This window comes from Hypanus sabinus, chromosome 4 (assembly GCF_030144855.1).
Source record: "Hypanus sabinus isolate sHypSab1 chromosome 4, sHypSab1.hap1, whole genome shotgun sequence".
NCBI lineage: Eukaryota > Metazoa > Chordata > Chondrichthyes > Myliobatiformes > Dasyatidae > Hypanus > Hypanus sabinus.
Window position 1 is genome coordinate 134241908 of NC_082709.1, and position 288358 is coordinate 134530265.

Genomic DNA, 288358 nt, shown 5'->3' on the forward strand with positions numbered 1-288358 from the left:
AATAGCATCATATTTCCCCCATCACAATTAAATGTTTTCTCAAATTGTTGGCTCCTATCCATCTCCAGCACCATGGTAAAGGAGATAGAGTAGTCATCACTACCTGCAAAATGCTCTCCCACCGAGAGTTCTGACACCTGACCAGATTCATTTCCCAAAGCCAGATCAAGTATAGCCTCTCCTTGGCTTATTTACATATTGCATCAGGAAACCTTCCTGAACACACCTAACAAGCTCTACCCCATCCAAACCCCTTGCTCTAAGGAGATGCCAGTCAATATTAGGAAAATTAAAATCTCCCATCACAACAACCTTATTATTATTGCACTGTTCTAGAATCTGCCTCCCTATCTGCTCCTCGATGTCTCTGTTACTATTGGGGGTGTCTATAAAAACACCCAGTTGAGCTGTTGCCCCTTTCCTGTTTCTGACTTCCACCCAGACTGACTCAGTAGACCATCCCTCCATGACTTCCTCCTTTTATGTAGCCATGACACTATCTCTGATCAGCAATGCCACACACCCCCACCTCTTTTGCCTCCCTCCTTGTCCTTTTGGCCTGCCACGCTCAGCAACCATTCCTGCTCCTGAGACATCCAAGTCTCTGAAATGGTCACAATGTCATAGTTCCACGTATTGATCCAAGCTCTGTTCATCCGCCTTGTTTATGATGCTTCTTGCATTAAAATAGACACACCTCAAACAATCAGGCTGAGTGCATCTTTGCTCTATCCTTCCTCACAAACTCCCTACAAGCTGTCTCTACTTGTGTGCCAACCACCCATCCTCTGCCACTTCACTTTGTTTGCCTAGACCCTCGCACCTGGGAGGCAACACACAATCCTGGCGTCTCTTTTGCTGCCACTGAATCTCCTATCTGTCTCCCTAACTATCAAGTCCTCTATGACTATTGTTCTGCCTCACTTCACCCTACCCCATCTGAGGCTCAGAGCTATTGGTCTGCCTGCTGCCCTGCCTAGATAGGTCACTCCCCTCGGCAGTATCCAAAGGGGTATACCTATTGCTGAGGGGAATGGCTATGGGGGGGGGGGGGGCCCTTTACTGACTTCCTTCTCCCTTTATCTCCCTTGGTTTTCACCTATCTACTCCCTGAATTTTGCACTCTGGGTATAACCACCTATTTAAAATCTATCAATTGCTCCGCCTCCCAGATGATCCTAAGTTCATCCAGCTTCAGCTCCAGCTCCTTAATGTGGTCTTTCATGAGCTAGAGTTGGCTGCACTTCCCGCAGGTGCAGTCATCAGGGAGACTATCAGGTTCCATGAATTCCCACATCCTACAGGAGGAGCATTTCACTGCCATGTCTGCCATCCTGCCTGCACTGTACATTGGGCGACCAAGACCAAATCCTCTAACCTGTTTCTTTGGCCTCAGCCTCTTCTTGTTGAAGTCTCTTGAGTCAAAGCCTGATTCTACTACTCTCGCCGCTGGCCTACTCCCAACAATGGCCGCCCCACTTGCCCCTTCTCTACTTTTACTTACTTCGCAGCCCTCTGCTTCCGCCACTGATTGGGCCTTCAGAAAGTCTGAATGCCCGCTAGGCTCTCCTTTTATACAAGCTTCGCCAACCTGAGAGTAACCTCTTCGAAGTGTTCGGCTCCCGCCGCCTATTGGACCTCAGGTATCCACATTTTTACCTCTCCATGCCTTTCTGCTTTTCACAGGGGTCACTCGCTCCACGATTCCCTAGTCTATTCATCCCTCCATACCCATTCTCCCTCCTTGACTTCTGGCACATTTCCCTGAAATTGCAGGAGGTACAGCACTTGTTACATCTCCTCTCCTCTCTTGGCACCATTGACGGACCTAAGCAGCCCTTCCATTGGATTCATGTGTGCCTCCTCCAGCATCATCTAATGAATCGCAGGGCAGCCTTGGTGGTCTATCCTTACTTCTATTTCAAAGGTTCAAAGGTCCAATTTTATGTCAGAGAAATGTATACAATATACACCCTGAAATGCTTTTTCTTCGCAAACATCCACGAAAATAGAGAAGCGCCCCAAAGAACGAACAACAGATAAACGTAAGAACAGAAAAGTCCCCTCCCCCATCTCTGCTCCCTCCTGCGCGTAAGCAATGATCACCCCTCCCCCCACCAGCAACAAAATAGCATCAGTACCCACCACCAAACACTCTAGCATGAGCAAGGCAATAGCAAAGACACAGACATGCAGTTAGCTCAAAGACTCTCTCTCCCTAATAAGGGAGAAGTAGGTGTCTCCATTCTCCCAGTGAGCGGAAAAACACAACAAACAACTCATTGGTTTAAGATGTTAAAAGTCGGTTATGTTGCATTTTCCGAGCTCTGTTCCCAAAGATCCCAAAGATTCTGGGTCTTTGGCACACAACAGTAGATTTTCCAACTCCCTTGATGAAACATGGGTTTCCTGCCGTCACACTGACCCTCGATCCACCCGTCTCCAGAGCCCCAAGATCTTAGGCTTCCAAATCCGAGCCGGGCTCTCAGGCTGAACCCTTGGAGTGCCGAACAACGGCCAGTCCTGAAACCTCGAGAACAGGTCTCATTCTGATATTGGGAAATGAACCTGGTCAGGTGTCAGATTTCTCAGTGGGAGAGCATTTTGGAGATAGTGATCGTAATTCTATCTCCTTTACAATAGCATTGGAAAGGGATAGAAATAGACTAGTTAGAAAAGTGTTTAATTTGAGTAAAGGGAATTATGAGGCTATCAGGTAGAAAATTGGAAGATTAAATTGGGAACAGATTGTTCTCAGGGAAAAGTATGGAAAAAATGTGGCAAATGTTCAGGGGATATTTGTGTGGAGTTCTGAACAGGTACGTTCCAATGAGACAGGGAAGTTATGTTAGGGTAGAAAAGCTTACAAAAGGTTCAGAGAGCTAGGTAATGTTCAAGATCTAGAAGATTATAAAGCTAACAGGAAAGAGCTTAAGACGGAAATCAGGAGAGCCAGAAGGGGCCATGAGAAGGCCTTGGCAGGCAGGATTAAGGAAACCCCTAAGGCATTCTACAAGTATGTGAAGAGCAAGAGGATAAGACGTGAAAGAATAGGACCTAGCAAGTGTGACAGTGGCAAAGTGTGTATGGAACCAGAGGAAATAGCAGAGGTGCTTAATGAATACTTTACATCAATATTCACTATGGAAAAGGATCTTGGTGATTGTAGTGATGACTTGCAGCAGACTGAAAAGCTTGAGCATGTAGATATTAAGAAAGAGGATGTGCTGGAGCTTTTGGAAAGTATCAAGTTGGATATGTCGCCGGGACCTGATGAGATGTAACCTAGGCTACTGTGTGAGGTGAGGGAGGAGATTGCTGAGCCTCTGGCAATGATCGTTGCATCATCAATGGGGATGGGAGAAGTTCCAGAGGATTGGAGGGTTGCGAATGTTCCCTTATTTAAGAAAGGGAGTAAAGATAGCCCAGGAAATTATAGATCAGTGAGTCTTACTTCAGTGGTTGGTGAGTTGATGGAAAATATCCTAAGATGCAGGATTTATGTACATTTAGAGAGGCATAATATAATTAGGAATAGTCAGCTTGGCTTTGTCAAAGGCAGTTTGTGCCTTATGAGCCTGATTGAATCTGTTGAGGATGTGACTAAACAATTTGATGAAGGTAGAGCAGTAGATGTAGTGTACTTGGATTTCAGCAAGGCAATTGATAAGGTACCCCTTGCAAGGCTTATTGAGAAAGTAAGGAGACATGGGATCCAAGGGGACATTGCTCTGTGGATCCAGAACTGACTTGCCCACAGAAGGCAAAGAGTGGTTGTAGACGGGTCATATTCTGCAAGGAGGTCAGTGACCAATGGTGTACCTCAGGGATCTGTTCTGGGACCCTTATTCCTCGTGATTGTTACACTTTGGATAAGAAGGTGGAGAGATGGGTTCGTAAATATGCTGTTGACACAAAGGTTGCAGGTGTTGTGGATAGTGTGGAGGGCTGTCAGAGGTTACAGTGGGACATTGATAGGATGTAAAACTGGGCTGAGAGGTGGCAGCTGGAGTTCAACCCAGATAAGTGTGAGGTGGTTCATTTTGTAGGTCAAATACAATGGCAGAATATAGTATTAATGGTTAGACTCTTGACAGTGTGGAGGATCAGAGGGATCTAGGGGTTTGAGTCCATAGGATGCTCAAAGCTGTTGCGCAGGTTGACTCTGTGGTTAAGAAAGCATACGGTGCATTGGCCTTCATCAACCGAGGGATTGAGTTTAAGAGTTGAGAGGTATATAGGACCCTGGTCAGACCCCACTTGGAGTACTGTGCTCAGTTCTGGTTGCCTCACTACAGGAAGGATGTGGAAACCATAGAAAGAGTGCAGAGGAGATTTACAAGGATGTTGCCTGGATTGGGGAGCATGCCTTATGAGAATAGGTTGAGTGAACTCAGTCTTTTCTCCTTGGAACGACAGAGGATGAGAGATGACCTGATAAAGGTGTACAAGATGTTGAGAGGCATTGATCGTGTGGATAGTCAGAGGCTTTTTCCCAGGGATAAAATGGCTAGCATGAAAGGGCACAGTTTTAAGGTGCTTGGAAGTAAGTACGGAGGAGATATCAGGGGTGAATTTTTTTACACAGACAGTGGTGAGTGCATGGAATGGGCTGCCGGCGACAGTGATGGAGGCGGATACAATAGGGTCTTATAAGAGACTCCTGGACAAGTACGTGGAGCTTAGAAAAATAGAGGGCTGTGGGTAACCCTAGGTAATTTTTAAGGTAAGGACATGTTTGGCACAGGTTTGTGGGCCGAAGGGTCTGTATTGTGCTGTAGGTTTTCTATGTTTCTATATGTTTCCCAAAAAGAACAAAAGTTAGTGTGTAATTCCAGGTCAGGGTCTTCAAAAGAACCTTTAAAGGAAACATTAAAAATATGAAAGATAGAAATAGAGCTGTTTCCGAAGATGCAAGCAAAGGAGTTGCAGTTTAGTGCCATTTTGACTTTGCTCCGCCTCTTTTTTGTTGTGTTCTTGTGTGTGCATAAAATTTTAGTTCACTGCAAGTTGTATCACAAACCTGAGAAAGTCTGCAGATGCTTGCGTTCCAAAGCAATGCACACAATATGTTGGAAGAACTCAGCAGGTCAGGCAGCGTCTATAAATAGTTGACATTTCGGGCCGAGACCAGGACTGAGAAGGAAGGGAGAAGATGTCAGAATAAAAAGGAAGGGGAGGTGAAAGAGGCTAGCTGAAAGGTGAAGCTAGATGGAGGGAAAGGTTAAGGGCTTGAGAAGAAAGAATCTGATAGGGGAGGAGAGTGGATCATTGGAGAAAGGGAAAGAGGAGTATCAAGACATCAGCAATTTCCTCTTTCTTTAAAGAATGAGGCTTCCCTCCTTCTACTATTGATGCTATCTCACCCACATAGCAATAGGCATGTGAGAAGAAGTGAAAGTTCAGAGGGGGAATCGACGGGTGCAGGGTTGAGTTTGGTTACTAGAAGGAGAAATTGATATTTATGCCATCAGGTTGGAGATTACCCAGATGGAATATAAGGTGTTGCTCCCCCACCCTGAGGGTGGTCTCATCTCGGCGCAAGAGGAAGTCATGGATCAAACTGTCGGAATGGGAATGGGAATTAAAATGTCTGGCTCCGGGGAAGTTCTGCTTGTGGTGGATTGTGCAGAGGTGCTTGATGAAATCATGCCCCCATTTCCAGCGGGTTTCACCAATGCAGAGGAGGCTGCATTGCAAGCACCGGACACCATAGACGACCCCAGCAGGTTCACAAGAGAGGTGTTGTCTCACCTGGAAGGACTGTTTGGGGCCTTTAACAGAAGTAAGGGAGGAGGAACGAGGGGTGATTGATAAGTTTGTGGCATAAGGTAGAAGGAGTCAATTTTAGAAAACCTAGTACATTTATTTTTCAACACCTCCTACATTTACACACTTAGTCACAGTCATGGAGTATACGGATCTTGGACCTCCAGAGAGTGTCCACAGATGGGTGATTGATAAGTTCGTGGCCTAAGGTAGACGGTGATGAGTTATACAGCTCTTGTTGCATGCACATGCAGTTCAACTCTTTGAGTGATTATGCAGAAAGTTTGGAGTTAATAACTCATTGGGGTGATTGATATGCTTGTGGCCTGATGAAGGGTTTCGGCCCGAAATGTCGTCACCACTCCTGATGAAGGGTTTCGGCCCGAAACGTCGTCACTACCTCCTCCCATAGATGCTGCTGAGTTCCGCCAGCATTTTGTGTTTTTATTAAAGAAAACTCAGTTTTTTTTTTGCAATATTTATCAATGAACTTTTTAACAAATGGAAAAATATCAATGTGCAAAGCAGTTTCATTGCCAGGGTTGTTTCTCAGCTCAAAGCTAAATATACTGTGTATGCAGATCTGCATCACTCTGATATCCCGATAGGAGACAACGCCTGTTTGGATTTCCTAGAGGGCGCTGTTTCGGAGGGGAGGGCGTTTGTTGCTAGGTGACGGCCAGCGGCTGTCAATCAAAGGCAATCAAAGGTTGCTCGAGAGTCTGCTGTGCAAACTCAGCGGAGTCACTGGAAATGGTTGCGGCATCGCGAAATTAACTCTGAGGAACCCGAGGCGAACACAGCCACACGAGCAATTTGCCTTTTAGTCCAACTACTTTGATACTTTGCCAGGGCTGAGCCTCAGTTCTCCGGTTCAGTTACTTGCCTGCAATCGCACTGTTCTGAGATGGTGCTGAAACGGGCTGGCTGGAACCTGTGGATTGCCTGTCTCTTTGTAGTTTGTTTCCAAGGTAGGACTCATTATTTAAAAAGTGAAAGCAAGTATCAGCTCGGGCTGCTGGTTTGAGAGAACTGACAAGCAAAGTTGTTAAAACATTGCAAGTGAAATCTTAATTTCAGGCTCTTGTTATTTTTTGATCATTTGTGCGTTTGTAGTGAAAGGTCGGAGACTTTTATTTCTTATTTATGAGTTTGTGAATATGTTGTTAACAGCGGGACCGATAGCCATCCACATTTATTGCTCACCATCGCAAGAGTGAAGTGTAAATTCTGTCCGGAGCGACATCAATCAATAATACTTGGAGGATTAGGAAAAGATTTGGCTCGGATTAATCGAAAATCCAATGTAAACTAATTCAGTAATAAATACGAGACGCGGCGCTCACAATTTGCAAGATTGTTTAGATGTGACCGGAAGCAAACGACGTTACTAATGATCCTTGGGTTATTTTTTAAAAGAAATTCACTGGAAAAAATAGGTTGTTGATATGAACTGTTGGTTAGAGTAATTTTCAAATGTTTCACCGTTTGTTTTGACATTTCCTATTCGTTTAATTATGTTTCATTACAGTAGTTGATAAACGTGCGTGGAGAGAGAATAAGCGCACTTTTAAAAATGTGGATAATAGACTAATAGTAAAAACGTAAATTAAACAGTTGATGAAGAAACCGTTTTGTTGTATTTTACATAAGTAGTGGGTAGGATCTATATTAATTTACGGTTTCTGATATGTGTTATTAAAGTTTTATTCAACCAGTTTGGATGTTCTTTCAGTTCTTATGTGAGTCTGTCAAAGTATCTTGTAGGCTATTGTCATTTTCCGTTGGCAGGGTAACAACGTGTTCAAATTTTATGGTTGTGACATTGGGACCAAGTGGTGCATTTTGGCATAATTTAGATTGTCGTTGTGTAAGTTTCCCCGTCCCCCCAAGTAAAGATAACTGCATGTCTGTAGAGCAAAGCAGAGTTTGGAATAAAATGGACCGGTTTGGAGAGCGAGAAGTCACGTGTACTAAACGTGTGATTGAGTGCAGACAGCATGTTGCACTCACTTTGGAAGTGGAACGCCTCTATATTAATCTTGCCATCATGTGACTGAAAGTGAACTTCTGTCAGCAGTGGTCACCGAGTTCGAATTGAACAGGCTTAATCGGATAGGGGGTGTGTGGAGGTTAAAATAAAATAGCGTGTAGAAATACACGGAGCATTTGTCATTAGGTGCAAAAAGATCAAGTGGAAGAAAATACTGACTTGAAGAAAAGATGTGCGAAATGGGGAAAGGGAGTGATTTATCCCTAAAGGACGGGATGAAAACTATGGCGTGAAATATGCTTAGCTCAGCATATGCAGTGTTGGAGAGAGTTAGTGTGTTTACTTGCTCTGGTTTTCAGGTCCTCTCCATTAGGTGCCAGACCAAGATGGCATTCTGAACTAAACTTGTGCAGCGGTGTGGTGAGGTTCCTCAACAAGTTGGTTTATTTTTGGTCGTTACAGTGTTCATTGGGATGAGAGAGTTCGAGAAGCTTCACTGACCCAGTGAGCCTCCAGTAATTAATATAATGTGCTTTGAATTGGTTACATGCAAATTTTAACAGTTTCACAATAAAGTATCGATACAGGTTTTCTTATGCATTGTATTCATTAATTTATACAAGATTTGCGTGGCAGTGGGCTCCCTTCTCTCCCCCCGCCCCGCCCCGCCCCGCCCCAATAAATAACAACTGCTTCAGCCATATGTACTGAAAGAAAGATTTTTGGGTCTGTTTTTCTGTCCTAATCATGTGTTCACATCCTGTGACCTAAGCTTTTCTGTTCACAGTTCTAAATTCTAGCTCTCATCTGTGCCTCTTTGCTCTAATTAACTCTGCTTTGCAGTTTTAGTACTCTAATTACTGCACTATCTCTTTGAATACCATCTTTAAACTGCCTTCGCTAGGTTGGCCTGGCTTCCCATAATCCTTTTCCCCCTTTCCAATATGGAGGGACCCTGGTTGATCATATTACGAACTTGTCCACTGTCTTATAATTTCTGGAGATTCTTTCTTCACTCAGTGCAGATTAAATAGAGAATAATAAAAGATTAAACATACACTGGATGTACCTTTCGATATTCTAGCAAATATATTTTTGGATTAAGGTAAAAATAAATTTGAGGCGAACATAAGACAGCTAAAAGAAAGATGTAAACAAGGTTGAAAGTGTAGAGAAAATTTACAAGGATGTTGATAGGTCTGGAGAACCTTAGTTATAAGGAAAGCTTTAGGTTAGGACTGTATTCTTTAGAACATAGAAGATTTGATAGAGGTATACAAAATTAGGTGTGCTATAGATGGGATAAATGCAAGGAGGCTTTTTCCACTGAGGTTGGATGGGATTCCAACCAGAGGTCATGGTTTAAGGGTGAAAGGTGAAAAATTTAGGGGGACAATGAGGATGGATACCTACCACTGGAGGTCAGATGATACTGGATCTAACCTCCTCCCATCTGCTCCATCACTGGACAGCAGCAGTTTCATGAAGTGCAGAAATGTGGGTGTGGGTACACTTTGTACCTGGCCCTTCAGTTGTACACTGGTCATGATAGGTCTAGCATGGTCCCAATCATTTGAATGGTTCATTGGGCTTCGCCTTAAAAAGCCAGAAGAAACCGGAAATGCTTGGCATGCCAGGTGGCATCTATGAAGTAAAACCAGAATCAACATGTTAGGTCTTGGACTCTGATCTGAAATGTTTATTCTCTTTCTATTTCCACAGATATTGCCTTACCTGCTGGATTTATCCAGCATTTTCTGTTTCATTTCAGATCTCAAAAAAAAATCATTCACTTTAAAGATGAGAGTGTTGTGTCCCTTTTTCTTGCATAATTTTCTAATGCTTTTAATTTGCATAAGTTGAATATTTTAAGTTATTTTTGAGTTGTCCTTGATGTGTGGACCTCTACTTCTCATGGCCTCTCGTGCCTAGTACAGCAGCCATACCTGTTGACTGGGAGGATGCTGGTGGCTACTCAGCCAGGTGAGCTGTTGTCTCCATCAGCTTCCTGTGAAAGATAAGTTTGAGGCGTGGGTTTGGTTCAGAGCAATCTAGACTGTTGTACCCAGAAGCCAACTAGTGAGCAGACTATTTCAGTTAGCTTTGTGGAAAGAGTCAGAATATGCCAGTTGACAAATCTGTGAGGTTCAGAAAAAATAGTGAAACTTAATCACATCATTCTCAAGCTTGTTGTGAAGTCAGAACTCAAATTTAAATAAACTCCATTATGGAAATGAATTGACTGATATAAATTGGGAAACTCAATTAAGAGGTGATGGTGGGTGAGCAGTACCAAACATAATGTATACTTGTTGAGAATTATTTATTATCTTGAGGAATGAGAACTGGAATAGTTGTACAATCATAGCTAAAGAGTAAAGTTCAAACTTGTGTTAGACTAAACCAGGGTTTCAGTTTTAACACGGCAATCACTCACTGGACCTTAATTTGCTATAGCAGGGCACCCATCAGTGTCTATTATCAGTGAACTTTCTTACAAATGTGATTTTTTTAAAAAGTATTTTGAACTTCCAACAAGTTGCATACAGTATGGGATTAAGGAATGGTACCTTTGTCCTGAAAAACCAGTGAGCAGCTGTGAAGTTCTGTACACAAACAGGCTGAGGGATTATGGAATTAAAAGTATAAGAACTGGGTGTAATTACAGGTTTATGAATTCAACATCACATCAGACTCACAAAGAGAGAGGAAATAGGATTTGGGGAGCGCGAAAAGAGATGAAAAGTAAAAAGTAGAACAAAACTAATTATTAAAATCTGCTGCAATAACTGAAGCTGCCTCAGCATCCAAAATGGTTTAGAGTAGTAATTCGCTTAAGTTTCTGTAAGAATTATACCTTTATTTGAAATAAGTTTCCACAACAAATTTAATTAGTGCTTACCTGACAAACACTGTAATTTCATTGTTTTGCAATCAATGTCAATGATGAGAAGGATAGTGAAGAATAATTTCTTTGCTTTTGATTTTGTGACAAATATAAACTGGACAGCAATATTTGAGTTTGTATGTTTCATTGTGCATTTTCTTGATGAATGTAGCATTTATACAAAAGTACCACTGATTGTCATTATTTGACAGCAAATTATCATGGTGGTTCTGCGAAATAAGGGCACAAGTTTTGACATGATTGCCAAAAGGATTTAAGATTTGGAATGCACCATACTTTAGGTAGTGGAAACAGATGTGGTGTTAGTTTTCAAAAGGGAGTTGATGAAACAAAACCAATGATCATTGGAAAGAGTAGAGGAATGGAATGAATTTAATAGTTTTGAGAGGACCAGTTCAGACTAGAATGGCCAAATGGCCTTCAGAATATTTTAAGTTATGAAAATAGTAAACTTGAGGAATGGGAGAATTTTAGAAGTGGAAAAAATGATGGGGAAAAAATAGAAGCAGGCCACTTGGCTCCTTGTTGATGCTTTGCCATTCAAACAATCACAGCTGATTATTTCCACTGGCACCATTTTCTTGCACTTGAGTCGTATTCTTTGATATAATTAATTTCAAAAAAATCTCTTTTTCTGTCTCGAATACATTTAGTGACTGAGTCACCACACCTCCCTTGACTGCCAGTTCCAAATTTGCTGTCCTCTAGGTGAAGAAATTTCTCGTCATATTGACTCTGAATGGTGGATCCCTTATTTTAGATCCCTTGGATCTAGTCACTCAAGCCCGAGGAATCATTGATTCTGCATCCACCCTGTAAAACCCAGCAATCGTATATGCTTCAAGTGAGATCATAGTCTTCATGCTCTTCAAAATAGAGGTTCAGTCTGCTTAAATCGATCCTTGTATGATTAAATATGCCATTCAAGGAATCAGTCTTGTAAATCTTCACTTTACTTCTTTTGTAACTGTATCCTTCTTTGGGTAATGACCAAACTTGTACACAATACTTGAGATGTAGTTTCATGAGTACTTTGTGTAATTGGAACAAGACTACCTTCAGAAAGCCAATGTATGTTTGCCTTTCTGAAGAGAGATTCGAAATTCATATTTATTTTCACGTGTACATTGAAATGTATTGAATGTGTTGTTTGCATTAACATCCAATGCACCCAAGGGTCTGCTGGGAGAGCCAGCAAGTATTACCACACATTCAGGCACCAGCATAGCATGCCCACAATGTTCAGTAGAACAACACAGAACACAAAACACAACAAGCAACAAAACAAGAGGAGTGCAAGTCCTGTTCCTCCGTCCCACTCACCTACACATGCATACACACAGTCCTTCAATTGCAGGACGGGCTGCCTTCGATCTCCAGCAGACTTTGACTCAGGCTCACAGGCGGTGGGCTTTGACTTTCCCAGTGGGCTTGAAGAGATTCATAGACTCGGGGTTGGGGGTGGGGGGTTGGTCTCTGGCCATCAGGGCTTGACTTCTGGACTTCCAGTTGACCTTTGGGCCTCAGTCCTTGGCACCGACCTCAGAACCTGCTGATCATCAAACACTAGGCCTCGAACTCCAGACTTGCTGACGGCAGGACCTTGAATACATGGCCTCGTACTCCATTCTCACTGATTCATTCACCTCGGGGTCATTGGACTTTGTTCCTTCTGCCTGTATGGAACTCTGATTCAGAACTCACTGATCCTGGTGGGGGTGGGGGGGGGGGGATGTGGAGCACCAGTACTCATCCACACTGGTCTACTGGTTTGATATCTGACCACGAATGTCATGAGTCTGTGTCGATGGCTTTCATATGTGGAGGAGGGCTTAGACTCTGGCCTGACCTCTAAGCCTCACAACCCTGCCCCTAACACCCTCATTGTCCCCAAAATCATCTCTCAAACCTAAAAACAACACAAAAAACACTAGATTGGTGCCATGACTTCACCAGAGTCCACAGCTCAGTAACATCATGAAAGCTGTTTTGAAAATTATTAATGCAAGATTCTGCATATGCTAGATATCCAGAGTAACACACACAGAGTTCTAGAGGAACTCAGTAGGTCAGGCAGCATCTATGGGAAGGAATAGAGTTGATGAGACCCTTCATCAATCCAGGTTGAAAATTATTAAACAAGTGTAAACCAACAGGAAACAACCATATGTTAAAACTTCTACAACTAAGTAAGCAGGAGATTAGATCATGTCTTGCTAAATACTATTAGGAATTATTAGAGCTTGAAATGCTACATGTACGGAGCTTTGTGCTTAGTCCCCTGCTGCTTGAGCTGTACATCATAGTCTAGACTTAAGTGACAGAATCATAACTTAGAAATCTGAGCACAGTGTATTTGACAGAGCAAAGGTAAGTTCTGTGCTTTGTATGGTACAAAAGTGGCAGGTGGAATTCAAGCCAGATACAGGGCCTTGAAAAAGTATTCAGCCCCCAATCATTTGCTCATGTAAATGAGTATTACAACTGGAATTTTGATCAATTTAATTGAGAGATTTTATTTGTGAATTAAATGCTCCTTTTTTCATTGTAGAGCCCCAAAACAGGTGAAAATTGTAAAGCATGAAAATCCTAAAAATAAAAAAAAACTGAAATGTCAGCAGTTCAAAATTATTCAGCCCCTTTGCTCAATAGTTAATTGAACCACATCGCACAGTTAGTGTATCCTGTAGTCTTTTTGGATACGTTTCTATTAGCTTTGCACAACGTGATGGAGCAATTGCTCAAGCTGTGCCAGGTTAGTTATGGAGTGGTAGTGAACAGCAGTCTAGAGGTCTTGGCGAAGATGTTTGATCGGATTAAGGTCGGGTCTCTGACTGGGCCTCTCAAGGATATCAATTTTCTTCATTTGAAGCCACTCCATGGTTGCTCTGGCAGTGTGCTTTGGGCCATTGTTTTACTAAAAACCAAACTTCCTGCAAATTTAAGCTTTCTGGCAGGGTTCTATCCAGGATCTCTCTGTATTTAGCAGCATTCATCTTCACATCAATCCTGACCAGATTTCCAGTTCCTGCTGCTGAAAACATCCCGATAGCATGATGCTGCCTCCATCATACTTTACAGTAAGGGTGGTGTTACCTGATGGATGTTCAGTATTAGATTTGCACTTCACGTTGAGGCCAAAATGTTCCACTTTAATCTCATCCGACCACAAGACCTTTTTCCACATCTTTACAGTGTCTTCTAACTGATGCCTTGCAAAGTTTTACGGGCAAGGATATGCTTTTTTTTAGACAGGGCTTCATCCTTACTACTGTTCCATAAATATCCTTTTTGCATAAGGTCTTTGAGATTGTGGTGCTGTGAACTTCATCTCCATTTGCAGGCACTCACTCGGAGTCATTGTTGGCGTCACAGTAGCCCTTCTTACAAATGCCATTCTTCTCTGGACACTACGTTTGGAGGGGCAGTCTGACCTAGGCAGTGTAGCTTTGGTTTCAACATTTTTTCGCTTTTTCACAATGGGCTGCACTGAGCTCCAAGGTATGTTCAGTACCTTTGAGATGGTCTTGTTTCATTCCCCAGATTTGTGCTTCCATATTATCATTTCCCTAACTTGTCTTGAATACTCTTTTGTCTTCATTTTGGTTTGGTCTGTTGAAAATCTACCATACTGTTGGGCCTTACAGAGAGGAGGTTATTTATTCTTATGAATTCATTGAAAGCAGGTGATCCTTCAATTTTCTACATCAACATATTGGGTGAGTTGGTGAGGCAATGTATTGCTACTGAGGAAAGTGTTAGCCTATTAATTACAAAGGGGATGAATACTTTGTCAGCCTCAGTTTTGGTTTTTAATTTTTAATAAATTGGCAGGTTTTGGAATTTTCCTTTTGATTTGACATGATGCACAATGTTTTGTAGATTATGTCAAAAATCCTACTTTGATAATTAAGATTTGGAAAATGAGACAGTAAAATGTAAAAATAGTTGTGGAGACTGAATACTTTTTCAAGGAACCATAAATGGAAATAATTCATTTGGTTCAAACAAACAAGGTAAGGGAGTGCAAAGTAAATTGAGGGAAACAAAGAAATGTAGAGGAATAGAGGCTTTGCAGGCTGCATATCCATATCCCTGATGATGAAAGACACAATACTCGTGTAGCAGGCCCAGTTTAATTTCTAGTGATTCTGTAGAATGCTGGGGTTGTGGTGATACTAATGACATTGAATATCAAGAGTTAATGGTTAGATTCTCTTGTACTGGGAAAGGGTCTCACCTGACATTTCAGTCATGTGAATATTACTTCAACTTATAAGATCACAATTCAATGATCTTTTTTAGGTCTTGCTGAATATTGGGCAATATTATGATAGTTGGGCCTTGGACACTGCCTTGAGTAACTCGTGCGGTTCAGTTCTGGGTCTGGGATGATACAGATTTGACAACTACAACTTGTGTCATTTCATGTGAGCAATATCTCCAGTGACTGGAGTTTTTCTCTTTGATTGCTATTGACTTCAGTTTTATCAGGGTGCTGGGTGCCACCATTCAGTAAAACCACCTTCAAGTCAAGGTCAGTCCCTCTTGCCTCATCTCTGGAAATTGAACTAAGGCTGAAAATGAGGTAGAAGACAGATCATCTTCACAAGAGCCTGAGTGTGTGGGTTATTGATAAGGAAGTGCTGATGACAGCTTTCATTACACTGGTGATAATTGACTGCAGTCTGATTGGGTGGCGATTAGCCAAATTGGATTTGTCTTGCTTTTTGTGAATAAGATATACCTGTGCAATTTTTATATTGTCTGGTTGATGCCAGTGTTGTATGTGGTTTGTTAGTGAGAGAACCCTACTAGATCTGGAGTGTGCAATGCCTGATTGGTCTAGTGCAGTGTTCACAGCTGCTTCCTGATACTCTGTGAATTGGTTAGATAGCAGCTTCTATACTGGTGGGAATCTCGGGAGGAAGCTGACTAAGTCTGAACATGGTTGATGATACTTTAGTGTTGTCTTTCATTACTGTTAGGGGACCCTTGATCTCGGTGATTTTTTTTATAAATGACTTGGATGAGGAAGTGGAAGGGTGGAGATGGTAGTGTTGTGGATACTGTAGAAGGTCATCGTAGGTTACAATGGGACGTTGATAGAATGCTGAGTTGGGCTGATGAGTGCCAGATGGAGCCCAGTCACACGGAAAGTGTGACATGATACACTTTGGCAGGTCAAAAGAAAGCAGAATAAAGGGCAAATAGCTGGTTTCTAAGCAGTGGGGAGGAACAGAGGGATGTTGGGGTCTGCATCCATACATTCTTAAAGTTGCAGAACAAGCTCTTGGGGTGGTTAAGAAGGCATGTGGTGTGTTGATCTTTATTAATCGGGATTTGAGTACAAGAGCCTTGAGGTAACATTGCAGTTCTACACAACTCTTTTTAAGACCACGCTTGGAGTGTTGTATTCAGTTCTGATTGGAAGGGTGTGGAATCTTTAGAGGGGGTGATAGGAGGTTTACCAGGATTGGAGAGCATGTCTCATGAGAAAGGGAAGTACATGTCAATGGTAAGTAATTTTACTCTTTGAGAGTGGTAGGTGACAGGGGTAGCTGATATTGTACATTAGGGACACTTAAGTGAATCTTGAGTAAACACATTGAAGGAAGAAAAATGGAGTGCTGTGTGGGAGGGAGGATTCACTTTTGAATTGAAAAGATGGGTACAGCATTGTGGTGTGAAGGGCCTGTACTATGCTGTAATGCTCAGTGTCCTATGTACTTGTGTGCTGGACTTTGACATTGTTGAAGATTGGCATGCCCTTGAAGCCTCCTCCTATTATTAGCTCTCTAATTGTCCAATACCATTCACGGTAGGGGTTTGATTGCACTTGTGAGAGCCCTTAGCTCTAATTACTGCATAAACACAAGAAAGTCTGCAGATGCTGGAAATCCAAAGTAAGACACACAAAATGCTGGAGGAACTCAGCAAGTTGGGCAGTATCTATGGAAGTGAATAAGCAGTTGATATTTCAGGCTGAGACCCTACTTCAGGATTGAAGAGGAGGGAGAAGACGCTAGAATAAAAAGGTGGAGAGAGGGGAAGGAGACTAGCTAGATGGTGATGGATGAAGCCAGGTGGTTTGGAAAGATAAAGGGCTGGTGAAGAGGAGAGTGGACCAGAGGAGAAAGGGAAGGAGGAGACTCCCCATTTTAAGGTGACAGGTAGGTGAGAAGAGGTAAGAGGCCAGAGTAGAGAATAGAAGAAGAGGGAAGGGAGAGGGTTTTTAACTGGAAGGAGAAATAGATACTCCTTCAGGTTGGAGGCTACTCAGATGGAATATAAGGTGTTGTTCCTCAACCTAGTGGGTGGCCTCATCTTAGCGCAAGAGGAGGCCATGGACAAGCGTGTGGGAATGGGAATCAGATTTAAGATGTTTGGCTACCAGGAAGTTCTGCTTTTGGTGGATGGAGCAGATCAAAGCGGTTCTTCCAGTTTATGGCAGGTCTTGCTAATGTAGAGGAAGCTGTGTTTGAAGCACGGGATACAATAGATGCCCCTAGCAGATTCGCTGGTGAAGTGTTGCCTCAGCTGGAAAGGACTGTTTGGAGCCATGAGTGGAGGTGAGGGAGGAAGTGAATGGGCAGAAGTAGCAGCTAGATCAGGTGCAGGTGTAAGTACTGGGAAGGACGAATGGACAAGGGGATTGTGGAGGGAGTGATCCCTGTGAAAAGTCAGGTGTTTATCTATTACATGCTGCTTTTGTTCAAGAATCACGTAGGCCAGAATTGTAGCTTCACTATGCTGGGACCTCATCATGTTTTGTTATGCTGGGTGCCACTGGCAGGTATTTCTGCTAACACTATTGAATGAGGGTTGATCCCTGGATTTCACAGTAATAATTTCGAAATGTTTGTGTGTATGCATGCATATACAGTAGAGATACATATAGATACATGAAAAGTTTTTAACAAGGTTAAGTATTCAAGAGAATTATGCAGAAATTCTTCTCAGAGCATGTAGCATTAAAATCTTGGTCATGGTTATGACTGAAAATGTAAATTTTATAGAAATATACAATACACACACACGCGATGGATTCTGGTTAATTGGGATACATCGAGACCAGCACATTTTTGCCCAATTAAATGGCTGCCCCAGTTATTTGAATTTTCATGGAAATAGTTAAAAAGATATTAAAAAAAAGACTACCATTTAATTGAGTAACAAATTATGTATTTAAATAAAATACGGAACAAATTAGAACACTATCAGTACTACTGTGAAACCATAAAACTGTATTAGTTCCTTATTGTTATTGATAAAGGAATTCATCTTGTGCATGCTGCTGTGTTCTTTTGATAGACAAATGAACAAAATCAGTGCAGACACCTTGTACAGATAATGGACTGCTTTCATACAGTGCTTTCCACCATTGCATCCTCCAAACCTTTATTTTCATTGTAACATTCAAGATGATTGTCGATACCTTTTTTAAATTTTTAGTAGTTTGTAACTTGAAGTAGTGAAACTGTTTCATTTTCACACCTCGCTGTTTCTGACATCTCCAAGCTTGAAAAGGTAGTGAGCAAAACAGTTCTGAATTGCCTTGCTGCTTATTTCTCAGAATCAGAATCAGGTTTATTATCACTGGCATGTGATGTGAAATCTGTAAACTATCCATCAGTGACAGAAATTACTGCTTTTTGAACATAAAGATACAACTGAACAAACAGTTTGCTCTTGTGATGGATATTCCCTTCCTAGACTCGTTTTTTTTTTGGAAATCTGGCTTTCTAAACACAGCAGCTGCCACTTGTAAGATGAAACAGCTGTAAGTAAACTTCCAACTAACAGTTTGTTTAACTTTTCATTGTAAATGCAAGTCAGTCTTCAGTTCTTAAAATGTAAATAGCAAGCAGTAATCAGTTTCAAGTTAAAAACACAGCTTTGCAAATATGCTGTGTCTTTAGAAAGTAACGGCACCTGCTTTGTCTTCTGCTGCATCTCTGAGCAGTAGTAATGTGTTATTTAATTTGGCTTGTTTCAAACAAGCAAGCAAGCTAAGTTGCTTAGTTCAAGGAAGCTTGCAGACCAGCAAGATAACAATATTTAGTATATCAAATAAGAGATCTGTTAATGTTGTGAGTTTTATGTACTCGAGGATTCACATTATTCGGTGTAAACTTTAGGCTGAGGTCTGTCTCTCCAAAGTGCTTTGAGCCCATTTCAGTTACAAGACATTGGAGCAGAATAAGGGCACGTAGGTCCTCAAGTCTGCTCTGCCATTCCATTCTGGCTAATTTACTGTCCGTCTCAACCCCTGCCTTCTCCCAGTAACCTTTAGTGCCCTAACTAATCAAGAACCTATCAATTTCCACTTTAACTATTCTTAGTGACTTGGCCTCTACTGCTGTCCATGGCATTGAAATCCACAGATTCACCACTACTTGGCTAAAGAAATTTCTCCTCATCTCTGTCCCAAATGGACATCCCTCTATTCTAAGGCTGTATAGGAAACATAATCTCCACATCCACTTTAGCTAGGGCTTTCAATATTTGATAGGTTCCAATGAGGTTCCCTCCTCCTCCCCCCCCCCCCCACCCCCCATTCTTCTAAACTCCAGTGAGGACAGCCCCAGAGCCATCAAATGCTCCTCATACGTTACCCCTTTTGTTCTCAGAATAATTCTTGTGAACCTCTGGACACTTTTCATTGCCTGCACATCCTTCCTTAGATATGGAGCCAAAAACTGCTCACAATACTCCAATGCCTAATAAAGCCTCAGCATCAGATCCTTGCTCTTATATTCTAGTCTTCATGAAATGAATGCTAATGTTGCATTTGCCTTCCTCACCATCAACTCAACCTGCAAGTGAACCTTTCGGGAATCCTGCACAGGGACTCAAAGTCCCTTTGTGCCTCAGATTTTCTTTTGGAAATTTTCTCTCCATTCAGAAAATAGTCTGTGCTTTTTATTTTTATCTACTAAGGTGCATGACCATACACTTCCCTACATTATATTCCACCTATCACTTGGTTGGCCATTCTCCTTATCTCTCAGTCATTCTGCAGATTCCCTGCTTCTTCAATACCTGCTATTTCACCTAACTTCATATCATCTGTAAACTGGTCCACAAATTCATCAATTCCATCAGCCATATCATTCATACGTAATGTGAAAGGAAATGGTGCCAACTCTACACCCTGTGGAACACCACTAGTTGCTGTTAGCCAACCAGACCAGGCCCCTTTTTATTGCCTCTCTTTGGCTTCTGACAGTCAGTCAATCTTCTATTCCAGCTAGTTTCTTTCCTCCATGGGTTGTTGTTAAGCAGCCTTCTGTGTAGTACCATATCAAAGGCTTTCTGAAAATCTAAATAAACAATGTCTGCTAGCTCTACTTTGTCTATCCTACCAGGTATTTCCTCAAAGAATTCCGATAAATTTGACAGAAGAGATTTTCCCTCAAGGAAACCATGCTGACTTTGCCTATTTTATCACGTGCTTCCAAGTATCCTGAAACCTCAATCTTTCAACATTTTTCCAACCACTGAAGTCAGGCTAACTGACCTAAAATTCCCTTCATTCTGCTTTCTTCCCTCTTTAAGGGATGGAGTGATATTTGCAACTTTCCAGTCCTCCGGAACCATGAAAGATCATTACTAATGCCTCCACAATCTCTTCAACAACCTCTTTCAGAAACCTGGAGTGTAGTCCATTCAGGTGACTTACCTACCTTCAGACCTTTCAGCTTCCCAAGCACTGTCTCCTTAGTAATAGCAACCACACTCACTTCTGCCCTCTGACACTCTCGAGTGTCTGGCATACTGCTAGTTTCCTTCCTCTGCCACTTATTGTTAGCTTTTAGTGGTCCAATATCACTTTTGCCTCTCTTTTACTTTTTATATATATGAAAATACTTTTGGTATCCTGTTTTATATTATTGGCGAGCTTACTTGTGTATTTCATCTTTTCTCTGTTGTTTTTTTAGTTGCCTTCTGTTGGTTTTTAAAAGCTTCCCAATCCTCTACCTTTCCACTGATTTTAGCTCTCTTTTCCTTTTCTGCTGTCTTTGGCTTTTCCTTTTAGCCATGGTTGCCTTATCCTCCCTATTGAATACTTCTTCAACTTTTGGCTGTATCTATCCCATGTCTTCCAAATTGCCCCAGAAACTCCAACCATTCTAACTTCCAATGTAATTTATACCCCACAGCACTGTATTTATTTGTATACCTACTGCCCAATCCTTGGCCCTAACACTCTAGTTCCTATCCCCTTGCCAAATTAGTTTAATTCTTCCCCGAAAACTCTAGCAAACCTGCCTACAAGGATATTGGTCCCCTTTGGGGTCAGGTGTAATCTATCCATTTTGTACATTTTGTCCAGAAGAGATCCCAACGGTACAGAAATCTGAAACCCTACCCCCCTGCATCAGTCCTCAGCCACTCCTTCATCTATCATCCTATTTCTGCCCTGACCAGCACTCAGAGTAATCCAGAGATTGTTATCTTGGAAGTCCTGCTCTTCAACCTCTTCCCTAACTCCCTTTTATCTTGGTGCATGACCTCTTTCCCTCCTTTCTACCCGTATCACTGGTGCCAATGTGCCCCACAACCTTTGACCGCTCATTTTCCCTCTTAAGAATCTTCTGTAGCCAGTCTGAGATGTCCTTGACCCTGGCACCTGGGAGGCAATGCACTATCCTGGCTTCTCTTTCGTGGCCACAGAATTTGTCGCCTAATTATTGAGTCTTGTATTACTACTGCTCTGTCTGACTTTACCCTTCCCTGCTGAGTCTCAGAGCTGCCACAGTGCCACTGGCCTGACTGCTCTGTCTTGATAGGCCATCTGCCCCAGCAGTATCCAATCAGTTATCTTGTTGCTGAGGGAATCCTGCACTAACTGCTTACTCCTCTTACTTCTCCTGGTGTTCACCCATGTACTTCCTGAAGCCTGCACTCTGGGTGACCACCTCAGTGAAAGTCTCATCTATAGGTTTACAGCCTGAGTACATCCAGCTCCAGCTCCGGTTACTTGACCTTGTTGGTTAGGAGCTGAAACCGGGTGCACTCCCTGCAGATATAGTCATCGGAGAGACAGTTATGTACCCTGCAATCCCACATCTTACAGGAGGAGCAATTAACTACCAACCTGCCTACACTTGTTATACTTCGAACTTCTCTAGCTTGCACCTGTTCTCGCCTAAGTCTGTTGAGCCAAAGCCTGACCGGTCCAACACTGCCCACACTGCTTACACCATGCTTTTTATTGGGCCCTGTCGAGTGCCTAAGAGACAATTATGATTGTAGCCCACTGAGAAGTTCCAAAAGGCCCAAGCGCTTTTTAAACCTTGCACGGTCTCCCCAGCAATGGAGCTGTTGTGATGATTGCAGCCTGCTGAAGAAGGTGTCAGGAAATGTAAGCGTGTGAAGTCAGTCAAATGGTGGAGAAAAGTGTTTAAATGTGGAGAGCAGTTCTAGGAATGTGCTAAGGAACATCAAGAAGTATGGAAGGAATACGGGGTGAACTAGAATCCATTCCTCCAGCTTCAGCTTCTGTGATGGATCATTTGTTTATCCGCAACTCCTTTGCGTGCCTTTTTTGTTGATAGACATTGTACCTGTGTTTTGGAAATCCTTTGTGTCTTAGAAATCCTTCATGTTTAAGAACTGCTTTGTGTTTTAGAAATTGTTTGAAGTTTGGAACTGTTTAAAATAGAAATCCTCTTTGAGCTTTCAGTGTGTTTTAAGAGTAGTCATGGCTATTTATATCTGATAGGGCTTAAGTTTTTCGTTTGAGTTTACAACTTTCCGATCAGCAATCCCAATACTATCACACTCTTAATCATGGTGTAGTGTCTGAAGGCCACAGAAGTGCTCATGACTGATGCTAGTTAGGAACTGTTTGGCCGTCTCCTGTCCTAACTAAGTGTCCCAAATAAATAAAGGGAATCCTGGCTATTTTCTTGATTAGATTTTGTGTGTGCGCGCACATGAAGATGCGGATGCACACAGACGCGTACACCATCCACGCCAGGACCACCAGACTCATAAACAGTTACTTCCCAATCCATCAGGCTGATGAACACCTCCACCTATTAATACAGTCACTGTACTCCCACCACCACTACTTCATCATTGCAGGTACTCCTGTACCTAGTATCACTTTACGTACGTGCAATCAGTCTATGTATATCAGCTAATCTTATGTATTTATCTCTATTGTATTATGCTCGTTGTCTTTTTTGTGCTGCATTGGATCCAGCCTAACACTCATTTCGTTCCCCTGTACACTTGTGTATTGACAAATGATAATGAACAATCTTGAACCTTGAGATGAAGTGGCTAGGTGCACAGCAAGACGAGCTGATGTCTTGGCTCCAGGTTCCAGGTACAATCCTGACATTGGGTGCTGTCTGTGTGGAGTCTGCATCTTCTCCTTGTGCTCACGTGGGTTTCTGCTGTTTGCTGTGGTTTCCACCTGCATCTCAGAGTCATGCTTGTAGTTTACTTAGCAGCTACAAATTACTTCCATGAGGTAAGTGGCGAAAGAATCATCGAAGCGAAGTTGATGAAGAAATTAAGTGCACGGCAATGAACAGGACTGATGGGAACTGACGTGGACCCAATGGGTGGAATAGCTACACACAAGACTATAACTAACAAAGAATTTGGCACTGTCCAGGTACAATCCTGCTGGAATTATAGGTGCTGAAGACCAAATGTGCAAAAAAAGCCAGGTGGGATTGAGGGATTGTCTTGTATGTTTGAAGTGATGGGAAGATCATCATATAACTTGTCAATTAGACATAGGAGAATGAAAAGCTCTCTCACAAGCCTATGATATTATATTTCTGGCTGGATACTTCCTGTACCTTTTCATGAGTCACAACATCCTACAGCCAGGAGGTGGCCAGGTACATTGAAGATTCGTTTGTGAATCAAGTATCTTTAAGGATAAAATGCCTGATGCAGTTTGACATGGAAACATGTATTGTTAAATGTTAACAACTCATGTAAAATTTTCGTAAGTAGTTTATTTTTAAATGGCCAGAAACTGGTTACCCCAGTCCAAAACTTTGCAGAATTCCAATTGCAAAATATGTTCATTGCAAATTTTCATGGTGATGAGGTGTCCTGATTATGTTGAAGGAGGCCATTGTTCCTGCTGAATTCATGCTGACTCCCTGATATGCATGCTTTTCCCAGTTCTCCTGCAACTTATTTTCCCTCAACTTCCTTCTTAGAATCCCCAATTGACACCAGTATTTAACTTTTCTTAAGTAATAATGTTTAATGGATTTAATTTTGATGCAAAGCCTTTTTTTTTATAAAACTGACCATTTTCTAAAGTATTGCACTGGCTCTTCATAGTAGACAATCAGTTTGTCCCAATTTCCATCTGGATAAGATACAGTACAGGACAGAATATTTGCTGATTATTTTTGTACAGTTAATTACGTTTTGGATTTGACCCAAGGAGTTTAACATTTGCAATGTTTGAGAATATCATAATGTTTTGTTAACACTTGTGTTCTATCAGTTTGAAATTGTCTTCAGTTAAAATCTTTGAGTTAAAGATATTTTAATATGTGCAGTTTTTATTTCCAATCACTGAAAAGGACTGACTTTCAAGAATGAAAATAATTTTCTTTTTGTGCAAGTATGACTCCCATCACTGGACACCTTAATCTATTTCTCATTGACTTCTGATTCACTTGGGTTTGTTGCTGCCGCAACCTATCGAATGTAGCTAGTCTTGGTTCATTCACTCTTTACTGTTTAATTCTATTGTCCTATTTGACTCTAAACTGCCAAAACAGAAGTTGTTTTTGTTGCCATGTTTATTCAACAAATGTGATTTTAAAAAAATTTGGAGAATTTATGTTTGTAAACTGAGTTTGATCATGCACATATGCCAGTGAAGGAAAGCAAAAGTGCTGGTGTGCTTTCTTAACCATGGTGTCTATGTGGTTGGACTGGGATGTCACTCGTAGGGACCTCAAGCTCTCAATCCTCTCAACCCTGAGGTTATTTATGTAAGCAAGCTTCTGTGTGTCACACAACCATATTCCTTCCTGTAGTCAATAACTAGCTCTTTTGTTGACATTGAGGGAAAGGTTGTAGTCATGCACTACACTCAGTGTCCACTTTATTTGGCACAGAGTGGAACCCAGTGTGGTCCTCTGCTACTGTAGCCCCTCCGTTTCAAGGTTTGACATATTGTGGAATCAGAGATGCTCTTCTGAACACTGCCTGGTTATTTGAATTACTGTTGCCTTCCTGTCAGCTTGAACCATTCTGGATATTCTCCTCTGACCTCACTCATTAGCAAGGTTTATTTTTCCTTACAGAACTGCCACTCACTGGTTTTTTTTGCACCATTCTTTGTATACCTGCACTCTAGAGACTGTTGTGTGTGAAAGTATTAGGAGATCGCTTTCTAGGGTACTCAGACCACCCCATCTGGCACCAACAATTGTTTCATGGTCAACATCAATTAGATTGCATTTTTTTTTTACCATTCTGATCTTTAGTCTGACTAACAACTGAACCTCTTGACCATGTCAGCTGGTGTGTAGGTATTTCTAATAGAGTATGTTACTAGGCTCCCTATCTTCTTCCTATACTCCAACTCATTATCTAAGATTTGGTCCTCTACAATGGTGTCATCTGTAAACTTGATGTTAGAGCAGAATTTGGCCATACAATTGTAAGCTTCTAGGGAGTAGAATAGGGGGCCGAGGATGCAGCCATATGGAGCGTCAGTGCCGAGGACAATCATTGTGGAAGTGTTGCTGTCTATCCTTGTCAGTTGCTTTTGGTCAGGAAGTTAAGGATTCACATGCAAAGAGAAACGCTGAGTCTAGGTTGAGGAGTTATGGAGTTAATTTTTCTTGCCAAATGTCAAGAATTATAATATTGAAGGCAGAAGTGTAGGCATGAAGCAATACTGTCCTGATGCTCCAGAGATGCGTGTAGGCTCAGAGAGCTGGTGTCCACCATTGACTTGTTTCAGTGGTAGGTGAGTTGCGGTGGTTGTGTGGAAGGCTGGAGTCAATGTATTCCATGATCGGCTTCTTGATGTATGAATGATGCTTCTTGATGATGCTGAATGACATGTAGTCGGCCAAATGTTAATTGAATGATGACCTTGCATATCAACCATATAGCTAAGGACTGAACAGTTTCATGAGTAGCACAGTTGGTGAAAATTTCATAACGCAAAATCCAATTCATTTCTAAAATATTTTCATGTGCAGAACAAAATTTGGATGCTCTTTATCATTCCGTTTCCAGAATGATAAGTGCACATAGTTAAGCTGATGTAAACTCTATTTCTTGGCTGTTTTCAAAGGAACAGAAAAACAGTTTATTCTTAACTGCCTGTCTGATATTTATATCCCTGTATTTACTTTTCAGCTTTTAGCATTAAGGTTGTCACGCAAGTGACATTGGGCACCACACTGGGGGCTGGGGAGCAGGTTTGAGCTATGAATACTTGATGTGGCAAAAGTTGATGCAAGCGGAGTTTGTTTTTATTGAGCTTTTATCAGCCAGCAGACATCATCATCCACTACAAATGGACTGCTTTCCCTTGTCATCCTTTGGGAAATAGAAGTTTGGGCTTTTTGGACCTTCATAGCATGAACAGTTTCTGAATTTCCAAATTCAAGGTTTTCCACCCCTATTTTTTTTCATGCTTAAGTATGCTTGGTTTCCTAGACTGCTGACATAGTTGGTCATTGTGGCTTATGTATTACAATCACTGAAAAAAGAATGAAACCATTATTTATATCTAACCACTGTTAAATTTGGGTGCAGCATTGTTTAAATTAGTATAGTTTTCACATGCTTAGAAATGACCGTTGATGGAGTTCCATTCTTTGCCTAAATTAGAGATTTAAAAAATGTATGGGGTCTTGTTGGGGGTGTATAAAATGCTAAGGACAAAGCTGGCCAAAATAGCCTGATTTATTGTGCTGACTTGTAGCACAGAATTTCAGCAGACAGAAAATAGGCTGTTCTTCACAGAACAACAGCAATCTCTTGTACAGTGTCTCTCAAATTGTTAAGGTTTTTAAAAAAACAAAACATTTATTGCTTGCTTTTAAACAGTGTAATGTCCGTGATTTATTGAATGTAAGGAATATTCAGGAGGTCACTGTCTGAAACGGCTCGAATTTGGCTGTTTGTCTCAATCCTAGAACAAATCATTTTAAAAAGCAAGATAATATGTTGAATGTTCAGTTGCAACTAGGATCTGAGTTGGACTAAACTATAACAGTGCATTGTTAAGTATGAATAGAAAATTTAAAATATCTCATCCATTTTAATGCTTTGCCTTCTGTCCAGCCTTTGTCTTACTAAATATGCATATTTGTTTGCTTTTGGCAAGAATGTAATTTAAAAGTCAAACACACTCAGTGGGATGGATGATGTAGGAGCCACAATGAGTGGAGTATGTGAACTATCTTGAACACATTTCAAATGAGTCTTGCACATTGTTTTACAAGCTTTCTGTCAGCTATTGACATGCACTGTAAACTAGTCAGGAGCTTTTCAATAAATGTACAATTATTGCTGGAAGTCTGCCATTTTGTGGGTGCCACAGGATGAAGTCAGCAACATCAGTAGTTTTTCAGTTTACTAATGAAATGTTTGTAAAAGCAGTTATCTTATTTCCCCTTGAGCCAATAGAAACTGGTAGGATAGACATCCTAAGGTTTGATTGAGTGCGGGCTTTCCTTAATTCAGTGGCTCCACAAATTATAGACACAATGTTGTGTATTTAGTATTTCAGTAATTTTCATTTTCATTTTACAGTTTCATTGTACCATTTTGCCATTATAATATGCAGAGAATGTTTTGGTATCCATCTATTCTGTTCCCACTGAACTGCTGAAATTCACCATTCTAAGTGTTTGACACTATGATTGCCAAAAAGAGTTTCAGGATAGGATAGTATTTGAGCAAATGGTTGAGAGTAGCCTTCTTACCCCATCCTTGACATATTTAGTTGTTTGTTTTTTTTTCTCTCTCTCTCTGCCCATCACTCTGCCTGTTCTCCATCTCCCTCTGGTGCTCCCCTCCCCCTTTCTTTCTCTGGAGGCCTCCCGTCCCATAATCCTTCCCCTTCTCCAGCCCTGTATCACTTTCGCCAATCACCTTTCCAGCTCTTAGCTTCATCCCACCCCCTCCGGTCTTCTCCTAACATTTTGCATTTCCCCCTCCCTCCACTACTTTCAAATCTCTTAGTATCTTTCCTTTCAGTTAGTCCTAATGAAGGGTCTTGGCCCGAAACGTTGACAGTGCTTCTCCCTATAGATGCTGCCTGGCCTGCTGCGTTCCACCAGCACTTCGTGTGTGTTTGAATTTCCAGCATCTGCAGCCTCATGTTGACTGATAGTAGAATGAGTTTGAGGAATTGGAGTTGACACATTTGAAAGGCAATTATGCTGCTTTGGTGAAAGTTTCTTGTTGCTTTAAGACCAGAACACCTATTTATATATCCACTTCCACCGTCTGCTTTTCAAAATAACCTGAGGTGCAAATGGCTGAAAAATTCACGTCAGGATAAAAACAGAACTTGTATCTCTTGTTTGATAAGGATTTGGACATTTAGAAACAAAATTATATGTTGTGAGGGATCAGACCCCTGCTAGATCTGTGAGCAGTTGCAGGGTGATTAGTTTCCACTCGGAACCCACTAGAGCGGCAAAGAGGTGTATTTTCTATCCAGTGTTCCGCCTCAGTGATGCGAGTATTATTGTGCTAATGGCTTAATACTTCGGATAAACAGCTTTCGTGGTTCAGGACAGGGTTGCAGTCTCTTTGGTCATACTGGAAATTTTCTACATCAGTGAAAACACAGAATAAGTTTGCAGGAGTGTTGCTGCATTGTTTTTTTTTAAAAATTTGTGGAACACTGAAGATCCATGATTTCTATCCACAAAGATTTTGGAGCTGTTGAACTCAGCATTATTGCCTCCTTCATTTTTGCTGTGGGAGTGTTGTTTTTTCAGGTGTGTAACGATTGACATTACCTATAAGCATAGAACAGTTTCTTCTGCAAAATGAACACAGCAGTAAACTGCTGAGCCTGTTTGCTAAGCAACTGCAGCCACGGTTGGGGTTGCTCATTGTAGAAACAACTTCTTATGAGTGATCATTATGAAATAAATGCTGACGTTTGCATTTGACTGCCTAATGAATGTTTGTCTACAGGCTGTTATCCCGACCAGTTCATGTTCACATTTCATCTCCACATGAACAGTCATCTAAATCCGTCTTGTCCATTCTGGAGTTTGCTTTTCCATTATTTATTCCCCTCCTCTTCAGCCACCTGCCTACTCTGTTGTCAAATAGTGACATGGTCTCTAATGTAGTCACTAACTATAGACATCCATTTTGGAGCCTCATAAATGTTGGCAAAACAGAACATTCGCTGCTCTCTCTCTTTCAAGGAAGATTCAACCTTGCATACTATTTGAGATTAAAATTGGCTCACAACACAGTTGCATTTTGAAAATGTGGTAACAGATTTCTCTTCATTAACTGTTACAAAATCATAAGTATAATCTGAAAATGCCTGCAAATACTGCTTTTTTTGTAAAAAAAAGACGTGTTGTCTCTCATCTTTCATGCACATTATATTTGTGTTTAAAGCTGCTGATTGTTTTCCCACTCCTGATTAAATTAGATGAAACTTTCCTTTTTTCACTTCCTTCTACCCTTGTCCTTTCCCAGGCCCAGATGGTTGAGCTGCACTAGCTCATCCAGTAATGTAGTGGTTGGCACAGTGCTTTACAGTCTCGCTGCTGCCTGAAAGGACTTTGTACGTTCTCCCCATGACCACGTGGGATTCATCTGGGTGCTCCAGTTGCCTCCCACAGTACAAAGGCGTGTTGGTTAATTGTAAATTGTCTCATGAATAGGCTAGGATTAAATGGAGGGGAGGGGCTTTTTGAGCAGTGCAGTTTGAAGGGCAGGAAGGGCCTATTCTGCACTGTACCTCAATAAATAGATCTGTCTCTGAACTCGTCCGTATGTCTGAGGAGTTGTATACTACTCTCTTACACTGCATCTCCTCAGTTCCACATTCTCCCTGGTCAGACCCCACTTGAAGTACTCCGCTCAGTTCTGGTCACCTCACCACAGGAAGGATGTGGAAGCCATAGAAAGGACGCAGAGGAGGTTTATAAGGATGTTGCCTGGAATGGGGAGCATGCTTTATGAGAATAGGTTGAATCAACTCGGCCTTTTCTCCTTGGAGCGACAGAGGATGAGAGGTGACCTGATAGTGGTATATAAGATGATAAGAGGTATTGATCATGTGGATAGTCAGAGGCTTTTTCCCAGGGCTGGAATGGTTGCCACAAGAGGACACAGGTTTAGGTGCTGGGGAGTAGGTACAGAAGAGATGTCAGGGTTAAGTTTTTTACTCAGAGAGTGAGTGCGAGGAACTGGCTGCCGACAATGGTGGTGGAGGCAGATACGATAGCGTCTTTTAAGAGACTTTTGGATGGGTACATGGAGCTTAGAAAAATAGATGGCTATAGGTAAGCCTAGTAATTTCTAAGGTAGGGACATGTTCCGCACAACTTTGTGGGCCGTAGGGCCTGTATTATGCTGTAGGGTTTCTATGTTTCTGTGCTAATTTCATATTCCCATGTATCGTACCCTACTGTGGAGGTAAACCAGAGCTTTTCACCTGCAGACAAACTTTATATATTTTTTTAAATTTTGAGATGCAGCACCATAACTGGCCTTTCTGCCTTAACGAAGTGCAGTTACACCCATGTGATCAACTAACCTGCTAATCTGTATGTCTTTGGAACGTGGGACAAATCCAGAGAACTTGGAGGAAATCATGGGGAGAACCTACAAATTCCTTACAGATAGTGGTGGTGTTGAACCAGGTTGCTGGGACTGCAATAGTGTTACAAATCTTTCTCCTCTAAACCCTGTCCCCAGGGCCATGTTATTTAGTTTTTGATGCCGATGCCCGAATGAACCATGATCTTTAGCTCTTTGCTCCCTCTCCCCTACTCAACATTTCTTACAGTACCTGTCTGGCTCTCTTCCCATTTGAATCCTCTGCCAGTGTAGCTTCATTGAGGACTGCTCCTTTCCTTAGCCAAGTGTTGTTGCCAAGGATTTGGCACTGACTGTGCTCTCTAGTGTGACTGTCACCTTTCTTGAGTACTAAATGGAGTAGCAGAGTGTGTGGTGCACTCTGCACTTCCTGACTGACCATCTTCTGAGATATTCATGTTTACGCTCAACCTTTTGGATGTAGTAGTGAAGATGCTGTTCAAGCTCTGAACTATAGAGCTAACGTTGCTTCCTGCACCAGTAGTATGGTCCAGGGCGTGCAAAAAAAATCCCTGATGCTCCCACTTGTTGGAGGTTTTGAATTTAATAGGGCTGTTATGCTGTTTGGTGATGTTTTTTCAGCCCAATAACTTAAAATTATCAGTGTTTTTGGGTTTCCACTATTTTACCACTGGACCTTTTGAATTTTATCATAGTTAATTGGCTAAAGCATTTATATATTTAAGTATTTTTAATCTGATTCATGTAATAGTTAACTTATTGATGAAGTTTATTTAAAGTAAATGCAATTATTTCAACAAACACAACATCTGGGATGGAAGATAAGATTTTTGTTATTATTAATCACTGGTGGCATATGGAACCCTGTGCACAACATCTTAGTTTACAGATCTATTTTTTAACCATTAAGGTATTCTGACAGCTGAGCTAAGGCTGTTTTATTTTCTGTCTTGATGTGAAACACTATTCCCAATTTGGGGAAACCGGCTAGTTTATATTTGGAATACACTGAGGAGAGTTGGATATTCCTATTAGAGAGATGCTTTTGAAATATTTAGTTTCCTTCCAGGATATTAAGTGTGTGATTGATCTCATTCCCTATCAGGATGGAGTATGCATGGTATGGGATATTTTGGTCATGTATTCCTATCCCAATGCATTGTACTATCTCCATTTTGAAAGATTCCATAATGTGGATTATGGAATCTAGGGACCTAGGGATTTCCTTGGTTAATGTAACTGAATTCATTAGCAATGAGATTTAATTTGCAGTATTTGTCAAAGCATGCTTTTCACTTTACCCCTTATGGTCAGTGGCATGTTGCTTCACTGGGGGCAGGTGCTGGTTGTAAAATATGCCGGAGTTCTATCCTTGGCACATTTTATTTTCTCTGTGGTGAAAAGTGACAGGCATATGGAGGATGTGCAGAAATGTCTCAAGTCAGGTGGTACAATGAGTTTCACATTCTTCTGCTGATCTTTGTTGCTGATACTAATTCTGTCCATAGAAAACGACTACACACAGCTCACCCTGCCGTAGTTGGAGGCTGCACATTTATAATTCAGTGCTTCAGGAGCACAGCTTCTGAGGTGTGAGTGCATATAATGATTGGGTGTTGGGGGTAGAGTGGTGGTCATTGACACTGACACCTCAGACGAGATTTTGTGTTGTAAATTGAGGAGGTGCCTCCAATTCCTCAGTTTGTGGGTTTTTTTTTGTTGTCCACACAAGTTTCACAGTCAAACTTAAGAAACACCAGAGTTCAGCCGCATTCAATTGTACTTCTGCCCATTTTGTTTTTTAAAGAGAAGTGAACCTATTAAAGCTTGAGTGGTACTGAAGATTATGGAGTGACGTCTAGCCGCTGTCTTGTGTAACATGTTGGCAGTCTATATGCTGATTGATCTGAGCCACAGACGTGGAGTCTATGAATAATTTTAATGGAGATTATTTATTTGTGACTTGTAGCATGCCACTGTTCTGATACTGCCCAATTAAATAAATATTTTAAGCTTTGGGGTAACTCCATATTTTCAAAATGTAACCACATTTGAAGGAAATCTTTCTTCCTTATAAACACTAATTTACTTTCTTATTGTTAAGGCTGAATGGTACTCGAACAGGACCATCCAGGCTTAACTAGATGCTTTTTGTTCAGCCAGAAGATTGTGATTCTGTAGAATTCATTTCACAGGCAGCTGTGGAGGTCAAGTAATTTGGTATGTTTAAAGTCGACGTTGATAAAGAATTAGGGGTGTCAAAAGTGATGGGGGAAAGGCAAGTAAATGGCTTTGAGAGGGAAACTACACTCAGTGGCCACTTTATTAGGTACACCTACTTGTTAATGCAAATATCTAATCAGCCAATCATGTAGCAGCAACTCAATGCATAAAAGTATATAGACATTGTGAAGAGGTTTAGTTGACTAAGTAGCAGAATGGGGAAGAAATATTATCTAAGTGACTAACTGTGGAATGATTGCTGGTGCCAAACGGAGTGGTTTGAATATCTGTTGTTGCCAGTATAATCTTCTATGCTATGGGTTACTGGGGCAATGGCAGCACAATGTCACCCGTGTGTAGGCGGGTGAAGCCAACAGGCTGAATAAACTAATTAGAAGGGCTGGCTCTGTTATAGGAGTCAAACTGGACATGCCAGAGGCTGTGGCAGAACAAAGGACCCTCCGGAAAATCCTGGGCAATATTTCTCACCCTCTGCATGCCACCTTGGTTGAACGGAGGAGCACTTTTAGTAATAGACTAAGACAGTTGTGCCGCTCCAAAGAGCGTTATATGAGGTCATTCTTACCCTCGGCCATTGGGCTCTATAATGAGTCAACCTGTAGCTGGGGAAGTGATGACCCCTCTTTACCTGGGCTTTGTTTCAGCTCTGTTTAGCTCTATCTACCACACTTCACTATTGCGGACACTGTGCAATTCTACCACTACTTTTTATCTGGATGATATTGCTGTATAATATTACAGTAATTCTTGCACTACCATCTTATCAGTGTGAACGTGAAAATCTCGTAAATATTGTAATCTTGGACTTGTAAATCTTATACATCTTATTTTTAAGGTAAATTATTACTGTTTTTATACTTCTAACATTTGTATATCTGTGCACTTGCAATGCTACTGTGACACTGTAATTTCCTTTGGGATCAATGAAGTTTCTATCTACCTATCAGAGAAACTGATGATTTCCTGGGATTTTCATGCACAACGGTCTCTGGAGTTTACAGAGAATGGTGCAAAAATCAAAAATAAACATCCAGTGAGAGGTTGGAGGAGAATGGCCAACCCGGCTGAAGCTGACGAAGGTGACAATAACTCACAAATCCACACATTACAACAGTGGTTTGTAGAAGGGCATCTCCAATGCACAACAAGTCAAATCTTGAAGTGGACGGGCAAAAGACCACATCAGATTCTGTTTTACAGGGGGTGACGCTCCTGCGGCAGCTTTACAGGGGGTGATGCTTCTGTTACCGCTTTATAGGGTGGGGGTGACTGACACTCCTGTGGCTGCTTTACAGGGTTGGGGGGGGGGACTCCTGTGGCTAATTCAGACGTGATTGGATGGCGGAGCAGACTCAATGGGCCAAATGGCCTGATTCTACTCCTGGACAAAATGACCAGCAGTGAAGTCTTTGTGCATGTGTTTGAGAATTTATTGAGTACAAAATTCTATACTTAACTACAAGCAATAGTTGATATTCATCTGACAGCTCATAATTTTCAGAGCCTCTCATACACAGGTGGTGCTATCTTCAATCTATTCTCCTCTTTCTTAACGTTGTCTGCTTGAGTGAATATTTTTTCCGTGTGCTTTCTCTGGGAATTGAGGAATAAAATCAAAGCCCTCTCAAATCAGTGTCACAAATGGCCTTTAATAGAATCCATTTGATTTCATTGGGCTTAGTGAATACAAATGCAACTACCTCTAAAGTCTTCTGGTGACTTTTCAGCTTTGCCTAGGTCAGCAATATATGACGGTTCAATTGTGATTATTTACACCTGCTCCTACCCAATTACTCCTGCTTATTCTGATCTAAAGAACAATCACTTGTGTCCTGTTGATGCCACCAATCAATAGCTATACAGTTTCGATCCAGTTCACTTTTGTTCACAGGTTTTCCAAGCAATAAATGCAATTGATTGCATGCCCAGTTACTGAGTAGAAGAAACAATTTAACAAAGAATCGCTTTTCCTCCTCTTAGTTCTGTAGCATCTCCTTATAGTTCCAAATGAAAGATACAGAACACAATTCATAGGAATGCCAGCACTTGAACGATTTGCTTATGATTTTAAAAAAATCTTGGCAATAAATTATGTTTTCACAAATAAAAGATGGAGGAGTTGATTCTACAATAGCATTATCACTATAACCTTTACTAACTTACCGTGGTGTCAAGTAAGAATACTTTCACCAGAAGAAATGCAGCAATAAAAAAAGGTAACTCACTGCCATGGGAGCAGTTAGGATGGGTGATTGAAGTGCAGAAGTGGTAGCATAACCCACATCTGAAGCACTAATTAAAAAATACCTTCTGAGTTGGTAAATTTTTTTTACTATTGCAGTGCATTTATCACGAAGTGGTACCATGAAGATTGCCTCTTGATATCTGAATGTGTATGCTGGCTGGGAATATGGCACATTGAGCACGACAAATATGTACTTTTATCTCTGTGAATATTTGAAATTATAACCAATGTGCAATGCAGCATTTATTAGGAGATACTTTTGCTTTTGGTATTTGAGGAGTTGACAAATGCACACTAATGCTTTTCTCCATTGTGAATATGAGCCGAACCTTAAGATGTGAAACCCAGTCAGCCAGAGGTTGAGGTATACAGACTTATGCTTTTTACAGGTAATTTTGTTACAATTTTGTATGTGTTAGAATGGGAAGCACTTTTTTCAGTCTTGTGATCTTTTTAACTCTTTCAACAACACCGAATCTCTGGGTAGTCTATGGTGACAGATATGTACGGTACATTATTAATACATTTACTTTGAACCAAAAAGTAGGCATTTTTGGTCTTGGCCAAAAAAGGTAATTTAGAATTGGCTGATTGCAACTGTATTACCTTTTTCTGATCCAGCTTTTCAGTAGTCCACCAGAACTGTTGTTTCATCACTGTACAAACCAGCAATGAAATGCTGTTCACTTCAGGTCAGATTCCTGAAGGAGATTATAATGCCGTTTGCCTGAATCATTCTCTTCTGATTATAAAAAAAGGCTAATGATTATTTGGGAAAAGTAGCATTTTCAGAATGTTAATTCAAATACAGGTTTCCCTCACTATCTGAAAGTACAGTGTTCCTATGAAACCTTTTGTAAGCCGAAATGGCGTAAAGCAAAGAAGCAGTTACCATTAATTTTTAAGGGAAAAATTTTTGAGTGTTCCCAGACCCAAAAAATAACCTACCAAATCATACCAAATAACACATAAAATCTAAAAAAACACAAACATATAGTAAAAGCAGGAATGGTCTGATAAATACACAACCTACATAAAGTAGAAATATTTTATATACAATGTAGTTTCCCTTGTCAAACTTGGGAAGACAGCGAGCCAAAATCTATTTGGAGAAAAAAATTGGCACGTACACGCACACAATTGCCCGCCCAAGGCTTCATGGTCATGGTAGTCTTTCTTGGGGTAAACACACGTATAAAGCGGGTGACTTTTTTTCGTAAAAGCGAAAATCCTCTTTTGTTAGCGAAAACAGGTACTAACGTAGGTCTTTTGTAACAGCGAGCTGTCGTAAAGCGAACTTTCAAAAAACGGGGGCCTCCTGTACAGGGTTAAAAATAGCAAAGTCAGTGTGGTAAAATTCCAATGGGCCACACTGAACCAAATGGTGTAGTTCCGACGGGCCACACTGAACCAAACGGTGTAGTTCCGACGGGCCACACTGAACCAAACGGTGTAGTTCCGACGGGCCACACACTGAACCAAACAGTGTAGTTCCGACCTGCCACACTGAACCACGCGGTGTAGTTCCGACGGGCCACACTGAACCAAACGGTGTAGTTCCGACCGGCCACACACTGAACCAAACGGTGTAGTTCCGACCGGCCACACACTGAACCAAACGGTGTAGTTCCGAAGGGTCACACACTGAACCAAACGGTGTAGTTCCGACGGGCCACACTGAACCAAACGGTGTAGTTCCGACGGGCCACACTGAACCAAACGGTGTAGTTCCGACGGGCCACACTGAACCAAACGGTGTAGTTCCGACGGGCCACACACTGATCCAAACGGTGTAGTTCCGACCGGCCACACACTGAACCAAACGGTGTAGTTCCGACGGGCCACACTGATCCAAACGGTGTAGTTCCGACCGGCCACACACTGAACCAAACGGTGTAGTTCCGACGGGCCACACACTGAACCAAACGGTGTAGTTCCGACGGGCCACACTGAACCAAACGGTGTAGTTCCGACGGGCCACACTGAACCAAACGGTGTAGTTCCGACGGGCCACACACTGAACCAAACGGTGTAGTTCCGACGGGCCACACACTGAACCAAACGGTGTAGTTCCGACGGGCCACACTGAACCAAACGGTGTAGTTCCGACGGGCCACACTGAACCAAACGGTGTAGTTCCGACGGGCCACACTGAACCAAACGGTGTAGTTCCGACGGGCCACACTGAACCAAACGGTGTAGTTCCGACGGGCCACAATGAACCAAACGGTGTAGTTCCGACGGGCCACACTGAACCAAACGGTGTAGTTCCGACGGGCCACACTGAACCAAACGGTGTAGTTCCGACCGGCCACACACTGATCCAAACGGTGTAGTTCCGACCGGCCACACACTGAACCAAACGGTGTAGTTCCGACGGGCCACACACTGATCCAAACGGTGTAGTTCCGACGGGCCACACTGAACCAAACGGTGTAGTTCCGACGGGCCACACTGAACCAAACGGTTTAGTTCCGACGGGCCACACTGAACCAAACGGTGTAGTTCCGACGGGCCACACTGAACCAAACGGTGTAGTTCCGACGGGCCACACTGAACCAAACGGTGTAGTTCCGACGGGCCACACTGAACCAAACGGTGTAGTTCCGACGGGCCACACACAGAACCAAACGGTGTAGTTCCGACGGGCCACACACTGAACCAAACGGTGTAGTTCCGACCGGCCACACACTGAACCAAACGGTGTAGTTCCGACGGGCCACACACAGAACCAAACGGTGTAGTTCCGACGGGCCACACTGAACCAAACGGTGTAGTTCCGACGGGCCACACTGAACCAAACGGTGTAGTTCCGACCGGCCACACTGAACCAAACGGTGTAGTTCCGACGGGTCACACACTGAACCAAACGGTGTAGTTCCGACCGGCCACACACTGAACCAAACGGTGTAGTTCCGACGGGCCACACTGAACCAAACGGTGTAGTTCCGACGGGCCACACTGAACCAAACGGTGTAGTTCCGACGGGCCACACTGAACCAAACGGTGTAGTTCCGACGGGCCACACTGAACCAAACGGTGTAGTTCCGACGGGCCACACTGAACCAAACGGTGTAGTTCCGACGGGCCACACAGAACCAAACGGTGTAGTTCCGACGGGCCACACTGAACCAAATGGTGTAGTTCTGACGGGCCACACTGAACCAAACGGTGTAGTTCCGACGGGCCACACACTGAACCAAACGGTGTAGTTCCGACCGGCCACACTGAACCAAACGGTGTAGTTCCGACCGGCCACACACTGAACCAAACGGTGTAGTTCCGACCGGCCACACTGAACCAAACGGTGTAGTTCCGACCGGCCACACACTGAACCAAACGGTGTAGTTCCGACGGGCCACACTGAACCAAACGGTGTAGTTCCGACGGGCCACACTGAACCAAACGGTGTAGTTCCGACGGGCCACACTGAACCAAACGGTGTAGTTCCGACGGGCCACACACTGAACCAAACGGTGTAGTTCCGACGGGCCACACTGAACCAAACGGTGTAGTTCCGACGGGCCACACACTGATCCAAACGGTGTAGTTCCGACGGGCCACACTGAACCAAACGGTGTAGTTCCGACGGGCCACACTGAACCAAACGGTGTAGTTCCGACCGGCCACACTGAACCAAACGGTGTAGTTCCGACGGGCCACACACTGAACCAAACGGTGTAGTTCTGACGGGCCACACACGAACCAAACGGTGTAGTTCCGACGGGCCACACTGAACCAAACGGTGTAGTTCCGACCGGCCACACACAGAACCAAACGGTGTAGTTCCGACGGGCCACACTGAACCAAACGGTGTAGTTCCGACGGGCCACACACTGAACCAAACGGTGTAGTTCCGACCTGCCACACTGAACCACGCGGTGTAGTTCCGACGGGCCACACACTGAACCAAACGGAGTAGTTCCGACGGGCCACACTGAACCAAACGGTGTAGTTCCGACGGGCCACACTGAACCAAACGGTGTAGTTCCGACGGGCCACACTGATCCAAACGGTGTAGTTCCGACGGGCCACACTGAACCAAACGGTGTAGTTCCGACGGGCCACACACTGAACCAAACGGTGTAGTTCCGACCGGCCACACACTGAACCAAACGGTTTAGTTCCGACGGGCCACACTGAACCAAACGGTGTAGTTCCGACGGGCCACACTGAACCAAACGGTGTAGTTCCGACGGGCCACACTGATCCAAACGGTGTAGTTCCGACGGGCCACACTGATCCAAACGGTGTAGTTCCGACGGGCCACACACTGATCCAAACGGTGTAGTTCCGACGGGCCACACACTGATCCAAACGGTGTAGTTCCGACGGGCCACACACTGAACCAAACGGTGTAGTTCCGACGGGCCACACACTGATCCAAACGGTGTAGTTCCGACGGGCCACACTGAACCAAACGGTGTAGTTCCGACGGGCCACACTGAACCAAACGGTGTAGTTCCGACGGGTCACACACTGAACCAAACGGTGTAGTTCCGACGGGCCACACACTGATCCAAATGGTGTAGTTCCGACGGGCCACACACTGATCCAAACGGTGTAGTTCCGACCGGCCACACTGAACCACGCGGTGTAGTTCCGACGGGCCACACTGAACCACGCGGTGTAGTTCCGATGGGCCACACACTGATCCAAACGGTGTAGTTCCGACGGGCCACACTGAACCAAACGGTGTAGTTCCGACGGGTCACACACTGAACCAAACGGTGTAGTTCCGACGGGCCACACACTGATCCAAACGGTGTAGTTCCGACCGGCCACTCACTGAACCAAACGGTTTAGTTCCGACGGGCCACACTGATCCAAACGGTGTAGTTCCGACGGGCCACACTGAACCAAACGGTGTAGTTCCGACGGGCCACACTGATCCAAACGGTGTAGTTCCGACGGGCCACACAGAACCAAACGGTGTAGTTCCGACGGGCCACACTGAACCAAACGGTGTAGTTCCGACGGGTCACACAGAACCAAACGGTGTAGTTCCGACCGGCCACACACTGAACCAAACGGTGTAGTTCCGACGGGTCACACACTGAACCAAACGGTGTAGTTCCGACGGGCCACACTGAACCAAACGGTGTAGTTCCGACGGGCCACACTGAACCAAACGGTGTAGTTCCGACGGGCCACACACTGATCCAAACGGTGTAGTTCCGACGGGCCACACTGAACCAAACGGTGTAGTTCCGACGGGCCACACACTGATCCAAACGGTGTAGTTCCGACCGGCCACACTGAACCAAACGGTGTAGTTCCGACGGGCCACACTGAACCAAACGGTGTAGTTCCGACGGGCCACACACTGAACCAAACGGTGTAGTTCCGACGGGTCACACACTGAACCAAACGGTGTAGTTCCGACGGGTCACACACTGAACCAAACGGTGTAGTTCCGACGGGCCACACACTGAACCAAACGGTGTAGTTCCGACGGGCCACACTGAACCAAACGGTGTAGTTCCGACGGGCCACACTGAACCAAACGGTGTAGTTCCGACGGGCCACACACTGATCCAAACGGTGTAGTTCCGACGGGCCACACTGAACCAAACGGTGTAGTTCCGACGGGCCACACACTGAACCAAACGGTGTAGTTCCGACCGGCCACACACTGAACCAAACGGTTTAGTTCCGACGGGCCACACTGAACCAAACGGTGTAGTTCCGACCGGCCACACTGAACCAAACGGTGTAGTTCCGACGGGTCACACACTGAACCAAACGGTGTAGTTCCGACCGGCCACACACTGAACCAAACGGTGTAGTTCCGACGGGCCACACACTGAACCAAACGGTGTAGTTCCGACGGGCCACACAGAACCAAACGGTGTAGTTCCGACGGGCCACACTGAACCAAACGGTGTAGTTCCGACGGGCCACACTGAACCAAACGGTTTAGTTCCGACGGGCCACACTGAACCAAACGGTGTAGTTCCGACGGGCCACACTGAACCAAACGGTGTAGTTCCGACGGGCCACACACTGATCCAAACGGTGTAGTTCCGACGGGTCACACTGAACCAAACGGTGTAGTTCCGACGGGCCACACACTGATCCAAACGGTGTAGTTCCGACGGGCCACACTGATCCAAACGGTGTAGTTCCGACGGGCCACACTGAACCAAACGGTGTAGTTCCGACCGGCCACACTGAACCAAACGGTGTAGTTCCGACGGGCCACACTGAACCAAACGGTGTAGTTCCGACGGGCCACACTGAACCAAACGGTGTAGTTCCGACGGGCCACACACAGAACCAAACGGTGTAGTTCCGACGGGCCACACTGAACCAAACGGTGTAGTTCCGACGGGTCACACTGAACCAAACGGTGTAGTTCCGACGGGCCACACTGAACCAAACGGTGTAGTTCCGACGGGCCACACTGATCCAAACGGTGTAGTTCCGACGGGCCACACTGAACCAAACGGTGTAGTTCCGACGGGCCACACACTGAACCAAACGGTGTAGTTCCGACGGGCCACACACAGAACCAAACGGTGTAGTTCCGACGGGCCACACACTGAACCAAACGGTTTAGTTCCGACGGGCCACACACTGAACCAAAAGGTGTAGTTCCGACGGGCCACACTGAACCAAACGGTGTAGTTCCGACGGGCCACACTGAACCAAACGGTGTAGTTCCGACGGGCCACACACTGATCCAAACGGTGTAGTTCTACCGGCCACACACTGAACCAAACGGTTTAGTTCCGACGGGCCACACTGAACCAAACGGTGTAGTTCCGACGGGCCACACTGAACCAAACGGTGTAGTTCCGACGGGCCACACTGAACCAAACGGTGTAGTTCCGACGGGCCACACTGAACCAAACGGTGTAGTTCCGACGGGCCACACACTGATCCAAACGGTGTAGTTCCGACCGGCCACACACTGAACCAAACGGTGTAGTTCCGACGGGTCACACACTGAACCAAACGGTGTAGTTCCGACGGGCCACACTGAACCAAACGGTGTAGTTCCGACGGGTCACACACTGAACCAAACGGTGTAGTTCCGACGGGCCACACACTGAACCAAACGGTGTAGTTCCGACGGGCCACACACAGAACCAAACGGTGTAGTTCCGACGGGTCACACTGAACCACGCAGTGTAGTTCCGACGGGCCACACACTGAACCAAACGGTGTAGTTCTGTCAGGCCACACACGAACCAAACGGTGTAGTTCCGACGGGCCACACTGAACTGCGCCATGCGGTTCCGACGGGTCACACTGAACCAAACGGTGTAGTTCCGACGGGCCACACCGAACCTAACGGTGTAGTTCCGACGGGCCACACACCGAACCAAACGGTGTAATTCCGACGGGTCACACACTGAACCAAACGGTGTAGTTCCGACGGGCCACACACCGAACCAAACGGTGTAGTTCCGACGGGCCACACACCGAACCTAACGGTGTAGTTCCGACGGGCCACACTGAACCAAACGGTGTAGTTCCGACGGGTCACACACTGAACCAAACGGTGTAGTTCCGACGGGCCACACTGAACCAAACGGTGTAGTTCCGACTGGCCACACACTGAACCAAACGGTGTAGTTCCGACGGGCCACACTGAACCAAACGGTGTAGTTCCGACGGGCCACACACTGAACCAAACGGTGTAGTTCCGACGGGTCACACTGAACTGCGCCGCGCGGTTCCGACGGGTCACACACTGAACCAAACGGTGTAGTTCCGACGGGTCACACTGAACTGCGCCGCACGGTTCCGACGGGTCACACTGAACCAAACGGTGTAGTTCCGATGGGTCACACTGAACTGCGCCGCACGGTTCTGATGGGTCACACTGAACCAAACGGTGTAGTTCCGACCGGCCACACACTGAACCAAACGGTGTAGTTCCGACGGGTCACACAGAACCAAACGGTGTAGTTCCGACCGGCCACACACTGAACCAAACGGTGTAGTTCCGACGGGTCACACACTGAACCAAACGGTGTAGTTCCGACGGGCCACACTGAACCACGCGGTGTAGTTCCGACGGGCCACACACTGAACCAAACGGTGTAGTTCCGACGGGCCACACAGAACCAAACGGTGTAGTTCCGACGGGTCACACACTGAACCAAACGGTGTAGTTCCGACCGGCCACACACTGAACCAAACGGTGTAGTTCCGACGGGCCACACACTGAACCAAACGGTGTAGTTCCGACGGGCCACACAGAACCAAACGGTGTAGTTCCGACGGGCCACACTGAACCAAACGGTTTAGTTCCGACGGGCCACACTGAACCAAACGGTGTAGTTCCGACGGGCCACACTGAACCAAACGGTGTAGTTCCGACGGGCCACACACTGATCCAAACGGTGTAGTTCCGACGGGTCACACTGAACCAAACGGTGTAGTTCCGACGGGCCACACACTGATCCAAACGGTGTAGTTCCGACGGGCCACACTGATCCAAACGGTGTAGTTCCGACGGGCCACACTGAACCAAACGGTGTAGTTCCGACCGGCCACACTGAACCAAACGGTGTAGTTCCGACGGGCCACACTGAACCAAACGGTGTAGTTCCGACGGGCCCCACTGAACCAAACGGTGTAGTTCCGACGGGCCACACACAGAACCAAACGGTGTAGTTCCGACGGGCCACACTGAACCAAACGGTGTAGTTCCGACGGGTCACACTGAACCAAACGGTGTAGTTCCGACGGGCCACACTGAACCAAACGGTGTAGTTCCGACGGGCCACACTGATCCAAACGGTGTAGTTCCGACGGGCCACACTGAACCAAACGGTGTAGTTCCGACGGGCCACACACTGAACCAAACGGTGTAGTTCCGACGGGCCACACACAGAACCAAACGGTGTAGTTCCGACGGGCCACACACTGAACCAAACGGTTTAGTTCCGACGGGCCACACACTGAACCAAAAGGTGTAGTTCCGACGGGCCACACTGAACCAAACGGTGTAGTTCCGACGGGCCACACTGAACCAAACGGTGTAGTTCCGACGGGCCACACTGAACCAAACGGTGTAGTTCCGACGGGCCACACTGAACCAAACGGTGTAGTTCCGACGGGCCACACTGAACCAAACGGTGTAGTTCCGACGGGCCACACTGAACCAAACGGTGTAGTTCCGACGGGCCACACACTGATCCAAACGGTGTAGTTCCGACCGGCCACACACTGAACCAAACGGTGTAGTTCCGACGGGTCACACACTGAACCAAACGGTGTAGTTCCGACGGGCCACACTGAACCAAACGGTGTAGTTCCGACGGGTCACACACTGAACCAAACGGTGTAGTTCCGACGGGCCACACACTGAACCAAACGGTGTAGTTCCGACGGGCCACACACAGAACCAAACGGTGTAGTTCCGACGGGTCACACTGAACCACGCAGTGTAGTTCCGAAGGGCCACACACTGAACCAAACGGTGTAGTTCTGTCAGGCCACACACGAACCAAACGGTGTAGTTCCGACGGGCCACACTGAACTGCGCCATGCGGTTCCGACGGGTCACACTGAACCAAACGGTGTAGTTCCGACGGGCCACACCGAACCTAACGGTGTAGTTCCGACGGGCCACACACCGAACCAAACGGTGTAATTCCGACGGGTCACACACTGAACCAAACGGTGTAGTTCCGACGGGCCACACACTGAACCAAACGGTGTAGTTCCGACGGGCCACACACCGAACCTAACGGTGTAGTTCCGACGGGCCACACTGAACCAAACGGTGTAGTTCCGACGGGTCACACACTGAACCAAACGGTGTAGTTCCGACGGGCCACACTGAACCAAACGGTGTAGTTCCGACTGGCCACACACTGAACCAAACGGTGTAGTTCCGACGGGCCACACTGAACCAAACGGTGTAGTTCCGACGGGCCACACACTGAACCAAATGGTGTAGTTCCGACGGGTCACACTGAACTGCGCCGCGCGGTTCCGACGGGTCACACACTGAACCAAACGGTGTAGTTCCGACGGGTCACACTGAACTGCGCCGCACGGTTCCGACGGGTCACACTGAACCAAACGGTGTAGTTCCGATGGGTCACACTCAACTGCGCCGCACGGTTCTGATGGGTCACACTGAACCATGCGGTGTAGTTCCGACGGGTCACACAGAACCAAACGGTGTAGTTCCGACCGGCCACACACTGAACCAAATGGTGTAGTTCCGACGGGTCACACAGAACCAAACGGTGTAGTTCCGACGGGCCACACTGAACCAAACGGTGTAGTTCCGACGGGCCACACTGAACCAAACGGTGTAGTTCCGACGGGTCACACAGAACCAAACGGTGTAGTTCCGACCGGCCACACACTGAACCAAACGGTGTAGTTCCGACGGGTCACACACTGAACCAAACGGTGTAGTTCCGACGGGCCACACTGAACCACGCGGTGTAGTTCCGACGGGCCACACACTGAACCAAACGGTGTAGTTCCGACGGACCACACTGAACCAAACGGTGTAGTTCCGACGGGTCACACACTGAACCAAACAGTGTAGTTCCGACGGGCCACACTGAACCACGCGGTGTAGTTCCGACGGACCACACACTGAACCAAACGGTGTAGTTCCGACGGGTCACACACTGAACCAAACAGTGTAGTTCCGACGGGCCACACTGAACCACGCGGTGTAGTTCCGACGGGCCACACACTGTACCAAACGGTGTAGTTCCGACGGGCCACACTGATCCAAACGGTGTAGTTCCGACGGGCCACACACTGTACCAAACGGTGTAGTTCCGACGGGCCACACTGAACCAAACGGTGTAGTTCCGACGGGCCACACACTGAACCAAACGGTGTAGTTCCGACGGGCCACACACTGAACCAAACGGTGTAGTTCCGACGGGTCACACACTGAACCAAATGGTGTAGTTCCGACAGGCCACACTGAACCACGCGGTGTAGTTTCGATGGGCCACACACTGAACCAAACGGTGTAGTTCCGACGGGTCACACTGAACTGCGCCGCGTGGTTCCAACGGGTCACACACTGAACCAAACGGTGTAGTACCGACAGGTCACACTGAACTGCGCCGCGCGGTTCCGATGGGTCACACTGAACCAAACAGTGTAGTTCCGACGGGTCACACTGAACTGTGCCGCGCGGTTCCGATGGGTCACACTGAACCAAACGGTGTAGTTCCGATGGGTCACACTGAACTGCGCCGCTCCGTTCCGACGGGTCACACTGAACCAAACGGTGTAGTTCCGACGGGTCACACTGAACCATGCTGGAACAGCTGTGTGGTATTTTGGACAGATGGATGCTTCCACTTGATTTGCCCATCTCTCTATATAATGGAAAGGAGTAAAAAAGCATGAATGCCCGAGGGAACTGTAGAGATGGAAAAAAGCTAAAAATACCTTTTTTTTATAGAAAAGTAGTTGATTATAATCCCTCTTCAGTTTCTGAGGCTAACACCATGTGTCCTGTATGACTTGTAGAGAGGGTTTGGGTTTTTAAACTTGATCTGAAAAACTCAAATGTCATATTTCTGTGGTCACTCTTAGATTTTTAAATCATTGTCCAAGTATCCATGGCCCGAGAAGCCATTCAGACTGAAGTAAACCCCATCAGTTGTGGAAGTTTTGAGAGTCTGGGACATGCTGATGGATTTGCTGATCACTCTCACTCTGGCTATCCATCCCATAGGGTGATGATGGTTCCTTTCAGTTTTACTGGGGGTTTGATATGTGTGTTCTGGAATGGCCGTACAGGCCGATCCCTGACAGGCACTGCTTGCCACATACTTGGCAGGTGCGGCCTGGAAGGGCAGCAAGGGCAGAAGCTCTGTTGTGGTGCTTCCTGTGCCCTTCCTCTGTTGCCTCTATGAGCTTGTTCACAGTAGCATCCACACCTTTTCTGATGGCGTCCCTCAGACTGGGAGTGATCTTGAGCCAGATCCTCCCATGTTGACTGGGCAATGTCAGCTTTCTTGAGGCTCCTGTGCAGAACATCTTTTTACCTTAGTCGCTGGCCTCCTCGTTGACAGTTGACAGTTCAAGATATCCTCGGGCAGACTCCCGTCAGGCATTCTGACAACATGTCAAGCCCAGCGCAGTTGGACTGACAGCTCCAAGGTTGAAGCTGCTGGCATTCCGGCTCAAGTGAGGACCTCGGTATTGGAGACCTTGTCTCGCCTGGTGATCTTCATAGAGAACATAGGTGATGCTGCTGCAGTTGGTCAAGCTGGCGTAAGTGACTCAGATATGGGCACCACGTCTCACATCCATATAGCAAGGCTGATATGACAACGGCCCTGTATACCTTGCACTTGGTGGTCAACCTGATGTTCTGTGACCAAACTCGATCTTTCAGCTGACCAAAGGCAAAGCAGGCTTTTCTGGTTCTTGACTCAATCTCCACATCCAGAGAAGCTGAGGATGTTATTTTGCTGTCCAGGTGCAAAACTTGTTGACAGCATTGAGATGAGTGTCATCGATGAGGACAGTTGGTTCTTCGTAGCTTGAGCCAGGAGCCAGTTGGTATAAAACTTCCATCTTTTTCAGGCTGATTGTCAGTCCGAAGCTTTTGGTTGTACTGGCAAAGTGACAGGTGATCTCCTGTAAGTCTTTGAGAGAGTGGGCAACCAGTGCACAATCATCAGCAAACTGTAGCTCATGTGCCACAATGTCCCTGACTTTAGTTTTTGTTCTCTATACTGGAATTGTCTCTCTGATCTATGCTGTACAGATCGGGCATGGGATCCAAGACCCCACTGACATAATCAACCTTAGCAAGATCCGCAAATTAGAGGAGCGCTGCATACGCAGGGCCCTTAGTGTTGTCCCATCTGTCCCACCGTCTCTTTCACCCCTGCTATCAGGTAGAAGGTACTGTAGAGTTAGGACAAGGACTATTAGGATGGGAAACAGCTTCTTACCTCAGGCCGTGCGACTACTGAACCTCCTTCACCACCCAGTTCTGATCATGTGTGAGGCACTGCTCGGGTTATACTATTTTTAATTTGTGTTGTAAATGCACCTGATGTTAAATGTCAATCTCCTGGAATTCTTGTGGTAATATTACTTGGTGTTGTGCACCTTGGTCAGAGGAACATGGTATACATATACAGGCAGTCCCCAAGTTATGAACATCCGGCTTACAGTCAACTCGTACTTACGAATGGAGGGAGAACGCTGTCCATCATTTAAAGTCAGATCATGACGCCGTCCGCCATTTTAAGTCATTGCCATTAACACTGTGAGTGTGTAACTTTGTATTTGGCTTAAGTATTTCTTAGCAAGATTCACCCTGACACCCCCCCCCTTTTCCCATCAGCACCCCCTCCACTTGTCCCATTTACTCGTCTCAGTGCAGGTGGACTTTAGACTTTAGGACCTGGAGCAGCACAAGATCCACCGCATGCGGCTGCTGTATTTTTTTTTATTAAGTGCCAGATCAGAAATGCTGATCAAGTCAACTAGTTCCTAAAGAGAACTCTGATAGGCCAATCAGACGGTTTACTGTTGCTCAGCGATAGAACATAAAATCTGCCGTTTTCTGTTCCATTGGTGGAAAGCGATCATGGTTGAAAATAAAGTGGAAATAATAAAGCGATTGGAAAGGGGTGAAACGCCATCAGTCATTGGAAAAGCTTTAGGCGACAGTCGGTCAACGATCAGAACAACTTTAATGGATACAAGTAAAGGATAAAGTGAGGATAAAGCATGTGAAAGGCCCTGCCCCGATGAAAACTACAATTATTACTAAGCAACACTGGTTTAATTATTGAAATACATACATTTCTTAAGTGTTTTATATGCATAGAAAGGTAAAATATATACTATGTACTGAGACAAACATTTGACTAACTGACACTAAACAATACCGGATGTCCCTGTTCCGACTTGAGTACAAATCCGATTTAAAGATGGACTCAGGAATGGAACTCGTTCGTAACCCAGGGACTGCCTGTACATATACTGTATATGACTGAATGACAATAAACAACCTAGAGATACAAGAGAAGCAAGATAATTTACTTTTGATGAAAACTGCTGATCATCCCTGTGGTGTTTTTGTATGCTTTTAACTTTTTTATTATTTACAGTACTTCAGTTTTGTTTTTTGGATGACAGATGTTCAAAAACTGTTTACCTTTAGCTTTGCTTTCTGCCAAAGGCTTTGAGCAACAGGGCTTCTACATTCCGTCACCCTGTTTTGAATTTGCTGGATGACTTTAGTATTGGAGCCTGTGAGTTTGACTCAGTAAATCCAGACTAGTAATGTGCGGTTGTGTAGTGACAGTGGACAGTGTGCCTACTTCAGCACAGTCTGGTCTAATATGAATGGAAGATCGATAATGGACAAAGGTTTGGTTCGAATGGTGGGAGACAACATGAAGTGATCATTGACCACGGAAAGTCAGTGTCAAGGGAATATGTAATTTTTCACACCATTATAATTTACAACACTCTTCAACTATGCTAGATGAAAAGGACTTAAAGGCTAATGTCATTTTCCATCTCTTGATCTTTGTACGAACAGGCAAATTAAACGGTACATTTTGAAGGTGATGCAGATTTCAATTATTTTACAGGCAGTGTGTTTCTGAGGGGTGGGGGAGAATTCTGTACCTTAAGTCTTTACTCTCTAATTATTGTATTTTCTAGGAAGGGAATTGTGTTCTTCCTGTCTTCTCTATCTGGGTGCTTCATAATTTTACATACCTGGATTGTCTCCCATTCATCCTTATTTGTGCAAAAAAAAAAGTTGTCTATTTTTATTTTAAACTTACCCATCCCAAGGAACATCTTGGTAAATCTCTAACCTTCTGTAATCCTTCTCATTTGGGAACCCAAATGGGCATGAGTAATGAGGTCTAACTTGTGCCTGAAGCACTGCTGAGTGATGTTTTTGTTTTCTTTAAGTTTTCAATATTTTTGTTTGGATTTCATTAGATGTGGCAGAACGTATACATTATAGCAGCAACAAAACCTGGAAAGGTTTTCCGTGTTTAATTGAAGAGTACACATAATCTTTCAGAATTATGCTTCACAAGCTGATAGACTGCTTAAATGGATAAATATCAATGTTGATTCCTATATGGGTAAACCTGCATCATTTTTGCTTTGTTTTCTACTCATTTTCTACTCATTGTGAATTTGTATCTGGTTAAAAATGAAAGTTTTCTGGTTAAGAATGTGAACTCCTCACTTAACAGGAAATGGGGCAGTTAAGGGGTGTTGGAAATGTATTTTAATTGGAAAGTGATGAAGTTGTAGTGTATTAACACCTGATAAATTTTAACACATTCTGTACTGAAATCTGCTACTGGATTCTGGGCTATGAACTTGTGTTGCCATATATGGTCACCTTGGTTATGGGTATCAGAAGACTGATGAAATTGCCATTTTGGTTTGTTTTATTATCAAATTTAAAATGTACAGATTTCAATCAAACTTAAATCTGTATGTCACGTTTTATGGTAGAACAGGAACTATGGGTTGCCAGAGACTGCAGAAGTGCAGGATGATGGAGTGATACTGTCCTGTTTGCTGGTTGTCGGGATAATAAGGAAATTAGCATAGCCTCAATTTAAATCTAATAAAGCATTAGCCTCCAGTGGAAAACTGCCACTGATTTTATGTTCATTAACATATTGTCAGATCTCTGCGTATATCTGCAAGTCAGAAAGGAAAGGGGTTTGTTTTACAAGCTGGAAGAATTGGTAACCAGAGTACCCACTGAATTTACAACTAGGCATCACTGAAATACAGTGGATTCTGGTTAATTGGGCATCGGTTCACTGGGGCAGTCGCCTATTTGGGACAACTCTTAATGAACAAAAGCTAATTGGGAAAATAGTTGGGATTCCCCTTGTTTGTCTGGAACACTATGCTGCTCAATTGAGACAGGAGACTGTTGCTGAACAGTTTCTAACTAGCGTCAGATGCGTGTACGTGTGTAGCTGGTAGACACTACACTGTGCTTGGGGAGAACAGTTTTTAAATAGCATCAGTTGAGTGTGCTTGTGTTCAAAAAGCAGATTTTTTTTTGGTTGCTGATAGCTGGTGAGATTCAGAACTCCAGTTCGACACTGGCATTAATGCAGTTATTCTTTGATTCATTTAGTCTTCAAACATAGCTCTTGGTTTTAAAATGATTGTATATAACATGATGTACAGTATATACAGTTGATTTATGATATAGCAATCAAATGATATAACAATGACATTCAATACTTTATCTGCTGTTGGAGGATTGAAATGGTGGTGTTGCAGTCAGTTTATAGACAGTCACCAGGGATAAGAATAAGTAAGCAAAGGAAAATCTGTTGGCTAACTCTGATCATTTTTATATTTTATGCTTTTTGATGCTAGATTTATGAACTTTTGAATTGCATCTAGGATTCGTATTTTTTATTGCCAAACCTTGTGTTTCTGAATAAGTATTTCCAGTTTGAAAGCTTTATTCTCTGATTAGTCCAACCTTGTGACAGTTTCTAGGAATGCTTGTTATCTGCTGCTTGTGATAAACACTGGATGATTTGTTGTCTGAACTGAATGGCTGTATCTGGTTGGAGGTCAGAATCTTTCAGCAAAATTCCTTCTAATCTTCTGAAGACTTATTCTTCAAATAAATTGCCTTTCTTTGCTGCTTCCGCAGACCAGCAAATAGCAAAAAAGAAAATCATTTGCAGAGATTAAAGTTGCACTGATTATAGGTGCCAATTTTCTTTAAGCTAATTGTTCCATTGGAGATTTGATGATTGCCTTGCCTCCTGTCTCTTTGAGCTTTCATTTGTTACTTTGGGGTTGATATGGAAATAGAAAATAAAACTGGTCTGGTTCTGTGATGCATCAAAAGACCTTATTAGCTTGTTAATGAGGGCTCCTCCAAAATATGGAGCCCGATTTGCATGTTTTAGATATTTTAGGAAACTTCAATGTGACCAATAAATGACAACTCTGTATTTCCACAGTGGGCAAGGTTGAGCAGTTCTTCAGCTGGCAGTTTAACGGGTTAGCTTGTTCCTGACTTCTGTGTCTGCACATTGCAATGCAGAAGCTGCAAAGCTCTAGGCGTCAGGTGCTGGTGCATTTTGCTGGACTGAAGTCTGGCGATGAGGCATTTTGCCAGATGAACTGGATGATCTGCTCAGGGAACCCCCCACTGTGTCCACCACATCCTTCTCCTGCAGTGCCTGCAGGACCTTGCGTGCTGACCACTGCCTGATGGCCCTGTGGTCAAAGGCGTTGACCTGAAACAATTTCTCTACGAAGGACAGGTATAGCGGCAACGACCAACCTCACCAACAGGCACCAAGACCTCGCCTGGATGGCAGTGAGACGGGCCCTCCCAGTCCGATCCCTCCTGTACGCCCGGAACGTCGTCTCCACACTCCTCTGCCCACGGGAGGACTGCAGTGAGGGGGAGTCGGTGACCCACCTCTTTGCACACTGTGAGTTCGCCGAGAAGGTGTGGAGGAGGATGGAAGGGACAGTGTCGAGGTTCATCCCCAGCAGCTGCGTAACAGAGGACTCTCTCATCTATGGGCTGTTCCCAGGGACACACACCGAGACCAACATCTGGTGCTGCTGGCAGATCATCAACTCGGTCAAAGACACTCTGGTCAGCCCGAAACTTGATGGTCTACCAGCACATGGAGATGTCCGTGGAGGTATGCAGCCGACTAGCACATTCTCGGCTCCAGGAGTATGTGCTGAGGGACGCACTCAAACTCGGTGCAGCCACCGCAAGGGCCCGGTGGGGAAGGACCACAGTCTAGGGTTCTTCTCCCGTGGGAGTTGAGGGGTGGGGGGGGGCAGGGTGTATACCCCTAAACAAGTGTACGTAAATATGGAATAACAGAGTGCCCCGTTGGTGGCGAAAAATGTGAAAATGTAAAGACTGTAATAGAAACAGTTGTAAAGGATTGAAGGTCATTGAATGGTTTATTGTATATAATTTTATTTTTGTATAAAGTATATTTTGTTTAATAATTTTTTTTTTGCTGGACTGAGTACAGAGGTCTATGTAATGCATATACTTCCTAAGTTGATGGAACTGAATGTATTTCAGATATGGCTCCTCAGTTCCATGTCAGGATTTTAAAGAAAAAGATTAGCTTTATTTGTCACATGTGTTTTGAAACATACCTGTACAGTGAAATGTGTCGCTTGCTACAGGGGCCAACACAGTCTGGGGTTGTGCTGGGGGCATCCTGCAAGTGTCACTGTGCCTCTGGCACCAACACAGTGTATCCACTACTTGCTACCTGTATGTCTTTGGAATTTGGGTGAAAACTGGAACTTGTGGAGGAAACCAGAATTCGATGATTTATTTTGTCATTTGTATGGGATCACTGATCTTGCTTGGAGATCTGAATGATGTTAACTGTTTTAATCCCTTTTTATACTATTTACTTTTTAATTATAAGCATTTAAGGGCAATTTTACTATATCCAGTTTTCATATTTTTGGATCTTTTTTAATTATTTCATTTCTTCTGAAATGTTTTTAACATTTTTGATTGTGTCCAAAGCCATCAGTGTTTGGTATGTGTATGGGGGGTGGGCAGGGGCATTGGCTCAGTATCCACTGTCCTGGCTGCCTCCTGGAATTTGTATGGCAGCAAGATTCAGATCTCAGTACGGATCAACAAGGCCATTAGAGGTTAGTGTGGCCAGAAGAATCTCATTAGAAATGAGTGCAATTGCAGGCCATAGTGCGCATTTTTTACCTAATCAAAAAAAAAAATCTCTTTATGTACTGGAGATCTGTGCAGTAATAAATTTGAAACAGTGGTGATTGAAGCTCCCCAGCAGACAAATGTGGATAAAGGAAACATTTTGATGCACTTATGCATAAGACATCCATAGCTTGTCACCATCTGGGCTCATACACAAAGTTACTGGGATGAAACTTGTATGTTGTTGCTGAATTCAGCAATGAAGGAAAAGGAAAGAAGCAACACACACGTGTTGGAAGAACTCTGCAGGTCAGGCAGCATCTCTGAAAAGCTTGTAACCATTTTCCATACAATAATGCACAAATTTCAGAATTCTCTGTATAATTTATTTTCTTAGTGATTTTTTTTTTTTGTTTTTAAAGTAATCAGATTTTGGAAAATGAAGCCAGTGGCAAAGATGTTGGTTGTGGGTTTCAAAAGGAAATAAATGGTTTTGGTTTTTAGTCAACTGGAGAAATTGTATGTCTTTTTAACCTGGATCTTGGAGAATCTGCCTAACACCATGGCGGGGGGAATAACAAGAGAATCTTTATAGAATAACAAGAAAGATCTTTATTCTACAATTCATGTTACTTCCTTTTGTTATTTTTCTGTTAAGACCCACAGGAGATCCAAATGGGAAATGGAAGGTGTATGTTTTTAGAGGAATAGAAACAGATTTGTCTGAGAAATGACCATCATACTTCCTTTTTGGCAAATCACGTACTGTAATGCTGATGGAAAAATTATTGAATGCAGAGATAATGAACCTTGCACTTGGAATGCTTCACATAATCTACAACAGCGTAATTTGTAGTTGGCAGAGGAGTTGACATCAAACAGTTAGGAAGCATTTTGAATGATCATCTATGAAGTTGTGTCTCCTGAGGAAATGTACTATGGAGTAGGATTCCTGTTAAGCTTCTGTTGGCACCCTTAGTTTCCAGATGCAGCATTTCTCATGGGGTATTATTGTCAGTCCTTACCAAAGCTTTATAGTGAGGGAATGAACACTCAAGGTTGGAGATCTGTACAGATGACTGGATTGCATGGCTTCTGAATAGAAAAGAAAAGTCTTCTGAATCCTATGCTTGCTGTTTTCACTTGCAGATGAAATGGCATTCAGTGTTACATTTAACCTTTGAGTCGCTGAACTGCAATTAGAAATATTTATGAGACCATAAGACAATAGCAGCAGAATTCGGCCATTCGACCTATTGACTGTGCTCTGCCATTTGATCATGGCTGATTTATTTTGTATTTCAACTTAATTCTCCTGCCTTCTCTCCATAGATGCCCTTATTAATCAAGAACCTATCAAACTCTGCTTGTTATATATCCAATGACTTGGCTTCTACAGGTTCACCACCCCATCTCTGGCTAAAGAAATTCTTCCAGTTCCTTCTCATCTCTGTTCCAAAGGCTGTTCTTCTATTCTGAGGCTGTGCATGCTGTGCATGCTGGTCTTAGACTGTCCCACTGTTGGAAATATTCTGTCTATATCCACTCTATACAGGCCTTTCAATATTTGGTATGTTTCAATGAGAATTCCCTGCCATCTGTCCCCAGTTCTTCTTATCTCCAGTGAGTATAGGCCCAGAACCATCAAACACTCCTCATATGTTAACCCTTTCCCTGGTTAATTCTTGTAAATCTCCTCTATACTCTCTTCAATGATGGCACATTCTCTCTTAGCTATGGGGCCCAAGGTAGCTATTCACTTGCTATTGGGTGACCACTTGGTTTGGAATTCACACTTGTGCTCAGGAAGCCTGCCATTACTTACAACGAAAAATCATCATTAGAAAACGCATCAGTAAGCAGGCAGTGACTGTGGAACCAACAGTAGTCTGCACTTTCAAGAGAAGAGGAATGTAAAATGTTGGACCCTGAAAAAGGTTTTCTTTGCATATGGGTTTCAACAAATGTTGGTGCTTCATTTACAGACTCTGCAGGCTTAATGATTGTTTTTATTACTTCGATGCTTTCTGTTCCCTCAGCTGAATATTTGTATATAGTTTCCATCAGAGTGGGTTACCTACATCTAACTTTTATGCATTTGATATGGGTGCTTATTTCTCTGCAACATGTCATATTATCTATCACAAATAGCAGCAGGAGGGTGAGCACTATAAAGGCTATTGAATGCTGGTAATGTTTTTTTTTGAAGGTGGTTCAAGGACATTGAATATCATTTTTCAATTAGACCTACAGTATATTAATACCCAGGTAGATTTTCTATTAGAGAGGTATTACCATAGCATAAATCCTGTACATAACCTTTCTGAGTTCACGTTTTTACAGCTTATGTTCATCCCCAGGAATATGTTCTGATTTAAGGAAAATGAAAATTCTTCATATCCCATCACTTACCAGAGCCACAAGATTGATAGAGGTCAAATATCTAAGGATGTTTTTTAGTAATTTTTTTTTGTTCCTAACGCAGAATACATAATATTTGAACTTCAGAAAAGTAGGGTTGTTAATGTTATGGATCCGCAGAAGAAACTGAGTTAAGAGGGATGAGCCAGCACTGCTGATTATTCTGTAATGCCAAGCACGGTGGTGAGTAGCACCGTACTCTGTCTGGTAGCTCCAGTGCTGAGATTTTCCCAGCAGTTGTGGATGGGCTAAAGTTGGTATTCTTTTCTTTGTTGACCCATTTATCAATTATATCCCATTATTTCCTCTCACAAAACTGGGTACATTCTACATCTGCTGTTACAGAAGTAAAATTGAAAGCAAGTAACAATGCCCTGTTGGATCTGACTGTTTAATTGTAATTTTCTTTGGAGTTTAACAATCTGAACATAAACATAGAAATCTACAGCACATTCCAGGCCTTTTGGCCCAGAATGTTGTGCCGACCATATAACCTACTTTAGAAACTGCCTAGAATTGCCCTACTGCATAGCCTTCTATTTTTCTAAGCTCCGTGTACCTACCTAAGAGTCTCTTAAAAGACCCTATTGTATTTCCCTCTATCACCGTCACTGGCAGTGCATTTTACTCACCCACCACTCTGTGTGGAAAAACTTGCTTCTCACATCCTGCTTGTACCTACTTCCAAGCAGCTTTAAAATTATGCCCCCTCATATTAGCCATTTTGGCCCTTGGGAAAAAGCTTTTGGCTATCCACATGATTAATGCCTCATCATCTTATACACCTCTATCAGGTCAACTCTCATCCTTCGTAGCTCCAAGGAAAAAAGGCCAATTTCATTCAACCTATTCTTACAAGGCATGCCCTCCAATCCAGGCAACATCCTTGTAAAACTCCTCTGCACTCTGTCTATAGTATCCACATCCTGTAGTGAGGTGACCAGAACTGAATACAATACTCCAAGTTCTAACTAAGGTCTTGTTTAGCTGTAACATTACCTCACAGCTCTTGAACTCAATCCCATGGTTGATGAAGGCCAACACACCATAAGGCTTCTGAACAACACTGTCAACTTGTGCATCAGCTTTGAGTGTCCTATGGACACGGACCCCAAGATCTCTCAGATCCTTCACACCGCCAAGAGTCTTACTATTAATATTAATTTCTGTCTTCAAATTTAATCAACCTGAATGAACCATTTCACACTTATGTGCCACTTCTCAGTTAAGTTCTGCATCCTGTCGATGTCCCGCTGTAACCTCTGACAACTCTCCAGACTATCCACAACACCCCCAACTTCTGTGTCAAACCTACTAACCCTCCCTATGACTACTTCCTCTGCTTGTATTTTAAGCAGCTCTTTATGCATAACAGTGTCACAGTTTATTTTCTGTAGCCCTTCCCCAGTGCAGGCTTTTGTTGCTGTGCAATTTGAGATATGACATTGGGTTAAGTGCTGCATGCTTGGAAGGAACAGATGACTATGGTTTCCAATTTCTTCTACTCTAGGGAGTTTGCTCATCTCCTGTCTGAGGTGCTGACATGCGAGGAATCCCTTTTTACCTGTATTCATTTCTGAAGATTGGATGGAAAACTAAAGTTTTTGGAATACTGACTTTTAGAAGTCCGTGCTGTTATCATAATCAACCAGTTTCACAGTCTTGTCTTGGTGAAGTCCACGTGCTCAGCGTAAGACCTTGTGTCGTCTTTGGTCTTCCTCTAGGCATGAGGAATTAGTGTTCTGTGCCTTGGAATGGCAAATTAGGTCATCCTGCATTTTAGGAACCTTTTTCAGTCATAGAATGGTCCAGTGCTTTGCTGCAGTAGTCTTAAGTGGGGATATTTGATGATTCTCCTGAAAGATGCACACAAAGAGTCACCTCTTAATGGCGCCACCTTACTGCTTACCTTGGTCTTTGTTTACATCCTTCACATTTTTATAACATAAGTCATGGCATTTTAAAAAATCTCTATTATCCAAAATCCTTTACAAAATGTGATGTTAAAATATCTGCAGCTCCACTTGGGATACTTGATACATGGGTGCTTTTAACTTTGGCTGTATTCTGTTTGAATCTATCTTCCTAGTATTCAACTCTGTGCCCTGCTGAACATTCAGTAGCAGGTCCAGTCTGGATCAGTTATGTGATCAAAGCTGATGTGACAAATGGTTGGGCAGTTGTTAGTAATTGACACAAAATGCTGGGAGATGCACTGTCGACGTTTCAGGCCGAGACCCTCTGTCCTTCTTTTGTACTTCTTCCTATAGATGCTGCCTGGCCTGCTGCGTTCCACCAGCATTTTGTGTGTGTTGCTTGAATTTCCAGCATCTGCAGATTTCCTTGTGTTTGTGTTAGTAATTGAGTCAGTTTTGCTTTTGTTTGGAGCCCGTTGTAGAAAGGAGTTTTTTTTCTAAGTAGGACAGTGCATTCCAGAAACTATTTGGTATTTACAGAAGGTTTGTAGTATGGAAGTAGGCCACTTAGTGCACTGGTTCTGTGCTGATCCTATATGACCAATGCAGAGAGTCTTCCTCCTGCACCCTCTTCCTTTTACACTCCAATTTTCCCCTTGAAAATCACTAACTTGCATTTTTTATATGCAAGTAAACAGTGAATTCTATTATTTTTCTTAACAAATTATTGACATCTCCAGGAGAATTATTCATCTAATTGAAAGCTGCATTTTTTCAGGTCAAGTGTGGTGAATGACACTAAATCAATGCCTTAAAATGTCGCAGGACAGTGCTTAAGTAGCATTTTAATGGAAGTATCTGGTTGACCAGTGCTTAGTTGATAGGTTACTCATGAAGTTTGTGAGAAACTACTCCTAGTTTCTTTCACTATTATGGCCTCATTCAAACCAAAGATTTTTATCCCCAGAATGTAGGAGAAGCAAGTTTGTTGGCTTGGTGATTTCCTGACACAGTTACCAGTCACTCTCTTCATTGCATGATAATATCTCGTCTCATTCCTGATACAGTTAGTTCTGTGCATGTTAACAAAGAAATCAGGGGCAACATTATTCTGCTGGAGTGCTTTCTGTGACACTCATTCATAGCTTGAAATTTTACTTGAATAAGCCCTTGCATTATTTTTAACGGTGGTATTCAGAAAACAATGCAATGCGCAAGCACGAAATGAATTACAATGATACACAGTATTTACTTTTAAAGTGATTTAGATGTGTGCCAATATACAGTAAAGTTCTTCTCATCTAAATACTGTATCCTCTTCATGAGCTCTTACTGTGTGTTCTGCTGAATATGCAGATTATCCTTGCTGCTGTTATTATGTTGCCACATGAAGAGTTGCAATTAATTCTGCTTTAATTCACAGAAAATCTTCATTAATTCATTTAATTTTCAGAAATAGATGGAAGAAATGTGGATTTTTAAAAATTGCATTTTGTTATACGCATTCGTGTTTGCTTCACGTCCCTTTTAACACGGATTTAAGCTGAGTTTATCTCTTGGCAGGCCATTTAAGAGATCCCCTAATATTTTCTGTGGAATAGTTGATCACACTTCAGTATCTATTTCATTCCTGTGGATCCACAAAAATCATTTGCTGATCCATGCTTTTTATGAACAGAAAGCCTTTTGCACTATTCTGCACTTGGGGGAAAAATACTTCACTATTTGTCAATCTATCTTTGGGTGAAAAAAAACTTGGATGAAAATCTTGAATTGCTTCCTAAATGCATAGCTCCGTGTTTGAAACTCCATAATTAGAGCTCAGCCATAAATTGGCTATTGTCAGCATTGCTTGAGATGCCCTCTGTGACTGTACCCATGGTGTATAATCCTTTCTCAGGTGCATTTAAAATGGCTGACCATTTGTTCTGCCCAGTGTTCTTGTCTATCTGATTTCCACATACCTACAGTCAGAATCTTCTGCAGTAGCTTCTCAGGCTGAGAATGGCTTCTGAGATCCTCTCCAGTTTACCTGCTCCTTCCCCTTTTGAATTTTTAACTACACAGCTGCCCCTTTGCTGATAGAGTAAAATGCCAGTAGAAACAACCTGTTCTCCCTTACCAGAAACACTCTCGTTCACACCATTGATTCTCTATTTTAGATTACTTGTCTGGATTATTTCCCATTTCTTTCAATGAGACACTAGGGAGGTTGATACTACTCTTTTTGGCCTGGGACACAAATCTTCGTGAAACTAATTTCAGTAACTCGTGTGGCCACTGTTGCAAGGTAAAGTACAAACTGAACCAGTGACACCAACAACACTCTTTATTCCTGGTTTTGGTTTCCATCTCTGTGTCTGCCACATCACACTGACTTGCATCCTTTCATGTCTGTGGTATTCCTTGTACTCTTAAACAATTGATTCAGCTTCTTTGCTTCTAAGATCTCTGTCAACACATTTCTTACAGTTTGACCATTGTAGTGGCCCCTTAACAACTTTGCAAGTTATATCCTACAGTTTAAATTGATCTGAAACTTTCAGAAGAGGCTGCAAAGGACTGGAGACTCAGCCAGTTCCATCAGTAGCACAACCAGCAAATTTATGGATGACACCTGGGTTGAGATGCAGTGGGCAGCGAGGAAGGCTATCAAAGTTTGCAGCAGGATCTGAACCATTTGGAAAAATGAGCTGAAAAATGGCAGATGGAAATTAATGCGGATAAGTGTAAGGTGTTGCACTTTGGGAGTACAAATCAGAGTAGTACTTGCACAATGAGTGGTCGGGCCGTGATGTGTATGATAGGACAGGGATCTAGGAATAGATTCCTTGAAAGTGACATCACAGGTAGATAGAGTCGTAAGGGCGGCTTTTGGCACATTGGCCTTAATAAATCAAAGTACTGTGTACAGGAGTTGGGATGTTTTGTTGAAGTTGTATAAAACATTGCTGAAGCTTAATTTGGAGAATGGTGTGCAATTTTGGTCACCTACCTAACAGGAAAGAAGCAAATAAGATTGAAAGAGTGCAGAGAAAATTTACAAAGATGTTGCCAGGAATTGAGGACCTAAATTTGAGGGAGATCTTGAATAGGTTAGGAGTTTATCCTCTAGAGTGTAGGAGAATGCAGGGAGATTTAATAGAGGTATGAGGCATAGAGATATGGTAAATGCAAGCAGGCTTGTTCCACTGAGGTTGGGTGAGACTACAAGTAGATGTCATGGGTTAAGGATGAAAGGTGAAATGTTTAAGATGAATATGAGGGGGATCTTCACTCAGGGTGCTGAGAGTGTGGTGTGATCTGCCAGCAGAAGTGGTGGATGCAGGTTTGATTTCAATGTCTGTGAGAAATTTGGATAGGTACTGTACATGGATGGTGGGGGTATGGATGGCTATGGTCCTGTTGTAGGTCAATGGGACTAGGCAAATTAACAGGCATGGACTAGATGGGCTGAAGGGGATACTTCTGTGTTCTATGACTCTAACCATCCCCTCGATTGAAGGCACCTTCAAAAGGTGGCGCCTCAAGAATATAGCATCCATCACCACTCATGACATGCCCTCTTCTCATGACTACCGCTGGGGAGGAGATGCAGATGAAGATCCACTCTGTCATCAGATTTCTGAACACTATGAATGGAATTTCATTACTCCCTTCATTTGGGTTATTTATTTTTGTAATTTATAATAATTGTATGTTTTTGTATTGTAGTGCTGCTGTAAAACAACTATTTTTTGTGATAATGAACCTGAGTCTAATCTATAAGGAGAAGCACTATCGACGTTTCGGGCCGAGACCCTTCGTCAGGACTCACCAGCATTTTGTGTGTGTTGTTTGAATTTCCAGCATCTGCAGATTTCTTCGTGTTTGCTGAGTCTAATCTATTCATTGCCGGGCATACTTATTGTTACTACATATATTCTTGTAGTTATGACAAGAAATGGATTACTACTCCAGTAACTAAACTTTCCATTAGGTCATTGTGCTTTTAATGTGTAATAAAAAAATCATATTGGTTATGTATATTGTTCTACAGCATAGTGGCGTGAGAAGTAGAGTGGTTTCCCTGTAGTACAGAGGACTCGGTCTCGATCTCGGGTGTTATCTGTATGGAGTTTGTGTATTCTCCTTGTGAGCACATGGGTTTTCTGCGGGTGCTTCAGTGTCCTCTCCCATTCCCAAGATGTGTGGGTTGATTGGTGAAATAGCTACTGCAGACTGTCCTACTATGTAGGTTAGTTGTAACATCTGGGGGAGGTTGATGGAATTGTTAGGAGTATTAAAAAAAATGGGATTAATATAGGATTTGTGTAAATGGGTGGTTGTTGGTCAGCATGTGAGTAGTGAGCCAAATGGCCAATTTCTGTTCTGTATCTCTCTAACTTTGGAAAGAAAACAATTGCATGTTACTTCATGTAATCAAAGTTCCTCAGATATGTTCATTTTAAGGACAATGAACGTTGGACTATCTGGAAAGTACTTCGACTCCAAGTACACCAATTTAATATAGAAAATGTCCCATTATATACTATATATTTGTATCTGGGAAAGTATTTTGACACACAGTTGAGGCAATTTATATAGGAATTTCATCCCCCTTTAATTTGATGTCCTTATCCTGTTTTCTTATGAGTATGTGTCTGTAGCCTTCACTGTGAAGCTTGCATTAGTTATCACCTGTGGACCGGGGAGCCAACATACCGGACCACTGTTACACCACCATCAAGAATGCTTATCATATTGAGCCACCGCACGCCCACACATTGCCAAGTCCGATCACCTGGTTGTACTCGTACAGGCAAATGCAGAGGACTGCAGCATCGGTGGTGAGGACCATGAAGGTATGGTCAAGGGAAGTGGAGAAGTGCTTACAGGTCTGCTTTGAGTCGGTGGACTGGACAATATTCAGGGATTCATCTTCATATCTGAATGAATATGCAGCAGATGTCACTGACTTTATCAAGACCTGTGCAGATGAGTATGTGCATTTGAGAACACAGACAGACATACCCAAATTGTAAGCTGTGGATGAACCAGGAGATTTGCAATCTGCTGAGGGCTAGATCTGTTACGTTCAAGACCAGTGATGCAGATCTGTACAAGAAGTCCAGGTATGACTGAAGGAAGGCTATTTTAAGAGCATAAAAAGACTGCATGGGATGCAAACCATCTATGACAGGGTTTGCAGGCCATTACATCCTATAAGGTGAAACCTAACAGAAATGGCTGTGATGCTTCAATCCCAAATGAGCTCAATGCCTTTTTATGCATACTTTGAAAGGGAGAATAAAACCGCAGCTGTGTGAATCCCTGTAGCATCTGGTGATGCTATGATCTCGGTCTCAGAAGCCAACATCAGAATATCTTTCAAGAGAGTGAACCCCCTCAAGGTGTCAGGTCCTGATGGTGTCCCTGGTAGGGTGCTGAAAGCCTGTGCCAGCCGACTGGGCATCTTCAATCTCGCTGCTGCAGGCAGAGGTTCTCACTTGCTTCAAAAGGGCATCATTTATACATGTCCAAGAAGAACAGGGTGAGCTGCTTCAGTGACAGTCCATTGCACTCTACTGTGATGAAATGCTTCGAGTGGTTGCTCATGGCCAGAATTAGCTCCTATCTCTGCAAGGACCTGGACCTCCTGCAATCTGCCAACTCTATAACACTGGACAACAAGGATTTTGCTTCCTGAATACTTTTGGTGTACCTTACGTATTTGGGCTGCTGATCCCTATCACACACCTTTTTTTTTGGAAATTACTTATATTTGTTATTTAATTCACAATTTAAGTCAATTAATATATTACCCACAATGTAAGGTGAAAATTTTTCTATCTTGTCCAGGCATGCCTGGGCAAGATGCATGCTGCATGGCAGGACAGATTTTAGAAAGGCTTTAAAATCACCATTCTGTGCATTTACATGTATGTATATTGTGCAATTAAATGCATTATATTCAATGAAAGTTAACTTCTTGTTTCTCCAACTTCCTACGTGCTATAAGTAGTCTGAAACTATATTAGTGTTCAGCTTCAAGACGTCTATAATGACCACAGAAATCTTCTAAGGAAGCAATACTTCAAAAAAAAAAATTTGATGTCAAGTCGAAAAGGCCTATAGCAGGTGTAATTTCATTGGCTCTCCACCAGGCCTTGGCCCATCTGTACAACAGTAGTACCTATGTCAGGCTATTGTTTATTGATTACAGCTGAACACCATCATACCCTCAGTATTAATCAATAAGATTCAAAACCTGGGCCTCTGCGCCTCTCTTTGCAGCTGGATCCTTGACTTCCTTATTGGGAGACCTCAGTCAGTGCAGATTGGAATTAACATCTCCTTGCTGACAACCAGCACCGCGCCCCTCGAGGATGTGTGCTTGGCCTGTTGCTCTGTTCTCCCTTCACCCATAATTGTGTGGCCAGGTGCAGCTCAAGCACCTGCAAATTAGCCGACGACATAACTGTTGTTGGCAGAATCTCAGATGGTGATGCGGAGACATAGAAGAGTGAGATAGATCAGCTAGTTGAGTGGTGTTGCAGTAACAGCCTGCATTCAATGTCAGTCAGACCAAGGAATTGATTGTGGATTTCATGAAGCGTAAGTGGAGGGAACACACACTGGTCCTCATTGAGAGGTTAACATTAGAAAGGATCAGCATTTTCAAGTTCCTGGGTGTCAACATTTCTGAAGTTCACGTTCAGGTTTAATTGTCATTCAACCATGCATGATTACCCATGGATACAGTCAAATGAAGCAGCTTTCCTGTGGGCCCTAGATGCAAAACACAGTACCAACAGTCATACACAGCATAAGGCATACATAGCAAATTATGATAGCAGTAAACATACCGTCACACAGAAATCGCCCAAGTCCCTGAGTCCACAAATGTTTTCAAGAGCAAGCTTGCAGGAGTCTGCAGATGAATGCAGTCCAGCTCAGTGAAGATCTATCCAGACCCTAACATATCAATGCAATTAGAGCATAGGCACGTCGGCACTATATTTCATTCGGACCTTGAGGAGATTTGAGATGGCACCAAAGTCTCTGGCAAATTTCTACAGGTGTACCATGAGGAGCACTCAAACTGGTTGCATCACTGTCTGGTGTGGAGGGTCCACTGCAAAGGATCAAAAAAGATGCAAAAGTTGCAAACTTGGCCAGCTCCATCGTGGGCTCTAGCCTCCTCAGCATTGAAGATCCCTTCAAAAGGTGATGCTTCAAAAAAGGCAGCATCCAGCATTAAGAACTGTTCTCATCCAGGACATGCCCTCTACTGATTGCTTCCATGAGGGAGGAGTACAGGAGCAGGAAGACACATTCTCAAACTTTGATGGCAGAGAGCTGTTCCTAAGACTACTGAACAGAAAATGAACTAATCCATGAATACTATCTCACTATTTAATTTTTAACATGTATTTCTTATTGTAATTTAGTTTATTTATGCACTGTACTGCTGCCACAAAACTACAAATTTCATGACATAGGTCAGTGATATTAAACCTGATTCTGAATTCTGTCTGCTTTCGAAGCCACCTCGTTGTTATCTGGACTGTAGTAACTGAGCCCTTGCCACATGATTCTAATACAACAGCTGTTTTTGTGCATGAAAAATAAAATGCATCTCTGTATGTTTGCATTCTGACATGGATGCTAATGCAAAACATGGTGAGATACTGTGTTTGACATGTCAGGTGCGCTTTTTGAAGCTTAGAGAAATGTATGCCAAAATGGTTAAGTTTCACTTGAAGTTACTCTAATAAGTTATGGTTTAAGATGCTGTTACAGATTCATGTCCTGACCCCTTGATGAGGGCGAACATCTCTGGCAATGGTTCGCATAGGTTAACCTCCGCCCCCCCCACTCCCTGCCATTCCCACCTCCCTCTTCTCCCCACCCCCCCAACCCTCCCATCTAGTTCCAACCATCATCCTGATGAAGGGTCTCGTCCCGAAATGTTAGATGTTTGTTTCCCTCCATGTATGCTGCCTGATCTGCTGGGTTCCTTCAACATTTTGTGTGACTTGTCCATCTCTCACTTCTCAAATAGTTCCCATTCTCATCACCTTATTTGAATCCAGTTTTGTTAATGCTTTCTGTTCCTGCTTATCTCCCTCTAGCCTATCTTCATACTCACCTCCCCCACCTTGCTCCATCTGTAGTTTTTTTTCTCCTTTTCTTTCTCTTCCTCTGTCTCCATCTATCATTCACCTGCCAAAGTTTTAAAAACTTCTCCCCTGCTCCCCTCCCCTACCCAGTACTACCCATTTGTCATTTGACACCCCTCCTCACTTCACCAATCGATTTGGAGTCTTTCTTTGCCACTCCCCTTCTCTCTATGTTGGCAATTTTGCCTCTCCATTCTCTGCCCTGATGCACTTTCTTTCCTTCCACCAATGCTGCTCAACCATCTGAGTTTTTACAATAGATTGTGTTGTTCTAAAGAGCAGTCTTGTACCAGTCAGAGATTGGGAGGATTTATCTTCGAATTTGCCTGTCTTGTTGCAAGGAAGCTCATTTAATTATCATATTTTTCAATAAGGATGTGTCAAGAATCTTGACTATTAACTTTCATACAGTACTTCAGGAGTCACTGGAGTGCCCATGAAGACCTCAAAGACAAACAAATGGTTTTTAGCTATTTAATGCTCTCTATTACATGAAAAATGTATGATAAGCCTGGTCTCTCTATTACTGGATTATTGAGACTTCAAAGGATTGGTGAACGGCTAATGTTCCACTATGTATAATTATATCCAAAACAGGGTTATCCTATTCTAGACTAGTTATTTATCTCACAAGGTGGAAAAGTTATCAATGATTCCAGTTTAATGTAGGCAGAGTTATAGTGAGGTCTACATCAGGTCTCTTTTCATTTTGGTGAAACCATATTTTGATATTAAAAACCTTATTTAACAATTGTCTATTCAAAATGATGTCACAAAATCAAATGGACTTTTAAAGATCAATGAAAAGGTACTAATTAAAATATGCAGAATATCTTTAAATATTGAATAATAATGTGACAAAGCAACATAAAGTGCCATTTCTTGATTCAGGTTCATTTATCATGTGTGCATTGAAAAATTCAGAGTTCATTATCTGTGTTAACAACCAACACAATACTGTATGTGTAGGTGCTAGGGACAGCCCACAAATGTCAGCACACAATTCTGGCGCAAACTTAGCATGTCCACAATGCTTGGCAGAACAATGTGATGCAACAAAACAAGTCACTTTCATTCTCCCATCCATAGGTCTCCAGGCTTTGGTCATCAAGCTTTGATTTCTTAAATTACAGTTGACATTCGAGCTCAATTGACATATTGACCTGGACTACCTGATGACAGGACCTTGAACTGTTGGTGATTAACCTCGTGCCTCCTGTTAGCATGAACATCTCAACCTGGGACCCACAGCCTGACATCTGCAGGGCCTATGAGCATGAAGTGGAGGCCTCGACTCTGGAAGCTTTGTCACCCGTCCATGTTGCAGGCCTTGGAGCATGGAGCAGAGGCCTAGACTCCAGCCTGATTTTTAACTCCCCCATATCTATGTCTCTAAGCTCCGCTCTGACCTCTAACTCCTCTCTCTTTCCCCAAAACCATCCTCAAGTACTAAAACAAAAATGGAGTCTCAGCTACCACCTCACCAGAGACTGCAGCTTGGTGCCATCTTGGATATTAGTACTACTTAGCTGTTAATTGTCAGTCTTAGTTCTATGTCTTCCTCACTTCAGCATCACAAGTCTTTTTTTGAAATGTGAACAGCCATTTTAGATGGCTTCGTAATGGTGATTGTGTATCATTGAATAAATGCACCCACTAAATCTTGAGGAGCATCTGATACACACACACACACACACACACACACACACACACACGTGCACATCAAGCAACCAGATGTAAACCAAGTGTAGACTAGGTGACTATTATGTGGAACATATGCATTCTGTCTGTAGTGGTCATCTTGACCTCTGGTTGCATGCTTTTCAACTCCCCTTCCCATTCCCACACTGGCCTGTCAGTTCTCTGTCTTCTCCTCTGCCAGGGTGTGACCAGGCACAAACTAGAAGAACAGCACCTTGTATTCCACTGGGGTAGTCTACAGCTCAATGATATAAAGATCAAATGTTCCAATTTCATGGGACTTGCACTACAAATGTTCTTTTCTCTCTGTTCTTGCTTCCAGCTGCCCATCATCTCATTGTTTAAAATCTGGTTCCACATCTCATTCCTTTGGAGGTTCCAGCATTTTCAACCTCTTGTGTCTCCACTGAACACCTTCCAGCTCCTTGTCTCTATCTTCACCCTTCCCTCCTCTATCTGCCTCCATGTACAGCTCTACCCGTCACCCACCAGCCGCATTTTCCTATCTTCACTCTTTCCCTCCCCCATCTGCCCATCACCTCTTGGGCCCAGGACAACGAGCTAGCGATTTACCACAAACAAGGGAAATTCTACAGATGCTGGAAATCTGAAGCAGCTTACACAAAATGCTGAAGGAACTCAGTGGGCCAAGCAGCATCTGTGGAAAATATGAACAGTCGACATTTTGGGATGGGACCCTTCATCAGGACTGGAATGGATGGGGGAAGGAGTCAGATTAAGAAGGTTGGGGGAGGGGAGGAAGAAGTACAAAGTGGCAGGTGATAGGTGAAACTGGGGGAGGGGGTAAAGTAAAGAACTGCAGAGTTGATTGTAGTGAGGGAGGAGGTTTAGGGTCAGGTATGGCACTTGGAGAGTGGTGGTGGAGGGGAACTAGTTGGGTCTGTTGTCCAGAAAGAAGTGGAGAGCTTTAAGGCCCTTCTGATTGAGGATGGAAATGTAGAGGGACTGGACATCCATAGTGAAAATGTTTCTTTCTGGCCAGACCCAACCAGTTCCCCTCCACCACCACTCTCCTCGGTTTGGTGGAACTGGTTCTCACCCTCAACAATATGTCCCTTGCTCCTCCCACTTCCTTCAAATCAAAGGGTAGCCAAAGGCACTTGCATAGTTCCCAGTTACTTCTGCCATTTTGTCAGCTACGTGGAACAATCCATGTTCGGAGCCTACTCCAGTATCACTCCCCAACTCTTCCAATGCTACATCGAGGATTGTATTGGTGTTGCTTCCTGCACGCATGCTGAGCTCATCAGTTTCATTAGCTCTGCCCCCAACTTCCACACTGCCCTCAAATTTACTTGGTCCACAGATGACACCTGTTCCCCTATCTCGATCTCCATTTCTGGAGACAGTCTATCTACTGATATTTTTTATAAACCTACTGACTCTTGTAGCTATGTGGTCTAAACCTCTTCCCACCCTGGATATCACTTGTAAAAATCCCATTCCCTCTCTGTTCCTTGTAAAAATGCCATTCCCTTCTCTCTGTTCCTTGTAAAAATGCCACTCCCTTCTCTCGGTTCCTTGTAAAAATGCCACTCCCTTCTCTCGGTTCCTTGTAAAAATGCCACTCCCTTCTCTCGGTTCCTTGTAAAAATGCCACTCCCTTCTCTCGGTTCCTTGTAAAAATGCCACTCCCTTCTCTCGGTTCCTTGTAAAAATGCCACTCCCTTCTCTCGGTTCCTTGTAAAAATGCCACTCCCTTCTCTCGGTTCCTTGTAAAAATGCCACTCCCTTCTCTCGGTTCCTTGTAAAAATGCCACTCCCTTCTCTCGGTTCCTCTATCCCTGCAGCATCTGCTCTCAGGATGAAGCTCTTCATTCCAGAACAGCTGACATGACCTCCTCCTTCAAGGAAAAGGGCTTCTCTTCATCCACTCTCAAAGTTGCCCTCACCTGCATCTCTTCCATTTTGCATATACTTGCCCTCCCGTCACTCCAGTGGGGTTGGGGTTCCTCTTGTCCTCACTTACCAACCTCTCTGTCTAACAATTCTCAGTAACCTCTGCCATCTCCAATGGGATCCCATCACCAAATACAACTTTCCCTCCTCCTTCCCCACTTTCCATTTTCTGCAAGGGTCACTCCCTGCTTGACTCCCTTGTCCACTTGTCCCTCCCTACTGATCTCCATCTAGCTACTTATCCTTGCAAGCTGAACAAGTGTCATACCTGCCCCTGCAGCTCCTTCCTCACTACCATTCAGGGCTCATTCCAGGTGAGGCAACACTTCACCTGAGAATCTTTTGGGGTCAGCTGTTTTATCCGGTGCTCACGGTGTGGCCTTTTGTATGTTGGTGAGACCCGATATAGATTGGAAGACCACTTCATCAAACACCTTTGCTCTGTCTGCTGCAAAAAAAAGGGATTTCCTGGTGGCCTCCCATTTCAATTCTACTTCCTTCCCATTCCCATTCTGACATGTCAGTCCATGGCCTCCTCTCTACTGCTACGAGACCACACTCAGGTTGGAGGAGAAACACCTTGTATTCTGTCTGGGTAGCCTCCAACCTGATGGCATGAACATCAATTTTTCAAACTTCCAGTGATTGCCCCCCCCCACCCCCACCATTCCCCATTCCTGTTTCCCTCTCACACCTTACCTGACCATCACCTCCCTCTGGCGCTCGTCCAGATTCCCTTTCTTTCATGGGCTCTTGTCCTCTCCTATCAAATTACCCCTTCTCCATCCCTTTGTCTTCTAACAATCAATTTCCCATCTCTTTACCTCACCCTCCCCCCCCCCAGTTTCACTTATCACCTACTACCATGCACTTCTTCCTCCCTCCCCACCCCCAATCTGACTTCTCCTCTTTCTTTCCAGTCCTAATGAAGGGTCTCAGCCTGAAACGCCTACTGTTTACTCTTTTCTATCGATGCTGCCTGTCCTGCTGAGTTCCTTCAGCATTTTGTGTGTGTTGCCTCCTAGAGATGCTGACACTCGGGAACCTGAAGCAGCTCATCCTTCCCAACGCTGAACTCTCAATGAGGGCTGGTGTGTGTTCGCCCAAATTCCCCTTCCTGAAGTCCGCAGTCAGTTTCTTGGTCTTGCTGATGCTGGCTCTGGCTGTCAGCCCAGATGTTGGGTCTTGACAGTCATTGAACGCCCCTTTCTCTCCATCGATGCTGCTTAATCTGCTGAGTTGCTCCAGTAATTTGTTTTTTGTTCTGCAGCCTGGTTTCCAGAAGCTCTGACTGGTTACCCATATCTTGGATTCTATCCATTTAATATCATTTATCAAAAGCACTTCTTGATCTGAAAATTTAAGAAATTATTTGCCTGTCGCTATGTAATTTTTCTGTAAATAATTGTAGATAAAGTTTGAAAACATTTTTTACATTGAAGCAGAGCGTTTGTACTTTGAAAGGTGTACAGTGCTCTTTAGAATCCAATGCAATTTTCTAATCCTTCATTGTAGAAATTTGGTGATCTGTGCAGTCCGTGGAATTCGAATTGACATAGTTTTAAAAAGAAGAAACTTCCTACTAGATGCCAGAAGAAAGCATGATGCATCAAAACTGTGGATTTTTAAGCCAGTTGCTGTACAGATAAATTATTCTTTTTAAATAATTTAATCATGCATGAAAATGATAGAACAACCTTGTCAGAGTTGTATTCCAAGGTCGTAGCTCTTTGCTCAAGATGCAGTTCATCTAGTGAGTTTATATAAACTGCAGTTTGGTTAGTATGGCTCTGCATAACAAACTATATTTTGCATTCCAACATATTTAGTTGGTGGAAGTTATAAATGGCAATACATTTTTAAAAAAAAAAGTCGCAATGTTCCATGGGAAGCTAATGAGTGTGTTTGCATTTCCACGATCATGAAGTACTTCTGATATTTCAGTATTGTGTTGCGCACATAATCATCTCACACTCAGTCAGTTTTGAAGTGATTTCCTGAAGTCACCAGTAGGTGAGGAATTATTTGATGTATCAGGTCTCATGTGAATCTAGCAGAAATGCTCACTGGAGCAAGTGTGGACCATTCAGTCTGACATAATGTCATTTTAGAGTTGTAGAATCACTGAGCACTACAGCACTGAAACAGACCCTTTGGCCCATCTAGTCTTTACTGGACCATTTAAACTGCCTAATCCCATTGAGCAGCACTTGGACCATAGCCCTCCATACCCCTCCCATCCATGTGCCTATCTAAACTTCTTAAAATGTTGAAATCAAAATAGCATCCACCATTTTTGCTGGCAGCTCATTACACACTCTCACCACCCTCCTGAGTGAAGAAGTTTCCCTCCATGTTCCCTTAAACTTTTTGCTTTTCATCCTTAATCCATGACTTCTAGTTGCAGTCTCACTCAACCTCAGTGGAAAAAGCCTCCTTGCATTTACCTTATCTGTACTGCTCATAACTTTTAATACCTCTATCAAATCTCCCCTCAATCTTCCACATTCTAGGGAATAAAGTTCTAAACTATTCAGTAACTCAGGTCCTCCAACCCCAGCAGCATACTTGTAATTTTTTTCTGAACTCTTTCAATCTTATTTATATCATTCCTGTTGATAGGTGACCAAAACTGCACACAATAGTATAAACCAGGCCTCACCAATGTCCTATACAACTTCAACATAACATTCCAACTCCTGTATTCAATATCTTAATTGATGAAGGCAAATGTGCCGAAGTTTTCTTTACAACTCTATCTACCTGTGATGTCACTTTCAATAAATTACAGACCTGTTTTTCCAGATCTTTGTTCTACCACACTCCTCAGTGCCCTACCGCTCACTGTGTAAGACCTACTCTGTTTGATCCTCCCAAAATTGAACACCCTTGAATTGTCTGCATTAAATTCCAACTGCCATTTTTCAGCCTATTTTTTCCTGCTGGTCCAGATCACACTGCAAGCTTTGATGGTCTTCCTTACTGTCTACTACACCCCCACCCCACCTTAGTGTCATCCACAAATTTGCTGATCCAGTTAACCACATTTTCTTCCAAATTGTTGGAAAAGATGACAAGCAACAATGGACCTAGTACCAATCCCTGCGGCACTTCACTAGTCACAGGCCTCCAGTCACAGAGGCAACCCTCTACAACCAGTATCTAGATTCTCCTGCAAAGCCATAATCTAATCCAATTTACTACTTCACCCTGAATTCCAAGCGACTAAACCACCTTGACCAATCTCCTACGCAGGGCCTTTTCAAAGGCCTTTCTGAAGTCCATGTAGACAACGTTCACTGCCTTGTCTTCATCAAGTTTCCTGGTAACTTCCTTGAAAAACTCTAAGATGCTCAAAAACCTACCATGGTAAAAGTCATACTGACTATCTCTAATTAGTCCCTGTCTATCCAAATACTCATATATCTGGTTCCTTGGCTTATCTTCCAATAACTTTCCCTCCACTGATGTCAGGCTCACCAGCCTGTAATGTCTTGGCTTATTCGCAGAGCCTTTCTTTAACAGTGGAGCAACATCAGCTATCCTTCAATCCTCCGGTACCTCACCTATTACTAATGATGATTTAAGTGTCTCTGCTTGGGCCCCTGCAATTTAAATCCCATGGTCTTTTGGGTGTGGTCTCTAATATAGCCATAGTAACATGGTTATATCTTTCTTATTCTTCAGTTTCACCCATAAAATCTCACTAGACAAGTTCCCCAGTCTGTCTTGACTGAGCACTGCTGTGACATTTTCTCTGACTCTGACTCTGACACCACCCTTCCTGCTTTAATCCCTCTCACTTCTAAAACAATGGAAACCTGGAATACTGACATGCCAGTTCTGCCCTTCCTGCAACGAAGTCTTCTTGTAATGTGAACAAAGTCACTGGAGAGTCACTGAAGCTAGTGGATACGGAAGTATTTTATTCAACCAAGAACGAGCAGTGGGCATCCTTTTGAGACACTTAGACGAAAAGGCCTTTTTGACTCAATATTACATGATATATGCTTAAAAACGTCAAAGGTAATATCAGGACAATTCTATAGTTATATTGTACCTACAGGGCTTCTTTGAATTGCATATAGTTTTCACACCCCTCCTCTTTCGCACCCACACTCTAGACGCCCAATATTAATGATAATCGGCATTGTCTGGTTTTCAATTAACGTGCATCCATAGCCCCAGGAAAATTATTGTTCAGGGCTGCATTTTAAATTTAACCTAAAATCCATGTTCACGTCTGAAGCATGGCTGCTGTTGAACTTAATTATTTATTATATACCCTAACTGCAGAATACACCCTAACAGTCCCTCCTCTTGGTCTCCCTGGACAAAAATAAATTTGTTATAGGAAAGGCCAAGCCTTGTGGAGGATCTAATCAAATAGGGCAGCAAAAATACCCTGTACTTCAGAACCCCTTCCAAAATTACCCATCATGTGCATCTCCATCGATGCTATCATCCCTTATGACTACCTGCAAGACTCTAAGTAGAGATTGTTTAAGAAATTTGACCAAGTCTTTAAAATGCATTTGTACGCCTGTTGCCTCCTTCCCTGCTGGCCGATTGCCGTTTAATCACATTCTTTATCTTCATCCCTTCACGTATCAGGCTCACAGGCAACAGTTCACACTCCATGTCATGACAGAAGATTGTCAGAGTCTTAATGAGTAGTTTCTCAGACCCTCTCATCGATGTACAGGAGGGTTTGGGGTGGCCTCTATTTGAATGACTGCAAGAACTCTTCCCGGTGGCCAGCCCCTTTCAGATTACCCAGTCGATTGTTGGCCCAAGCACTGAAAGGACCCAGCTGTGTGTAATTTCTTTGTCGGTCTGTAACACATCGAAGATGTGGAATCTGATGTTTCTGCTGCATAATTTTTGTTTTCTAAATGGAATTAAAATAGTTACTGTTAGAGGAATAGACAGTCGATGTTCAGTGACATAGAGGAGGAAAATAATCACAGTTGCTTAATCCTGCAGCACATCTGTTCGGTGTTTCTCATATGGGTGAGCGCAGAGTGTGCTATGCCTATATATAGCAAATGGGTCAGTGTTTAATACCGCAACTTTTTCTGACTGAGCTGCATTGAGACTAGAGCAGCCTGAACACTTTGAGAGCATGACATAATGCAGTGCAGAAATGTATAATGTCATACTCTTTGCCCCAACTCAACCTTGCTGTCCAATGTGTCTTCCTGAGCTAGTCCCATTTTGCCTGCATTTGGTCAAATCCCTCCAAAACTTTCAAATCCAGGTACTTGACCAAATATCTTTGGGAAGTTGAGGAGACTTGCACTTCAGAATTTCTTTAAAATTTCCCCTCTCACCTTAAATCTATGCCCTTTAGCTTTAGATTTAACTGCCCTTGGGAGAAGTCTCTGATAATCTGTCTTATCTTTGCCCCTTTTTTTTCATAAGCCACTTTGCAGTCACCACTTATCCTTGTTTGCTCTGGGGTAAATGGGCGCAGCTTAGCTCTAGACTCCTTGTAACTTAACCATCCAGTTCTGGCAGCATCCTTGTGATTTTTTTTATGCACCCTCTTTAGCTTAATCACATTTTTCCTATAATACCAATAACCATTTTTTTCAACTGTATTACTGATAAATTGTCTGCAATGGATGGAATTCCTTAGTAATTTAGTAATTTTAAGTAATACCAAACTATGGTTACTTGACCCCGGTTATAAAGCAATAGGGCTAATAAATACCTGCAAGTTTACTTTGAGACCTAGTTGTGACACTTAATTCAGTTACTACCAATTTTAAATCTGTGCATTTCCTCTTTTTGGTTGTCATGTTTTCTGAGTGTGTAGACTTACTGTCAGCTCTGAGGTCCAAGTTTTGATACTGCCCTGGCAGTCAAGGGTGAAAGTGGCTGGCCCTACTGTCAAAAGAAAGGAAATCAATGAAGTGAGTGATGAATCCTAGAATAGATGACACTCTCTGTTTCGACAGGTACCCTTCTGAATAATAAATTCCTGTTGTCTTAAAATTAATTGCATGAATGTGGTGTAACAAAATCTATATTCATTCTGCACATTCACTGTTAAAGTAGTTGGCAAACTAAGTTTTACTGCATTGATGATGTGTGGTGGGCAGCTCGTGTTTAAGGAAAGGTTGAGTGGTCTGGGCTTGTAGGCTGTGGATTGTTGGAGTGTGTCAGGGGACCTGATGGAAGCGCATAAGATCCTGAAGGAGTCTGATAGAGTGAATGTTGAAAGGAAGTTTCTGCTTGGGAGAACCTGGAACCAGGAGACGGAAAATAAACACAAGAGAGTCTGCAGATGCTGGAAATCTAAAGCAACACACAACAAATACTGGAAGGACCCAGCAAGTCAGGTAGGATCTGTGGAGTGGAATAAGCTGTCGATACTTCAGGCTGAGACTCTCCTTCAGGATTGGAAAGGAAGGGGGCACTAGCCACACTAAGTAGGTGAGGGGTGGGCTAAACGAGGGTTGGGTGAGCATTCTGTCTGGGGAGCTTCCAACTGGATGACATGAACGTCGATTTCTGTAACTTCCAGTAGTCACACCCCCTCCTTCCCTCCCTCCCTTCTCTCTTTTTACATTCTCCATTCTGGTAACCCTCTCTCCCTTTCTCCTCACCTGCTCATTACCTCCCTCTGGTTCCCTCCTTCCCTTCCTTCCATGATCCACTGTCCTCAAAAGCAGAATCGGGTTTAGTGTCACTGGTATGTGCCGTGAAATCTGTTGTCCTGCGGCAGCAGTGCTCTGCAATACATAACAATAACAAACTATAAATCCCAGTAAGAAATGTCTGTGTGTACATGTTAAATTAAGTGATGCAAAAAGAAAGCAAAAAAAATAGATCTTTAAAAAATGTGAGTAGTGTGCATGGGTTCACTGTCCATTCAGAAATATGATGATGGAGGGGAAGAACTGTTCCTGAGAGATTGAATGTGTGTCTTTATGCTCCTGTACCACCTCCTTGATGGTAGGAATGTGAAGAGGGCATGTCCTGGGTAATGGGGGTCCTTAATAATGGACACCACCTTTTTGAGGCATTGCCTTTTGAAGATGTCCTTGATGCTGGGGAGTCTACTGCCCATGATGGAGCTGACTGAGTTTACAACTTTCTGCAGCATTTTCAGATCCGGTGCAGTGGCCCCCTCGATATCAGATGGTGATGCTACTGGTTAGAATGTTCTCCGTGTTAAATCTGTGGCAATTTTCATGAGTCTTTGGTGATATACCAAATCTCCTCAGACTCGTAATGAAATACAGCCATTGTCGCACCTTCTTTGTAATTACCTGAATATGTAGGGCCCAGGGTAGATCTTCAGAGATGTTAACACCCAAGAACTTGAAACTGTTCCCCCTTTCCACTGCTGACTCCCCTGTGACTGGCGTGTGTTCCTTTGACTTCCCCTTCCCGAAGTCTCCTGTTGAATTCCTCCTCCTTCTCCCACATATCCCCTCTTAGCTTCTTACTACATCCCCCTTACCTAGTTTCATCTAACACTTGCCAGCTTGTACTACTTTCTTTCCCCGCACCTTATTCTGGCTTCTGCCTCCTTCTTTTCCAGTCCTGAAGGATCTCAGCCCAAAATGTCAACCATTGATTCCCTTCATTGATGCTGCCAGACCTACTGAGTTTTTCCAGCAGTTTGTGTGTGTGGCTTGAGTGAAAGTGGAGGTTCACTCATTTAAGATAGAGGTGAAGCTTTTCCTGGTATCTTTCTGAGTCTTTTGAATCTTTGCATCTCTTCTTAAGGTGGCAGTAGAAGCAGCATCTTTGAATAATATTTTAAGGGGGGTGGATAAATACTTAACAAGGGATGTAAGAATGGGAATGTTTTGTTATTGAATGGCAGAGCAGGCTGAATGACTTTCTAATTCACATGCGCGCGTATGTGTGTGTATGTTCACGTGTGCTTTAAACTAATCTTGCTTCTGGCCTTGTTTAGTTTGGCTCATTTAGATTTGGTTTAACCCCTAGCCCTTCAAATTTGTTCGGCAACCTGGAGGTAAAATTCAATAGCTGAAGAGGTTGAAGAACAACTGGCACATGCAGCCGTCTGTTTTGACCAGCAGCTCATGGCTAATCCCAATCAGTCACAATTCCAGGAACCTGAGGATATAAACCCTGAGATGTCCTCAGTTGTGTCATGATTATTAAAAGCAAACAACTTCTGTTATGGAAGTTCAGGAAGTGTTAGAGGTGGCGCTGAGTGATGCAGACAGATCAGATTCTCCATTGCTGTGCGTTGTTTAGTTTTTGATATAATGGCACGGACTTTACTTCATAAATCATCTTTAACAAAACGGTCATGATTCAAGGCCTTCATCAGAGTAAAGTTAAATCAATAAACTGGAACTGACTGAACTTTTGATAATCTCTTCTAACACATTCTCCTGGCTCAAGGAGGTTGACTGTGTGTCAAAGGAGTCAAGTGTGAGGGATTTCACAGCAAAGTGGTGCACTTGAATTTGAGTTGTTCAAGAGGCAAGCATCAAAGGAGTAAGCTGCCATTCTCTTAATGGGTTGTTGTATGGTTGGTGAAATTTACAAAGAAGGGGAGGGGCTGATGCACCATCAATAACTCTTGGAGACATGAGGCGAGATATAGGCTTTTATTGGCTGGAAGAAAGAACAAGCAGCAATTGACCCCCACACTGTATCCTGGAGACTGAGGCCGGGGCGGTGTCCCTAATCGCCTTTATACTGGGATCCATGGGAGGAGCCATGGTCAGTGGGAGGAGCCACAGGAGCAGTCAGTGGGGGGGGGGGGGGGTGTCCAGACAGGTATATGTAGTTCACCACAGGGGCAGACCAAAAGAATGGGCATTTTAAAAATCTGAGGTGCAGCACTAATCAGAAATTGCTTTGAGTGAAAAGTCAGGTCTAAGTCAGGAATTGGTGGCAGAGTTTAAATGACCTCTGAGCTGAATGACGGTGTGAAAAGGTGTCTGGGGAAAAAAGAAATCACGTGTGTAAGTCACCCAGGAAGCAGATAAGCGGTATAAATGTAAGGAAACAGAATTATCAAGATGGTTAAGGAACATGAAGAAGAATGAACTAGAAGGTGAACTAGAATCTGTTCCTCAGCCTTCAATTTCTGCGACGGACTATTTGTTCATCTGCAACTCATTGGTATGTTATTTTAGCTTCTAGGAACTGTACCTGTGTTCTGGAAATCCTTTGTGTTTTAGAGATCATTTGTAATTTGGAAATCTTTTATAAGATTCAAACCCTCTGAGTTTTAAATGTATTTTACGAGTTTTCTCTGGATTTAAATGTTTACCACTCAAAATAAATTGTTTTAAACTATTTTGTTAGCTAGAAGTATCTCCTCCTCAGTAGGGAGGGGGGACTCATTGCTCAAATAATGGGTATTGCCAGCAAACTTGCTGTGGAGGATAAACGGGGGGTGATCTTATCTTTGAGGAGTATGTGACTACAGTATAACATCCCTTCAGTGAGGGTACCTGTAGCTATCTATTTTGGGTAAGGCTTAAGATCTTCTTTTGAGTTTGGAACTTTGCGGTCACAATGCTGCAACGTGAGCTTGATCCATTGTTCACAAGAGATAGTAAAAGCTAAAGAATGTAAATGGAAGAGATGGGAGATATAAAGCCCATGTTTTATGATCCCTCAATCTCACTTTCTGATTACCTCATCCCATTTTGGGTTCAACCTTTTGTTCCTTATCCTTTCACCATTTCGTATGCTTCCTGTGGATTTACTTAAGTTTTTGATTATGCATACATAACGATTTTTTTTGGCAGGCAAAAAAATGACATCTTCAAACTTGTATTATCTCTTGTGAAGAATAAATCTGCTTTCCCAGGCAGAGATATTTAAACATTTCTTGTGAATAACCTGGAACTTAAAGATTCTTATGCTTAAAAGCAAACCTGGCCTGTCTCTTAAAATGCATTCTTTTGTCTTTTAGCTGGTTGGTGGCTGGCATTTATTTCAGTGGAACTGAATATCGAACCTTATAAAGCATTAGCCAGACCACAATTAGAGTATTTTAAATAATTCTGGGTCCTATATCTCAGGAAGGAAGTCCTGGCTTGGTATTTTTTGTCAGGAGACCTGTCTGGTGATTGAGTGAGAATATCTGGTTCTTACTAAAGTTTACTACGAAGTCTTACTAAGTACTGTATTTAGTCACAGGCCTTCCAGGGAGAAAGGTCACAGTTCAAGGCCAGGCAGTTAGATATCTTGAGGTTGTTGCAAGATTTGACCTAAAGATATTGAGAAGAACAATATGTGGACCAAGATTCTGAAATTTTATGAATCTGTTTTGATAAACTCAATGGTGATATACTGAAGGCTGTAAATTAAATGGGGTCAAATTTGTTTGCATGTTTTGGGCAGAAACAAGTTATGTACAGTAAGTCCCCGGGTTAAGAACGTCTGACTTATGGACAACTCGTACTTAATGGACAACTCGTACTGCCATAAGGCCTATTACACTAAAAATTTTAGTTGGAAACATCGTGCAGCTTCAGCGGTTCGTCGGCTCGAGGAAGGAGAACGCTGTCTGCCATTTTAAGTTGGATCACATTGCTGTTAATACTGTGTTGAGTGTGTACTTTAGTATTTGGCTTAAATTCTTCTCTTATTTACCTTTGTAACCATGCCTCCAAAGCATAAATCTGATGCAAGTGCTGGTGATGCATCAAAGAAAACGAGAACAATTATGATTGAAAATAAAGTGGAAGTAATAAAGCGATCGGAAAGAGGTGAAATGCCATCGGTCATTGGAAAAGTGTTAGGCTACAGTTGGTCAACGATCGGAACAATTTTAAAGGAGAAAGTGAGAATAATGGAGCATGTGAAAGGCCCTTCTCCGATGAAAGCTACAATTATTACTAAGCACCGCAGTTGTTTAATTATTGAAATCGACTGGCTATTGATAATTTGGTCAGTGTAATATGCCTAATAGCCTTTAGTGCAGGAAAAGGTTCTAAGTCTTTTCAATGATTTAAAAGCTGCACGTGCAGCAAGTGAAGGTGATTGTGATGAAGAATTTGTTGCGAGTAGGGATTGGTTCAGTCGTTCCAACGTGAGGGCAAATTTACATGATATTTAAGTGCAAGGTGAAGCAGCAAGTGCCGGTGTAAGTGCTGCGAGTGATTTTCCTGAAATGTTGGAAAAAAATTATTGAGGGAGGTAATTTGCCAGACCAAATATTTAATGTAGACGAGACTGGCTTATTTTGGAAACATTGCGCAGGTTCGGCGGTCATTGAGCTCGAGGAAGGAGAACGCCACCCCCCTCCCCCTCTCTCTTCAGTACAGTACTGTATCTAGTTCCTTTTATTATTACTGTATTATGTACTGTATTATTACGTTTAAGATGTTTTAGTGTATTTGGAAGAGTTTAATTGTTTTATGTGCATAGAAAGGTAAACTATATGCTACAGTATATACTGAGACAAACATTTGACTAACTGACACTAAATAAGAACCATATGTGCCTGTTCTGACTTACCGACAAATCCAACTTAAAGACAGATTTAGGAACAGATCTCGTTTGTAACCCGGGGACTGCCTGTACTGTGGTATGTAATATATGGCTTGACATGTGGTGTCTTGTATAACTAATCCTGCGATCAAAATCACCAGGTGCAGTATGTCCTTGCTGTCTCCTTTCACCTTAGAACATAGTATAGTACAGCACATTACAGGCCCTTTGGCCCACAATGTTGTATCGATCCTCAAACCCTGCCTCCATTATGATACCCCACCTTAAATTCCTCCATATACCTGTCTAGTAGTCTCTTAAACTTCACTAGTGTATCTGCCTCCAGCACTGACTCAGGCAGTGCATTCTATGCACCAACCACTCTCTGAGTGAAAAACCTTCCTCTGAATTTCCCTCCCCTTACCTTAAAGCCATGTCCTCTTGTATTGAGCAGTGGTTCCCTGGGGAAGAGGTGCTGGCTGTCCACTCTGTCTGTTCCTCTTAATATCTTGTACACCTCTATCATGTCTCCTCTCATCCTCCTTCTCTCCAAAGAATAAAGCCCTAGCTCCCTTAATCTCTGATCATAATCCATACTCTCTAAACCAGGCAGCATCCTGGTAAATCTCCTCTGTACCCTTTCCAATTCTTCCACATCCTTCCTATAGTGAGGTGACCAGAACTAGAGTTTTATAGAGCTGCATAATTATATCGTGTCTCTTAAACTCTATCCTTCGACTTATGAAAGCTAACACCCCATAAACTTTCTTAATTACCCTATCTACCTGTGAGGCAACTTTCAGGGATCTGTGGACATGTACCCCCAGATCCCTCTGCTCCTCCACACTACCAAGTATCCTGCCATTTACTTTGTACTCTGCCTTGGAGTTTGTCTTTCCAAAGTGTACCACCTCACACTTCTCTGGGTTGAACTCCATCTGCCACTTCTCAGCCCACTTCTGCATCCTATCAATGTCTCTCTGCAATCTTCGACAATCCTCTACACTAACTACAACACCACCAACCTTTGTGTCGTCTGCAAACTTGCCAACCCATCCTTCTACCCCCACATCCAGGTCGTTAATAAAAATCACAGAAAGTAGAGGTCCCAAAACAGATCCTTGTGGGACACCACTAGTCACAACCTTCCAATCTGAATGTACTCCCTCCATCACGACCCTCTGCCTTCTGCAGGCAATCCAATTCTGAATCCACCTGGCCAAACTTCTCTGGATCTCATGCCTTCTGACTTTCTGAGTAAGCATACTGTGTGGAACCTTGTCAAATGCCTTACTAAAATCCATGTAGATCACATCAACTGCACTACCCTAATCTATATGCCTGGTCACCTCCTCAAAGAACTCTATCAGGCTTGTTAGGCACGATCTGCCGTTCACAAAGCTGTGCTGACTGTCTCTGTTCAGACCATGATTCTCTAAATGCCCATAGATCCTATCTCTAAGAATCTTTTCGAACAGCTTTCCCACCACAGACGTAAGGCTCCCTGGTCTATAATTATTCGGACTATCCCTACTATTTTTTTTGAACAAGGGGACAGCATTCGCCTCCCTCCAATCCTCCGGTACCATTCCCGTGGACATCGAGGACATAAAGATCCTAGCCAGAGGTTCAGCAATCTCTTCCCTTGCCTCATGGAGCAGCCTGGGTAATATTCCATCAGGCTCCGGGGACTTATCCATCCTAATGTATTTTAACATCTCCAACACCTCCTCTCCCTTAATATCAACATGCTCCAGAACATCAACCTCACTCATATTATCCTCACCGTCGTCAAGTTCCCTCTCATTGGTGAATACCGAAGAGAAGTATTCATGAGGACCTCGCTCACTTCCACAGCCTCCAGGCACATCTTCCCACTTTTATCTCTAATCGGTCCTATCTTCACCCCTGTCAACCTTTTGTTCTTCACATAATTGAAGAATGCCTTGGGGTTTTCCTTTGCCCTACTCACCAAGGCCTTCTCATGCCCCCTCCTTGCTCTTCTCAGCCCCTTCTTAAGCTCCTTTCTTGCTACCCTATATGCCTCAATAGACCCATCTGATCCTTGTTTCCTAAACCTCATGTTTGCTGCCTTCTTCCACCTGACTAGATTTTCCACTTCACTTGTCGCCTATGGTTCCTTCACCCTACCATTCTTTATCTCCCTCACCGGGACAAATTTATCCCTAACATCCTGCAAAAGATCCTTAAACATCGACCACATGTCCATAGTACATTTCCCTGCAAAAACATCATCCCAATTCACACCCGCAAGTTGTAGCCTTATAGCCTCATAATTTGCCCTTCCCCAATTAAAAATTTTCAGTCCTCTCTGATTCTGTCCTTTTCCATGATAATGCTAAAGGACAGGGAGCGGTGATCACTGTCCCCCAGATGCTCACCCACTGACAGATCTGTGAACTGACCCAGTTTGTTACCTAATACTAGATCTAGTATGGCATACCCCCTAGTTGGCCTGTCAACATACTGTGACAGGAATCCATCCTGGACACACTTAACAAACTTTGCCCTATTTAAACCCTTGGAACTAATCAAGTGCCAATCAATATTAGGGAAGTTAAAGTCACCCATGATAACAACCCTGTTATTTTTGCATCTTTCCAAAATCTGCCTCCCGATCTGCTCCTTGGTATCTCTGCTGCTACCAGGGGGCCTATAGAATACTCCCAGTTGAGTAACTGCTCCCTTACTGTTCCTGACTTCCAGCCATACTCAAAAGAGGATCCTGGTACATTACTCACCCTTTCTGCAGCTGTATTAGTATCCCTGACCAGTAATGCCACCCCTCCTCCCTTTTTTCCCCCTCTCTATCCCTTTTAAAGCACTGAAATCTAGGAATATTGGGAATCCATTCCTGCCCTGGTGCCAGCCAAGTCTCTGTAATGGCCACTACATCATAATTTTATGAATGTATCCAAGCTCTCAGTTCATCACCTTTGTTCCTGATGCTTCTTGCATTGAAGTACACACACTTTAGCCCTTCTACCTTACTACCTTTACACTCTTTATTCTGCCTCTCTTTCCTCAAAGCCTCTCTGTATGTTAGATCTGGCTTTACTCCATGCACTTCATTCACTGCTCTATCGCTCTGGGTCCCATCCCCAACTCCTCAGCCACACATTCAACTGCCATCTCCTCCAATTCTTACCATCACTATCACATAGCACTGGCAGCAATTCTGAGAACGCCACCCTTGAGGTCCTGTTCTTCAGACTTCTGCCTAGTTCGCGAAACTCACACTTCAGGACCTCATCCCTCTTCCTGCCTATGTCGTTGGTACCAACATGTATCACGACTTCTGGTTGCTTTCCCTCTCGTACCAGGATGTCATGCACCCGGTCAGAGACATCCTGGACCCTGGCAACCAGGAGGCAACAAACCATGCGGGTTTCCTTCTCACGTCCACAAAATCTCCTGTCTGCTCCCCTGACTATAGAGTCTCCAATGACGACAGCTCTCCTCTTCTCCGTCCCATCCTTCTGCACCACAGGGTCAGACTCAGTGCCAGAGGCCCTGCCACTGTGGCTCACACCTGGTCGGTCATCCTCACCAACAGCATCCAGGACAGTAAACTTGTTATTCAGGGGAATGGCTACGGGGGTGCTCGGCACTACCTGTCTTCTCTCCTCTCCTTCGCTTCCCCCCTCGGACCCTCACCCAACGAACTGCTTCCTGCAGCCTAGGTGTGACTACCTCCCTGTAGCTCTCATCTATGACTGGCTCATTCTCCCTTATGAGTCGAAGGTCATCCATCTGCTGCTCCAGATTCCTCACACGGTCTTCCAGATCGCCCAGCTGCAAACACTTGTAGCAGATGTGACTCTGCGGGAGAGGAGAGCTCCCCCAAGACTGCCACATCTCTCAGGAGAGGTACATCACCGTCTCAGGAGGCATTGTAAAAACTAACTTGGAACAAGCTCGTCCTCTGCCTCTTCTTGTCGAAGCCTCTCGAGTCAAAGCCTCAAATCTCCACTCCTTCACTGGCCCACTCACTCACTGGCCGCTTCTTCTTTACCTTCTTTAGTAGTTCCCAAGCACTGCTCTTGCTAATTGTTTGTGCCATTTAAAAAATAGCATTGGCATAGGTTTAGTGCCAGGCATTTTTCAGGAAGTCTTGAGTCAGGATGATTATTTCAATTAAGTGGAATCCAAATTAATCCAAAATTCAAATGAACCTATTTCAAACTATTTACACATCCCAATTAAATTTCTTTTATTGAAATTTCAATTAGGGCTAATGATGTTAAAATTAATTCCTGAAGTTGAGGGTGATGTTAGTTAATCAACTGTAATGGAATGTGTTCAATAGAACTGTATTTGTTATGTTTAAGCTTATAGATACCCCATTTAAAGTTGTGTGTACAGAAGCACCACAAAGCTCTGTGTTTAGCCCCTGATTTACTAACCTTATACCAATGATTATGTGGCAAAGTAGAGCTCCAATATTATATTTAAGTTTGCTGACAATACTAGTGTTGGCAGAATCAAAGGTAGTGACGAATTAGCGTGTAGGAGGGATATTGAAAATCTGGTTCAGTGATGCCACAACAATCTCTCAGTCAATGCCACCAAAACCTAAGAGTTTATTATCAACTACAGGAGGAATTACAGATGGAGGTCCATGAGCCAGTCCTTATTAGGGGATCAGAGGTGATGAAGAGGTGAACATCAGTAACTTTAAGTTTCTTGGCATTACATATCAGAGGACCTGTCCTGGGACCAGCACGTAAGCACAAGTAAGGCACAACAGCACTACTATTTTCTTACACGTTTGCACCATGTCATCAACAACTTTGACAAACCTCTATAGGTGCACAGTGGAGAGTATCCTAACTGGTTTTATCACGGCCTGGTATGGAAACACTAATGCCCAGGAATGGAATAGACAGCGGAAGGTGGGGTGATATAGCCCAGTACATCTCAGGCTGAGTAGATCCCAGCACTGAGTGCATTCATGTGGAGCGCTGCCAGAAAAAGCAGCATCCACTATCAAAGACGTCCACTATCCAGGCTGTGCTCTCTTCTTGCGACTACCATTTGGCAGGGGGTACAAAAGCCTTGGGTTCCACACCATCAGGTTCAGGAACATTTATTACCCCACAACCATCAGGTTTCTGAACTGGCGCGGATAACTGAATTCATCACAACTCTCAGCTGATTATGTGACCTACAGACTCGCTTTCAAGGACTCCTTACAAACTCATTCTCAGTTTTTATTATTTACAGTTTCTCTTTCACACACTGCTTGTTTGTCAGTCTTTGTTTATGTCTGGCCTTTCATAGATTCTATTTTTTTACTTTATTTTTCCTGTAAATGCCTGGAAGAAAATGCATCTCTAGGTAGTATATAGTAACATTTTTTATAATTTGATAGTAAAGTTACTTTGAGCTGTTGAACTTTAATTGAGTTGACCTCTAGTGCCTCCAATTAGATGAGAGCTGCGTCTCTAGTTTGGGGCTTACAGTCATATTGCTGGTAAACTCAGAATCAGAGTCAGATTTATTATGACTGTGTTATTTGACATGAATTTCATTGTTTTGTGGTAGCAGTACCGTGCAAAGATATAGAATTGCAATAAATTTTGTATTAAAAAAAGGAATAATGAGTTCATGTTTGTGGACTGTTCTGAAATATGATAGTGGAGGTGAGTTGAAGATGCTGTTTCTAAATCTGTTGATTTTGGGGAACTCCTTTTTGAAGAATTAGCTTGTTCTCCCTGATGTACTGACCAAAGCCTGTTCCTCAATGATCATCACTTCAAGCAGTTTATCTGTTCACTCGGGATCTGCAGTATCACTTTGCACAAATTGTTAGCTAAACTTTCTGTAGTACACTATTTCAAAAATATTTTATTAATTGTAAAACCCTCAAGGGTATCCTGGGGTTAGGAAAGATGTAAAATACATTTAAATGCAAACCCCTTCACTGCTATCTCTAGATGCATTTCCCTCTCAAAGGTTAACAGTGAGGTGAGTTCAACATCACTGGATGTTTAAAATCTGAAAAGGTTTGGAGCTTACACCACATTGTTCTGAATATACTGATGATTTATGCTTATAGGAAGAAGGCATTTTATAGGTAAATTGCTTGTTTAAAAAGCAACACTACTTTTATTTTGCTCTCGAGGCCTTTGCAGCATCACAAAACTGGTATTCTACAGACAAAAGTTATCTTATGCAATTGAGAAAGCTCTGGGGCCCAGAGATATAGTGAATAGTTTTATATTTATAGTGAATAGTAGTTTTTCTGGTTTAAGATGGTGCTGGTGAAGCACAATGACGACTTGTTGGAAGCAAACACAACTATTAGCTACTTTTTCTTGAAAACAATCATAGCAATCAATAGCCTATGACTTCCCTTTCAAAGTTGTGCGTTTGAACCAACTGTGCGACCTGGCTTTTTTGTGGTTTGAACTGAAGTCTCAAAGATGCAGGGTGGTTGCAGTGCGGCATGGACAGGCTGAATCGAGGCAGTGGGCCCCCGGCCCAACAGTGGGGAATGAGCCAGTGTTTAGAAGCTGGAATGGAGTTGGAGACAATTCAAAGCAGCTGAATGGAGGCAAAGCAGAGTCAAGGTGGTGGGGCCTGAAAGTGATGAGCAAGTGGGTCTCTGACCGATTTAGGCATGGGGCCGAATTGGAAGGGTCAGGTATGGGCCAAATTGAGGCAGCTGGTTCCAAGCCTGAGAGTGCATCGAAGTGGCAGGGCCTGGGTCTGAGAAGTGGAGCGACCTATTCTCGATTTAATCATCGGGACAGATCGAAAAGGTCAGGGTGGCGAGGGGTGGGCTGGTGTTCAGCTTCTGCTCTGCAAGGTTTACTCAGAGCTGAGTCTGTGGCCTGCAAATGGCCATTGAACTGAGGCTGGATGGGCTGTAAATGGCTTCCTGGCTGTGGGCTCTCTTCGGTGAACTTTAGTTCTGAATGTTATTTGCTTACTTTTATTGTTTGCACAATTTGTTTTTTTTTTCTGCACATTGGGTATTTGATAGTCTTTTTTTTAAAAAAATGGATTCTATTGGGTTTCTTTCTTTTGTGGCAGCCTGTGAGGAGACAAACCTTAAGGTTGTATATAGTATACACTGATAATAAATGTACTTTGAATAAATTCACACAGCACAGAAGAAAGGAGTTACTGTGTACACTTGGAAAGCAATTGTATACTGTTATAATTTAATATTTGTTACAAGTGCATTAATTTATGAAAACTGAAGAATTGAACTGAACACATACAGAGGTAATGATCATAAATTAGATCAGCATGGAACAATTTTGGGACTGTGTGCACATACTTTCTCCGAGCTGTGTGATTTAACTGGTGCTGTAAATCAATTTCTACAGGTATTTCCTTTGAATGCAAATTATCGTTCTAGTGTGGATCGATGTCAGTTGTGAAGTGGTGAAACAGCCATTGAGCTAAGTTGGTCCACAGTCAATTAATAATTGTCTTGAAAAACTGATACCAGCCATAAGGTGAAGCCTTGATTTTGCTTGTAAATAAATGTTTACTACTTTGGTACTGGACACAGTGTTAATTAATCACCCTCTATTCTTGGAAGCCTGATTTGCATCTGAATGCCTGCTTTGTACCTTGGCCTTCCTACAGTTGTTGCTCAAACACAACAGCCTAGTGTTCTTCAGAGTGTTCAATGCCAGTAATGCCCCTCAGATTGTTATGTCTAATGGCTTCATGCTATCTGAAAGGGAGATATTAAAGGTCACATTTTGCCCTAATTTTTCTCAAGAGTTGGCAGGAATAAAAATTAGTTTTCTTTATTTTGCATTAGCCACACTGCCACAAGCTCCAAGATACCATGCAAATAGATGGTATTGTTGCATCTTTTCCTATGCGAGGTAGTACCTGCATTCACTACCGTTTGAAGGATGCGCTTTGCATTTTAGGCAGTTCCTCACTATGGAGGAAGGTATGCTTCTATTCTAGCTTTCAGTTGTTCGCTGAGGCCACTGAGGGAATCATTGATGGGTCAGGCGGGCAGGTAGTTTGTGGGGAAATGAGCTCCTGTCACCACTTATGTAGGGCTTATGGATAGATGCATCTGATGCACAGACTGGGCCATTCTTGACTTGATTCCAAATACTCCCACGCGCTCTGAGCAATCACAGGTGGTGATGCGGCTTTCTTCAGGGAGGCTTTGAGGATTTGAAACCCCTGAGATGCAGCGTCAATAGGAAAGGGCAGCGAAAGTGGGTTGTGGAAAATATGGTAGTGAGGAGGAAAAGGAAAGGGAAATTCATTGAGGCAAGATGAAGAATCCGATGCAATGTGATGACGTGGGCTTGGGAGGAGGTAGAACAATTTATAAGCAAAAAGTGCCACCATCCATTAGTGGTACATGAAAGTGAAGCCATTGAAGAGAAGGACTTTGTTATAGCCAAGGCACCAAAGGTGTCTTGACTGTTTTTCCTTCGTCTACCTTGTAGTTTTATTCCCTAGAAGACAGAGCTAGTCAAGGAGCCAATGAGAGGGCTGGCGTCTGTTGCTTCATTTTCCTTGCGCCCTCTGGCAGTTTTTCCTCCATTTAACTTTTCTTTTTGGAGTCCTGATTACCCCTGTGGGCGGATGTTATGTAGGTTGGAATTGTACTTCGAGGCGCTGAATTGCTTTTGTTATAATGTTGGCAGGATCGGCAGAAAAACCATTAGACACTGTCAAAAGGGGAGGTTAGTGAGAGTGGGTAATGGAATGTGAAGTACTGGACAGGAAAATGAGCTTAAGGTTATTGCGGAGGTAGAGATGAAACACAGCTCTTGTGCAGTGGGTGGGAGAGAAGTTTAAGTGAGGAGGTGGAAACAATTCATAGACTGGGTTCTCTGTGCAACCAGACATGTAAGGAGGGTGGATTGAAGTGCAGTCTTTAGAAAGATGAAATTGGTCATTGCCAAGGAATATGGACTCTTGGTGTGATGGAAGGTTAGGGGAGAGGCAGATCACTAGAGCACAGCTTTCTCTCATGTGCACTGATTACCAGAAGTCATGGGAAAGGCAGGCATTTGGTGAAATTCACCATTGTCTTCAATGCGCCAACACGGTCTTTGGCCAGTTGCAGTATTATGTGCCCTATTTTATGCTTCTGAGACCTGCCACAGCCATCTCAAATCACTGGAAAAATCACCCTGCGAGTTCACAGATTGGGGTTTGGCTACTGAGGGGCATGAGCATTAGTAGGAGAGCAGAGTCTGAGGACGGATAAGAGGCTGAAATAGAAGAGCCCACGCATTTTGAGTGAGTGCGAATCTGATAATGCAAATGACAATTTTAACTAGCAGCTAAGCAAATGGGTAAATGGAATTTTTACTGATGAGAGCATGGGCAGCAGAAATTTAGATGTCATCTAAATTGTGTTGACAACCTCGGGGAGACTGCCAAGGATGCATTGGAAAATTTGAATCTTGTGTTAACTAAGGCATCAGATAAAGGGCATCAGCAGATTGTGCACTGAAAGAAGTTAAAGTTATAGGGATGGATGGGACCTTACTGGTGGCATGGATGTGGCAGGCATTTGCTGATGAATTGAGTAAGACATTGCAACAAGTGGATCATGGGAGTGTGGATCGATCAACATGCTAAAAATCATTGCTGCCAATCTGAAGGGGGGTGGTGCTCGATAACCAGGACTGCTTTAGTGACACCCAGTGGCCAGCACCTGCAATTACATGCAGACTGAACATCTTTTGTGTAAACGTAGTCTATTTTGTTTGAATCTTACATTCTAGCTGGAACTTGTGGAAGAGAAACCTAACCAAGTTTCCAATACTTTGAAGCTGAATATTTTGACAATGCTTTTATCTAAAAATACATAGTGCATTTGGAGCGAGGGAAACCTAAATTTCACGATCTTGAAACCCTGTAGAAAATTTTCTTTCTGAACTGAGCAAGTGCTGATAATATTTTTGTTCAACTCAGCTTCTGGATTATATTGGTTATTTTCAGTTTTCGGGGAGAGATTGAGGCTCCAAAGCAGTGTTGTAGAAGGAAAGTCTGTTGAAGTTCTTCAATAAATATTTGAATTGAATTGAGATACAGCAATTTAGTCCAGCATTCCAAGCTTATGCAGTGAGAGCTCCTTTTTCCCAGGAATTATTCAGTTTCAGTCCTTTTCCCTGTAGTTGAATGCAGCCTCTTTAAGATCCCTGCCATCTCTGCGGATATATCTGAAGAAAGCATGCCTTGCTCAAAAACTTATATAGATGTAACGCGGAGAGCATTCTGACAGGCTGCATCACTGTCTGGTATGGGGTGGGGGGGGGGGGCGCGTCTGGAGAGCTACTGCTCAAGACCGAAAGAAGCTGTAGAGGGTTGTAAATCTAGTCAACTCCATCTTGGGTACCAGCCTACAAAGTACCCAGGATATCTTCAGGCAGCGGTGTCTCAGAAAGGCAGCGTTCATTATTAAGGACCTCCAGCACCCAGGGCATGCCCTTTTCTCACTGTTACCATCAGGTAGGAGGTACAGAAGTCTGAAGGCACACACTCAGTGATTCAGGGATAGCTTCTTCCCCTCTGCCATCCGATTCCTAAATGGACATTGAACGCTTGGACACTACCTCAACTTTTTTTTTAGTATACATTATTTCTGTTTTTTGCACATTTTTAAATGTATTCAATATATGTGTGCTGTAATTGATTATTGTTATTATTTTTTCACTTCTATATTATGTATTTCATCGAACTACTGCTGCTAAGTTAACAAATTTCATGTCACATGCCGGAGATAATAAATCTAATTCTGATTGTAAGTGGTGATATATTCTATCCAAATATTTAGGTGAAACTTGCCGTGTGAGAAAGTTGTGGAATAACTATTGCAGTTTGGAATGTGGATTGGAACATGTGTTCTAATGTTTATAACTGAAGTTCACTCGACTTCACTTGTTCCATCATTGAAATGTTCCCACAACCACTGGACTCACTTTCAAGGACTTTTCATCTCATGCTCTTGATGTTTATTGCTAATTTATTTATTATTATCATTATTATTTCTTTCTTTTTGTATTTGTACAGTTTGGTGTCTTCTGCATTCTGGTTGAATGCCCGAGTTGATTTTGTTGTGGTTATTATTCTATAGATTTATAGAGTAGGCCCACAAGAAAATGAATCTCAGGGTTGTATATGGTGACATATATGTACTTTGATAATAAATTTACTTTAAACTTTGAGTTCTAAACAGATCTCTGTTTAAGCTCTAGATTTTTAACTTGAGCTTTTTTTCCAAACAATTATTTATTGAAGGATATGTCCCACTATTCAGGACATTTACAAAGACAGGTGTGTAAAAAGGGCCTGAAGAATCATTGGGGACCTGAGTCATACCAACCACAAACTTTTCTAGCTGTTACCATCGGGGAAACGGTACAGCAGCATAAAAGCCAGGACCAACAGACTTTGGGGCAGTTTCTTCCACCAGGCCATCACACCACCTAATTCATGCTGATACAATTATATTGCTATGCTATATTGACTGTCCTGTTGTACATACTGTTTATTACAAATTACTATGAATTGCACATTGCACATTTAGATGGAGACATAACATAAGGATATTTACTCCTCGTGTATATGAAGGATGTAAGTAATAAAGTCAATTGAATTAATTCAATTCAATCTATCGTTCTTCATTCAACATTGTATATTGAGACTTGACAATGTGATACTAGCTTGGGAAAGTATAGTTTGACTTGTGAGTAAGGTAGTCCAGCTCTATCATTGACTATTTGATACCTGGATTTTATGGAGAAGATGGGTGGGGTCGTTTGTGTGAGTGCAATTGTACAAGGAGTGACAGAGCATGGCATGGTGTGAGGGAAAAGCATTGTCATGGAAGTGCTCATTCTGCTTGTGTGGTGGCTGTGGTAACCAGGTTTAATTTTAACACTGATTAATCTGTATATATGTGAGTCATCATTAGCTACTTTGCATGATGTTTTTAATGAAGATGTGGGCTCTGGGCCAACTCTGTCCATACATGCTGAAGTTATCATGTTCTATCAAACTGATATCAGACTTGACACACGGTGCAGATCTCGGTTTATGAACCAAAAAACAAACCTTGAAGAACTGTGACTGTCAGGAAGAAGCTTTGCTGTGCATTGCATACTGGGAGCCATTGGCTAGTGCTTATGAATGCAGCCATCCTTGTTGATGAAATTGCTTGTGATCACATCCTAGGCAGTCACATCAGATCCCAGATAATTTTAGCTATCAGCTTTCTTTGTTTCTCATATCTTCTCCAAATGTTTTAACACCAGAAGCCTTCGCTGTAATTCCATTTAGCTATTCAATTTGTGAGGGCTGTTAAGCTCTAGCAAAACTTAACTTGATCAGACAAGATTGTTGCACATGATTTTTCTTCCTGGAACGGTGTTACAACAGAGGAGTGCCCTGTGACTCTTATTTTTAATTTATTTGTAAATTTGCTGCTATTATGCACATTATTTAGAACAAAGTCACTATTATGTTGGTAGATGGGGAAAAAAAGAAGAAAAAGCTTTTGTTCACAAGTGGTGGGCAGAAATAAAAGAAAATGGTTGAGCCAGAGAAGCAAATTGAAATGAGGGAGGTAAGAAGAGGGAATTAAAAATCAAAGAAAAGAACTAACATTTTGAATGCAAGAACAATTTAGCAAAAAATAATTTGCCTTTGAACCTTTTGTACTTAAATTCATATTTAAATTTGTATTTAATTATTTCAGGTATCTTCATGTAATTTTTTAAAAAAACCTAATTATTTCACTTCATTGCATTACTGAGAACATTGCCTATAAATAACATTAGGCTACCATGATTAAGAAAATAAGAGTGTCTTATCAAATCAGATGCCTATGTCACAGATTTTCCAAAGTTCATATCATGAAGTCTCAGAGCACTTTGCAAACTCATTAAGTACCTTGTATTCATTGATGCTGGAAGAACTCAGCATGTCAGACAGCATCTATGGAGCTGAATAAACAGTCAATGTTTTGAGTGAAACCCTTCATCACGAAACATGGTATCCTGTTTACATCTAGCAGATTAGGGAGATGTTTTTGTGGTATCGGAGGCAAGTAATTTCGTTGTATTTTGCAGATGGTAGTCATTGTAGGCACTGTATGCTGGTGGTGCATAGTGTCATTACGCAATGTCATTAGTGGTGGATGGGGTTGAGGTTCTTTTGTCCTGGATGGTGCCAAACTCTTTAACCTTTTAAAGCTATTTTGATATAGGCAAGAGGGGAGTATTCCATTGCACTTGTGACTTGTACTATGTAAGTGCTAGAAAAGTTTCTGGGTGTAAGGTGGCATATCATTTAATATGGAATTACCTGCTTCTTTCCTGCTTTTGCCACCACATTATCCCTCCTTCTCTCCCTTTGCTTCAAGCAGTACAGCACAACAACCCCTGATTTAATTCTAGCTTAATCCTGGGGCACTTTACAATGACCTATCAATCAGTATGTCTTTGGACTGTGGGAGGAAAATGGATCACCCAGAGGAAACCATAGGAGGAACGTACAGACTCCTTACAGACAGCAGTGGGAATTGAATCCGGGTCACTGGTACTGTAAAGCATTGTGCTACCACTATGCTACTGGGCTGCCCCATATAATGCCGTGCTGTATTATGTATATGGATGGAGTAGCTGAATTTCTGTTCAGTGTTGAGCATTGTCAGTGAAGTATACTGTGGTGATAATGCCACTGAATACTTTAGGAACATGATTCCACGTGTTGGAGATGCAATTTACCTGCTGTTTCTGTGGCACAAATGCTATTTACCACTTAAATTCCTGCGAGCCGGCATGAGTGGGTTTATTTGTTGAGGAATTGAAAAAAGAATTTAACATTTCAGTCATTAGTGAACATCTCCAATTCTGGACCTGACTTTGTGATAGAAGTTATTGATGAGGCAGCTTAAGATGTTTGGGCCTAGGACACTGTCCTGTGTATCTCATGTGGTGACATCCTTGGGCTGGGATGATTGATCTCCAACATCCACAGTCATCTTCAAACCACAGGCTCAAACCATTGAAGTATTAGTCCCATGATGCCTGTTCACATCTGCTTCAGCAAAGATCCTTCATGCCATATTTGATTAAATGTTACCTTGATATCAAGAGCAGCAACTCTAGTGTTATCAATGGCATCTGGCTCTTATTTTCAACGTGTCCTTTAGTATGTCTGTGATGACGTCTGGAACAAACTGGTCCAGGCAAAAAGTAAACTGTAGATTGTTGTAAGTGCCCTTTGATAGTAGTCCTGGTGATGTCGTAGATCATCTTGCAGATGGTTATGAGTAGACTGAGCAATATTTAGCTGAATTGCATTTGTCTTGCTGTTTGTGAATGGGGCACACCAGAGCAATTTTCCACATCACTAAGGAGATCCCAATGTTGTGATTATACTGGAGCAGCTGAGCTGAAGGTACAGGACTGAAGTCTTAAGTGTCATGACTGCGATGTGTCCCGTTGTGTACCCATTTCTGTATCCACTGCTTGTAGCTATTTCTTTAAGTTGTGTGGTGTGATTCCAATTGTTTGAAGACTATCTAGCATGCTGGTGAGAATCTTGGGAGGAAGCTGAGATAGACCATCTAGTTGGCACTTCCTCCAGAAGGTGGTGATCAAATCTTCAGCTTTATCACCCACATGCTGAGGCCCATCATTATTGAGGATCAACATGTCCTCAAAGTCACCTCTTTTTCCTCTTGTACTCTTCCTCACTATTTATGACTGGATGAAGTAGGATTGAAGACCTTTTGATTTGATCTCTTGGTTGTGAGACCACTTAACTCTGTTGTATGCTGTTTGACCAGCACTTGGTGTTGCAGCTCCATCAGTTTTGGGATTTAATTTTGAAGAAGGTGGAAATGCTCTTGACAGGTGTTTCTGTACTCCTGATTGATCCAGGGTTGAGCCATTGCTTGACAGTAATGGTCAGAGTAATAGATATACCAGGCCTTGTGGTTGTGTCCATGTATGGTTGTTTTTTGAGTTATAGCATTTGTTGCCCATTCCCTTTAGCATGCTTGAAGTGCTATACAACACAATGTTCACAGTATGAAGACTATTCTTTGTCTTCACAAGGTCTCTGAGACGGTCAGTTCTGTTAATGCTGCTGTTGAAGATGTACCACTCAGTTGATTGGTGAGGATGAGATCATTTAAGTTTCTCCTTTAACTGGTTCACCTCTTGGTTATTGTAGTCTTAGTTTGGCATCTGCATCCTTCATCAGATAAACCAATCTTTAATATGTTGACCTGGGGACACACGTTACCTGGGAGACCAAGTAATACCATTGCTTTTTGTATTCCTCCATGTTCACTTGAGACAACAGTTGGGTCCCTGGTTTAGCAACTCATCCAAAGGAGAATGCCTCACAGGGTGCAACGCTTCTTGGATTCAACCTAATTTATTGAACTCAAGTCTTCAAGGTGGGATCAAATTCAGAATCTGCCTCAATACCAAATCCACTACAAATGAGCCATAACTCGTATATATGCAGAGATCTAGTGGTTGCTGCCTGGTTTGACTGTCCCTGATAAACTTTACTAGGTTGGGACTGTAATGAAATTGTCGGCCCAGTTATGTATTTATTGTGATACAATGTAGAATAGGCCCTCCCGACTTGTTGAGCCATGCCACCTAGCAGCCCCCGCTTTAACCCTAGCCTAATCACGGGACAGTTTACAATGCCCAATTAATCTGCCAACCAGTGCGACTTTGGACCATGGAAGGAAACCGGAGTGCCCGGAGGGAACCTATGTGGTCATGGGGAGATCGTACAAGCTCATTGCAGACGGTGGTGGGTATTGAGCCCATGCCCTTGGTACTGTAAAGTGTGGTGCTGACCACTATGCATGCGTGCTGCCCATAAAGGGAATAAATTTGAGGGTTAGCCGTTGACACAGATTGCTGAATAAAGATATGAGGGGAAAAAAAGCAGGACAGATCAGAGTCAGAATCGGGTTTAATATCGCTGACATATTTTGAGAAATCTGTTAACTTTGTGGCAGCAGCACAATGAATACACAATTTCATGATAACAGAGAGAAAGAAAGCTGTGAATTTTATATATAATAATATCTATAATTGTATATGATGCAAAAATAGGAATTAAGAATTGTAATGAGGTAGTGTTCATGGATTCAATGTCATTCAGAAATTGGATTCAGAAAGCAGAGGGGAAGAAGATGTTCCTGAATCGTTGACTGTGTGCCTTCAGGCTTCTGTACCTCCTTCCTGATGATAACAGTAAGAAGAGGGTTTGTACTGGGTGGTGGAGGTCCTTAATGATGGATGCTGCCTTTCTGTAGGTGACCTGGATACTCCAGAGGCTAGTGACCATGAGGGAGCTGACTGATTTTACAACTTTCTGCAGCTATTTCGTCCCTGTACAGCAGCTCCCTCCTCCAACCGAGGTGGTGATGCAGCCCGTTAAAATGCTCTCCACAGAACCTCTGTAGAGATTTGAGTCTTTGGTGATGTACCAAATCTTCTTGAAGTTCTAATGAAATAGAGCTGCTGTCTTTCTGCCTTTATAGCTGCATCAATATTTTGCGTCCAGGTTAGGTCCTTGGAGATATTGACACTCAGGAACTTGAATTTGTTCATTCTCTCCACTTCTGGTTCCTCTATGAGGATTGATGTGTGTTTCCTCATTTAACCATTTCTGAAGTCCACAGTCAGTTCTTTAGTCTTATTGACAGTAAGTGCAAAGTTGTTGCTGCAACACCACTTAACTAGCTGATATATTTCACTCCTGTACACCCTCTCGTCACCAAAGGTTGTATCGTCAGCAAATTTATATATGGATGTGCCGTAGTAATTGCCTAACCCTAATTCCATTCTCCTCACCAATCAGTGTGTTGCATTTTTTTTACATTGCATCAGTAAGTTTATAAGAGCTCTGGCTGCCTGCTTCTGACTGGGATCACCCCGGCGATGCTAATAGACTAGTTTGCCATGTTTCAGTTGTGCACAAAGTTCCATAGTTAGGAAAGCAATCTCAGTGGAACCACACTTTAATTTTTGAGCTGTGAATAATTTATAATGATGGAATGACTAATGGCTGAATGTTTCTTTCTTGGTTTTCTGCAGCCTATTCACTGCCAGTTTCTTCTTTTGGAAGCTGAGGGAGGTGGTTGGGGCCTGCTGGCAGGCTTTGAGGTTTTCTTGCGAGTTGTTGTTCGTCACTGTTTAGCCTTGCTGTATGTAACAGTACTCCATATTTCAAACCAAATAGTGTGACTGCCTGTGCCAAACCTCCCTGTCTTTGCAACTTAGTTTTGGAATGATGATAAGTTATTTTGAATAAATGTGCAAGCATTCGTCCAAAAAGAGCTAAGTAGTATGTTATAAATGGAAGCAAAGTGACTATATTTGTTTGAAATTAAACGTAAAACTGATGCGTGAATGTGAGACACAAAATTAGTATTATTTTAATGTAGGGTTCAGAATGATGTTTTAATTATTTGTTTTATTTAAAATAGCTTTATTTTTCTGGGATTAATTTTCTGATCAAAGGAACATAAGAAATTAGAAGTTGGGGGTAGGCCACCAGTCCCTCAAGTGTGCCCTGACAAACAAATTCCATCTGTAACTTCATTTATGACTCCGCTGTTGTTGGTTGGAGGAGGTGTACAGGAGTGAGATAAGTCAGCTGTTCGGTTGGTGCTACAACAGCAACATCACACTCAACGCCAGCATGTCCAAGGGACCGGACTTCAGGAAGGGGAGGTCAGGAGGACACATACCAGTCGTCATTGAGCAGTGGAAACGGTGAACAGCTTCAAGTTTTTGTGCATTAACATCTTGGAGGATCTTCCTTGGGTTCAACACATATATGCAATCACTGCAAACCTTGACAGTGGCAAACAGAGATGCAGAGCAGTCTCTTTAGCAAGGGGGTGGTGAATTTGTGGAATTTGTTACCACAGGCAGCTGTGGAGGCCAGGTCGTTGGGTGTATTTAAGGTAGAGTTTGATAGGTTTGTGATTAGACATGGATCAAAGTTTACAGGAGAGAAGGCTGGAGAGTGGGGCTGAGGAGGGGGAGAAAAGGATCAGCCATGATTGAATGGTGGAGCAGACTCAATGGGCCAAATGGCCTAATTCTGCTCCTATGTTTTATGGTCTCTGATTCATTAGGAGTTTTGAGGAAACTTGCTAAGAATGTCACCAAAGGCTTGTAAATTTCTGTTGATGCATGATGAAGAGCATTCTGACTGTTTGCCTGGTATGGAGGATCCAGTGCACAGGATCACAAAAGGCTACAGAGGTGACAGCTCCATCACGGACACAACCCTTCCCACCATCAAAGACATCTTCACGAGGCAGTAGCTGAAGAATGTGAATCCATCACTAAGAGCCTTCATCATCCATTACAACCATCAGGAGGAAGATTCAAGAGCCTGAAGACCTATGAATCCATGAATATTTCCTAATTTTTTTTTGCGCTACTTACTTCCTTTGTAATATATCTGCTTCTTGCAAAGTTCTGCTGCTATAAAAGGACCAATTTCACAATATGTGTCAGTGATAATAAACCTGATTCTGAAACTGTTCATGGCTGATGAACACTGGCCTCAATTCCTCATGTAGACCTGTTCCCCATAACTTTCAGTTCCTTACTAGACAAGATCTACAGGTGCTGGAAGTCCGAGCAACACACACAAAAATGCTGGAGGAACTCAGCAGGCCATTCAGCATCTATGGAAAAAAGTCCAGTCGAAGTTTTGGGCTGAAACTTTTTGGCTTGTTCTTTCTTTCAAAAATTTACCCAACTCCACCTTAAGCCTTCACAGTCCTCTAGGGTAGAGAGCTCTGGAGATTCATCACCTTCTGCAAAGGTAAATCTTTAGCACTGCCATTTTAAATGCTCCTTGTAGCTCCGTCCGCTCTTTTGAGATTCTCCCAACAGTGAAAACGTTTTCATCTATCCTTTTGTAGATCTTGCATGTCTCAATAAGATCACCCTCATTTTTCTTTGTGGTAATGAGAATGCTATAAGAATATGTGTATAATATAGAATTCCTATAGCATTCTCATTATCATTTATATATTACCATATATTATATATAATATCAAATTTATGAATTTATTTTTATTACATAATTTTACCAATGTAAATTTGGTATTTTGAAGTGTGATCATAAGCTATCTGGGAAAGGCAAGTTATTTTTAATAATATATCTTGATGGGTTGATACAAAGTTTATTTATTAACCTAAAAAAGCAGTAGAGCTAACTTTGTGTGTAGATATAATGTTTAGATGAGACTTTAGTAAACAAAATATGCTATATTTCATGTGGAGTAGAGGTGTGAAGTGTAAGTGAGTAGAGTTGGAGAGAGGTGAGGGTGGGGAGGGAAGAGGCAACACATATGACACAGTCAGTTTTTTTAATAGGTATCAAAGTACAGGTACATATGTACTGTATATGTCACAATATGTAACCCTGAGATTCATTTTCTTGTGGACATTTGCAGTAAAAACAAGAAACACTATAGAATAATTGAAAGACTGCACCCAATAGAATGGACATAACCAATGTGCAAAAGACAACAAACTGTGTAAACACAAAAAGAGAAATAAGTAGTGAAGATAATAATAAATAAACAATAAATATTATGATGAAGAGTCCTTGAAAGGGAATCCATAGGTTGTGGAATCAGTTCATTTGAGGGGTTGAGTGAAGTTATCCCTCCAGGTTCAAGAGCCTGATAGTTGAAGGGTTAGAAGGAGGAGGCTGGGTCATTTGCTAAAAATTAAGATGTTGGGTGAAAGTATGTGAAGACTCTCGCTAAAGAAATAGGCATGGAGATGAAGGCAGCAGATAAGATAATTGTCACAGTAAGCATGGTTCATTATAGTAGGGACAAAACAGAATGATGCTGAGAGTTGAGAGTCAGAAGTGATGGTGAATTCACAGAAGAAAATGCAGTTGAAGGGAGAAAGATGGATAGTCAGTGGCAAGTGATAGAAATTCAAGTCTGGAGGCGTTTGTACTGAAGGGTAAATATAATTGTAAGTAGAATTGAGATGCTTGGGTTAAAGAAACAGATTGTTAATTTGCGCAGAAGAAAATTGGCCACGAAGCTGTGGTGAACTAGGTGTGACTGTCTGAACAAATTACTTAAATAAAGTACTGTTCATTGTCAGTGTTACATTATTTAAAATATCTCCTAAAATTTGTTCTTTTTACTTAAACTCGTTATACAGTTGAAATTGTGCACCAGTGTAAAGTATAAAAATGTGGTTTGTGTGTAAATCGACCATCACCTCCAGGAGCCAAGACTTGTGACTTTATTTAGCCTCAGGCTTATTGAATAGCTAGGTCTACAGATCAGATTTTGTTCCTCATCTATTCTGACATGGCTAATCTCTATCTGGGTGCATATTGCACTTTTGTGATTGGAGATTGGAGTGAGGGATAAAATGTTAGTCAATTAAGTGAATGATCAAAGGTTGAGTGGAAAGGAAGAAAAATATTCGGGGATGGTGCCTTTTAGCCAGCTTTGATGTTACTGTACTCAGTGACACTAAAATATTACAGGAATTCTTCTTGACTTGTGGAATCACGGTTGTTAATTAAGGAATAGCGACATAGTTACCATAATTGTAATTGATTGTTAAAACAGTAATTATGAGGGAATATATTCAAAAATGATCTGTATTGACTTTATTTATTTACCTGAGCATATGGTGTAGGCAGGAAAAATAGAAACTATCAGTGGATCTCCTTTTGTTGATGGCCTCCTTTCTTATTTTGCAGCATAAAACGTCGGATGTTGACCCAGTTATATTTACCATGCAAAGATGTAAAACTTCACAGTTCTGATTTCCATGCTCTCTGCATGCTACACCCTGGAGGCTCAAATAACTATATTCATTTTCCTTCAGTATTTTTTTCATATATTCCACTTCAGAGGTTGTCTGTTAACCTGCTTATAATTAGATTAAGTGCAAGAGTTGAAGCCTTTTGCATAAATTGTTCCAAGTTACAGTTGGCTGCAAAAAGCCAAGAGGAGGGAGAAAAGGCATTTTTATATTTTAAAATCGTAATTTCTAACTAAAACAGAAGTCTAGTTTAAAGATGTTAGGATGGAAGCAGAAAGACTAAAAAGAATTTAAAAAAAAACTATTTCAGATTCAGAGTCATTTATTTATCATATGTACATCGACACGTACAGCGAAATGCTTTGATTGCATTTAACAGATGTGCTGAGGGCAGTTTGCTAGTGTTGCCACCTATTACCACGCCAATATAGCATACCCTCAGAACTCCGCAGAACACAACAAGCAACAAAGCAGCAACAGCAAAACAAACCCCTCCCCTCCTTCCCAGCTGTCCATACACCCATATTGTGTGAACTCGCGGACAACACATCTTTAACTTACGATGTGTAGACTCTGGGTTATGGCCATTGGGCTTTGACTTGAGACCATGAGATATAGGAGCAGAATTAGGCTATTTGACTCATTGAACCATTTGATTTCCGGACTACTGATCGACTTTTGGGCTTTTGGTACTTGGTACCAACTCCAGGACAAACTGATGATAGAACCCCAAACCCCAGTTCTTGCCGACTAGAGAGACTTGAGCATCACTGGTCCTTGTCACTTCTGATTCCAGGACCCACCTACTTGGGAAGACTAACTGACTTGGTGGGCCACGAGTCCATGATCTAAAAGTGTGGAGTTATGAAAGCGTGAGTTTATTCTTTATGAATATGCAGTACTGTGGAAGCTGGCCATTAGTATTTACATTTTTAAATTGTAGCATTTTAACTGGTGTTTGTTTTATGAGGATTGGATTAAAATTACAGCATTTTTTCCTGATATTTTGCTGGATGTCCCTGAGTACTAAGATTTAACCTGCTGAATACTATGATGTTGTCAGACAACATTGCAATCAATTTTTATTTTTATTTTTCAAGATACAGTGTGAAGCCAGCCCTTCCGGCTCAATGAGCTATACCTCCTGGCATAATCACAGGACAATTTACAATGACCAGTTAACCTTTGGACTGTGGGAGGAAACCAGAGCACCCGGAGGAAAACCACTGTTGAAATCAGTGCCTTGGATCTGTGGCTTTAGCCTGCAGCTTCTCGTGAATCTAACTACTAATGATTGAAATGATGGCTTCAAGCCCTTTGTATTGATGCTTGTCAGAACACCTTTGGTATAACAGTCTAGTGATGAGTGTACAAAATACAGTCTTGTTTCCAGTTGGAACTTAATGAAGGTGGTGTTGAATTTTTTATTGGAATTCATAGCATCTATTAATGACTGCTCTGATCAATTGTACAGTAATTATTAGCTAACATTTTAAAGCTCTTAATTAGAAAAGCCTTGAAGATATCATTGGTTTTTTTAAACATTGTTTTGACTGTCAAGGTGACATTTTAGGGTGAATTTTTGCTCTCTATGATGAACATTATTAGAACCTTACTTCTAAGTATGAATGTAGTTGCTGCTGGCAACAATTATTTATTGCTATATCTACAATTGCTTTTAAGAAAATTGTAAAGAGAAATTGTTACTGTTTTGGCTGCCATTCATCCCCTACAATGATAATTGATTTGGAATTTTATTATGTAGATCTAGCATTGATGAAGTGAATGGCATTATGTTTCCAAGTCAGTGGTATGTGAGTTGAAGGGAAATCTGCAGGTGGTGACTTTCGTATGAGTTAGCCTTGCAAGTGTCATTACCAATATTTATGCAGTCAACTCTTAATGCAAACAGTTATAATCACTTTTTCCTGCTCTGTCCTTTTAACCTTTCTTTTCCCCGCTGCATGTCCCTTCTTTCTTGGGGAATCCCTTGGGGTTGTGGTGACTTATTTCTCACTCCAGCTCTGATCTGTTGTCCAGACTTAATATTTACATGGAAGCAGACAAACGCAGATCCACACACACTCCCACAGACACCCTGTAGGCATGCACTCTAGAATTGCATACATGTGCACAGAGATTCTCTGCCCACACATTCATGCACATGCACAGATACTTATTATATTTTGAGTCGAAAATTATTACCTTTTACTGTAATGCTTCAAGTGAATTGTACATCTATGAAATAAAGTCATGGAAAATTCCAGAAATCCTGGAGAAACAAGGATCTAGTGCAAACGAGGTAGTAATAGGTGCTGATATTATTGAGGGACTAAAATCAACTAGAGAAGTTCATTTGCTGAACACTGAAATCCCAATGTCCCAGAGTGATTATGGGTGTAATTAATGCTCTGATTCAATTATTCTCTACTGATTCTGCTGATTGGAGGAGAGCGAGTGTGATCCTCACTACTTGAAATAATGGAGAGAGATGCAAGGAACTACTTAGCTTGGTGTTGGTAGTTAAAATTCAGCAATCTTTAATAAAGAAATTAATATCAAGACATGGTGAATAACTTCCTCCTCAGCCCCATCCTATTGACATTAAAAGGAAATACATTAGCATGGTGAGAGAAAGAAAGCCACGTTTCGGGCAGACCAAGATGATAATCTTTCAGCAGGAGTCCCAGGAATAATGGTACAGAGCACAACACGTTTTCATGAATGTAGCTGCATTGCTGATCTGGTGAGTTGAGTAACTGCTTGCAAGAGTTTTACATTTGGTTATGTCATGGTCATTAAGAAAAAGATAATTCTGAATCATTACATTAGTATCTACACAAGGTCCGTTATTACTGCTGAAATGAATTGCTGTGTAATTGGATAACAGCTTGACCTGTAATTTTGAGAGCCTTCACATTAGAAGAAGCAGTTCTTGATTTTAGTGGCTTGATAACTGTGGCTAAATTGGGCACAAAACAAATAAGTGTTAACCCTGCCAATAAGACTGGATGGTTCTCACTAATGCCCTCTGCTTGTAACATTGTGATATATGGTAAATAACATGCATGACCATATCCAGTACATATTGCAGATTCCATTGTAATAGCAATGCTGTCATATATTTTTGAGGACATACTTTATTATGTTTTGTTGGATGTTTTTGTGGAGATCCATGGTAAATGAGAATGTTGAGTGAAGTGACTTTGTTACCTGCATATACAGCACACTATGCTGTTTATTGCACAGTGACCATGATGGGAAATATTTTATTCATTTAGAATTAAAATAGTTCCAATTTGATCTGACTGTTGATCCCTCTACATTTGGTTTTAGTCCAGTTGCTGGAGACTTCACAGATTTGGCAGCCATCTGCAGATGAGTTTTAGTGTTGTGAAGCCCTAAGTTAACAAGTAGAAAATGCTGAAGATACTCAGTGGAACAAGCAGCATCTCTGGAGAGAGAAGCAGAGTTGATACTTCAGTTACATTGATTCTAAATCAATTGATTCTCTCAATATGGAAAAATCTACACTTGGTGGCCACTTTATTGGGTGCACCTCCTGCACCTTGTTAATGCAGATACTGCATCAGCCGATCATGTGGCAGCAAGTCGGAGCATAAAAGCATGCAGACATGGTCAAGAGGTTCAGCTGTTGTTCTGACCAAACATCACAATGGGGAAGAAATGTGATCTAAGTAACTTGATCGTGGAATGAATGTTACAACAGTGGTGAGCATCTCTGAACTAACAGCAATAGTCCCTGAAATTGGTGGGCTACAGCAGCAGAAGTCCATAAACGTACACTCATAGAGACTTTTTATTAGGTACAGAAGGGCCTAATAAAGTGGCCACTGAGTGTATTGATCTTTATCCTGAATATATGCAGTGACTGAGCACCCAGATCCTTTTTGAAATGTGGAGCAATTTATTCTCTCCTGGATGGTTGACTCCTTATTTTGTGACTGCAATATTTGGTTTTTGATACTGCAACCAAGAGAAATATTAACTCCATATCTGCCTTATACATTTCAGGGATATCACTTTGTGTTCTGAACTTTATGATCCATGTCTAGTCTGTTAAATCTTATCTTGCAACCTCTAGAACTGGTGACCCTTTACTGAATTACCCCCTATCAGAAATACATTCTCTTTTAGATAGGCAGACCAGACCTGTACAGTACATTCCAGGACTCTAAATAACTGGTGAACAAGTATCTACTTTCATACTCAAACCCTTTTGTAGTAAAGGACAATGGTTACCTTCCTAATAGCTTGCAAAATCCACACATTAATTTCTGGTGTTATACATACGAAGATCCTTTTACATGGATTTATCATGTCTTTCATGTAGTTATTGTAATATCAGACACAGGACTAGATCAAGTTTACCTATTTCACCCACACTAAAGGTCTAAATTTGGCTTGAGCCATTGTAGGATCGTGCTGTTAATAGATGTATTAGTGTACAGAACACAAATGAAGCAATGAAGTAAATCATACATTTTGAATTCACCCTTGCTTTTTCATAAAACTACCTCCCATGAAGGTTCATTTTCCGATAGTTAATGGTGAAATATTGTATGAACACTTCACTATTTATTCCACTAAAAGTCATTCTGTTAATAGAAGTAATAGCCCATAGGAATTATTCAGTTGAAAAATGTAAGTCGTGCCATTAAGTGGCCACATCCAATGTTTAAATGATAAGCTATGTCTTGGTTGTGTGTTGGAAATAAAACTACGTCACTGTTAGATTTTCTTAATTAAGCTATAAATCCTGCAGTGGTCTTGCATTTACAACACTACTTGTGGTCAAATGATCAACTTGTTGAGAGAAGTGGCTTGTGATTTTGTAAGGATGTTGAGCCTATAAGGAAATTCTGAAGTGAGTGCATTAAACTTTTGAGTTATTCCTGTTCACACTGTCCCTGGCTATCTGGGCAAAATATGAGTGACACTGAGAGTTTGGCAATCAAAGATGTGATAGCTCTTGAAGTTTATCTCTATGGCCCTTGTGATGCTCTCAAAGAAGATTGGGATGCTTCGAGTTGATGTGTACTGCTGTAGCTCTCTTGGCATACTTAGAAGTGGTTATTCTCTTTCTAGCTCAATCCACGTCTTGGTGCACTTCAATTAGGTCTTGTGGTGCTGTTCTTTGAGCCTTCGTACATCAGCTGTATTAACCCTATAGTATGGCAGTGGCCCAGTGGTTAAGTTCCCATACTAGATATTTGGTTAAAATCCCATTGCAGCAACTGTGGACTTTAAATCCAGTTCCTGATTTGTAACTTTGATTTGAAAAAAAAAAATCTGAATAAGGTTTGTTATTACTGACATTTTGTGAAATGTGTTGTTTAGCGACAGCAGTACAGTGCAAAACATAACAATTAAAGTTACCAAAATAAATAATGCCAAAGAGGATTAACAAGGTGTTCATGACCATTCAGAAATCTGACGATGGAGGGGTAGAAACTGTTCCTAAAATGTTGAGAGTCGGTTTTCAGGCTCCTGTGCTTCCTCCCTGATGGCAGTATTGCAACGAGAGCATGTTCTGGATAATGGAGGCACTGCCTTTTAGAGATATTCTCAATGTCCTGGAGGGCTGTACCCATGATAGAGCTGGCTGGGTCTACAACTCTGATCCTGTGCATTGGAAGCTCCATACCAGGCTATGAAGCAATCAGTCAGAGTGCTCTTCACTGTACATCTGCAGTCTTTGGTGACATACAGGCTTATGAAAACTGTTGGATTGTCAATAAAAACACATCTTGATTCATCAATATCCTTCAGGGCTTTCATATGACTTCAGATCTACTCCATGTATAAATGCTCTCTGAAGTAGCCTAACAAGCCTCTTGAAATGAGGAACGTAGATTATTATCGACCAGGCACTGAATTCAGATTATGTGAAGCTGATAGTGCAGTTGGCATTGCCATGTTCTCCTCATAAACATCCGTGGTCTAGTGGTCCATTGACTAGGTAAACATACAATGTGGCAGATTCCTCCATTATGATCACTGACAGTGTCCTCAGAAGCAGTGAATATAGAAATGGTACAGAGCCTACTCTAGGTAAGGTCTTCGGTGTGTGCCACCAGGAATAGCTTGGTATCATCGTTACAGACTGAGTGGGCCAAGTTGTGAAGGAGGGCATGGATTGAGAATAAGAGGTCAGTTATTTAAAACAGAGTTGAGGAAGAGCTTCTTCTCCCAGAGAGTTGTGGAGGTGTGGAATGCACTGCCTCGGAAGACGGTGGAGGCCAATTCTCTGGATGCTTTCAAGAAGGAGCTGGATAGATATCTGATGGATAGGGGAATCAAGGGATATGGGGACAAGGCAGGGACTGGGTATTGATAGTGAATGATCAGCCATGATCTCAGAATGGCGGTGCAGACTCGAGGGGCCGAATGGTCTACTCCTGCACCTATTGTCTATTGACTTTGCTGCCAAAATGGGTCAGAAACGGTATGCGAATGAACCAGCATTAGGGGTAAATATGTTTGACTTTGCCGTAGTTAATCTGCTTGAGGCGATTGTATCTGTGCATCATGGTTCAATGAAGAATGCAGAAGGCCATGGGGAAATCAGACTGGTGAAGATTCAGTAGAGGACAACTTGAACAATAAAGACAACATGCAGTGGACTGAGTTAAGTGATCATGCAATTAACCATCAAAGCTTGGCAATCCTCTCACAGCTAATCATATGATGCAGCTCCAAGAACATTCTGATCCTCTTGCAGGCTGGCCCTTCCTATTACTGAGTGCTTAAGAAAAGGCTATTCAAAGCCACGTTCAGACAGAAGTGCTGAATTGATGATCTGTTTTGTCTTCATCCTGAGATCTCTATCATCATAGAAGCCAGTTTCCAGCCAATAAGCTTCATTCCGTGTGACATTAAACTGAGAACAATGAACACGGTACAGGCTCGAGGACCACCTTGCATCCTAGCTGCTGCTCTGAAGAACTGTGCTCAAGCAACCTGCTGCACATATAGCCAATCTCTCCCAATATGTTCGTAATATTTACATTTGCTTAATGTGGAAAATTATCCCCTTGCGTGCAGTTCACATAAAACAGGACAAATCCATGCAGGTTATTGCTGCTCAATCGTCAGCAAAGTGATGGACATTGCCAATGTCTGTGCTGTACAACATAACTTTTATTCACCAACAGCTCATTTACCATTGCTGAGTTTGGGTTTTGTCAGAAACACTTGGCTCTGGATTTTAACACTGCCTTGGTCCGAGCAGAAATCCAGAGGTGAGCCTGAGAGTGGTTGTCTTTGACATTAAGACAGCATTTGACCAACTGTGGTATCAAGGTGTCCAGCGAAACTGAAGCCAATGGACACCAAAGGGAAAGAACTTCAGTGTGTTGTCATATCTTGTATGAAGGGCGGTGATGTTTGGAGTCAATCATCTAAGTCCCAGGACATCAATGCAGGAGCTTTCCAGAGCAGACCCAACCATTTTCAGCTTCCTTCTAATGGTAAAGTCAACATAGGAATGTTCATTGATAATTGCACAGTCTAATTTAATTCACAACCTCTCAGCAAATGAATCAACCCTTCCCAGCATGCAGTAAGACTTGGACAATATTCAGACCTGGGCTGATGCATGACAAGTACCAGTCAGGCCACACAATTATCATAAGACCATAAGACAAAGGAGCAGAAGTTGGCCATTCAGCCCATCGAGTCTGCTCCACCATTTTATCATAAGCTGATCCATTCTCCCATTTATTCCCACTCCCCCTATGCCTTCTCACCATAACCTTTGATGCCCTGGCTACTCAGATACCTATCAATCTCTGCCCTAAATACACCCAATGACTTGACCTCCACTGCTGCCCGTGGCAACAATTTCCACAGATTCACCACCCTCTGGCTAAAAAAGTTTCTTCGCATCTGTGTTCTGAATGGTCGCCCTTTAATCCTTAAGTCATGCCCTCTCGTACTAGACTCCCCCACCATGGGAAACAACTTTGCCACATCCACTCTGCCCATGTCTTTCAACATTGGAAATGTTTCTGTGAGGTCCTCTCCCTCATTCTTCTAAACTCCAAGGAGTACAGTCCAAGAGCAGTCAAACGTTCCTCATGTGTTAATCCTCTCATTCCCAGAATCATTCTAGTGAATCTTCTCTGAACCCTCTCCAACGTCTTAAATAAGGAGCCCAAAGCTGCACACGGTACTCCATGAGGCCTTACCAGTGCCTTATAGAGCCTCAACATCACATCCCTGGTCCTATACTCTATTCCTCTAGAAATGAATGCCAACATTGCGTTTGCTTTCTCCACCACCGACTCAACCTGGAGGTTAACCTTAAGGGTATCCTGCACGAGAGCTCTCAAGCCCTGTTGCATCTCAGAACTTTGAATTCTCTCCCCATTTAAGTAATAGTCTGGCTGTTTATTTCTTCTATCAAAGTGCATGACCATACATTTTCCAACGTTGTATTTCATTTGCCACTTCCTTGCCCATTCCCCCAATCTATCCAAGTCTCTCTGCAGACTCTCTGTTTCCTCAGCACTACTGGCCCCTCCACCTATCTTTGTATCGTCAGCAAACTTAGCCACAAAGTCATCTATTCCATAATCCAAATCATTGATATACAACATAAAAAGAAGTGGCCCCAACACGGACCCCTGTGGAACACCACTGGTAACTGGCAGCCAACCAGAATGGGATCCCTTTATTCCCAATCTCTGTTTCCTGCCAATCAGCGAATGCTCTATCCACGTATGTAACTTTCCCGTAACTCCATGGGCTCTTATCTTGTTTAGCAGCCTCATGTTCGGCACCTTGTCAAAGACTTTCTGAAAATCCAGATACACAACATCCACTACATTTCCCTTGTCTAGCCAGGTGGTGATGATCTTCTCTCAGAGGTAATCTAGCCACTTATCCTTAACATTCAGTAGGGAGAAACTGAGCAATGTTAAATACACCGAATGTTAAGGATAAGTGGCTGGATTACCTCTGAGAGCATGTGCTGTAATGAGAGGCTGAACAAACTTTTTTTTTTCTCTGAAGCAGTGGAGGCTGAGAAGAGACCTGATAGAGGTTTATAAGATTGAGAGGTATAGATAGAGAAGACAGACAGTACCTTTTTTACCAGGTTTGAAATGTCTAATACATTTAAGGTGAGAGGGGGTAATTTTAAAGGAGACAATCTACCTACAGATCTTTCACTTCTCCCTGATACTCTGGAATTTCTGGTATGCTGCTAATGTTTTGCACAGTGAAGACTGACACAAAATACTTACTATGTTCATCCGCCATTTCTTTGTCCCCCTTTACTATGTCTCCAGCGTCATTTTCCAGCGGTCCAATATGCATTCTTGTCTCCCCTTTACTCCTTATAGATCTTAAAAAAAACCCCTTTTCCTCTTTTATATTATTAGCTAGCTTAATTTCATATTTCGTCTTTTCTCTCTTTATGGCTTTATTTAGTTGCCTTCTGTTTTTTTTAAAAGCTTTCCAATCCTCTACCTTCCTTCTAATTTTTACTGTATCGTATACCCTTTCTTTTGCATTTACACAGTCCTTATTATAAAATGCCTTTCTTTTTGCTTCCCTTGTCAGCCACCAGTTGCCTTATCCTCTGTTTTGAATACTTCACCTTTGGGATGTTTCTTTCCTGTAACTTTCGAATTTCCTGCAGAAACTCTGGCCATTGCTTTTCTGCTGTCATCCCTGACAGTGTCCACTTCAAATCAACTTTGGCCTGTTCCTTTGTCATGCCACTGGGATACTGATACATCCAATTTCAGCTTCTCCTTCTCAAACAGCAGGGTGAATTCTATCATATTATGATCACTGCTTCCTAATCAAATCTCACCCAATCCGGAATTTTCATTCCCATAGTAGGCTTAATGATAAGCTGATTGAAAAAGCCATCTCGTAGGCTTTCTACAAGTCTCCTCTCCTGAGATCAACCAGATTTTCCCAATCTACCTGCATTTTGAAATCCACATGGTTATCGCACATTGCCCCTTTTTACATGTCTTTCCCATCTCCTGTTATAATTTGTAGCCCCCATCCTGGCTACTGTTCGGGTGCCTGTATAATTCTCATCAAAGCCTTTTTACCCATGCATTTCCTTTACCCACAAGTATTCTACAGCTTCCAATCCCGTGTTGTCTCCTTATAAGCATTTGATTTCATTTTTTTACCAAAAGAAGCACCCCACTCCCTCTGCCTAATTGCCTCCCTTTTTGATACAATGTGTACTCTTGGATGTTAGCTCCCAACTATAATCTTCTTTCAGGCACGAGTCAATGGTGCCCCAACAACATACCTATCAATCTCTAACTGATTGTTAAGATTATCTACCTTATTCCATATACTGCATGCATTCAAATATAACAGCTTCAGTCTTGTATTCATCACCCTTTTTGATTTTGCCCCTATGTTATACTTGAACTCATCTCACTCACTACAGTTTTGTCCTGTCATCTATTTGTCTTTCCTCGCAGTCTCACTACACGTTGCATTTGCTTGTTTATGAGCTGCCCATCCTCAGCCCTATCCCAATCACCTGCCAAATTAGTTTAAACCCTCCCCAACAACTATAGCAATCCTGTCTGCAAAGTTATTGGTCCCTCTCGGTTTCAGGTGTAACCCATCCTTTTTGTACTAGTCATACCTTCCCCAGAAGAGATCCCAGTGATCCAGATATCTGAAACCCTGCCCCTTGCCCCAATTCTTCAGCCACAAATTCATCCTTTTCTTGCCCTCACTGATGTGTGGCAGAGGCAGCAATCCAGGAGTTACTACCCTGGAGATCCTGCTTTTCAGCTTTTTGCCCACCGCCCTATATTCTTTCATCAAGACCTCCTCCCTTTTTCTGCCTCTGTCATTGGTACCAATGTGTACACCAAATTCCGGCTGTTTAGAATGCTGTTTGCTTGATCCGAGTCATCGTGATCCTGGCATCTGAGAAGCAGCATATCATCTGGATGTCTTTTTCATGTCCACAGAATCTACTTTCTGCTCCTTCTAATTATGGAATCTTTAACTACTGCATTCCTCTTTTCCCTCTTTCCCTTCTGAGCCTCAGAGCTAGACTGTGCCAGAGACCTGGTTGTTGTGGCTTCCTCTTGATATGTTGTCCTCCCAATAGTATCCAAAAGGGTATATTTATTATTGAGGGTAATGGTCACAGGGGTTCTCTGGACTTGCTGTCTATTACCTTTCCCTCTCCTGACAGTCACCCAGGGACCTTCCTCTTGCAGTCTAGGGGTGATTACTTGTCTGTAGCTCCTAACTATCATCTCCTCATTCTCCCATAAGAGCCAAAGGTCATCAAGCTGCAGCTCCAGTTCCTTAATGTAGTCTCTAATGAACTGCAGCTTGATGTACCATGTGCCAATGTAGTTATCAGGAAGATTGGAGATTCCCAAATTTCCACATCCCACAAGCACCATGCCACTACCTCCGTATCCATACTCAGCACTCTAGCTATGTATGAAAAAACCCACATTCTCACTTACTGTGAACCTTCGCTTGTGCCTGCCCAAACTTATTCTCGCCTAAGCCTGTTGAGCCAAGTCGGACCACTCCAACAATGGCCGCTCTGCTGACCTCCTTTCTATTTATTGACCCCACACCAAACGCTGCAAATCAAAATAATGCCAATAAGCACCCGGGCTCTTTTTAAACCTTGCACTGCGTCACCAACGAACAATCTCCTGTGCTGTTTGTCGCGCGGCCAGAAAAAATCTGTGCCTTTACCAATATTGTTCTCCTAGAGTAGGGAGATGCAATCAGACAATTACACCTTTTTTTTCTACCCACATATATACCAAGCTCTTAGCTTTTCTTTTCCTCCAAAGCCTATTGACCATTCATTTATCACTTAAATGCTTTATATATTTGAGAAGACTGTTTTGTTTTCTTGTAACTGAAGTTATCCAATTACTTGCCGGTTACCACTGTACAATCAGTGCTTTTCCAAGTCAACAGATTGGTAGGTGTATCAAAGATCTATTAACCTATTCAAAATAAAATGCTTTCCATGGAAGAATTCACCAAAATTTCAGATGTATGTTATATACATTTCTCTGATATTAAATTTGACCTTTGAACCTTTGAAAATTTCATTTCCTGAGTTTGAAAAAATTTTGGAAACATTTGACAAACTTTCCAAATATATTCTGAAGATTATTGATAAAGCCATAGAATCAAAATGGGCCTTTTCATTCAATACCATTTGTGTTGCTTTAAGGTTACTTCCATAATGGACTAACCTTACTTTTGCATATTCTGTTTGGAGATTATTATCTTGTTTAGACTGTTATGGTGATACTAAGATAGTAATTTCTTGATGTTCTCCTTTGTTTTAATAACAGTTGTATGTATTTTCACTACAATCTTTATTTGCCCTTTTTCTGTGGTGTGGTATCGTGGCGGATAGGTCTTGATGCAGCTTTATTCAATCATATGACTTCAGAGGTTGGAGCGATGATTTCTGACTGGCAATAATATTGCACACCCAGCAGAAAGATTATCTGAAGCAATCTTATTGTGGTGCATATTTTGTAGGATATCAGTGTATAGTGTGCAAATGATTTTAATCACCCCTCTCTTTGAAAGGTAATACTGATTTTCAAATGAACACTTGTAAACCTACAGTAAACCTGGAATTTGCACCCAAGCTCAATTGTATCTTCAATGTTATTAGTGATCTGCACAGAATTGTGTGCATGGTTCATCTCCATAATTGAGTCTGTTGGGAAAAGAGTGCCGAACAAGAAGTGTTGGTCCAAGTGATTCAAAAAGTCAGCTGTTCACATTTCCCTTCATAGATACAACCTGATCTGCTAGGATGATAATAAGTAGTGTAATCTAATAAAAAAATATATTCCTTGCACAACTGGTTAGCATTCTTAGTAAAAATAACACTACGTATTTTGTCTTTGCTTCATAATCCAGCCAAAGACATAATGCCGTTTTCTGAGGTAAGACTACTATTTAATGAAGAAACTGAACTTGTTCTGGTTGTAAGGAATGTCCACAAACAAGATTGAAAATTGGCATTAGGTCAAAGGAATATGTAAGAAGAAAAATTGCAAGGTATATCATGTAAATTTGATCTTTCTGCCACTAACAAATAATGGATAATACATATAACTTTGCTTCTCTCAGGAGAATTAAATGGAGTCAAAGATGTAAATGATATTAATATTTTTGTATATTCCTCTGTAACCCAATTAAAAATTCATTTACGATTAATAGATCAGCCTCCATTTTCTAGTAATTTTGGTGAGTAATCTTATTTTGCTCTGGTATCAGAGTGTCCAATCTTGACAATGATTTGGCAGTCTAAAGGTAATAAGGATTGTTGCAGAAAATGCTGATACTAAAAAAAAGAGAAAAATTGTGTTTCCATTCCCCAGCATTGACAATTCATCATCATGTTTCATTTATCTTTCCTTTATTTAACTTATGCAGAACTTTGAGGTAAATTCACTTTTATTATTGTTTTGCTGAATTGAAATTTTATAATTTATTAATGATTTAATATTTTCTGCAGAGTAATTGAAGAATAATTGATTTAAGCCAAGACTTAAATTGAAATTTGGCTCTAAATGCTTTATTAATTGTAGGTATATTTTATTAATATATCTATGTCAAATTGATAGCAAGTTGCATTGACCTAGGTGAGTGTTGTTACTTTTAAGGATCAATGAGGTCGTCAAAGCTGGTATAAAGCTATAAAGGTTGTATATGAAAGGGAGTTAGAAGAGTTTCACTGCATATGAAAATCTCCAGCATCAGACTCCATAAGATTCTGTGCAAATAGGCACAGTCAGTTCAAAGCTAAATTAGTTTTATGCATAATTCCTGAGGATTCTAATATTAAAAACAGGAAACTTACTGATGAAGATAATACTTAAAACTCTGTATAACAGTGGTAATTTCGATACCACAAAGCAGGACAAATCTATTCTGCCCAGTTATTGTCTGTCAATCTAAATCATCAGCAAATGATTGAAAGTGTCCTTGATAAGGAAACTCACCCGTCATTGATTCTTAGTTTGGGTTCTGCTAGGCTCAACCACATTACAGTTCTGATTCTAGACTGGGCAAAGGAGCTGACTTCCATTGGTTACGTAAATATGGCTAGCCCAGAGATGAAGGTAAACTTGGGCTTTCAAAAGCTAAGGAGCATAATTTCAGAATAATAGGTTGCCCATTTAAAATGGAGATGAGGAATTGCTTCTGAACTTTGTCCGTGGAACTTTTTGTTATACCAGAAAGTGGTCTTGTCGTTGAATATATTCCAGGTAGAGATTGTCAGAAATGAGAACTACAGGAAGTTGAGTCTGAAGGGAGCAGAGAGGTGATGTTGATCCATGTTCTTACTGCTTGGCAGAGCAGGTTTGAAGGACTGATTGACCTAAAACGTCTGCTTCCTGTGTTTTCATAAAATTTAACTAATATTTTTCCACTGTCAACGGTGATTGAAAGTAGCTCTTAATTATTACTGAGGGTTGAAGCAATGCTGATCCAAAGCAACTGTTTATTCCAATGATGCCATTAAAAGATAAATATTCAAATGTTTCATCCATTGTGGTCATATGTTTGGAATTTCCCAGAACTGCTGGTAACTATTCTCTGCTGTATGTGTAGAATATCTAAAATCCAAAATAATACAAGATATTCCTGTTCTTTCAACCCCTAAGGTATTGATGTTGAAGTCAGATAAGTTCCATTCATGGCTTTTAGAGTGAGGGAATTGTAGCACAATCACTTGTGGATATTAATACAAAAAATCAGCGTAGTTTTGATTTAAGACATGCTTGAAGACAATGGGGTGTAAAACAGAAAATTGTGTTGAGGTTCTGTAGAATCTCTGGGTTATTATTTTTGGATTACCATTTATCTCATTAAGAGTTAATTTTGTCCAAGTTTAATTAAGTAAATGGGCTTTAGTTGTCATGAACATTCTATGTAGAATTCTGAACAGATGGGAAATGATGATTACAGGAAAATGAGACATAAGGTAGGGAGAATTTTAGCGTAATAATTTCTGTTATGAAAATAGAATTTTTTTTGCAGGAGTGGAATGAAATTGTCGCACAATGTACAGATTAAATGGGCATAAATTTGATTCATTGAAAAGGATTAAATGAAAAATGAAAATGAAAAAGTTGTTCAGTGGAACCAGTTGCAAGGTCAAATAAATTGTGGTTATATATTTAAAATATTGTATTAAATTGGGATAGTGTTTTTGGCATATTTAACTTATCAATCTCCATTTTAAATATACCCAATGATTTGGCCTCCACGTCTGTCTGTGGCAGTGAATTCCACAAATTCACCACCTTCTGGCTGAAAAAATTTCTTCTCATCTCCGTTCTACAGACATGCCCTTCCATTCTGAGGCAGTGCCCTCTCGTCCTAGATTCTCCCACTATTGGAAACACCCCCTCTAGATCCACTCTTAACTAGCCCATTCAATATTTGGTAGGAGGAAAAGAAAGGAATAATGAGGCAGTGTTCTTCAGTTCCTGGACTGTTTAGAGGGGAAGAAGCTGTCCCTGAGTCATTGAGTGGAGGTCTGAATTGAAAAGAGAAAACTGCTCTGCAGCTCCTTTGTGAAGTAAATAGGAAAATGACTGAAAGTAAATGAGTTCAATATTAAATCAAGTAGAGAAAGGAAAATCAATTTGGAAGGAGTAATTAAAACGGGAAGGAGACATAAAGGAAGTGGAGAAAAATAGTTAAAATGTATTTGAAAATGCCTAACAATAACTATTACCTGCAGAAATAAGAATCCAATCTGTTAAAAGTTAATTTCCAATCAGCAAGCAGTGTTAAACACCAACTAACACAAGTGTGGAGTTTATCTTTTGTATTGAGTTTAGTTTAAAACAGGCATGCAAGTAGAGCAACTAATGATATTGTAGCGAAAAGCAAACAGTGGAATCACTGCATCTCTGACAGTGTTTTTGCCCTTCAATTAAAGCTGCTGCATTATTTATCTGTAATCAATATCCACAAATGACGTTACCTTCTGTTCTTTTGACATCAAAATCATGCTCAATATATGTACAGCAGTTTTTGAAGCATCAGCTTGACAAATTCTTTTGTGCAATGTCTCACTTGACCATTCAGTGCAAGGTTAACAGTGCCTATGTGCTGAGGCTAAGCACAGTAAAGATTAAGCTTACAGTAAAAGTGACACCTTTAAACTTCCAGTGTTATATCTACAGAATGAAGCTGTTAGCATAAAATTTGTAAACCTTGAAACTAGAGTTATCTGTCATATAAATGCTTGATCCATCTTTTATAACCCTCGTTGAGAATTTTTGGTTTTCTGCATTACCCTAACAATGGTGGAATTCGTGTGAGTACAACAACGAAATCTTTGTAGCTGTAGATTCCAATGCAATGTTCTCAAGTGATCTAAGAATTAACCGCTTGTTAATATTTTCCAGAATAAATGTAACAAATGCTCTTTTATCACTAAACACATCAATTAATGTGATAAATTTGAAATTTAACTCTGTCAGACTTGCTGCATATTGTGGCTTCCTGGATGAAACATGTTTTCACTGATTCAGGCTTATGCGTGACATCTTGGTAGACGTTGTGTCAGTGTTAATTGAAAAGATCAATGCATCTGTGGCCCTTCATAACAGTACTATTGTATATCTTGTCAGTCAGGCTACTGTTGGTCTGGGTTTTGTAGGGGAACGTTATTGTTTATTGCTCGAATTTTGCAACATTAGTATTTCTATGCAGATGTGGAAATCCCAAGTGCTTTCCAATGTTGGGTGGCTCTTTGAGTCCAGTAAACGAGTACAAATTGTGAATATGTCTGAACCCTTAGTTGTAGATGTGCACAATCACCCTGCACATGGGGACTGCCCTTACATTTATTTCATTGTGAACAATGGCAAGGGAGAAAAGTATTTGTTTATTTTTTTTGAACAGTTTAAATTTACTTAAAATTATTTGCACATTGATTTTAATAGCCTATTTGTATACTTGTTAATTCTGGTGTTTTGCTACTTAACTGGCTTTCAAAGGTTGTATTCTTGCTCTGTAACTCCACGATGCTGTGGATGACCTTGTCAACTTGTAGGACTGCTCTGTGAGGAGCTGTGTTTGTTCCTTGGGTGAGTTGCAAGAGGTAAAGATGAATATTTTCTGAACTCACAAGTGAGTGGAGACAATATTCAAATGAATGGTCAAATAGAATAAGTAGCTATAACTGATGGTTAACTGAGGAGGTGCATATGAATTGTATTCTAAGGCTCAGGACATGAGGTTTATGTATATAAAATCTGGAAAATTTAATTTAGCTTTAGTAAAATCTTGGCTAATGTGTCATGTGCAGATGACCAAAAAATATCAGATTAAAAGATATTGGTTTGATCAAAAGCTAGCTAACTAACAAGTGATACCAATAGACATATTATTCATATCCGTTATATACATCGGTAAAAGATACAATACATTTTTATTTAAGATAGAAAGTGTTGATATCTAAAGGGATTTGGGTAACCTTGTATTTAAATAATTGAAATGTGCTGTTAGGATAGGAAATGTAATCTTGTCATTATTACCAAATGATGTGAGCGCATGAAGAAAGATATCTTAATTGTTGCATGCTTTTAATGAAACCTCACTCTGAATGTTGTATATAACATTGCTCTCCATAACTAAATGAGGATATACATACTGTAGTGCGGCAGAGATTCATCAAATTGTTTTCTGGTTTGTTATTGTGAAGAAAATGAATGGAACTGGACTCTAAAGAAGCAAGTTTGGAAGAATGGAAGGTGACTTCTTATTGGATCATAAGACGCAGGAGAAAAATCAGGCCTTGAAGCCTGCTCTACCATTCCATCATGGCTGATCATTATCCCCTTTTCCTGCACTGTCCCAATAACCTTTAACACCCTGACTTATCAACTTCTACTTCAAATATACTCAGAAACTTGGCCTCCACAGCAGTTTGTGGTAATCCACAGATTCACCACACCTTTTTATCCCCCTCCTTTCTTTCTAATCTACTCAGCAAGGACAGCAGAGATGCCAGACAGGATAGTTGAATGCTTCTCTTGCAGGATATGGGAAGGCAGGGAGACCTCCAGTGTCCCTAGCGACTACAACTGCGAGAGGTGCATCCAGCAGCGGCTTCTACCGATCTGCGTAAAGGAGTTGGGGATGGAACTGGATGAACTCCAGATTATTCGGGAGGCTGAAGGGGTGATAGATAGGGCTTATAGAGAGTTAGTTACACCCGAGGTTCGGGGCACAGGGAACTGGGTGACAGTCAGGAAGGGAAAGGGGGTTAAGGAGCCAGTGCAAAGTTCTCTCTAAACAGGTATACCACTTTGGATATTGTTGGGTAGTGGGGTGGTGGGAAATGACCTAACATCTTGCACTGAGCACTGAATCTGCCTTGGACACAGAAGTGAAGTGGGAAGAAGAGACATGCTGTGGTGATAGTGGATTTGTTAGTTAGGAGAATGGACAGGAGGTTCTGTGGGCGAGAATGAGATTCTCGGATGGTATGTTACCTCCTGGGTGCCAGGGTCCGAGACATCTTGGATTGAGTCCACAGCATTCTTAAGTGGGAGGGTGAACTGCCAGAGGTTGTGGTCCACATAGGTACCAATGACATGGGTAGGACGAGGGACGAGCTTCTGTATAGGGAATTACATGCTAAGTAAAAGGACAAGACCTCTAGGGTTGTGATCTTAGGATTGCTAACTGTGCCATATGCTAGTGAGGCCAGAACTAGGAATATTATACAGTTCAACACGTTGCTGAGGAGTTTGTTTAGGGTGGAGGACATAAGATTTTTGGATCATTGGGCTCTCTTACAGGGAAGACGGGACTGTTTTCACCTGAACTGGAGGAGGACTAATATCCTAGTGTGAAGGTTTGTTAGTGCTGCATGGTAGGGTTTGAACTAGAATTGTAAGGGGATGGGAACCAGAGTGCCAGAACAGTTAATGGAGAGGTTGTGGAGGTAGATGTTGGTAGGACCTCAGACAATGTCAGGAATCAAAATGTTGAACATGGTGTGACTAGTGTCCTGCGCTGTGTATATTCCAATGCAAGAAGTATCATAGGAAAGGCGGATGAGCTTGGTATGGATCAACACCTGGAATTATGACATTGTAGCCATTAGTGGGACAGGAGGAGCAGCATTGGCAGCTCAATACTCTGTGGGTCCGTTGTTTTAGATCTGATAGAGTGGACAGGATTAAAAGAGGAGGAATGGTGTTACTAGTCAGAGAAAATGTCATGGCAGTTCTGTCAGGACAGACTGGAGAACATAGCTAGTGAGGTGTTCTGGGTGGAAATGAGTAATACAAAAAGGTGCAATCATGTTTATGGGGCTATATTACAGACCACCCAACAGTTCTAGGCATATAGAGGAACACATTTGTACCTAGATTGCAGACTGTTGCAAGAAACACAGTTTCGTTATAGTAGGTGATTTTAACTTTTCACTTATTGACTGTGCCGCCCATATTGTAAAAGGACTTGATGGGATCGAGTTTGTCAAATGTGTTCAGGAAATTTTCCTTCATCAGTATGTAGAAGTCCCAACAAGAGAGTGACGATACTGGATCTGCTATTAGGGAAAAAGACAAGGCAGGTGATGAAATCTGTGTAGGGAAGCACTTTGCATGCTGTGACCACAATGCCATTACTTTCAATGCAAATATGCAAAAAAGATCAGTCTGGTCTGCAGGTTGAGATTCTAAATTGGAGAAAGGGCGATTTTGATGGTATCAGAAATGATCTAGCAAGTGTGGATTGAGAGAGGCTGATTTCTGGCAAAGGTGTATTTGGCAAGTGGGCGGCCTTCAATAATGAAATTCTGTGAGTAAAACGCTTGTATGTGCTGTCAGAATAAAAGGTGAAGATAACAAGTGTAAGGAATCTTGATTTTCAAGAGATAATTGAGTGACTGGTTCAGAGCAGGTATAAGCAGGTAGGAACAAGTGAGATGCTTATGGAGTATAAGAAATGCAAGAGACCATTTAAGAAAGAAACCAGCTTGGCTAAAAGAAGGCATGAAATTGCTCTAGCAAATAAGGTGAAGGAGAATCCTAAGGGATTCTACAGATATGTTAAGAGCAAAAGTATTGCAAGAGACAAAACTGATCCCTCTGGAAGACCAGAATGGTAATCCATGTGTGGAGCCAAAACAGATGGGGGAGATCTTAATTGAATTTTTTACCTCACTTCTATAGACTCTGTACATCTCCTGAGTAAATACAGTTGCAAAGTGGCATCAACTTCATGGACCTTGTACAGATTACAGAGGAGGAAGTGTTTGCTACCCTGAGGCAAATGATGGTGGATAAAGCCCCAGAGCCTGACAAGGTGTTCGCTTGGACCCTATGGGAGGCAAGTGCAGAAATTGAGATCTTTTTTTAAAAACTGTGGCGCTGGGAGAGATACCAAAGGACTTGGAGGATAGTTAATATTTTTGCACTCTTTAAAATAGGTTTTAAATATAAACCAGGAAATTATAGGCCAGTGAGTCTAATATCAGTTGTGGAAAAATTATTGGAAGGTATTCTAAGGGTCCGGATATGTAAGTATTTGGATGAACATGGATCGAATAAGGATTGTCAGCATGGCTTTGTGCATGTTAGGTCATGTCTAACCATTTTTTTTTGCACAAGTTACAAGGAAAGTGGATGAAAGCAAGACAGTGGATGTCTACGTAAACTTGAGTAAGGCATTTGACAAGGTCCTGCATGTGAGGCTGGTCAAGAAGGTTCAGTCACTTGGCATTCAGGATGAGGTAGTAAATTGAATTACCAGTAGGCATTGGCTTTGTGGGAGATGCCAGAGAGTGGTAGTAGGTGTTTTCCTTTCTGACTAGAGGCCTGTGACTTGTGAAGTACTAGAAGGGATTGGTGCTAGGTCCATTGTTGTTTGTCATCTGTATCAGTGATCTGGATGTGGCTAACTGGATTAGCAAATTTGTGGATGACATCAAGATTGGGGATGTAGTGGACAGTGAGGAAGGCTATTGTGGCATGCAGAGGGATCTGCATCTGTTGGAAAAATAGATTAAAAATGACATGGAATTTAATGCAGAAAAGTGAGATTTTGCACTTTGGTAGGAACAACCAGTGAGTGGTAGGGAATTGAGGGGTGTGGTAGATCAAAGAGATCTGGGAATAAAGGTCCATAATTCATTGAAAGTGGTGTCGCAGGTAGATGGGCTCATAAAGAAAGTTTTTGCCCATTGACCTTTATAAATCAATATATTGACTACTGACGATGGGATGTTATGTTGAAGTTGTGTAAGACATTGGTGAGGCTAATTTGGAATATTGTGTGCACCTTTGGTCACTTACTTACAGGAAAGATGTAAACAAGGTTGAGAGAGTACAGAGAAAATTTACAAGGATGTCACCATGAGGACCGAGGACCTGAGTTATAAGGAAAGATTGAAAAGGTTAGGACTGTATTCTTCAGAACATAGAAGACTGAGAGGAGATTTGTAGAAGTATACAAAATTGAGGAGTATAAATGGGGTAAATGCAAGCAGGAGTTTTCCATTGAGGTTGGACGGGACTACAACCAGAGGCCATAGGTTGAGGCTGGAAGGTGAGAAATTTAAGGGGAACCTGAGTGGAAGCTTCTTCAGCCAGCAGGTCATGAGAGTGTGGAGTGAGCTGCCAGCACAAGTGCTCAATTTAAGCTTGGTTTCAATGTTTAAGATGTGGATGTTGCCTCACTACAGGAACAATGCGGAAATGATAGGAAGGTGCAGAGGAGATTTACAAGGATGTTACCCAGATTGAGGAGCATGCCTCATGAGAATAGGTTGAGTGAACCTGGCTTTTTCTCCTTGGAGTGGTGGAGGATGAGAGGTGACCTGATAGAGGTGTATAAGATGATGAGAGGCATTGATCGTGTGGATAGTCAGAGGCTTTTTCTCAGGGCTGAAATAGTTAACACGAGAAGGCACGGTTTTAAGGTGCTTGGAAGTAGGTACAGAGGAGATGTTGGGGTAAATTTTTTTATGCAGAAAGTGATGAATGCGTGGAATGGGCTGCTGACGACGATGGTGGAGGCAGATATGATAGGGTCTTTTAAGAGACTCTTGGATAGGTACATGGAGCTTAGAAAAATAGAGGGCTATGGGTAACCATAGGTCATTTCTAAAATAAATATATGTTCGGCATAGCATTGTGGACCGAAGGGGCTATATTTTGCTGTAGGTTTTCTATGTTTCTAAATGAAGTGGTCACAATACCAGCTCCCGCAGAACACCACTAGTCACTGATAGGCAACCGGAAATAGCTCCTTTTACTCCCATTCTTTGCTCCCTACTGGTCAGCCAGTCTTCTATCCATGCTGGTACTTTTCCTGTAATACCATGGACACTTATCTTGTTAAGCAGCCTCATGTATGGCATCTTGACAAAGGTCTTCCGAAAATTCAAGTAAACAACATTCACTGACTCTCCATTGTCTATCCTGCCTGTTATTTCCTCAAAAAATTCAGCAGATTTGTCAGCAAGGTTTCTCTTAAGGAAACCATGCTGACCTTGACTTATTTTATCATGTGCCTTCAAGTATTTCAACACCTCATCCTTAACAATTGACTCCAATATCTTCTAACCAGTGAAGTCAGGCTAACTGGCCTGTAAGTTTCTTTTCTTCTGCATCTCTCCCTTCTTAGAGAGTGGAGTGACATTTGCAATTTTCCAGTCCTCTGGAACCATGCCAGAATCTTGTGATTCTTTAAAGATCATTGCTCATGCCTCTGCAATCTCTCCAGCTACCTCTTTTAGAACTCTGGTGTGTGGTCCAGCTGACCCAAGTGACTTACCTACCTTCAGACCTTTCAGCTTCCCAAGCACCTTCTCCTTAGTAATAGCAACCACACTCACATCTGCCTCGTGACACTCCTGAATTTCTGGCACACTGCTAGTGTCTTCTACAGTGAAGAGTGATGCAAAATAATTAAATTCATTGGTAATTTCTTTGTCCCCCATTGCTACCTGTTCAGCATTCTTTTCCAATGGTCCAATATCCACTGTCACCCCCCCCCCCTTTACTCTTCATATATTTAGGAAAAAACTTTTTGTGTCCTCTTTAATATTATTGGCTAGCTTACCTTCATATTTCATCTTGTATCTCTTTTATGGCTTTTTAGTTGCCTTCTGTTCATTTTTAAAAGTTTCCCAATCTTCTAACTTCCCACTAATTTTTGCTATATTTTGCCCTCCCTTTTGTTTTTATGCTCTTTGACTTCCCTTGTCAGCCACAGTTGCCTTAACATCCCTTTAGAATACCTCTTCATCTTTTTGCCCCTTCTGAATTGCCTCCAGAAATTACAGCCATTGCTGTTCTCCCGTCATCCTTGATTGTATCCCTTTGCATTCAACTTTGGTTAGATACCCGCTCATGCCTCACTAATTCCCTTTACTTCACTGTAATACTGATACATCTGACTTTCAAATTTTCTTCTATGTCAGCACACTTTTCTTAAAGAAGAAGCCCAAAACTGTTTATAATACTCAAGGTAAGGCCTCACCACTGCTTATAAAGCTTCAACATCATATCCCTGCTCTTATGGTCTGGACCTCTTGAAATGAATGCTAACATTGCACTTGGCTTCCTCACCACCAACTCAACTTGACCTTTATGGTGTTCTGTACAAGGTCCCTCAAGTCTCTTGGCATTTTAGATTTTTGGATTTTCTCCCCATTTAGAAAATAGTCTGCACATTTATTTCTTCTTCCAAAGTGCTTGACTATGCATTTTTTAACATTTTATTTCATTTGCCACTTTCTTACCCATTCTCTTACCACTTTTGCCACTTTCTTACCCATCTAAGTCCCTCTGCAGCCTACCTGTTTCCTCAACACTACCTGCTCCTTCACCAATCTTCGTATAACTACAGACTTGGCAACAAAGCCATCTGTTCCATCATCTAAATCACTGATAAAAAGGAAGTGGTCCCAATACCAACTCCTGCAGAACACCATTAGGCACTTGAATGTTAAGCTTCCAGCTATGAGCTATTTTCAGCTAAGACTCCGTGTTGCCAATCTCTAACTGCAGTACAAGATCATCTACTTTATTCTGTATACAGTGGCATTCAAGTGTAACACCTTCAGTTCTGCAATCATCATCTTTTTCGATTTTTGTTCCAACATTGTACTTCAGCTCATCACACTGACTCCAACCTCTCCCCTCACCTGCCTGTCCTTCTACACAGTCTCACTACACATTGCATCTAAGTGTACACCAACTGCCCCATCCTCAGCCCTATCATTCCAGTTCTCATTCACCTGCCAAATTAGTTGTAACCCTCCCCAAAGATCTAGCAAATGAGGATATTGATCCCCCTGGGTTCAAGTGTAACCCATCTGTTTTGTACAGATCTTAGATACCCCAGAAGAGATCTCAATGACTCAGAAGTCTGAAACCTTCCCCCCCCCCACCCCCCGCACCAGTTCCTCAGCCACTTATTCATCTGCGTTATCATCCTATTAATGCCCGGCACTGAGTGTGTTCCAGAGATTATTGCCTTGGAGGTTCTGATCTTCTGCCTCTTCCCTAACTCCCTATATTCACAGTGTAGGACCTCTTCCCCCTTTCTGCCTGAATTATTGGTGCAAATGTGCTCTACATCCTTGAGCTGCTCACTCGCCCTCTGGAGAAGATTCTGTGGCTGCTCTCAGGTGTCTTTTACCATAAGACCTGGTTGGGAATTCGCCATGCTGGCATCTCTTTCACGGCCACAGAATCTCCTGTCCGTCCCTCTAACTATCGAGTCTCATACCACTCTCGCTCTACCTGACTTTGCCTTTCCCTGCTGAGCCTTGGTGCTGCCAAGGTGCCAGGCTGCTGGTGCTGTGCCCTGATGGGTAACCCCACCCCTCCCTAGCAGTATCAAAAGAGGTATACTTGTTGCCAAGAGGAGGGGCCACAGAGGAACCCTCATTGACTGCTTACTCCCCTCGTTTCTCCTGGTGGTCACCCATCTACTATCTGAAGCCCACACTTGGGGTGTGACCACCTCAGTAAAAGCTCATCTGAGGGTTTCAGCCTCCCAGATGGTCCTGAGTGCATCGTGCTCCAGCTCCAGTTCCTTAACCTTGTCAGTCAGGAGCTGAAGTTGGGTGCATTTCCTGCAGATGTAGTCATCAGGGAGACCATTACGTCCCCTGCAATCCCACACCTCACGGGAGGAGCATTCTTTGTTATATCTTTGTTATTCTTTGTTAATCAATGAAACAATTTCAAATAACATAACATCCTTAGCCTGTGCCTGTTCTTGCTGAAGCCTGTTGAGCAAACACTTGCCCACTCTAATATTGGCCCACTCCAACAATACTGCATTCTTGGTGGGCTCAGTAGTACGTAGACAGAAAGTGTTTCATTTGGGCAGGAGTTTGGAGCTAGAGGCCGCTGTTGAGAGGTAAGAAATGTCTTTATATCGAAACAGGTAAATCTTCAGAATTCTGTAACCTGGAGGCCAGTGCAATCTCAGTCAGTGAGAGAGTTTAGAATGTAGACCAATAATTTCCTAATGTTGAAAGGATCAAGGGATATGGGCATAAAGCTGTAGAGTGGTGATGAGTATAAAAAAAATCAAAGTTCAAAATAAATTTATTTTCAAAGTACATATATGTCACCATATTTAGTTTTGAGCTTAATTTTCTTATGGGCATACTCAATAAATCCATTGAATAATAACCATAAAAGAATCAGTGAAAAAGTGCACCAACTTGGGCATTCAATCAGTGTATGAAAGACAACAAACTGTGCAAATATACAAAGAAAGAAATAATAAATATTGAGAACATGAGATGAAGAGTCCTTGAAAGGGTTGTGGAAACATTTCAATGATGGGGCAACTGAAGTGAAGTTATCCCCTTTGGTTCAAGAGCCTAATGGTTGAGGGGCAATAACTAGTGGTTTGAGTTCTAAGGTCCCTGTGCTGTCTTCCTGACGGCAGCAACGGGAACAGAGCATGTCCTGAGTGATGGTGGTCCCTGATGATGGATGCTGCTTTCATTTTAGCCATGATCTTGAAAGGCAGCTGAAGCTCAAGCATTTTGAAGACATAACTGATGTTCTAAAAATGTTATAAAATAGCATTTTTAAAAAAATTGTAAGATGTGATTTGCCAACTCATACTGACTTGTTGGAAATGTTGTTTGTGCATTTGATGTATTAGTTTTGTCACATCAATAAATGGGTTAAACCCAGTGTTACATTACTAAAAAAATGGCAGACACTATTTTGTTAATACTACAGAGCAAGAGTAACTTTTTGATCACAGTAGTGTAAGGTTTTTGAGATATTTATTACTTTATTCAGTGAATACACTTTAGTAGTTTGTATATTTTCCAAACAAAGCAACAGATCCTTTGTGGCTAAGTGAAATTCCTAGAGTCTATGCTGACTTTAGTTAGCATCCTTTTCTCTGGTTTGCATCAGAATTGGGATTGCACTGCAGATATCTCATCGATCCTGGTGGTGCTGATTGACTGTATGGAGGCTTTATCAAATCCCGAACTGGGTGAGAACCATATACTGATGACATGAGAGGTTGAAGCTTGTTTGACCAGCAGTGGGATTTACAATGATGAGCTGGTAGGTGTGGCATGCTACTTATCCCCTCACATAGTGGCCTCCATCGTGAAGCATCTCATGAAAAACACGTGTTGATGGAACCTGTGTAAAGCCAAGCAGGAGGAATCTATTAAGTTTATTGATATATACAGTACTAGGCTATTACTCCAATAAGCTTATTGAGGTTTCGTGGTACAATCAATAACACCACTGCCAGAGCCATCCCACATGATTACTGCCCTGTATATATTTCTTGCATTGGAAGAGAGTGTAGTGCACCATTACTTGGGCAGTATGAGGTGATGTATTAACCTGGACGTGACTTGGTGTCTGATGGAATTTCTCAAGTTTGCTTGAGACCATCCAGAAGCTGTACTTCTGCATTTCTATCCTGGACCCCTTGCTTAAAGGTATTGGTCCATGGCATAAAATGGTTGGGAACTCTGATTTTCAAGTTTTTCAGAAGCTTACCTATTGAAAGATGTGTTGCTGAGAAATCTTGGAGTGCAATCCCTCAGTGACTCAAATGCAGCATGATTTGGGAGATGTTGTTTATGAAGAGATATTGGATGATTCAATTTATTATCCAAAGAGTAAAATATAAGATGAGGAAAACCCACCTTCATTTCTGGACACCACATTTCACGAAGGTTGTGATAGCATCAAAGAGAGTGTCAAGGAGAGTTATGAAGATTGTGCCTGGACTGAAGCATTCTAGCTCCGAGATGAGATGAGCAGGGAGTATTTCCTTTTGTGAGTTGTTTTAAACGTGTGGAAGATCCTTGACTGAGTCAGCAGGAAGTGCCAAGACTGGTTTGGGGAATAGGATGGTTGAAATTGGTTGTATTCCATGGGACAGTGGCAGAAACTTCTGTGTGGGACAGGCAGAACTTTTCATTATAAGCAGCACCAATGTTGGTTTGATTTGGGAAGTCCTGATCTTGCTCAGTGAGCTCTGCAGCCATTCCCAGCTGCTCTCTGATTTTAGAATGGAGGTGGAACTCTTGTGGTGGGTTTTTATGTTGGAAAATTGTGCTGCTAAACTCCACAGAGAGTTAGACCTGAAGCTGTGCTTGTTCTTTGAAAGGGATCAAGCTGTGACATAGCGGAATATGAACAACTTGCTCCTTGCCGGCTACCTGAGACCGAAACTGAAAATTTATAAACGTGGGTTTGAAATAAATGAATTTTCTTTAATATTTTAAATGCTTAATGATGTTATGTATTTTTGGTAGTTTTTTTTTTGCAGTGTAGAAATTCTGTGAGCGGTTAGAGGATGAAAGAGGAGCTCAAAAACAGGGAGTGAGTTCCTTAGTTGAGGATGCAGTAACAGAATGCTGAAGCCGTTGCCTCAGGAGATGCCTGCAGCCAGAAAAAGAGAGGAACTCAGAGGCTGGAAATGAAGATGCACAAGCATGCCAATGATTGAAAGAAAATATGAGTATAGGAATGGGTAAGGATTTGAAAATGAGGATGAGCATTTTAAGATTGCAATATTGTTAATAAAGATTAATGTAGCTGTGGGGCAGTTAGCATAATGATCCAGCACACCTTGATACGAGTTATGGATCAGCTAGTTGCCAAAGACCTAGCCATTTTGGTCCGGTCAATTGATCGATAAAAGGAGGAGGATAGTTAGAGCTGGGCATTATCTGTGTATTTGATGGTACAGCAGATTTACAAGCTTGAGTAGTGTTAGGCAATGGAGCAACTATGGAGTTCCTTCATGGGAGTGATAATTGAATGCATTTGTCCAAAACATATTAATAAAAAAGCAAAGGTGCAAGATTAACATGAGTCCTGGTTTGAGTAGGGTCATTGAACACATGGACAGAAATGTCGATTATCTTTTAAAGAAATGGCGCGCAAAAAAGCTGGTTTTAATAACAAATTGCTTGAATAAACTGTAACAATGCATTTTATTTTTATAAACAAATATAGAACTATTTGAGGTGAAACAGCTACCAAAAATCTAGTGGCACAGACTTCTTTCCTTCAATGTTCTTCAAAAGTGAAATGAAACATAATACTGCTCTATGAGAATAGTTCGTCATATTTAATTTTAATGAAGGTACAGGTTATATATTTTAATTAGAATTAACCAGTTTTGCTTCATCATTTCATAAAAGCAAATATACAACTATAGTATGTTGGGAAAGATCTGGAAAGATTTGTCAAAATTAATTGTGCTTTTAATTTTGCTACCTAGTAACATCCACAGATCAGACGAGAACAGATGGATCTTTGGAGGGATGACTTTCCTTGCATCAAAGATGTGCAGTTGCCTTTTCCCCGGATTTTATCTGCACCATCTGCAGAATCTGTTGTGAGCCCCAAATGGGTCATCTGCTTCTTTTAACTTTGCTCATTCACTCAAGCAGAAAAACACTGTTTGTAATCTTAAGTGCATTCCAGAAAGTATATTGGACATCTTTTCGTTCACAAACTGTTCCTTGAAAGCTGAAGTCTATTAGAAAAGTATGCTCAGTTTTGCAGTCAGTTTGAGTCCATTTTATAGTGTCAGTCGTACAGTATAGAAATTGGCCCTTTGGCTCAATTGGTCCAGACCAACCAAGATGCCCATCTGAAGCTGGTCCCTTTACTTGGTACCTTTCTTTACTGATAAAAGTGAAGATGACTTTCTTACTTTAGAAGCCCATTGATGTAGAACTGCAAGGTCTGTTTCTTATTTGACCCCCACTTGGGATAACTGTTTTATAATGATGTGTAGTTATTTTGTCTCATTTTATTTTCTTCTTTAAAATTTTGTATTTGGACAGTTTTGTCTTTTGCACGTTGGCTGTTTGTCCTGTTGGCTGCCGTCTTTCATTGATTCCATTATATTTCTTGGATTTACCGTGTATTCTTCAAGAAAATGAATCTCGGAGTTGTAGATGGTGACATATATGTTCTTTGATAATAAATTTACTTTGAACTTAATCACTTGTTGAATTAAAGAGTTAAGTTAAAAGTGTTTTTGTGATGTGTGGTTGCATTTGCTAGGAATCACATTGGAACTTGCGATAATTGAATATGGGGCCCTTATTGGAGAGGAGTTAGAGAGAAATCTCGAGTGGGTAAAAATTCCTCCCTGAATTTTATTAAAATGTTGAGTAGAAAATGTTTCATAGTGATTCATTTCTTGTTTGCTTAAGTTAACAAGCCAAAGAAGATGAAACTTAATCAACACCGGTGAATGGACCTTTCATTTGCCCATGACGCAAGAGCCCGTGAACACATTAAAATGAATGTTTTTTTTAGCAGTTTAAAATTTAGCCATCTTGTGCTTAAGCAACTTCTATTTGCAATTACTGTATAATGAGGTGAAACCTCATAGTACTTGTACTTAAATTTTACTTTATAAAAAAAATCACTTGGATCTTTTTTGTCCATACCTTGTTTTATTTTTCTATCATTTTCAAGTGGGTTTCCACATCAGATTTTCCTCAGGCATCACCCTGTCTTAAACCCTGCAATAAATAAACATGCTTTTTTTCAGATAAATTATAATAGAATGCATTGTTCTGTATGTGGTTTCACTAGGGTCTTATGACTTTAAGATGACCACACTGGTTTATATTTTTGTATCACTGCTTTCCCAAAGTTAATTGACTTCTGTCCTTCTCTTCCATAGATCCCACCAAAACCCCAACCACTCTCCTGCATTCTCAGCTGACCTAAGCAATGTCCAAATAAACCAGACTTCTACTGTTACCCTTTCAGGTCCTCTTTTTATCCAGTACTATAGGAGGGAAATAAGTCTGAATATGAAGATAAGTTAGTGGTTTTTATTTTGTATGTAATTGTTCAGGAAATGCACCCTAACACCTTATTGTTTAAGTAATACCATTTGATACTGATTGTGCAGCGTTTATTGACTGGCACTATTGGATATACAGATCCTTCTCCCAGTGAATGCTCTTTAGTACTACACTGGTGCTGGAGTTGTCCTGAACCAAGTGTCAGGCATTTTGTTTAACTACTCCATGTCACGTTTATCATTGGTTCAAATGTTCGTTTATTATCAAAGTATACAACTGTGAAATTCTTCCTCTCCAGATAGCTGTGAAATCACGAAAGAAAAATGTGGCAGCACAATCGTCAGCTCCCAAATCCCTCTTCCCTGCACTAAAAAAAACGAACAAAAATGTAACAGGTACATTGACCCCCAAATCCTCCTCCCCTGCAGATGCAAAAAAACCAAGAAAGAGCAGGCGGGAAAAACACAGAATAGAAAGAAAAGCTATAAAACTGCAAGAAGTCCATAGTCCAAGTCCATATCCAAAATGCAGAAATCCCAGGTAACATTCTCTAGGCACAGCGGCAGGCAGAAGATTTTCCTCTCTGTCATCAGAGCAGTTCCACCACCAATCAAAAGGCAGTCTCTCCTCTTCAGAGGTGGAGTAATCCCACCGGTGATTAAAAGGCAGTTTCCCCTGTTTGGTAACAGAGTGATCCTACCAACGATCAAAAGGCAGTCTGCCTTTGCTGGCAGCAGTATGATCCCACCAGTAATCAAGTGGTAATCTCCAGCAGTGAAGTGACCCTACCAGCAATCAAAAGGCAGTCTCCCCCAGGTAGCAGAGCAATCCCACTGGCGATTAAAAGGCAGTTACCCCTCTGGTAGCAGAGTGATCCTACCAGTGATCAAAAGCCATGCAGCCGACGCCCACCTTCCACATTAGCCTCGATGTTTCAATCTCCTTTGTCGCTTTAATCGGCAAAATGGAGTCGAACATTGGCTCGTGCCACATTCTGCAGTCTTCCCACCACGGTGTTTGCACACGCTGCCTCTGTCTCCCAGAATCCTCTTGGAGACCGCAGAGCGCTGAAACGCCCAAGTGATCTCCAAACTGAAAATCAGTCTCCACCAGTTCCAGAACCACATTGAAGACGAAAAACCAATGTAAAAAGACAGAAAAGAAGTGAAATATATGGTTTCATGATCTATCCAGATGGTGTTGACCAAAGGAGTGTTCTACACAGGTGCCATCTTGACTGGTGGACTGGAAGCTTGATCCAGACTTGGTTTTCAATGAAAGACAACACACCTCGTCAAAACATTTAGCCACATAACAATATGAAGATGGATGTAGGGAACGTTGGTCTATGAGATAGTGTCTGCAACCTTTTGTTACTCTGCTACACTGTAGCTCATGGTCTCCTCAAGAGTAGTGGGCATTCAATAAGCTTCCCTTCAGCACATCACGCTTGCACTGAGCAGTCTGTTCCTAATGTTTTCCTTTAGGCACATTGCATGTGAAGTATCAGGAATGCAAAAAGATGATTAATTGATGATTAATTACAGTAAGGCTTCAGCCCCACAGGCAAATTCAGAATTCACATGCTGCCTTTTTCCCTGTAGTGCTGTGTTTGTGAGATCAGCCTCTAACTATAATCCATGATATTAGAAGTTAACTCATTTGGCATGTACTAGTATTTATGGTTCAATAGCAAATTATGCTGAATGGAACATTGCAACAACTCATTTATTATGCATTTGACCAAAGACAGTGAGAAAACAAGAGTTGTGGTTACAAGGCTGTACCCTTGATTCTCTCCATCGATCCTGGTGGTGCTTTTTTTTACTTTCAAGTAGATAAGCTAAACTAATTAAAGGGTCAGATGAAATAAATGGGCAGGGAAGCAGAGAGCAGAATTTTCTGATCAAACAAGCATGTCCCTAATTTGACTTGACAGTGTGAACGGCAGCTTTATGATGTATCAGACACAGGGCTCAGAGAAAATTCCAACAAATAATTTTATTCAGCAATTCTGTGTTATCCATGTGGATGGAGTTTCCTAAAAGACAATAGATTGCTGAGTTTGTAATGGTTTGGCTCTGGTTTTCTGAAGCAGGAGCACAATTCAGCTTACTCTCCCATTCATTGAGATCATGATTGGCATTTTAACATGGCACCATTTTCCTCCAATAATTTTATATCTCTTGTTTCTTTAATATCTGGAAACCTATCTTATTTTGAATGAACAAAGCGTTTGAATCTCTACACTCTTCCAGGGTAGGAAATTCCTTAAGTTTGTCACCCTCCTGAGTGAAGATATTTCTCCCGATCTCATTTCTAAACAGCCGCCCCTCTACTCTGAAACTATATCCTTTAGTCTGAGACTCCTCAGCCAGGACAGATAGCTTCCCTGCATCTAGCTTGCACATTTTGTTGCTGTCTGTTCTCATAGTAAGCTCAAAATGTAGTCCTAGTCTATTCAGCCTCTCCTTATGCAGCGATCCATGAAACCAGTCTCGTGAATCTGCATTTAATCTTTTTTTAAATTTTAATCATTTTTCATGAATAGACCGTTATCTTGTTATATACAGTTGCAAAAATTTCCTTCCTTTAATTTTCCACTACTTCCAACTTTTTTGTTTTTGATTTTTTTTGTAATGGCATGGTTATAATGGTTGTTCTTTACCATTTAATTGAAGTAAATTGAGTTGGACCTGCCTTGCCCATTTCCATTAGCCCTTTTCATGTGTGGAAAGCCAAATATCGTGGTCCTCCTCACAGAGAGCAGCTCTGAAGGGAGAGGAAGTCTCAGCAACTTAGCCTAGGGCTCTGCTTCTGGGGTACTTTTGATAGCTTGTTTTTATTTTATTTTATTTAGCAGAAGGCCTTTCTGGTCCTCCAAGTCGCACTGCCTCAGCAACCCTACAACCCCAATTAAACTTAACCAAATCATGGGACAACTTACAGTGACCAATTAACCTAGCCGGTATGTCTTTGGACTGTGGGAAGAAACTGGAGCACCCAGGGAAGATGTTCAGAGACTCCTTACCGAATGATACCAGATGTGAACTTTGAACTCCGGAATACCCCGAGTTCACTGCTGTTAAATGTTTCCGAACTACACTCAGTGGCCACTTTATCAGGTACACCTATACACTTGCTTGTTAAAGTGAATATATAATCAGTCGATCATGTGGCAGTAACTCAATGCATAAAAGCATGTAGACATGGCCAAGAGCTTCAGTTGTTGGTCAAATCAAACATCACAATGGGGAAAGAAATGTGATCCAAGTGATTCTGACCACAGAATAATTGTTGATGCCAGACGGGGTGGTTTGGGAGAAATTCTGATCCCCTAGGATTTGCATGCACAGCATTCTCAAGAGTTTACAGAGAATGGTGCAAAAAACAACAAAACATCCAGTGAGGAGAAGTCCTGTGGGAGAAAACGCCCTGTTGACGGGAGAGGTCAGAGGAGACTGGCCAGCCTGGTTCAAGCTGACAGGAATGCGACAATAACAAAAATTTTCTGGTGGCCTAATCAAATCCTGAACGAGAGATGAAGCTACTCACAGGTCTGTGCATAAGATTTAAAAAGGACTGTTTGTGGGCTTTCATCATTCGAATCAGGAATGAGAGGTGAAGCAACTCAAGTCCATGAGTGAGATTTAAAAAGGAGCATTTGTGGGCTTTTGCCACTTTTTCTAGTGGCCCAATGGCATCTGGAATGAGAAGTGAAGCAACTCACAGGGCCCTGAGTGAGATTTAAAAAGGAGCATTTGCGGGCATTCTGTGTTTTCCAGTGACCCAATCAAGTAGTGATTCATGAGCAAGGGCAAATAAAAATAAGGTAGGAATAAGTGGAGCAGCTGTTGTGTGAGTGGGCAAGTGTGAGGGAGCTTTAGCTCATCAGACTTTGGTGAGAAAAGGCTTTGGGCGAGTAAGTATCTGAAATGAAAGAGGTTGCCCTAAGTTGCAAGAGGCAGGTACCTGGGTAGCTGTCAGGAGAGGGAAAGGAGATGAGCACCCAGTGTAGAGTGCCTCTGTGGCCATTCCCCTCAATAATAAACATACCAATTTAGGTACAGTTGGGTGGAGGTTAGGGGGATGATGACCAGATCTCTGGCATTTGCACTGTAGCTCCAGAAGAGAAAGGGGAAGAATAGGACTCCAGTAGTAACCGGGGTTTCCATAGTTAGATGAGTAGAAACAAGATTCTGTGGACACGATAGAGAAACCTGGATGGTATATTGCCTCCTAGCTGCCAGGGTCAGTGTTGTCAGATCAGGCCAATGGCATTCTAAAGAGCGAGGCTGAGCAGGCAGAAGACTTGGTATATATTGGCACCAAAGACATAGGTAGGAGAATTGAGAAAGTCCTGAAGAGATAATTTGGGGAGTGTGGTAGAAAGGGGTAATAACTTCTGGATTGCTTCCTGTGCCATATGCCAGGGAGGGTAAAAATAGGATGATTTGGCAGATGAATGTGTTGCTGAGGAACTGGTGCAGAGGGCAGGTTCTCAGATTTTTGGAGCATTAAGATCTCTTCTGGGGAAGGTACCAAAGGGTCGGACTGGTTATACCTGATCCTGAGGGGGGCCCAATATCCTTGTGGGCAGGTCTGCTAGAACTTTTGGGGAGGATTTAAATTAATTTGGCAGGGGGATGCGAAACTGAGTGATGGGGCTGAGGATAGGGCAGTTGGTACATATGCAGAGGCAGTGTGTAGTAAGACTATCAGGAAAGACAGGTAGATGACAGGGCAAAATTGCATTCAGTGGAATGAGTTGCAGTGTAACGGGGACAAAATCAAAAAGGGTGACAAATTATAGGATTAAAGATGTTATTTGTATGCATACAGTATATGGCATAAGGTAGATGATCTTGTAGTGCATTTAGAGATTGACAGGAATGATGTGGGCATATGAGTCATGGCTGAAAGAAGATTATAGCTGGGAGCTGTAAGATACAAATTACATCAAAAGAACAGGCAGGTAGTCAGAGGGGGTGGCATTGCTCATCTACTTTAGTGAAATGAAAGCAAATCCTTAGAAAAAGGTGACATAGGATCGGAAGATGTAGAATCGATGTGGGTAGAGATAAGGAGCTGATGGGTGATAAAAAGACCCTGATGGGTGTTATATACAGGCCTCTGAACAGAAGCTAGGATGTAGGCTACAAATTACAACGGGAGATAGAAAATGCATGTCAAAAGGGCAGTGTACAATAGTCATGGAAGATTTCAAAATGCTGGTAGATTGGGGGAAAATCAGGTTGGGGCTGATTTTGAATCCCAAGAGAGAGAATTTGTAGAATGCCCATGGCATGGCTTTTTTGGCAGCTTGTCATTGAGCCCAGTCGAGGAAAGACAATTCTGAATTGGGTATTGTGTATTGATTAGGAAGCTTAAGGCAAATGAACCTGAAGTGGTAGGGCCACAGAAGCAGAAGACCACAAATATATACACTGTGGACAGAAATAACTAATAAAGTGGCCGCTGAGTATATCTTTAAATGTCTGATGTAGAACTTTTCAAAAGTTATTCAAATAGGTATAATTAAATAGGCTTACTACAATGAAAATGAATAACGTCTTTCTGGCACCCTGAGGAATCCAGCGACAAGGTAGGAGGTTGCTTGCTCCAACATCGAACATCCAACTTCCAGGTGCTTTTAGACTTCCCGTGCTTTGCCAAGCATAGGTGCAGGTCCAAGATGAGCTGAGCTGACAATTGCTGATTGCTCATTTTTCATAATATCATCGCCTGTCATTAAGGCTTGGCTCTGTGCAGTTTTGCTTTTAGTTTGAGGGTGAAAGTGCTTCTGTTGCGGATAACCTGATAAATTAAGTATTGCCTTTTCTCGAATTGTTAAAATGGATAGTTCAAGTCTTGGAAATGTGATCTCTATGCAAGCAGTCAGCTGCCGTTCAATTTAGCCCGAATTCCATATGGGATTTGTAACATGTTAACAGTTCATACACAGTTGTTCGTGCATCCCATTCTGGAAAGGTTGTAAACACTCACTAACTTACTCAATGCAGACATGATTTTATGTTGTCTACTCCCATCTGCTTCTGTCAAGGTACAGGGGTGCGGACATCTCGTATAGAAATTTCAAACAAAGCTGTAGATATTTTACAAGAAAGGTAAGATCTTGTCTGTTACAAAAATATAAAAAATGATACTGAGTTGTCAGTTGTATCATTCCCTCAACATTTATTTTTGAATTGAGAAGCAAAGCTTGCAGCGTCACAATCATACACTTTCACGAAGAAAGGCAAGACCCATCATAAGTAATTTTTGTTACTCATGTAGTTTACACAATTCTGTTCTAATGTCAGTCAGAATCAAGTTTATTATTTCTGTTTTAAATGATGTGCAATATGTTGTTCTGTAGCAGTAGTACAATACAACATTACAGTATCACCACTAGTTACAAAATAAATAAATACCACAAAAAAAGACGGAATAATGATGCAGCGTCCAAGAATCATTCAGAAATCTAATTGCAGATAGGAAGGAACTTGTTGAGTGGGGATCTCTACCAGCTCTCTGATGGAAGTAATGAGAAGTGGGAATGGCCAGATGGGTGCTGCCTCCTTGAGGCACTGTCTCTTGAAGATGTCTCGATGGTAGAGAGGGTTGTGCCCGCACCAGACTGTGATGGAACCATTCAGAATGCCCTCCAATGTATGTTACTGAGCCACATCCAGGTGCTTCGGTAGTGTTTTCTGTATTATTTTTGGCATTGTGTACCTTCGTTAGTGGACGACTGGTTGTCCGTGAGCTGAGGAGTATGATGTACTGCCCTGATATACAACAGACTGTGCTCATCCTCACAAACCTCAAAGATTTGTCAGAGTGAGGCTCCTAATATGACAATCAGGATGTTTTTCCACTATACACATTTCCAGATGTTTATCAGGTATCCAGTTTGGGACTCTTCAGCTTCTGATTGAGGATTTTTTTTCTCTCTGTAAATTGTGGATAGAAGCCAGCTTGTATTAGTGGAGCAGACAATATTCTTTTTCTTCTGGGACAACTCACTGGTTATCCTGTCATTCATCTGGTTAGTAATGCTTTGCAGCGATCTTTGGTAACTGAATGATATCTAATACCACCACCACTGGTTGCCTCCCTCCTTCAGCTGCTCAATTGTGGTCCTCATAGTTTTCCCCCATCTTCTGCTGGAGTGAATTTAACTGCAAAGCTATCTCTGCCTGGAAAGAAAGGGTTGATGTATTATCTTTGTTCTTAGTAAAGACAAACTTGATGTGGGTTTACTTTAGGACATTTTATTACTGAACTGCTGCTCAACCTTGTGCACATGCAACCTGGTCACCATTGTAGCTTCTAGTTCTGTATTGGCCACTGGAACAGAAGTTCTTTGCTATCCTGTCGCTTCCCCTAAACAAAAGGTGTAGCCATGGGTGCTCGCATGGGTCCCAGCTGTGCTGCCATTTTGTCGGCTATGTGGAATAGTCTGCAGTATGTTCCAAGCCTGCACTGGCGTTTCTCAGCATGCTACATCGCTGCTTCCTGCATCCATGCTGAGCTCATCAACTTCATCAACTTTGCCTCCAACTTGCACCCTGCCCTCAAATTTATTGGTCCACTTCTGACACCTTCCTCCCCTTTCTCGATCTCTCTGTTTCTGTCTCTGGAGACAGCTTATCTACTGATGTGTATTCTAAAACCACTCACTTTCACAGCTACCTGGACTATACCTCTTCCCACCCTGTTGCTTATAAAAATACCATCCCCTTCTCTCAATTCTCAGTCTCTCCCACATCTGCTCTGAGAATGCTTTTCATTCCAAAATGAAGGAGAGGTCCTCCTTCAAAGAAAAGGGCTTCTCTTCCTCCAATGAACAAGTGCTATACCTGCCCCTGCACCTCCTCCCTCACTATCATTCAGGGCCCCAAACAGTTCTTCCAGGTGAGGTGACACTTCATTTGTGAGTCTATTGGAGTCACATACTGTGTCTGGCGCTCCCGGTGTGCCCTCCTGTGTTTCTTTGAGACCTGATGCAGATTGGAGACCGCTTTGCTGAACACCTAAGCTCTGTCTGTCAAAAAAAGTGGGATCTTCCAATGGCCATCTATTTTAATTCCACCTCCCATTCCCATTCCAACATGTCCATCCATGGCCTTCTCCTTTGTTGCGAAGAGGCTACCCTCAGGTTGGGGGAACAACACCTTGTATTCTGTCTGGGTAGCCTCCAACCTGATGGCATGAACATCAATTTCTCAAACTTCCAGTAATCCCCCCCTTCCCCATTCCCTTTGCCCTCTCTCACCTTATCTCCTTACCTGTCCACTGCCTCCCTCTGGTGCTCCTTTACCTGTTCTTTCTTCCATGGCCTTCTGTCCTCTCCTATTAGATTACCCCTTCTCCAGCCCTGTATCTCTTTCACCAATCAACTTCCCAGCTCTTTACTTCACCCCACACTGCCCCCCCGTCCTCCCAGTTTCACCCAACACCTTGTATTCTTCCTCCCCTCCCCTCGCCCTTTCCTTCTTACTCTGACTCACTCGTCATCTTTATTTTCTCCATCCTGATGAAGGGTCTTGGCCTGAAACGTCGACTGTGCTCTTTTCTATAGATGCTGCCTGGCCTGCTGACTTCCTCCAGTATTTGCGTGTGTTGCTCAGATTTCCAGCATCTGCCGATTTTCTCTTGTTTGTTATTATTCACACGTAATAATATATATATGAGGAGCATTTAATGGCCCTTTGCTTGTACTCACTGGAGTTTTGAAGAATTCTGGCTTCAAAGAAGGACAACACTTTCGAACATTTCTTTAGCCAGTGAATGGTGAATTTATTGCCACAGACAGCTCTGGTGACCAAGACACTGGGTATATTTAAAACAGAGATTGATATGTTCTTGATTAGTGAGTATGTCAAAGGTTGCGAGGAGACTGGGGTTGAGAGGGATAATAAATCAGCCATGATGAAATGGTGGAGCAGACTCGAGGAGCCGAATGGCCTCATTCTGCTGCTGGGCCTTAGGGTCCTCTGGTCTTATTAACTGTGGCTACATCTGCTGCATACCCTGCTCCTATTAATGCTATTCAGTCTCTCCAGTTAATTCCTGCTCTGAATTCATTACAAATAAACTGCGGAGAAAAGACCCATAGAGCTGGTGGATTTTTGAGCATACCTCTCTACGAATGGTAGTGCAGTTAGATTGAAGCTAATTGGCATGTGATTGTACTCGGGACCAAAGTCACGGAATCCCCTATATCTGATAACCCTAAACCAATCCCTTCAGTTTTTCTTTGGTTCCTGTTGCAATATGGTGCTCATGTGCTCACCTTCCCATGGTATCTGTCCTTCCCTTTCTCCCATGGTCCATTCTCCTCACCTAACAGATTCCTTCTTCTCCAGCCCTTTACTTTTCCCACCCACCTGGCTTCACCTATCATCTTCCAGCTTGTCTTCCTTCTACTCCCCCTATCTTTTTATTCTCACATCTTCCCCCTTCCTTTCCAGTCCTGATGAAGAGTCTTCGCTTGAAGTGTCGACTGTTTATTCGTTTTCATGAGGTGCTGAGTTCCTCCAGCATTTTGTGTGTGTTTCTCTGGACTTTCAGCATCTGCCGAATCTCCCGTGTTAATAACAGTAGGTGCCTTTAATGATACCACTGGGTTCTTGCAGTTCATTCCCCAATCCGTACATTATCCATTCTTAGAATTTTTAGTACCTTCATTTGTTTCTGTGGAGCTGCACATGTTGAACAGGTAAATTGAAGACACCATTCCAGTTACTCTTATCTGGCAGACAATACTGAAGCCACACTTGTTCCAATGCCTCCCATGTTACATTTATCCATCTTATACCATTAGTGTTCTGTACAGTGCTAGGTCATCATGGTGTTAATTCTTCAGCCAAATTCTGGGCCACTGTCTCTACTGAGCAGTCTTAGCAGGGAGAGACCATCTGATAAAATGGTCTGTGATCACCAGACAGTACTTCTTCTCTCCTGATGGGGCAGAGGACCTGTAAATATCCATCTCTAGTTGTTCTCACAGACCCCTATGTCTCAGTTGGTGGTTCAGCAGAATTTCATGACTTTTCCAGAATTGCAAATAGCTCAGATTAGGCATTTCTGACAAAGGTTCACCGTCTCTTCCCATCCCTGACCACTACCAGTCCCTCCTGACCCGTGACCCCATATTACCCTGGTCAGCATGGAATAGGGCATTGGTATATATCCCGTAGTATGTATCTAATATATTCTGGCACTACCATCTGCTTGCCCTTACACCACTTACCATTTCTGTCACGCTCAGCTCTGCCTGCTGTCAGAACAACCTTTCTTCCAAGGATGCATTTTCCTGTAAGTCCTTCAGATCTCTCTCTAATTTCTTTGGACCAGTGCCTCTCAGCTCACAGGTGACTTTTTTCTGCCTTTGCTGCCCAGTCAATCAATGCATTACCCTGCTGTTCAGGTGCCTTCCCACGTGCTTTTATCTTGGCCACTGCTGCTACTGTGGCAGCTTCCACCAGTCCTTCACCATCTCTTGTAGGGTTTGTCTCCCTGATGAGGCCACATTTATTTATTTTCATGCATTTAGAGATGCAGTGTGGAACAGGCCCTTGTGGCCCAGCAACCCACCTATTCAACACAGGACAATTTACACTGACCGATGTCTCCAGTCAGTGGAGTGCCATTCTGGTATTTCCAGGATCCATCTACAGAGTCAACCCTCTTGATCGGTTCCTCAGCCGCGTTTGTTCCTGCAATATTCTTCATTAACCCTATACATTCATGTGGCCATACAGCTCATAACACAAAACCAACATTACCTTTATCTATCTGTGCACACCTATCATGTACAAAATGTGGAAGAGTATATGCCAAAACCTCCCCATTTTGTCTGTCTATTATTTGGCATTTCTCTAAGCCTTCCAGCTTCCAAGTGTCAGCAGACTGTGGGAGTTTCTGCCCCAATAGCATAATGGGCTCTGATATTACTAATGTCTATGTAGTGCAGTCCACAGCAATACAGCCCAATGACAAGTGGATCCGATTTTGCCAAATAATATTGCCAATGCCAAATAACAGCCTATCCTCATCCATCTGAAGCACTTCTGCTGCATAAAAATCCCTACATTGTCACATAAGAAACGGAAGGTCATGTTAATGCCAGTACTGCTGCCAGGATTTGATTCAGTCTTGAAAAAACCTGATCAACACCTGGTATCCATCACGCCTGTTCAAAACCCTTCTTTCTAACTCCCCTCACCCCCCATCACCCTTAAGAGGGCTTGCAGAGACTCTGCCAGCTCTGTGTCACTTTTAGTGAAATTTTGCCAATAATATAGCAGGCTAAGTGCCTGCTGAACACTCTTTACTGTATAGGGACGAGAAAGTTTAAGATTTACTTCATTCCTTTCACCTGGAACTGATTTTTCTCCCTATCTAATCCAGTACCTCAAGTACCGCCTTCTAATTGGCCAGGTTCCATTTTGGAGGGATGAATTTTCAATCTCATAGTTTCAGTAGTCTGCCCTTGTGTGCTCATTCTTTCAGGGATGCAAGGTCATGTTCTCAGTGTCTGTAAGGGTACCTGACTAGGTTTGTGGGCCGTACACTGGTAGAAAATTTCAGGGCTGTTTTAGCAGCCCTGGAACAAACTCATCCAGGTGTACTGTTGTCACCTAACAGTAAAAGCTGGTTTGTCCTTACTATTGGGTTGCACTTGGATGGGCCAAAAGCCATTTGCGAATGGGGGAAAGTCTTGTGAATGTGCTTCAATTTGTTCAGAATGGCCTTGGAATTAGCCATGATTGGATATTCGTGAGTTGTCTGTTTATTTAACGATTACATGGTTCATGGTTAGCTGGTATGAAACATCTATTGTCTGCATTGACTGAATGTGTGAATTTGTATGTGATACCTTGGGTCATATCACCCCCATTCCTGCAGTCATCTGATGCTTTATACAAATGCCACCTCAGCTTGGGGCCAGACAGAATATGGCTTATGGGTGGATGTGAGTGACCCTCTACATGGTGCATGCTACATCAGCCAATCTTCAATCCTGTTTATGGTTTACCCAGACTTGGGTATATGTCTTAGCAAGACCACCCCCCCAGTTCCTATCTGATCACACTGTAGGGAATTCGCTGCCATAACCAAAATATTGTAATCTCGCTTACTCCACCCTTGCCACCCTTGGTTATCTCTATTCCACATAACTTCCCTCATCCGTATCCTAAGTGTGACTCCTAACTGTTCTAAATTATCTGTACCTAAAATCATCTCATCAGAGTTCTCACATACCCAAACACATACAGTAGAGGACATATCACCACAATGGTCCCTCTTCCTGCAGCCATGATCACCACTGTTTCAGCTATGATGAACAGATTGAGATTAGTCCAAGACATGGAGGCTCCTACGCATTGCTGGTCCCCTGACAGCCCTCTGATAAACAACTGGGGATCCTCTCTGTACTGCCTACCGAGGGCTGCTACTTGCTGATCCAAATCAGATCCTTTACTGAGATCTAGAAGTTCCGTCCTCCCAGCTCACGTGTAGGAAGAGATGGATTCCTGGTTCCTTGTCCCCTTGTAGATGTAAAGTACTCATTGTTTACCAAGGAAAAGGGCATGGAGGATAGAGAGATCAGTGCTGAGTGTATTGATGTACTAGGGCATTTTGAGGTAAAGAAGGTTGGGTCTCTTAAAGAGCATTAACGTGCCTGATCCCCAGTGCCTGATGGGATATATCCCAGGTTATTGAGAGAGGCAATAGAAGGTCTTGACCAATATCTATTTCTCTCTTGCCACAGGCAAGGTTCCAGAGGATTGGTAAGTAGCTAATGTTCCATTATTCAAGAAGGGAACCAGGGATGATCTTGGAAACTATAGACTGATGAGTCACACATTAGTAGTAGGGAAGTTACTGGAGAGAATTCTTTAGAGACAGAATTTATGAGCATTGGGAAAACTATGGCCTAATTGGCGAGAGCCAGCATGGCTTTGTGTGGGGCAAGTCGTATTTTATTAACTTGATTGGGTTTTATGATGAGGCCACAAGGGTTATTGATAAAGGTAGAGCAGTGGATGTTGTATACATAGAGTTTAGCTAAGTGTTTGATAAGGTCCCTCGTGAGAGACTCATACAGAAGATTATGTTGCATGGGATCCATGGTGAGTTGGCCATTTAGGTTCAGGACTGGCTTGCCCATAGAAAATGGTGGGTAGTGGTTGAAGGTCTGGAGGTCTGTGAGTTTTGGTGTTTCATAGAGATGTGTATTGGGATCTCTGCTGTTAGTAATAGAAACAAGTAACTTGGATAAGAATGTAGTAGGTGGGTTAGTAAATTTGCAGCTGATACGAAGATTGGTGGTGTTGTGGATGACTTAGAAGACTGGCAAAGAATACATTAGGGTATAGATTAGTTGCAAATATGGGTGGAGAAATAGCAGATGGAGTTTAATCTGGCCAAATGTGAAGTGCTGCATCTTGGTAGGTCAAATATAAAGATACAGTTCACTGTCAAAGATACAATTCACTTGTGATGAGAGCTTGGTGGTCAAGGTCAAGATCCTTAACAGTGTTGATGAACAGAGTGATCCAAGTTCATAGAGCCTTAAAAGTGGCTTACACAGGTGGTTAAGAAATACATGGTTTTTATTATTATGTATTTCAATGGATTGCTGCTACAAAATAACACATTCCATGCCATATGCCTGTGATATTGTGATCCTGCTAGTTTTGGGCGAAGTTTTGGCCTACAGGCATCAGACTGCTGGACTGGCTTCATTAGCCTCAGCCCTGAACTGACTCCACAGCTGCGGACTCTGGACTCACTTTTGCGAATTTACAGTTCATGTTTGATATGTTGCATGTTTACTTTCTTTACTGTTTGCTCCATTTGTCTTCTTTTGCACATTGGACATTTGTTGCTCTTTGATGTGCGTGGTTTTTCATGGACTCTTCTGTGTTTCTTTGGATTGTGGGTGCTTGTGAGGGGACGAATCTCAAGGTTGTATAATGTATACACACTCTAATCATAAATTTGAGTTTGAATTTGAAGTTTCTGTCAGCCAGCTCTCTTGATTTGTAGCCTTGACTTTTTAAACATAACGTTGGGAAAATTTTCTTCGTGTCATGTTTTACAAGCCTGAAAGATTATGAAAAAGAATTGTTCCCCTTTTGAACAACTTTCATAGCTCCATGTGATGTTCATGGCTGTTTTAACTTTGATCAATGCCAGTCGCTAAGTATTTGATTAAATGCAACTACTGTATTCATTTGCATATCAGAAGGGCAAAAAGCATGAGCAGCTGTAGGCTTTAATGATTTATGTGGACACTCATGTTTTGCTACGTAATTACTTTGTCTTTCGAAATAATGCACATGCTTTCCTGTAATGTAATCATCCCTGTTTGTTTCAGGATTATTTCAGAGCGGTGTGGCTTCATGGGTTGTCAGAGGTCTTAACACAGAGTCATGGAACAAAAAAAAATCAGACACATTCCTTTCACTTAGCTTTGTTCTATAAATGAGTTGGGAATTTTAGAGGGGATCATTGTGATAGCAGAACTGTATTGCTTCCTAATAACGTGTGGCAAATTGTAGCAGTGACGTGATGTGTTTGAATATGGCGCTGGTTTGAAACCAGGGCTGCCATTTTCTAAACACAAAAGATTCTGCAGATGCTGGAAATGCTGGAGGAACTCAGCTGGTCAGGCAGCATCTATGGAGAGAGATAAATAGTTGATGTTTGGGCCAAGGCCCATCATCAGGACTGGAAAGGAAGGGGAAAGAAGCTAGAATAAGGGGTGGGGGTAACAGAAGTACAAGCTGCAGGGTAATAGGTGAGGCCAGGTGTGGGGGAGGTAGGAATGAAGTGAGAAGCTGGGAGATGATACGGTGGAAAAGGTAAAGAGCTGAAAAAGAAGGAATTTGCTAAGAGAGGAGAGTAACCATGGGAGAAAGGGAAGGAGGGGCACCAGAAGGAGGTGAAAGGCAAGTGAGGAAGAGAGCAGGGGTAAGAGGAGATCTCCTCTCTCTCTCTCTCACCAACCTTCTAATTCCTGGCCTTGATCACATCATTTTCTCCATAGATGTCCAGTCCCTATACATCCTCCTACAAGAAATCCTTAACACTCTCCACTTCTTTCTCGACAACACTTTCCACCAGATCCCCTCCACCACTGCTCTCCTTTGTCTGACAAAATTGGTCCTCACACTCAACAATTTCTCTCAAACCACCCCGTCTGGCACCAGCAATCATTTCATGGTCAAAGTCACTTAGATCATATTTCTTCCCTATTCTGATGTTTGGTCTGAACAACCATTGACAATGTCATTGAGTTACTGCCCTATGATTGGCTGGTTAGATATTTGCACTAACAAGCAGGTATACCTGATGAATTGGCCACTGATTATATGTTATAATATTCACACAGATAGCATAGCAGAAAGTAAAAAAAATAGATTGAAGCAACTTTTGAAACAAAATAAAGGGTCGAATGATGAGGTTCATTTTGAAAACTACCAAATACTAAAATAATTGAGTGAGCGATTTGAATATCAAATTTTATGACCAGAATATCTGTGACAAATGATATTTGTATTTTTAATATATTTCTTTGTTAAATCAAAGGTATTTTACAGCCAAAGAAGTATTTTAAAGTGTAGTCTTACTATTGTAACACTGGAATTATGCTAGTTAACTGTATTAAAGCAGTGAAATAATGAGACCTGGCATTATTGAGCATGTCAGCTTGCTACTTAGCCTTGGTTTTAGGCTGTAGTTATAAAGAGGCACTGCTGCCCTACAGTACCCTGTTTCTTGAGCTTTATTCTTGCTTTCTACATCAATGATAATAAACGCTTACCAGAATTTCATAATAATATTTAAGCATTTCAGTTTTTTTTCCAAAGGTACTTCCCCTTCCTACGTTTCACACCTAGAACTCCTGTATATTGTATTTTTACTTATTACAGAAAATGTCACAGCCTGGATTCACTTTTCACTCTTCTTCCTGGCAAAATGATGCCCCCATTTGAAAGATTCAAGCTGCCTTTTAAGTAGGCACTGCCCACCTGCAAAATCAGGTCCTTGCCAATATATGCAACAAACACTATGGATAGTTATTTGACAAAAAGACCAGGCGGCTTAAAATGCATGCTGTCCACACAGTGATGAATGGGTAAGAGTTTATCGTGCAAACAGATTCCTGTTTTTGATGTTTACCTAATTTAATCCCCTGCGACAAAGTGCTTGGTTTGGCCGTGTTACAACGTTCGAGAACAAAGCTTTGATTTGGAAGTAAATGAAAGCCGTATGCAGTTTGGACTATTGTTTCTAATCATCTTCAGAGTTCTCCTTGAATGATTAGTAAGGGCATTAATGAAAAAGCGAATAAGTCAGCTTGTTATTTTGGGTCTTCATATAAACCCTGGTTTCAGGCTCCAGCTATAAAAGGTTCACTGGTGCATTGTAAATGTCGCTTGAGCTTGAGCTTTTATTTCTGCCAGTAAACATCATCACATGCTTTTACTTGGACACAAAAAGGCAAGAATTGTTTCTTTAGCTTTCTAAGTTTTTGTCAAATTGAGTTGGGTGGGAACTTGAGTTGAGTGAGAGGTTACTCATTTAACATCATTTTCAAAGATTTTAAATCTTAGTTATCCTAGATTAACAAAATAATAGTATGAAGATTCAAATAACGGTTTTTCAAAGGAGAGGATGAAATGAGTAACTATTTTGCATCAGTCTTCAGTATGCCAGACACCGGCAGAATGCCAGAGATTCCAGAGTGTCAGGGGGCAGAAGTGACCATAGTTGCTGTTACTGAGAGAAGGTACTTGGGAAGATGAAAGGTCTGAAGGTAGTTAAGGGCAGAAAGACCACACCCCAAGGTTCTGAAAGAGGGAAGCAGGTAGGTGAAGAGATTGTAAGGCTAGAGTGATTGTAGATTGTCGTGGTCTTTCAAGATTCACTAGTTTCTGGAGTGGTTCCAGAGGGCTTGAAAATAGCAAATGTCACTCTCAGAAAGGAGGGAGGGAAAGGACAGGAAAGCTATAGGCTGGTTAGGCCTGACTTTAGTGGTTGAAAGTATGTTAGAGCCCATTCATCAGGAGGAAATTTCAAGGTATTTGGAGGCACGTGATTAAAATGTCGAAGTCAGCATGGTTTCTTTGAGGGGAAATCTGTTGGAATTCTTTGAGAAATTAACAGGCAAGAGAAACAAAGGAGAGTCAATGGACGTTCACTTGAATTTTCAGAAGGCCTTTGACAAGGTACTGCGTACAAGGCTATGAAATAAGGTGAGAGCACATGGGTATTACAGAAAGGTACAAGATTGGCTGGCAGGAGCAAAATCTGGGAATAAAACCCTTAATAAAGCCCTCTCCCTTTTCTATCCACCCAGCTTTACCCATCACCTTCCAGCTATCTTTCTTCCCCTCCTGATGCACCGTCAATAACTCTCGGAGACGGGAGGCGAACCATAGGCTTTTATTAGCAGCAAGAGACCACCACACAACATCCTGGAGACTGAGGGAGGAGCAGTGCCTCCAATTGCCTTTATACAGGGGTCTGTGGGAGGAGCCACAGGAGCAGTCAGCAGAGGGGCGTGTCCAGACAGGTATATGTAGTTTACCACACCTCCCCCTACCTTTTATCTTGTCATCTTCCCCTTCATTTCCAGTCCTAGCGCAGGATTCCCTAAAGATTAATTTGCGGGTTGATTCATTCGTGAAGACAAATGCAATAAAAGCAAGAATGTAATGCTGAGGCTTGTAAATTATTGGTCAGACCACACTTGGAATTTTGTGTGCAGTTTTGGACCCCATATTTAAGAAAGGATGTGCTGGTATTGGAGAGGGACCCTGGGACTGAAAGAGTTTGCGTATAATGAACATTTGATGGCACTGGGCCTGTACTCACTGAGGTTTAGAAGAATAAGGAGGGGGTTATCTCATTGGAACCTATTGAATATTGAAAGGCCTAGGTACAATGGAGAGGATATTTCCTAGGACCAGAGGTCACAGCATCAGAATAGAGGGATGTCCCTTTAGAACAGAGATGAAGAAGTGTTTCTTCAGCCAGAGAGCTGAGAATCTGGAATTCATTGCTCCAGATGGTTGTGGAGGACAAGTCATTGGGTATATTTAAATTGGACGTTAATAGGTTCTTCATTAATCAAGGCATCAAAGGTTACAGGGAGAAGGCAGGAGAATGGGGTTGAGAGGGATAATAAATCGGCCATGATGGAAGGGTGAAGCTGACCTGATTGGCCAAATGGTCTAATTCTGTTCGGATGTGTTATGATCTTATAGTATCGGGAAGAATGGTATTGAGAGGAAAAACATATCAACCATGATTGAATGGTGGAGCAGAGTCTAGGGCTGAAAAGCCCAATTCTGATCCTAGAGTTTTGAGTTAATTTCTCTGGTATTAATGTCAACAAATAATGTTAACTTCATTAACTAAGTAGGCCAAAATGAAGTAATTTTATCATGCTAATGAAGAGTGATATCATGCAGTGCAAAGAACATTTGGCCTGTACATCATGAGGAATTTTTTGAAAACAAATGACATTATCTATCAGTGAAATTATATTGAAATATGAACACACAGTAATTAGACATTAACTTCAGTGATTGAAATGTCCTAAGGTACATCATATTTTAAGTTCAAGTTAATTGCCATCTGATTGTACATACGTTTATACAGCCAAACAAAACAACCTTCCTCCAGACCATGGTGTACCCACATAACACATATCACACGCAGCATATAAACTGAAATATTATACTACAAATAAGTTAGTAAAATGTAATTGAAAATGCATATAGTAAAGAGCAGTACACGTAAACAGTACGTCAACAGCTCATTGTCCTTGTGATGAGAGTTTGGTGATGGCAAGGTATTCATTAGTGTCTTGTCCTGAGGGAAGAAGCTGTTACCCTGTCTGGTAGTCCTAGTCCTGATGCTTCTCTACCTTCTTCCTCATGGTAGTGAGTCAAAGAGATTGTGAGATGGGTGGTAGGGATCCTTTACAATGCTTTGGGTCTTCATCTGCTCCTGATAGATAACTCAAGTGGGGGTGGTGGGGAAGATGCCTATGATAGATCTTACTGTTCACTATAGGGTCTTGCCCTCTGATGCCTTGCATCTTCCGTTCCACATAACGATGTAGCCGGACAGGATACTCAATGGTGTTGCTGTGGGAAGTTGTTTATGTGGAGATGGCGGCGGGCTTTGAACGGCTCGATCTCATCACAAAGTGTCAATGCTGCTCTGCCGTCTTGACTATTGAGGAGGTGTTGTAGGTCCTTGTTAGATCATCTGTTATGTACACACAAGTAACTTAGTGCTCTTAACTCTCTCCATAGCAGAGCCATTGATGTGCAATGAAGAGTGGTCGGCCTGTACTTCCCTGAAGTACACATTCATCTCTTTTGTCCTGTCCATATTGAGACTCAGATTGTTGTTCTGTCACCATTTGACAAACTTCTCTACCTCCTCTCCATATGCTGATTCATCATTGTTGCTGATGAGGCCAACCACTGTGCTATCATCAACGAACTTGATGCGGTTTGAGCTGAATCTGGCCGTGAGTTGTGAGTCAGCAGCGTGAATAGCTGTGGACTGAGCACGCAACCCTGGGGGGTAGCAGTGCTCAGCGTAATGGAGTTGAGATGTTGTTGTCAGCTTGGACTGACTGCAGTTTTTCCATCATGACCTCAATGATCCAAAGCAGAGAGGGGTGTTCAGTCCCAACGAAGATAGTTTTCCCAAAAGTCTTTGATGAATGATTGTGTGAAATGTTTTTTAGGTGGGACAAGACTGAGCGGAGGGTCGAGGTTATGGCATCGTCACTGGACTGGTTTGGGCGATTGGCGAACTGGAAAGGGTCCAATGTAGCTGGAAAGTGGGATTTTATATGACTCATTATCAGCTGCAGAAAGCCAATGCCACTGGGCAGTAATCATTTAGGCCAGTTACCGTTGATCTGTGGGGCACTGGAAAATGGTGGCTATCTTGAAACCTGCACGGACAGTGGGCTGTTTCAGAGGGATGTTAAAAATGTCTGTTAAGACCTCTGTTAGCTGGGTTGCACAGTCTCTCAGCACCTAGCCAGTTAAAGTCGTCTGATCCTGCAGTTCTGCGTGGGTTTACCCTGGTTAGTGTCGTCTTCACCTCAGTGAGGCCAGACAGGGTGCTTGTTCCTCAGGAAGAGAGGAGACTTTCCTCATGTCACATCATTCAATTGGTCAAACTGTGCATAGAAAGCATTCAGACTTAACAGGAAGGGAAGCTGTCATTGAGGCACAGGGTGGACTTGTAATCCGCTATGTTTGTGTACCTTGCCACATGCACCATGTGTCCCTGGCGTCACAGAGATGTCTGGATTTTCCGTGTGTGCTCATGCCTTGCCTTCCTGATGGCATGGGAGAGTGCAGCTCTCGCTGACCTTAGAGTTGTCCTGTCCCCCGATCTGAAGACAGCATCCCGATCCCTAATCATTGCACAAACCTTTGCAGTGGAGCCATGGTTTCTGGTTTGCCTTGGTAGTGTAGTGTTTACTCATGGTAACATACTCAATGCACTTTCCTATGTACCAGTCACTGATAACACACATTAATCAATGTTGACGGGATGATTGTAGGTAGCCATCTCCCTGAATATGCTCATGTCCGCACTTTTGAAGCAGTCCTGCATTGCTGAGGTAGCACCTTCTGGTCAGTCCTGATTTCCCTGTGAACTGGGTTGACTCTTTCACCCTGTGGTCTGTATGCAGGCATTAGCAAAATGGATGTGTTATCTAAGTATTGGAGGTGAGGGTGGGGGATAGCCTTGGAGACACCATTAACAAGGTCTAAAATTCTCTCTCGATGGAAAGTCGACATTCTGGTAGAATTTTGGCAAGACTGTTTTTAAATTGGCATGATTGAAGTCAACAGCAACAATGAAGACACTTTCGGTTGTGAGTGGCTCCAAGGTTGCAGATTGCACTGCCTCCCCAGCACAAGCACGATTGGTGGGGAGGAGGGAGGGTAAAATATAAACAGCAATAATCTCAATGGCAATGAGCTCCTTTAGTGAGTAGAAGGGCCTGCACTTCATTTTAAAACTCCAGCTGTGGTAAGCAGTGGGCCCTTACTGCCAATGTGTTCACACCCCAGTTCTTATTGATGTAGACACACAGCCTTCCTGCATGGGCCTTCTCAGAGGTCACAGCACCTCTGTCTGCCTGAAAGGAGATTGTGCCTGGTAGCTGGATGGTTGAATCCAGAATGGTGTCCTGAAGCAATGTTTCTGACAGGACAGGTGTGCACCAGTCCCTTGCTGGTTCAGCCGCAGGTAATCCATCTGATTTTCCAGCGACTGGACATTAGGGAGTAGAATCAGTGGGAACGCGACCCTGCTTTAACACCAGTGCACTTACTACACTTCTGAGCTTGAGCGCACTTCTTCCAACAGCCACTTCCCTGAGCAGCTGCAGTAGACTGGTGTGTGGAGTGAGAGTCTGCCCCCCACATTAGTCCGTAACCGTGCAGCCCCTTTGTTATTCCGCTCACTAGCGAGGTAGACTCGCAGATTTTGGTGTTCTTGATGTTCAGCTGTGTTTTTCAGTCATAGAAAAGACAAGAAGTTTCACCGTTGGCCACTACATCCGTGAGCATTGCCATCTTTTAGGAGTATCATCAAACAATATTTGATAGCTAGCCACTTGGGATATTGGAACAAGTGACCTAAAATTTGGTAAAAGTAGTTGTTTTTAAATGTATGATTATACAAACGTTTGTAAAATAAATGAGGCAAGATACATTGAGAAAGGAAATTCCAGAATTTAGAACTCTGCTGCATGCAGGCGAGGAGAAATTACAATTGTGGATGCATTAATGTGTAGTTTGGAGAGACATTGCTCTCTCTTGAGGGTGGAGATACAAATCCATAGAGGGGTAGGAATCAAAGCTGACAATTCAAAAATAATTCAAAATTGAATGTGGCATTGTTGGACTGAGAGACAGTATCAGCCAATAAGCAAAAGAGATAGGTAGATGGGTTGTGGAAGATGGGACAGGGGTAGGAGAAGTTTGGATGCCATTGCATTTATCATAGATTGAGCAGAAGGCCAGCCGAGCAATGAGATAGTGAAATTTAAAAGAAGCTGATAATAATTGCAATATGCATGTAATAAGTCTTTCATTACCATTTCCACTATCAAAATACAAGAGACTTCTGAGGGAATTTCTTGAATTAATTTGAAATGTTAACAGAAAACAAGAGCTGAGCTAGTGATTTCTATGGCCAATTGCATTTTACATTTCAGTGCTTATGGCAACAAAAAGTTGTCCACTCAGTGGAGTCCTAATACATGTTGGAGATAATGGCCCCGAATTGTGGTGTAAGCAATTATATGGGGCCATTACTCTTGTTCAGCATTCATTTAAAAATCAGCTTGGACAACACTGCTCCTTAAATCAGCCTGGCTGGGCACATTCTAAATGGGTAATCTGCATTGTGAAGGCATTTTTCTGGATTTGACCCAGCACTTTTCTGCTAGTTGAGCCATTTTCTTTCTGTTCATTTCTGAAACTTAGCTTAATTTGATTTCTCTGGCTGTTTAACTACATTAATACCCTGATGAACTGGAAAAGTCTGGGCGCATTTATTTTATTTAGGGATACAGCCCTCCTGGTTGTTCGAGTCACGCAGTCCCAGCAACCTCTGACAACCCCAATTAGCCCTAACCTAATCACAGGACAATTTATAATGAACCAAGTAACCTATCCAATGCATCTTTGGACTATGGGAGGAAACTGGAGCACCCAGGGAATCCCACACATCCCACGAGGAAGACAGACAGAGATTCTTTACAGACAGCACCAGAACTGAACTCCGGTGCAATAGTGTTGTGGGAACTGCCACACGACTGTAGCATCCATTGTAGCCTTCTGGGACTCAATACTGAAATCCCCAAATTCAGGTTGCTTGATTTCTCACTCTGTCAGTCATTCATCTATAATATTAACTCAGCTCGTTTTTTTTTCTTCCCCTTATTTCCTCTCTTGGACAGAACTTGCCCAGCTGAGAGAGAGCTGCTGAACTTGTCCTCTTGCTGTGCATCTTGTGATAACTTCATCCTTTTGTCCAGATTCTTCTGTCTACATTCTCACTCTCTATCACCTCATTGACCAGATAACCTATTCAGAGGGTATCCCTGTCACTCTAGTTTTGCCACAACAGAGACTCCCCCCCCCCCCCACCTTCCTCCAGCTTTACAGGTGTCTTTCTTTCTCCTTTTCATTTCTGAGGAGGGGTTGTCAACTTGAAATATTTCTATTCTGAAAAATGTTGAGGATTTCCTGTATCTTCTGGTTCTGCTTTATATTTCAAAGTGTATCTCTTTCTTTCTTTTTCAATCTTTTTATTAAATTTCATATATAAAAAAAAACAGCACATAATAATGAATAGATTACAGATTCAATAAACTTGAGATTACATTAGTAATAGGATAATAATATCCTATTAAAACATCCATCAACAAAAGGTACATAAATCAATCAAGTCTATATAAATATGTATGAAAAAAAAAACAAAAATAATCGTCGAAAAAAGAAGAAAAAAAAAATTGAAATTATATATGAGAAAAAATATATAAGTGTATCTCTCCTGCCATTTTCTTTGTTCTCTTTGGAGCAGAAACTGAAAAAGCTCTGGATGTTGGAAATCCAAATCAATCTCAGTGAGGAGAAAAGCAGTTGTTGCTATGAGTCATTCTGTTAAATGTGCAGAGAGGGGAAACGAGGGAAAGTCTGAGAGGGTGCAAACTAAAATTGTCACTTTATTTACTTACCTTACTGAGCTGCAGCTTGGAACAGACCCATCTGCCCCTCTTGGCCATGTCATTCCGCAGCCCCTATTTAACTCTGGCCTAACCAAGGAGCAATTTACAACCAGTATGTCTTTGGACTGTGGGAGGAAACCAGAGCACCCGGAGGAAAACCATGCGGTCACTGAGAGAACATACAGGCTCCTTGACAGGCAGTGTTGGGAACTGAGCCCGAGTCACTGGTACTATAAAGTGACTAGCTAACCACTACGCCACTGTGCCATCCAATTAGGAGCATGGGAAATACAACGCCAGCCATGAACTGCCCCCACCCTCCGCTCTTCCATCATCCAGGGATCAAACAGTCCTTCCAGAAGAGGCAGTCATTCATTTGCTCTGTGAGGTATTATGGAAGTAAATGTATGCACAGGTACCTGGTCCGAAGAATCCACCAAAATGCTTAACACAGAGGAACGGTATGTATGGGATAATATGACAATGAAGAACTAAATCCTCCTCAATTTATCAAAGTCTGAACAATTATTTTGCCATATTTAAATAATTTTCAACTTTTGTGAGGCCAGTGAGGCCCCAAAAATGCATATATGCTCTGGGAAGAGAGCAACAGAAGCCAGAAATTATTTTGGGCTGTAGATATGCTAATTGCTTCTCTTTGCTGTAAGTTTCTGCATCTTAGTGTGACTAACATGATGTCTGCTAAATCAAAGGCTTTCTCACCCCTGATCTGCTGTGATATTGTACTGAATGAAAGCAGCTATATCAAATTGTTGAATGTGGGCACAGATCTCATTTCAAGCCCTGATTTAGTTGCATGAAGAAGCCCCATTTTATTTCCTTTCGCCTACAACTGGGAGCATTGGGCACCAGATTGACATGTCTCCCAACCCCCTGCCCCCCATCAGTCTGACATTATCTGCCAGAGTTCCTGATCTGTTGACTCTGCTATGCATCTCATGCATACTTTGGTATCAACAAAGTGTATATAAATTGAAGTCCTCTGTATCATCCATTTCAGCAGGAGCAGCACCCAACTTCATTTGGGAGATTCTGGCAACATGTTGCAAAGAGGACTAAACTCTTCTCGAGCTTCTAGCCGGGCACAGATATCAATTTTAACCAACACTAAGATGGCAAACTCTGCCATGATGGCAGAGTTGGACATCGAAACATTGGTTATAATCAATGCCTGTACCCAGCTGGAAGCCCGATAAGAGTTTATCCGTCATATACTTTGAGAAAGCACTAGATCCTTTTTCACCTTGCCAAGAGCTTTCCAAAGGCGGCACTTTTACAGCATGGTGATCATGCACACACTAAGATGTCAGATAAATTTAGAATAATCTTGCAATATAGAATGCAAATGTTTGTACAACTTGTATTTTTCAGTGCAAGTTGTGGAATGTTGGTTATAATTTATGAAACTTCCTGCCCCTCCTTTCTGTGTAACTGCCTGTGATGTTATTCTGAAGAATATATAGTTTCAGTGTGACAATAGGCTGAATTATATATAGCATTTGACTCCATAAGACAGAAGAAATCAACTCCATGTAAGAGATTTCACCACAGATCTGTGGTCCTGTTTGTAACTTTAGAATTCAGTTGTTTTTGTAGTTCTTTACTGTGTAACGTATTCCTATTTGCAGGGCTTTGAGTATGCCCACAAGAAAATGAATCTCAGGGTTGTGTATGATGACATTTGTGTACTTATTAACAACTTAACTTTGAACTTTGAGATATCCAGCGGGTCAGCTGCTCTAATGGAGAGGGGAAAAGCTGAGTAAAAATCCCAGATGGATTACAGACAGAAATGAGCAGTTTTCATTCAGATGGAGAGAACGAGTCAGGTGAAGTTGGAGATTTTGATACTGAGTATGAAAGGCTGCAGTTTGCCTTGACAGAAGATGAGTTGCTGTTCCTCAAGCTTTTGTTGGGCCCAGTGATAATACAAGAAGTCACGGACCATGAGCTCAGAGTGGAGATGGATGGATAATTAAAGCAGCAGACAAGTGCAAGCTCAATTGTTCCTGTAGAGTGAATGCAGGAGTTCTGCAAAGGGGCCACAAAAACCGACTTTGGTTTATTCAATGTTGAGGAGATCACACTGCGAACACTAAATGTAGTACAGTACACTAGATTGTTGTCAGAGAGATCTCTAGATTCAGTTACCTGAAGAGGCCTCAGTTTATTTCCTTTAGCCTTCAACTGGATAACTACTTCACTCGGGATGACTATTTATTTGGTCCCTGTGTGGTGGAAACGGGAGAGTTGCAAGAACAGATATTGCATCTTCCTGCAGCTGCATTGGAAGAGGTCTGTGGTGATAGACGAGCAGATCAGGAATTGTGATGGGAGCGATCACTTTACAGTGCTGAAAGGTGAGGGTAATAGCGTCCTAATCATGGAATCTCCTGGAGCTAGCAGAACTTGCCAAGAATGATGCATCCTCGTGCCACACATCTCTTCTCACCTCTTCTCACTGTACGAAGACTCATTTTTCTCAGTCAAGCAGTGATTCGCTCTGCTTTTTTAATTTGGTGTACTGCATTCGGTGCGGACAATGTGATGTCCTTTACCCTGAAGAAACCAAATGCAGGTTAGGCAACCGCTTGGCAGATCACAACTATTCAGTCTGCAAAAGTGACTCTGAACGTTTTATTTACTGTCACTTTAATTCTTTATCCCCCTACCACACTGACTTGCCTGCCTGGGGCCCTCCTGCACTGTTATAACAATGCCCAATGGAACCTTGAGGTTGCTCAAGTTTTCTGTACTTAATACGGAGTTTTCCAACTTTGGGTATCTTCTTCTTTTGTCTCTGTCAGAACTCAGACGGCCAACTGTGATGTTGGCTCAGTTTTTCTCTCTCTTAGTATAACCTGACACACTGGGGATGTTCCACAGCACAGGCAAAGAGACATAACCACTGTCAAATTATCTCATTAACCCATTTGACCTGGTCTCACCCTAATGCAAATATTCCCCTTTTGTTTCTCTCTTACCTTCTCTGCAAGTTAAAATTACCCTATTTATCTCATTCCAGTTCTGATGAAGATTCTAACCTAAATGTTAACTGTGTTTCTCTTTCCACAGAAGTTGACTAACCTGCTGAGTTTTCTGATGCTTTCTATTTGTATTGCAGATTTCCAGTGAATGCAGATTGTTTTTTTAAAAAAAATCCATTTACAGTGTTCTGTTATTGTCAGTCTTTGCCTGTTTTCTAGTTTGGGATGATGGCATCTGAAGCTGGCAGCATTCAAATAGGCTATGAACATGCATTGTGTAAGTGAGCAAAACTATAAATAGTTGTTAAAATCAGATTACAGCAGACAGTTGCTCTAGCAACGGGAAACACCTGATCTCCTTCCTTTAGTCCTGTTCTGCACTGAGTAGGGACAAGCATCCCTGGCAGCTGGGACCATCTTAATCTGCTTATCGGAACAGAGAATTAATCATTCCCTAAAAAGACACAAACAATGAAGTGCACCTCATTTCATAGCTGAGGAAATGTGCTGCAATATTTTGCTCCATTGTATTTTAAATGGGAATTATTAGTATCACTTTTATACATATCTCACATCTGTATTTGCAATACAAGATAGTGGGGGAATCTGATTTGAGTTTAGATTGTTACTCATAAAATTCTGTGCATATCTCTTAATGTAAATATCGGATGTGGTAGTCATTTTACTAGTAGCATGCCTTTTATTTAAATAGTTTTAATGATGGTCTTAAACTAATTACAAAATATTTGAAAGGATTAAATTTCATAGTGCATCAGTTTTATTTTCCTACTTGCTTAATTTAGTTGAGTATATTTAATAAATGCAGATTAAACTTACTTAGTAAAAGAAGTCTTTCCAAGGACTTCCACTTCCAAGGGCTCTTCATTACGTGTTCTGGATATTTATTGCTTATTTATTTATTGTTATTGCATCTTTCTTTTTGAATTAGCACAGTTTGTTCTCTTTTGCACACTGGTTGAATGCCCAAGTTGACGTGGTCTTTCATTGATTTTGTTAAGGTTATTATTTCATTATGGATTTATTGAGTATGCCCACAAGAACATAACTCTCAGGGTTGTGTATGGTGACGTGTACTTTGATAATAAATTTACTTTGAAGTCTTAACTAACACTCATAAACTGGGCTCAGTGGAAAATGGCTTCTTGCGATCAGCATCAGAGAGTTTGGCACATGGAGTAGAATCCAGTTTGATTCAGTTTGTGGGAGAAAATTGGAAGTGGTGGATGGGAGGGAGAAAGATAATTAAAAGGAAGCACAGGTTGAAAATAAAAACAACACACACAAAATGCTGGTGGAACACAGCAGGCCAGGCAGCATCTATAGGGAGGAGCACTGTCGACGTTTCGGGCCAAGACCCTTCATCAGGACTAACTAAAAGGAAAGATATTAAGAGATTTGAAAGTAATGGGGGGAGGGAAAATGCGAAATGATAGGAGAAGACCGGAGGGGGTGGGATGACATATTTAGTTGTTTGTTTTTTTTCTCTCTCTCTCTGCCCATCACTCTGCCTGTTCTCCATCTCCCTCTGGTGCTCCCCCCTCACCCTTTCTTTCTCCCGAGGCCTCCTGTCCCATGATCCTTTCCCTTCTCCAGCTCTGTATCCCTTTTCCCAATCACCTTTCCGGCTCTTAGCTCCATCCCACCCCCTCCGGTCTTCTCCTATCATTTCACATTTCCCCCCTCCCCCCACTACTTTCAATTCTCTTACTATCTTTCCTTTCGGTTAGTCCTGACGAAGGGTCTCGGCCCAAAACGTCGACAGCGCTTCTCCCTATAGATGCTGCCTGGCCTGCTGTGTTATAGACAATAGACAGTGGGTGCAGGAGTAGGCCATTCGGCCTTTCTAGCCAGCACCGCCATTCACTGTGATCATGGCTGATCATATACAATCAGTACACCGTTCCTGCTCTCTCCCCAGCATTCCACCAGCATTTTGTGTGTGTTGTTTGAATTTCCAGCATCTGCAGATTTCCTTGTGTTTACAGGTTGAAAATAAATTGAATCTCCAAAAAGAGCTGTTTATCTTTCAAGATCTGTAGAATTAAACAATTGAATTGACTTTATTTCTTGCATCCTTCACATACATGAAGAGTAAAAATCTTTACGTTATGTCTCTGTCTTAATGTGCAATATGCAATCATAGTAATTTATAATAAATAGAACAGTCAGTGTAATGTAGAGTACACTCAGTTACTCAGTCTGATGGTCTGGTGGAAGAAGCTGTCCCGGAGCTTGTTGGTCCTGGCTTTTATTCTGCAATACTGCTTCGCATGTGGTAGCTGCTGGAATAGATTGTGACTGGGGCAACTCGGGTCCACAATGATCATTTGGGATCTTTTTACACACCTGTCCTTGTAAATGTCCTGAATCATGGGAAGTTCACAACTACAGATGCATTGAGCTGTCCACACCACTCTCTGCAGAGTCCTGCGATTAAGAGAGGTACAATTCCCAGACCAGGCAGTGATGCAGCCAGTCAGAATGCCCTCAATTGTGCCACTGTAGAAAGTTTTTAGGATTTGGGGGTCCAAATCAAACTTCATTAATCGTCTGAGGTGAAAGAGGCGCTGTTGTGCCTTTTTCACCACGCAGCTGGTGTGTACACGCCATATGAGGTCCTCAGTGATGTGGATGCTGAGGTACTTGAAGCTGTTTACCCTCTGATGCACCATCAATAACTCACTCTGAGACATAAAGGCGAGATATCGGCTTTTATTGACTGGAAGAAGGAACAAGCAGTGAGTGACCACCATACTACATCCTGGAGACTGAGAGGCCGGGCTCAGGCCTCAATCGCCTTTATACAGGGGTCTGTGGGAGGAGCCACAGGAGCAGTCAGCAGGGGGCGTGTCCAGACAGGTATATGTAGTTCACCACACCCTCTCAACCCCAGATCCAATGACATGAATAGGGATTAGCCTATCTCCGTTCCTCCTGTAATCCACAACTAGCTCCTTTGTTTTTGCGACATTGAGGGAGGGGTTGTTTTCTTGACACCACTGTGTCAGAGAGATGACTTCTTTCCTGTAGGCCACTTTGTTATTGTTTGAGATGATGTAGTGTTATAGACAAGTTTAATTAGCAGATTAGAATTGTGGGTGGCAACACAGTCATGGGTATACAGGGAGTAAAAGAGGGGACAGTACACAGCCCTGAGGGACTCCTGTATTCAGAGTCAGAGGGGTGGAGGTGAGGGAGCCCATTCTTACCATCTGCTGGCAATCTGACAAGAAGTCCAGGATCGAGCTACACAGGGCAGGTTCAAGGCCGAGGCCTCTGAGCTTCTTATTGAGCCTGGATGGAATATTGGTGTTGAATGGTAAATTGTAGTCCAAGAATGGTATTCTCATAAGCATCCTTCTTCTCCAAATGTGTAAGGATTGTATGTAGAGCTGTGGCTATAGGATTGTCTGTTGATCAGTTGTGTCAGTAGGCGAATTGTAGGGGATCCAGTTTGGATAGTACCTAAACCTACATTGTGTTACATACCATCAGAAAGGCTACTTTTCCAGCAGATTCATCTTGTTTGATCTTGTTGGATATTTAAGACATTGCAAGATGTAAACTCCATTTAAAAGAAAAATTCCCTTGGAAACTCGTCATTTGACACAAGCATTCTACCAATCCTGAGTAAATTAACTTTAAGAAAGTAAATAGTAATCTATGCACACATAGATTTCATCAGCATTGAAGGATTAAAAAGCACACTTTTATCTCTATTAAATTAAGTAATAGTTACATAAATTTGCTTCAATTCCTTTATATCTGCATGGAGTGGTCAAGTAAAATAAATTACTTACTATGGCAGTAATATTGGAACAGATTGTTCAACACGATACCTCATCAAAAAGAACATCTATTGACAGATGATTTGCAAAATGCATTCTTCTGCAATTTGTTAAATTTTACAATGCTACTAAAATATTCACTTTAGCTAGCCTAAAGCAGCTTCTCATTGGGAGGGAGCAGTGAAGTTTTAAGTATGCCTTTATCTGAGTTTTAACTTTGCCTATGAAGAGAAATGCATGACAGTTGGATGTCAGAAGTACAAGATGTCTTGAATATTTATGCACAATATTGACAACCAAGAGAAGAACTGTTTCTGGAGTAAGCAGTTGGGTTTATGTAGAAAGAAAAGGAAAATGAAAAGGACGACGAGGAAATGGGTTAGAATGGGGTGTTTGGTGCTTATGGAGTGAACAAAAGCACAATTGAAGTTGCTGGCTTTTAAGAAACTGTGAAGACATTTTACAAGAGTTTCCAAAGTGAGCATTAAAGATCTAAAAGGATGAACAACAGTCAAAGAAGAGGTGCAAGTAGCAACATATTGCTCAGAATCAACTTGACTTCAGCAGATGAAGTGAATGCAGGATTGACTTTATAGGTTATTGAATGATGGGGAGTACATTGTTATTTTTGCACTAATGTTTTCATTTGTGCTTCAAAATTTGTTAATGAAGCTTAAAATGAAGTGATAGCTACTTTGCTGGGGTGCAAGTAAATGTTAGCTTTGCCCAATCTTGGTCTAATTAGACTGTCTGGTTTTTGTGTGTTATCAGCAGAGATGGATTACTTGATCCTCCTTCACTATCCATAAATAACTTAAAACATTTTAAAGAAAATTCTGCCAACCAACCAAAGCCTTGTCTTCAGAGCTAAGAACAGCCCTATTTGGACATAATTCTGATCTGATTCTCATTTTTTTTCTAATAATCCTTTCCTACTATTATTACAATTACTCGACTTACAAGTTGAAAGATTGTGCACAAATAAAATATCAGTAGTACAGTAAATTCAAACAATTTTGTGGAAAATTGTAATATAGAAGCACTACAGAGTTCTATAAAAAATGGTCAGAATTTAACTGTGGTGTGAAGATGCCTGATCTACATTCTGAATAGGCTTCCTCCACGGAGTCAATGACAAAGAAGATTCTATGACTTGCAACTGCCTGATTTCTATTAAAACTTCACATTGCAGAAAATTTGAATATGAGCTTGAATTTTTCAAGCTCTTTTAGTGGTAAGGTTTCACAATCAGTGTGATTTGAGAATCATTATACCCAGAATTACATGAAATCCACTGTCTGGTGGATGAATTGGAACTGTTATTGAAATAAGAAGTTAGCAATTATAGCATGGTAACTTTATCAGATAATGACTGGAAAATTCTTGCTAATCCAAAAGCAGGAGTTTTAGAAATGAGCTTGTATGTGTTTCCTGAAAAAGTATTAAACTGAAAATAACTGAATTTAGATTTGAAATTCTGTTACTTTAATTATTTATCAGGATAAATTCCAGTTCTGTTCCTGACTGTAAATAATGAATGATTGTTTGCATTATTGTTGTTAGAACTGTGGAATTGTCATCCTCATTGATCCACTGTACTTGTAAATCCTACACAAAGGACGGTAAGAAAATCCCTGTTGTGTGTTGCCCTCATTTTGTGCATTGTTGAGCCGAATGAAAAATCTGCCTTCAGCAGATAAGGCGGCAGTGGACAGAGATATAGGGCAAAATGCAACCTCTAGAGTACAGCTGCTGATTTTATATTTGTTATTTGTCATTACTGCTGTCTTTGACATGATAATAAATAACTTGTATGATCTATCTCGAAGGTAATGAATATAAAATCAAAATCTGAGCTACAAATGTGTTTCTGTGCAGAGAAGCTGAGACATTCAGTAATTTTGAAACCAGTTCAAGGGCTTATTAATTAATGTAATGTAGTGCAAGTTATCAGCAGGGTAACTTTAAGGCTGCAAGACTTGGCATATTAAAAATATAATTCTTTTCAAGCTAGTGGGCCAGTGGATAACAAGCATTACAATTTGCTTTTTGATTTACCATTATGTTTTGCACAGTCTAAGAAATCATATTTTCCAAATGAATGAATACTAAACTTCCCTGGTTTCATCCACCGCATACTGTCAGCAGAGTGGAATTGTCTAATGTTTAGAATGTGCAAAAAGATGTTTACCCCATTTCAGCAGTTCAGTTATTTTATAATATGGATCAGGATTTTTCTGTAATAGCAGGTGTAAAAACACTTTTCTGCAGATTAATTCAATTCTTGCTCCTGCAAAATGATTGTACAGGTTAACCTTTTATAATCCGGCACCATTGGGACCTCAGAGTGCCAGATTAGTGAAAGTGCCGAATTACAGAAGGATCATATTAAGCAATAGCTAACTGCCTCATCATACTTTTAAAATATCATGAAAATCAGTATAACTTAGATAATAGTGAAACAGAAATATTAAATGAGTAGCAAGTGGAATTTTAATAAAGTAATATACTGGCCAGGCACAGATAAAATAAAGGGTACAGGTAAATGTACAGGAATTAACTTATACAGAACAGTTGAGCACTTCCGCTTCTAAAGTGAGATGTTTAATATACCTTCAGGCAAAGTTACATGTTTGCAAGTTTGGGGTTGTCAAGATCATCAACATCTTCATCTTGAAAAATGAGTGAAGCGTCAGGAACTGGTGCTGAAACTGACACAACAATTTCTTCAAAAACTGTTGATGTTGGTGGCAGCACATCTGGGTGAGCAGAAGCAGAAGTCGGAGAAAGGAGGTCTTCTATACACCACATTTCACGCGACTGCCAGGTGGCCGGGGATTCGGCACTGGGCTCTTCCTTCTTCACTTGCAGTTACTGAGGGGATCCTCGTTAGTTTCTTTTCCTCTGCTTAGTAATATGCTTAAATTCAGCAGGTCTCCATGTCTGATCTGAGGTCGTAGGCAGAAGAGAATGGAGCGCCGGCTGGGTGACGTCGGAGGGCAGTGTGTGACTGCCAGCAGACGGCCGAGAAGGCAGACCGACCCAGCATGTGCCAGCTCCACTATCGCTGGCGAGTGAGACGGGTGGATGCCAGGCATCCACACCTCACGCAAATGATATTAATAAATTCATGAAAACAAGCAGGAATTACCTGTCTGTGCTTACAGTATTGAAATAACAGTTGCATGGAAAATTTGAAATCAGTGCTGGATTATCGATTACAGGTAGTTGGATTAGTGAAGGTCGACCTGTATTTAGTCTCGACCTTGCGTCCAATAAGTACAGAAATCAGATGGTAGGGTCTGGTTTTAGATCAAAATCCAGTGATTTATTTGGGTGTTTTAATGTTTTTTGAAACAGTTGGTGAAGGAAGCTTGGGCTTAGTGTCGTATTCTACATAATTAAAAAAAGATTGTCGAAGTTCACTGTTGAAGAATGATTATCTTTAAATACATCAAACTAATGGTTCCCATGGATCTGTATTTCAGTTGTAATCCACACCATCCAAATGGACAGGAAAGTCATCCCGTACAAATAAATTAAAGCATGATTTGTTGTTTTGCATATATTGGATTCAGTCAGATGATCATTGGATCAGATGTGACTCCTGGGATTTGAGGACCATCTGAAGGGTCACATCAGTGCATTTAGACTGATGCAACGCCTTCAGGATTTCCTGAGTTAAACTCAGATCCCCTTTGGTTTCATGTGATTGATGCAAAAGGTTTTAAGGTTCTATTTGAAAAGATTTATGGGAAATTCCCTGTTTTCCTTGGTAACAATTATCATCTTGGCTGAGGATACAAAGACCTAAATTACTGGATTGAAGCACTGAAGCTTGGGCTCTGATCCAGAGGCAGACTTCACCTGGTTTCTGAAATCTGGACAATGAATCATCTGTTCCTGAGCTGTGAAGAAGGATCTCGACTCAATGTCTTTAGTCCATTTCCCTTCTGACCTGATGAGTTTTTATTTTTTGTTTCATTTTATTTAGCGATAAAACATGGTAACAGACCTTTCTGGCAAATGAGCCCAATAGCACCCATGTGACCAATTAACCATCTAGCCCAAGCAACACACACAAAATGCTGGAGTTCTTTAGTGGCGTTCTTCACACAGACTAACCTATCTGTGATGCCAGGCCGTCAATCAATGTGATGATATATTGCCTTGTCTGTAGAGGCATGTGAGGAAATGAGAATAAATGCAATCTTTGCCAGAGCCGGCTACATCCAGTAAAAAAAAATGCTTTACCATGTCCTGAATTTGTGAAATGTAGTGGACTAAAGATTATAATTGGCTGGGATATTGCATTTTCTGTGAACATTGTCATTGAATAGTTACCTCAGATTTCCAAGAAATGAAGAATACACGATAAATGGAAAATACACGGTAAACTGATTTACTTGGGGCGTAAAATACTGAATAAAAAGACATCCGTTAGGCAGTTCAAGTCTATTGAATTGCTGAACCTAGTGACACATGGGTAGGAAATGATGGGTGCTTCTCAGGAAATTCTGGACCATTAAAATATGTGATTTTCTATATGGATGTGCCCCTTAACTTCTATTTTAATTGTTAATCAATTTGTATTCTTTGCAGCAAGGAGCTTGTTCAGACATCAGTCAATCATTTGTTTCCTAGACTTTTCCCAGAAGAGCACAAGCCGGTCAAATAGATTTCTGTCAGTTTATGTAAAGAATTGCTTGCATCTGGTCAGATCCATCCTAAGTTTTTTTTTAAAGAAAGTCAATTCAGTTAATGATAGAACTCAGTGTGGTTGTTGTCCTGTGTGTGCAGGGCTTTGGCAAACCAGCAATGTAATAAAATAGTTTGGCTCTACCACATTGTCACCTTGCTGTCATGCTAAACTTCATGAATTCTCATAAAAAGTGAGGGCAGTATCTGTCAAGTGCACAAGTAGACTGAACCTTAGATGAGTTGTCTGTGTGAAATAGATTTAGAAAAAGGTTGTGGTGATTAATTATTGCAGTGCTTTAACCTTGGTGAGATCTTCTTGCATTAACACCTTTGAAATATATTACTCTCATGCAAAGCTCTCCACTGAGCTTGTAATAAGATTTGTGTAACCTGCAAATAGTTGGGGGTTGAGTAATACTTTAGCGAGTAAATGATTTTCAAATGCTGTGTTGTGTTTCCTTCAATGAGGTTGAAAACAATGGAAATTCAGTCTATGCACTCCAGACTTCCTTATAAGAAATATAAATGAGTGCAAGTAATCTTGGTTGTTTTTTTTTCAAATCTGAAACACATGCAGCTCCTACAAGTTCTTATGTCGTCAAAAAATATATATTTTTTCTGCAGTGACAGGTACACTCTTCTGTAACACCATTTTGCAACTGAATTGAAATTAATAAATTTTAATTATATAATTTGATCTGTTTGTTCCTGTTAAGGGTTCAAAGTACATTTCCTGTACATCTTGTACTCAGTGGGAGAAACAATATTGTCTAATGGTGATTAATGAGAATAGATGGCTGTAATGCATTGGTGTAATGTTAACTTTTCCTTGGCAGGTTGGGTGGAGTTGTTAGAAGTTACAGTGGGTAGTACGAGTGTAAAGGTTGCCAGAGGTCAAACAGCAGTACTACCATGTACCTTCAAAACGAGTGCGGCGTTGAATCAACTGAACGTCATCTGGACTGTGACACCTCGCTCCAATGCCAATCAGCCAGAACAGGTTGGTCTTTCTTTTAAAGAAATGGTACTTCATTTGCAAATTGGTATGTTGCATTTGCCTGCATTCACTAAAATTAATTGAAGCTTACCTATGTAGTACTTCTTGAGCTTGCTGATGTATTGGGAGAGAGGAGATATCAAGAAACTGCCCTAATAGTGCCTGCACCACATTTATATTGGAGAATAGCCTTGATCACTTTGCTCCAATGCAGCATCTTTGGTGAGTATCTTTGATGTCATAATAACAGAAGCAATCCTCATAGTGAATTACTTGGACTAGCTACAAGCTTCAGGATACTCGATCTCAGCTGCTATAGAGACTTTATTTATGTGTTGAGTCCTTTGTTCCTCTTTCACCTGCCAGCTTCCCATCCTGTAGCCCAGAACGTCCCCAGTCTACAATATCCACTCTAGGATTTTTCCTCTTGATAATTGCCCTTTGCCAAATTTCAGACCTGAAATTCTGGATTTGCTGTCACCTACTGGGGAAAAGCAAAATATTTGAAAGAAACTGATGATTGTGGCACATGACATACTGTAGGTTAATTTTTTTCTGCTGGTTTTAAATGTTGAATGTACTATAGTGGCTGAAAGATAGCGTCTGTGACTGCATGTGGAATTGGGTGGTCAGTGAGGGCTCTGGTGGAGATAGAGGGGATGGGTCGGAATAGGTGAGAAAGCAGTAGTTGACTTCGTTCCCATTTAGCTTTCTGTCCCATTTACATATTCTGAGAAAATAAAAGAATAAATTGCTACCTCGCATCTAATGAGGAGCATCAGAAAAATTAAGCAGCTGAACTGATTCAGCTTCTGGAATAAGATCACACACCTTGGAACTAGACCATTCGATCCATAACATTCCACCTCAATTGGTGGGCATCCATCTTTATTAATCCAATTTTCCAGCCCAACCCTTCTAGGCCGAGGGATTCAAGTGCTTGCCTAGATACTGGACGGGGAAAAGAGACTGTATCGGCTAGTTTTTTTTTTCCATTGACGCATGGGAGTGGCATTACTGAAGTATATAAAATCATGAGGGGTATTGATAAGGTGAATGGTAGAGTAGTGAAGTCTAAAACTAAAAAGCATAGGTTCAAAGTGAAAAGGGGAAGGTTTAAAGAGGAGGTGTGAAGCAACATTTTCACACAGTAATGGATGTAGAGAATGTGCTGCTAGAGGAAGGGGTAGAGGTGCTTAAAAGGCATTTGTACAAGTAAACACGGAGATTCTGGAAATTCAAGGCAACACACACAAAATGCTAGAGGAACTAAGTAGGTCAGGCAGCAAGCATGGAAATAAACAGTCAACATTTCAGGTCGAGACCAAGAAATATTTGGAGGAATTATGGACAAACATGGTCAAATGTGTCTAGCTCTTTGGATTATGAGGATCAGGGTAATGTGACAAGTTGTTCAATTGAGTTAAAAGGTATGTGTTTTGTAAAGACACGAGCCAAGAAAATTCTCCAGGGGATAAAAAGGCCTGTCAATGGTTATGCGACTTTCATACATGGTCATAATTAAAGGAGGGACATGTGGGACCCAAGCTTTTCTGTCTTGTGGTTGAGGTGAGGTGGGGTAACTATGGTGAGTAAAACCTGTAAGCCGTTGAGAGCAATGGAGATGGGATGGTTCCTTAGTGTGGTTGGAGAAATGGTCCCTCAGACCAGGTCCAGTGAACAGCACTTGTAGTGGGGCTGCCCATCTGACTGGGGATGTCCCATGTCCAGTTGTTCCTCATGACAGGGATATTAAGATTGAATGGAAAGATTGTGATAGACTTCCTCTTTACTTTGTGGTGCCTTATTTTAGTCGGGATTACATGAGTGAGGGGAGGAATAAAGGCAATCCCTAGGGATTTTGTTGCTTTCTTTTCAATGAAGGAAGTTTGTTGAGTCCTCTTTCAATTCCTTGTGGGTGGAGCCTCTCTTCCTAAAATTTTACCCATCAAGTTCCGTGGAATCCCATTCATGAAGAGTTCTATCCAAATAAAATTGGGAAGTATTGACTATTAAATGAACAATGATTAGTGGAATACATATTGGGGGCTTTGAGAAATTTGGAGCTGGATAATGGTCCCTGTTTTACTAGTGACTCAAAATGCTCAGCAGCCATGGAGGAAGAAATGGACTTACTGTTTCAGGTCAATACAACATATTTATTGCAATATGAAGTTGGAGGAAAATTGTCCTTATTTCTTCTGACTCCTAAAGATTTCAGTCTGGCCTGTTTCACTCTAAGTTACTATTTGTGTACCTGTCTTAAATTTCTTTTAAATGTTGTAGTTTTTCCCTCTGCCTCTTCTGACAATGCATACACATCCACAGCAACACCTGTGTGAGTGTGGGAGGGGGGGGGGAACTTGCCCTTCACATCCCCTTTAAAATTTTCCCCTCTTACCGTAAGTATATGCCCTCTAGATTTAAATTTCCATCTTAGTTTTTAAAAAAAGCCCTGTGACCTTTATCTATGCTCTTCATTATTTTATAATCCTCTATAGGGTCACTCCTCGGCCTTCTATGGTTCCGGGGAAAAATGTCCTGGTCTGTCCAGCTTTTCCTGGTAACACAAGCTCTCCAGTCCCAGTAATATCATTGTGAATCTTTTCTGCACCCTTTCCAACTTAAAGGCATTCTTCCTATCACTTGGCAGTCAGAACTGCACACAATACTCCAAGCGTGGTCTCCCCAAAGCCTTGCGCGTTTGTAACCTGGAGTCTCAATTCTTGTACTCCATGGCAAGCATTCCGGATGCTGCCTTCCTCATCCTGTCCGCCTGCTGTTGGCCAGAAAGAATTCTAATCCACAAATCAGCAAACTCGATTGAGCCAAGGACAGTGGAAGTAGCCTGACCCACTGTTAGGCTGACCTGGCTAAACTGGTTTGAATTGACCTGGTACAGGGAGAACTCTGTTCAGAGGAGTTCATGAGAATGATTCTGAGAATGAAGGGCTTAATTTATGAGGAGCATTTGGCAGCTTTGGGCCTGTACTAATTGGAATTTAGAATGGGGTGAGGTGGATATCATTGAAACCTACCAAATGTTGAAAGGACTAGATAAGGTGGTTGTAGAGAGGATGTTTCCCATGGTGGGGGTCTCCAGAACTAGAGGGCCCATGTTGAGGGGGGGGCGACCTTTTAGAACAGAAGTAAGGAGGAACTTTTTTTCGCCAGAGAGTAGTGAATCTGTGGTTGCTCTGCCACAGACTGCAGTGGAGGCCAAATCCGTGGGTATATTTAAAGTGGAAGTTGATAGTTTCTTGATTGGTCAGGGCATCAAAGGATATGGTGAGAAGGCAGGTGTATAGAGTCGAGTGGAATCTAGGATCAGCCATGATGAAATGGCAGAGCACATTTGATGGGCTGAATGGCTGTATGTTTTATGGTTTTATGGTCTAACAAAGAATGTTTATAAATACAAGATATTTTACAGTGCTGGAAATCCAGAGTAGCACACATTAAAGTACTGGAGGAAAGCAGCAGGTTGGGTAGCATCTATGGAGGGACATAAATAGTCAACATTTTGGGCCGAAATCTTTTATCGGGTAACAAATAAAGTTACCTGAAGCACCAGTCAAGTGGAAGAGCAATAAAGTAATATTACTTGTAGCATTGGGCTAGAGGCAGTGAGAAACTGACAAGTCTGCTAAGCTGGAGCCAGCAAAAAGGAAACACAAAAGCAACACAACCCTGATGACTCTGCAATTAATGTTCTTTCTCAGTGATAACTAAAGGCACCACAATGTAGGCAAGTTGCCAGCTAATGGTGCAAAAGAAGTCACCACCCACTTTATGTGAGCACAGGAAAAAGTCACATATGCATAAGCATATCCTGTAGCTGGGGTTTACTGAAGAGACATTTTTAAACTATTTGAATCCATTCTTGTACAGAGAATGTGGACAGAATAAAGTGTGACCAATATACGATTAGTGTAAAGGTGAAGTTGATGGTTGTTCAGGACTGGGTGGGTCATACAGCTTGTGCTGTGCTCCATGACTCTGAAACACTCTTAAACTTGGAGCTGCACACACAAAATGCTGGTGGAACACAGCAGGCCAGGCAGCATCTATAGGGAGAAGTGCTGTCGACGTTTCAGGCCAAGACCCTTCGTCAGGACTAACTGAAAGGAAAGATAGTAAGAGATTTGAAAGTAGAAGGGGGAGGGGGAAATGATAGGAGAAGACCGGAGGGGGTGGGGTAAAGCCAAGAGCTGGAAAGGTGATTGGCAAAAGGGATACAGAGCTGGAGAAGGGAAAGGATTATGGGACGGGAGGCCTAGGGAGAAAGAAAGGGGGAGGGGAGCACCAGAGGGAGATGGAGAACAGGCAGAGTGTTGGGCAGAGAGAGAGGAAAAAAAGGGGAGGGGGGAAAAAACAAAATATATCAGGGATGGGGTAAGAAGGGGAGGAGGGGCATTAATGGAATTTAGAGAAGTCAATATTCATGCCATCAGGTTGGAGGCTACCCGGACGGTATATAAGGTGTTGTTCCTCCAACCTGAGTGTGGCTTCATCTTGACAGTAGAGGAGGCCATGGATAGACATATCAGAATGGGAACGGGACGTGGAATTAAAATGTGTGGCCACTGGGAGATCCTGCTTCCTCTGGCGGACCGAGCGTAGGTGTTCAGTGAAACGGTCTCCCAGTGGCCACATGCAGACTGGCCTGCTGCGTCCCACCAGCATTTTGTGTGTGTTGCTTGAATTTCCAGCATCTGCAGATTTCCTCGTGTAAGCTTGGAGCTGATTTGTTGGATGCCTGGCTCGGAATCAGCTGAATTCCCCGTGAGTCCAATCATGCATCTACCAACGTTTCCCCCTTCAGCACGCTGCCCTTGCCGTTTAACACTATGGGTGAGATTTAAAAAAAAACAGGTGCTGTATCTGGGTCCTGTATTGACGTCTGTTGAGCTCTGTGCGTCTGGAATGAGCCTGGGGAGGAGGGCTGGCTTGTGTGTGAACTCTGAGAGTGTGTTCCCTTCGCATAGGCATCTGCAGCAATTTCAAAGAAAATGCAGGTATGAATCTACTGCAACACAGCAGGAAAATATAAGTATGGTTATTACTTTGCAGAGACTCTTGTTTAAGGGTCACTTTGCAACTTAGCAGAACTTTATTCGACCACATTTAGAGTATTGTGTGCATTTTGAGTTGCATTTGAGAGAGTGAAGAGGAGCTTTTCAGGATGTTATGTGTTAGAGAACATAGGTTCTGGGGAGAGATTAGATAGGCTGGGTTTCTTTCCTCTGGAGCAAAGGGGGCTGAATGTTGAGTAGTATGTCAGATTGTGAGGATAAATTAGTTTACTGAGGTACAGTGCAGAGCTTGACTTGCATACTATTCATTACAACAGTGCCTTGATATGGTACAAGGAGAAACAACACTGTGGAATAAAGCATTACAGTGTATGGAGTGCAGTGCAGGTAGAAATACAGGGAAAGGTTATTATAAGATAGATTGTGAGATCGAGTCCATCTTATCATAATAAGAACCCATTTAATAACCTTATAATAGCCGGATAGAAGCTGTCCTTGAGCCTGGTGGAATGTGTTTTCAGGCTTTTGTGTCTTCTGCCCGATAGAAGAGAGGAGAAAGGATGTCCAGGATGGGTGGGTCATCTCAGGATGTCAAGGACACAGTTACAGAGGGAAGTGTTCTCAACATCTTGACTTCAGCACCGGTGATGAACAGGAGAATGTGTAACATTCCCCTTCATGAAGCAAATGACCAGCTCTTTTGTTTTCTTGACATTTAAGGGAAGTTTGTTGTCATGTCACCATGTTACAAAACTCACTATCATCTTCCTGTATTCCAACTCAATGTCTTTTGAGATACAGCCCACTACTCGTAGATGGAGTTTGGGCAGAATTTGGCCACACAATAATGAGTGAACAGGGAGCAGAGTGGGTGGATGCAACCTTATGGTCATCAGAGTCGAGAATAATCCTGGAGGAGTTGTTGCTGCTGTTCCTTAGTGGTTGTGGTGTAGTGTTCAGGATGTCAAGGACACAGTTACAGAGGGAAGTGTTGAGACCCAGGTTTAGGATTTTGGAGATGTCTAGTTGGAATTATAGTTTTGAAAGCAGAGGTGTGGTCAATAAACAATAGTCTAAGATAGGTGACTTTACTGTCCAGATGTCCAGTGATGGGTGTAGGGCCAGAGAGATGGTGTCAGCCATAGATATGTTTCAGCAGTAGGCAAATTGCAGTGGGTTGAGGTTGTCTTGGAGGCTGGAGTTAAATGTGCGTCATGATCAGCCCCTTGAATCACTTCATGCTGGTGGATGCCCGAGCCACTGGACGGTCATCATTAAGACACATTATGTTGTTTTTCTTAGGTACCAGGATGATGGAAGTCTTAAATTATCCTGGGAACCTCACTGAAAGAGGGAGAAGTTAAAAGTGTCTGCAAATACCCCTGCTGGCTGATCTGTACAGGAGCTAAGAACACAGCTGGAGGCACCATCTAGGCTGTTTTCTTTCTGCGAGATCACTCTCCAGATAGCTGATCTTACCGTTCCTTTCTGAGCAGGAGACATGATGGTAGTATTTTGGTAACGTGCTCTTAAAACGATGTATTTTGAACCATCATCATCATTGTCAGTAACTTCAACCAGGCAAACTTTAAGTGTGTGCTTTTCGGGCTGCAGCTAGCTGGCTTATATTGAACTTAGTGCCAATTATATTCCTTTACTAGCTATCTCCTTCTCTGGCTCTATAGACTATCACCATCCTGTCTTCTGCCAGCATTTTCCTTTTATAGCTTGCAGATACTGTATATGGTATTCTCTTGAGCTCCAATCATTCTCAAGGATTTTTAAAGCCAACAGTGTACTTTTGAATTGTAGTCAGGATTGAAGTGCGGAACATTAAATCATTTGGATTGTTACACTTCATTGACCTTGGCTGTCTCTGATTTACAATTTCAATTTGTCTGTTGCACTTGAACAGGTAAGTTTATGGCTGTAACTTCACTTGCAAATTTTCATTGTACTGTATCATTCTAATAGAACTTTTAATGTTGCTTGTGGCTTTTGTCAAATGACCAAATGTGCAGGTACTGGACTGGGATCTATAGATGAATAATTTGTCTTCAGAATCTTGTCAGAAATATATATCTGATTTGAATAATTATGTTGGTTTGTAAACAGACAACAGAAACTGAAAATGAAGTCTATGAGATTGTGACTTGTATAAACTAAAACAGCTGTTTGCTGAAAGAGACCATGTGACACTTGTCCAACTTCAATCACACCCTGAAGGTTAATTTTCTCAAGTATTTTGAATGAGAATACACTCTGGCATTATGTTATCCTCAAACCCCAAAGTGTTCCAGTTTCTCTGGATCTTGCTGATTCTTGAGGGACAAATTGTATCCTGTTTAGTAGTGATCTATCGAAAATCCCTAGATTCTGGAAGGACAATTGCAAATGTCACTCCACTCTTTAAGATGGGAGGAAAGCAAAAGCAAGGAAATTATAGGCTAGTTAGCCTGACTTAACTGGTTGGTAAGATGTTAGTCAGTTATTGAGGGTGAGGCTTCAGGGTACATAATAAAATGGGTAGCATAGTGGTTAGCATAGTTCTATTGCAAAGTCAGTGACCTGGGTTCAATTCTGCCGTTCTCTGTGAGGAGTTCATACACTCTTCCCGTGGCTGGATGCTCTGGTTTCCTTCCACCTTCCAAAGACGTACAGGTAGGTAGATCAATTGGTCACGTGGGTGTTACTGGGCGGCCTGGACTATTTTGGGCTGGAAGGGCGTACTTCTACGCTGTATCTCCCAAGTTCCCCGGTATCCCAGGTTGATCTCGGGTTTGCTACTTTTCATGTTACAAGTTAATGATCTGAATGATAGAATTTTTGACTTTGTGGCCAGTTTTGTGGATGTTACAAATTTAGGTGGAAGGACAGGTAGCACTGAAAAAATAGGGAGTTTACAGAAGGAAACTGACAGAACAGGAGAATAGACAAAGAAGTGGCAAATGGAATATAGTGAAGGGAAGTGAACGCATGTTGGTTGAAGGAATAAAGGTGTAGACTGCTTTCTAAACGGGGAGCAAACTTAGAAATCAGTCTTGAAACTAGTCTTGAGAGTCCTAGTGCAGGATTCCCTCAAGGTTAACTTGCTGGTTGAGCCAGTAGTAAGGAAGGCAAATGCAATGTTAGCTTTGAATTTGAGAGGACTAGAATATAAAAGTAGTGAATCTGTGGAATTCATTGCCTCACACTACTGTGGAGGCCGAATCATTGGCTATATTTAAAAAGGAGGTTTCTGGTTTCTTGGTTAGTAAGTGCGTCAAAGGAGATGGGAGAATGTGGATGCAAAGGCAAATATTGTAATGAGTGAATGGCAGAACAGAATCAATGGGCCGAATGGTCTAATTCTGCTCCTATGTTCTATCTCTGTTTTGCAGTTCTGTTTGCTCTGCAAGCAGTTCAGTCTTATCCAGATTTTCCCATGGGAACACAGTCTGATTCAAAAGTACTTTTCTCTTTTCCTGAGAAGCCATTATTCCTTTGTGCTCCTATTGACTTTGAAAATATCTGGCCTGCCCATTCAATGTTTAATTACATGTGACACAAGCTTTAGTGTAAAGAATGCTCTATCAGATACTTCAGTCACTGCAGCCTTGTCTGCCTGGATATTACATTAGATGATAGTGGGTGAGAGTAGTAGGAAACTACATCATGATTTTGACTCCAATTAAGAGGTTTCTGTGACATTCCAATTAGAGAATGGGCATGAGTTTTCTCCTTAATCCTATCTGTTTGAGAAGGCATATTGCTACTATATTTCCTAATGAGAACATTTGGAATGGTTACTACTGAGGCCTCTCTATTTTTAAGTTGCTTGCAACTTTAAAATTGAGTTTTTTTTTGAGACTGTTCTCATGGAAAAGATTCTCGGCTACTGTTGCCAAGGTTTTTGATGCCATGCTGAATCTAGGCAGACTCGCAAGGAAGTAGGGGTGCTGTCGTGCTTTCTTTGAAATTACGTTTATATGATGGGTCCAAGACAGGTCTAGTGTGGCTGAGTGTGTGCCTTTTATTTTCCCCCTTCATGAGTGCATTTGCTTTGGGAACTGCTGATCTTGTTCTGCAGTTTCACAGCTTTTGTAACAGTTTGCACTTAAATACATTGCCTTTAAATTATCTCATAGTGTTTCACAGATGCATTAGCAAACTGAAATCAAATTCCATGAGGAGGTAATAGGACTGATGACGAAAGCTTTGTGAAAAAGGAAGACGGGAGCACTTAAAAGAGGAGAGAGAAGGTGAGATCCATCCGATGGTACTGCCACTTTTTAGTGGATCACATTTTGCACACTAAAGTGGCCCCCTGGTCCTTTATGCTATCTGACACTTCGCAAGTCATTGAGCAGGCATTGGGATGAGATGAGCTGTCCCTTACTGTTGCCAACTATTGGCAGATGCTTACTCAGCCTGTTCAATACTGTGGGTAAGAAGAGGTTTTGGATTGCTGTGAAGCACTGCATTATGCAACACTTGAGCCTAGAAGCTGGGTTATGAAAAACACAGCACCATTTTAATGCATAATTCATGCACAAAAATGTGTTCACGTACCTTTTGAACTCATTCCTCCCATTTCTGGCAGAAGGCCTGACCATCAGGGTAATATATCAGCCAGCACTGTCACGATCAGGTCTTGTTCCCTTTTGTATGTCATGCACGTGGTGACAGAACTTGGATCAAACTGTAGTGATTTACACCCTTCACTGTTCACTCGTAAAATAGGGAGTATGTTAAGTAAAAGGTGGGAACCACAGTGAATTGAAAGGTTGATGTTGGCTATTAATTTCATTTTCAGTCACTTTTAACATTTTTAGACTCGTGTTATTCCCTTCAGATAATGGGCAGCATTAACATAGTTCTCAATGCACCAATCTAAAGATGCCTTTCAAACATCAGGTGCAACAGATGTCTCAGTCTGTTGTTAATGGCTTTGGTAATCACCCAGTGGCCTAAACAGCCCGATTGCTTAAAACAAGGCCATTTTCCCTGTGGTCTCATCATTTTTTTTTCTTTCTCCTCTTTTCTAAAGAACCCTACCTCCCTCCATTCCAGTGTTTTCCTTCACTTCCAATGGCAACTATGGGACTGCCATGGAGAGAGCTTGTTAACATTATTGACCCTTTCCCTGCCAGGTCGCGCCAGAGTGAGATGGCAGCTGAGAGCCTGGGCAGCAGCACATGTCTGTGTATGTGCAAGTTGGCTTCTCACTCAAGTAGGTGAAGCTGTAACAGTTTCTTAAGGCAAGGGTGACCCAATGTACTGATTTTTATTTTGGTAATGCCCAACTTGACGATGGGAAAAATACATTTATTGTGACAAGTTGGTGAAATTAAGTTTCTAGGCCTTAGTCTGATCTTCTGATATTTTGAAACTGGATAGAAAATAAATGGCCCTGCTGTGTTTTGGAAGCAAAGCTGTTCATTTCTATACATGGTGTTCATTACCATCTTTCTAAAAACTAATCTTACACGCAAGGCCTCCACGTTACTGTTTTGCTGTCAGTGCCTTGTTCTTTATTAGTTTGCTGAGGTGGGGACGCACCCATGCACAATCGCCTAGAACTAATTATGCTCAGCTTTTTTGCTGGTTTCATGAGATTTCCAATCTTGAGCTATGCAGCTGATTTAAGCTGGACCTGCGGGCAGAGAGACTTGAGCAGTTTCAGTGCTTTCCTGATGAATTGTTTTGGCCCCAAACATTGACTGTTTATTTCACTCTGTGGATGCTACCTGACTTGCTGAGCTCCTCCAGCATCTTGTGTGTGTTGCTCAAGATTGCCAGCGTCTGCGGAATCTCTTGTGTTTATGAGCGGCTTCAGGTGTTCTTCTTAACCAGTACTGACACGAAAAAGCCACTAATTGAATCACCCTGAGGAAATGTAGCTGAGGCTAGTGCCTGTCATTGTGGAAATGAGAGCAGACTGATGTTGCTTTCTGAGTACACCATATCATGGACTTCCCCGAGATCAGAAGGTGACATGTTGGACTGCTGTTTGTAAGCCATGCCTTCAAACAGAATAGCATGAATGGAATATTCTAAGACACTGGGCCACTGATAGGGTTCAGTTGTAAATGACAGCTTTCTGAAAAATGTCAGTTTTCTCACTGTCACTGCCAAGAGAATGAAAATTGTTACAATACCTCCATGATTTTAACAATGTCATCTGCTGTTTATGAAGGCTCAGCTATGGTGTAAGGAAATTGCACTGACTTTGCTTTCCATCGTCGTGGTGTGTGGTGCACATTCGTGTCAGGGAATGAGTCAGTATGGGAAGAGAAAAAACTTAGTAATTCCTCTTAGTGTGGGGGAAAGGTTCCAGAATTGCTGCTCCACACTCATTGTGCCATTTAAAAAATATTATTCTTATAAAGAACAGCTGGTACGACTTATTAGCATCATCTTCACTCTGTTTCTTCCTGACTGTTACATGAATACATACCGAATGTGGCTTTTTTTTTGAAACGCCAAATCAGAGGAAGTGCAGGGCAGGTACGCAATTGGGTGCAAAAGCTATGACATAATAGATTTCCATTTCAAAAGTTCATCCGAGGTGGTGACGAGAAGGCCTGCAGGAGTGAGATAGACCAGCTGGTTGAGTGATGTCACAATAACAACCTTGCACTAACGATGGATGAGAAATTGACTTCCAAATTATTCTGAACATAAAAGATAGAAGCAGAAATAGGATATTCAGCCCAATATTTGTCTTGCCGTTCACTTAGATTATGCATAATACCTCTGCACCAAATGGACAATCTTCAATGCATGCACTCCATCACAAGTGTATCTTTCCATATTCATGAAAGCCAGCCTTCTATGCACACTTATTGAGCAAAAACATCTGCTGAAGTAACTTGGCCAGTCTGTGGACACTAGTTAAGATCCTCCCTTAAAACTGGGAGCGGGGTGAAGAGTGGATGAGGCTTCAAAAGTGAGGTGCAAGACAAAGGACTGTGGAGATTGTTTAATGTATTCTTGGTAAGGGCTCAGCAGGGGTCCTGTACATTCTTCTGTACTCAAATGCTCTTTCAATAAAACTGAACATACCATTTGTCTTCCTAATTACTTGCTATATCTGCATATTAACTTTCAATGATTCATGTACACGTGTATTTTAAATTAGTGATTCTTCATATCAGAGGATTGTTAACTAATAAAAGTGCTGCTGCTTTATTGGAACAAGCCCTGGCTGATTAATTTGAGGTTTTTGAAAGGCTGTTTATTTGCTTATACTTATTAACTAACTTTGGCTGTGATTAGGCAAGGTATCACAGCATAGTTTCATGTTGATGAAGAAATAAATTTAATAGTGTTCTTCTTTTGAAGTTGATATATTTTTTTGTAGGATATTCAAGGTAGACAGTGAAACTTCCTGCCTTGCCTACTATGGTCGAATAGAGTTTAAATAAACAAAATGGGCATTTTGGGGTGAGAGAGGAGGAAAACATAAATCAAAACATCAGTAATTCATTGGGATTGAAAGTCATTTGTTGGTATTATTAAATGTGGCACATATATATGCAGATACACTCTAGTGGTGCCAATGGGATTTTTAAAGTAATTATAATGTATTCCACCTCGTTACACACCAGAGATTCCATTGTTTTCAGTCAAAGGACTGATACCATTTGAAGCTAACAAAGTTTTATTTTTGAAGGAGCAGTCTGCTAAAGTCTAGCTTAGCTAAATTGTTGTCACACTGGTTCTTCATCAATAATGTTAAGCTGTCACTGTGTTCTTCTCCCCAGATGTGTGCCACCTGTTGCCAATGCCCTGAAATGTGCCTGGCATGTTTGATATGATATCACTGATATACATGCAGCCATTGCCTTTCACTGAAATAATGCTCCAGTCTGCAAAATGAGATTGGGAATAATTTATTATGAAGATCGTTTTTTTTTAAAAAAGGCCAATATCTTCCTCCATTTTCTAATTAGTGTTTTAGGGAAATACAGCATAGACAATTTGGGCTGAAAAACCAGTTTTTAACTGATCTTTTTTCCCCAGGGATGAAAGATGTAAGATTTGATCAGAGAAAAAGAAATTAAGGGCAGATTTGAATCTGGGTACAAGACGATGGTGATCTTAACAAAGAAAAGCTGTGTTTCATTAGCTAATGGCACAAAAATTAGGCAACTATGATTTACAGTTTTGGGCAAGTGATACAGGCAGAATGTGAGGAAGAACCTTTGTGGGAACTAGTAGTAATCAAGCGGAAATTGATTAGGCAAATGATAGATGTAAGATAAAGAAGAACCGATTTGAGGGATTGAGACTAATTGGACTGCTTTCCAGGGAGTTGCCAAAGCCTAGGTGGTCCAAATAGCAGCCTCCTGAGCTGTCTGCAAAATATTCACTACAGTTTATTTACCATTTCTTTACGGGGGAGATCCATCCTGTTCAACAGAAACATATATAAACGAAAAATAAATCAGCAACCTTGAGTTGCAGCAGATCTCAAGTTCAAATATGCATAGACCAAACGGAAACAATATTTTGGATTTGCACTTAAATACTGTAAATCATGTCCTCAATCAAGCACTTTTATGTGTTGCCAATTTGAACTTAAGGCACTTTTGCTTGTGCCCAAAAAAAGGCCCATGTAATACTGCTGGGTAGAATGGTGCACTACGCAGGGGTATGTAGAAAGTTGAAATCTGAGGGAATAAAAGTAAAGGTGAGTAACTGCAGGCTCAGAGAACATGTCAATGCTGAGAATATAACCATGTACAGCACCACAAAGCAATGTTGAAAGCTATTTGTTTTGTGCTAATAGTGGTTCATGAAAGAGCATTGCTACATATGAGACCGTAGACAAAGTTGAATTATCTGACCTGCATTAGTTTATCACTGGTTTTATGCACTATCTTATTGATAATTTACCTGCTTGTGGGCCACCTTGGTATGAAAAAAACAATTTTAAGTGATTCTTATGGGTTTGCAACTGGCTTGGGTCAGTTTACCAATTCCAAAAGAAAACCTAATCGAAGAATATCAAATTACATTAAATGAGTGACATTGAATGAGAGTTATTTATGTGTTTGTTTACATATGCACAACAAAAAAATTAAATACAGAACAATGCACACTTAAAGACTGATTACCATAGTCAAAGTTTATCTTTGCTTTTGATGCTGCTTAGTGTTGCAGGAATTTGGACTGGGAATCTTTAATTTCCAGCATTTCACAGAATTAGTGAAATTTGGAGCTTAACAATACATTTGAGTGAATAAATCACTTATAAAAAATTGTTGAGATGCAAATTAACATCTGTATATGGATGACACACGATGAGAGCCATTATGCTTCAGGCACATTTGTATGTGGACTGAAAATGGTCTCCATATGTTAGTACTTTGTGACAAAATGAAGTTTTAATAAATACAGGTGGATTTTTGAACTGAACCAGATGTGAAATAAATTAAATGAGATTTTTCTTTGCTTTTCTCTGTCACAGGTAATTTTGTACCAGGGAGGTCAGGTAATCAGTGGGGCCAGCCATTTTAATTCCCGTGTGGGATTTGTCATCACCATGCCCAGCCTGAGTGCCTCCATCTTCATTAATAACAGTCAATTATCAGACACGGGGACGTACCAGTGTTTGGTGAACAATCCGCCTGACCGAGGAGAGAGGAACATAGGTGTCCTTGGACTGTCTGTTCTAGGTATTAATTATCCTTCTGCTATTTTCTATCATTCTGAACATGTTTGCCATGTATTTGCTAACATTTTGCCTCCTTGCTGAAGTGCCACGTCTCCCAGTTCCCTTGAAACTTATTTTATCACAGTATGATTTGCCTTGATGTCAATTGATCTGCCCTATTACACAATTGTTCAATATTCCAAAGAGTATAGGCCACCCTGAACCTTTAACTGCAAAACTAATGTTCGGATTGAGATTGTATAGATGGCTTGAAATTACATTTTCTAGTTTGGCCTTTAAGTGCTACAAGTCAATCTTAGCCTGCCATTTTCAATCCTATTTTCAGTTTGGATCAATCTACCAAATCATGTTCAAATTCCATCAAGATGCACTGGTTATAAATTTCACTCTGTGATTTATATATAATGTAACATTTACCTGGATGTTCTTGAACTCACATCTTATGTTTTGCAATCTAAGCACTGTCATATTTCAGAAAACAAATCAAAACTATACTTTATGTAACTCGATGACTCCTGCACCTCTGAAAAATGAAAGCTGACAAGGAATGAATTGTAGTGTAGATGTTAAGATTAACTAGCCTGGACTTGGCTTTCATCCACTATCCTGTCTTGAATCGGAGGGATAGTGGCTGGGTAGCAGATAGAATTGGATAGCAAGACCTGTGTCAAATTTATGCTTTGAGTTAGATGTCCCTATGACTGCTTGAGTTGCTGCTGGGCAACTTGCTCCATCTGCTATGCTTAAATACTGATGGGGAAAGAGACAGAGGTTTCTTTGCTGGCCGGTTCTCAAGATTACTGCCTGTGAAATAGAGCAATAACCTTGTTGTAATGACCATCATGGCTATAATTTATATAAATGGAGCCAGAATGCTTAATAAAGACCTTGTCTCCAAGGCTTTTCCACCTCTTTATCATCTTTCATCCATCATTTACTTGGGTGCAGCTGTACTTCCATCTCTGGCACTGCCATTTCTATCTCAACCATGTGCACTGTATCAAATAGTTGCCACTGCGGTGATCTGTGGCAATGAATTAAAGTCCTTCCCTCTGAGATAACTGCATCAAAATTGTGTTTTGTTTGCATTGCTTGGTTATTTTAAGTAGCTTGTGTTAAAATGGTGACAACTATATTTTCTCTAAATATCAAAATTCAAAATGGGAAATCATCAAATGCCTGCTGGTCAGGAATTACGAAAAAATACAATGATACTCAAGTTCAAAGTTGTTGGTGTGCACCTATTTACAGACACGGGTTTGGACACTTTTGATAAATGGGGCTGCTTGAAGTTTTTTCCTATTGATAAGAGACTGGCAACTCAATTAAAAAATATTTTTTCAAATAAGATATTGATTTGCTTTGATGTGGACAAGAAAATAATACGGTTAGAAAATGCTTTCAAATGGATAATGTTTCTGCATTTCAAAGAACAGGATACTTCTGTGAATCGGATCTTTTCATAGCCTTCAATTTTTATTCATTATGTCTGTAAAACAAAGGGGTTACTTGTGCCTAGAGAAAGATTTAGTTCCATTATGTAAAGTATTATTAATATTCCATTGTAAAACTTGCAATATTAGGCAAAATGCATCTGGGAATAATTCTGAAACTGCCAAATTTGATAATCTGAATCCCTCAATTGCCCATTTATTGCATTTCTCTGATTGTGTTTGACTTGTGGGCTGCCATGTTAGAGAGCTCATTGTGTTGAGAGCTAGTTGGTGGTTGTGTGGGATATCCTTGTCAAACTTCAGTAAGTGCGCAGCTCTTTCTGGAATTCGACACCTGTGCAGTGGAATGGAGAAATTCAAAGCGCCTGGAGCTGAGATACAGCGACATCTGACCCCCTGATGCACTACTGGACCTACTTTTGTGTGCAGGGTTATCCTATGGCTTAGTGAGATGATGGCCTGATACATTGCTTTAAGCCATTTACTTCACATTTAGGGAAGTCCTATTCATTCATCCACCTTCATTAGAAGGTTATGTGGACTGTTTGGTTCACTTCATTTTTTAAAATATTGATGCTTTCAGTTAACTTATGATAGATAGATTTTGCTTTAAGTGAAATTAAAATTTAATCGTGAATTTTTAAAATTTTCCATTATTTTGAAATGCCCGAGTGTTCAGCTATCATGAATTATCAGAACACTATTATGGTCTAGGGGCAGATCATAGGTTGACATCATCTGGGCCTAGTTGTTCCAGATGGATCCTGTCTGGATGCAGGTCTTGAGAGAAAATGTTGACTGTCCATTTCTTTACAGAGATGCTGCCTGACTCACAGAGTTTCTCCAGCCGTTTCTGTTTTAAAAGTTGTGTGTACTGGGTTTAGTGATGGATGAAGAGCTAGAAATAAATATCATCCTGAGGTGAGGGTGCATCTTGGGAACAATGAACATAACATTGAGATTCATTAGATTTAAAAGGAAGGAGTTCAGGATTATTAGTAGCTCTAAGACATGTGAATAAATTACAATCAAGAATACCAAAAATGAAGGAAAGTAGTTCAATGAAGTATTTGGTTCAAAACAACATCAGAGTGCAACTCTTAAAAAATAAAGGCTTCCCATTTAGCAATATGATGAATGGTTTCCCTGGACTAACCAAAATTGTTGACTTTGATTTCTGTCTTCAAACTCTGAACATTGGTCTTGAACACCATCCCAATTTGGCATCATCTTAGACTACAACCGATTGTCTACCACACTGCCATCTTTGATTCAGAGCTCAGCGTATGTCTATTGTGTCATGAAGACCACCTATTTCCAGCCCCATGTTATGTAGCTCTTTGTTTCTGCCATGACTAACCTGCAACTGAAACCATCACCCATTTTTTTTATTTTAATCACCAAACTTCCTTTGGTACCCTGGCCATTTTAAATTATCATCAAAATCTCAGCTGTTCAAATGCCTTTTCTGTTTACACCCCCCTCCCCCCCGTGCTTGTTGACCCATTCCACTGTTGCTTCAGTTCTTAAGATTTTAATCCTGGTGTTCAAATCCCCTTATTTTTGCAATCCATGATATCACTGTCAACCAAACATTTCTCCAAGAATATACTTTCTTGCTGGGGTCTTGTGCAAACACAATTCTCATTGAGACACCAGAATTCTGTTGTTTGGGCATCAAATTGTCAAGATTCAGGTTAATTTATCTATCACATATATATTGACACATACCGTGAAATGTGTTGCTTGCATCACACAAACACCACAACCAAAGGACGCGCTGGGGGTAACCCACAATTCCCTCCTGTTTCTGCTCAAGCATTCATGCCATTCACAATGACACCAGCCCTTGATGTGTATCAACAATCAGCAGCATGGATAAACTAACAGGAGCTTGCAGATCACCAAAGCCCCAACAGATGGCAGTAGATATCATTAGCATGTTACCAACCCTCCAGTCCTTGCCTGTCCAACCACCATTATTCCATTCTTACTTGCTGCACCTAGGTTTTTAAAAAAAAACTTAGAAAAAAAAATCGTCAGTATTTCTGCCCTAATTAATTAAAAGTCAGCAGCGATGGATCTCTGCTGTTTTTCTTTCCTTGAATGTTTATGGTAAAATATAAGGATTTTGAGCTGTGCCTACTTCATGCCATTAATTTGACATTCAAATGAGAATTTTTTTCCTACAGAAAATAGCTTTGTTGAGAAATAGAACAAATTAAAAGATAGATAATCTAGATAATTTTTATTGAAGATTTCAATTCTTGTACAAAGCAGCAGAGGGTGCTATTGTAGCATTTTCCAATGTTTTTGAGTAACATGTCATACATAATTTTGCAAAAAGTAATTCACAATACAAATTCAAGAATTGGGATGAATGTACAGAAGCCTAATTGTCAGATCAATTCAACCATTACAGAATTGAGAACAAGGGGACTGAGTCTTAAAATTATAGTTTGGCCATTTAAGAGCAAATTCAGGAAGCGGGTTCAAACACGACAAGAGAAAATCTGCAGTTGCTGGAAATCCAAGTAACAAGCACAAAATGCTGGAGGAACTCAGCAAACCAGGTAGCATCTATGGAAAAAAGTACAGTCGCCGTTTCAGGCTGAGATCCTTCAGCAGTCCTGTTGAAGCGTCTCAGCCTGAAATGTCGGCTGTACTCTAGCCTGCTGAGTTTCTTCAGCATTTTGTGTGTGTTAAGCAGGTTACAGAAATTTGGGGCTAAGTTCCTCTTCTAGTACCCTTTCTTCATCTAAAGGTCAATGGTATTATGATACCACTGGCTTTAGATAGTGTTTACATAAAGGTATTAAGTGTGAAGCAAGTGAACGTGTCAGTCATGGTTAAATTGAAGAGCAGAGCATGCACAATGAGCTGAATAGCCAGCTCCTGTTTCTAATGTTTCCATCCTCCATTAAACATATTTATACTAATACTAGTTCGGTCATAGTTGCACCTATCACGAAAACATATTAATTAAAAATACTCCCCAGAGTATTCATAGGGAAAGGACAATTGAAAATGCGTTGCTGTGACTTGTCTACATTTAAATCTCAGGGTGCCCCTTGTATGATCGTGAATTTTCTCGAAGAGAAATCATTTCTTTACAGGCCTCCAACTTAACTTCTAAAACTTATTGGCACACAGGGGACAATGATTGACAAAATAGAACTGAAAATATATTCCTTTCCTCTCAGTTTGTGATAAAGCACCAGTTGGATCAGTCAGAATATTTTCAGACAATGTTGCTTTATAGTGGATAAATTACCCAGCACCTCAGGACTTAAGTAAATAAATTCTGGGAGATTGTTGTATGGTTGATAAAGGAGTAAAGGGAAAAGTGTTTTTTCTTGTGTAACTCTATTGATAGTGGATAAAGCAGCTGTACTTGTCAGCGAAATGAAGACAGCATCAGCACCAGAAACACAGATAAATCTCTGACAAATCTGTTGCTGCCACTGTACTGAAACTCTGTGTAATGAAGAAATCTTCATGATTGAGACATGATGGATTGAAATTAGCCAAGTAATATTGTTGATAAAAGGACATTATCACAGTATCACCGATTCCATTTGTACATCTTCCTTTTCAAAATTCCTTTTCTTGTGGTACATTTTTAAAGGTCTATCCTTGAGCAAGGAAACTCCTATAAAATTGATTTATGATTTTTTTCCCCTATTGCCTGTTGCTAAAAGGCACACAGCACGAGGGACACTGACCCTGCTTCACCTTCCTCTGCTCGCTCTGTAATACGGCTTTTGATAGCTATCATTGTGGAAAAGCAGCTATTGATTACTTCAAGCTTTTGATCATCTAGGTGCTTCAAAACCCCAGGGTTTCAGTGAATTCCCTGCTATTCTAACTAGGAGAGGGTACAACAGTACCTTTTACAGTCATGTTAAATACTATTTCATTATGGAATCAAGGTATTATTTATTTAAGAATTGTTAATTTTCATCTCTGCTGTATCTGGGAATGGGTGTGAAGGGTGGTCTTTTTGCTGGTTATGAAGTGTCTGGAGGTTGTCTACTGTCTACTCTTTTCCTGGGCGTGATCTTGCACTCAGCTGATTGGGGAGTCTTAGAAGGGCATCATGTTCCACTCACTAATTACCTTGGCTGCCAGGGAGACCCCATCCCAGGAGCAATGGCTGTCAACAATGCTATTTAAATTGAATGTTTGTTAATGTAGTGCGCATTTACAATTGCTGAAAAATAATCATACACAAAAGAATCACACATAAAAGTACCAAGATAATTAACGACAACTCTGGTAAAGATAAAGATGAAAAATTGACCTATCAGGATCAGGTTTAATATCATCGAAATATGTTGTGAAATTTGTTAACTTTATGGCAGCAGTACAATGAAATATATGATAAACAAATGTATAAAAAACTGAGTTACAGTAAGTATAAATGTCTAATAAACAGTTGTTAAAATAAATAGTGCAAAAACAACTGAAATAAAAAGAAGTAGTGAGGTAGTGTTCATGGGTTCAATCTCCAGTTTGAAATCAGATGGCAGAAGGGAAGAAGTTGTCCTTGAATCACTGAGTGCGTGTCTTCGGACTTTTGTACCTCCTTCCTGATGGTAACATTGAGAAGAGGACATGTCCTGGGTGGAGGGGGTCTTTATTGATGGTCACCGCTTTTCAAAGGCACCACTCCTTGAAGATGTCTTGGATGCTACGGAGGCTAGTTCCCATGGTGGAGCTGACTAATTTTACAAGTTTCTGTCAGTTACTTCGATCTTGTGCAGTACGCACCCTAACTCCCCCCCCCCCCCCCCACAATCCCATACCAGATGGTGATGTAGCCAGTCAGAATGCTCTCCGTGGTACATTTGTAGAAGATTTCAAGTGTAAACCAAAATATCAATCTCCGAATAAACCCCTGCCTTCCCTTCTTTATAGTTACATCTATATGTTGTGTTTAGGTTAGGTCTTCCAAGATATTGACACCCAGGAATTTGAAATTGCTTACTCTCTCCACTTTTGATCCCTCTTTGAGGATTGGTTTGTGTTTCCTTGTCTTACCCTTCCTGAAGACCACAATCAGCTCCTTGGTCTCACTGATGTTGAGTACAAAGTTGTTGCTGTGACACCGTCTAACTAACTGGTAAATCTCGCTCTTGTATGCTCTTTCATTACCGTCTGAAGTTCTGTCAACAGTGGCTGTGTCTTCAGCAGATTTATAGATGGCATTTGAGCTGTGCTAAGCCACACAGTCGTGGCTGGAGAGAGAGTAGAGCAGTGTGTTAAGCACGCATCCCTGTGGAGTGCCTTTATTGATTATCAGAGAGGTGGTGTCAGCGAGGTTAAAACGACAGAGTTGTATCCATTTTGGTTTAGAATAATGAGAGCAGATCTTATTAAAACTCAGAAAAATTTTACAAGGTATATATTGGGATGGCGTTTAGACCAGAAGATTGCAAGATATAGGAGCAGAATTAGGCCATTTGGCCCTTTGAGTCTGCTCTGCCATTTCATCACGGCTGAGCCCTTTTTCCTCTCAGCCCCAATCTCCTGTCTTCTTCTTCCCGGATCACGTCATGATCTGATTAATCAAGAATTTATCAACCTCTGCCTTAAATATACATGGAGACTTGGCCTCCACGACAGCCTATGGCAAAGAATTTCACAGATTCACTACACTCTGGCTAAACAAAGTCTTCCTAATCTCCGTTCTAAAAGGACTCTCCTCTAGTCTGAAGGTGAGTCTCCTGCCATAGGAAACATCCTCTCCACATTCTCTCTATCAATACCTTTCACCATTTGATAGATTTCAATTAGGTCACCCCGTATTCTTCTGAATTCTAGTGAATACAGGCCAAGAACTGTTAAATGCTCTTCATATGACAAGCCATTTAATCCTGGAATCATTTTCATGAACCGCTTTTGAACTCACTCCAGTGTTGATGCACCATCAATAACTCTTGGAGACGTGAGGCGAGATATAGGCTTTTATTGGCTGGAAGAAAGAACAAGCAGCAATTGACCACCACACTGCATCCTGGAGACTGAGGCCGGGGCGGAGTCCCCAATCGCCTTTCTACCCGAGTCCGTGGAAGGAGCCACAGGAGCAGTCAGTGGGGGGGCATGTCCAGACAGGTATATGTAGTTCACCACAAGTGTTAGCACATCCTTTCTAAGATAAGAGGCCGAAGACTGTTCACAATACTCCAAGTGAGGCCTCACCAGTACTTTATCAAGTCTCAATATTACATCCTTGCTTTTATATTCTAGTCCTCTTGAAATGAATGCTAACATCACATTTGCCTTCCTCACCACTGACTCACCCTGCAAATTAACCTTCGGGAATCAAGAACTCCAAGTCCTTTTGCACCTCAGACTTTGGAATTTCCTCTACATTTAGAATATGTTTTGCCCTTTTATTTCTTCTAACAAAGTATATGACCATACACTTCCCGACACTGTATTCCATCTGCCACTTCTTTGCCCATTCTCCTAATATGTTGATAAGTCCTTCTGGAGCTTCTCTATTTCCTCAAAACTACCTGCCACTCCACCTATCTTTATATCATCTGCAAACTCACAAAACAGCCATCAACTTTGTCATCGAAGTCAGTGACATACTGTATACCTTGAAAGGAAGCAGTCTCAGCATAGACCCCTGTGGAACACCACTAGTCACTGGCAGCCAACCTCAAAAAGGCTCTATTTATTCCCACTCTTTGCCTGCTGCCAATCAGCCACTGTTTTATCCTTGTTAGCATCTTTCCTGTAATGCGATGGGCTTTTAGCTTGTGTGGCAACTTGTTAAAGGCCTTCTGAAAATCCATATACACAACATTTACTGATTCTCCTTTGTCTATTCTGCTAATTTTTCTTCAGAGAATTCCAACAGATTTGACAGGCAAGATTTTCCCTTGAGGAGACCATGCTAACTACGGCCTTTTTTTTTATCATGGGCCTCCGAGTGCACCAAAACCCCATCCTTAACAATCAACTCCAATGTCTTTCCACTCACTGAAGTGAGACTAACTGGCCGGTAATTTCCTTTCTTCTGCATCTCTTCCTTCTTTAAGGGTGGAATGACACTTGAAAATTTCCAGTCTTCCGGAACCATTCCTGAATTCAGTGATTCTTGAGCAATCATTACCAATGATTGAGCCAATCTCTTGAGCCATCTCTTTCAGAACCCTGAGGTGTACACATCTGGTCCAGGTGACTTGTCTACATTCTGATCTCTGTTTTCCAAGAACCTTCTCTCTAGTAATGGTACCTTCACACAGTTCTGACCCCTGACCTCTGGAACTTCCACCATACTGCTAGTATCTTCCACAGTGAAGACTGATGTAAAATACTCATTCAGTTCGTCTGCCATTTCCTTGTCCCCCATTACTATCTCGCCAGCATTGTTTTGTAGCTGAGATATCCACTCTCACCTCTCTTTTACACTTTATTTATGTGAAGAAACTTTTGGTATCCTCATTAATATTATTGGCTACTTACTTTAGTATTCCATCTTTTCCTTCTTAATGAATTTTTAGTTGCTTCCTGTTGGCTATTAAAAGCTTCCATTTTCTCTAATTTCTCACTAATTTTTGCTCTTTTATATGCCCTCTCTTTGGCATTTGTGTTGGCTTTGACTCCTCTTGTTAGTCACAATTGCATCATCTTAGATTTAGAATACTTTCTCCTCTTTGGGATGTATATATCCTGTGCCTTCTGAATTGCTCCCAGAAATTCCAGCCATTGCCTCTCAGCCATCATCCCTGTCAATGTTATTTTCCAATCACTTTTGGCCAACTCCTCTCTTATGCCTCGCTAATTCCCTTTACTCCACTGTAATACTGATACATCTGACTTTAGATGTTTCTTTTCAAATTTCAGAATGAATTTGATTATATTATGATCACTTGCCCCTAAGGGCAAGTGAGCTTTTTGAGCTCTCTAATAAATTCTGGTTCATTGCACAACACTTAAACCAAAATAGCTGAATCCCTAGTATGCTCAACCACGAGCTGCTCTAAAAAGCATCTTGTAGGAATTCTAGTAATTCCCCCTCTTGGGATCTGACACTAACCTGATTTTCCCAATCTACCTGCATTTTGAAATCCCTCATGAGTATTGTAACATTGCCATCTTGGCATGGGTTTTCTATCTCCCATTGTAATTTGTAGACCTTTGTAATTTGTTTACTTGGCTAAGATAGCTAGAACCAACAGTCTTAATCTCAGGGTTATGGAGCAATTGGGACTAGCTCAGGTAGGCAACATATTGAGGTAAAAGGCCTTTTTCTGTATTGTATAACTCTTATGACTCTGTAGTTGATTTCGTCTGCTATGGCGGTTGCCAGATACAGAGTTTGTTTAAGAAATTGGTAATGAGTTAAAAGGTCAACTATGAACTTATTGAATGACAGAATAGGTATGGGGGGGGGGGGGGTTGAATGGCCTATATCTGATTGATGTTTTATGCACTTTAAGGTTTCCGTACTTGTGTCAGCTGTAACCTGACAGTGGTCTAGGGTTAAATTTCCCAGGCTAAGGTCTCCGCAACATCGATGTATTCACTGGTGTGGTGTAAGCATCTTGAGAGTATTATTTAGCTCAAGTGGAAGGCTAGATTTCAGCCAGTGCTCATAGTCTGTGAATCCGTTAGAGGTGTAAATACTGGCAGAACTGAAGTGATATATTGTACTTAGCAGCTTGTACTTTAAAAATAACCCACTCTGAGTAAAAATTCTTTACAAACACTGGTAGATAATGGAATGGTCCATGTGATCAGGAAATTGGTTAGCTTTACACTCTGAATTATCTGTGTTACTGTATAATGTCATTTTAAATCAAGACCAGACACTTTTCCAGAGACTGTACTGAGAGAATTATTGCATTACTCTCTCAAGAAGGTACAAAAGGTTAAAATTAATACCTAAAATATTAAATGGGGGAATATGGGAGTTTCATGCTATCTGGAAGTTAAAAAAAAGGTGAGTAAGTTAGTGAAATATTGATGTTGGATACATTTAGCTGTTTGACTTCCATAATTTGCAGAGATTTTTTTAAGATTTGGTCCAAGTCTTTATCCTTCCCACTTGCCTATTGTATTGTTATAATACACTGGTGTTGCATTTTACCATTGATAAGAGTTAGTTTCAATTCTTTTAAAACTTGAAGTGAGACAATAAAGTCTTAATTGTAAAATGTTGGCACTTCATAGATCAGTGCAAAAACATTGCACATTTTTGGTAAATGCACAATCGACAGCATTTCATTGCTGTTCATAAAATATTCAGTGTTGATGTAGAACGTACTGGAAGGAATACGTTGGTAGTAAAGTCCTGGGTTCTGCACCATTCTTTTGATGGGAAAAATGAGAAAGTGGTGGCTGGATCACAGCAATTTCATGGGTAGTCTGGGAGTTATTAAGCAAGGCTGGTGGGTTGTTGCACATGTATGGAAAGAATGAGAATGGTTATATTGGCTATAAAATTTTCAATTTCAAGATGGAACGCAGAAGTTCAAAATGCCAGGCATCAATGGGGCAACTAATGGAAGAAATTCTCCCAATAAAAATTGGCTATGAAATGTACTCCACACTCCAACCAGTGGAGTTTACTGAAAGAACACTGATGTGCATGTGAGAGAGAATACTTTATGGGGAAATAATGGATGAATGTGACTAATGGGATTATTCTGAGAACTGACTTAGATTAGATAGCCCAAATAGTCTCTCTTACATCTTGAAGACTTTTTTATATAAAAGAGAGAAAAAGTGGCATAATAAAATTGATGATATGAACAGGATCCATGGATACATAATGTATTGGCAGCATATTGCCTATGGTTTGGAGTATTTCGTAGCAACGTGTGGTTTGTTTGCGGTCTAGAGAAGTTAATGAAAGGAAGGTTACCATGTCCACTCTGATTAAATGATCACACCTGATGTATTTAAAGATGTCAAGGTGAAGATAAATCTATTCCTGATGATTGCATAGAATTACTGTTGTTAAAGAGTTGCAGATTGTCAGTGAATTAAGACAAGATGTTCCAAGTTCGTCTGTTCAGGGAACAACTGCAACACTGGAGAGAAGAATTTATTTCAGGAGGTCAAACTGGTTAAGGAAGCCAGTCAACAGACTGAATTTACAATGATGTTGAAAATATGTAAAGAGTGATCATATCATTCTCTTGAAGTAGCAAAAGCTGGTGTTTTAATCTATAATCTGAAAATTAGTCATATAATGTATAACATAATGCTATGAAGTGTATGCGTTTGTATATAACATATACTGTGTATATAAAGTGCCATGTGTTCTGAACTGTCTTCCTGCTAGATTGGAATAAATTACCCAGCATTGTTTATAAAGTTCTACATCCTGAATTGTTGTTAAGCTTGGTCCTTGCTAGCAGTTCCAATACAAGTCCAGGGTAGACAGGGCACAGCTATGATGCTCACATTAAAATAAGGAAAAGCAGATTGGTATGATGTTTTCAGAGCAGGCATTAAATGGCTGAAAGACCTCTGCTCAGTTGCTTTTGGCATATACAGAATCATTTTCATGATGAGCACATAAGTGCATTAAATATTAATGTGGTCAGCATTTCCCATGGCTTTAGAATTCCAGCATGCATAGATGCGTAATGTGGAGCTGATGCTCGAGACATTTTGCTTTTGCAAGATAATTATTGCTATTTACTTTGGAATTCTCACCAAAAACACACTTTTCCACTATAGTGCTTTTTGTGGAGTTGCTATTGGGCCAGTGAAGCACATTCACATGGATTTGTGTTAGATCTCTGACTGTGTCAATGGACAACTGAATCTAATTAAAGGCTATTAGAAGAATTTGCGGTTTCTAAATTGGACAGCTTGTCAATGCAATAGAAAATAAAAGATGGTGCAGTATTGATGTTCTGCCACTATATCTTACAAACATTTTTATTATGTAATACCCTGTATCACAGAATCACAGGATAGATATAGGCATTGTCAGCTTTTTGGCTAAATGTTCCTTTCCTATTCAGAGGAAATCAACACAATTAAACTCTATTTTGTAGAGAAACATACTGTTTGTAATTAAACAAGCTCAGACCACAACCCTGCAGTCCTTGAATTTGGGAGTAGCATGAGAGCAAACTTTACATACCTCATGTTTCACAAATCGTGTTAGAAGGTGTATGAGAAACAAAATATAATAAATGTGAGGTAGCCTCACAGTGATGATTGTCCAGGACAAAATTAATTGGCACTTAGAAGAATATGGGTTAATAAATGAATATTATATGAATTTATTACACTCAAATCCATAATTGAGGAACTTGGAGTTTTTCAATTAACAGAGGGGATGTAAGGAAGTATTTAGGATGATGTGTATATGCATTTCAGTGAACCTTTGAAGAAATACCATTCAATATACTTGTTAGCAAAGTTGGAGCCCAGAAAATAAACAAGACCTGTGTGGATTTAAAATTGACCAAAGACCAAAAATATAGTGGTGAGCAATAGATCTCAGGAGGGCATAAACACGTGACAGGTGAAATTTAATGGAGAAAAGTGTGGTAATTTTTGGTCTTGTTGTGGAGTATTAAAGGGGGCACAGAAAAAGTGAGAGTTGTTTGTACATCTGGCAGGGAAGATGGCAATTGAAAAGGCTGTTAAAGAGCCACACAGAATCCTCGGTTTTAAGAACAAAGGTGCAGAGCACAAAAGGAAGAATATTGAAAGCTATAACATACCAGCTAGGATTTAGCTGAAATGGTGTGGTTGAAGCTAGCCAGCATGAATAAAAAAGCATATTAAGACTTTGGAGCAAACACGAGTAAATCTGCAGATGCTAGAAATTCAAACAACACACGCAAAATGCTGGTGGAACACAGCAGGCCAGGCAGCACCTATAGGGAGAAGTGCTGTCGACGCTTCGGGCAGAGACCCTCCGTCAGGACTGCTATATATATATATATATATATATATATATATATATATAGCCTGGCCTGCTGTGTTCCACCAGCATTTTGTGTGTGTTGGAGGTTGCATTAATGATTTATTGGCATAGTACAAGGGATGTAAGAATTTAGATGTATGGAAAGATGAACTGATACAAGTTCTCCAATCTTGAAGAGTTTTGATACTTTAACTGAGGAAAGGTTTCCTCAGCACCACAATATTTTACATAATGAGATGTTATTATCTGAATGCACTGTATATTAATACAGATTCAAAGTAAATTTATCATCAAAGTATGCATAGTCACAATATTCCACCTTAAGATTCATTTTCTTGTAGTTGTTTATAGGAAAATAAAGGAATATGATAGAATTTATGAAAACTATACATAAACACAGCAAAACAACCAATGTGCAAAAGAAGACAAATTGAGCAAATAATAAATAATACTGTGAACATGAGTTGTAGAGTCCTTGAAAGTGAATCTGTAGGTTGTGGTATCAATTCAGAGTTGAGGTGAGTGAAGTTATCCATACTGGTTCAGGAGCCTGATGGCTGTACCATAGTAACTATTGCTGAACCTGGTGGTGGGATGGTTCAATAACCTTCAAATGGAAATTATATATATCTTAAAACATGGTAGGAGGTTATGGAAAGTGCAGGAGAATAGTAAGAGGAATCGCCCAAATTATGTTGTATGGTTCTGTTCTTAAATAAAACTTAGGTTGTGTTGTAATTACGTTACTTAGATGGTTTATTTAAGTTATATTTTCTGTCCTTGCTAGTAATATTCAGAACAGCAGTAAATCCCTAATTGATCACCTAATTTGTCAGGAAAGGCATCATTACACAATACTTTAATGTTGATTTTTTTGTCATTAGAAGTTTTCCTGTTTTGAGAATGTGCTGCATATTGCCATGCTATGAACATGCAGGATGTATAACAGGAGAAATCAGAGACTGTGGTCTTAGTGTGTGCGTGGATGGTGTCGCTAACAATTGACATACTCTAATGCAGTGCCATCTGCACACATAGAATATGTTGATTGCAGTTTCCAAACCATGACTCCTAACCGCTGTTGCAAATATAGTGGGAACACTTTTCTGGAATTTCTTTTGAATGTCATGAATAATTGATTATGTGAAACCTGCAGTTTGATTTTGTTGCTTTATCTATTGATTATTCAGGATGTTGAGACAGTTTAACCCTTCATAACCATAAAGAGAGATTAGAGAAAATGGGAATCCCAATTTCTCTTGGAACTGGAACTGTTTGTATTTATCCTTTCTTTAGCTTCAGGTTAAAGTTTAAAATTTATGTTAACTTTTGACATATTAGGCCTGATGTTTTGCAACCTCTGTTTGCAGTTCCACCTGCTATCCCATTGTGCCAGCTTCAAGGAGCTGTTGCTACTGGAAATGATGTCACTCTGACTTGTAGTTCAGAAGAAGGTCTCCCGCTCCCAACATATTCCTGGGAAAAGCTTGATTCAATTGCTAAACTGCCACCAATGTCGGTAGAGGGTAAGCTGAATGATCAGGTTTATAATGTGTCTAATTCAGCATATTTTTGATATTATTATCCTGAATTTAATATAAAATGCTGCTTCTGGTTTAAGAATTTAATAATTCTATACAGCAAATCATAAATATTTTTTATTTCATTATACATATTTTACTGAAGATATCTCTGATTTTCAAGTCAAAATCTCAGTGTAAGTGTTCCAATATAAAATCTGCTCCCCTGTTACAACATAGAATTTATATATTTAATTAATGATGTTGGCTAAGTGTACGTTTCTGATATAATTACAGCAAAATAGTTGCCTCATTTATACAAATAAGACATGGAGACTTTTTAACCGACAAGACCTTTGTATTTGAGATGCAGCATAGAGAATTGATAAAAATAAATGCAATGCATTCAGTACAGCAACAGTGGTGAACTGTAAATTATTTGCAAATGGGAGTAAGACAAATGACAGAGATTAATGAGGAAGTCATGACTAGGGAAGAAAAGATCAGACAACATTAATCAAAGGAATAATGAAATGGATTGTGTAAAATATCAGGAGATCATGGTGAATAGTGATGGACTCGGATGCTATTCTTAGCCAGGAGTTACATTAGCGTAACAGATATAGATTACAGCATTGAGATAGTACATTGGTATGGGACATTGTTGTTCACCTCTTCAGACCTCTTAGTGCTTGCTGCTAAGGGTAACAAATGAAAATAATTCCTGCACTTTAAGGTCCTTTATACAGTGGAAGTGAGTTTGCAAGCAGAGCATTTATTTCCTGAATGAGTGCTGTCACCTCTGGCAGATCTGTGTTGAATGTCTGGTGACAGCTTTTTTAAATGCACAATCAACATTGGTAGGAAAACAAAATAATTCTTTGAAATTAGATAGGACTTCTAAGATCATGCCACATGCGTAGCAAGAAAGCAGAAGGAATGGAAATCACTGGCAAGTAAGAAAGAGAAAGGTCATTTGGTCCATTAAGCCAACTATTTGCAATGCATCATGTGCAATTCACACTGTCATGGATGCGGTACAACTTATTTAATCTCTTCAAGGAAGGAAATAACCAGAGAGAAAAGCACAAAGGCAGAGTGCCTGAAATTGCTTCTGGAAAACAATCTGGTAAAATTGTGTGATATTAATCTAATATATTGCAATCTATATTATTCACCTGCCGTGTTGTGTTTTGTGATATATCCAAACTGCTGGGAGCCTGGAATTATTTAGTCTTCAATGCTGTTGGCTCTCCTGATTGCCAGTGTCAAAATTGGATATTTGTACTTCTCATTTTCAAGATGCTTCATTAAAATTCTTTTAGAGGGACATTGTTTCAGAGATGAAAAGATGGCAGAGGTCTGTTATAATCATGATGTGTCACACATGTGACTTAATGACATACAACATTGGATTACGTGTTTACACTGTGAGATAAAATTAACAATCATTTAGAAACTGGTGTTAATTGAAAACAGCTACCATAGTAAAAACAAGAGGTGCTTGGCAAATTTAATAGATTTTTGATGGAAGAAATAATACAGAGTTAAAGATAGTGCATCAATTGTAAAGAATATGTAGTTTTAGAACATATCTAATAAGGTAGCTGATGAGATGCTTGAGGCTAATGATGTAAGAGTGAAGAGAGGAGATGAGAGAAAGTTCTTTGTGCAGTGGCACATTGAAGACACTCCTGTGGGAAAAATTGAGATAGATAATATATTTGTAATGCAAAATTAGATTAATTACTTGAAGGGAATTATGGGTAAAAGAATTGCAGCGGGATTAGCTTTTACATTTCATGACTTCTTAGAGCAATTGCAGAAGACGAAATCATCTCATTTTCTACAGTAAACTTCTTAACCTGTGATTGTACATTTAAATCATTTGGTTAGAATTTCATTATTTGCTGATTTAAAACAATGTGAAATAATAATTTCATTAAAACAACAGAAATTTGATGTTTTTTAATATTGCAGAGAATGATTTTTATTCTATTCTCAGTTTGTTGGCACATACCATTGAAAAATCCATGTGGCAAATACTGATCATCATCCACCCCAAGTCCTTCCATTGTTGACTTATTTCCCATACCCCATAATCAGCAACCCCCATGATCTGTTTTCATCCCTCCTCCTCCTGCTTCCGACCATCTGCTACCACACATTTCACCAACTATATCCCTTCCCCATCTGGTGCTATCTACCCTTCCCCCTTTCCCTAATGGCTTCCATTATTACCTTCCTTATCAAATTCCAGCCAAGATAGCTTTGGTGTTCCTGCTTATTACCCTCTAATAGTGGATCCACTTCACCTTTTGCTCTTCCTTCCTGACTCCAACTGCCTAGTTTTATCCTTTGCCTCCTTACACCTATCATTCACCCACCTCTGTTTCCCAACTCCAGCCCTATTCTCCCCAGCCTATGTCCATCGATGACTTATCCTTAATTCTCCCTTGGTTTACCACCCACCTACTGTCTCCTCTCTCTCACCCCTCCCCCAACACTCTGCACTGGTAAAGTTCCTTCTCCTCTCAGTCCTGCTGCAGTGCCTTAACCTGAAAAGCTAACAGTTCCCTCCCCTCACACCCTCTGCAGATGCTGTCTGACTTACTGAGACCCCCCAGCTGGATGTTTGTTGCTGCAGATTCCAGCATTTGGAGTCTCTTGTGTTTCCATGTTATTCGGTGCAGCTGTTCATACATCAAAATATGAACAACATCTTGCCTTGGGAACCCACAAGAGATAGATAGTCTCAGGAGCAAAAGTTTGACAGGCTTGGCTCATATCCACTGGAGTTGATAAGAGTAAGAAGTTTCTTGGTTGAAACTTACAAGTCTGTGAATGTGGATGTGGGAGAAACAAAAACTTGAAAATAAGAGATTGAGGTTGCTCTCTTATGACTAATAAGAGGATTTTTTTTTTCCCTCTGACCGGCTGTGAATCTTTGAAGTTTTATCTTAAAGTGCATGGAAGCAGTGTCTTTGAATATTTTTGAGATAGAGATACATAGACTGTTGATAAAGCAAGGAGTAAAAGGATAATGTTTATTAAGGATAATGTCTTGTGGCATTTGGAGGCACATGATAAAATAGGCCAAACCCAGCATGATTTTCTTAAGGAGAAAACTTGGAATTCTTTGAGTAAATAACAGGCAGGATAGACAAAGGGAGTGAATGTTGTTTACTTGGATTTTCAGAAGGCCTTTGACAAGGTGCCGCACACGATGCTGCTAAACAATTAAGAGTGCATCAAATTACTGGAAAGGAAACTAGCGTGGTCCGAAGATTGGCTGACTGGCAAAAGGCAAAGAGTGGGATTAAATGGCCCTTTCTGGTTGGCTAATGGTGACTAATGGTGGTCTGCAAGGGTCACTGTTGGGTCTGCTATTTTGCACATTATCTGTTAAGAATATGTGTGACAGAAATGATGGCTCAATAGCCAGGTGTATGGAAGATGCAAAGGTACTGTAGGTGGAGGGGTAGGTAATGTTGAGGAAGCAGCGAGTCTACAAAAGGATTTAGATTGGGAGAGTGGGCAGAAAAGTGGCAGGTGGAATTCAGTCTAGAGATGTACTTTGGAAGAAGAAGTGAAAGGGTTGACTAATTTCTAAATGGAGAGAAAATACAAAAAACTGAGGCGCAAGGGGACTTGGGAGTCCTTGTGCAGGATTCCCACAAAGGTTAATTTGCAGGTTAATTCTGTGGTGAAGAAGGCAAATGAAATATTAGCATTTATTTTGAGAGGACTGGAATATAAAAGCAAGGATATAATGCTGAGGTTTTACAAGGCATTGATCTGACCACAGTTAGAGTATTGTGAACAGTCTTGGGCCACATATATAAGAAAGAATGTGCTGGCATTGGAGACTTTTCAGAGAAGGTTTATGACAATGATCCTGGGGATGAAAGTGTTAATGTTTGAAGAGTGATTGATGGATTGCTCTGGGCCTGTACTCGCTGGAGTTTAGGGGAATGAGGGGAGGATCTCATTGAAACCTACTGAATCCTGACAGACCAAGATAGAGTGAACACAGAGAGGATATCTACAAAAGTGAGACTGTCTAGGACCAGAGTGCGCAGCCTCAGAATAGAAGGGCGTCCCTTTAGAGGAGTAATTTCTTTAGCCAAAAGGTGGTAAATCTGTGGAATTCATTGCCATAGATGGCTGTGGGGGTCAAGTCATTAGTTGTATTTAAAGTGAAGGTTGATAGGTTTTTGATTAGTAAGGACATAAGTTTATAGGGAGAAAGCAGGAAAATGTTGGTGAGAGAGAAGATAACTCAGCCATGATTCAATGGCAGAACACACTCAGTGGGCCAAATGGTTTAATTCTGCTTCTCTGTCTTTTGGTTACAGTCTCATTTATATGTATAGGTCATATCTAAGTTTCAAACAAGGTTCTCTAGACTAAAGAAAGCCTCAACAGGAAATCTTTAACAGTTCCTAGCACCACCACCTTTGAAAGTCCAGTTTTCACTATCCCAGGAGTTTATTATCCATTTGAAATTTAACCAGATTGGCTCAATAAATACTAGGCTGGATATTCTAAAGCAAATGGCTTGTATATCGACTTTCACGATCTACAAGTCAAAGGTATTGAAACTCAATAAGTTTCACACCATCCAAGTCAAAGCAACCCATTTGTTTGGCAGCTCTGTTGTCACCTTTAATGATTGCTGTCTCTGTCACCACCACAGTGCAGCCACAGAGTGTGTATATCTGCTCTAAATGCTTGCCAAGTTTTCTATGGTAGCTCTAATGTTTACTTTTTGAAGGCTAAAGGCAGCTGGTGCGTGTTTGTGCTATCATCTAAAATTCCCTCGCAGGCCACAAGCTACACTGATTTGGAAATAGAGTTGCTGGGTCAATACCGGATGCTCCTTATCCGGCTGAGCAATGTTCCCTGGTAGTACTTCAGCTTAGGCAGCTTGTACACTTCCTGCACTTTAACCCTTGAACTGTGCTGTGGAAATACTTACTGAATGTGCAGTGGGCTGCCCCAAACCCACCTCCATCATCCCAAGATGCAAATGCATTTAGCACACTTATCGCCCTGAGAATTTTTCCTTTGTTTACTGTAATTCATCTGGGATACCTTAGGGATGGAGTGTGGGCCATCATTCAGACTACCTTTCTTCAAACAGTTATGATTCTATGATTTGACGTAAGGTAAAGATTTCACAAGAATTGTCAAGGCTCCATCTAATTGACTTGCTTAAAGCAATCCTCAATGATTGACAGAAAGAGGAAACCTTCCTCCGAGGCTTCCCCATCTCTATGTCTTAAAACCTGCTGGTGAGTCAGTGGTAGAGTAAAGATCCATATCAAAATTGACCATAGGGTTGAAGAACAGCTCTAGTAATAATTAAAGTATGTTCGTTACTTTTGGGAGCTTGCAGTTAGGCAAAGCTTGTGTGTGTGTGTACAGCTGATGCCTACTTTCTTCACAAGAAAATGATAAATGTCTTGTCCCTATTGGACAAGATTTTTTGTCATGAGTCGACACATCTTTGAACAGCCATATGACAGATTTAACATTCATCCATGATAGCTTGAAAATTTAATGCCGTGATGACATTTACCGGCATATGAAGTAATATCCCTACAGTGAAAGACTGTCGGCAAGCAAGCCTCGGGGTGTTGTGCAACTGCCTTGCTTGTGAAGCTGGGATTCAAAGACAGGTTTGCCTGACATATCCAGGTTCGACTGATTCTACAAATGCAGTCCTCGAGTAAAGGCAGCATTGTAGCATAAGATCAAAGGACAAATTGGTAACGGCAGCGCAGGTAGCATTAGTGGATGAACAACTGGATATGAACTTTTGAATGTTTAGCCAATACCCTGAATTGCCAATGAGGAAAACTTTATATTGATAGCAAGCCATTGCAAAGCTTATCCTCAAAATGCATGTGTAAGCTTGAAGGAGGAACTTAGTATTGAGAATGCAGGTATATTTTCAAGTGTAAATGCATATGCACAAAGCTCAAGGACAAAATTCACCTTTTGGAATCTTATTTATATTGTATTTTGTTTAGAATTTGGAGCGGATTAACTAGCTTGCAACCTTTCTCCCCGCTCAATATATTCTACCCAACTTTTGGGTAAAGATGTTCCTTTTAATAATTAAGAAGTACATAACATTTCAACAAGAGTTTAAAATATTAAAGTAGCAATAAAATTTTCATCATGCCATAAAATATAGATTAATTCAAGATATAAAAAAACTTTTAAAAATTTCACAATGAAATGGGCCAATTTTTAAGATATCTTAAGATTGTTCAGTTCTCTTAAAAAAACATTTTTGTTATGAATAATGACCTGTTTCCAAGTAGTACAAATTAAATATTGGGGAAAATATCACAGTTATTTAATTTTCTTGAGTTAAATCTAACTAAAAGGAAGCTGGAGTGGCCTTCCACCTCCTCGCTTCTCTTAGTAAGCAAGGACCTGGACCGACTTCCCCACTGTCATCCTGTTGCAAGTGTGGGTCCTGGTTTTAGTTTCCCTGGGTGAGAAAACAAAATGGTGCTGATGATATATGGCGGTGTTTAGCTCACAAAACTGCTAGATATACAAGATGTATCACTACACTGCTGATCTACTCGCTTTATTCCTATGATTGTGTGGCTAAGTGTAGCTCCAAAGCCATATTTCAACTTGCTGATGGACACCGCAGTTGTTGACTGAATCAAAGGTGATGATGAATAGGTATATAGGAGGGGGATTGAAAATTTGATTGAAAGATGCCACAGCAACAACTTCTCACTCAATGAGAGCAAAACCAAAGAGCTGATTATCAATGAGAGGAGCAAGAAGCCAGAGATCCATGAGTCTTTAAATTCCTTGCCGATATTGTATCAGCGGGTCTGTCCTGGGACTAGCGTATAAGTGCCATCACAAAGAAAATATGACAATGCCTTACGTTCTTAGAAGTTTGCATAGATGTGGCATTTCAGTTAAAATTATATTATTGTTTATTGGTGAGGCTACGTGAGGTTTAAAAAGAGCTCGGGGCGTTTTGGAACTTTTCAGCAGGCTTTCAATCATTGCGATCTTTTTGGTACTTGCCAGAGGCTACTAAAAAGAAAGTGAGGTGTAAGCAGAGCAGCTGTTGTTGGAGTGGGACTGTGTTAGTGGTCATGCTTTGGCTGAAGAGGCTTAGGTGAGAGTAGGCACCGGCTAGAACGTAAACCTGAGAGATTAGACGTATAATATTGTAGGCAGGGTGGTAGTTCGGGCAGTGGAATGCTTCTTCTGTGAGATGTGGGATTTCAGGGACTTGACATTCTTTCTGAAGATTACACCTGCAAGAATTGCACCCAGCTTCAGTTCCTGACTTACAAGGTCAAGGGACTGGAGCTGGAGCTGGATCTACTCAGGAACATGTGGGAGGCTGAAAACCTCATAGATGAGACATTTACTGAGATGGTCCCACCCAGAATACAGGCTTCAGATAGTAGATGGGTGACCACCAGGAGAAGTAAGGGGTGTGATCAGTCAGTGCAGGATTCCCCTGTGGCCGCTCCCCTCAGCAACAAGTGTAACCTTTGGATACTGCAGGGGCTGAAAGAACTACCAGGGCACTGTGGCAGCTCTGAGGCTGAAAAGGGAAGGGTAGAGTCAGGCAGAGCCCTACTGATAGGAAACTCAATAGTCAGGAGGCACAAATTGGTAATAACACCTCCACAATAACCATCAACACAGGTGCACCACAAGGCCGTGTGCTTAACCTCCTGCTCAATTTGCTGTGCTCCTCTGATTTTGTGGCTAAGTACAGCTCCAATGCCATATTTAAGTTTGCCGATGACACTATTGCTGTGAACCAAGTCAAAGGTGGCAATGAATTGGAACGTAGGAGTGAGGAAATTGCAGTTAGCAGATTCTGTGGCCACTAAGTAGAAGACAGGATGGCGTGTTGCCTCTCAGGCATTGGGGTTCAGGATATATCAGAGCGGCAGCAGAGATTCCCAAGAGAGGGTGAGCAGCCAGAGGTTGTGGTGCATGTTGTTACCAATCACATTGGTAAAAAGGAGGAGGAGGTCCTGTGCAGGGGGCAGGGTTTCAGATTTCTGGATTATTGGGATCTCTTCTGGGGAAGGTATGACTTGTACAAAAAAGGACGGGTTGCACCTAAACCCGAGGAGGACTCATCCCACTTACTATAATTTTGCTGTCATTTTTGCCTGTCCTTCCTCAGTTTTACTACACAATGCATCAACTTGCATACCGATTGCTCCATCCTCAGCTCTAGCTCTGCAGTTCCCACCCCCCTGCCAAATTAGTTTAAATCCTCCCCAGCAGCTCCAGCAAACCTGCCTGCCAGGATATTGCAGTTAAGAAACTACAAAAGGTCAAAACACCCTGATGGGAGTTGTATGCAGGTCATTGAGCAGGAGCCAGGATGTGGGATATAAATTACAACGGGAGATGGGAAAGACATCCAATAAGGGTGATGTTATGATAGTCACAGGGGATTTCAATATCCAGGTAGATTGGGAAAATCAGGTCCCAAGAGTGAAATTGTAGAATGCCTATAAGATGACAGCTGAAAAGCAATGGCTGGAGTTTCTGGGGGCAATTCAGAAGGCACAGGATAAGTACATTCCAAAGATAAAGAAATATTCTAAAGGGAGTATGGGGCACCTGTGGCTGACAAGGGGAGTCAAAGACAACATAAAAGAAAAGGTGAGGGCACTTTATATAGGAAAAATGGTGGGAAATTGGAGCATTGGGAAGCTTTTAAAAACCAACAGAAGGCAACTTTAAAAAAACCATGAGGAGATAAATGATGAAATATCAAAGTAAACTAGCCAATAATATGAAAGGGGATACCAGAAGATTCTTTTCTGATATATAAAGAGAAAGAGAGGTGGGAGTGGATATTGGACCACTGGAAAATGGCACCAGAAAGGTAGTAATGAAGAAGAGAAATGGCAGATAAACTTAATAAGTAGTTTATGTCTGTCTTCATTGTGGAAGACCTGCATTATGCCAAAAATTCAACAGCGACAGGGTGCATGAGTGTAGTTGCTGTTACTAATGAGAAGGTGCTTAGGAAGCTGAAAGTTCTGAAGGTAGATAGGTCACCTGGATAGACTATACCCAGGATTCAGAAGAGGTAGCCGAAGAGATTGTGGAGGCATTAGTAATGATCTATGAAGAATCAATAGATTCAGGAATGGTTCAAGAGGACTGGAACATTGCAAATGTCAGTCCACACTTTAAGAAGGAAGAGAGGCAGAAGAAAGTAAATTATGACCAGTTAGCATTACTTCAGTGGTTGGAAGATGTTGGAGTCCATTATTAAGGAGGAGCATTTGGGGTACATGGAAGCACATGATAAAGTAGGCAAAAGTCAGTATGGTTTCCTAAAAGGGAAATATTACCTGAAAAATCTGTTAGAATTCTTTGAGGAAATAACAAGCAGGGTAGACAAAGGAAAGTCATTGGATGTTGTTAACTTGAATTTTCACAAGGACTTTGCCCAGGTGCATAAGAGTCCACAGTATTGCAGGAAAGATACTAGCATAGATAGAAGGTTGGATGACAGGCTGGAGGCAGAGAATGGGAATAAATGGGGCTTATTCTGGTTGGCTGCTGGTGACTAGTTATATTCTGCCAGGTTCAGTATTGGGACCACTTCTTGTTATAGGTCAATGATTTGGATGACAGAATTGATGGATTTGTGGCCAAGTTTGTAAATGATACAAAGCTAGATGGAGGGTCAGGTAGGGTTGAAGACACAGAGCTTGCAGAAGGACTTAGACAGATTGGGAGAATGGGCAAAGAAGTAGCAGGTGAAATGGAGTGTTTGGAAGTGTATGGTCATGCACATTTTTCTAAACGAGGAGGAAAGTAAAATAATCAAAGCTGCAAGCGGACTTGGGAGTCCTTGTGCAAGATTCTCAGAAGGTTAATTTGCACGTTGAGTCAGTGGTGAGGAAGGCAAATGTCATGTTAGTATTCATTTTGAGAGGACTAGAATATAAGAGCAAGGGCGTGATGCTGAGGTTTTATAAGAGGTTGGTCAGAGCACACTTGGAGTATTGTGAGCAGTTTTGGGCCCTTTATCCAAGAAAAGATGTGCTGGTAATGAAGAGGGACATGAGAATAAATTTGGGAATGAAATGCACGAGGAGCGTTCGATAGCTCTGGGCCTGTACTCATTGGAGATTAGAAGAATGATGGGGGAGATCTCATTGAAACCTATTACATATTGAAAGGCCCAGATAGTGTGAATGTGGAGAAAATATTTCTTATAGTAGGTGAGGTGCAGCCTCAGAATTGAGGGTCACCCTTTTAGAACAGAGATGAAGAAGAATTTCTTTCACCAGAGGGCAGTGAACATGTGGAATTCAATGGCACGGACAGCTGTGGAAGCCAAGTCTTTGATTATATTTAAATCAGAGGTTGATAGTTTCTTGATTAGTCAGGGTGTCAAAAGTTATGAGGAGAAGGCAGGAGAATGGGATTGAGAAGATTAATATAACAGCCATGATGGAATGGTGGAGCAGACTCGATGGGCCAGGTGGCATAATTCTGCTCCTTTGTTGTATGTCATATATAACTGACAAACTTACTTACATGCATGATGGAGAGCATCCTAATTGGTTGCATCATGACCTGGTATGGTATGGAAACACCAAAGCCCAGGAATGGGAAAGTCTTCGGAAGGTGGTGGTTACAGCTCAATCCATCACAGGCAAAGGCTTCGCCCCCCTCGAGCACGTATACAGTGAGTGCAGCCATCATCAAGGAACCCCACCATTCAGCTAAGCCTCCTCCTCAATGCTGTATGAAGAAGGATGTACAGGAGTCTTGGCTCCCAGAACACCACTTTCAAGAACATTTATTACATACAACCATCAGACTCTTCAACCATGTAGATAATTTCACTCAGCACCACTCAGAACAGATTCCACGACCTGCTGACTCCTTTCAAGGACTCTGAACTCGTGTCCTCAGTATTTTTTTTATTTACGCTATTTGTCTTTTTGTTGTCTTTTGCGCATTAATTGTTTGTCAGTCTGTTTATGTATAGTTTTCTTTCCAAATGAATTCCATTGTGTTTCTTTATTTTCCTGTAAATGCCTGCAAAAGTGTATCTCAGAATAGCATATGGTGAATATACACACTTCAATAATAAAGTTACTCTGACTTTGCTGGCGCCTCAACAGTTGCCTATTACCTGGCCCTCTGTGCCAGTTCAAAGCTAAGATTTAAAATTTCACTTAAGCTGTGGCCAGTTTCATTGATACAGTGTTAGAACATTGAACTGTACAGCACGAAAACAGGCCCTTTGGCTTGCAAAGTCTGCACTGAATTGGACTAATTTTCTCCTGCCTATTCATGATCCATACCCCTCCAATCTCTGCATATTTGTGTGTCTGTCTAACAGCTGCTTAAATACTATTAGTGTACCTGCTTCCAGGCACTCACTGTTATCGGAGTTAAAAACTACTTGTCCTCCACATTTCCTTTAGACTTTCTCCTTCTCAGCTGAAATGTGTGTCCTCTAGTACTTGACACTGCTACCTCAGAAGGATTGATTTGACTTGCGTCTTGACTTATAATAAAAACACGCCAACATCCCTTGTTAACATTCCGGTTACAGGCAGTTTAACTGTGAAAACTAGTATTGCAAAGATATATTCACAAATTCAAAACATGGTGTTGTATATATTTCTGAGCTTAGGATCGTAGGATCTTTGGAGGACAGAAAGAAGCTCTTTGGTACATATAAAATACGTGTTTTAAAATAATTTTTATTTTTCTCAGAGACCCACAGCCAGCAGATACACAGAGCCAGCATCATCGATAATGCAGCCTCACGGTGGGTAATTGTGAGGCTGTTTGTTTCAATATCATAAAAGTGCTGAAACCCAAGTCTGTGGGGTTCAGTATCCGCAAGAGTCAGTGGAGATAGCAAAACTTCCATGGAGAATTCATCTAAAGAGTGACAACTGGCTTATGTGTGATTGCGTATTCTGTACCTCTTCCGCAAGCTCTGTTTGCTGGACACACAAAATGTGCTGAAACCTAATGGTAGTGGTTTTCTTTTGTTTCTGTCCTGTTTTGGTGAGAGTGTTGCTAGATGTTCTTTAGCTGCTTTATCAGACAAAATGTGATCAGGACCTTCTTTGCTCCAGGGTCTGCACGTTGCTTTTCCCGGCAGCAACCCTTGCTGTCAAAGGACACTGGTTGGTTTTGCAACCTCATGATTTAGGCGTAGTAGTCAGAGTCTACAAGTAAAACAAAACCAATAGATAATTAATATTAAGGTTTGAATTTATCCTTTTCGCCTTCTCTGGATGAAAAGAATCATGATGCATGTTCTGCAGCAATTTTATGAAATGCTCTACATCCTGGTGTATGTTGACTATTTCATCAGGGGTAAGGAGCAGGAATAGAGGTGAATGGAGATGCTGTTTCTTTCAACATTCTGTTTAATTTCCCTCCATTTTTTGGTAGCAAATAAATTGTGATTTTTGGCTCGTGATGCAGTTTGTATGTTTTAAAAATGGTCTTTAAATGTCGTTGGGTTTTTGTACATCCGTTCAATATATTTTTTTCCAGATAAGGTGCAAGGGACCCTGATCCTCCGGAATATCAGCACAGCCATAAATGGTTTGTACCAATGTACAGTTACCAACGTAATGGGATCCCACAAATGTGCCATTGACCTCCAGGTTATTGAACGTAAGTACATTGTCAGCACCAACATTTTGCAGAAAATATAACAGTTTTGTGTTACTCTTTTTCTGTGAGTGCAGAATTCAGTTTGACAAAATTTTCAGTATATTCCATACAGCGATAACGATCAGAATGTTTATGCTACTGAAAGGATTGTAAACATTAACCAGCTTGCTATTCAAGTAACTCAACCATATTATAAATTTAGCAAGGAGTTGTAGGCTTTCAACAAAACACTTAAGTTGGCATATTTATCATATAAATCTCCATCTCATCAGGTTAACTAAGCATTCAGCAAACAATTTTCTTCAATAACCCGTGCAATTACTGAGTAAAAATTTTGATACAGAAGAAAAATAAGTATGTTATAAGACCATAAGACATTGACACATCGAGTCTACTCCACCATTCAATCATGGCTGATCCTTTCTTTCCCCCTCCTCAACCCCATTCCCCAGACTTCTCCCCATGTCCAATCAAAAGCCTATCAATCTCTGCCTTAAATACACCCAAAACCTGGCCTCCACAGCTGCCTGTGGTAATAAATTCCACAAATTCACCACCCTCTAGCTAAAGAAATTTCTCTGTATCTCTGTTTTAAATGGATGTCCCTCTATCCCGAGACAGTGTCCTCTTGTACTTGACTCCCCACCATGGGAAACATTCTTTCCACATCTACTCTGTCTAGGCCTTTCAACATTCAAAAGGTTTCAATGAGATCCCCCCTCATCCTTCTAAATTCCAGGAAGTACAGGCCTAGAGCCATCAAACGTTCCTCGTATGATAACCCTTTCATTCCCAGAATCACTTTAGTGAATTGCCTCTGGACCCTCTCCAAGGGCAGCACATCTTTTCTTAGACAAGGAGCCTAAGACTGTTCACAATACTCAAGATGAGGCCTCAGCAGTGCCTTATTAAGCCTCAGCATCACGTCCTTTCTCTTGTATTCTAGACCTCCTGAATTGAATGCTAACATTGCATTTGTCTTCCTCATCATTGAGTCTACCTGCGAGTTAACCTTTTAGAGAGTTCTGTACAAGGACTCCCAGAGTCCCTTTACATCTCAGATTTTTGGATTTTCTCCCCATTTAGAAAATAGCCTGCACATTTATTTCTACTACCAAAGCACATGACCACACATTTTCCAACATTGTATTTCGTTTGCCACTTTCTTGCCCGTTCTCCTAATCTGTCTATGAATAAAGCCTGTGTCACATTTGAATTCATTTGTACTTATCCCACCATCTTCTTATTGCACTGGCCACATCCATCTGAGGAGGGTCACCAGACCTTGGTTTAAATGACCCATTTGTTTTGCTATGCAGTCATGTATAATGGAGTGCCTGTTAAGATTGTGCAGTCTGGTAGTGACTTGAAGTTTGAGCCCATAACATAGGAATCAAAAAAGAGAAAGAACTAACAATTGAACCATGTTCTGAATTCTGTCCCACACTTTTGCACAACTGCCAACCTAAAGAAGTCTAGATGTTGCACCTTTTTGCCTTTGTCTTTGCCAACTGTATAGTCTAATTGCACTTGCCATATTTGTAGCTCTTGCAAGTCTTTGGGCACAAAAGGAAATGACCTTGCAGGGCTTACACCATGTCCTTCCATGAGAACTTGCAGTGCTAATGATCATCTCTGGCCCTACTATCTCCAACAATATCACGTTGTCCTGGTGTGCATGTGCATGTGTGTGTGTGTGTGTGTGTGTGTGTGAGAGAGCTAGCCGGTGATCTAGTCTTCACTGAACTTTGTGGCCCGTGGTCCCAGGTTTGAATCCAGCCGGCTCCTTGCATGCTTTCCATCTGTGCTGGGTTGAGTGTTGAGCTAGCAACTTAGCCTCGTGAAAAGCAGACAAAATGCTTAGGAAATGGCAAAGGTTGCCACCTGATGTGCTACAAGGCGTGAAAATGAACAGTGACGATGTGTGTGCGGCAGCTCCTGTTTTTAAAGTCTGTGAGAAACTTAATGATATTGTTTGCCTTCATGAATTCTACTCTTGCTTTTTGAATATGCTGGCGTACTCATTGCCTGTCACCGTTATTTAGAAAACCCTTTGATCTATTGACCTTGCACCAAATTACTGTCCTGCTGCCCCCTCAAGAAGCAACACTCCAAATTCAATACATGAATCGTGTCTGCTATGTTTGTGTTACGTAGAGAAATAAAGTCATTAAGTCATAAACAGAACATTCTTTATCAGGTTGTAGCTCTCAACTACACTTCAAAGTCTGGGTACGTGTATGATGCAAACTGGTTTTTAAAGGTAACCTGCACACTTATACTTCTAATAGAATTTACTGGAGAGTGATCAGGCATGGAAACTACTGAGCGATTTTTTAAAAAAAGATGTAAACTTCCCCTCAGGATCATTGGCGATAGACCTGTAGTTGTCCTGACTGTGATCGAGTAAGCTAACAAGAACTGGAGAGGCTGAATCTGCAATCTTTTAGGCATTTCTGGCAAGGCACCTACACCAGTGACTGCAGTCGTTATAGTTCTTAACTAACTCATTTATCTTTTCAGTTCATTTGTATGCTTTGAAATGTACCGCCTCTTTCATTTAAAATCATTGTTTATTGCCACACGTTTGAGATAATCTCAGATAGAAATGAGCAGAACTGGTGAGAAAAGAGTTTGAAGCTTGTGGCTATTATTATGAAACTGCTCAAAAACAACAGAGGGTATTATACAAAAATTGTTTCATAATTAGCATTTGTTTCTGCCAAGATGGATAGAGCTCTGGTCTATTAGATGTTGTTAACATTATCATGTAAACAACACACTTGGGAATGGATCAAAAGAATTTATGAAATTTACCATTTAAAATTCCTATTTTATAAAGATATGTTTGTTATTCATTCGTTATCATCTGAGCTGGTCTGTAAAAAATATTATTAATGAGGGGACTGTTTGGTGACATGTGACAATCCAAGGCAGGCTGCTGGAATGAAAGTCACCTCTTTCATGGTTGTTAATGGGCCTAAGTGAAATTAGTTCAGGCAATCACAACTCTATTCTCTAGGGATGCAGGTCCACTGCACAGACCTCCCAGTACTTCGTGCTAATTTACACTAATGAGGCAATCTCACAGAGGTATTATAGGCTGGCTAATGTGAGAAATGGAAATATCATGCTAATATAGTGATGGTGAGGGGGGGGGAAGTTATAGGGGGGGGGAAGTTATAGGGGGAAGTGAATTCCAGTTAGATTTCGGCAATGGGCTATGTTTGCAATGCTCCACATAAAATAATCTCTCCCAGTTGCTTCCCACATTTTATACATTGCAGCTTCTAGAAACTTTGGACTAGATTTTGCTGCTTAGCCATTTCGCTAACAGTAAGACATGAAGGTTAGGGCATGCAGATAACTAGGACTTGTTGTCAGGTTCCATTGGTTGAAGCTATTTCAGTTTGGATTGTAGGCTCAAAGGATGGTGGCAAACGAGAGGCTAAGCTTTTTAAAAAAATGCTTTATTTTTCAAGTTATGAGTACTTTTAGATATCTTTTAATTTTATTTGTTCTAATTTACTTGGTTTTAAGTTTTGGAAGTGGCAAAGAGACATAACATTAATATATCATACACTGGGCAAAGGTAGGGAGGAGGCTTTGCCAGCTGGGGTCTTGACTAGAGTAGAGCAGGATCAGCAAATTTCATCCTATTGTTAGTCTTCAATTAAGACAGAAATAGACTTAGGGTGTGGGACAATATGTATATTTTTCACCTTGAACTCTTTTTCAGAATAGAGCTGCAGGATAAATTATAACCTGGAAATGGAAGCTGCGGCAGTGAAAAAGGAAAAGTCTTACTCACATTAAAAGTGTTTTCTCAGTTTAACTCAGTGCTTAATTGAAATGGTTTGTTAGAAATTTGAGGTGTTGCTTCACAGTTGGCCTGCATCTATCAGCATCAAGTTCAGGTCCCAAAGCACCTGCAAGAGGGAAGTGTCCCATGTGTAGGCTTGCTACTTCTCCAGAGACCAGTAGTGAATCTCACACCAGCTGCTTAGGAAGCACTGCGAGTTTGGTAGCAAGTTCCCTGCCTGTCCTTTGGGGGGGGGGGGGGGGGGTGGAAATTGTTTTCACTTGGAGATTACGATCTGGAAATGACTGCCTGTTGGGAGTCAGGCCCTCAGTACGCTTGGATAGGATTTGGGTGGCACTTGAGAGAGAATAATTTTCAGGGCTTTAGGGGGCTAAAATGAGGGAACGGAATAGATGTGATTTCTGTATCAGAGCCCAAATGATTATTTCCTGTGCTTTATTATTCTCTGATTTTAGGATTCAAGTAGTTTGAAGAGTGTAAGAATTAAATGAATATTCATTGGAAACAAAGCTGAAGTTCAGAGTTTTCCTTTGTTTCAACAGCACAGCTTCAGCACGTTGGAATCATAGCTGGAGCTGTGATTACCGGAATCCTGGTGCTTCTGCTCGGCGTAATTTTTGTTATTATCGTTCTTTTCTACCGGAGAAGCAAAAACAAGTATGAAGAGGAAGAAATTCCTAATGAGATACGGTCAGTACTTTATGACATTAGAGGAGGTCGACTTTTGGCTTTCTGTTGCATTGTTTGTATTCGGGGATATGATTACCTCAGCCACGAGTGAGCAGGGAAACAATGCCCAGTTATTCTCAGCATATAACAGAGGTAAATGGTAACTAACCACTGCACTTGTAATGGTTCCATCAGGTCTTTTCTATTCAAATAAATAGCATATATGGCCTCAGCTTAATGACATCTAAAAATGTACCTTTTACAAATGTGATAATCCTTCTGTACTAACTGGAGTTTGGATTTACTCAACCCCTTCTTCAAAGCACACTAAGAACAGTGGGAGCAGTAATGGGTGCTTGCCATGGTCCAGGTGGGAGTATTCTCACTCCTGAGTCAGTAGGTTTGAGTTCGTCACATTTCAGAGATGTGAGTGCAAAATCTAAGCTGGCAGTACTGATGGAGCGTTGCTCTGTTAGATACACCAAGGTCATAAGTTAAAAAGGACTAATGGCATGGAGCATTTCCCAGAAGCTTCCTGGTCAGCATCTATCTCTTAAACAAAAGCATCAAAACAGATTGGTCATTTCAATGTCTGTCTCTCCCTCCCTCTCCCCATCTCCCCCCCTTCTCCCCCTCCCCCCTTCTCCCCTGTTTCTCCCCCCTTCTCCCCCCCTTCTCCCCCCTTCTCCCCCCTTATCCCCCCTTACCCCCCTCTCCCCCCTCTCCCCCCTCTCCCCCTTCTCCCCTTCCCCTTCCCCCTTCCCCCTCCCCCTTTCTCCCCCTTTCTCCCCCTTCTCCCCCTTCTCCCCCTTCTCCCCCCTTCTCCCCCCTTCTCCCTCCCTTCTCCCTCCCTTCTCCCTCCCTTCTCCCTCCCTTCTCCCTCCCTTCTCCCCCCTTCTCCCCCCTTCTCCCCCTTCTCCCCCCTTCTCCCCCCTTCTCCTCCCCTTCTCCTCCCCTTCTCCTCCCCTTCTCCTCCCCTTCTCCTCCCCTTCTCCTCCCCTTCTCCTCCCCTTCTCCTCCCCTTCTCCTCCCCTTCTCCTCCCCTTCTCCCCGACTAAAGACGTTGCCTAGCCTATTAACTATTTCCAGCATTCTCTGCTTTTATTTCTGATTGTTTTCTTAGTTTTACTTTAGGATCGTGCTGCTTGAGACCGGTCTTCTCAATTTCCAGTTCCACAACAGCACTTGCACAGCTAAAGCTTCCTACTTGTTGAGCAATCTTTTTGGATGTCCTGAGGTCATGAAAGGAGCTATGAACTTGTCCAATAATTATGTTAAAACATTTTGCCATACCACCCCAACAATCAGCTTAACACCTTTTACCAAACATATCCTGCTGTTTTTCATTTTCTAGCATATCACTGCAGCAAGATATTTTTGGAGTAAAGCTCCAAGTATTTGTATTACGTTTGTGTTAATCTGTATTTCAACAACAGCCTCAACATTGTGACCAGCAAAATCTGCTTCCGGAACAGTTGGTATCCTAGGCCAAGCGAGCTAAAGATGCCCAATTTTATGGATTTGGAATAATTATCCTAAGCTTCCTGTACAATGCTGGCTGTAAGCCAGTGGCTAATGAGGTTTGTACACATCTGGCCAGATGATAAGATATAAAACGCTGCCCATACGACTACAAAGATGAGTAAATATTAATTCAGCTTTGCTAAAGCTTCCATTTGAATTTTAAATATTTGCCAACCTGAAGAAAATACGAGAGATAGTGGTAATAAGACAAAAGAAAATGCAATGGGGAAGTGTAAAAGGCTGCTTGCCTGTTTTGCTGCTGTAGAATTCGTTGAACGTAGAGTGGTCTGGTCAGCACTTCCAAACATTTTCCTTTGAGAGTAGTGACACACAGTGCCCTGAGGACATAATCCACTGTTGGGGACTAAGATAACTGACTTCTGTACAGATTTCCACCAGCTCCTGGTGGAAAGCATTCCAAGACAAGTCAGCAATTTTAAATTCCTCGGTGTTATCATTTCAGAGGATCTGTCCTGAGTCCAGCACCTAAATGCCATTATGAAGTAAGCATGGCAGTGCTTCTTCCTTAGAAGTTTGTGAAGATTCACCGTGACATCTCAAACTTTGACAAACCTCTATAGATGTGTGGTGAAGAGTATATTGACTGGTTGCATCTCGGTCTATTATGGAAACACCGATGCCCTGGACTGGAAGATCCTACAAAAATAGTGGATACAGACCAGTCCATCATGAGTAAAGCTCTCCCCACCTTTGAACATGTCTACACAGAGCACCGTCACAGGAAAGTAGTGTCCATCATCAAGGACCCCCCCCCCCCCTCACCCCACCATCCAGGTAGGAATAATCTCACTCCTGAGTCAGTAGGTTTGAGTTCAAGCCACACTTCAGAGATGTGAGCACAAAATCTAAGCTGGCATTCAGTACAGTACTGATGGAGCGTTTCTCTCGCGGCTGCTATCAGGAAGAAGGTACAGGATCCTCAGGACCTATGCTATCAGGTTCAGCAACAGTTATTACCCCTCAACCATCAGGATCTTGAATCAATGGGGATAACTTCACTCACCCCAACACTGAACTGTTTTCACAATCTATGGACTCACTTTCAAGGACTCTTCATCCCATGTTCTTGATATTTATTACTTTATTAAATTATTCTTTTCTTTTTGTATTTACACAGTTTGTTGTCTTTGCACATTGGTTGTTTGTCCATCCTGTTGGATGCAGTCTTTCACTTACTCTATTGTGTTTCTTGGATTTACTGTGTATGTCCGCAAGAAAATAATCCCGGGGTTGTATGTGGTGACATGTATGTACTTCGATAATAAATGTACTGTGAACAGTTATCTTCAGTTGCTTCATCAGTGACTTTCCCTGCTTCATAAGGTCAGGGGGTAACACTCACTGATGTTCACCATATTTGCTTCAGCGTGTAACTCTTTAGGTACTGATGCAGCATGTGCTGTCAGTCAAGAAGTTCTGGTTAGTTCCCAGCCTTAATACTGTAGGTGTCAGGTAGCATCTGCGTCACACCAGCAACAGTCAATTACAGTTTTCAGCAGCAGTTTAGCTACATTTTCATTCCATTTCCACTTGTTTATGATCCATGATTTATTGACAATTTTTTCTAGCCATTGCTAAATCTCCGAACATTCTTATCGTAAGGAAGGGAATTTTAAGGGAAGCACCACTGCCAACACCGTGTTTGCAGGAGCAGTATACCCAGTTGGGAGTTTCAGTAACATCTCACTCCTTGCAAATATGTAACCCAGGAGTGTGAAATACCTCTAACACAAAATCAATGCCAACGCAAATTAGGTAGTGGCTTGATCATCATCCCAGCATTACCTTAAGTACTTGTTTTCTCCACATGAGTGAAATATTGCAATTTGTATAACTTACAATATGCACTCCTAAGGAGGCTTCTGTAACAGAAGTTCCCAAAACACATAGCCCAGGGGGAGCAGCTGCATTGGAATTTGCTTCTCACCAATTCTACAGGTGATTGACACTGCTGGTGTTAGTCTGTTGATAGCCTGGAAGATTCCAGTGATTCAGGAAAACAAACTTACTGTGAGAGCTTCGGTGAAAAAACAGATTTGCTTCAGGTGTATGCTGGACATGAGGATGACCCTTTATCCATTTTTTTAAAAGGGCAATCAGGGCCTTACACAATGCTCCCGGTGTTCTATCTCTCTCTATCCCTAAATTTCTCACTGAAAATAAACCATTGTACCTGTTTACATTTATTTTTATAGCCTTGCAGACTTGAGGCTCAACTTCTGGTAATTGCTAGATTTGGGAATTTATTCCAAGATAATTTTGTTCCTCTACTCACTAGAATTGAACCATTAAAGTACTGATTGCTATTCTTCCCACTAGAATGTGTTAAAACAGGGGTTCCCAACCTGGGGTCCACAGAACCCTCGGTTGTTGGTAAGGGTGTATGGCATAAAAAAGGTTGGGACCCCCTAGCTTAAAGGATGACAAATGTAATTGCTATAATCTTCAGATTAAAAATTATGGAAGGCATTATATCTAATTTTCCACCTAAGTATTAGTGATAGCAAGAAGTTTAAACAAAAGATTCAGTATAGCCTTGTGATGGACCTCAGGTAAGTTACTCCAAAATTTATTGTTTCCTATTAGATTGTGCAGATGAAAATGTATTGAAATACACACTTTCATTTCCATTTCTATTGTGCAGAGCACTTGATTTATTGAGTTAAATGAAGAAATATAATTTTCATTTTGAAGGGTAGAGCAGTTACATTTGTCATCCCTTAAGTTAAAATCTTGTGCCTTAATTATTATTCTAAAAAATGTACATTTGCATGAGAATTGATGGACTATGGACAAAATGGATGATGTGTTCCTTTTTTTTCATGGGATGTCTGATCAGATGTATAGTCAGTTTCTATTTGGTAAATTAAGCAAACAAGATTTATTTTGAAAAGTCATCTTTGAAATGCAAGGTTAAATTGCTTAAGATATTTTGAATGATGAGCTTCAATGCAGTGTAGGGTACCGGGGGACAGGTTTGATTTGCACACTAACTGTGCTTTTAGGCACTGAACCATTGGTGGTGGTCCCCGTGTATTCTTTCCACTCTTGCCCAGGACACAGGCTTCACTGATGAGCATTTATTACCCACTCCTGGTAACCTTTGAGAAGGTGATGTTGAAGGGTGCACTTTGACCCAGTGCAACACTTTGTGGCAGCCATTGTTGAAGGCATGTCGGTATTTTACCTAGTAGGGATAGTACGTGATTTGAAGGTGACCTTGAAGATAGCGTTGCTTTGAAAGTAACTTCATAAATATCTGATTGTCGAGTAAAGATACAAATGGATGATCAGAAGATTTTGCTTTCACAACTTGTTTGAAAGTAGGCCAGACTGTTGGTGCTGAATCTACTTTGATTTCCAAGTTGCTAGGCAACTCTGCAGAAGATATTAGTGTAATTTACTTCAAGGTCTATTCGAAATCTGCAGAATGGGAACATAATCAGCACATAGTGGAATTAACCTAGAGGTTTTTAGTTTTATTGAAACATTAGTTTATTTTGTAAAACAATGATTTTTTAATTGGAATTAATTTTAATGTAGATGAATTATGTCGCTATTTCTAATCATAAATAAAAAGCACAGTTGTTGTGTGTGTGCTTGGATTCCCCTTGATGATATATTTTATATGCTGTGTCAGTTTCACAATGACACTACGAAGAAGGTTAACCATCTCTGTATGGGCGTTTCTACTGATTGATTTCTACCTGCAGCACAAACAAAATATATTGAGCACAAGTGACACATTAGGAAAATTATTTTTGCTGCTCTTGCAAAAAAGTGTAGTAGAATAGGAGTACAATTTGCGGTACTGGATTTGAAGATTGTTGTAATTTCAAGCACAGAATAAACACAATAATCTGTTTAGTTCATTAATTTTTGAGTTCAACTGACCTACAGGTTTAATATTTTTAATTTGTCAAATGATTATTATCATTGTATTATTTCTTTACATAAAATGAAGTTGAATAAGGTTCAGGAGATGGCTCATAGTCAACTGATAATGTTTTTAATCCAAATTTTTTTCTTCAGGGAAGATGACATCCCACCATCAGCATCCATCAAAGGCTTTCATCCGGATGATTCGTCTGAAAATGATACCCTTGCTTCAGCAAACACATACAGTGCCCACTACTGGCAAAGAAAAAATCCCACCTATGAGTCAAATATGTTTAATCGATATAATGGTCACATGCACCACTCCATTAATATATCATCTAGGCAACCACAGAGTCGTACACTGTACATGAATGGAAGCCAGCACACCATACCAAAGACAGTGGTCATTACCACAAGTTCATCTCCGTCTTCACAAAACTTAGCAAGGTACAATGACTCACTTGTTCGTAAAACACCTCCACCACTCCCGCACTCCTATACTGTGAGTCATGCAAATCTTCAGCGAATGGGTGGCATACCGGTCATGATACCTGCACAGAACAGGGCAGGATCACTGGTGTAGATAACACCATTTCACCAATAGAAAACATTACTTGTGAGCTAAACCTCAATTATGGACTGAACTTTTTCATGTATAAAGTATAACATGCCCTTTCTCACCAGGTATCTGATGAACAAGATATTCCTATAAAAGCAAAGCTATTCATGCCTGAGTTTGACTTAAATGCAATTGTGTTTTGTCTTAAATTAATCTTGCTTTGAAGTCTTACTTGGAAAAAGTCTTAGGTTGACATTGACACACCATCATAAGGTTCAAAGAAAAAGATGGGAGTGCCCATTTTTTTTCCAAAAAGAACAAAATATGTGTTTGAAATTGAAGATGAACAATCCAAGTTTGTGATTGGACTGCAAAAGCTCAACAACCTGTGAAAGATTTAATCGGAGCTTGGAAAATGGTTGCTTCTTTCTGAGAAATGAAGATTCCTAGTGAAATTTTACCAAAAATGTCTCAAAGCATGAATGCCTCACTTTACTTGCTCTTGGAAACCTGTAAATACATCAGCAAAATAAGAAATAGACTAGTTCTGGAAAGCTAACAACTCATTTCCAAAGTTTAGTCAATTATGTTAAGTGCACGAAAATGGCCTGCATGTTGTAGGAGATAATAACTTCATCAACAGAATATAATTTTGGAAGAATATAGGTTTCTTTGAAAAAGGTTTGATGTTTTTTTTATCCTCTAATATGGATAAGCTAGATTTTGCAATGTATTACTTTTGTTGAAGTGTTCATGCGACAGTGATTCTCAAGAATAACAGTGGCAAACCTGGCTATGAGAAGACTGGACTGCTGTGGTGATATGTGGAAGAAGATGATTGAAAATGGAATGAAACACGGAATAATAGCATTAATTGATGCCACACCTGGACTGAGCATGCATATGTCTTAATTGTTCTGTGGAACAATAAACCAGTGATTTACACTAGTTTTCTATAATAGTATTAATGATGACGATGGTCGTGGTAATCAATGTAAATATAGAATGACTAAAGTTCATTCTTTTGTATTTTGTTAGGACTTTGGAAAAACACACTGAAGAAATATTCCTTTGGTCCCTGCCATTATTAAGGGATTAGGTTATACTTGTGTTGGAATGCTAACTTATGTTTACATTTTTTTTATTAGTGACAATGACCATTATGCATCAGGTTGAACTCAAGTGTGATAAATATTCCAGGTTTTTGCCATTGATATTGCAGAGCTATGGTCAGTCAGTAGAGGACCGTCATTTATATTCTTGTGAAGAGAGAGATCGAGGAGAGGCATTAGATCTATTTTAACTATTTTCCTTTACATCGCTGTGCTGAACTGGGATTGAGGACAGGCTTCAACTAAGTAATCATCAATATAAAATGGTTGATTACTGTACCATGAGAATATTTGTAAATTATTAAAGTATTGCATCCTCCTGTGTTTTGTAAATACTGTAGGTTGCTAATGAAATGGTGCCAAAACACCTCCAGACATTACTAAACATGCCAGCTTGTCAACAAATCAAAGGACCTGGGTTTTGCATTCATGTTTAAGATTGAAAGTCAGTTCTCATTGAATAGCCTAAGGAGATTAGATTAAAAGCAAACCCAGGGCCATTGTGAGAAGACTGCTGGTCAGTGAAAATTAATTCCAGGCAGAAAACACCACTAATTTTCCACTGTTTGCACTTGAATTAATCTTTTTAAAAATCCAGATTCAGCAGCTTATGGTCTTTTGGGTTCCTGTGCACTTGTCTAACTCTGTCATTTACAATAAAAGTCAAATTAGTATTGTAACATGTTGGTATTTTGGATTTTTCACTTTCCACTAATGAAATATGTTTATCAGCTTTGGTGAAAAGAACTGTATTGAAGGAAAATGACAAAGGAAACAGTTACATTAACTCAACACTGAAGGATATGGAGGATTTGAAGTGATTTGGAAAAGTACAGTTATCTTGCAATTACTTGGTCCATTTTTGATTGCTGAGTTCTAAATCTTTAATGTACTTGTGTGAATTGGCCAACAGTGGAAGGCTGGCAACTACATTAAGATGAATAACATGTAATGTATGGATTAAACTAATAGTGTGCCCTTAAGCAGACCTTTCAGGATAGCCAATCAATGCTGATTTGATTGGCTGTTCTTCACTGGAGGTATCCTGCTCTCTGTTTCTTCATAAATATCAATTAACAACAAATGATTTCCATCAAATCAGAAATAAATTTGAAGTAGAAAATTTTAGGCTTTTCACCCAGTGATGTTAAAGAAAGAGCAATATATTTTCAAGGCAGTTTGATTGTGACTCAGGGTATTGGTGTTACCAAATATCCATTGCTGCTGTTTTCTCAGATTGTAGTTGTCTATGGTTTGAGCTAGGAAGAGAAGTTGTGACTTGTACAGCTTGTAGTTCGATCCATGTTGAATTGGCAATGGATAGAGGGGATATTTTAAGTTGTGGATGAGTTTTCAGTTCTGCACGTTGCTTTTTCCAGTAAGTTGTAAGTTTTGGCCAATTTTATCCTGGTAAATGGTGACTAGTCTGCCACGTTCTAAACTGGAGAATCTTTGATGCTTTGAGATGTCAGTGTCAGGTTCATTTGTCCCGGTTTACCTAGTCTCTGACCTGCTGTTTTATCCACAGTATTTAATTAAAGGTTCCAGCAGGTTAATGGTTGATAGTGATTTACAATGTTTTGGTGTGTGATTTAACTATAATAGCCAGGTCCAACAAAAGTTGTGATCCTGTGAAAATTGTGCTTTTTGCAATATAATACCTCCTTGCGTATTTGTTGATACTTCCTCTGTTCTGGAAATGGTAGAAAAGCTTTAGTGGTGATGTGAAGGAGGAGCCAGTTCATCACCTGATGGTGGGCACAGTGGTTAGTGCGTGTGCTGCCTGCAGTGTGTTTGGGGTCAGCCCCCATTCCAGGATCCTCTCCCCACTATCCAGTGATGCCTCTGGATGCACCCAGATTTTGTGTTCTCAATGTTCTATCTGTTTCAAATATAAAAATGGGTTTGGATTTGAGAAATGAGCTAGATCAGAATTTATGTACTGCTATATTTCAACAGATAAAATACAGATACAAAAAAAATGTGTGCAGTTTGTTGGTATTGAAATATCTGCAGTGTGGGCAGGGACCACTACTTGGTTACTGATCTCAAGACATTGTTTTTGTTGTTCTCCTGGTATTTCATGCACCGTGCCCTCTAATTGTTTTTTACAGCTGCACAGACCAAATGTTGATCTGAGCAGGAAATTTTTGCACAGCCTGAAAACTGTGTGGCACCTTAAATTATTTTTTTTTGTAATGTGCATTCTATGAATATTTAGAATGGAAGTTGAAAAATCTCTTTCTTTTGATTTTATTTATTAATTGAAGAGTATAATGAAATACAGTAGAACAAAGAAAATTTTTCGCATTTCATAAACTTTTTCTCATCTATCTTTTTACAAATCCATTGTTTACAAACACTGAACAGATTAATTTTGTGTTCATATGAAAGATATGTCTTAATCCTCATTAGATCGTCCAAATGTTCCACTTCTAGTCTGTTTCTGGGTTTACATTTGGCTGAATTTGTAAGACTGAATCCATATTCACAGTCAACACTAGAAGTTTGAAGTGTTCCAATGATGCCAACAAGAATTCTTCAAGTTTCTAAACACATAGTTCAACATATCAATAGATGTCTTAATTGAAGGAGTCTTAACTTTCTAAGAAACGACAAATTTGAAATCACAGGGATTGCTGCAATATTTTTGAGGCAACACTTTTGTTGTAATTCGTAATAGTAGCTGGGTATTCTTTTGTCAGTCATACAGCATCATCTTTTCAAAATTGGTTGCATCTACAATAACAACAGGGTCAAAAACTTGCCATTCTCTTAACTCATCATCAGGAAATCGATTATCTAAGCGATTACACACACATTGACTGAATTGAATGTTCATCCCAGTATTGATGTTAGAACTTGTAGATGCAAGCAGATCTTTCACTTTGACACATTTCATAAACTTCTTCTAGTCTGACTTTATTACAAATGGTATTACCAAGCTACTGTGAACGTAATTTGTTACATTTTTGCTTTTGCACACTGCAGTACTTCAATTGCATTCAAACAGCTTTTTTGAAGGAATTTACAAAGAGATGCAAGATCTTATAAAAATCGTTAAGGACAGTTAAAGTTACTCAGTATTGTGGATAGGTTAACATCTTCAGGCAGTAGATGCTGACTGGATCATTACATTCGTTAACTTGCTCTCTGCAAACTGGATCAAAACATAAAAATTATAGTGACGTTATATAAAGGAAAAATCAGTTGTTCAGCAACAAAGGCCATGTGCTCGGGAGCATTTCAGTTTTTGCGTGGCCGTGCATCCATGCAGTTCAGGGGGAACAGTGATTTCATGTCTGGAACACCACTAAAATGCTTAAGTGAGATAAGCTTACACAGATATCTGAGGATACTCATTCTAATGAAAGTGCTCAAAAGTGCCCTGAGTATAACATCAGTCATAATAGCAATACTACAGTGCATGAAGCAAAAGTTGCTTTTAGCACTTCAGAACCATTCAATGAGATTTGAATGTCATATTGCAATCATAACACAATGTAATGGGATAGATCTACAGCTATGCTCCTGAGGGATTTTGTTTTCTTCATCATGATAGCCCAATGCATGATAAATTTTGAAATGTTGTATAGTGTGCTAACATTTTTTGGTACATTGCAAGAGTTATCAGAATCTTGTTGTATAAATCACTGTTGCAGAACAGTACTCTCTTAATTATTGTCATTTGGGAATGGATAGGTAATTGTAATGTAATAATTTCATACTGATGCAGTTTGCTAAGAATTACTTGAATTTTGATGTATCTGATTAAATCCTGAATTAATTTACCAAATTAATTCCAGATGTGATTTTGTTTTATATTGAAAGACAAGGTCAGCCCCAGGAATCAGGATACCACAAAAGTTGATAAGACAACAAAATAAAATAGGAAATGCTTGCCAGCAATGGGTTTCTTCAGAAGCAGTATTAAACACTCTAGAAGTTTAGGGTTGCATATAGATGTTGTTAGTATGATGCCATTAGTGTGATGTCGTTAGAAATAATAGAAAGAAGGGAGTCCAGGAAACCCTGAAATTAATAGGGGAGTGGCATAATAAATTTGAAGCAATTATTAACAGTACAGAGAGAAAAGTTGTAATAGGACATTGGGTACTTGTTTCCAGCTTTGTTGGAAGACTATATTCTAAATGTTCTAAAGCTCTAGAGATGTAAAAGGCAATGCTAATTGATTTGCAAAAGTATTAAATAATTGTAGAGGTTTACAACGTAAACAATGATATGATTGATCATGGACCAAGCCAGAATCTGCACAAACACTGTTTCCTATGTTCACAAATTGTCAACTGCTGAATAGAGGTAGGTTAAATATTGGTTGGCAAGTCTGATCAATTAGAGGGAGGGTAATTTGATACAAAAATAAAGAGCTGAATTGGAAGAAAGAAAAACTGAAGAAATGCTGAGCAACACACACAAAATGCTGGAGAAAATCCATGGAGGGGAATAAATAGTTGATTGCCCAAGAGCCTTCATCAGGACGCTATAAGAGATGCTACAGAGTTACAGGGATTTTCAGAGGCACACAGTTTCCTCTATCAGTTGTTCACATTGGCATTGTGTCTATCTGAAGTAAAGGAGTCCTTATTCAATCCAGAGTAAAAGATTGAGATAACCTGGTGGAAGTTAAAACTTCATTGTACTGCTCTCCTTACCTGTGAAGTTGGAAGTACGCGATTTAGCAATAAGCCAGACTCCACTCAATTGAACGCAGGTCTCAGGAAATAGCGTCTAAGCTCTGGGTGCTTTATTTGGGCAGCATGCACGCCTACAATTGAGCAAGAGTAAAACTGCAAAGGGACCTGAAAAATAGCATGTAAGTACTTAATGCGGCAATCTTATGACAATCAAGATGTACATTCATAAGAAGTTAGGAATATATGAAGATAGACGAGTATGCAAAATATCCAAACATTGCACAGAAGGTGGGTAAACAAAGTTTTAAAGTTTGTGACAAGATTAATACCATGTAAGCATTCATTAAATTACCAAGGCTGGTCAAACATTACACCGACAATCAGGAATAAACTTTTAAGTAATATTAACACAAAATATTGCTCAGATAGCGTTCTCCTTTATGAATAGAATAAACACTGAGAGGTGGTGATTTACAATGGCACAAACAAAGACAACACAGGATTGTGTAAATTTTTTCAGAACTGTTGCTTCCTCAGAAATCTTTTGTGACTATGATTGTTTGATGTTAAACACAAATATAACTACAGACAACTTGTATCCTGTAGGGATTTGGAGAAACAAGAAATTAGCTTTTATTGAATATAATTTGTTTGTGCATAACAGTGCATAATTGTTGCAACAGTTCAACAATGCTAAAAATGTTTTATTGACTATTTTCATTTGTACTCAGAGTCTGAAGCCTCCCACATGTGTCCAACAATAATCAGCCAGCGTTGATAGATTCCAGTTGCCCTGATCCAGTTTCTCCATGATGGCAATGTCATGGTGCACAGGGAATAAGTCTAAATGGGAATACAGAAAATACATTTTTAGTAACATGGTGCACTTCATGGTTTTGTATGCTTGAAATGTGTTGTCAACCACCTGCATGTAGTTGCTCTGTAGTTGCCAAGAAAATTTTCAACAGCATCCTCCATACACTTTTCTCTGGTGCCACTAGAAGGCCTTTGAATTGCCTATCAATGATGACCTGCTTGATTTGCAGACCAACAAAAATGCCTTCCTTAATCTTGGCATCAGTTATTCTGGGAAACATCTGTCTCAAATATCAAAATTCTTCATGGAAATGTTTGTGCCTGGAGACAGCAGATTCCATCCTTGAAGTCTTGAACCCAGTAATTCTACTTTTGTCTTTGACAAAACTAAGTCTCAGATCAGGTCATGCAACACAGATTTAGTTATTGGATAAGGCTCACTCAACATAAAAGGTTCAAAATCTGTATCAATATCAGTGTCATTTTCCATTTCTGGCTTGTTTCATGGTATCTTTATTTGCGTCCTCTAGACTCCGTGTCTGGTGTCTTTTCTACTGGAAGACTATCCTCATGCAGCACAGGTCTCGTAGCTGAAGGCAGATTGGGGTATTCAGTGGGTTTCTTGTTTATAGCAGAGAAATCAGATAGAAGTAGCAGTCTGTCACATGATCCTTCTGCTCTTGCCATATCACTGGGGCAGCGAACGGCATTGACTTCCAAGTACCTCTGAGCCAAGCTGTAAGATCAACAGCACATGTTGCGCAACAAATGTGAGGTGCCCCGGCTTTGTCTTGGTCACCAATTTTACACCCAAAGTAAAGCTCATAGGCTTTCTTAATAAGAGGAGTCATGCACCACCTTTGGGATTTAAGCATATACTCACCACAAATATAACAAAGTATCGTGGCTGTTGCAACAGTGGTGAGACATTTTACTATCTCAAATACTCCTGGAAGTTCAATGACTATATTATAATGAGTGTACGCAATATGCTAAGTGTGTAGAGCATACGCATCAATGTGATTGCAGACTGATATACATACACGTAAATGCAACTCACAGAACAGTGTGTGCGTGATACTTTTCTAGCCTTTCTAAACCTGTCCTGCCAAGCAGCATCCACCCTGCCTAAGCATGCCTGGGTAAGATAGAGAACTTCCTAGCTTACATTGTGGGCAACTTTTTGATTGACTGGAATTACAAATTGAAATAACAAGTATAGGCAATTTCAAAAAAAATGGTGCATGATAGGGAAATTTCACAGTGACATTCATAATCCATAAGGTGCGTCCGAAAGTATTCAGGAAGAAAGATCTTCCATAGGTCCAGTGAAGTCAGCAGGGCTGTATTTCAAAGTAAAAGCCTGAACATTAATACTGGTTGAATCACAAGTGAGAAAATCTACAGATGCTGGAAATCTGAGCAACGCACACAAAATGCTGGAGGAATTCAGCAGGCCAAGCAAGTGTAATAAGTGTCACATCTGCCCCAAGCGGTCCTGCCAGTTGAAGCAACACTTCACCTGTGAGTCTGTTGGGGTCATCTGCTGCATCCAAAGCTCCCGTTGCTGCCTCCTGTATATCGGTGAGACCCGACATAGATTGGCTGACCACCTACATTCTTTCGGCCAGAAAAAGAGGCCACACTCAGGTTGGAGGAACAACATCTTGTATTTCACCAGGGTAGCCTCCAACCTGATAGCAGGAACATCGATTTCTTGAATTTCAGGTAATTGCTCCTCCCCTCTCCACTGTTCCCCATTTCCAATTGCCTCTCTCACCTTATGTCCTTGCCTGCCCATCACCTTCCTCTGGTGCTCCTCCCCTTTCCCTGTCTTCCATGGCCTTCTGCCTTCTCCTATCTCCAGCCCTTTATCTCTTTGTCCACTCAACTTCCCAGCTCTTTACTTCACCCCTCTCCCCGGTCTTCCTAATTTTAAGAATGGCGATTTGTGTACAGCAAAAAAGCATTTGGGAGGCCAGTAGGATGGATTTGCCTGAAGCTGCCAGGTGGCGGGTATCTTCAATCACGAGGCAACTCAAGTTGCTGCAATATCTGAATGGTTAAATGTCCTTGTTAAACAATAGGTTGCCTTTGGTTAGCCTATACTTTTATGGAAAAATATATAGCCAGGTGGCTGCATTTCTGACTTGCATACTGTTCAGATTACAAGCAGAACCCTGTTGTAACCTGGGGAAAGACCTGTATTATTCAAAATAATTTTACCAATGGAAACAGTCAATGATAGTTCCTTATTATAATCTTATAACAAGAGGAAAACTTGAGCCAAAAAAGGGGACATTTTCCTCTGAGAGTAGCAAGTTTCCAGTTTGGTTAAGAATGTAAAAATATTGCAAGTAAACAGCTTTAACAAGGCAGCAGAAAGTGTATTTGTTGGAGAGGAAGGGACACAGCCACTCAGACTACGTATTTCTATCATTTTTTTCTGTAGATAGCGGAAACTAATATTCAAAACTGATGACCCATGTTGAAAAGGCAAGATTTGATGAAGGGCAACTAGGTATTTGAAGGAAGGTACAAGACCAGATCTGATTGAAAGGAAACAGTGAGCTGCAGTCTAGGTGCCCAATATCATTTCCCTATACCAGCACAGAAGAAGGATTAAAGGTGTAAAAGCAGCAGGCAAGCCATCTTAAAAACAAGGCAACACTTGAATGCTCGCAAGTGATAACAGTTCAGAGCTCTGGAAGTAGTCAAAGCTTTGCAGATTAATTTGTTGCAAGTTAGTCTGAAAGGTGTTGATATAAACTGATTTGAAGTGTCCACCACTGAGAAGGGAATAACAACATCATAGGCTCTGGCTCATTTTCAGCAGGAACATCAACTGTGAAATTGTTACTATGTTCTCAATTCATAGTCAAGATCTCACATTTTATGCTGCTAGTGGACAAGGTGGCACACAAGCAGTATCATAAGGGAACATTTGTCCCATGGCACAAGATTTAGGAATAGAGACAATACAGCAGAAGTGTTAGTGAAGTGCAGAAAACATTAGTGTAAAATCCTGATTGATTCTGAGTTGTTTGAGGCTATTCAGGTTTATAAAAAAAAGCTCAAATACTGGTTTTATCAATAGAAAGTTATAAACAGAGGGATATAATTTCACCATCTGGATTTTCGTCAGTTTAATCTGAAAGAAAGAAAGATTCCAGTGTTATGTTCCAAGTTCCAGCGTCTTGCCATCTTCAGAAGTTTTCTGATGACTCTAGTTGGATGCATCAGCAAGGGCGATGAGGCTGAGTACAGGGCTACGGTGGGAAACTTTGTCACATGGTGTGAGCAGAATCATCTGCAGCTTAATGTGAAAAAGACTAAGGAGCTGGTGGTGGACCTGAGGAGGGCTAAGGTACTGGTGACCCCTGTTTCCATCCAAGGGGTCAGTGTGGACATGGTGGAGGATTACAAATACCTGGGGATACGAATTGACAATAATCTGGACTGGTCAAAGAACACTGAGGCTGTCTACAAGAAGGGTCAGAACCGTCTCTATTTCCTGAGGAGACTGAGGTCCTTTAACATCTGCTGGATGATGCTGAGGATGTTCCACAAGTCTGTGGTGGCCAGTGCTATCATGTTTGCTGTTGTGTGCTGGGGCAGCAGGCTGAGGGTAGCAGACACCAACAGAATCAACAAACTCATTCGTAAGGCCAGTGATGTTGTGGGGGTGGAACTGGACTCTCTGACGGTGGTGTCTGAAAAGAGGATGCTGTCCAAGTTGCATGCCATCTTGGATAATGTCTCCCATCCACTCCATAATGTACTGGTTCGGCACAGGAATACATTCAGCCAGAGATTCATTCCACCAAGATGTAACATTGAGTGTCATAGGAAGTCATTCCTGCCTGTGGTCATCAAACTTTACAACTCCTCCTTCGGAGTGTCAGACACCCTGAGCCAATAGGCTGGTCCTGGACTAATTTCCACTTGGCATAATTTACTTATTATTATTTAATTATTTATGGTTTTATATTGCTATATTTCTACACTATTCTTGGTTGATGCGACTGTAATGAAACCCCGTTTCCCTTGGGATCAATAAAGTATGTCTGTCTGTCTGTACACTGATGACATTATTGTTACTTCCAGCTCTTTTGATTCTTTCATGGCTTGTCTGCTACGCAACATTGGATGAGAGTATCATCTATCTTCTGATATAAATTAATCTTGAATCCATTGGAAATCTTGGCATAAATAATACTAAGTAGATTTGGTAGCCCATCAAAATCTCAAATAATATTTTGAAGTACTAATATCTAAAACTTAACCTGCACCCTCATTTGCAGTTTATTTTGTTTGTGAAATCTGCCTGAACCGCTTTAATTTTGCAGCACAGAGTTGAAATGATCTGGGATGTAGATCTAGTTTTAATTGCGGTCATTGGTATTCCTTCACTTTCCTTCTTTGACTTTCTTGAAGATCGATGTCAGATAATTATCACAAGGAATCTAAGAAAATAAGAATGATGGTCCTGTAGTTTACACTAGGGCAAATAACATCTTTGAAAGGAACTGGGAACGCTATCTGTTGAGAAAGTGATCGAGGGTTATGAAGATACTGGCTAGGTTTTTCTATTTCCACCCACATTATCTTTAGATATTTCATCTGTCACACTAATAGTTGGAAAATTATGGATTGGCAAGCAATGAGGTGGAAAGTCTTAGCTATTAGCTCCACTGCTTCAATTAATTTCAATGTGCGTTGGCAAATTAATCCTTTTACTAGAAGGTTACAGGTGGCAATGTGGAGAAATCCAGAGAACTCACAATGGGTGGTGTGGACATTGATATGGATTTAGTAATAGTATACAGTATACCATGAACACCAGTTGTTATCACTGCTGCCAAGAAGATGCCTAACTTAATCACCTTGAAGAAAGCCTGATAACCTCAGTCACAAATGAAGCAATCTCTTGGTTTCTAATTGTTGCTTAATCAAAATCAGAAAAGTTGGTAATGGGACATGGTAGGACATAATTGATCGAAGGCATGTGTCAGATATAGGCAGCTGGTATCGTGAGTCCCTTAAGTTTTAGGGATATAAGAGTATACTTAAGATGGAAAACAGGAAGGTTAAAGGAGAACATGAGATATCCTTGGCAGATAAAATAGAACCCTAAGAGGTTCTGCAAGTATGTTAAGAGCAAAAGTGTAACTAGGGAAAAATTGGATTCCTCTTAAGGGTCAGTGTGGATTCATGGGAGATAGATGAAGTCATAATTGAACCATGTCTGCATTTAAATACCATCTACAAATTTGCTGATGATACAAATGTTGGTAGAATGTCAGGTGGTGACAAGAGTGCGTACAGGAGTGAGATATGCCAACTAGTGGAGTGGTGCCACAGCAACAACCTGGCACTCAACGTCAGTAAGACAAAAAAGCTGATTGTGGACTTCAGGAAGGGTAAGATGCCATACCATCGTCATAGAAGGATCAGTAGTGGAGAGAGTGAGCAGCTTCAAGTTCCTCGGTGCCAAGATCTCTGAGGATCTAACCTGGTCCCAACGTATCAATGTAGTCATAAAGAAGGCAAGACAGTGGCTATACTATATTAGGAGTTTGAAGAGATTTGGCATGTCGACAAGTACACTAAAAAACTTCAGTAGTTGTACCGCAGAGAGCATTCTGACAGGCTGCATCACTGTCTGGTATGGAGGGGCCAGTGCACAGGACTGAAAGAAGTTGCAGAATGTTGTAAATCTAGTCAGCTCCAGCACCCAGGGCCTGCCCTTTTCTCACTGTTACCATCAGGTAGGAGATACAGAAGCCTGAAGGCACACACTCAGTGATTCAGGAACAGCTTCTTCCCCTAAGCCATCTGATTCCTAAATGGACAGTGAAGCTTTCAAAACTATGTCATTTTTTTAATATACAGTATTTCTGTTTTTGCACATTTAAAAAATCTATTCAATATATGTAATTGATTTACTTGTTTATTTATTATTATGTTTTATTGTATTTATTATTTTTTCTGTCTCTGCTAGATTAGGTATTGCATTGAACTGCTGCTGCTAAGTTAACAAATTTCACGTCACATGTCGGTGATAATAAACCTGATTCTGATTTACTGTGGAAATCCTGGAGCTCAGGAAAGGGAATAATCGTGTTCTGAAACATATCAATATTGCAAGTGAGGAGGTGTTGGTGATTTTGAGGTACATAAAGGTGGATAAATCTCTAGGGCCTGACTAGTTTTGGGAAACGAGGGAAGAATTTGCTGAGGTCCTGGCAGAGGTTTTTATATTTTTGTTGGCCACTGGTGAGGTATGGGAAGGGGACTAATATTGTGCCTTTATTTAAGAATGGCTGCAAGACAAGCCAGAAAACAGCATGCCAGTGAGGGTAGTACCTTGGCTGAGAGTTGCCTATACACCACCAAGTAATAACATTGTAGTGGCACAGGCCAAGTAAGAACAGAATGACAGTTGTCATTAACTTACACATTGATTGAGTGAATGAAATTAGTTGAGGCAGTTTTGAGGCAGACTTCATAGAGTACGTCTATGATAACTTTTTTGAACATCATGTTAGTGAACCTACAAAGGGAAATTGCTATCTTGTATCTGGTACTGTGTAATCAGACTGGTAAAACTAATGATCTTGTTGTTGGGGATCCTCTTGGACAGAGTGATCACAGTATCATCAAATTTCTCATACAAATGCAGGGTGCATTAGTTTGATCTAAAACCGATGTATTATGTGTAAAGGAGAGAGACAATGATGTAATGAGGAAGTAGCTGTCTAATGTAGACTGGGAGTGCAGTCTATATGGTGGGTCATTTGAGTATCAGTAGAAGATTTTAAAAGACAGCTTTAATCATAGTCAACAAAAGTATATTCTCCTCAAAAGCAAGGACAGTGAGGGCCAAGGAAACGAAGGAACGAAACGAAGGAACTAAGGAAACGAAAGAAAGCATCGAACTAAAAGCTGATGCATACAAAGTTGGAAGATTGGAAAAACTTTATAAAGGGACCAGGAAACACATAGTAATCAATAAATAAAGGGAAAACAGATTAAGAATGTAAATTTGCACAAAACAAGTAGGGCTAAAGATAGCCGAATCTCCTGACCCTGGTGGTACATATCCCAGGATGCTGAAAGAAATGGTGGCAGTTAAAGCAGAAATGTTTGATAATTTACCAAAATTTCCTGGAGTCTGGGTAGGTGGTGGTAGATTGGAAGACAATGAATGTCACACCATTGTTTAAAAAGGGATGTAGGTAAAAAGCACTATAGGCTACTTAGCTTATCATCTGTATTTGAGAAATACATGAAGCTGTCATTAAGGAAGGAAGAAGTGAGACATTGTGGTGACCCACTTCCGAGCGCACTCGAACCGGCTCACAAATAGCCAGCGCGCCGGCACAAAGGCCAGTCCCAAAAGGGTGCCGGGTCTGCTTCACCAACAAAGGGAAAAGCCCGCGCGGGACTGTGAGTATGTGCCCCCACAGCATCCGCGCCTGGGGAGGGCGGGATCAGGGAGGCTTTAAAGCGAAGCCGTGAAGTTCGAATAAAATCTTCTTTAACTGCAGTTTACCGACTCTGTGTCATTATTTCAGCGCTGCGTGTAGCACACCGCTACAACATCTCCATAGAGGTGGTCCCATATACAGCATGGAGTCTTGAAGGGCAGGTTCTGTTTGCCAAAGTTACTGAAGTTCTTTGAGGACATAATGAGTGCAGTGAATGGAAAGGAGCAGATGTATATTGTATACTTAAATTTTAAAGTTCTTGTTCTGTTTTGTGTGTGAGGGAGAGGAGCTTAGGTTGATGATCAGGATGCAGTTGTTTTTTTGTACAGGGGGTGGGTTTGATATTTCTCTCTGAATGGCTGTCATGTTCTTTTTTTGTTTCTTGGCAATCTGGAGAAATACAAATTTCAGCGTTTTATGTGGATACATGCATTGATAATAAATGAACCTTTGAATATGAACAGAATTTGCTTTTCCCAGGGAGTCGTGAATCTGTGGAATTCTCTGCCCAGGCTGGCAGTAGAGACTGCCTCATTAAATATTCTTAGACAGATTTTGCATGGCAGGGGAATTAAGAGATTTGGAGAAAGAGCAGGTAGATGGAGAAAGTACACGGCCAAATCAGCCATGATCTTATTAAATAACAGAGCAGGCTGGAGGGGCCAGTAGGCTACTCGTGCTTCTATTATTTCTTATATCTTGATAGATAAATTACAAAAGGGATTTCTGAGAGACACAATCAATTGAATTCAGAAAGATGAGGATTGATTAGGAATAGTATGACTTTGATTAAGGGTAGTCTGCATGGAGAAGTTGTATCAAGCAAATTTAATTGTTTTTTTTAAAGAGGTGAGCTAAAGGATTTTTAAATTTTTACTTTTTATTAAGATACCGTGCAGAGTAGGCCTTTCTGGCCATTAGAGCCTCACTGCCCAGCAACCCCTGATTTAACCCTATCCTAAATTAGTAGACAATTTACAAGGACCAATTAACCTACCAACCAGTACATCTTTGGACCATGGGAGGAAACCCATGCAATCATGGGGAGAACGTACAAGCTCCTTAAATACAACAGCGGGAGTTGAAACCAGGTTGCTGGTACTGTAAAGCATCATGCTAGCCATTACTCTACCGCGCCACCCCAGTTGAAGAGGACTGAAGGGTATTGCATCCATGGACTTTATCAAGGCTTTTGACAAGGTTCTGCATGGTGGACTATCCAGAAGGATGAAATACTCATAGTAATAGTATGAAATAATCACTGGCATACTAAATTGGCTTGGTGGAAGGAATTGAAGAGTAGTGTTAGTAGAGGATGGTTTTGGAGGCCTGTAGTGATGTGCTGCAGGAACTGGTGCTGGCTTTCCTGCCGTTCGCCATATATGTAAATGATCAGTAAGTTTGTCAGTGACACCAAAATTAGTTCTGAAGGAGGGTATCTAATGTTACAACAGGATCTAGATCAAGTGGGATAGTGAACCATGCAATAACAGATGGAATTTAACTCAGACAAGTCTGAAGTGATGTACTTTTGAGAGCTGAACTAGGGCAGGATTTACACAGTAAATGTCAGGGCCTGTGGAGTGTTATGAAGTAGAGAGACCTTGGGGTACATCTGCAGATGAAAGTGCAACACAGGTGGATTGGTGAAGAAGGTGCGTGGCATATTTGCCTTCATTGTACCAACCCTACAAACCTACCTTCATCAACCCTACAAGAGTTGGGACCTCATGTTACAGCTGTGCAAGACGTTGGTGAGACTGCACCTGGAATATTGTGCGATGTTCTGGTTGCCATACAATGAGAAGAATGTGATTAAGCTAGAAGGTACAGGAAAGACTGACAAGACTATTATAGGTACAAGATAGCTTGAGTAGAGTAGGAGAGACTGAATAGGCTTGGGACTGTATTAGTGGAGGCTTATGCCCTTTATAGATGTTTATAGGGGGCATGAGAGGCAGAACTAAGACACATCGTCACAATCTTCTTCACAAGATAGGGGGATCTAAAACTCAAGGGCATAGGTTTATCGTGAGTGGGAAAAGATTTGAAGGTGACCTGACAGGTAAATTTTTCATACAGATGCTCAGGGACCATCCCACAGGATTAATTTTGTCCTTCTCCCATTGTCCCTGAAAGAAATTCCATGCTGACTTTGCTCTCGACAAGCTTGAAAAGCTGACTTCCAGAGGTGGTGCAAATGTGACAGTGAAACAGTATTTTACTGGGTATGGCAGCAGGGACCCTCAATAAAATTGAAGACATAAAGGGAACTTCCTCAGTTCATTATGAGCACAAAAGCAGGTGATTTGTGATTGTTGGAGGTGAATCATCTCAGGCAGTGTGTTAGGCACAATCATCCTCAGTGATCTGAATTCCAGACTCAGAGTACATGTGCACAAGGTATTTGCTTCAGCTGAAGTGAATAGTTGCATGCTGTGAATTCCAGTCTGCTGTGATTTGAGGAGCATAAAAAATAATATTTCAAAACTTAAAAGAAATCTATGCATAGATAATAGTTATGATATACACTCACTTGACAGGAGGATGGGGCATGGATGTGAACCAATTTCTGCCAACTAGCTTGCAGATTTAATTCTCCCAGACACATTTTCCTGGAAATTGGATTTCTTTTCGTTTGGTGCATGTAGCAACAAATCAGGCTTCAGATAACTATTGCAATATTAACTGCGGGCAAGTATGTAATCAGCTTAGTGAGTCTTCCGCCCAGGAAGATGGGTGTAATTGTGACCTGCAGAGTTTTCAGTGGGGACACCACCAATCTATCACAGCTGCCACAATCAAGGATGAGTACCAGCCGTCAGAAGCAGTCCCTCAGGCAGCCAGATGGCAGCAAAGCACACTAAAGTTGCCATGGAGGAGAGTGAGGAGGGAGCATGGGGAGCGATTGAGCTACCTGTGAATGAAAATTATGAGGGTAGAGGGAATTCCTGGAGCGGTGATGAAAAAAATCATGGCGGCACTAGATGCATCCAGTACTATAGATATATGATTTAATTTCGCCAATTATACATGGTGCACACTGCCCTCCTGTGTACCCATAAAATTAGTTCCTCAGTAATTTAGTACTCCAAAGAAGAGGTGGTGCTTGTCTCAGCACTGTGAGAGGTGTGTGAGCCACTTGTGAAACTCGTATCATGTGTGTTTGAACATGCAGAGTTACACCAGTATACATGTATGTATGTATGTATGTATGTGTCTGAACATTATATCCAGTTGTCTTGGTCTTGCTTACCAGTGTGTTGAAGCCTTGGTCTACAAAACCCCTGTGGACATGTAACAACCATCCCATATTAGGACTTGCACACAGGACAACTTCTACTCCACAGTATAAAGCTCAAGACCTTGAATATCAACATCCTGAAGGACAATCTCAAATCTGATAGGCTTCAGCACAGCTTTGCTGACATAACTCTGGAACTTGGATGCTTTGACATCAACAGAAACCTCTCAGGCTGAAGATGGGAAGATTAAAGATTTTCTCCTTGGAATGACAGAGGATGAGAGGTGATCTGACAGAGGTGTATAAGATGATGAGAGGCATTGATACTGTGGATAGTCAAAGGCTTTTTCCCAGGGCTGAAATGGTTGCCACAAGAGGACACAGGTTTAAAGTGCTGGGGAGTAGGTACAGAGGAGATGTCAGGGGTAAGTTTTTTACATAGAGAGTGGCTGCCAGCAACTGTGGTGGAGGCGGATACGATAGGGACTTTCAAGAGACTTTTGGATAGGTACATGGAGATTAGAAAAATAGAGGGCTGTGGATAAGCCTTGTAATTTCTACATGTTCGGCACAGCTTTGTGGGCTGAAGGGCATGTATTGTGCTGTAGGTTTTCTATGTTAAAGAAGATGATGGGTACATCTTTTACTGGAGGGAGAAAACAAAGGAGGAATGTTGCCCTTACAGCGAGCTTCACCATCAAGAAAATAATTATCCTTTGCCTGATTTAAATATGGAGCAAAGTTGGCACAGGCATAATTCCATACCCCTCCAGAGAGGTACTCTGGAAGCTTTAAATCTTTCTATTTTGATCTTGATAAAACCACAATCTGTCTTCCCAAAAGGAGCTGGACTGATTCTTTGCCAGGGTGGGAAGGGACGTAGTCCCTTGGCAGGGTTTGATCAGCAAGGAAGGAACAGGGAAAGCTAACTTCCCATGGGGTCTTTCTTTTAGAGCATAGCCTCATCACAATAAAGAATTTGCTCAGTTGAGAACAAATTATTAGGGTAGCGTTCTAGGTCCAAGCTTTGGCTTGTGTTATCATCCAAGCAAGTGACTGCAAAAATGGTCAAATCATCTGAGGCACAACTGATATTGAAGGTTACTGAGACGATCAACATCTAATCTGCTCTCTTACCTCCGCCAACTTCGCTCCAAAACTTAAGTGTCGAAAGAAATGCTGTTGCAACAAGATCAATGCTAAAGCTGTCAAGGACCTTTCAGAGACAGCTCTTTGATACCTCACAGACAGCCCGTCAACTTTTGCAGCCCACAGGAGCTGCCAAACATCCACAGCTTTTGGATGTCTTGATTATGTTTTCCTTTTATTGACATTTTTGTTCCAAGGACAACCAATAGCTGATAACTCAAGGCACTGCCAAAATACCACCAATATTGTCTCCATAAAATCTTCCTAGTTCTCTGGGATGATGAACCCTCTCCTAGACCATGCATTCAGACCTGGTTATATTCAATCAGTAATACTGGGTAGATGACACCATTTGCATCCTTGATAGCAGACACATGAAATGGTCATTCAATTCTGAACTCTTTTGTAGGAAGTGATTACCAGGTAGGCAGAGGAACCAAATCAGGGAAGTGTTTAAAGTTTCCAGGAAGAACTAGACAACATCCCAATTGATTCCTGGGAACCTCTAGCCCATGACCACTCAAAGTTGAGTAGAAGCATTCGGTATGATATTGAGAACCTCAGGTCCCTGCATCTTAAGGGCACAGAAGCTCCGTGTAAGTGATGGAAAGAGCACACCACCAGTTACTCAGCTGACTTTCCCACCAACCACTTGCTGCTCCAGTTGTGGCTAAGTCTGTGATTGCCATTTTGGCCTCAGTAGCCTCCTCAGAACATGCAGAACTGGGGTGGAATCACATTATCCTTTACTTTGAGGGACTGTATGAACAGTAGAATTTACATTGTGCCTTTAATTATTTTATAATCACCAGAAGACAGCTAGTATCTGGACTGGAAGCATGTGTTTACCTTTGGAATTCTTCAAGCATTTTTGCCCTATGATTGACATAATTAAGTGCGCGATTGCCTGATACTGGAAAAACAACAAATGCGGCTGTGTGGATCCTGATCAAGCAACCTCGTCCAATTTCATGATTTTCTCTCAGAAAATATTACTAATATAATTTGAGTTGACTCTAGATTGGATTGTGCTGAAAGAAACAGCGCTGTGCGATCCAGTTTCTTAAAATGCAACGTTCTGAGTGCCTAGGGAGCCTGCTTAAAGTATCAAACCCAATTGCTTATTCTTTTTTTTTAAATAGAAGTGGGCATAAAACCTCTTATTGTAGTCAAAATCACTTTTTTTGGTAGTTAAAGTTAGTCAGCTGCATCTCTACTTGTCCTCCTGGAATAAGTAGATTCGAATGTAAGATCTTTGAAGTGATGAAACTGGTAAGTAAATGATATGAAAGTAAGCTAGCTAATAATATTAAAGAGGATACCAAAAGTTTCTTCAAATGCATAAAGTGTGAGAGAGGTGAGAGTGGATATTGTACAGCTGGAAAGTAATGCTGGAGAGGTAGTGATGGGGTACAAGGAGATGGCAGACGAACTGAATAAGTATTTTGCATCAGTTTTCACTGTGGAAGACATTAACTGTGTGGTGAATGTTCCAGGTGTCAGGGGTCATGAAGTGTGTGAACCATTACTAGGGAGAAAGTTCTTGGGAAGGTCTGAAGGTAGATAAATCACCTGGACCAGATGGTTTATATCGCAGGGTTCTCAAAAAGGTGGCTGAAGAGATTGTGGAGGCATTAGTAATGATCTTTCAAGATTCTGCAAAACTTGAAAATTGCAAGTGTCACTCCACCCTTCAAGAAGGGAGAGAGGCAGAACAAAGGAAATTATAGTCAATTACTCTAACCTCACTCGTTGGGAAGGTGTTGAAGACGATTGTTAAGGATGTGGTTTCGGGGTACAATACTTGGAAGCTCATGATAAAATCGGCTATAGCCAGCATGGTTTCCTCAAAAGAGAATTTATTGATATGTATTTGAATTTTCAGAAGGCCTTTGACAAGGTGCCACAAGCTACAGGCCCATAGTAATACAGGAAAGATTGTAACATGGATAAAGCAATGGCTGAGTGGCATGAGGCAAAGTGTAGGAGTAAAGGGAGCCTTTTCTGGCTGGCTGCCAGTGACTAGTGGTGTTCCTCGGGTTTATGTTGGGACTGATTATTTTTACGTTATATGTCAATGATTTGGATGATGGAATTGATGGTTTTGTTGCAAAGTCTGCAGATGAATTGAAGATAGGTGGAGGGGCAGGTAGTTTTGAGGAAGTAGAGAAGGTACAGAAGGCGAATGGGCAAAGAAGTGGCAGATGGAATACAGTGTCCCGCAGTATATGGTCATGCACTTTGGTAGAAGAAGTGGTTAACTATTTTCTAGATGGAGAGAAAATACAAAAAAACTGAGGTGCAAAGGGACTTGGGAGTCCTTGTGCAGTCTGAGTCTGTGGCGAGGAAGGCAAATGTTCAAAGGAGTTTCATGAAAATGATTGCAGAAATAAACAGTTTGTCATACGAAGAGCATTTGATGGCTCTGGGCATGTATTCACTGGAATTCAGAAGAATGAGGGATAACCTAATTGAACCCTATTGAATAGTGAAAGGCCTTAATCAAGTGAATGTGGATAGGATGTTTCCTATGATGGGACCCGAGGACACAGCCTAAGAATAGAGGGGCGTCCTTTCAGAATGGAGTTGAGGAGGAATTTCTTTAGCCAGAGAGTAGTGAATCTGTGGAATTCTTTTCCACAGGCAGCTATGGCTAAGTCTTTATGTATATTTAAGACAGGGTAATCAATTTTTAATTGGTCAGATGGTGGGATATGGGGGTAAGCTGGAGTTTGGGGCTGAGAAGAAAAATGGATCCGCCATGATGAAATGGCAGAACAGACTTGATGGGCCAAATGGCCTAATTCTTATCCTATATCATAAGGCAATAGCACCATTCCACAGTCCAATTTATGTAAATGTGTACAATTCTTACTATACATCAGTTTTTGTTTTCTTCTAAGCACACTTCAGCTTCCTCATTCCCAGCAGATCAAGTCAACTTTTTTATTTGATCTTGTGCCTTTGTACCTCATCAATTTCCTCCCACTCTACGCTCCATTTTCCATCTCCATTCTTGTGACTGAATTATTGTAGACCTCACACCCCTCCCCCATCCTCCTAGCTCTCTTTCTCCTGCGTGGCCTCATATCCCCAAATATTTGGTAAGCTATGCCTCATCTTCCGTCCATCACTTTGGCAGAGCTTCTGAAATCTTATTATGAAGGTTTAGCTTTTCATCAGCTGCCACAACTCTTCTCTGAATGAGTTTTGCTGAAGGCATTTTGCTGTTATGAAGCAATATGTAGGTGTGACTATACTGTATTACCTACTTGTATTTCTGCAAAAGTATTGTCAAATTTGACATTCAGTATAAGGATTTGATTGTTAGGAGGTGAGGGAGACTTGCTATCAGTAAAATGCAAGAAAGGGAAGCACTCAAATCTGAAACTGGGAAGTAGAAACTAATTTGAAATAACTAACTGGTATGAAAAGTTGTGTGGTAACTGAGCCAAGAAAACTTACGTTGAGAAATTTAATTCAATTGCTCAAATTAGTTCTATACTGCCACACAGATGCTGTTAAGTACTATGGTCGGTCAAAGCTGAATACGCAAAAAAGTATTGACTTAATTGCATACAAAGAAAATATTTCATTTATCATAAGTCATGCAACCTAGTGAGGAACCAGAGAAGTATTTAACCGTTCATTTATTTTTTACTTGTCATAATATACCTTCTGATCATCCAAAACAGGTGCATTATGTCTTTATAACTCTACTGTACAAATGAAACTTGTGTTTTATTTTCTGTGCTGCAGTGCAATACATGAAAATACTCAAGAAAATATTGAGTGATTTATCACAGTTCTTCACAAAACATGCATAGTCATCAATAGAGAAGAAAATAACCTACTATCAAAGGCTTAAAGAGGAACCTAAGCACGAAAGGTGTTTGAGGCTGCATTAGGTGATGCTGCATTCTCTATAGGGTTCTGTAAAAGACTTTGTTCTAACCTGCATATTTTGTGAATTAGCTTTCTTTATTATCGCACTTAACAAATGCATTGGTTGAATTCAGGTGTTTGAACATAGTATCTAAGTTTCTGATATATTCTCCTACAGCAATACATTCTGAACTGAAAACATGAATTGTAAAGTCGTTAAGATTGAGTATTTTCATACAATCCCTATGCATCACTGTAATGAATTGATCTGTATGAATACTATTGCAAGACAAGTCTTCGCAGTACTCGTGACAATAAACCAATTTATCAATTTAATGCAGGTTTTGGGACAGCATATGCAGTTGCTGTGTTAGCTCAGAAAATACAGTTTCAGCAGTAATATGTCCAGACCAATATTTACTTCCTCCTCTTGTCACTTTGGCCTTCCTCTAGAGATTGTGGCTGTGATGTACCATTTGCTACAGGCTGACCATGTGAGCAACTTCAAGAACTGGGGCAGCTTTTTATGTAGCTGTGAAGGTCATCATTGCATTAACCTTTTATAGATTGTTCATCTGCCAAGTTAGCCGGTGTGCTACACAGGGAGAGTAAAGAAAAATGTGTCTGTTTGTCTAAGGAAGCATCTCTAGCTACATTAACATTTTGAAAGGATTGTTACTTCCATGACAGTTTGGTTCACTCTTCCATTTCTAGCAACTCTCCCATGCAACATGTGCACTTTACCATTGTCCAGAGACCCAAACACTCCTTCCATCAAGTAGCAATTAATTTGTACTGCTTTCAGTTTTAGTGTATTGTATTCAGTGTTCAGTCTCCTCAATATTAGATAAATCAGATTCAGATTAAATAATCAGAATGTTTTGGTTGACTGCCACTTTGATTTTCCTTTGCGTTCTGAGTGTGACCTCTGTTGTTCTTCCTTTTGCACTGTTGCCTCAAAGATCTGAACATGCTTGAAGGAAATATCTCATCTCTGATCAGTCTGCACACGTATCTCAACACTCAATATTTAAGTTCACTAGTTTCAGATAATCAGCCTTCTCATTCATAGCAGAATTGACCAGTTCTGATTAGGGTTGTCAACCGATGATAAACTTGTTTCTGTCTTCAGAGATGTCAGGGATATTCTCTGCCTTTATTTCAGATCTGTATTGCTTTGCTTCTCCAGCTTGATTCTCAGAGTTCCAGCATTCCATTTTCTTCTCCTTCGCTCTTCTGTTGTCATTTGTTCCTGTTGATACTTCCACCAGAAAGGGTAACCATGATTAATAATTGCCCACCTGTTTCAGCCAGCACCAATACTTGTTGCATCAATCAGTCGGTCTCTTCTGGTCTCTATCCCACTGAGACATTCACGTTGTTCTTTACTTTCCACCCTCTCTGCAACATAAAAGGTGTTTTACTGTATTTCTACCTTTTATCATTTGTGGTGAAAAGGCATCGACTTTAATTTTGTTTCTTTCTTCATTAATGATGCTTTATCACTAAGTATGTCTAACACTTCCTTTGTTTCTACCGTATATCGTGTGGGATGGCAATTCCTTCCTAAGAATCCAGAGCGTTATCAGTGGCAAACAGGCTAATGCAAATCTTTGTGCAAAGGAATTGCAATGTCGCATGCATGCGTCTAATGCACTGGTTCAGAATATAACCTTTCATTGTAAGTGATTAACTGGTCTCACTTAAGAGATTATTGCAGATGATTAGTGACGGATAAATGAGAATGTGTGGTGCGTGGCCCAGTGGTTAAACCATTGAACTAGCGATCTGAAGGTTGTGAGTTCGAGCCCCAGCTGAGGCAACGTGTTGTATCTTTGAACAAGGCACTTAATGACACATTGCTCCAGTCCACCCAAAAATTTTTCCAGGTACCGGCAAAATCCTGCGGGTTAACATCACGATAGACTGGCATCCTATCCAGGGGACGGGGGAGTAATCTTGCCCTCTCAGTCGCTTCACACCACGGAAACCGGCATAAGAACTGGCCTGATGAGCCTATAAGACTCAGGACAGACTTTAACTTTTAAATGAGAATGTGTTATTTGCATGCATTGTTTGCCCTGTCTGAGAGGTCCAGCAACTCATTATTCATATTGTTGCTGTGCTTTCTTTGCCCAAATAATAATGATGAATGACTCAATTGTAAACTTCTCATAGTCTCATCGAACTGCTTGATGCCAAGTTTTGATTTATATGTTAGGTCAATAGAAATGAGTCTGGAGCAAGCAATCTCAAGACACTTTCTACACTCACTCCTTCTCCCCCCTTATACTCTCCCACTTGCTCACACAGATTGGGAATACTATAAGACATAGGAACAGAATTAGGCAATTCAGCCCATCAAGTCTGCTTCACCATGTGACCATTGCTGGTTTATTTTGCTTCTGAACCTCATTCCCCTATCTTCTCCCTGTAACCTTTGACACTGTTACTAATCGAGAACCTATCAATTCCCACTTTAAGTATACTGAATGACTTGGCCTCCACAGCCATGTGTGGCGATGAATATCATAGATTCACCATTCTCTGGCTAAAGAAATACCTTCTCATTTTTGTTCTATAGGGATGTCCTTCTATTCTGAGGCTATGCCCTCTGGTTCAAAACTCGGGTTATTGGGAACATCCTCTGCACACCCACTAAATCTAGGCCTTTTAATATTCAACAGGTTTCAATGAGATTTCCTTCGATCCCTCTGTGTTGCCTTTATGACATTTGTTTAGTTTATAATATTTTTGCTTTAGTAATTCGTTTGTTAGCATTTTCTAGTTAAAGTTAAGATTGTTTAACGTAACTTCGTTGTCTGTGATATATGGCGGCATGCGATGATGTCACACCCGGTTTCGCCGTGTCTTGTGGGAAAATACCAGTTTGGAGAAATGGGAAGGAGGGGGCTCACATGTGCAGGGTCAGCGCAAGAAAAGTTTTCTTTCTACACACTAGAAACATCAGTGAAGCAACGCCGTAAGTTCATGAGATAATCTATGTGTTGAATTAAAAATGTTAACGCTGATTCTGTTAAAAGTAATGACGGTTGATAAGGTTTATGTTTTCGTTAGTAAAAGAGTTGCGGATAGTTTGTGTTGAAGTGTACTTAAAGCAGTCAATGGTGTAGGTAGATTCTGACTGTATGCTGCACCTTAATGTAATGTAATTGTTGTAGTTTTACTTTTGCAAGTATTTACGATGTAAATGTGATATCAAGAAGGAAACAAATACTGTATATATTTTGTATTGTATTATCAACAGTTTTCAGCATACATTAATGTGGAAGAGTGAACAGTAAATGGTTAATCTTACTGCGATCCTGTTTTCATTGACTACGGTTTACCTCGGTGTTTAGTTCAGAGTTCTCTTACACCTGAGCGAGAACACTACACCCTCACTTGGGAACCCTTGGGAAATGGCAGAGAAGCTTAATGATTCCACCCTTTGGTGGAATCATTGTGGGATTTGACTTATTGTTCCAACAGCTCCTCACAACTCAAAAGTGAAAATGGATCAACAGCCTAATTTATAACAGTTGTATCTTATGTCATTTGCTTTAACTTCATTGCAGTCTGAATTACTTCCCTGGAATATAAATCTTTTGTTGAATTGCTGTTGTTGTAAAGGAAAATCTCAGACATTTCAGATGCAAAATGATTTAACGGTCAAAATGAAGCAATGTCTTGTCATAGAATGAGTTAATTCACTTTTTTTGTGTATGATGCTTTTGCAAACTTTTGTAGGCAGCCAATAAGTGGTCCTTTAAAGGGGCCAAATTTCTCAGCTTTCAGGGCATTTAATGCGGTAGAATGAGTGTTGCTATTTTTTTTTGCAAACAAGTTAAAGCCACATAGAACCAACTTGCCCAAGCTTCCTCTTTCTATATCATCCAACTGAGTTGCTGTTAGTCTCATTTACAGGTGAAGCAGTGTTGTGTAATCTGGCGCAAAGAAGATAGCACCAACTTCATCGGTGTTTCAGGAAAAGCTGAGTGCTTTCCAACAAAATACAGGATTTTGTCCTCACACAAGCTGAGTACTGATGGCACTTAAGGGTGTTTTGTCTTTAAGAAATTAAAACAATTGTGTGTAAAGTGGTATGGACAGTGTCAAAATGGAAACGTGCTCCTCTAGTTTATCAAAGTATGATTTCTGCATTCCCCTTTCTCTTCACCTCCTAAAATCCCTAGTCCAATGTGATCTCCTGCTACCTAATATCCAGCAAGGTTTAACTTGGTAAATTTTCAGAGACAAACCTTATATACTTTCCCCTTCATTTCTTTCCGGAGTTAAAATTGAGGCATTGGTTTTAAGATTCAGAGGATCTATTGATTTACAAATATACAGTAGCTTTTACATATGTATATTTCAAATCAGTTACGTGAAGGCCCTTTTATGAGAAAATTATTTACTTCAGTACACATTGCAATGATCATTAATACCAGAGGATATATTTTTGAATGGTTCTTCATCAAATAGTCCTGTCCTCAAAAGGTTAACCTATTTTACACTTTCAGTTGGTTCTCCAGAGTTCATGTTTATTCATTCCATCTCACTTGGATTATCATTTCAGTAATGTTCCAGACTTATATTAAATGTATAAGCGCATAAAGCTTCAGATTTTATTTAGAGTATGCCATCTCCTGCAGGGCTGTTGGTGGCTGTGCTGAACCTTAATGTCTTCAGACAGAAAATGGGTCATGTCTGCGAGTACTGTGTGAACAAGAGAGAGGAGAGTATGCATTGATCTGGTTCTCTACCATTAACAATCAAAAGTAAAGTAAGCATTCACTTGTCCATGTTGTGCTTGTTAGGTATGTGTTTGCATTGATTACAAATATTAATAAGAGAAATATTGCCACCATTGAGAGTATAGAACTTGCCAAAGGCTCGTTAGAAAATAAATGGCTGTCAGCTGAGGTTGGGCAATTATTCATGCTCAGGGGCTGTAACTAGTGCTGAAGGAAGAGAATTTCTAGATTTCCATAGTTACCTGATTGCTGAGAAACAATCCTATTGAGAACTAAACAAAACATTAAATAAAATGCATAATAGATTGAATTATTCCAATTTGGAAATTTGATTGGCACTTCAGATCATAATTCAGCCTTGTGTACCTCATTTCAGTTGCATTAAGGACCATATCTTACCTGAGGAGTTTCCTTTTTGGGGAAACTGGAACATTTTTTTTCTGGGAGCCTTTGTCACTGGGTACTCATGAGGAGCTAAGTCTTCACACTGCAGTGCCAGATCACAGCACCAATCAGATAGGCTCATTGTCACCTTCGAGCCTTTAGGGCGTACCATTTCCACACCATAGTGACCTCTGCTGACCAAACGACCTCCTTCCCAAAGTAATCAACATCCTTTCTGACGCTTCAAAGACAAAAATAAAGGAACAACACTAACAGGACTAACAAGGCTAGTCCTGACGAAGGGTCTCGGCCCGAAATGTCGACAGCGCTTCTCCCTATAGATGCTGCCTGGCCTGCTGTGTTCCACCAGCATTTTGTGTGTCTTGTTGTTTGAATTTCCAGCATCTGCAGATTTCCTCGTGTTTGCTCCAAAAATAAAGGACTTGGTTTCCACGCTCACCCCTCCTGGATGCTTATCCTGGGCCATGTGACCTACTGAAATTTGCAACAATAGGTCCTCCATTGAAATGTTTATCGGAATGGAGCTCTTGCATTACTACTGCATCTGTTAATGGGCATTTTGAATTTCTAGGGCTGTTCATCTGTTTCAGGTTCAATGTGAAATGGCACAGACCTCGAGCTGAAATACCTTGTAATTCCTAGAGATGGCAGCAATGAAATATGGGAACATATGGAAGTGAACTGGAGCCTTGCTTGGTGTAAAATGAAAGTAAACCATTTGTTAACAGGTTAATAGAGAGCTGAAATGGAACTTAAAAAAAGTGACAGATGTAACATTTAAATATTGGCTTCGCCATTTCTGTGTTCCACTTCTTGCATGCTGTTACAATTGCAATGACAATATATGTCACATTTTCACAGAGAATCTGGAGCTAGCCTTGCATATTTCACTCCACTCTGCATGATTCCCAAACAGATCCATCTGCATTTACATAGAAAGCTCTAATTTCATAGCTCCATACTGCGTGCCTGAATATCAGCCTCCTGGGAGCAAAGACGTCAACACAGTCAGATAATCTGCTACATATTTCATCCTGAGAGCATGCACCATTTCACTAGACTCATTGGGATCATGAGCAGGGACTGACATCCAAACACGGCAGAATTAAATTATGATCGGAAGGAACACGTCTAGCAAGCTTGCAAATCAATTTGAGCTTCTGGATTTTAGAGGTTTCCTCACTAGGGACTTTTACTCCCAGATCACGGCCTTTCTTTTCCTATGTAGTAATCAATTTTTGCAGTCACTTTTCTCCAGATACTACCAAATGAAAACACTCCAAGATAACTTTAGAAAGAGTGACATTTCTGGTGCACTGCAATAAAAACAGCTATATGTTAAGTTTGGCTCCAAAGCTAATTTAGTAATAAAACTTGCTTTTTAATAAACTGCAAAAATCAAATAGCCTTGATGGAACTGGAAATAACAGAAAACTGAATTATTGGTTGTGCTGAACTAAATGTTTAATCCTTTAATATTTTGCTGCAAAACTGATGAACGTATTTCTCCAGAACGGGGGTCTCAACTGGTATCCTGAAGCCTCCCAAAGTCTATAAGTGGGCTTAAAGGGAGCACCAAAGATGTATGATAATCAAACTTAATGCAACTGCTTAAGGTTCTGCCATGTGTGTCCCATCTGCCTTTGTGCTCAATTTCATAAACTACTGGTCAGGGTGATTTTCAACCCTACTCTCTCCCACTGGATTCATAGGTCCTGTTTAATCCTCCAATTACTTTGGAGGTCTGTACATAACATGCCCTATGTGCCTAGTCCAGATGGGTTACCAAAGTGTGATGTACTAATGCATTCGTGCCCAGGTGGGTATACCAAGTTAATGCAAATGTAGACCAATTGTACAATTGCTAACATAAATATTTTAGTTAAGTGAAAGAGATAAATGATGTTCCTACGGTTCCAGAAAGATCCCCAAATATAAAAATATAAAGAAAACACTTGTCCCTAAATATAAAAACTGCCTTGCATGTTGTAGTTTTCTCTCATACCTAGCAGACCGAATAATCAGTTACATAAAGTGTCTCCAAACTTTCTCAATCCGATAAATTAGTTATAGTACATTTTTCATATCTTTCCATTTGTCTACCACATCTCATGGGAATATCAAATGTATTACTTCTGAGTTATTAATGCAAGAAAGATCCTGTGATGTGGCATTCATGGAACAGTTTCCTTTCCAAATGGTAATTTTAACCTTAAATCAAATTCATACAGTAGTACAAGGTTTATTAATTTTCTGCATGGACAAAAGCTAGTCCTGATAAAAATTCAAGTTAATGCAGAGTTTTAAAGTGTTGCAGTTCTCAGAAGTAATTCTGACTGTGGTTACACATTGTTCTTCCTTTTGTAAGAAGCTGAATGTTGAAACTGGATGCCTGAAGATTTGAGGACTGAATTATCCTTATTGTTTATGGGTGAATCTCAGTACCACCACTCCCTTATAAAATCCACTATTATAAGATCATAAGAAATAGGAGCAGAATTAGGCTTTCTGGCCCATCAAGTCTTCTCCGCCATTTAATCTTGGCTGATCCTTTTTTTCCTCCTCCTCAACCCCAGTTCGCAGCCTTCTCCCCGTAACCTTTGATGCCGTGTCCAATCAAGAACTATCAAACTCTACCTTAAATATGCCCAATGACCTGGCCCCACATGTGCATGTGGCAACAAATTCCACAAATTCACCACCCTTTGGCTAAAAAAATTTCTTTGCTTCTTTTGAAAGTGCCCCTTTATCTTGAGGCTATGCCCTCTTGTTATAGACTCTCTAACCATGGGAAACATCTCTCCCACATCTACTGTCTAGGCCAGGGGTGTCAAACTCATTTTAGGTCACGGGCCGGATTGGGCAAAGTGCAGCTTCATGCGGGCCGGATCAGTCGGGCGCGTGCGAACGCAGCTTTCTTTGCCTCTGTTTTTTCAGCCTTTTCTCATGTGTCTCAGTCTCTGCTATAACTACAAAGTGTTTCACTTCACAAATTCCGTTTCTTATGAAGAAGACTGCTGAGCAAGCATTATTTTTATGATTGGTATTAACTTTCAATCATAGGCTTCATATCGCCGGGCCATTAATAATTAAAATAATAGATCTATCTAAAATGATCTCGCGGGCCGGATATAATTGTACGCCGGGCCGGATATGGCCCGCGGGCCTTGAGTTTGACACCTATGGTCTAGGCCTTTCAACATTTGAACGGTTTCAATGAGAGCCCGCCTCATCCTTCTGAATTCCAGCAAGTACAGACCCAGAACTATCAAACATTCTTCAAATGATAACCCTTTCATTCAGGAATCATCCTTGTGAACCTCCTCTAGACTCTCTCCAATGCCAGCATATCGCTTCTATGATGAGGAGCCCAAAACTGTTCACAATACTCAAGGTGAGGCCTCACCAGTGCCTTATAAAGTCTCAGCATCACATCCCTGCTCTTATGTTCTTGCCCTCTTGAAATGAATGCTAACATGGCATTTGCCTTTTTTTTAACCACTGACTCACCCTACAAGTTAACCTTCAGAGTGTTCTGCACATGGACTCCCAAGTCCCTTTGCATCTCAGATTCCTGGATTTTCTCCCTGTTTAGAAAATAGTCTGCACATTAATTTCTACTACCAAAGTACATGACCATGCATTTGCCAACATTGTATTTAATTTGCCACTTTCTTGCCCATTTTCCTTATCTGTCCAAGTCCTTCTGCATCCTACCTGTTTCCTCAACACTACCTGCCCCTCCACCACTCTTAGTATCTTCTGCAAACTTGGCAATAAAGCCATGTATTCCATCATGATTCCATCATAAATATGGTGGCAGAATATAATAATGGTAAGACTTTTAGCAGTGTGGAGGATCAGAGGGATCCTGGGGGCCAAGTCCATAGGACGCTCAAAGTAGCTACGCAGGTTGAATCTGTGGTTAAGAAGGCATATGTTGTGTTGGCCTTCATCAATTGTGGAATTGAATTTAGGAGCTGAGAGGTAATGTTGCAGCTATACAGGACCCTGGTCAGACCCCACTTAGAGTACTGTGCTCAGTTCTAGTTGCCTCACTACAGGAAGGATGTGGAAGCCATAGAAAGGGTGCAGAGGAGATTTACAAGGATGTTGCCTGGATTGGGGAGCATGCCTTATGAGAATAGGTTGAGTGAACTCAGCCTTTTCTCCTTAGAGCAAAGGAGGATAAGAGGTGACCTGATAGAGGTGTATAAGATGATGAGAGGCATTGATCATGTGGATAGTCAGAGGCTTTTTCCCCAGGGCTGAAATGGTTGGCACAAGAGAACGCAGGCTTAAGGTGTTGGGGAGTAGATACAGAGGAGATGACAGGGGTAAGTTTTTTACTCAGAGAGTGGTGAGTGCGTGGAATGGGCTGCTGGCAACGGTGGTGGAGGTGGATATGATAGGGTCTTTTAAGAGGCTTTTAGAAAGGTACATGGAGCTTAAGTAAAATAGATGGCTCTTGGTTAGCCTAGTAATTTCTAAGGTAGGAACATGTTCGGCACAACTTTGTGGGCCAAAGGGCCTGTATTGTGCTGTAGTTTTTCTATGTTTCTATCATCCAAATCATTTATATACAGCATAAAAAGAAGTGGTCCCAACATCGACCCCCGCGGAACACCACTAGTCACTGGCAGCCAACCAGAAAAGGATCCTGTTATTTCTACTCTCTGTCTCCTACCAATCAGCCAATGGTCTAACCATGTTAGTAACTTCCCTGTAATACCACGGGCTCTTAACTTGGGAAGCAGCCTCATATGTGGCACCTTGTCAAAGGCCTTCTGAAAGTCCAAATATGCAACATCAACTGCATCCCCTTTATCTATCCTACTTGTAATCTCCTCAAAAAATTCTAACAGGTTTGTCAGGCAGAATTTTCCCTTAAGGAAACCATGCTGACTTTGTACTATCTTATCCTGTGTCACCAAGTACTCCATCAACTCATCCTTAACAATTGACTCCAACATCTTCCCAATGACTGAGGTCAGGCTAACTAGTCTGTAATTTCCTTTCTGTTGCCTTCCTCCTTTCTTAAAGAATGGAGTGACATTCACAATTTTCCAGTCCTCTGTCACCAGGTCAGAGTCCATTGAATTTTGAAAGATGATTTTTAATTCCACCACAATCTCTAATGCTAACTCTTTCAGAACTGTAGGGTGCAGTTCCTGTGATCTGGGTGACTGATGTACCTTTAGGTCTTTCAGCTTTTTGAGCACCTTCTCTATTGTAACAGTCACTGCATCCACTTTCTTCTCACACTGCAACATCGGGCATACTGTTATTGTCTTCCACAGTGACGACTGACACAAAATACCCATGTAGTTCATCAGCCATTTTCTTGACCCCATTATTATTTTTCCTGCCTTATTTTCTAGCGGTTGTATATTCACTCTCATTTCTCTTATTTTTAACATTCTTGAAAAAACTTTTATTACCCACTTTGATATTATTTGCTAGCTTGCTTTCATCTAATCTTTTCCCTTCTAATGTAGGTTTTTAAAAACTTCCCAGTCTTTTATCTTCCCACTAATCTTTACTTTGTTGTATGCTCTTCCTTTTGCTTTTACGATAGCTTTGACTTCCCTTGTCAGCCATGGTTGTAGTATTTTGCCATTTGAGTATTTCTTCATTTTTGAAATACACATGTCCTGCATCTTTCTCATTTTTCTCAGAAACACACACCATTGCTGCTCCGCTGACATCCCTGCCAGCAGCTCCTTCCAATTTCCTTTGGCCAACTCCTCTCTCATATCACTGTAATTACCCTTACTCCACTGAAGTACTGCTGTGTCAAATTTTACTTTCTCCCTCTCAAATTTCAAGTTGAATACAATCATATTGTGATTACTGGTTCCTAAGGGTTCTTTTACCTTAAGCTCCCTAATCGCTTCCGGTTCATTACGTAACACTCTATCCAGTATAGCTGATCCCCTAGTAGGCTCAATGACAAACTGCTCTAAAAAGCTATCTCTTAGGTATTCAACAAACTCACTCACTTGAGATCCATTACCAACCTGATCTTCCCAATCGATCTGCATGTTAAAATCTCCATGACTATCATAACATTGCCCTTTAGACTTGCCTTTGCTATTTCCTGTTGTAACCTGTGGTCCACCTCCCAGCCACTGGTGGGAGGCCTGTATGTAACTTCCATCAATGTCCTTTTACCCTTGCAGTTTCTTAACTCAACCACAAGGATTCAACATCTTCTGATCCTATGTCACATCTTTCTACTGATTTGGTGCCATTCTTTACCAGCAGAGCCACACCATCCCCTCTGCCTACCTTCCTATCCTTCCGATATAATGTGCAACCTTGGATATTCAGCTCCAAACTACCACCATCCTTCAGCCATGATTCAGTGATGGCCACAACATCATACCTGGCAATCTGTAATATTGCAACAAGATCATCCACCTTTATTTCTTATACTACGTGCATTTAGATACAACACCTTGAGTACTGTATTTGCTATCCTTTCTGACTCCACACCCCTAATGATTTGATACTCAGCCTGTTGGCTGCAACTAAGTCCCATCACCTGCTTTCCCTTCCTGACAATCTGATTATATGCCATCTTTACTTTTTTACCATCCATCCTCTCCTGATTCCCTCCCCAACAGTTCTAACAAACCTACCCGTGAGAATATTAGTCCCCCTTGGGTTCAGGTGCAACCTGTCACTTTTGAACAGGTTATATCTCCCCCAGAAGAGATCCTAATTATTGAAGAACCTGAAACCCTGCCCCCTGCACTAGTTTCTCAGTCACCAATTTATCTGCCAAATCATCCTGTTTCTACCCTCACTGGTGCATGGTACAGGCAGCAATCCAGAAATTACTACCCAGGAGGTCCTGGTTCTCAGCTTTCTACCTAGCTCTCTAAATTCTCTTTTCAAGACCTCATTGCTTTTCCTTCCTATGTCATTGGTACCAATATGTACCAAGATATCCCGCTGCTCCCCACCCTCTCCAAAATGTTGTGGACGTGATCTGAGCCATCCCTGACCCTGGCACCTGGGAGGCAACATCCCATCCGGATGCCCCGTTCACATCAACAGAATCTCCTGTCTGTTCCTCTCACTGTCGAATCCCCTATCACTACTGTTCCCTTCTTCTCTCTCTGTCCCTTCTTCACCATGGACCCATGCTCGGTGCCTGTAACCCGGTCACTATGGCATTCTCCCAGGAGGTCATCCCCCATAAAAGTATCCAAAGCGGTATGCTTGTTTTTGTGGTGAATGGTCACAGGGGTGCTCTGCATTAACTGCCAATTTCCATTTCTCCTGACGGTCACCCAGTTACTCGCCTCCTGCACTACTGCCATGTAACTTGGATGATTTATATTCTCGTTCTCCCATATCAGCCGAAGGTCATCCAGTTGCTGCTCCAGATCCCTAACATGGTCTTCAAGGAGCTGCAGCTGGATGCACTTCACGAAGAGCACACCACAGCCATTTAAATGGTACAGTAAGAGGGGGAGAAAAAAACAAAAAGGAAACCTTAACAAGCAAATACGAGGAAATCTGCAGATGCTGGAAATTCAAGCAACACACACAAAATGCTGGTGGAAAACAGCAGGCCAGGCAGCATCTATAGGGAGAAACACTGTCGACGTTTCAGGCTGAGATGTCGACAGTGCTTCTTCCTATAGATGCTGCCTGGCCTGTGTGTTCCACCAGCATTTTGTGTGTGTTTCAGGAAACCTTAATAGATAGTTTACACAGAGATGATGCCTTCCTCCGAGTTGAAGCCAAAGCCTGTCGCTTCTACTCTTGCCACTGGCCTACTCCCAACAATGGCTGCTCTGCTTAACTCTTCTGTACCATATAGCCTACTGTATAATATGGGAATAGTTTATGCTGTAGTAACACATTATTGAACATGCGCTATTAGGCGCCTATCAATCTGTATATATGTGTTCAGTTTGGGTTCTGTAAGTAAAAAGCCCTGTTAACTTAGCTCCAGTCTCTAGCGTTTATACTTATAGTTTTATTATGTAAATAGCCACATACACAACAAATTGGTGACATGGTTAATGAACCTGCTTCATATCGGAACAGAGTGAGGCCGCGAGTCTGAAAAGAAGCAAGAGCTCAGCCGGAGTCGGGAACATTGGGAGACCAAAAGACACAGTTGGAGCCGTGGAGCATCCAGGAGAGACCACAGCTGGCACTGAACCCCAGGGCTGAGGGTCTGCCTGCCTCACGAGGGAGATAAACAAAAAGGAGTGATACAGGCATCTAACCAGAGCATGCTTGTGACGCTAGCAAAAAGAAGGCCATGTGAGTCAAAAAGAAAACAAGGGACTGGGGTTAAATTCACATAATAGGGATAAATTAACACGGCAAGGATGGCATTAATTGGAACCATTACAGCATTTGATAGTGGCATTGACAACAGGGCAACTTGTATTGAAAGAGTAGAGTTATATTGTGAGACGAACGATGTTAATGAAGAAAAGAAAGCCAGCATCCTACTTAGTGTAACGGGCATGGAAACATACGGCCTGCTATGGAGCTTGTTAACCCCTGAAAAGCCAGCTGACAAACTGTTCAAGCAAAGAGTAGACACTCTCCAACAGCATTTAAATCCCAAGCCGCTGGTCATTGCTGAAAGATTTAAATTTTACAAACGGAATCAGAGCAAAGATGAAAGCTTTTCTGAATATTGTGCTGAATTGTGCAAATTATCAGAACATTGTCAATTTGGAGCTGGTCTATCAGACACATTGAGGGACACAGTGTGTGGTATGTACTGTGAAACCACCCAGAAGAAGCTCCTGTGTGAAAAAGACCTTACATTCAAAAAAGTGCTAAACATCTCAATATCATTAGAAATAGATGCACAAGGTGCTTCACAGATACAACATAAATCTCTGGAATACGCTACAAATAAAATATCACTGCGCAGAAATGAAGGAAAGAAATGTTACTGTTGTGGGAACAGGTCACATGACCCTGATGGCTGTTGGTTTAAAGACAAAGAATGCAGAAACTGTGGCAAACAGGGCCACACTGGCAGAGTATGCAAAGCTAGTAAACAGCAGAAAAAGGGAAAAATAACGAGAAACAAAAAAACCCCAGAAAGGAAAACACAACAATGCACACAAAATGGAAGAAAGCAGTTCTGTTGAAAATGACTCTGACACAAGTGAATTGTCTTGTCTGCAACTTCACAGCATGAAAGGGTCAGATGATCGAAGAGTAATAAGGATCACTCCACAAGTGGCAGGCGTGAGACTGAAAATGGAGTTGGACACGTGCTCAGTGATCTCTGTACGTGACTACAAACGACTGTTTTCCCACATACCTCTGAAACAAACTAACCTACTGCTGAAGACTTACACAGGACAGAAGGTGTGTCTCAAAGGTAAAATTAAAATGACAGTGACACTACAGAGACAAAACACAGCAGCTGAACCTCTATGTACTGAAAAATGGAGGACCACTGTTGCTGGGACGTGAATGGCTCAGGAAAATCCAGTTGGACTGGCACACCATCAAGGCACTAGATGTGTCAGCAAAGGACAGCAGCAAGGCTACATCCGAGAGACTATCACAAACACTTGCTGACTCTGAGTAAGTGTTCATGAAAGGAATAGGAACACTTCAGGGCATGAAGGCAAAGACTGAGGTTGAGGAAAATGCATGTCCAAAATTTCACAAAGCCGGCCCAGTGCCATATGCAATCGGTCCTACAGTAGAGGCTGAGCTGAAAAATCTGGAGCAGACTGGGGTCCTGTCAAAGGTGGATTGGAGTGAATGGACCACGCCCATTGTTCCAGTGATGAAGAAAACCTCCAGCACAAAACTAGGAAAACCAAGCAAGGTGCGCATATGTGGAGACTTTAAAGTGACTGTTAACCCAGTTCTCCGCACAGTACGGTATCCTCTACCTCATATTGAGGACATTTTTGCTTCCCTGTCAGGTGGGGAACATTTCACAAAAATTGATCTGACCCAGGCCTACCTTCAAATGGAAATTGAGGAAACAACCAAGAAATACCTGACAATAAATACACACAAGGCACTTTACCAGTACAACAGGTTGGTGTTTCGAATAGCATCAGTGCCTGCAATCTGGCAAAGGGCAATGGACCAGGTCCTGCAGGGGATTCCAGGGACTCAGTGTTACCTGGATGACATCATTGTCACCGGCAAAGATGATGACGAACATCATTCTAACCTAAAACAAGTGCTCACCAGGTTATGAGAATATGGGCTCAGAGCTAATCGACAGAAATGTGAGCTTTTCAAAAAGGAAATTTCATACTGTGGGCATGTGATCTACAAGGATCGCTCACACATGTCTCAGGACAAGATAGAAGCGGTGCTTAAGGCACCACCACCTGAAAGTGTGTCTCAGCTGAGAGCATATCTTGGTCTGGTGAATTATTACAAGTTCTTGCCTAACCTATCGACAGTCCTACACCTACTAACTGCATTATTACAGGCAGGGACACAATGGGAGTGGACTGAGAGCTGTGAAAAAGCATTTCAGGAAACTAAAAGACTCATAACTTCAGACGGGGTGCTCGTGCACTTTGACCCCTCCTTACCTAGCTGACTAGCTTGTGATGCCTCGCCCCATGGGATAGGAGCTGTGTTATCGCACAAGTTTCCAGATGGCTCCAAAAGACCAATAGCCTTTGCCTCAAAAACGTTAAATTCAGCTGAACGCAACTACGCACAGATTGACAGAGAGGCCCTAAGCCTCGGGTGGGGAGTCAAGAAATTCTGTCACTACCTGTATGGCCCTGTTGACTGACCGTCAGCCTCTTGTGTCAATCTTCAACCGAAGAAAAAGCGTTTCAGTAATGACCACACAAAGGCTACAGCGATGGTCCCTTTTCTTAGGAGGTCACGGGTATGACATCGGACACAAGGGGACCAAGCAACATGGCAACGTTTATCACTGCCCACTTCCGAGGTAACTACGCAAATGGATCCAGCAGAGATCTTTCACACAACAATAGTTGAACAATTACCAGTAACAAACAGCCTCATTGAAAGGGAAACGCGCAATGACCCTACGTTGTCAAAAGTGTATGATATCATGGTAAAGGGGTAGCACAGTGTTTCCAGCCTTCTCTGCAAGGAAGGAGCGGTTGTCAGTGTGTCAGGGAACGCTAATGTGTGGCTCACGAGTTGTGATTCCTCCCAAGTTATGCACCAGAGTGCTGGAGGAACTGCACGAGGGGCACCTGGGTACCATGATGGTGAAAGGTTTTGCCCTTGCCTGTGCTTGGTGGCCAGGAATCGATAAGCAAATCGAAGACATGACCAAGAACTGCTCTGGATTTCAAAAGATCCAGAATACACCACCACAAGCTCCTCTCCATCCTTGGGAGTGGCCCTCATCACCATGGCAACAAGTGCACATCGACTTTGCTGTTCTATTCATGGACTCTATCTTTTTAATCACCATTGATGCACATTCCAGATGGCCAGAGGTAATCAAAATGGAGACAGCCACATCGGAAAAGACCATTACAGTTCTGAGGGCCATGTTCGCCAGCAATGGCATAACAGAACAAACCTGCACAGAACATGGATGACAATTTGTCTCTGTAGAATTCTGAAGTTTTGTGAAGAACAATGGAATCAAGCACTTTACATCAGCCCCTTATCATCCATCCACAAATGGCTTGGCAGAAAGATTTGTACAGACATTCAAGAAAGCTATCAAGGCAAGGGACAGTGAAAATTGACCACTACAATGCAAGATACAACTTCCTCCTTGCCTATTGTAATGCAGCACATGCAACCACTAACCAGCCCCAGCGATGATGTTTCTGAACAGGAACCTGAGGTCCCGCATGGATTGTCTCAAACCAAATGTACGGCGTGATGTAGAGAACACTTGAATGTTCAGTCAACATGGAGCTTCAACATGGGACATTCAGTTCTTGCATGGAATTACTGGACTGAAAAGTGACAGCCGGGTATGATTTCTGCCATAGACGGGCCACTGATGTGTAGAGCACAGGTGGAAGAGAATGTATGGAGATGTCATGTGGATAAAATCCTGGATGCTGAGGTGAAAAACTCAACAACATCTTGGCTGGACTCCCATGACATAGAAGTAAACACTCCTGATGTGACCATGAGCCTGTCATCAGTACTGAGGACCCACCTGATGTACCTGTGGAGACTCATTCCCCAAATCAAACGTTGCAAGGCAGACGTTACCTGGAGAGGCAGAGAAGGGTCCCCAGAGACTTAAGTTATAATTGTTATTATTACATTACCTTGTTATAATTTCATATTACTAAATTACTAATTAAACAGGTCATGGGCGTTTGTATATTAAGGGTACACATACAGTATTTGTTTAGCATAGTGCCCCTGTTAACTTTTAAAAGAAAAGAACTATCAGTTGATACACTTTTAAAATAAAAGGGGAGGAGTGTACCATATAGCCTACTGTATAATATGGGACTAGTTTATGTCATAGTAACACATTATTGAGCATGCGTTATTAGGCACGTATTGATCTGTATATATCTGTTCAGTTTGGGTCCCGTAAGTAAAAAGCCCTGTTATTTATAGTTTTGTTGTGTAACCTGGCCACATACACAATACCTTCTGTACTTTTATTTAGTTGGTAGAGCTCTCTTGAGGCTGCTGACAGACCACGTTCAATGGACAAATGCTCTCGAATCTCCCTTTTTAAATAACTGCTGCCGACCTGCGTGAAATCTGTTTTGGTAAAGCTCTGTTGACTCTGCTGATAGGCCACGTACAACCATTATCCTCTGCAACCATTTTACAGTTGAATCTGGCATGAACTTAAAGAAATTAAGTTCTTTCTTAATTTCTTATCTGGAGATAAGTGAAGGAAGTTCTGTTTACTTAGCTTCCTTCTCTGACCCTAACTGCCTCACTTTCACCGTGGATGTCCAGTCCCTATACAATTCTATCCCTTATCAAGGTTTTAAAGCTCTCTGCTTCTTTTTCAATAAAAGAACCAACCAAAAAAATCCCCTCCACCCCACCCTCCTCTATTTGGCAGAACCAGTCCTCACCCTCAACAATTTTTTCCTCAGCACCTCCCACTTTCTCTAGACTCGATTGGTAGCCATTGGCAACCACTTGGGTTCCTGCTACGACTGTCTTTTCACTGGCTACATAGAAAAGTCCATGTTCTAAGCTTTCCCTGGTAATTCTTTCCAACTCTTCCTCTACTACTTTGATGACTGCACTGGTGCTGCTTCATGCACCCACAATGAGTTCATCAATTTCATCAACTTTGCTTCTTAACTTACACCCTATCCTTAAACTAACTGGTCCTTTTTTCCTCCTTCCCCTTTCTCAATCTGTTTGTCTCTGGAGACCAACTGTCAACCAACATCTGTTAAAAACCTACCGATTCTAAAGGTTATCTTAACTATACCTCTTCCCACCCTGTCTCCTGTAAAAATACAATTCCCTTTTCTCATTGCCTTGGTCTTCACCGCAGCCATTCCCAGGATGTGGTGTTCCTTTCTAGGATGTCAGAGATGTCCTCCCTTTTCAAAGAATGGGGTTTCCCTTCCTCTACCATTGATGTGGCCATCACCTGCATCTCCATTTCCCCAACATCCAATCATCTGCACTCACAACCTTACCTTAACAGTGATAGAGTTTCTCATCCTTGCCTACCACCCGATGAACCTCCACATACATCATCCTCCCCAACTTCTGCCATCTCCAAAGGGATCCTACCACCAAACATATCTTTATCTCCACTTTCTGCAAGGATTTCTCCCTCCATGATTCTCTTGTCCATTCGTCCCTCACTCTAATCTCTCTCCTGGCACTTATTCCTGCAAATGGCCAAAATGTTACACATGCCCATTCACTTCCTCCCTCACCTCCATTCAGGGCCCCAAATGCTCAACCCAGGTGAGGCAACACTTCACCTGGGAATCTGCAGAGGTGGTTTATTGTGTCCAGTGCTCTACATTGATGATCCCGGTCATAAATTAAGGGACTGTTTCGTTGAACTCCTCTGCTCCATCCAACAAAAGCGGAGCATTTTAATTCCGATTCCTATTCCCGTTCCAACGTGTTGGTCCATAGCTCTCTCCTGTGCTACCATGAGGCCACCCTCAGGGTGGAGCAACTCCTTGTATTCTGTCTGGGTAGCCTCCAACTTGATGGCATGAACATCAATTTCTCCTTCTGGTTAAAAAAAAATCCCTTGGCCTCCACTCTTTTTCTATTCCCCACTCTGGCCCCTTACGTCTTCTCACTTGCCTTTTACCTCTGCCTTCCCTTTCTCCTGTGGTACACGCTCACTTCCTATCAGATTCCTTCCTCTCCTGGCTTCATCTATCACTTTCCAGCTAGCCTCCTTCCTCTCCCTCCACATTTTCATTCTGGCATCTTCCCTCTTCCTTTCCAGTCCTGATGAAGGGTCTCAGCCTGATCCATTGACTGTTCATTTATTTCCATAGATGCTGCCTGGGATGCTGAGTTCCTGCAGCATTTTGTGAGTGTTACTTTAAATCTACTTATTGCCTTTAAAAACTGCACAGAGTTAAGAGGGTCCAGTATTTGTTCACTGTTACAGAAAAGAAGAATGAATGCAATTGTTGGAAAAGTTTAATTATTTGGAAAGGAAGAACCACAAACCTTCCTGCACTTTCTATATCACAGGATACTGATTTGCATTTATTACTTACATAAAAGAATTTTCTTAGTCTCGAAAAGTCTTCCATCTTAACACACTATTGAAAAATCCAGCAGTTTTGAATCCATTACTCCTGGATGTTTAGATTGGCACTGGCTGTCAGTTAGAGCAGAAATTTTCACAACTGGGCGCCGACCACATTGCTGTGCTCCAGCTGTAACAATAACTATAATTAAAATATTTAAGAAGTGGAACACATTAGGGATCTCCATTTAACCATGCAAGTTAAGCATAGCATTTCTCTTAAGCTGTTGAATAGACTTTCATATTTCTGTAGCAATGAAATTGAGTGGGTGGATGGTTAAATTTCCTTAAACCCTTTGGGAGCTAATCTTCCATGATTTTCAGTGCAAGCAACTAAAATGGTGGGCAGAGCCAAAGGGGTTCTTCTTAGCTGTGCATCTCGGTTCCTGACGAGCCAGTGGATGCCTGACTGGAAACCATTCTGGCAATTTTCCCGTTTGGCCTAGCAAGTATAGATCCTAATCAAGGCAATAGTGTTAGGCAGCAGGAACTGAGCCTCTTCAGCATGCTAAGGTTTCTGACATCAACAACTATCCTGACTGCCCTTTACTAAGAGGGTTCAACACAACTTGTGGACTGATTTCAAACTGAGTTGCTGCTCACCTTACAGGAAAGCCACATAGCTTTTATTTCAGCAGAAATGTCAGCCGGATCACAAAGCCCATTTGGATTTTAGGATGCAAAGGAAGTGCATTTTGAATACATTACAGAACTCACACTGAATAAACATCCTTGGTACATCTGGAACACCATCATTAGTATAATTTCAAAATCAGTAATTTCCATAATTTTGGCAACTGCAGGAAATATGCTTTACAGGATAGACAGGGAGTATGTATGAAAGAAATTTGTCCTTATGCGAGCAATTTAACTGGCCAGAAAATGATAATTTAAGTCTCGTTTATCCTTGGATTATGGAGAAATGCAAACACAGGAAAACTTGTTATTTATGTGCAGTATTGAGTAGGATTATCTGCTCTTCTTTAGACTTGTGCCAAATGATTATTATCATGAACGTAGATTGTAAATAAATCTTGTTTAGTATCCTCTCTTGTGGGTAGCGTATGCAAAAGCATTTGCAAATTTTCACTAGAAGTCTGAAACCATACCCAGCTGGTCTTGTTGAAACATCTTTGTGGAAATAACAGATATCACTCTCATCTGTGCGTGACTGGTGATTGTTATAAGCGTAATATATAACTTTGTATGTTTTATTTGAATCAGTATTTCACTAAGTTTACTCCTGGGTCACTTACTTTTGGTCTGCTTACTAAAATGAGAATAAAAGTAACAAAATGCTTGGTTGAATAATAAACCATGGTGTCCATATTTTTTCACTGACCCTGTAGATATACAAAGTGAGGGGTGCGGGGGGAACAGCAAAGCAAAATAATGGGATATTGTAGGTTATCCCTCTGTCCCTCTGTCATATTTTGATTTTTCTCTCACGGAAAGTACTTTCTCACTGCCTTTTAATTTCTCAATTCTGTCTCTGCTGTATGCCCACTGGCCTTAGTATTCTCTGACACTGACCCCCTATGTCCCCTTTGGTTCTCTGCCCAATTGATAATCCATTATCCTTTGTCCCTGATTCAATCTTTCCTTCTTTGAGCTTTTATTCAGCCTCTGAGCTCCTCACCCATCCCTTGAAAGCTTAGTCTTATTTTTCACATGCAGGTCAAAACATACGGGAAGTGACGGGGGCACCCCGCCAGTATTGCTGCTCTTCTGGCACCAGCAAAGTATGCTCACAATTTATTAATCCTAACCCGTACGTCTTCGGAATGGTGGGATGAAACCGGAGCAGCTGGAAATAACCAACACCATCATGGGGAAATAGTACAAAGTCCTTACGGACAGTGGTGCATTTTGAAACCCAGTCTTACAGCTGGAGCACTGTAAAGCATTGCGCGCTAGCTACTGTGCTGCCCAATCTCATCACCGGACAAGCTCTGTGCAAGTGCAGAGTTTGTTGAAAGCAGCGACACAGGTACACAGAGTGACGAGAAAGGCATTCAGCGTGCTGTCCTTCAGCAGTCGGGGAAATGAACATAGGAGTGGGAATATGATGTAGCGGAGACGAAAAGCAGTGGTTTGGATTTAGGATACGCGGAAAGATTTTTAAGTGGAGTGTCTTTCAGGGATATTATTTTTTCAAGAGTCAATGTTGGTCAAACAGGTACAAGTGGCCTACAGTATATTAAGAGTAATAAATGCTCTGATTTTTAATTTGCCCTGATTTTTTTTTACATCTCAGTGGTTCCTGGTTTAAAGCTGATAATTCGTTAGATGCAATAAACTGACAAATCTCCTTTCCCGTGGTAATGATCAGCTGCCGAATTTATAAGCAAACCATTCAATGGCTGCATGATAGAGCGAACTGGATTAAGTTCAAGTTCACGTTCAAGTTTAATTATCATTCAACCATGCATGAATACCCATGAATACAGCCAAATGAAACAGCTTTCCTCTGGGGCCAAGATGCAAATCATAGTACCAGTAGTCAATCACAGCTCAAGGCACTTATACACACAATCCAGTTTATCACTCCACCATGCGAACACTGGAAGACATCACCGATGGGTGGGCAGACAGCTCCCAACCCAGCATGGACGCTGCACTACACTGTCTCCTCCTCCCCTGGACTTGTGGCTTGAGGCCTAGACCTGGCTACAACCGAGGCCTCACAGTAACCACCCATACCCCCCCCCCCCACCCCGCCATCACTCTTGCCAATAAACAAAGAAACTGCACTTGCAGCATTTTACATTTCCGATGTCCGACAGGGTCTTGCATTCGCAAGAGAAATGTCCAAGATGGTCACTCGCTGTGAGACTGCGCACCACGCACTGACTCCGATGCCTTTCCATGGTAGGCAGTAAGGTGGTCCGCCAACAATCTGTTCACTGAAAGGGTAAACCTACTGTACTTGAAGTTCTTAATGTCCAGCATTGTCTTGCAATCGTAAAAACACCTATGGCTAGTCCCTGAGAGCCCGCTGCGTCCAAACTTGCTGCCATCATAGCGGACGTTTTAGAGTGAGCAGATGTAGTTCAGGAACTACTCTGAAGTTAATTCTCATTTTTGCTTTGTTATCGCCGTTATGGACTTCTCCACATCCTTGCAGAAAAACATCAGAGCAAGCAAACGTATGATTCAGAGTGGCCTGACAGGGTACGTGTGAGTATGGTCTCTCTTGTTAGCAACATCTAGAACTAAGGGGCACAGCGTGAGGGCCAGAGATTTATTTCCTTCGATGGCAATCTCTACCCTAGAGAGCAGTGGATTTTGAATCATAAGTTCAAGGCTACATGAGATAAATATTTAGACAAAAAAAAAGAAGTGGGCAGAAAAGCAGAGTTGCTGGAAATATCAGATGAGTCATGATTCAGTTAAATGACAGAACAGATTCAAGGGTCTGTGTGATGACCCCTGCTCATTTTTCTTTTGAATTGATTTTCAATTTCTATAAGTGTGGAACTCAATTTCAAAAGTTAATGACATGATAAAAGTAACAGTAACCCCACCATCCTTGAGGTAACACTTAGACTTTGCACTTCATATTTGTAAGCCTGTTGGTTCTTAAAAACTGAAGAGAGCAACACAAGTCCTACAGGCTAGCAGCAAAACAAAGAAATAATCCATTCTTAACCAGAAAAAAACAGTCAATATGCACCCATTAGAAAAGCTAAGCTGTCCACTCAGGTGGCTGCGGCCCTGCAATGCTGATGTATTGAGTTTGCATTGTTCAATGTGCCAGTCAATAGCTGTCCCACAGACTGTGCCAGGTGCTCATAAATGTTGATAAGAACACACCCCTGCAATGTAACTACTCAATGGCCCCACATCAAATGGCCTCAGTTCATAGTTCATGCCACTTCCCCTAGATATTCAGACTGTCCTCATTGATGGCCGCTGCAGGTTCCTGCTACCACAGGAAATGCGACATCTCATTGTGTGGCTCCAGCAATCGTATAAACGGGAAAATATGGTGTGTAAGTTTACTCTTCCTGGTTTATGGTGATTCTCTTGCATGGAATCTACACTTGGCATTATGTTTGGAATTCTTGTGGAATGTGGGAAAACAGGGAGACCTCCAGGCCACACCTGTAGTATGTGCATACGGCTACAGCTTCTGCACTGTCCAGCTCCAGTTCACTAATAACGTCTACTTGAGAGATTTTAGGGCACTAAGTAGAAAGCTGAAAAACAGGACCTCCAGGGTAGTAATCTATGGATCACTGCCTGTGCCACATGCCAGTGAGGGTAAGGTGAACGTGTGGCTGAGGGAGTGGGACAGGGGCTCAGATTTATGGATCTTTGGGATCTCTTCTGGGGAAGGTATGACCTGTACAAAAGGGATGGGCTACACCTGAACCTGAGGGGGGGGGGGGCAATATCCTAGCGGGCAGGTTGGCTCGAGTTGTTTGGGTGGGTTTAAACTAACTTGGCAGAGGATGGGAACCAGAATGACAGTGCTGAAGATGAGGTAGTTGGTCTACAGACAGAGGCAATGTGCAGTAAGACTCCTAGCAAGGGGAGGCTGATGATAGGGCAAAATTGCAGTCAACAGGATGAATTGCAATGAAAAAGGTGGACAAAATCAAAAAGGGTGAATTCAGGTCTATAGGTGTTATATTTGAATGTGCACAGTACATGAAATAAGGTTGATGAACTTGTAGCACAGTTATAGTTTGGCATGTATGATATAGTAGGCATCACTGAGTCATGGCTGAAAGAAGATTATAGCTGGGAGCTTAGTGTCCAAGGATTCACATTGTATTGAAAGGACAGGCAGGAAGGCAGAGGGGGTGGTGTGGCTTTGCTGGTAAAAAATGAAACTAAGTCATTAGAAGGAGGTGACATAGGGTTGGAAGGTGTTGAATTGTGGATAGAGCTAAGGAACTGCAATGGTAAAAAGATCCTGATGGGAGTTACAGTATATACAGAACCCCAGACAGTGGTAAGGATGTGGTCTACAAATTACACTGGGAGATAGAAAATGCCTTCCAGAAGGGTAATGTTACAATGGTCATGGGGGATTTCAATATGCAGGTAGATTGGGAAAGTTAGGTTGGTGCAGGATTCCAAAAGGGGGAATTTCTGGAATGTCTGTGAGATGGCTTTTTAGAACAGAGGTTGAGCATACTAGGGGTTCAGTTATTCTGGGCTGGATGTTATACAATGAACCAGAATTGATTAGAGAGCTCAAGGTAAAAGAACCCTTAGGAGCAAGTGATCATAATATAATCAAATTATCCCTGAAATTTGTAGAGGAGAAGCTAAAGTCAGATGTATCAGTATTACAGTGGAGTAAAGGAAATTACAGAGGTATGGGAGAGGAATTGGCCAGAACTGATTGGAAAAGAACACTGGCAGGGATGACACAGAGCAGAAGTGACTGGAATTTTTGGAAGCAATTTGGAAGGCATAGGAGAAAAAACGTCCCAAGGAGGAAAAAGATTTTTAAAGGCAAGATAACACAACCATGGCTAACAAGGGAAGTTAAAGGCAACATAAAAGCCAAAGAGAGGGCATATAATAGAGCAAAACTAATTGGAAGTTAGAGGATTGGGAAGCTTTTAAATAACAAATACCAATAGAAGGCAACTAACATGTCATTAAGAAATTAAAGATGGAATATGAATGTAAGCTAAGCAATTATATTACAGAGGATACCAAAAGCTTCATGGGGGAAGGGTGGCATTAATAGCCAGGGAAAATGTCATGGCAGTGTTCAGACAGGACAGCTTTGCCTACTGAAGCTATAGGGATAGAACTGAGGAATAATAATGGGATAATATTATAGAACACATTGTCAGTGGTATTTAGAGAAGTAAATTTGTAGAGAGATAGCAGCCAGCTGCAGGAAAAATAGCTTGCGAAAGTAAGGTGATTTTAACTTTCCATATTTTGACTGGGGCTCCCATACTGCAAAAAGGCCCAGATGGGATAGAGTTTGTCAAAGATTCCTTAATTAATATACAGTACAGTGGTCCCAAATAGAGAGAGTATGATACTGGTAGAATAACAGTTCAGCATCAAATAGATGGGCTGAAAGGCCAGTTTCTGTGTTGTAGTACTCTGTGACTCCATGTGAGAGCAATGGAGCCCAATGCTGTTGTTATTAGTTTGCCACCATCAGCATGGCTGAACTTGAGTTACAGATGAAGAATTGAAGCTTATGGTTAGACACCATAAGAGTAGAAAGTTGTTAAAGTTGTTTGAGAAGGAGTTTATACCAAGCAACCCCAGAAATGATAGCCAGGAGCTCCTTTCCAATCTATGCATTCTATTGTTCAATGGGAGTGTGATTACACACGATACGATTATGATTGACAGATCATGACCTGAGGCCATCACATGCACTTTGATGGCACCAGTCCCATTGTTGTTTGTGCTTCATGTGAGGCTCAATGAGTATTTGAGATCATATTGGAAAAGGAAGGAGTTGCTGCTGAGGCTGGCCTTATACCTCTTGTATGCCTGTCACTACACTTCACTTTAGATCCAAGGCTCATCTTTTCATAGCAGCTGAAAGAAGATGCAGTAAAGATGGACTATTCAAGCATTCCAATGAAGGATTGAGTTTTGTAACATTATTGAGTCATGTTCAACAGCGCTGAATTTAACCTTGAGGCCCAAAACCTTGCACAGAAGTGCACTTGCTTCAACTAAATATTATGACAATGTAGTCTCTTTAATAAACTTTCAATAGTATAATGTTCTGCTGCATGGACTTTGATACTCTGATTAAATTGTCGTCAGAGAACTACCTAAATATTTTTTCACTACTATCTGAAATACTTTAGGACTGTCTTCACCCTGCATGACAACTGTTTATAGTTATATAGCCTCCTGAGCATGTTAATTGCTTGTAGCACTGACTTGCCAGATTTGCATTCCGTAGGCATAAACATGGGACAATTCCAAATGGCAGAAAATATTGCTCCTACCAGCTTCACATATACTGTAGGTCCTATGAACTGGGAGTAGATATAGTTCTTTGCTTGCTGGTTTTATTCAAAGAAATCTGATAATCACTCCCACAAACACACAGTTAAGTCTTGCTTTGATGGGCTGCCCAGTGGCTCTGCCTGTATGGCTTTGTACCTAATGATACTACTCTATAATTCATACTGTCCTTCCAATTTGTCCATCCCTGACTGTGCTGAATTGAACTACCAATAGGTGCTCAGCCAGATTCTACCTGCGGCCAATCTTTACCCAGTTATGTAGGCCATTACGCAACATTTGTCATGATCGCTTGTAATTTGATCTGCTTTTCATCATGCTGAGCCAGCCATGTGATGTTTTTTCCCAATTTCTTTGTTACCACTTTGAGTATGTTTACTGCAATTTATCGCTGCAAGTTGGTGTACCTACCTGAATTGATACTGATTCTGATCAGACCCTATTACTGAGTGGTTCCCAGGCATATCAATAGTAATTTTTAACATGAGGCCATTTGCTGTGATCTTTTTTAAATTGTGCAGCTTTTCAGTTGGCTACTAGTGGTTGAGTAGATGTTATTTAGCCCGTACAGTCTCCACGTAGTATCATGACAGTCAAAGTCTCTTTCTGACATACATTGCTCTGATAATGATAGCAGGCTTTCCTGCCTTTCGGAAGTGACCAGTTGGTTTCTCACTGAAACCACCTTCTGCACTCCAATGAATGCAGTTGAGAAGATGAAGCAAATGCCATTGCTGTATCTGTCCCACATCCTGCGCTGACCAAGACTTCCTTGCATTCTTCAATGCCAACCTGGATCAGAATAAATGTCATCATTTTTAGTGAAGATAAGCAATGGCAAACATGAAATTGCTACCTAGTCATCTGGTCAGGGAGTCTGCACACACGCCATAGGCTCCAAAAATGTTGCAAAAATCTTTGCTTCCTCCACCTACTCCATCTGCCCATCACCCTTATATTCCTGTCCCCCTCTGTTCCTCTCTCTCCTCTCAGCTTCCTCAGTTGATTCCATCTCCACCTTCATCTCCCTTCAGACTTTAGCCCCATCATATTTAGATCTTTGTGGCCTCCACCTTTTCATCTACTGTGGTAACTTCTACTTTACAAAAAGACCATTCGACAACTTGATGGCCAAAAGAGCATCTTTATCTGGGATGGCAAATGATATTTACAATACCGAGGCTTCCAGGTACCTCATGCGGCATGGGTGGAGGAACTATATACAATGCATACTGGGAGTAAAAAGAGCGGAAGTAAAGACCCTGCTAAACCCGGATCCCGTCTCTTGCTTCCAACAGCTCCCCGATTAGTATTAACTTACTTTTAATAATACATGCATGACATCACTTCTCCCCCTTTAAAATCCAACATTCCCCAAATATAGAAGAACTGGGAAATAAGAACAGTGGTATCATTAGCAACAGGTTACCAATACAAAAACACCTAACAAACATGGCAAGTTCAACATTCAATCTAACAACAAAAGAAACTATCCAATCAAAGATTCAGTCTGTCAGGAGGTCTGTGAGGGTGCTGCGATCTACGCACTACCCCCAGTAACCCAGCAGGCACCGCTGGTGAGGATGTTTTGGGTGGATCTAGTGTTGGGGACACGAGAGAGGTCTGTGTGTTTGTGTGAGAATGTCCATCCTATTCAGGTGACTCTGCCCCCTCTGCCAGTGTCTCTCCCTGTAGCAAAGTCACTGGTGGACATGCTTTACTGGTATGCATGAAGTGGTCATTGCTCCTTAACTGTTTTGGACTACTGAGCTTCTTTGAAATCGGTGGCAAGCTATTCTCAGCATTATTGGGATAAACGGCATCTGCAGGTTTGCCACCTAGCTTGGAACGCACTGAAGAAGGAACTTACGTTTTTGAACCATTGGTTTTTGACTGTGGCTCAGAATAGACCCAATTGCAAATTTTTCATAGAGTTCCTTGTTATAACTTGGAACTATCTGGAGTTCAACAGCAGGAAATTGCAATGCGTTTCTGAAAAACTCTTGTGCCTGAACAAAAGTCTTGTCTGTTAAATCACAGTCATTGATTTTGATGATACATTCATTCTCCTGGAGCAGGTTCTCTTTTCTTGAACGGCTGTTCTCTTCAATACCACGAATACTCAGGCCAAGGAATCTTCCACTCAACGTAGAGTTAAAGGGCACCACATGGATTCCCAGGGGGCCACTGCCTCCAGAAAAATTCTACTTTTTTTGTCAAATCACTTAGGAGTACTTTCTGAATGCTCGTCTGGTGGTCCTGGAGGCTCTGTTCTTACATCGTCTGCGGGTACCCTGTTTGCTACTGTTACCATTGGCTTCACATGCAGGTTCCTGTTAGCGGGATCATCAGACTGAGATGCACCTTGCTGTAACTGGGCAGGTGGTACAAGAGCTGGGTCACTGCTTCACCGTACTAGAAGTGGCGTGCTGGCTTTCAGTGTCGAGGGGGTAACTTCAATTGCTCCTGTAATAGGCTGAAGAGCCTCCAGCTGCGCTGCGAGCTCACTCTCAAACGTGTCCGGACTATGTCTGTCACTCACGTTGCCATCGGCAACTTCATCTGCACCCTGTACCTCATGCTCTTCCGTCATGTGTGCATATTTAAATTCATGCCAGTTGAGTCAGATTTTGCGAGCCAATCGCGGCCCAGAAGACTGGGCCCACTGCCCTTAGCTATCACCAGCCTGGCTTCAGCCTTCTGGCCCCCGGCCGATATATCCACATATAACACCCCTAAATGAGGTATGGGCTGCCCCGTTTAGGTCCTGAGCTGGAGCTTAGATGGTCTGATGGAAGGCAGGTTGGATCCCCATGTCCTCCTGTAGGTCTCTTCACTAATGACCAATGCAGTAGCCCCTGAATCAATTTTGAACTTAATGTGCTTTCCCTTGACAGTGACAGTGGCATAATATGGTTCAGGTGGTCCCTCATCCGTTTCCACACCAAACATGTTGTAGGCACACGCTGCCTCTCTGTCTGCTTCCCCTAGGTGGTGTGTGGCTGCCCAAGTCTGTTGAGCTTTCCCCTCTGATGCACCATCAATAACTCACTCTGAGACGTAAAGGCGAGATATCGGCTTTTATTGACTGAAGAAGGAACCAGCAGTGAGTGACCATCATATTACATCCTGGAGAATGAGGCAGAGGATCAGACCTGAATCGCCTTTATACAGGGGTCTGTGGGAGGAGCCACAGGAGCAGTCAGCAGGGGGCGTGTCCAGACAGGTATATGTAGTTCACCACACCCTGCCCAGGCTTAATCTCACCCTTTATGCTCCTGCACTTTTTAACTAAATGTCACCTTTTGCTACAACCATGGCAGACAGTATCTTTGAATTTCCAAACACTTGCATAGTGCGTACCTCCACACCGAAAACATTTCACCTGCTGTTCCTGTCTACCAGTCTCCCTCCTGACTTGGAGCACTGCTGTCTACTGCGACCCCCCATATCCTTGGTATTATCAGCAGCCATCTCCATGCCTTGGGCAATCCCAAGGGTTTTCTTGAAAGTCAACGGTGGGGTTTCCCCCAACAAGTGGCGTTGTACGGCGTCATTATTAATGCCGCATACTAATCTATCATGGAGCGTGTCATCCAACACGGCTCCAAAATCGCAATGCTCCGATAGCTGCTGAAGCTCGGCCACAAAATCACCCACAGACTGACCTGGCTTCCGGACATGGCTGTGAAACTTGAACCGTTGAACTATCACCGAAGGCTTCGGATTGTGGTGGTCCCCACGAGCTTGACCAGTTCATCATATGGTATTTCTCCCGGTTTCCGCGGTGTAGCTAAGTTCCGTATCAGCTTGTACGTCCTTGTCCCACACACACTCAGGAGACTAGAGCGCTTCTTAGCCTCCTCGGATTCCATTAGCACAGAAAAAGTGGCCCAACCTTTCCTCGTACTCCGGCCACTCCTTGATTTGCTCGTCGAACACATCGACCGTTCCGAACGAAGTCATCCGAACATGAGTCTCCTCACCCGCTCACAGCTCCTGATCAAAAATGGGGCTGACCCATCCACAAAACCAGTTTAGCTCGTCGCCAAAAATATGTGGTAACTTCTGCTTTACAAAAAGACCACTCGACAACTTGATAGCCAAAAGAGCATCTTTCTCTGGGATGGCAAATGATATTTACAATACAGAGGCTTCCAGGTACCTCGTGCAGCATGGGTGGAGGAACTATACACAATGCATACTGGGAGTAAAAAGAGTGGAAGTAAAGACCCCGCCAACCCCGGATCCCGCATCTTGCTACCAACAGCTCCCCGATTAGTATTAACTTACTTTTAAAAATACTCACATTACAACAGCTACTGTCACTATTTCCACATTCCCATTCCTCATCTTCTCATCAGCCTTCCTCATCTGGATTCACATTGCTGGCAATCTGCTGCTCCACCCTTCCCTCAACCTTTTCTACTGGCTACCTCTCCTCTATCTTTCAGTCCAGATGAGAGTCTCTACCCGAATTGTTGAATATCTATTTCCTTCCACAGATACTGCCTGATCTGGTGAGTTCCTCCACTATCTTGTGTTTAGCTCCAGCTTCCAGCATCTGCATTCTTGAGTCTGCAAAGCAACATTTTGTCTATTTTCTCGAATTGACAATATGCTTGCTGAGTAATTTCTCTGCCATTTGAAAATGTGTGTTTAACTTTGAGACATTTCTGACGATGAAGGGTCGAAAGGAACCTTCAGAATATGAATCATCTCATTAACACAGACCCCAACTGTGTTGTAAAGTGCCACTACATTATGTTCATTCAAGTCACAGATCTAAAGGTTTATGGGTATTCAGGGAATCAACTGAAATGGGACAGAGCTGAGGCAGAAGAATGACAGATCAAGTTCAAAAGACCACACAATCTACTCTTGCTTGTAAATCTTATGTTCTGTGTGATTTTCATTTGTAACTTCTACAATGTTATAGGCAATGTTATTGAAGAATATGTCCAATTGTTCACGGTCTATTGCTCAATTGCTGAATCCCTTATACACTTTGCTGTATTCACTGAGTATCCCAATATACCCTTCCTGTTTTGTTTCTGTTCTTGCTTTGACTGTCTTTTCAGTTATGCATCTTCTTAATTCAGCCTGAGAGATTCATCTTTCTGTTTTACTGCCCCTTGCTTAAGTCATAGGGTCACAAGTCTCCCTCCAGCAATATAGACCCATGCATCTGATATGCCATTTTTCTCACCACTATGGTACATCCAGTTCTTTTGCTTGTACTGTGGAGTGTAGCTTAACTCTGTTAGATTAGGGCAATACTGTACAATTCCGGTATCCATAATGTTGCAGTGGTAAAGTACTGCACATGAAACATTGTCTTAAGGTTATAATGCCACACTCCACAACCTTAAAACATTACCTACTCTACTTGTCATATACACTGTGCCTGTGAATTAGCTCCCTTGCCCCTCCAACCTGAATGTCCACTTATGTGTCCCCATTCCTCTTCAAGATCCATGGCCCGTAGGGGTGGAAAAAGATTACAAAAATTGGATTTGTTTGAATTTTCTTCTGAACAGCTTGATCTATCATCCTCTCTAGCCTGACATAACTGTTCTTCCAGATTATGGGGAAAAGGCAGGTAGGTAGTGACGAGTCTATGGTCAGATCAGCCGTGGTCTTATTGAATGGCAGAGCAGGCTTGGCAGGCCTGATGGCCGACTCCTGCTCCTATTTCTTATGTTCTTACGTTGTTCTTAGTGGACAAAATGACATACACCACGTTTTGTAGTATAGAATCTGTATTTTTTCATAGTTTCAAAACATGAAAACTATATATATCCTAAGATATCTACATTATACTCCGCACTTCCTTAAATTTCAGTTCAGCTTTGAGGAGGAGGAGGGCCTCTGGTGGTGGCCAACCATGGCGGGTATTGCATCCTAACTGTCTAAGTTCCATTGATACACAAGCCATTATGCAAGTCTGAGTGGTAATATATGGAGTGCAAGCTGTGGACAATGCAGCAGTCTCCCCTTTCTATGCAGCTGATGAATCAAAAGGAACAGCAGAGATTGATACAGTTTAGTGCCAGTGGTGTGGCTGGAATTACCAGTCAGCATTGAACTTAACGTGGGACTGCCTTAGAGACTCCAGCTCAGGAATTTTCTTTGGGTTTACTCTCGAAACCTTCCCATGAGTGGGCATATCTGCAAGGTAGCAGAGATTTGATCAGTGTTTTCCTCTTTCCTAGGTGAGCTGCCAAACACGGCTGATGAGCCCCATCGCCCTGAAGCAACTGGTTTTAAGGCGCAAGTAACCTGCCTTTGTCCCTTCTGTCAGTAGAGACAGTTCTGTTTGGTTTTGTAGGCCAGGAGCTGGACTTGGTTGTCAGAGGCAATTTATGACACATGCCATTGGGATAATTTAATTGGTAGTGGGAGATTATTCCCACTACCCCCTCCCACTCCAGTAATGACAATCTTAAGGAACCAGATCAGATTTACTGAGGCAGTTAAATCACATTCAAGGACCATAAGAGCATAATGCTTGGGAGTAGATTAGGCCATTCAGCCATTAAGTCTGTCTGCCATTTGATCATGGCTGATTTATTTTCCCTCTCAATCCTGTTCTCTGGTCTTCTCTCACTAATCTTTGACACCCTTATTAATCAAGAATATTTTTAAATATCCCTAATGTATCTGACTCTATCATCATACCTGGCAGCATGATCTATTCACTGTGTAAAAAATGTAACTCTGACATCGCTTTCCCATATGTTCCTCTAATTAGCTTAAAATTATCGCATCATATTAGCTATTTCCACACTGGGGAAAAGTTTCTGGCCATCCACTCTATCTATGCGTCTTATCATCTTGTACACATCTATCAAGTCATCTCTCATCCTCCTTTGCTCCAAGGAGAAAATCCTGAGCTCGCTCAACCTATCCTAATATGACATGCTCTCAAATCCAGGCAGCATCCAGGTAAATTTTGTCTGCATCGTCTCTAAACCTTCCTATAATGGGGTGACCAGAACTGAGCACAATATTTCAAGTGTGGCTCTTGAACTCAATCCCCTGAGTAATGAAGGCCAATGCAAAATATACCTTCTTAAGGAACCAATCAAAATTTGCAGCAACTTTGTGGGATCTGTGATTTATGAGGGATTTAGACCCCAAGATCCCTCTGTGCCTCCACACTGCCAAGAATCATACTATTAACAATGTATTCTGCCGTAACATTCACTTCACACTTCTCTGGATTGAAATCCATTGGCCACTTCTCAGCCTTGCTCTGGATCCTGTTAATGTCCTGCTGTGACTCTATGACGACCTTTTACAGTATCCACAACTCCACCAGCCTTTGTGTCATCTGCAAACTTAATAACCCACCATTTCACTTCCTCATCCAGGTCATTCATAAAAATCACAAAGAACAGGGGTCCCAGAAAATTACTGGTTACTGACCTCCATGCAGAATATGCTCCAACTATAACTACCCTCTGCCTTCTGTGGACGAATTAATACTGAATCCACATAACCAAGTGTCCCTGGATCCGATGCCTCCTACCTTTCTGAATGAGTCTTGCATGGGGAATCTTATCAAATGCCTTACTAAAATCCACATACACCACATCCATTGCTCTACCATCATCAATGTGCTTTGTACTATCCTTTAAGTCTCATGAGGCATGACTTGCCCCTCATAAAGCAATGCTGACTATGCTTAATCAGGCCATGTTCCTTCAATTGCTGGTGTAATACCCTGATTAAGATTTCTACTGTTATGCTGTAGATATTTTATTTTAGCATTTTCTGCCAAAGCTCTGTGTCCTGCTGGTAGAATGTTTTGGTTTCAGCTAGGGATAAGAAGCCCTGATGCTCAACTTAGGATTGTTGTGTCAGCCAGTCAGGATGGTGGACTTGGGAGAAAGTTTTAGAGAGTGGGATGAAGAGAAATTTATGATGGACTCTAGTTTCTTTTTTTGGCAGGAGCTGTGGAGAGGACAGAAGGGAAGATGCCATATAATGCCATTGGAAGGAGAGTCCCCTTTGCACAAAGTGCTTTGTGCAGATGAATGGCTCCAAGGAGGAAGGGAAAATCCTCCTGAGGGAGAGCCCATTTGTTTGAGATGGATTTTGAGCAAAGTTCAGAATGTGGTGTGTACTTTCACGTAGACCATGGGTCCAGCACGTGAGTAAATGATAACTCCAGGATGAGCTCATTGGATTGGTTTAACTGTAACAGGACATCTTATTTATTTTTTCCTTTCTCTTTTCTACTAACTGTTTGATAAAGCTGAAATTTGTAAATATACATTATTTATAATTTTATGCTATCAGCAATTGTGTTTGGGCAGTGTTTACACAGCATTCGCTTAAATCGAGGTTTCATTAATCAGAACATCATGAGCGTTCCTGTTTGGTTGAACCCCAAATCAGACAGACCCTAGGTATATATTGTTTATGAAAGGTGGCCTTCTCACCGCCGAGTCAGGTGGCTGTTCGCAGAGCTGGCTAATGTGCCGGATTTGCTATGAGTCCAGTGAGTGGGCTATACTGGGAAATCCTGTTTCTATGAATCTTCTCCAATATTTTGCCCACCACTGAGGTAAGACTCACTGATCTATAATTGCCAGGATTATCCCTAATGTGTTTTCCTGAAAAAATGAATAATGTTTGCCACCTTCCAATCATCCAATACTACTCTTATGATCAATGGGGATGCAATGAACATTTCTTTCCATGCTTCTCATAGTAACCTGGGGTATATCCCATCTGGCCCTGGGGACTTATCTATCCTAATTTTTTTGAAAGTCCCAGCTCATCCTCTTCCTTGCTGCACTCATGTATTAGCATATCAGTCTGTTTTACATTGTCCTCAGAAGCTTCAGGGTCCCTTTCACTAGTGAATACTGAAGCAAAGTAATCATTAAGAACTTTCCCTAACCCCTTTGACTTCAGTCACGTGTTTCCTCTTCTATCCTTGATTGGTCCTACCTTCACTCTAGTCATCCTCTTGTTCTTCACATATGTGTAGAACACATTGGAGTTTTCCTTACTCTACTCACAAGGCCTTTAATGCTGCCTTCTAGCTCTTCTAAGTTCATTCTTCAGCTTCTTCCTAGCTATTTTGTAACTACCTAGAGCCCTGTCTGATACTTGCTTCCTAAACCTTAGGTAAACTTCCTCCTTCCTCTTGACTAGATGTTCCACATCTCCTGTCAACAATGGTTCCTTCACCTTTCCATCCTTTCACTGCTCATTGGAACAAGCCTATCCAGAACCCCATGCAAATGCTCCCTAAACAATATCCATTTCCTGGAGTACAATCATTCCCAATTTATGCTCCCCAGTTCCTGCCTAATAGCATCATAATTTCTCCTCCCCCAATTAAATGCTTTCTTATATTGTCTTTTCCTCTCCCCGTCCAAGGCTATGGCAAAGGTCAGGGAGTTGTATGTTGTTATTTCCTCAAAGAATCCCAACAGATTGGTCAGGCAAGATTTCTCCTTAAGGAAACCATGTTAACTACTAATATTTTATCATACATCTCCTGAATCCTCACCCTTACCCACAGAAACTCCGTGAACAAATGATCTAAGCACTAAAGGTGAAATAAAAAAGACCCATAGCTCCACTAAAAAATGGTCTTCTGGATCTGAAAATTCTATAATCAAATCAGTAGTTAAAGCATCAAATATCATAAAAGAATAAACATCACCCAGCTTCTCATTACATTTAAGCTAAACTCATGAATGACAATTTCAAATGCCTGCCATGGCTGATAAGAGAAAAAGCTTTTTCATTCATTTTTCCCTTCTTTCAAAATAATTTATTCTTCCTGGCAAATATATTGAATTTTATAAGTAAAATGATAACATGTTACTTACAATCATTGTAGAGCTCATGTTGTTTTGGGAAAAGGGTGAAATTTGACATATGAGGTTGATTTTGTCATTATAAATTATTTCAGAAGACCACAAGGACCTTCCATAATGTATTTCAAGAAAATAAATGGCTTCTAAATTAAGCTTCTGACATACATGAGAGAAACAGTAATCTTCCCTCTGTGAATTTTCTGCAACAAAAAGACTATTTACTCTGATTCAAAAATCAAGCCTATATAACATGATATTTGAAATTATGTTTTCTGTAGGTCAAACTGCCAAAAAGTCTTTATTGACTTTAATAAGTATTCCATCCTTTGCAAAATAATTTATGCAGTACATTTCACTCAGTATCAGGGGTACCTGAGGCAACAAGACACTGTATTATTTTTAGATACAACAGAGTTTCACTTGTCATAAAATTGCTTAGATTGACTTTGATGGAGTTGCACCAAAATCTGTCTGTGTTTATGACAAAATGGTCAACCAGTGCAGAATAATGAGAGTTTTGAAGGACTTATTCACAAATTGGAGTACTGCAGCATTTCACTGCCCTTATTTCACATTTGTGTTCCACCATGGATAGAAATCGCAATAACGCTTATAGAAGAATTGTTACTACATTTGGGGAAACCTAGAAATTGATCTACATATCTGATTCATTCAAATCATCTGATAGTGCCATCAGCAAGTGATCTTCATGTTTGTAGAGTTGTTCACCAAGCTTGGAGATTAGGTCGCAAACTTTGCGTCATCCCAGTCGAGGTTACATCATCAATGCACAACTGACTGTTGTTTCTGCCGAGTGTTTGCGTTTATATTTGTCTGACTCATTGTTCTGATTGGTTGGCTGTCGCGCGCTGGCCACTAACCTCCACTGGGCCCCAGCCAGCCGGATTCCTGAGTGGCCTCCACTGGCATGTAACCCTGGGTAACGGTCGTTGTGAGCGTTGGTTCCTCAGCTATCTGCAGCTTACCTTTTGGCTCCAATCCCGTAGATGCACAGGTTTGTAAATTGCATCCAGTTCAATATGCTTGTTAACAGATTCTTCTGTTGAGAACCAAGCTTCTAAAAATTCTCTTGATCTCTTGTTTTGTGCTTCTGCCAGCATTTTTGTAGTTGCAGACGAATTTGGATCCCTCTTCATCTTCATTTACAGAAATGAGTGACAGAGGGCCATGTCTTCTTCTGGCTAGCTGATATTCATATAGTCTTGTGGGTAGTTTTCTCCCCATCTGCCATACATAGTGTTAGGAGCAGTCTCCATATTGGATATGGTATATTTCATTTGTTCTCTCCATGTGGACTGTTGGACCTTTGAGTCTTGAGACACGCGTTCTGATGGTTGTGCTGGGTTTGTGTGCTACCATTATTCCATGTGGTTGGAGCAGTCTTACCATCACTTTGGAAATATTCCTGATGTATGGTAGGGTTAGCCTCTTTCTTGTCTGTTTAGTAGGAGTTAGGAGGCTTTATCTCCAGATGAGATGCCTTCTGATGATGTCACCTCGACTGGTGAGGAAACGTTTGCAACCTAACCTCCAGATTCAGTGAACAACTCTGCAAACAAGCAGCCAACACAAGCTACCAATTTTCTCAAAAACATCCAAACATCAGCAGTCCTGCCAAAGGGTCTGGGGCCTAAATGTCAGCTGCAATCTTTTCTTAGGTTCTGCCTAGCCTGCTGAGTCCCTCCAGCATTTTGTGTGTGTTGCTACCAATCTTCTCTTTCATTTCAAGTGTCTTTCATGTTAAGCTCTTTGGTTCTGCCTGAAGAGTTCATGTGCTCATTGCAAAGAGCAAGAGCTGACACCAGGAGAGGTTTATGATGTCTAAGGAGGAGATGGAACAGATGGTCATGAGGGGAAATGTAGTTGTAGTGTATTAGGCTTCAGCAATCCCTCTGATGATTATTGGTTTAATTAGTCTGATCTATGACTCATTATACCCTTGCCATCTAGGGCACTTCAGTGCCTTTATCAACTGGCAATGAAAATACTGCATCTTTGAATTTCATTTTAATGGTGCACATGGTTCTTACAATGCATAAAGACAACAGAAATTGGAAAATGAATAGGTCATCTGACTCTTCATCCTGCTCCTCTGGTCAACAACATCTATTACCTCAAACATAATTTTCACCACTTTCTTTGATTTTTTAGTATCCAATAACTTACTTACCTCTGTTCTGAAGACGGTCAATAACTGAGTCTCCATTGTTTTATAGGATAGGAAATTCCAAGTATTCATCAATATTACTGGAGAAATTTCTCATCATTTTAGTTCTGAAGGAACTACCTGTTATTTTGAGTCGGTGACTCATAGTTCTAGGATTCCTCAAAAAGGACGTACAGCCTCCCAAATCCATTCTGTTGAGTCCTCAAAGAATTCTGTATTTTTGATAAGATCATCTCTTATACTTTTAAACCCTAGGGAGTCCCAATCCAATCTACTCAAGCAACACACACAAAATGCTGGAGGAACTCAGCAGACTGGGTAGCATCTATGGAAAAGTGTAAACAGTCGACATTTTGAACCGAGAGGTCTGCTGAGTTCTTCCAAGATTTTGTGTATGTTACTTGGATTTTCAGTTTCTGCAGATTATCGCCTGTTTGTGATTGGCCTAATTTACTCAACTGTTTTCACATGATAGATCAGCCATCCAGGAATCAGACTGGTGCACCTTCATGGCACTGCACCTCCAGCAAACAGAAACTTTTTGAAGTAAGGAGACCAAGATGATATACAGTTTTCCAGGTGCAGTATCAACAAGGTCTGATACAGTTATAAGAGTGTTTTAAGCTTGTACTCAGCATCTCTAATATAAATAGTCAACATGCCATTTGCTTTCCTAATTTCCTCCTGCACCTTAATGTTAACTTTCATTGACCTGAGTACAAGGATTTCCAGGTGCCTTTTAACAACAATATTTCTCAGCCTTTTGCTGTTCGAATTTTTTTTTTTAAATTTGATTTTTCAATCAAAGTGAATAACCTCAAATTTTTCCACATTTTCTTCCTTCTGCCCTGTTGTTGCCTACTCACTCAACTTTCCAATATGCCTTTGAAGCCTGTTTGTTTCCACCTCACATAGTTTCATGTCATCAATAAACCTGGAAATATGATTGCTGGTCCCTTCAGTTAAATAGTCAATACAGATTGTTGGGCTCAAGGACCAATCTCTGCAGTATCCCACGAGATACATTCCAGAGACTTTTGTTGCCTAGTAACAGAAGATTTCTGTCTAAAAATTCACCCCCACTGGTAAATCTGAACATATTACAGTGGCAATGGTCTGATGTGTTTGACCTTGACAAAGTTTTGGAAGTGAGTGGAACAAGCCTCAGAGGCAAAATATTGTACTAGACTCTATCTCCACTATAAAGTGTGCTTAAATTAACCAACTAGGACTATTTTTTTAGTATCAGAGCTTTTGTGAAGTCTTAGATAAGCTTTAGAAAGCAAAATAATCCCAGAACAACACATAAAATGTTAGAGGAATTCAGCAGATCATAAAAGAGCAGGTAAGAGGTGACATAGGATCAGAAGATGTAGAATCCTTGTGGGTAGGATTAAGAAACTGCAAGGGTAAAAAGACTCTGATGGGAGTTACATACAGGCCTCCAAACAGTAATCAGGATGTAGACTACAAATTACAATGGAAGATAGAAGAGGAATGTTTAAAGGGAAATGTTAAGGTAGTCATGAGGGATTTCAATATTCAGGTAGTCGGGGAAAATCAGTTTGGTGCTGGATCCCAAGAGAGAGAATTTATAGGCTGCCTACGAGATTGCTTTTTAGAGCAGCTCGTGGTTGAGCCCACAAGGAGATTAGCTATTCTGGATTGGGTGCTGTGTAATGAATGGGATCTGATTTAGGTAAAAGTGCCCTTTGGAGGCAATAATCATAATTTGATAGAATTCACCCAACATTTTGAGAGTAAAAAACTAAAGTCTGTTGTATCAGTATTACAGTGGAACAAAGGGGATTACCTAGGCGTGGGACCAGAGTTGATGTGAATGGGACGCTAGCAGGATATTGACACATATTGTGTCAAGAAACCTTCCTGAACACACCTAACAAACTCCATCCCTTCTAAACCCCTTGCTCTAGGGAGATGCCAATCGACATTTGCGAAATTAAAATCTCCCATCATGACAACTTTGTTATTAATACACCTTTTCAGGATCTGTTTCCCTATCTGCTCAATATCCCTGTTACTATTAGGTGGTCTACATAAATCACCCAGTAAAGTTATTGCCCCCTTCCTGTTCCTAACCTCCACCCACAGTGTCTCTGTAGACAATCCCTCCATGGCGTCTACCTTTTCTGCAGCTGTCACACTATCTTTGATCCATAGTGCCATGCTCCCACCTCTTTTGCCTCCCTCCCTGTCCTTTCTGAAACATCTAAAACCCGGCACTTGAAGGAACCAATCCTGTCCCTGAGCCATCTAAGTCTCTGTAATGGCCACCACATCATAGCTCCAAATATTTATCCACGCTCTAAGCTCATCCTCTTTGTTCACAACACTCCTTGCATTAAGATAGACACATCTCAAGCCTTCGGTCTGAGCGCGTCCCTTCTTTATCTCCTGCCTATCCTCCCTCTTGCACTGTCTACAAGCTTTCTCTATCTGTGAGTGATACACCATCAATAACTCTCGGAGACGTGAGTTGAGTTAAGGTAGGCTTTTATTGGCTGGAAGAAAGCACAAGCAGCAAGCGAGCACCACAAAACATCCTGGAGACTGAGGAAGGGGCTGTGCCTCCAATCGCCTTTATACCGGGGTCTGTGGGAGGAGCCACAGGAGCAGTCAGTGGAGGGGGGGGAGGGCGTGTCCAGACAGGTGTATGTAGTTCACCACAGTGGGCTAACCTCTTCCCCAGTGTCTTCAGTTTGGTTCCCACCCCCCAACAATTCTAGTTTAAACTTTCCCCAGTAGACTTAGCAACCTTCCCCTCCAGGATATTAGTCCCCCTGGGATTCAAGTGCAACCCGTCCTTTTTGTACTATCACTCCACTCTTCAAGAAGAGGAGGAGGCAGAAGAAAAGAAATTATAGGCCAGTTAACCTGACTTCAGTGGCTAGGGAGATGTTAGAGTTGATCATTAAGGATGAGGTTTCTGGGTACTTGAAGGCACATGTTAAAATAGACCAAAGTCAGCATGGTTTCTTTAATGGCCAATCTTGCCTGACTAATCAGTTAGAATTCTTTGAGGATTGGCAAAGGAGAATGTTGATGTTGTGTACTTAGATTTTCAGAAGCCTTTTGACAAGGTGTTGAAAAAAAGGGTGTTTAACAAGACGATAGCCCATGGTATTACAGAAGGGATACGAGCATGGATAGAACATTGGCTGATTGGCAAGAGGCGAGGATTGGGATTAAAGTGAGCCTTTTCTGATTGTCTGCTGGTGGCTAGTGGTGTTCTGCAGTGGTTGGTAATACAACTGCTTCTTTTTACTTTGTATGTCATTGATTTGGATGACGGTATTGATGCTTTGTGGCCAAGTTTGTGGGTAATACAAAGGCAGGTGGAGGGGCGGGTTGTATTGAGAAAGGCTGCAGAAGGACTTGGATAGATTAGGAGAACGGAATACAGTGTTGGGTCATGTACTTTGGTTGAAGGAATAAAAGCATACTTAATTTTCTAAATGGGAGAGAAATGGACTTGAGAGTCCTCGTGCAGAATTTCCTAAAGGTTAATTTACAGGTTGAGTGGGTGTAAGGAAGCCAAATACAATGTAAGCATTCTTTTCGAGATAACTGGAATATAAAAGCAAGGATGTAATGCTGAGCTTTTATAAGGCACTGGAGAGGTCTTCCTTGAAGTATTGTGGGCAGTTTTGGGCCCCTTATTTAAGAAAGGATGTACTGACATTGGTGAACGTTCAGAGGAAGTTCACGAGAATGATTCTGGGAACGAAAGGAGTGATTGATGTCTCTCCTTGCTGAAATTGAGAAGAATGAGGGGGTTCTCATCCAAACCTATTGGATGTTGAAAGAACTAGATACAGAGAACTTGGAAAGATTGTTTCCAATGGTGAGGGAGTCTAAGACCAGAGGGCACAGCCTCAGAATAAAGGGATTTCTAATTAGAACAGAAATGAGGAGGAATTTCTTTAGCCAGAGGGTGGTGAATCTGTGGAATTCATTGCCACAAGTGACTGTGCAGGCCAGGTCATAGGATATATTTAAGTTGGAGGTTGATAAGTTCTTGATTAGTCAGGTGTGGAAGATTATGGGGTGAAAGCAGGGGAATGGGGATGAGAGGGAGATGATGAAATGGTAGAGCAAACTCGATGGGCCAAATGGCCTTATTCTGCCCCTATGTCTTATGGTCTCATGGCTTATCAGGCAGCATCTACGAAAATGAATAAACAGTCATTTTCGGCTGAGAAACTTTATCAGGACTGCACTGCTGATGGAGGGTCTTGGCCCAAGATGTTGACTGTTTATTCATTTCCTTAGATGATGCCTGATCTGCTGATTTCCTCTAGTATTTTCTGTCTGTTGCACTGGCGTTCCAGCATCTGCAGAATTGTGTTTATAATACCAGAACTCTACGCTAATTATATGGCATGGAATGAATTTTTATTAAACACTGCAATATGGACAAAAAGTAACACCTGACAACATATATTTCTGAAAGTGTTGCTTCCTCAGAATTTTGTTTTGTTTATGATAGACTGTTTGAAGCTAAACATAAATATAATTTCAGACTACTTCTATTACATAGGAATTTGGAGAAACAAGGAATTAACTTTTATTGATTATATTGCTTTTAATTGCAAAGTGGTGCTGAGGCTTTGCAGAAGTTTATCTAAGCTAAAGATGTTTTGTTGTAGATTTTCACTTACATTCAGTGTCAGAGACTTCTCGTTTAAGTGTCCAACAATAATCAGTCAGCGTTGATAGATTCCAGTTGCCCTGATACTGTTTCTCCATGACCGCAATGTCCTGGTGAAACCTTTCACCATGCTCATCATCGACAGCACCAAGAATTCCAGGCATAAGCCTAAATGGGAATACAGAAACATGTGACATGTTGCACTTCATGGTTTTGTATGCTTGAAGCTCATTTTTAACTGCCTGCACATAATTTGGTGCTCTGTAGTAATCAAGAAAAGTTTCAACAACATTTTTGAATGCCTTCCATGTGATTTTGTCTGGTCCCACTAGAAGTTCTTCAAGTTGCCTGTCATTGATGACCTATTTGATTCGTGGACCCACAAAAATGCTTTCCTTAATCTTGGCATCATTTATTCTGACTTGAATTATGAATTGACATTTCAAAATTTCATGATAGGGAAATTTCATGGGTCTAAACAGTTATGAATCCAAAGGTTTTCTCCCAAGTTTCCTACTACAAAGGTCAAGCTATTGGCCAGTAATTTCCTGGCTTATTTTTAGAGCCTTTCCTTAACAATGGAAGAACATTAACTGGCTTCCATTCCTTCAGCACCTCACCCGTGGCAAAGGATGTTTTAAATATCTCTGCTAGGGCCCCTGTAACTTTTGCACAAGGTAACACATTGTCAGACTCTTATCCACCGTTATCTGTCTCAAGACAGCCAGCAACACTTTCCCTGTAATCTGTATAGGCTCCATGACCTCACTGCTGCATTGCTCACATCTATAGACTCAATGTCCATCTCCTGATTAAATACAGACACAAAAAAATCCGTTTAAGATATCCATCATCTCTTTTGGCTCCATGAATAGATTACAATTCTGATCTTCCAGAGGACCAATTTTGTCTTTTGCTATCCTTTTGCTGCTAATATATCTATGAAG

The 288358-nt window shown here is 41.5% G+C and overlaps 1 protein-coding gene across 3 annotated transcripts; it reads left to right on the forward strand.

The window, feature by feature from the left end:
* The first annotated feature begins 6567 nt into the window (after positions 1–6567).
* igsf11 (immunoglobulin superfamily member 11) lies at positions 6568–224791 on the forward strand. 3 transcript variants are annotated; one of them, XM_059966178.1, is made up of 7 exons: positions 6568–6740; positions 168580–168743; positions 183234–183441; positions 198182–198337; positions 210911–211033; positions 215399–215546; positions 221103–224791. In XM_059966178.1, the coding sequence occupies exons 1-7, from the start codon at positions 6677–6679 to the stop codon at positions 221530–221532; spliced, it is 1293 nt and encodes a 430-aa protein (XP_059822161.1). In that variant the 5' UTR covers positions 6568–6676; the 3' UTR covers positions 221533–224791. The 3 variants fall into 3 exon arrangements, with proteins under 3 accessions (XP_059822161.1, XP_059822163.1, XP_059822162.1); XM_059966180.1 differs by having other exon boundaries at positions 221108–221198; XM_059966179.1 differs by lacking the exon at positions 198182–198337.
* The last annotated feature ends 63567 nt before the right edge of the window (positions 224792–288358 follow it).

Excerpts from the sequence above, each read along its gene's own strand:
- igsf11 (XM_059966178.1), top strand. The coding sequence starts at position 6,677 with ATGGTGCTGAAACGGGCTGGCTGGAACCTGTGGATTGCCTGTCTCTTT. Across the intron at positions 168,744-183,233 it reads ATGCCAATCAGCCAGAACAG|GTAATTTTGTACCAGGGAGG; the intron begins GTTGGTCTTTCT and ends TCTCTGTCACAG. Across the intron at positions 211,034-215,398 it reads TGACCTCCAGGTTATTGAAC|CACAGCTTCAGCACGTTGGA; the intron begins GTAAGTACATTG and ends TTGTTTCAACAG.